Consider the following 288,358-nt stretch of genomic DNA (forward strand, 5'->3'; position numbering starts at 1 on the left):
TACACTGCTGTATACCTCTTTTGATTAATTGATGAATGAATGTACAGTGAGGGCAAGTGTGGACTGTTTTGATCAGATATCGGTCTGAATTGTACCATCATGCCTTCAACATGTGAAGACACGGTTTACTGTCACAAATACTGCGGGTTACGTGTTTTGGTGACTTGGTATTGATACTGTGATACAGTGAATACAGGAACTATACCATGATTTTGTTCACCGTGTTCTCACACTTCTGAAATCTGTTCCAAGCATAACATTTTGCAACTGAAAGGTCACACAACTTTAAGTTTTAAATGATTATTAAATAAACTGTCAATTTAAATTGAGTGTCTCTCCTCACCTTCCCACAAACATACCAGGCATGAAAACGGATTGATGTCCATGAATTGTACGTGTGTTGTTGTGCTTCAGTTGTCTACATTGTGAGGTTACTCGTGAAAATTACCGACTGTTTGTGTTATTGACACACCAATTCATTTCCACAATAGTAGGTTTCTTTCATAAGCAAATATAAAGACTGAGTAATGAGCGGAAGAAGCACTTATTGTGGATTAGAACATGAATGGAGATCAGTACAGGGCACCATTGTCCAATCAGCTTCTTTTTTGGTGGTTTCCACCCAGGACTTTTACCATGTCATTCGAGGTTCACAGTGCATCACCTGTGAATGCCTGGACATAACTTTGTTGTAAAGATTGATTAAAAATACATCACATACCCACACACATTCATTACTTCTAAAGTGAAGTGTGTGTGTAAAGAACTAATGACCGTGTGATTAAGAAGTACAATTAGGCAAAACGAATACTCACATGTGTGCCCAGAGTGTAAGCCTAGAATCCCAGTTGAATGTATGGCATAAAATGATGTATAATAATATAATAATATGCTACACAAACAAATGATGCATGAATAAATAACTACATGAATTAGAGTAGAAAATAACTTTAACATCTAGATTTTTACTTGATTGGAACTGTCAGGCTACGTACAGTATATTAAGGTCTCTAGAGCCACCTGCTGGTTTAAACAAGTGCTAGACCTACATTTTGTGACAAAATGCATTTGCAACATTGCAGCGGCCTATCTACTGCTAACACAGGAGGCTGCTGAGGAGAGAATGGCTCATAATAATGACCGGAAACTATGTGTTTGATTTCCGCTGCAGCCATTACCAGGAACACCCCTATATTGTAACAACAAACGATTACATTGACAAATCATGGATGCACCAACACTAAACAGTCAGCAGGAAATCAGTGTATTATTAAGCAATGTATGCATGCAGTGGCAATATTAGCATGTCAATCTTGGTGGGGCAAAAAAAAATGTTTTAGATGGATGCCAGCAAAGCCACTACATAACACAACACTAAACAACATATGAATTGCACTATAAGAGTGACAAACGGTGCCCACAAACTGTTAGGCCCTACATAAAGCTGTCCCAACAGCAGAGTCCCAACAGCAGTCTGAACACCTTACCACTGCTACACCTGGCTATCAGCAGAGCCTTGTCTGGCAGCCAAACAGTTCACTCAGCCTCATTTACTGCCTTTTAAAAAAAACATAGAGGATGTCAAATCAAATCTTATTTGTCACATACACATGGTTAGCAGATGTTAATGCGAGTGTAGCGAAATGCTTGTGCTTCTAGTTCCAACAATGCAGTAATAACCAACGAGTAATCTAACCTAACAATTTCACAACAACTACCTTATACACACACAAGTGTAAAGGGATGAAGAATATGTACAAAAAAATATATGAATGAGTGATGGTACAGAACAGCATAGGCAAGTTGCAGTAGATGGTATAGAGTACAGTATATACATATGAGATGAGTAATGTAGGGTATGTAAACATATAAAAGTGGCATTGTTTAAAGTGGCTAGTGATGTATTGTATTACATAAAGATGGCAAGATGCAGTAGATGGTATAGAGTACAGTATATACATATGAGATGAGTAATGTAGGGTATGTAAACATTATATTAAGTGGCATTGTTTAAAGTGGCTAGTGATACATTTTTACATCAATTTTTTCATTATTAAAGTGGCTGGATTTGAGTCAGTATGTTGGCAGCAGCCACTCAATGTTAGTGGTGGCTGTTTAACAGTCTGATGGCCTTGAGATAGAAGCTGTTTTTCAGTCTCTCGGTCCCTGCTTTGATGCACCTGTACTGACCTCGCCTTCTGGATGATAGCAAAGTGAACAGGCAGTGGCCCGGGTGGTTGTTGTCCTTGATGATTTTTATGGCCTTCCTGTGACATCGGGTGGTGTAGGTGTCCTGGAGGGCAGGTAGTTTGCCCCCGGTGATGCGTTGTGCAGACCTCACTACCCTCTGGAGAGCCTTACGGTTGTGGGCGGAGCAGTTGCCGTACCAGGCGGTGATACAGCCCGACAGGATGCCCTCGATTGTGCATCTGTAAAAGTTTGTGAGTGCTTTTAGTGACAAGCCAAATTTCTTCAGCCTCCTGAGGTTGAAGAGGCGCTGCTGCGCCTTCTTCACCATGCTGTCTGTGTGGGTGGACCAATTCAGTTGGTCCGTGATATGTACGCCGAGGAACTTAAAACTTACTACCCTCTCCACTACTGTCCTGTCGATGTGGATAGGGGGGTGCTCCCTCTGCTGTTTCCTGAAGTCCACGATCATCTCCTTTGTTTTGTTGATGTTGAGTGTGAGGTTATTTTCCTGACACCACACTCCGAGGGCCCTCACCTCCTCCCTGTAGGCTGTCTTGTCGTTGTTGGTAATCAAGCCTACCACTGCAGTGTCTTCTGCAAACTTGATGATTGAGTTGGAGGCGTGCATGGCCACGCAGTCGTGGGCAAACAGGGAGTACAGGAGAGGGCTCAGAACGCACCCTTGTGGGGCCCCAGTGTTGAGGATCAGCGGGGTGGAGATGTTGTTATCTACCCTCACCACCTGGGGGTGGCCCGTCAGGAAGTCCAGTACCCAGTAGCACAGGGCGGGGTCGAGACCCAGGGTCGGTAGAAAACGTAATCATTTAATATGTCCGTAAACACACCAGCCAGCTGGTCTGCGCATGCTCTGAGGACACGGCTGGGGATGCCGTCTGGGCCTGCAGCCTTGCGAGGGTTAACACGTTTAAATGTTTCACTCACGTTGGCTGCAGTGAAGGAGAGTCCACAGGTTTTGGTAGCGTGCCATGTCAGTGGCACTGTATTGTCCTCAAAGCGAGCAAAGAAGTTGTTTAGTCTGTCTGGGAGCAAGACATCCTGGTCCGCGACGGGGCTGGTTTCTTTTAGTAATCCGTGACTGACTGTAGACCCTGCCACATACCTCTTGTGTCTGAGCCGTTGAATTGCGACTCTACTTTGTCTCTATACTGACTCTTAGCTTGTTTGATTGTCTTGCGGAGGGAATAGCTACACTGTTTGTATTCAGTCATGTTTCCGGCCACCTTGGCCTGGTTAAAAGCAGTGGTTCGAGCTTTCAGTTTCGCGCGAATGCTGCCATCAATCCACGGTTTCTGGTTTGGGAATGTTTTTTTTTTTTTTCAATTTAAAGTTTTATTAAGTTTTCTTGTTTTTCAATCAACCAACAAAACACATTCCACATTTACAGATGTGACAGACTTAAAAAAAGATAGAAAATAATAATAATAATATATTAAAAATAAATAAATAAATAATAATAATAAATAATAGTTAAACAAAAATATATATATATGTACATACATACACATATACACACATATACATACACACACACACACACATATCCTACATACATGTACATACACATACACACAAAGAACAATTAAAAAATAAACATATATTATAACTTGCAGCAGCACTATCAAGGTTCTTATTAGCTATTTCCAGCCTTAGCTGAGACGACGAGCGAATAATTAGTTTTTAGATTTTACAGCACCTTACACAACATGTATCTGCTTACTTCCCTAATCACCCCATTCACTCTGTCCAATTTGTAATATAGTTGAGTAGTGGAGACCAAAGTCTATCAAACTTGGGCTGTCTCTTGTGGAGGTCATAAGTGAGCTTTTCAAGAGGGAGAAAGTCAACAATCTGGTCAATCCACATTTTAAATGTAGGAGGGGTATTAGAGGACCAGAATAGAAGAATACATTTCTTAGCAAAGTATGTAATAGTCATAAGCACATTTTGTCTGTCAGGATCAAGAACAAAGTCCTGCTGGACATTAAGAAGATAGATACACGGGGTCATATCAAACTGTACATCTAGTATTTTCTGTGCAGCAGTATGTATAGATTTCCAGATTTTGGCAACCTCTCTACAGCTCCAAAATACATGCATATACGTTCCACTTTCAGAGGTACATCTTTTACAGTTAGGAGAAATGTCTGTTTTCATTCTATGGAGTCTCAAAGGAGTGTAATACAATGTGTACAAACATTTGTAATTAGATTCTTTCATTTTTACATTAGTAGAGGAGCAGTATACCCTGTTGCAAACCTCTGCCCATATCTCATCACTGATAGTCAGACCAAGGTCCTTTTCCCAGATTATTTTCAAAGGAGTAAAGGAGGAGCCTCCTTTCTCAGAAAGGAGTCTATAGATATAAGATATTTAGCCTTTAATGGATTGTGTTGTGACAAGAAGGGTTTCAACTTCCTTCAACTGAGTTCTAAACCTCCTCTTGGAAGTAAATGAGGAAATTACATGTCTAATTTGAAGATATTTAAGAAAATGGGATCTTGGCACATTGAATTCACTGCAGAGCTCTTGAAAGGATTTCAGTGTAGTGGTTTTCTGATGAAATAGGTCTGAAAAGGTCCTGATTCCTAGAGTATGCCAAAGATTAAAGTTGGCACCCTCAGGGCTTTTGGCAAGTCTGGGTTGCCTACTATAGGCGAGTGAGACCATATTTGGGAGGAAATGCCCAGGTATTTCTTACAGTCCCTCCACGCTAGTAGGGTGCTGTAAATCACAACGGTTTTGGCTATGTTGCCCACTTCACTAAAGTTATTAATGAATATAATTCAGCTTAGGGGCAATGCACCACAGGATTGGGCTTCTATCTGAATCCACTTTGACTCTTGTCTGTTTGTGCTCCATGTTAGCATGTTGCGGATTTGGGCAGACCAGTAGTACAATTGAAGGGAGGGAAGAGCAAGACCACCCTTAGATTCAGGTTTCGATAGAGTGGAGAACTTGATCCTAGGTTTTTTATTGACCCATATACATTTGGTGATGCTTTGGTTAGTTGTTTTGAAAAAGGATTCTGGGAGATTTTTATATTTTTTACCTTTATTTAACTAGGCAAGTCAGTAAGAACAAATTCTTATTTTCAATGACGGCCTAGTAACAGTGGGTTAACTGCCTGTTCAGGGGCAGAACAACAGATTTGTACCTTGTCGGCTCGGGGATATGAACTTGGAACCTTTCGGTTACTAGTCCACTCTAACCACTAGGCTACCCTGCCACCAGATAGCATGGAAGCATCTGAAATAAATAGTTCAGTCTAGGGAGGATGTTCATACGGATGACATTAATTCTTCCTAGTAAGTTAATTGGGAGGGAGATCCAGGTTTGGAGATCATTCTTGATTCGATCCAGGAGTGGAAGATAATTTTCCTTGAAAAGGTTATTCAGATCTGGTGTTATGAAGATCCCAAGGTATTGAAACCCCTGTGTCTTCCAATGGAATGGACATAGTGTCTTCATAGAGCTGGTGAGTGTAGTATTGAGAGGGCAGACAGTGGATTTGTTAAAATTGATCTTATAACCTGAAAACTTGCCATACTGAGCAATTGTGTCTAAAATGGGAGGGATTTTTCAGGGTTGGATATGTAGAGCAAGACATCATCCGTGTAAAGCGAAATCTTGTGCTGCAGGCCGCCTGCAGAAACACCCATAATACCTGGATTGCTCCTTATCAACTCTGCCAGAGGCTCCGTCCCCAACAAGTAGAGCAGGGGGGACAGCGAGCACCCTTGTCTTGTGCCCCGTTCCAGAGGGAATCTGTCAGAGTTCAGTCCGTTAGTAGTCACCATGGCATTTGGATGAGAGTATAGTGATTTGATCCATTTAATAAAATTTGGGCCCATATTGAACTTTTCTAAGACTGGGAACAGAAAGCTCCACTCCATCCTGTCAAACGTCTTCTCAGCATCCAGTGAAGCCAGCAGGACAGGGGTCTTCTGTGCGTTTACTTGATCAATAATATCAAAAAGACGGTGAATGTTATCAGAAGAGAATCTGTCTCTAATAAATCCAGTTTGTTCCGCTTTTATTATTTTGGGAAGAAGAGTGTTTAGTCTTTTGGCGAGCAATTTGGTAATTATCTTGTAGTCGAAATCCAACAAGCTTATGGGCCGGGAGGATGAGCAGGATAGAGGGTCCTTGTCTTTTTTGAGCAACACTGTAATGCGAACTGTGTGCATGGAGTCTGAGAATCCTCCAGCATTGGCATGAAGATAGGGCTGAGCTGGGGCCAAAAAGCTTTGTAGAACTCTCTGGGGAATCCATCTGGGCCTGGGGACTTATTAGGGAGCATGGAGGTAATTGCCTCCAGAATCTCCTCAGGAGTAAAGGGGGAGTTGAGATCTTCTTGGTCGGTCTCTGATAGTTTAGGTAGCGAGATTCCCTCTAGGAAAGAGTGGAGTTCTGCCTCTGTGTGTTTTCTCTGAGGTATATAGTTTGCAGTAAAGATCATGAAAAGTTAAATTGATCTTTTTTTGCGTCATATGTGACCTCGTCCTCTGCTGTTCGGATAGCCATGATTGTATGCTCTGACTGCTCTTTTTTGAATTGGTAAGCAAGCATTCTACTAGGCCTTTGCTATACTCATGGTATATCTGTTTAGTAAAGAAACATTTTTCAGTCCAAATTCAGTTTGGCTTTGGCTGCTTTAAGTTGACTCCAGGAGGTGCTGTCTGGGGATTGTTTATGTACTTTTTCACAGCCTTCAAGCTCCCTCTCAAGATCTAGCCTGTGCGCTTCCATTGATTTTTTCTTAGAGGAAGCATTTGCTATTAGATGACCTCTTAGTGTGGCTTTAGCAGCGTCCCACATTGTGGCCGGAGAAACAGGAGAATCTTTGTTGTCTTGTGTGTAGTTGTCTATCCATGTAGTTACCAATGTATGGAACGCTTCGTTTGATAACATGGAGGTGTTGAATTTCCAGCTCTTTGACCTCGGGATGTTTTTGCAGAGGTCAAAGCCGAGGAGGAGGACAAAGACGTGATCTGAAAGTGCTATGGGTCCGATTGTACACGTGGCTGAATTTATGAAACTCTTTGGGATAAAAATGTAATCTATACGGGAGTAGGTGTTATGGACATTAGAGTAGTATGTATAGTCCATAGATGAGCTATTAGTTTCTCTTCAGATATCTATCAGTCCCATCTCTTTAGTAAGATAGTTGAACATCTTTGCAGATCTAGGATTTGTGGTGGGGACTTGAGATGATTTGTCTAGGGTTGGGTTAAGGGTACAATTAAAATCTCCGGCCCCGGCCTCCCGGGTGGCGCAGTGGTTAAGGGCGCTGTACTGCAGCGCCAGCTGTGCCATCAGAGTCCCTGGGTTCGCGCCCAGGCTCTGTCGTAACCGGCCGCGACCGGGAGGTCCGTGGGGCGACGCACAATTGGCCTATCGTCGTCCGGGTTAGGGAGGGCTTGGTCGGTAGGGATGTCCTTGTCTCATCGCGCACCAGCGACTCCTGTGGTGGGCCGCTAGCCAAGGTTGCCGGGTGCACGGTGTAGCCTCCGACACATTGGTGCGGCTGGCTTCCGGGTTGGATGCGCGCTGTATTAAAGAAGCAGTGCGGCTGGTTGGGTTGTGTATCGGAGGATGCATGACATTCAACCTTCGTCTCTCCCGAGCCCGTACGGGAGTTGTAGCGTTGAGACAAGATACTACAACAATTGGATACCATGAAATTGGGGAGAAAAAGGGGTAAAAAAAATAAAATAAATTTAAAAAAAAAAAAGCTATGCTTGCAGTTAGCCACTGATTCCTTGTAAACCACTCATTGTTGAATATGCAATTTCTAACTTGTTGTGTAATGTTTATGTTGAATGGCCGATGAGCACAGGAACGCGCTCACCGGCCAAGCACATGCACATGCAAGGTACGATCCAACTTCTGACACCAATGTAATGGGAGCAGGTCTCAAACCCGATATCGACTATGCCGCAAAAGCATGCTCGAACGGCAGAGTCGATTTCCGCGCTTATAAACCCAGGGTGTTACAGAAGAGCATTGTCATCCCCAGGACTTCTTGGTAACTTAGGCAACTTTCAAAGGTTGTCACAGATGGTGAAATAATGTAACGTTAGTTAGCTCACAAATATGAGCTGGACTAACGTTAATTAGTCTGCTCTAATGAGTGGTCATTAGCCAGATAATGAATGAAGAAGCTGTCAGGCTGCTGTAGTTTTGATGTTACTTTGAAATGTGAGGATTAATATGCTGTTATCCATGATTGTACATCTCTAACAGAGATGGTGTGGGTCATGTAAGGCTGTTCAAACCATCTTCAGAAAATTGAGGAGCGAATATGGAGATGACGTGTTGCACTTCAAAGTGGTAAAGGCTTTTTCAGCTACAGTCACTATCTGATTATGATAACGGTGCACTTTTGGTACCCCAATTGGTAACCCTCCATTATAACTAACCCTAGCCCAAAATAATTCCTGCCTGTGTGTGCTCGGTTCATGATCTTGACCCTCATACCAGACCAGTAGCCTGGTCCTAGATCTAAGTGCCAACTTGCCAGACAGCTGGGGTTTAATGTCACAACCTATGTCCTGTTCATTTGGGCATACAACTGAAAATATTTGAAAAAGATTTGCAACAGAAAATGAAAAAAGGTTGTTTCCAGGTTGTCCCTCCATGTTTGTTTTCTTCCTTTTGGTGTGTAATGAAAGAACACAACTTTTGTGTGGGCCTCTGGAGATCAATACCCTTTTCGAAAAGGAAACTGCAGTAAATTGTATTAAGTGTCCTGTTTAATTCACTTTCAGGGGGATGCTGACTGTTTGCTTGAGATAAGTTCATTTGAAGGGAAATGTCAACCGGTCTTCCTTTTCTACTTTGTAAGCATTGTGCTGTATAACATAATCATTTTATTCTCATGTCATGATCTTATATCACTGAGAGTCAAGTTACAGACAGTGTCATTTTTCATGCATCGGAACAGTTTGACAGGTGTTATGACATGTCACTTACCCACTTAAGCTGTGTTAGGACACATGTCATACATGTGTCATAACCATGAGAAGTGTCCAAAAATGTCCTGATGTTTGTTAGTGACATACTATTTTGACATTTTTGCACAGAGTAAACCTTTCATTTGGCTTTGTGGCCTGCTGTGCTGTTTCAGGGTGGTGCATTGGTGTCAATAGTAAGACGAGTCAATGGGCCTCTTCTACAAAAAACTGTGTTTGAACTGGTGGATCAAGAGAAGAAACAAGAACTTGGCTCAAAATGTAAGTGGTTCAGCAGTAAGGGATCTGCAGTCTGGTATACTGATTTGCATTTTGTTCCCAACACCAAACTTTCAAATAGTTTCCAATAACTTTTCTTAGTCGACTATCATCAAGCAAGAAAGAAGCTGCCATCCAGCCAGTCAAAATGACAACATAGAAATTGACGGTAGGATGCTAGGATGCTGCTACATCGGTCTCCTTACTCTACAGACATATTTTAGTTTTGAGCTTTTCATGATATGAAATGGTTTGGGTAAGTTTGAATGGATGGGAATTTGAGGAAGTATTTTCTGTGTGTAATTACTAACCTGTTCATTCTCTCTTTCGTATCATCTGAGATCCCTAAAGATTGGAAAGCTGCCGCGGTCATCCCCCTCTTCAAACGGGGAGTTACTCTAGACCCAAACTGTTATAGACCTATATCCATCCTGCCCTGCCTTTCTAAATTCTTCGAAAGCCAAGTTAACAAACAGATCACCAACCATTTCGAATCGCACCGTACCTTCTCCACTATGCAATCTGGTTTCTGTGCTGGTCATGGGTTCACCTCAGCCACGCTCAAGGTCCTAAACGATATCATAACCGCCATCGATAAAAGACTTCAGCAGCAGCAGTCTTCATCGACCTGGCCAAGGTTTTCGACTCTGTCAATCACTAACTACTTCACAGATAGAGTTCAGTGTGTCAAATTGGAGGGCCTGTTGTCCGGACCTCTGGCAGTCTCTATGGGGGTGCCACAGGGTTCAATTCTCAGGCCGACTCTTTTCTCTGTACATCAATGATGTCGCTCTTGCTGCTGACACCATTCTGTTTACTTCTGGCCCTTCTTTGGACACTGTGTTAACAAACCTCCAGACGAGCTTCAATGCCATACAACACTCCTTCCGTGGCCTCCAACTACTCTTAAATGATAGTAAAACTAAATGCAAGCATTTCAATTGATCGCTGCCCGCATCTGCCCGCTCGACTAGCATCACTACTGGACGGTTCTGACTTAGAAAATGTGGACAACTACAAATACCTTGTCACGTTCTGACCTTTATTTCCTTTGTTTTGTATTCATTTAGTATGGTCAGGGCGTGAGTTGGGTGGGCAGTCTATGTTTGTTTTTCTATGTTTTGGGGTATTTCTATGTTTCAGCCTAGTATGGTTCTCAATCAGAGGCAGGTGTCATTAGTTGTCTGGGTTTCACTGTGTGTTTGTGGGTGATTGTTCCTGTCTCTGTGTTTTGCACCAGATAGGGCTGTTTTGGGTTTTCTCATTTCATTGTTTTGTAGTTTATTCATGTATAGTTTTCCTTTATTAAACAAACATGAATCATCACCACGCTGCGTTTTGGTCCGCCTCTACTTCACCTAAAGAGAACCGTTACATACCTAGATGTCTGGTTAGACTGTAAACTCTCCTTCCAGACTCACATTAAGCATCTCCAATCCAAAATTAAATCTAGAATCGGCTTCCTATTTCGCAACAAAGCCTCCTTTACTCATGCTGCTAAACATACCCTCGTAAAACTGACTATCCTACCGATCCCGGCGATGTCATTTACAAAATAGCCTCCAACACTCTACTCAGCAAATTAGATGTAGTCTATCCCAGTGCCATCCGTTTTGTCACCAAAGCCCCATATACTACCCACCACTGCGACCTGTACGCACTCGTTGGCTGGTCCTCGCTACATATTCGTCGCCAAACCCACTGGCTCCAGGTCATCTACAAGTCTCTGCTAGGTAAAGCCCCGCCTTATCTCAGCTCACTGGTCACCATAGCAACACCCACTTGTAGCACACGCTCCAGCAGGTATATCTCACTGGTCACCCCCAAAGCCAACACCTTCTTTGGCCGCCTTTCCTTCCAGTTCTCTGCTGCCAATGACTGGAACGAACAGCAAAAATCACTGAAGCTGGAGACTCATATCTCCCTCACTAATTTTAAGCGTCAGCTGTCAGAGCAGCTCGCAGATCATTGCACCTGTACATAGCCCATCTGTAAACAGCCCATCCAACTACCTACCTCATGCCCATATTTTTTTGTTTTTGTGCTCTTTTGCACACCAGTATTTCTACTTGCACATCCTCATCTGCACATATATCACTCCAGTGGAAATTGATAAATTGTAATTACTTCTCCACTATTGGCCTATTTATTGCCTTACCTCCTTACTTCATTTGCACACACTGTATACAGGTTTTTCTATTGTGTTATTGACTGTATGTTTGTTTATCCCATGTGTAACTGTGTTGTTGTTTTTGTCGCACTGCTTTGCTTTATCTTGGCCAGGTCGCAATTGTAAATGAGAACTTGTTCTCAACTGGCCTACCTGGTTAAATAAAGATGAAATAAAAAAATAATCAAACACATAGCGAGCCTACTATAAATCAAATAACATTTTATTGGTCACAACACATATTTACCAATGCTATTACTGGTGAAGCAAAATGCTTGTGTTCCTAGCTCCGACAGTGCAGTAGTATCTAACAATACACCACAACACAAATCTAAACGTAAAAGAATGTAACGAATAAATATATAAATATTGGGATGAGCAATGTCAGATTATTGATTAAAATACAGTAGAATACAGTATATACATACAAATAAGATCAAAGTTGTGTTTTCAACAATGAACATTGGCATGTTTGTTTGCATGCAAGACAGATTTTGTGGCTGTTAATTTGGGGAATCAGTTTTCCCCTGTTCAATGCGTCATGAGCTTTATGCATCCTGCTCTACACCTCTAAGAAATAAACACCTGAGGGCGCCAAATACTTAATACTGTGGGATATTTTTCATCTCCGCCAACAGAAACACTTTAGAATCTCATCCTTATTATTTAAAAACAAAAACAAATGGATGAAGAATGGATGCATTTATCTAATCCATCCCATCATTGTGGATGTATAAATGTTTTGTCATTTTTGTTCCTCATATCATAACATTGTGAATGCCTGTCTGAAGACACCTACTGAAACTGCTGTACATGCCACAATCTTTTGTTCAACTTGCAGGTATTATATAGAATAGCCGTTCATATGTGAGATTAGCTGATATATACATTACAATTATGATATTTAACGTACAGTCCAATCACAGGTGGTTGTGGCACCTTACTTGGGGAGGGGCTCATTGTAATGTCTGGAATGGAGTAAATGAACTGGTATCAAACACATGACACACATGGTTCCCATGTGTTTGATACCATTCCATGGTTTCCATTCCAGACATTATTATGAGCCGTCCTCCCTTCATCAGCCTCCTGTGAGTCCACTATATTTAAAAAGTAATTGTAAATTAGGTGAGGTCTTATTTTTTTGTATTTTCAATTAACCAACACTTTTAGAACAATTAAATATATTGTTATTTTCAAGTTGTATTGAAATGTCAATGTGATTAAGGTTAACTTTTAGAAGATAGAGAAAAAACTAAAACCTGTCCTCTACAGTTTGAGCTTTTATTTTGAAGGCTGAAAACTGTAATGTCCATGTTATTATGCTGCCAGTAAAAACATGTGAATTTTTTTTGTAGCAGGTTGTTTTAGGATAATTTGCGCAGTAGTTTATGATCATTAATGTAGCAGGAACATTGCCTTTTCTCATTTGGTTATGTCCCTCATCCACCGGCTCTCCTTCCTCTCCTCAAACCCATTGGATGATAAAGCCAAAGGTCCCACCCCTCTGACCTTCTCCAATGGGTTTTGAGAAAGAGATGAGGACGCCAGCACTATGCAATTGAGCTCTTCCTCATGAGAAACATAAACTGTATGCAACCTAAAGCAATGTACTAGTTTCCAGTGTCATCAAGTCCTCTTTAGACGGAGAAGCTCGTTTACATTTTTTACAATACCAATTTGATCCACACGTGGAAACACGTTTCGGAAATGAACAATTTTGCCCTACTGTTTTGTTTTGGTTTCTCAACTTTGTCCTCGTGCACAGCGCTGAAGAGGAACGACGAGCCTATTATCGGTGAACTTCTGCATCACATGACTAAGAAACTAAAGCGTTACATCATGTATTTATTATAAATAGTTCCCTATATCATTAACACTGCCTAATAGATGATTATGTGAGATTAGAACGTTGCATAACTAGTTCGACCTCTTCAAAGTCCGGTCTGATATCAAAAACATCAACCATATGGCTACAATTAGTCCTCAGAATGATAGGTACTATTCTATAAATGTAACCCATTCGGAGTAGGCCTAACTTACCGTACAGGTTCTTCTTCCCAATCAAATTAATATTTTATTACATTAAATATTTTTGTAGCTTTACTGGAAATACGTTAACTTTATTAAACTCATTCTAACTCACTTCCAAAACTATCTGCGATTTCCTAAGGTGTTTTAGCGCAGGAGGTATACTCGCCTCGACCGCAGAATGCGTCTTATATAGCCGCATCGTATGTCAAGTTCCTGGAGTCTGCTGGAGCAAGAGTCGTCCCTGTGATGTAAGCTTCATGCAGATTGATAATGAACTATAGTTGATCACTTAACAGCTTTTCAAATATTGTTCTGAATATCTCATAACATTTGACTGAATAGACCTAATGTTAATTTCCCAACTACTTTATTATGAACCTCTGACACACTTTTCTGTGATTTCTACAGGATAAATAAGACACTGGAAGAGTACAAAACACTGTTCAACTCCATTAATGGGTAGGTGTCAACTATGCTATTTGCTGTACAAATGTTGTGGTGTTTTTGTAATCCTTATCCCACTTTTATTTCTTAAAAAAAAATATATATTTCCCCCCTGTAGAATACTCTACCCTGGTGGTGGTGTTAGCATCCTCACATCTGGGTATGCAAAGGCTGCTAGAATCTTTTATGAGCTTGCCATAGAGGTATGACATGCTCCTTTTGATACTTGTACATATTGTAGAGCTTCATTTTACCTTACCAAATATGTGGCGAGAAAAACCTGTTCTTAATCATTTTTTGTTGTTGTTGACTTTTTAGGCCAACTCAAGGGGTGACTATTTCCCTGTATGGGGCACGTGTCTTGGATTCGAGGAATTGACGTACCTGACCAGTGGAAAGATGCTTCTGTCCCACACCAATACCAGTGGTGTGGCATTGTCACTGGTGTTTACTAACAGTATGTTTTATATGTACTTGCGTGTATCACCATGATGCAGACATAAGAGAAAAGCATCACTCATCAGATTTGACCAGAATTAAATTTCCCAAATGATCACAAATGGAACCGGTTCACTTATCCAAATGCTGCAAGAATGCACACAGCCTCACCGAAACAATAATCTGCAACTTGAAGTAATGTGAAATTCTTTCACTTTCAGGATCAAGAGAGAGTAGGATGTTCAAGGGCTTCCCATCAGAGGTCCTGGATGCCCTGGCCTCTGAGCCAATCACTGAAAACTCCCATAAATGGAGTCTCACTTTGGCGGTATGTGCATTGTGTCTGTGTACAATCACCAAGTGATAGGCTTTTATGTATCCTCTGTAGCATTAATTGTGAACTATTCGTGCAACATTGCAATCCAGATGTATAACAGCAATGCAGACCTTAGGAAGTTCTACAAAGTCCTGACCACAAGCAGCGATGGGATAAACGAGTTTGTGTCAACTATGGAAGGTAAAGCACATTGTTATAACTTAGCAAACAGTAGTATATATACAGTAACGTATACTGGAACATGTACTTGCATAATATAATTTTCAATGATAGGTTCATTTTTTTCTCTGTAGCATATGGCTTCCCCATCTATGGAACCCAATGGCACCCTGAAAAGAATGCATTTGAATGGACAAAGACGTACATTCCACACTCTCCATTGGCTGTAAAGGTTACTTTCTTCATGGCCGATTTCTTTGTCAATGAAGGTAGTTATAGTAATGTGTTGCAAAATGTCACTGAATCTATCGTGTTTGTCTCAATATGTAGCTTGATGTTATTGTAACATGGAGAGTTCTTGAATGTGCCCCCCTTGACTGAACCATGAAGGGTGTGGTCAAGATCGAACTCCACCTGTTACAATATGTTTCAACCACTAATCTATGCCACTGCTTTTTCATTAACAGCTAGAAAAAACTTTCACAAATTTGAGGATGAGGAGGTGGAGAAGAGGGCACTGATATATAACTACAATCCTGTGTACACTGGAATCAAGTCAGCCTTTGAACAAATATATTACTTTTGAAATGAGTGTCTTTTTGATATTTTAAGTAGAAATTGTGGACAAATATTGAATTTTAAAAGCCTGTTATTAATAACTATTGATTTTTTAAATATTAATAAAGACTTGCTGAATTGCCAAAGATGCCCTCTGTGCATCCTCTGTGACTTCTAGGAAGATGTTAATCCACTTAACCCCAACATTTCTCCAAGTTCACCATCATTGTAAAGCCCTAGTTATTTTGTTGCTTGAGTCATTTCTGAAGATTATTTATTTAATGTTATTAGTAATTTATTTTAAGGTGAAGAAAGGAAAGAAAAAAACTCCCACATTTTCAGGTCAACTCTGTTACTTGAACTGAACTGAAATTTTTTTTCCCCCGAGACATTGCATATCTCATTGTCAAGTCAGTGTAAAAGCAGGTGAGCTGGTTCTACTCTTTTAACCCATGTTCTGGTGTTTGGTGGTGAAAAACTGAGCAGGTCGAGCACAACACTTCAAACCTGTTACCCATAGATGGTCAGGCTGGAAAGGTTATAACAATGTTTTTTTGTGAAGTTTGAATTCAATTGCCCCTCCCTGTTGTACACAACAAGCTTCCATTCCCCTTGTCACAAAGAAATGTATGGCTGATTTAAGATAAGGTAGTCAACCCTGTTACTTTATTTGGCACTATAGTTTTTTATTTAACCTCTTGAGATGGGGAAATATGTTTCATTAAGTTGAACATGCGCTCTTTATGACTGTTACGGATACAGGTATCCTGTGTCTGTGTGTATCCTGTGTGTGTTTCTTTTCTCTCCTTCTCCCCTCACAGGTGAAAATCATTACTCCCCAATCAGTCAACAATCAATCAGAAGACACACCTCCTGTTTCCTACCCTATCACAGTTCCTTCCCCATGGTTTAAAAACCCCATCATTTGTTTGTTCAAGAGCTCAATCTTTGTAATGACATGTTGGTAGATCTCTGCTCTTGATAGATTTCAGTAGCTCAATCTTTGTAATGACATGTTGGTAGATCTCTGCTCTTGATAGATTTCAGTAGCACAATCTCTTTGTAAATGCCATGTATGTAGATCTCGCTCTTTGTGTAATAATTAACCTCTTCTTTTGTTTGAGCACCTCCAAATCACTTTGTCATCTCCTGTGAGTATTGTTTTTGTTTATGGTGTTTGCTGGTGGGGAAAAAGGGGAAACCAAGACAAGTCGCCCATGGGCATACACTACCCGTAGGTAAACTTTGTTAAAACACACTAGTTAGAACTGGGCGGACCACCCACTGTATTTTTGGTTAGTTAGTTAGCTGTTGTTGAAATAGGCTAGCCTAGCTTAGGGGTGTTTTTGCATATTTGTTTCTTTCCTTGGGTCCAGCTCAGCCCCTTTTCCTGCTCCCCCCCCCATTACCGTGTGTTTATAATAAACCCTGAGTTTGACGGTATTATTTCGGTTGTCGTGGTTATTTCGTTCACTTTTACTTTGTCACTATAATAATTTACATGAGTTATGTTACGGGTCTCACTACCATCCCCCCTAGACTGTCGGGCCAAAAGAGATTCGCAACATAAGTGGGGGCTCATCCGGGATCTGTCTTTACTGACACCCATGCCGCTCATGTAGATTGTTGATAGTGGTATAGTTCAGTGTTGAACGTCATAGCTGAAGTAGCATTAGTGTTTGCTATTTTCGTTGGCTCTTGTGAAGTAGTGTAAGATGGCTAATTTTGATTTGAAGTCCTTTTTGGATAATCCTTCGTGGGAGGTTTTTGATAAATGTCGTAGAGTTGATTTAATGACCTTGGCTGACCATTACTCAATATCGATTCCGCAGAGTGTAGTTAAGGCGGAGGTTAAACAGCTAGTGTTAAATGTATTGTTGGAAGAGCAGGTGCTTGTGTTACCGCTGCCTGAGCATACTACCACTGTAGGGGATGTTACTGCTCCTGTAAGCCCATTGGTGTCTGATAATGAGGGCGAGGCTAAAACACCAGCCACATTGTCCCATTTTGATCCACTCTCCCCACTGTCAAACGGTGATGCCAGACGGGATGTCCGTTTAGCACAGTTACAACTAGAGGTGGAAGAGAGAGCCCAAATTAGGCGAGAGACTCTCCAGTTGGATGATGTGTAAAATTGAGGCAGAAAAAGAACAGCGGCATTTAGATTTGGAGATGGGTAAAATTGAGGCAGAAAAAGAACAGCGGCATTTAGATTTGGAGATGTGTAAAATTGAGGCAGAAAAAGAACGAAAACGAGAACAGAGGCAGATGACGTTTAAAATGCGCCAGATGGAACTGGAGGCAGAGACAGCGAGGCTAGCCTTCGTTCCTGCTGTCACTGTTAGTGAGTCGTCCTCACCAGCTGTGTCCTCAAACACGTTTGACATTAGTAGGCAGATAGCCTTAGTACCTTTGTTCAGAGAGTCGGAGGTTGACTCCTATTTTTGTGTATTTGAGCGTATAGCCGTAGCATTGAAGTGGCCTGAAGAGGTATGGTGCCTATTACTTCAGTGTAAATTAACTGGTAAAGCCCAAGAGGTTTTGTCAGCGCTACCTCTGGAGGACAGTTTGAATTATGAAGTGGTCAAAGCTACTGTTCTTCGTGCCTATGAGCTTGTGCCTGAGGCATACCGACAGAGATTTAGGTCTCATAGAAAGTCTTCTAGTAAGACTTATGTGGAATTTGCTAGAGACAAGGGAAATCTGTTTGATAAATGGCATGCTGCTAGTAAGGTAACTGATTTCAACTCTCTCCGGGAGTTAATCTTGTTGGAAGAGTTTAAAAATTGCTTACCCGAACGCATTGTAGTTTACCTAAACGAACAGAAAGTATCCTCCCTGGCAGAAGCGTCTGTGTTGGCAGACGAGTTTGTGTTGACGCACAAGAGTGTGTTTTCGGCTCAAACTGAGAGTAGAACCACTGAGTTTCCTACCTTTATCCCTAGTCGGCCCGCAGTAGTATATCAAGCACGCCAGAAGAATGAGCGTTCCTGTTTCTATTGTCATAAAGTGGGACATATGATTAATGATTGCTTCCTGCTTAAACGCAAACAAGGGATGCCTCTTCGTGCCAAGCCGCCAACAGGTGTTGGTCTAATTCGTACGGTTGTGAGGTCTGCAACAAAACAGGTGCCTCAGGGTAACTGCAGTTTGAAAGTCTCAGTCCCCGACCGCAGTTATGAACCATTCATTTTCGAGGGGTTTGTGTCCCTAACGAATGACGAAGCGTCTCAGCGTCCGGTTAAAATCCTTAGAGATACTGGTGCGGCGCAGTCGTTTATATTGTCTGATGTGTTGCCCTTATCTGACGATACATACTGTGGTTCCAGTGTGTTAGTGCAGGGTATTGAAATGGGTTTTGTCCCAGTGCCGTTGCACTTTGTGAAAGTACACTCTGAGTTAATCAGTGGAATATTCAGAGTGGGGGTACGTCCTAAGTTGCCAGTGAAAGGTGTGACCTTTATAATGGGTAACGATATTGCCGGAGGAAAGGTAGTACCCGTATTGGAAGTATTGGATAAAAGTGACCACTCTCTCTCGAATGAGTTGGCACAGAGTTATCCACATGTGTTCCCCGCTTGTGCTGTCACTCGTGCTCAGGCACTACAAGAGGGTGACGTGATAGATTTGTTGAACACTGTTCTGTTCAAAGAGGATGATCAAGAGGATGGATTGTGTGATACCTCTGAGAAGTTGATCACCTCTGACAAACAGCCCAGGAAAGAATTAAAGAACGTTGAACTTATTGCTGATGCAATACAGTTACCAGTCACTCGTGAGCAGCTGATTGCTAACCAAAAGGTTGACAACAAACTTGCTAAATGTTTTACTAGTGTTGTCTCATTGGAAGATGTGAAGAAGAAGAACGTGGCTTACTTCATTGATGGTAATCTCCTCATGCGTAAATGGAAATCCCATGTTGACGCGGGTGGAGATTGGAATGCTGTTTACCAAATAGTGATTCCTACAGCCTTTCGACAAAATGTGTTATCCCTTGCTCATGATCACCAGTGGCCTGGTCATTTAGGAATTACAAAGACGTATGATCGGATCCTTCGACATTTCTTTTGGCCGGGTTTAAAACAAGATGTGGCTCAGTTCTGTCGGACATGCCACACCTGTCAGATAACAGGAAAACCAAATCAGGTTATTCCTCCCGCTCCTCTTTGTCCCATACCTGTCATAGGTGAACCATTCGAGCATGTGGTGGTTGATTGTGTCGGACCGTTACCGAAGACAAAATCGGGTAACCAGTTTTTGTTAACGATAATGTGTATGGCTACAAGATACCCCGAGGCTATTCCTCTGAGAAGGATTACAGCTCCGATAGTGAGTAAAGCCTTAATAAAATTCTTCACGACATTCGGGTTACCTAAGGTGGTACAAAGCGATCAAGGTACCAATTTCCTATCCAAGCTCTTCAAGCAGGTGTTGAAATCCTTATCAATTACGCACCGTGTATCAAGCGCCTATCACCCAGAGTCTCAGGGTGCGCTTGAAAGATGGCATCAGACACTGAAGTCTATGCTACGTAAATATTGTTTGGAATCTGAGAAAGATTGGGATGAGGGAGTTCCTCTAGTTTTGTTTGCTGCTCGTGAAACTGTGCAGGAGTCCCTAGGTTTCAGCCCGGCTGAACTAGTGTTTGGTCACACAGTGAGAGGACCAATGAAAGTCCTTAAAGAACAGTTCTTGTCCCAAGAGTTGTGTACCAGAGATGAGAATGTGTTGGACTATGTTAGTCGCTTTCGTGAGCGCCTACACCAAGCTTGTGCTCTCGCAAAGGAAGCTCTGTCTTCCTCACAGAGGAATATGAAAAGACACTATGATAAAGAGGCTGTTTCTCGTCCACTACAGCCAGGTGACCAAGTACTGGTCTTATTACCTGTTCCAGGATCTTCACTGTCAGCTCGTTTCTCTGGTCCTTATTTAATTGAAAAGAAAATAAGTGAAACTGACTATGTGCTTCAAACTCCTGATAGAAAACGCCAATCTCGTGTGTGTCACATTAACATGTTGAAAGCATACCACACCCGACCCATCACACAGTTAGATAGTTCAAAAACTGAGGAAGGTACTGCTGTCTCCTCTGCTACTACTGCGATGATAGTGGACTGTCATATTGATGATGTTGATGGCTTGGAGTTGCGCAATACTCAGCAGCAGTGTGTTAGATTGCCCAACTCAGAAATGCTGCTGTCTATCCAGTCAGGTCTGGTTCATTTAACGGATGGACAGGCTAATGATATTGTGAGGCTACTACACAGTTTTCCATGTCTCTTTAATGACGTTCCTACTCGCACAAATGTGTTGGAACATGACATTAATGTTGGAAATGCTACACCTATCAAGCAACACCCATATCGTATCAACGCTTCCAAGAGGAAGATAATGAGGGATGAGGTGAGATATTTGTTGGAGAATGACCTGGCTAAGCCAAGTTCAAGCCCTTGGAGTTCTCCTTGCATTCTGGTTCCTAAACCTGATGGTACGTCCAGGTTATGTACGGATTATCGAAAGGTAAATTCTGTCACAATGCCAGATTCGTTCCCGTTACCCAGACTGGACGACTGTATCGACACTATTGGTGCTGCTAAGTATGTAACCAAGTTGGACCTCTTAAAAGGTTACTGGCAGGTTCCGTTAACTTCACGTGCTTCTGAGATTTCTGCCTTTGTGACCCCAGATAACTTCCTACAGTACTCAGTCATGGCTTTTGGGATGCGAAATGCACCAGCCACTTTCCAACGACTGGTTAACTCCGTATTAGCTGGCGTTCCTAATTGTAGTGCATACCTTGATGACCTAGTGATTTATTCGTCTGAGTGGTCAGATCATGTTGACTCGCTAAGGGTAGTATGTGAACGGTTGGCAGCTGCTTCTCTAACCCTGAACTTGGCAAAGTGCGAGTTTGGGAAGGCTACTGTTACCTATCTCGGTAAAGAGGTTGGCCATGGACAGGTGCGCCCTGTTGATGCCAAGGTCTTGGCTATAACTGCATTCCCTGCACCTACCACTAGACGAGAGCTACGCCGCTTTTTAGGGATGGTTGGCTACTACCGTAGCTTCTGTAAAAATTTCTCTGCGGTAGTTGCTCCATTGACTGATTTGCTCAGTCCGGCAAGACCATTTGTGTTGTCCCCTGATTGTAAGAGAGCTTTTGAATCAGCGAAAGCACTCTTATGTAGTACCCCTGTACTTGCTGCTCCGGATTTTGAACAACCGTTCAAGCTAGAGGTAGATGCTAGTGCCAGAGGTGCTGGTGCTGTTCTACTGCAGCAGGACAAGAGTGGAATAGATCATCCCGTTTGTTATTTTTCACGTAAATTTAATAAATGTCAAACCAACTATGCGACAATAGAACAAGAAGCTCTTGCTTTGTTGTTGGCTCTGCAATACTTCGAAGTATACATTGGTTCCAGTGCCCTACCAGTGATTGTGTATACTGACCATAACCCCTTAGTTTTTCTCCACCGAATGTACAACCAGAACCAGCGCCTTATGCGTTGGGCGCTGATTGTACAAAATTATAATTTGGAGATCCGCCACAAAAAGGGTTCAGATAATGTGTTGGCAGATGCTTTGTCTCGTGTGTAAAAATGATGTTTGTATGTTTTGACAAGGTTGACGTTGTTGTTGTAAGTATTAATTGTAATACTGTGGTCGAAATCCCTAGGGTTGCTCTTTTAAGGGTGGGAGTGTTACGGATACAGGTATCCTGTGTCTGTGTGTATCCTGTGTGTGTTTATTTTCTCTCCTTCTCCCCTCACAGGTGAAAATCATTACTCCCCAATCAGTCAACAATCAACCCATCAATCAGAAGACACACCTCCTGTTTCCTACCCTATCACAGTTCCTTCCCCATGGTTTAAAAACCCCATCATTTGTTTGTTCAAGAGCTCAATCTTTGTAATGACATGTTGGTAGATCTCTGCTCTTGATAGATTTCAGTAGCACAATCTCTTTGTAAATGCCATGTATGTAGATCTCGCTCTTTGTGTAATAATTAACCTCTTCTTTTGTTTGAGCACCTCCAAATCACTTTGTCATCTCCTGTGAGTATTGTTTTTGTTTATGGTGTTTGCTGGTGGGGAAAAAGGGGAAACCAAGACAAGTCGCCCATGGGCATACACTACCCGTAGGTAAACTTTGTTAAAACACACTAGTTAGAACTGGGCGGACCACCCACTGTATTTTTGGTTAGTTAGTTAGCTGTTGTTGAAATAGGCTAGCCTAGCTTAGGGGTGTTTTTGCATATTTGTTTCTTTCCTTGGGTCCAGCTCAGCCCCTTTTCCTGCTCCCCCCCCCATTACCGTGTGTTTATAATAAACCCTGAGTTTGACGGTATTATTTCGGTTGTCGTGGTTATTTCGTTCACTTTTACTTTGTCACTATAATAATTTACATGAGTTATGTTACGGGTCTCACTACCATCCCCCCTAGACTGTCGGGCCAAAAGAGATTCGTAACAATGACAATGTTAAAATAAGTTAAATAAAATAAATCAAACTACTCAAAACGAACCTAATTGGTGGAACGACCCATATTATTGTTCTTAATGGTACTGATATAAACCTACAATCCTGTTCACTGGAATCAAGTCTGCCTTTGAACAATATAACTTTTTTGTGAGTATGTAATTTAACATTTTTATTTCATTAATTGTAATGGTATTTTGCAACAACACTTCGATGTACATTTCTGTAAATTAAAAACTTAATGTTTGATTTGTATACTTTGGATAAAGGTTTTACAAAGAAAGTAGGCTAACTGAGAACAATAAAGTTGTTTGTATGACTATGGATGTCTATGTTTTAGGTTTGTTCAAAAACAATCTTATTATTATATTATCCAACAAAACAGTTGGTTGATTTGTGTAGCTTGAGGATGAAATGTTTTTCTATGAAACACAATTCAAAGCAGAGAGAACATTCACAATTGTGCAATAAGAACCAAAATAGATAAACTACTTTTTATTCTAATATTTACCCCCATGCCACAGTTGTCTCTTGTACTATTTTGGGTCACTTGACAAAAGTCCATCTTCACGTTCAATCGCCAGTGTCAGAAAGTTCACCAGAGCCACTGACGATAGCAAAGTCCACTTTAAACTCAACCCAAGGACAGAAACAGGAGAACAAAAATACATTTCAAATGTAACTTTCAAAATGCATTTATGCACAAATAACACTCAGATATTAAGAGACTAAAATGACATTTGAGTAACATTTACACATCAAGCTGACGAGACTGGGATCTCAATCACGATACTACTGTAAATGTAATGCCAGTATGGAACATTCAAGATGTCAAAAATACTATTTTGAAATGGAGCTATCGAAGATCGCATTGAGTTGCAAATAACTTGATAACATGCATTGACAAAGTAACAGGAATGAGCATTCACCTTAAAATGACATAAAAAATGCAGACTCGTGCCTCAAGAATTCAAATTTTTAGAATTCCTTTGTATTTCATAGTGTAAAGATTGTGATAATGATTCTAAGCTATTAATGACCTTATATACACAAATGTACTACTACTACTTTTGGCCATACAACACCACCAATTTTAAAGTGGCACCTCAAACCTACCCATGGGTTTGAATTGTAATACTGAGAGGGGTTGGAATGCCACAACATTTACTAAAACATAACCATTTTATGTAGTCGTTAGCCAGACAAACAATTTCATTACCATTTCAACATTGCAAAATAATGTAAGGATACATGCAACTACTACTGTTTACAACCATTTTGGAAATTGGTTATATTTGGAACTAGAGAAGACCATTTCTTACTTGACATAATTCCATACGTACTCTATGACAACATTACAAAGTGTTCAAAGTTCAGAGTGAAGGTTTAACCATCAGTAGTTGGTGCCATGGTCAACAGAACATTTCTTTACAATGATCCATGTTGTATTTTGTTTTCACAAAAGGAGTCCATAAAAAGGACCGCTTGCTCCCAAAGTAAGGCACAGTGACTAAAATATATTATGCTCTGAATTTCAAATGACTGGAGGAGAACGATTTGCAACAAAACCAAGACAAAGTGAATCAAGAACAAACCTGATTCGGTTTACATCCTTTTCATGACATGGAAAAATGAAGACTACACCATTTAAATACATACTTGAGGCTACAAGAAGATTCCAAGATAAACTTGAACATTGAAAAAACAAAGTATCGATGTCCAAAGAAGGGAATGTTTAATGTGCAACTTGACAAAGGGACAACAGACACAAGCACAGTCCGACATGAAAAGGTCTCTTCACGATTTTCAAAATAGGAGCATTCCCTTCTCCACAGACACCCACATCCCAGACACTGGGCTGGAGCCAGTTTGACCCGTCAGATACCATGTGGAGTCTGTATCTTCGACCACAAGTTTGTGCTATTAAGTCTCCCCTCCTCACTGACTGGTAAAGTTTGTGCTATAGAGTCTTCCCTCCTCACTGACTGGTAAAGCTTGTGTGTGGATTTTGATGTTCCTTCCCTCCCACCAGTTGTTTGGAATCCAAGGAGCTTGTCCTTTTAAACATAAAATGACCAGAGAATGCCTATTCCTGGCACAACCGCCTTTTCAACACGTTCCAGATATGACATCAGCTAGTGGTCCTTCATCGTAATGTATTCATTGTGTCGATGTCAAAAAAATGGCTGCCGATAGTCTCTTGTGGAGTCGTGCTGAATCAAAAGGTGAGGGAGAGGAGGAGAAAAACTGAGGATGAGGAGATAAGCAAGCGCCTGCCACGCGGCAGTCTCGGTTGATCTGCAACGCAGCAGTCTCAGGGTTGATCTGCAACGCGGCAGTCTCAGGGTTGATCTGCAACCCGGCAGTCTCAGGGTTGATCTGCAACCCGGCAGTCTCAGGGTAGATCTGCAACGCGGCAGTCTCAGGGTTGATCTGCAACGCGGCAGTTTCAGGGTTGATCTGCAACGCGGCAGTCTCAGGGTTGATCTGCAACGCGGCAGTCTCAGGGTTGATCTGCAACGCGGCAGTCTCAGGGTTGATCTGCAACGCGGCAGTCTCAGGGTTGATCTGCAACGTGGCAGTCTCAGGGTTGATCATGTGGAAAAGCAGGGGAAACATAGAAGGTGAAAATTGAAAAAAAAAGAACTAAAGAGGGTTGAAACCAAGAGAAGGTTGCATATTATGTGGATTGTGAAACCAAGTATGGGGGCTGGAATTGTGCTTAGGCGTAGACTGGAGCTCTGTTTTGGGGGGTTGGTTTTGTCTGGGCTAACCCTCTTCCTCAATCTCCTCCTCCTGTCTCTCCTCGAACACCTTATCCGGTAGCCGGAAACACTCCTCGAAGAAGTTGACCAGCGACTGGCTGAGGTGCTGCTGCGTGGCCTCGCTGTGGATGAAATGGCCCTCGTCTGGGTAAATCTGAGGGGGAACACAACACACTGGTCACCACACATCCATTCATATTGCTCTGAATGTACATGCAGCTTCATGTAGATGCTATAATAAACATGTTATTATTATCATCATCATCTAAGCCCCTTCAAAGTACACTATATATATACAAAGGTATGTAAACACCCCTTCAAATGAAATGGATTCGGCTATTTCAGTCACACCCGTTGCTGACAGGTGTATACTATCGCACACACAGCCATGCAATCTCCATAGACAAACAATGACAGTACAATGGCCTTACTGAAGAGCCCAGTGATGTTCAACGTGGCACTGTCATAGGATGCCACCTTTCCAACAAGTCAGTTCATCAAATTTCTGCCCTGCTAGTGGTGCCCCAGTAAACTGTAAGTGCTGTTATTGTGAAGTGGAAACATCTAAAGAGCAACAACGGCTCAGCCGCAAAGTGGTTGGCCACACAAGCTCACAGAACGGGACCGCCTAGTGCTTAAGCACGTAAAAATTGTCTGTCCTCGGTTGCAACATTCACTACTGAGTTTCAAACTACCTCTGGAAGCAATGTCAGCACAATAACTGTTAGTCGGGAGCTTCATAAAATGGGTTTCCATGGCTGTGCAGCCACACACAAGCCTAAGATCACTACGCGTAATGCCAAGCGTCGGTTGGAGTGGTGTAAACTTGCTGCCATACAACTATGGAGTAGTGGAAACGCTTTCTTTGGAGTGATGAATCCCACTTCATCATCTGGCAGTCGGACAGACACATCTGGGTTTAGCGGATGCCAGGAGGACGCTACCTTCCACAAAGCATAGTGCCAACTGTAAAGTTTGGTGGAGGAGGAATAATGGTCTGGGGCTGTTTTTCATGTTTCGGGCTAGGCCCCTTAGTTCCTGTGAGGTAAATCATAATGCTAAAGCATACAATGACTTTCTAGACAATTCTGTGCTTCCAACTTTGTGGCAACAGTTTGGGGAAGGCCTTTTTCTGTTTCAGCATGACAATGCCCCCATGCACAAAGCAAGGTCCATACACAAATGGTTTGTCAAGATCGGTGTGGAAGAACTTGACTGGCCTGCACAGAGCCCTGACCTCAACCCCACTGAACACCTTTGAGATGAATTTGAAGGCCGACTGTGAGCCTAATTGCCCAACATCAGTGCCCGACCTCAATGGATGAATGGAAGCAAGTCCCTGCAGCAATGTTCCAACATCTAGTGGAAAGCCTTCCCAGAAGAGTGGAGGCTATAATAGCAGCAAAGGGGGGGACCAACTCCATATTAATGCCCATAATTTTGGAATGAGACGTTTGACGAGCAGGTGTCCACATACTGAATTACTGATGAGGCCTACTCAGTCAACACACAGTAGAGAATATAAGGGTAAGGGGACCTATGACGCAGCGATGACCTAAACTCTGACTTCTAAATGCTCCATGTATTAATGGGATTAGTTGACCCTGTTAAAGCAAGCCTCGTAAAAGGGGAGTATAATCTCATTAAGTGAGATGGGGGGGGGGGGGGGGGGGGTCATTGTGAGGTGTAATCCCTCAGCTGGTGTGGGGTTACACAACTCCTTGGTTTAACAGTTATAGCCCAAAATATGCCCCCAGAGAAATAGAATGCCTAGAATGGCCAAATCACTGGGATGCATTTTGGATTTTAGCCATTCTACACATCCCATTTCTACGTGTCATTCTGGGAAGTACATCTCACCTGTAGAGTGTAGTTTGCTTTTTCATTGATCAGCTGGGAGATGAATTTAGCTGTGTGCTGGAAATGTACTTTTTCTGGTGAGAGAAAAGGAGACCAACACATACCATCTTATTGTTAAAAACATAAAAGCATTTTGTTAGGCTAGAAAGGTTTTCAAGGATCTCATACCATCTGCTGTTGGATGAACAATCAGAAACTTCTTGTCTAGGAACTGTGATGCCCTGTGTGCTAGATTTGCCATCTGTGGAGAAATTACATAGATATTATATTTATGATACACAGTATTACACTGATGTTATATTACAAGCCAATAGAAAAAACACAGCTCATACATGAAGTTCAAGTGAAGGCTGAATAAAGAAGGCATACCGCATATGCTCTTGGGTCAGGCTTGGGCATTCCCAGGTATCTCTCTGAAAAAGCTGATGCTGGAAGAGAGGTTGTCAAAAGGAATCAATTCATTAGATCCTATCAAGGGACGTAGTGGTTTCAAATAAGGTGGGGAAACGCTAGAGCTAATAACCCTCATTTAGCATGATATACAGTGGGGCAAAAACGTATTTAGTCAGCCACCAATTGTGCAGGTTCTCCCACTTAAAAAGATGGGAAAGGCCTGTAATTTTCATCATAGGTACACTTCAACTATGACAGACAAAATGAGAAAAAAAATCCAGAAAATCACATTGTAGGATTTTTAATGAATTTATTTGCAAATTATGGTGGAAAATAAGCATTGTAGTGTTGGCGTGGGAGGGGTGTCTGCTCCATCATGTTGATAAGAAGCATTTACACACACACACACACCTTACCGTATAGGTCAAAGTCTGTGATGGGTGAGAGGGCTACACCACATTTCACCGGGGAATCCTCTGCGCTGAGTAACAGGCTGGTCACATAGCCTCCATAAACCTGAGACAGACAGACAGACAGACGGAAAGCAGAAATCCTATATCAACACAAGGCTTCTCTAACTGCTGCCTACAGACAGATACCCATTTCAAGCTCAGTTTAAAGATTGAGTTTGGAGACCCAAGAGCAGTAGATCATTAGCCTGGTCACAGATCTGTTTGTGCTGTCTTGCCAACTCCTATGGTCATTGTCATGCTATTCAACACATTGAGCACAAACAGATCTGGGACCAGGCTATTTGGCAATGCCCCTGATAATGAGTAATATGAAATATCCCATGTCCATTACTGCAAGTTGCAGCTTCCTCTATAATGTATGTTTCATGTTATGGATGATTAGTTCCAAATAATTTTTGGCCTTCTGGACTCTCTAATACATCAGCAGCCATTAGGAGGACTTGGCCAGAGGCAACATAATTAAGCTTCTCTTCATGAACATCCTATCAGAGGTGTCAGAATCTATTAAAACTATATCTATTTGGTCCAAAGGTAAATGTTGAGCTCGCAGCACACATCTGATCTGTCTTTTTCCATTTTATTTTCAACACACAATTCCAGCAATGCAGTACATAAGAAAAACAAACAGAGTAGGCATAAACACTGTAGCTGTCATTGACAGCTTGCACTTCAGTTGAAGAGTGTAGCTGGCAATCTTAATATGACACTCAATATGTTGATATGAACGAGCAAGATTCAAGAGCCTCCCTAGTGATTTCTATACTTAAAACAAGGGTGGTTAGTTAGCACATCAGAGTTGGCAGATAGATACTGAAAAATACAAGGGGTTCAAGGGAACATTATCCACTTCAGATGTAACTACATGCAACCAATTAACCTCATAATTATCAGGAGAAAAAAAGTATCTTACTTTGCCGAAAGCTCCAATCCTGGTCTTGTCAACGTAGGGCTCTTTAGATATTATACTGAAATGCAAGAAATTCGATTTGGATTACTTCATCTCAGAATGAAGATTCCTGATCCTGAGTACCCCTGCCAAGTGTTTCTGCTCAGTTATTTTGCTAGCTGTCCATGTCATAGCTCGTTAGCACCCGGCTGTAATATAGAAAGGAGAAAATCCTGATTTGGCGAGGTACAGGCCGGCGGAACATAACAATAATTTAGCCACACACTTCATAGCCTCAGCTGCCTAAATGTTAGTTACCTAAGAGTGTGTGAATAAATAATTTTTCCTTTACACATGTCAAATCACTACACATTTCCAGACCTCTTCAGTTCATATGACAGTGTTAGGGTAGTCTGTCTTGTGACAGAGAAGTCCAAGGCCCCACACTTCCCATCATGGATTTAACAATGGTGGAAACACCCTCCAGCAATTATTACACCAATCCAATGCTTTTAAATCCATGACTGCAAGCGCACCACTTAGGAGAAGGGTGGAGAATCAGGCCGCAGTTGAAGGTACCTACCTGAGGGCCTCCAGCTGGTCCCTCTCCTCGAACACGCCCAGCTTCCTCTGGACGCGGTGCAGCAGGTTGGTCCCCTGGAAGCCGCTGCCCCGCCCGTCGAAGCGTACCACCATGGCCCCAAAGCTGCTCACCAACACCGTGGCCCAGTCCATTTGGAACAGCTCTGATACCATCTGACCACCAGGGGTGCTGTCACTGGTGACGAGGGAAGGCGGCATGTTTAGTCCTTATTAACCCATCATTCTCACTCACTCACTCCATAAAATAAATAACTACACATGCACACACACACCTCTCACGGTCCCTTTTAAACTGGAGGTGTGTCCTCATACAGCAGATATAGAGAAAATGACACATTGTCTTTATAGTAATGCCACTTCATCCAGAGGTGAGCCAGGGTGAAAAGAATAGAGACAGGGACTGAAGAATCTAGTCTAGTGTGTGTTTCACCAACCTGCAGGCAAGGGCATGGAGTGAGATGGTGTGATAGTGGAGGAAAGGAGAGGAGGGTTAATTAAAGGGGGAATGGAGACCTTTTCATTGGCAGCGTAATTACTGGTGGTGCGAAGGAGAGAGAGTTGCCACATCTCTGCCTTAGATGAATAGCCCTGATTAAAGCACTGAGTCGGAGGGTAATTATCTCTCCTGATGAGGCAACCTGTCCATGGCACAGAGGAGGTGAAGACCTCTGTGTCAACGGCTGATGAGAAACTGTGGAGATGGATAGCTAGCTTTTATAGTAGAGCAGGTGTGTGTGTGTGTATGTGTACTCACACGAGGAGGAGCAGAGGATAGTGAGATGAGTCCACAAAGCTGGCAGGTTTGAGGATCTGCATCGTTAGTGCTACACAACAACAAGAGAAAGTGATCAGTATGTGTCATGCCCTGATCTGTTTCACCTGTCCTTGTGCTTGTCTTCACCCCCCTCCAGGTGTCGCCCATCTTCCCCCATTATCCCTTGTGTACAGTGAGGGAAAAAAGTATTTGATCCCCTGCTGATTTTGTACGTTTGCCCACTGACAAAGAAATGATCAGTCTATAATTTTAATGGTCGGTTTATTTGAACAGTGAGAGACAGAATAACAACAACAAAATCCAGAAAAACGCATGTCCAAAATGTTATAAATTGATTTTAATGAGGGAAATAAGTATTTGACCCCTCTGCAAAACATGACTTAGTACTTGGTGGCAAAACCCTTGTTAGCAATCACAGAGGTCAGACGTTTCTTGTAGTTGGCCACCAGGTTTGCACACATCTCAGGTGGGAGGCTGACGTTTGGCAACTCGAACCTTCAGCTCCCTCCACAGATTTTCTATGGGATTAAGGTCTGGAGACTGGTTAGGCCACTCCAGGACCTTAATGTGCTTCTTCTTGAGCCACTCCTTTGTTGCCTTGGCCGTGTGTTTTGGGTCATTGTCATGCTGAAATACCCATCCACGACCCATTTTCAATGCCCTGGCTGAGGGAAGGAGGTTCTCACCCAAGATTTGATGGTACATGGCCCCGTCCATCGTCCCTTTGATGCGGTGAAGTTGTCCTGTCCCCTTAGCAGAAAAACACCCCCAAAGGATAATGTTTCCACCTCCATGTTTGACGGTGGGGATGGCGTTCTTTGGGTCATAGGCAGCATTCCTCCTCCTCCAAACACAGCGAGTTGAGTTGATGCCAAAGAGTTCCCTTTCGGTCTCATCTGACCACAACACTTTCACCCAGTTGTCCTCCGAATCATTCAGAAGTTCATTGGCAAACTGCAGACGGGCATGTATATGTGCTTTCTTGAGCAGGGGGACCTTGCGGGCGCTGCAGGATTTCAGTCCTTCACGGCGTAGTGTGTTACCAATTGTTTTCTTGGTGACTATGGTCCCAGCTGTCTTGAGATCATTGACAAGATCCTCCCGTGTAGTTCTGGGCTTATTCCTCACCGTTTTCATGATCATTGCAACTCCACGAGGTGAGATCTTGCATGGAGCCCCAGGCCGAGGGAAATTGACAGTTCTTTTGCGTTTCTTCCATTTCCGAATAATCGCACCAACTGTTGTCACCTTCTCACCAAGCTGCTTGGCGATGGTCTTGTAGCCCATTCCAGCCTTGTGTAGGTCTACAATCTTGTCCCTGACATCCTTGGAGAGCTCTTTGGTCTTGGCCATGGTGGAGAGTTTGGAATCTGATTGATTGATTGCTTCTGGCTCCCAGGTGTCTTTTATACAGGTAACAAACTGAGATTAGGAGCACTCCCTTTAATCTCAGCTCGTTACCTGTATAAAAGACACCTGGGAGCCAGAAATCTTTCTGATTGAGAGGGGGTCAAATACTTATTTCCCTTTAAAATGCAAATCAATTTATAACATTTTTGACATGCGTTTTTCTGTATTTTTTTGTTGTTATTCTGTCTCACTGTTCAAACAAACCTACCATTAAAATTATAGACTGATCATTTCATCATCATCAGTGGGCAAACGTACAAAATCAGCAGGGGATCAAATATTTTTTTCCCTCACTGTATTTATACCAGTTGTTTCTGTCTGTTGCCAGTTTGTCTTGTTTGTTCAAGCCTACCAGCGTTTTGTCTCAGCGCCTGGTTTTCCCTAGTCTCTCTTTTTCTCGTCCTCCTGGTTTTTTACCTTTACCTTTGCCTGTCCTGACCCTGTACCCGCCTGCCTGTCTCTGAGCCTGCCTGTCTCTGAGCCTGCCTTCCATCCTGTACCTTGACCTCTGCTCTGGATTATTGACCCCTGCCTGCCTTGATCTGTCATTTTCCTGCCCTGTGGTTACAATAAACATGGTTACTTCACACAGTCTGCACTTGGGTCTCATCTTGATTCCTGATAGTATGTGTAATGATATGATTATACTGCCACGACACAATTCTCATTTGTTCATCAGCTTCATTATCTGTTCATCTGAACAAAACAGACTTTAAAAGACAGCTCTGCTGTTGAAATCTCCCTTAGCGTTAGAGTGGAACATAACATACTGTAATCCTCCATGGTGATCTCCTTGTATTCCACGTGGGGCATCTGCATGGAGTCCAGCCTCATCCTCAGATTCTCATTGGTTTCCAGGTCAAACACCTCTGCAGTGACAAACATCATGGCTTTAGTCTATGGCTGAAGTTGCTATGGCTACCATGGTCTAAGGGCACGTACTGTAGATGTTCAAAGGGGGTTGTGGAAGAATGTTGGTCTGGAAGTTGTGATGAAGCCATGCTTACAACAAGAGACATTACAGAGGACAGAGGGAAATTACCAGAATGCAGAGACATCCCTCCCTCCCTGCACTGACACACCGTGATAAAGACAGAACAGCAATGTAGGCTGTAAATATCAATGAAGACTTCAGAATGGCTGGCTACAGAGAGACGAGCCTTAAAGAGGCTTATCTTGGCATGCTGAGACTGAGATTGGACTAGTAACAAAATGAGTGGGTGTTTTAGTCGGGGAGAGAGTTCTCTCCTGACTGTCTGACTGGTATTTCTCTTTGACCTTGTGTGTGTGTGTGTTCGCTGCAGAGTACACAGTTTACAGAAAATGCATCCAGGTTGTTATTCCCCCCACAACAGCATGTACATTTCAGAATAACTTTTAGGGCTCCAGTTAGAAAGCAGAGTTCCTGCCAAAAGTACCTTTAGTTTTCTCCCTTGGCCTCTAAACTGAAATATATGCAGTAAAATATGACTGCAGAGTAGGCTATCTAGTCCCCTTTGTACACATAGTTGTTGTGGCTATTCTTCCAAGTGTACATACTGTAACCAGCAGTAAACAAACACGGTATAGTCTTTCATTACAGTGGGAAGGTCATGTTGTTATGAGGACATCCATCCAGCTAGGTAATGTAATCAGTATGGCTGCCAACACACTGGGCAAAGGCTGTAAACAGTGACTCAGCAGAAAGCAGAGGTGGCCTTGCTGTGCTGTCAAAGTCTTGGTATGCTGTGCCTGTTTGATGAGGTCACATGGCTGTGGGTGGTCATATTGTGAATCAGGAATGGAGGGGAGGGCATTAATTCTGTGGTCTGTAAATGCTCGGTAAACAGAGATAGATACAGATGTTTACTTTCTACGGTGTTAATAAAGAACTGTATTTCAGGAATGATGTTTATTCATGAAGAGGAGTGGATGTCCTAGGTGTGTTTGTGAGTGTGCCCCCCCCATGGTGTCCCTCTAATGCTGAGTGTCCACTATGCAACTTTCAAAATCCTAACATCGCTGAGCCTCTCACATTAAACAACCATTTGTATTTTTGTCTTGCCAACGCAGTGGTGTGCACACTAAACGAAGTGGCAAAGACGGGGGTCACACACTACCAGATTCTTCAGTTGGTCGTGACGATTCTCCATACCGCCACATTCTCTTGCCAAAACAATGATGTGATTAGATTGTTAACATACCGTAGCTAGAACGAGCTGTGGCTCAAAGCTGCCTCATAAGTTTCCAGTCAGACATTCCCACTTGCCATATAGAGTTGAAATATCTAGCAACATTTTTAATTGAATAACATTGCTGTTGAACTTTAGAGCTGTAACGATTTGATACTTTGGAGCTTTGGTTAAAGACAAATACAAACCAGTAGTAGTCATTGCTCCTGCTCGAGAGTCTACACATTTTGAGTGATGTGAAACAACGTCATCTCACTGGCTTCTTCTCTGGCGAGCTCTCATTGGCTATTTCTGATCGTCGTTCACAAAACATGACGTTGCACATCTCACACTACAAGAGCATCGCAGATTCTGTGCCGATAAAATCAAACATGTTTGAAAATATCGGGACATCTCGGACAGCTAAAAGACGGGATCGGTAGCCCTCAGATTGCATCTCTGACCCGCTCACCTCTCCAATCTCAAAAAACTTGTCTGGGACAGCTAAATCAGGGCTAAAATTGTGTAGTGTACACCCCACTTAGCAAGTATCATCTGCTTCCTGACAGTTACATGGCAAGTCAGAAATAAGATCTCAGTATAATGGATCTAGTGTATGTGTTTGTGCGCGTGTGTGTGTATGCTGGATATTAACAATAGAGGAAAGAAAGAGGAAGATCATGCAGTGTGTGTGTGTGTGGTGGGTGTATGCGTTTGTGTGTGTGTGTATGTGTGGTGGGTGTATGTGTTTGTGCGTGTGTGTGTGTGTGTATGCTGGATATTAACAATAGAGGAAAGAAAGAGGAAGATCATGCAGTGTGTGTATGTGTGGTGGGTGTTTGATAGATAAACAGGGTGTGAATGATTTCATTTGATGACCAATTATTTATTTGAAAGAATCCAAACAGAATCCTAACTGGAAGACTCACTCTGTCTGTCCTGTGTGCTGTATACGGCTACAAACGGGACATCAGGGCCTGGAGAAAGACCAAAACAAAAACAAAGAGGACAAAAAAAGACATCAGCATCAGGCATTTCTCTTGCATTGAAACCAAGATACATGTCCATTAGTTTGTGGTGGCACTACTCTGTCTCATCTCTGTCTGGGTTTATGAGTACATTCTGTGGCTCCATCTTATGTACAAATGACTGCATGTTTCAAAATGTATCCCCACTGTCCACAGTTCTAGGAAAAGCGAGAGAACGGGAAAGGATGATTTAATTATCAATTTCTATCTAGACTTGCAAAAAGACTTGCAAAAAAATTCAGAATCGAATTATTTGAACTCAATATTAAGGTGCCATTTGACGATAGAAGACTGAGACACAATATAGTCCAGCCTCAAAGTTTCTTTTTTCTTTCAAAACCCCAAACCCATGGTTTACGTCATTGGAAAAGTTCAGACACAACATCAAAACATAATTGATTAAAGTCTGAAAGCCTGACATTATCTGCTTGCAGAGAACAGACTCAAACCTCTACAAATAATGTTTTACTTCACATGTTTTCTACAAGCACAAACTATGTAGTCCAGACCTGCTTGTTATTGTTAGCTTATCCAATTAATTGAACACAACCCAAATCATTTCTGCAGTGTTCAGGAGCTGGCTTCCAAACAAACAAGCCCTTGTAGAAACACTCCCTCTCTGTCTCCTAAACACAGTGGTGCACTAGGAAGGGACACATAATAAAATGATAGATGCACTTAGCAAATTGTGAACATTCTAGAAACAAACATTTGCGGCTCCGAGTCTGCAAAGTAGGCCAGGCAATCTCTCACAGAGCTGTAATTATATCACAATCCCGTCAAATAAATGAAAGCGGGCAAGAGGCAGTAGGGGAATGAGGGATTAAAAGTGAATGAGGTAGAGACAGGTTCAGAAAACACGGCTGTCCTGTGTGGTTCCAGGGAGTTCAGTGAGAGGATGACAATCTTTGGGATGCTGCTATTGGACCTGTAGCCACATGTTGAAATAATGCAGGAGTTCTGGTAGAGGCATTGTAGAGGTTTAAATACACTGCACAAATGATTGAGTTTGTGACCAAATATCATCCGTCACCAACACATGCATTGAATTCATTGTGTCTTTACTAGTGCGTCTCTCAGAAAGAAGTGAGAGGCCAAAGGTTCACTTGGGGAGAGACAGACAAACCAACCCATGGACAGACTGACCAACCGGTGTCTCCCACCTTTGCAGCTGAGGAGGAAGAGGCTCATGTTGTGGCTGAAGGAGCCTTTGACGTAGCCACAGCTTTCGTAGAAGTCACAGGAGAGACAGCGTCTGTTGAAGGGGCCCACCGTGTCCGCACTACAAACACAACAAGAGGACACTCAGCCAATCCCATTTTTTGGGGGGTCATTTAGCAGACGCTCTTATCCAGACCGACTTACAGGAGCAATTACGGTTAAGTGCCTTGCTCAAGGGCACATGTACAGATTTTTCACCTAGTCAGCTTGGGATTTGAACCAGTGAACCTTCGGTTACTGGCCCAATGCACTTAACCGCTGGGCTTACCTGCCCCGCATCCCCCCCTTCCCCAAAACACATGTAAATATTGGACTATAAATTGTGCTTTCCTGTATTATACTTATGCTAAAATGTTTATTATATTCTACTGAGCCATTTACTTTATGCTCGAATTCTTATCTTTTGATATTTCTTATTGTTGTTGCGTTGTCGAGAAGGAACATGCACATAAGCAATATGTTGGACCATGTGAATCCTGTACATACGACTAATACAATGTGAATCTTGAAGTCTTTCTCCTAGATTATTATTCAGACGTGGAGCAAAGCCCCTCAAAGCCTGCAGGCCAAAAGCCACCGAAATTGTAACCAAGTGAAACCAAAATAACCCATGTCTTTTGGGTGGTGGGCAACAGAGCTAGGCACAACAGAAGAGAACAGCATTACAGACAGTTACATTACAGAGCTATGTATGTGTTACCTGTAGAGGTGCCTTCGCTTCGGATCATCCTCAGTACTCAAGAAGTATCTGCAAGATACATAATAAACATTTAAAGTTGGATGTGCAGTACCAGTTAAAAGTTTGGACACACCTACTCATTCCAGGGTTTTTCTTTATTTTTTACTATTTTCTACATTGTAGAATAATAGTGATGACATCAAAACCATGAAATAACATGTGAGAAGAGACTTGCTAGGGCCAAGAAACACGAGCAAAAGACATTCGACCGGTGGAAATCTGTCCTTTGGGCTGAGTCCAAATGAGAGATTTTTGGTTCCAACCGCCGTGTCTTTGTGAGATGCAGAGTAGGTGAACGGATGATCTCCACATATGTGGACGCCAAGGGTGTGCAAAGCTGTCATCAAGGCAAAGGGTGGCTACTTTGAAGAATCTAAAATATTAAATATATTTTGATTTTTTAACAAATTTTTGGTTACTACACGATTCCATATGTGTTATTTCATAGTTTTGATGTCTGTCTTCACTATTTTTCTACAATGTAGAAAATAGTCAAAATAAAGAAAAACCCTTGAATGAGTAGTTGTGTCCAAACTCTTTACTGGTACTGTATGTTAAACTAATATATAATATAACAAATGCATGTGTGCACGCAACATTACATCACTGAAACATTGCATTAGTCACAAAGTGTAAGGAGTCTATGAAGTGAGATTGAAAGTAGGTTAGTGTAAAGATTCCAACAGTACAGTTCAACAGAAACATGTCGGCTTGGGTAGGTATAAGCAGCTAGAGTGCAGACAGTTCCAACAGTAGGATAGTCTTGCCGCTCGAAGGGATGTAACATAAATTAAATATGATGTCAGAGAGATGCAGAGGCTTTGCATTTTTTTTGTTACTAAAGTAGGCCAGGAACAAATCTGGCAGAAACAAGTTCACACCTCAAAGTAACTTTTGTAGGTGAGCTGTAGCTGAGCTAGCTTTGGTTACAGAGAGAGAGAAGAGAGAGGGGGGAATGGAGAGAGTTGGGGAGGGGGGAGAGGAGAGGGGTCGAGAGAGAGAGGAAGAGAAAGGGTGGGGAGAGAGAGAGAGACCTGACCACTGTGACTGACCCAAACTTAAGGAAAGCTTTGACTATGCACAGACTCAGTGAGCATAGCCTTGCTATTGAGAAAGACTGCCGTAGGCAGACCTGGCTCTCATGAGAAGACAGGCTATGTGCACACTGCCCACATAATGAGGTGGAAACTGAGCTGCACTTCCTAACCTCCTGCCAAATGTATGACCATATTAGAGACACATATTTACCCTCAGATTACACAGATCCACAATGAATTTGAAAAGAAACCCGATTTTGATAAACTCCCATATCTACTTGGTGAAATACCACAGTGTGCCATCACAGCAGCAAGGTTTGTGACCTGCTGCCACAAGAAAAGGGCAACCAGTGAAGAACAAACACCATTGTAAATACAACCCATATTTATGTGTATTTATTTATAACCTGTATTTATTTATAACCTATAACCTGTTAAAGAGGCTGCAAATTTTTGCAGCTTTTTGTTAAAAATCGCGCAACATTTCAACGTCCTGCTACTCATGCCAGGAATATAGTATATGTATATGATTAGTATGTGTGGATAGAAAACACTCTGAAGTTTATAAAACTGGTTAAATCATGTCTGTGACTATAACAGAACGCGTTTAGCAGGAAAAATCCCAAGGAAAACTGTCCACAAAAAAACCCCAAAAAATATCCATCCGCCAGTCTCTGTATTGTCTATGGCAAGGGAAAATAGATGGGGCCCTGTTTACAATGCCTACAGCTTCCACACGATGTCGCCAGTACTGTCAATTGATTTCAAATTAATCCTTGGTAAAGGAATAGGCACTTCCTATCGTCGAGCACACCACAGGAAGTTATGAAAGAGAGAATGTGGACCATGATTTCAAAACGTGCTGCTATTGAATACAGATCGCCCCGTGATCAATTTGATCGATTATTAACGTTTACTAATACCTAAAGTTGGATTTACAAAAGTAGTTTGAAGTGTTTTGTCAAAGTTTATAGGTAACTTTTTTAATTTAAAAAAATGACGGTGCATTTTGGAACGGTGCTTTTTCATGGATCAGACGGGCTTCATAAATGGACATTTTGGGTATACATGGACGGATTTAATCGAAAAAAAGACCCAATTGTGATGTTTATGGGACATATAGGAGTGCCAACAAAGAAGCTCGTCAAAGGTAATGAATGTTTTATATTTTATTTCTGCGTTTTGTTTAGCGCCGGCTACGCTAATTATTTTGTTTACGTCCCCTTTGTGTATTTCGGGGGTTGCATGCTATCAGATAATAGCTTCTCATGCTTTCGCCGAAAAGCATTTTAAAAATCTGACATGTTGGCTAGATTCACAACGAGTGTAGCTTTAATTGAGTACCCTGCATGTGTGTTTTAATGAAAGTTTGAGTTGTATCGAGTACTATTAGTTGTCACTCTGAAATTTCCGCTGATGTCCGCTGATGTTGATCCCTGTACAGGGACAGCAGCCGTTACAACATTGTATATATTCATAATATGACATTTGTAATGTCTTTATTCTTTTGTAACTTCTGTGAGTGTAATGTTTACTGTTTATTTTTATTGTTTCGTTCACTTTTGTATATTATCTACTTCACTTGTTTTGGCAATGTTAACATATGTTTCCCATGCCAATAAAGCCCCTTGAATTGAATTGAATTGAGAGAGAGAAAGATACGGAGTGGGGGGAGAGAGAGAGGGGAGGGGGAGAGAGAGAGGGGAGAGAAAGAAAGGGAGGGGAGAGAGAGGGGGAGGGGGGAGAGAGAAGGGGAGTGCGGAGGGGTAGAGAGAAGGGGAGTGCGGAGGGGGAGAGAGAGGGGGGAGGGGAGAGAGAAAGAGAGCAAGAGAGAGGGGTGAGGAAGCAAGAGGTGGGTGAGAGAGATAGGGAGAGAGAGAAGGGGAGAGAGAGAGGGGGAGGGAGAGAGCGAGAGGGGAGAGAGATGGGGGAAAGAGAGATTGGGGGAAGAGAGAGATAGGGGGAGAGCGAGTGTTAGGAATTTTATGAATAAATGACTAAACAATATCCCCATTTTAAATAGAACTGTAACTAAGTAAACTTATACTCTGTTTTATTATATCTGATTAACAATATGAATTCATAAGTGAGGGATTGTGGAGCCTGAAACAGGGGGTAATTAAATAAAATATATACCATTCTAGTCAGGTTGGAGAATATTGGAAGTGGGAGTTTTTCAGTAAACAGAAAAGGTCTTTAACCTATGGTTGAACCAACAAAACTTAGCTCTGGGGTATTTTAGATAAGGCAGTGAGTGCATTCCCAGGTTTTCTGTTAACTAGAACTGTCATCTAAGTGATGATCGATAATGGTGAGGGGTCAAGAGTTAATTCAGTTTTATTGTGTGTCCTGTGTGTGCGCTAGTGGGTCGGAATGAACTTTTAAACTTGCTCTGTCTTGGTCGGGAGGAGGACATTCATTCTAGAACCTGTGATGTCATATTTTGTATATAAACTGTTGTTCGTGGTTACATGGCAGCGCGCTCTGAGAATAAATACTATTATTTAATTTTGATAAGACTGGTCTCCGTCTATTTTATGCAAATAAGAATCTTACAAATTCTCATAAAATAGACTAAGTGAATTCAATTAATGAAAACAAATTGGAAATAATGAAATTATACCAACAGCGAGATAGTGGGGAGAGAGAGATAGGGGGAGAGAGAGATAGGGGGAGATAAAGGGGGAGGGGAGAGAGAGAGAGAGATGGGGGAGAGGAGAGATATAGGGGGAGAGAGAGGGTGGGGGGGGGTTGAGAGAGAGAAAGGTGGGAGGGGAGAGAGAGAGGTGGGAGGGGAGAGCGAGAGGGTGGGGGAGAGAGAGAAAGAGGGGAGAGGAAGCGAAGGGGGAGGAAGCGAGAAGAGGAGAGAAAGAGGGGGGAGAGAGATGGGGGAGAAAGAGAGGGAGAGCGAAAGAGAGAGAGGGGAGAGAGGGGTTTGTTGAATTGTTTGTTTTAGGTTTTGTGGGTGGGTGTTTGTTTCATAATTACAGCATAAATGTGTGTATATACTACATGTGAGTGCATGTGTGTGTGTGTGTGTGTGTGTGTGTGTGTGGCCCAGCTGGGTCAGGGAGCTCACATTAGCTGGCTGTCCTCGTTGTAGGCTAGGACCTGGGTGACATCCCAGTCTCCAGACGTGATTGACTGCAGCGTGTCTGTGCTGGTGTTGGGCTGGAGAGAGAGGGGGGAGGAGAGGGACGGGGAGTTAGAGGGAAGGGGAGAGAGAGAAGCAGAGGGAGTGGGAGAGAGAGGGAAGGGGAGCGGGAGAGAGACAGAGAGAAGGAGAGGGAGGGGGAAATGGAGAGGGAAGGGGAGAGGGAGAGAGAGGGAGGGAAAGGAAAGGGAGATACATATACTGCATGTTAAAAATCACTGGACTCAATGTCTCCTTATCATGTTAGGAGTGCACACTTAGTTAAACTGACTTCTGTGCTACTTGTGATGGAAGATATTACGGAAGTGGCTGTTGTCTATGCTATGCTATAGGCAGCAATTCTAGTGTATGGAAGCCCTCGTGCAGAACACAGAAGAGAGTGTGTAGAAGGGGAGTATACAGTACCTGTGTGATGGACATGGAGATGTGGAAGAACTTGCCCCTGCCTCCCTGTGGGATGGCTCTGGTGAAGAACAACTTCAGACCATCTTTGGAGAACAGCGGCTCCTCATTCTGCACACCAGTCATATAACACACATAGAACACACAAACTCAGCAGAAAAAAAACATCCCTTTTTCAGGACGCTGTCTTTCAAAGATAATTCGTAGAAATCCAAATAACTTCACAGATCTTCATTGTAAAGGGTTTAAACACTGTTTTGCATGCTTGTTCAATGAGCCGATAAGCAATTAATGAACATGCACCTGTGGAACGGTCATTAAGACACTAACAACTTACAGACGGTAGGCAATTAAGGTCACAGTTCGGAAAACTTAGGACACTAAAGAGGCCTTTCGAATGACTCTGAACAACACCAAAATAATGATGTCCAGAGTCCCTGCTCATCTGCGTGAATGTGCCTTAGGCATGCTGCAAGGAGGCATGAGGACTGCAGATGTGGCCAGGGCAATAAATTACAATGTCCATAATGTGAGACGCCTAAGACAGCGCTACAGGGAGACAGGACAAAGATCGTCCTCGCAGTGGCAGACCACGTGTAACAACACCTGCATAGGATTGGTACATCCGAACATCACACCTGCGGGACAGGTACAAGATGGCAACAACATCTGCCCGAGTTACACCAGGAACAATCCCTCCATCAGTGCTCTGACTTTCCGCAGTAGGCTGAGAGAGGCTGGACTGAGGGCTTGTAAGCCTGTTGTAAGGCAGGTCCTCATCAGACATCCCTGGCAAAAACGTTGCCTATGGGTACAAACCCAAATTCGCAAGACCAGACAGAACTGGCAAAAAGTGCTCTTCACTGATGAGTCGGGGTTTTGTCTCACCAGGGGTGATGGTTGGATCCGTGTTTATCGTCGAATGAATGAGCATTACACCGAGGCCTGTACTCTGGAGTGGGATCGATTTGGAGGTGGAGGGTCCGTCATGGTCTGGGGCGGTGTGTCACAGCATCATCGGACTGAGCTTGTTGTCATTGCAGGCAATCTCAACGCTGTGCGTTACAGGGAAGACATCCTCCTCCCTCATGTGGTGCCCTCCCTGCAGGCTCATCTTGACATGACCCTCCAGCATGACAATGCCACCAGCTTTACTGCTCGTTCTGTGCTTGATTTCCTGCAATACAGGAATGTCAGTGTTCTGCCATGTTCATCTAAGAGCCCGGATCTCAATCCCATTGTTCACGTCTGGGACCTGTTGGATCGGAGGGTGAGGGCTAGGGCCATTCCCCCCAGAAATGTCCGGGACCTTGCAGGTGCCTTGGTAGAAGAGTGGGATAACATCTCACAGCAAGAACTGACAAATCTGGTGCAGTCCATGAGGAGGAGATGCACTGCAGTACTTAATGCAGCTGGTGGCCACACCAGATACTGACTGTTACTTTTGATTTTGAACCCCCATTTGTTCAGGGACACATTATTACATTTCTGTTAGTCACATGTCTGTGGAACTTGTTCAGTTTATGTCTCAGTTGTTGAATCTTATATTCATACAAATATTTACACGTTAAGTTTGCTGAAAATAAACGCAGTTGGCAGTGAGAGGACATTTCTTCTTTTGATGAGATTATATATACACATGTATAAACATATTTCTAACAATCTAGAAATGATGGAGTGGCATTCCACTCTGTAGCACTGCGAAAAATATCTAGAAGATAAAAGGTAGAATCAGCCATATGACGTGGATGCAGAAAGTAGACAGCATAGTGGGTCAATTTTCTCAACAACTAAGACTGTTGAAGAGTGAGGCTCAACTTCTCCACTGTTTTGGTCCCGAGGCTACTGCGCTGTGAAGAGCATGAAGCGAACCCGTGGCCATGCAACGACACTGTGTGTGACTGTGTGAGAGTGTCTTGCATCTCGCTCATCTCAATATCTGCGGTGCTCCTTGTTGTGACGTCATTTCGCTCTACCTTTAAGAGCACTAAGACATTGTTTGTATTTGAATCTTGTTGGTTTCTTACCTGCCTGTGTAGCCAACTTTCGCTCTCGTCCTCGTGTTTCTAAACAGACAATTTGAAAGAAAAGTCAATGAAAAGCAGATGAAAAGTGAATGAAGTGGGCTGAAAAACAGACGCACAGACACACACCTTGGTGCAGACGCCAGTGGTGGCCTGACACAGAGTCAGCATGGATATGTTCTGGGCTCTGTTTAACCAGTTCACTGCCAGTTTGGTGGTAGTCGCCCATTTCACCATGGTGACATAGTACTCTCTGTCCAACACAAAACAAAACAAGAGTGTTATTGTGACTATGCATTTATTCATGCAAATACAATGTCTAGAATAAAGGACTAGGAATGTCTTACTGAGATATTGCATGTGTAACAGAGCTCATCCCTTTGAAAGCCATAAGGGTATATAACCATGTTATATATAGTAGTAGTAGCAGTATTAGTAGTGGGGAGGCAGGTAGCCTAGCGGTTAAGCGTGTTGGGCCAGTAAACCGAAAGGTCACTGGTTCAAATCCCCAAGCCGACTCGGTGATAAATCTGTTGATGTGCCCTTGAGCAAGGCACTTAACCCTAATTGCTCCTGTAAGTCACTTTGGATATGAGTGTCTGTTAAATGTCAAATGTATTAAACCTATATACTGTTAGCAGTTGAGTAGTATTGTATCTGAGGTTGGTGTTGTGTGTTGTGCTGTGTGGGGGGGGGGTGTACCCCATCCTCTGGTCCTCAGGCCTCCTCATCTCCATGGTGTGCAGGGGCCCATTCAGGTTGACCACATACAGAGAGATGACTGGGTTCTCCTCCCCAGCCTGCATGGAGGAAAAGAGGACAGAGAGACTATATGAGTTAAATTTCCATCAATAAAATAACTGTTCTTATTGGACATTTTATCTGCATCTACTTCAGGAAGAACAGTCTGTAGAATTAACTCCATGCTGGTATATTTTCCCATTTCCCAAGATAGTTTGTTTTACCTTTATGTGTGTTTAATGATAACGTACCTTTGAGCGGTGGTACAATTTACTGCAGTGTAGTGTTGCACAGTAGAATGCATGTTTTCAGTCAGTAATAGGTTAGTAATCATACTGCTATAACCTTAGTGTTGTGAAGGGTCACGGCAACCACAGGACCAATTGCTTCCAATTATCCTAGGCCACGCCCCTTCCCTCCACACCTGTTCCCACTCCCTAATCACCTCTCCTCACTCCTCTGTTTCCCACAAAAGCAGCATGCTCCTCTCTATATACTAGTAATGGTTCATGTTTGGTGATGGTACGGCGCACCCTTCCTTGCTTTGTGTGTAATATGAGACAGCCACCACATCCTAAAACATTTCCCAAACTCAGTCCTGGGCCCCCACACCCCCGGGTGCATGTTTTGTTTTTTGCCCCAGCACTACACGGCTGATTAAAATAACCAGCTCATCATCGAGCTTTGATTATTTGAATTCCATCCAACTCCTAACCCCCCCCCCCCCCCCCATGTGCCTCTGTTGTTCACTGTGTATAATAAATACCCCTAACCCTGGACTCCTCATCTCCATCTCCTTTTGCATTCTGACCGATGCACCACGGTGACAGCAACAGTCCTGACCCTAACTTACAGCCCATTCCTCCTAGCCCTAGTCTCTTTGTTCACTTAGAGTAGTGGGTTTCAGTCAGTACTAGGTTAGTAATTATACTGTTCTATTGTGAAGGAAGTTGTCAAGGAAGTGAGTTTGTGTTTATACAGGACGTACCGTCCCCCACCTACCGCCAACCAATCATGTCAATGCGGAGCTACGCAGCCATTGTTACAACATGTAAGAGGTGCATGGCAATGAGGTACGGAGCTCGATGTGGCCTCTGCATGCCTCCAGAGGCTCCGCAATTTTGTCACACACTCTACACGAAGGCTCCGACCACATTTTCGGATCAAGCATAAATTGGCTTTTAGGGTAGTGGTTTTCAGTCAGTACTAGGTTAGTAATCATACTGTTCTAACCTTAGGGTAGTGGTACTCCCTCCCAGTAGGGTAAGTAGTTCCTGTGAACATGGGGATCTCCATCTTGGGCACCATGGTGTCGTTGATGGTGGCATATGCCAGCCGGGCACCGTCCGGAGACCACCAGTGGGCAATATGGGTCTGGAAGATCTCCTCTGGAAAATAATCGGAGAGAAATGTCCTTTCGTTTTCAGTAATAATGAAAATGATGAAACCCTTACAGAAACCTACTCTGTGTTTCAATGGAATCACATTTCAACGCCCAGTGCAGACCTACATCAGATACGTTGGTTATATTAAATACTAACCCAAACATCAATTGCAATGCAGAGTCAGTTTGGCTCAACGCTGTCATAACATCCCTAAAATGAGGAGTACTGTATGTTCCGGCCATAAATCAAAACACTGCTTTTAATCTCACAAGCGAGGAACATCGACCAATCGAGAGCCATACCAGGAAAGGGAACAGGAAAAGTAATTTCCCAGTCAGGTGCAACAGTGTGTTGTATGCAGGGAAATTGGAGTGTGGTTGTTTGTGTGTAACCCCTTTTCTGCTGCTGAGGCACATAGAAAGAATGCTGTTGGAACTTGGCTTACTTAATCAAAAACCTGAGACCTCTGTGCGTCCCTACAGAGCACGTGTGTGTTTGAAATTGTGCAGGTTGATATGAATGACAGGACACACACTAATATACCAGAGGGGGCTCTATTGATATGTAGTTCCAGGTGAAGACACACACACACAGGCACGCCCACGTGCAGAAAAACACTGAATGTATGTATATATGTATGTAATCTTTTCTGCATCAATCCCCACCCAGATGATAAAGTGTGTGTGTGTGTGCGTGTGCATTAATTGCATTTAGCTTGAGGAGGAAATTAGTGGTCTGACACAGCGCTACATCTCCTGTGTGTATGTGTATCCTTGCATCCTTCAGTGTCTATCTATCCAAAACCTTCTTGATGTAATGTGATTTGTGGATTCAAATAAAGTATTTCAAATGTGTGTGTGTGAACCCACCTTTGTTTCCATGTCCTTTGAGAGCCGTTTCTATCTCCCTAGCTATGATTACCCAGGTGAGAAGTGTCACACTCCTCCATTCTCCCTGGTTCACAGACTCGCTGTTCTGACTCTAAATTATTCACTGCCTAACACAGATATGACTTATGCATGAGCCGCCCTGTTACTTAGGCAGGTGGGCAATAGAAGTTAATGAATGTAATGTGACAGAATCAGGTGGGCCAAACTAATGAGGAGGAGAAGGAAGGACATATCTTTCTTCACCGGGACACAATTCAACAACCATTAACTGATCAAAAATAATATGCTATGATAAGAGTAGTGCTTCCTATGTTGAGACATTTTGACAAAGACAAGGTGTGATAGGACTTGGTGAGATTCAGAGGAATGTCAATTGAGGCAAAGAACACGTGGTGCAAGATGAGTCCCGTCCAATAGGGGGGGGTGGTGATACGTATTAGAACTAAGCCCCACTGGTAGATGACAGTTGAAGCACGAGAGATTCAACTGAACTGCCTGCTTACAGAGAGCATAGATAGGATATCACGCACGCACGCACGCACGCACGCACACACACATACACACACACACACACACACACACACACACACACACACACAGTTGTTTACTGCTATATTTTTCAGAAAATAAGCGTACGTACCACCGTAAACAAATACAAACAAAATTGTCTCAGTGTGCAAAAAGTGCAATACCAGCTAAAACTCCAGAGGCCATACACACACAGCTCCTATCAAGAGTGCCAGACACTGGTCTGGTTCTATTCCTGGGCCACATCATAATTCAGGATGTTGTCTGCTTCAGTACCCATTCTATACCTGGGCCACATCATATTTCAGGATGTTGTCTGCTCCAGTACTGGTTCTATCCCTGGGTCACACCATATTTCAGGATGTTGTCTGCTCCAGTACTGGTTCTATACCTGGGCCACATCATATTTCAGGATGTTGTCTGCTCTAGTACTGGTTCTATACCTGGGCCACATCATATTTCAGGATGTTGTCTGCTCTAGTACTGGTTCTATACCTGGGCCACATCATATTTCAGGATGTTGTCTGCTCCAGTACTGGTTCTATACCTGGGTCACATCATATTTCAGGATGTTGTCTGCTCCAGTACTGGTTCTATACCTGGGCCACATCATATTTCAGGATGTTGTCTGCTCTAGTACTGGTTCTATACCTGGGCCACATCATATTTCAGGATGTTGTCTGCTCCAGGACTGGTTCTATACCTGGGCAACATCATATTTCAGGATGTTGTCTGCTCTAGTACTGGTTCTATACCTGGGCAACATCATATTTCAGGATGTTGTCTGCTCTAGTACTGGTTCTATACCTGGGTCACATCATATTTCAGGATGTTGTCTGCTCTAGTACTGGTTCTATACCTGGGCCACATCATATTTCAGGATGTTGTCTGCTCTAGTACTGGTTCTATCCCTGGGCCACATCATATTTCAGGATGTTGTCTGCTCCAGTACTGGTTCTATACCTGGGCCACATCATATTTCAGGATGTTGTCTGCTCCAGTACTGGTTCTATACCTGGGCCACATCATATTTCAGGATGTTGTCTGCTCCAGTACTGGTTCTATACCTGGGTCACACCATATTTCAGGATGTTGTCTGCTCCAGTACTGGTTCTATACCTGGGCCACATCATATTTCAGGATGTTGTTTGCTCTAGTACTGGTTCTATCCCTGAGCCACATCATATTTCAGGATGTTGTCTGCTCCAGTACTGGTTCTATACCTGGGCCACATCATATTTCAGGATGTTGTCTGCTCCAGTACTGGTTCTATACCTGGGCCACATCATATTTCAGGATGTTGTCTGCTCCAGTACTGGTTCTATACCTGGGCCACATCATATTTCAGGATGTTGTCTGCTCTAGTACTGGTTCTATACCTGGGCCACATCATATTTCAGGATGTTGTCTGCTCCAGTACTGGTTCTATCCCTGGGCCACATCATATTTCAGGATGTTGTCTGCTCCAGTACTGGTTCTATCCCTGGGCCACATCATATTTCAGGATGTTGTCTGCTCCAGTACTGGTTCTATACATGGGTCACACCATATTTCAGGATGTTGTCTGCTCCAGTACTGGTTCTATACCTGGGCCACATCATATTTCAGGATGTTGTCTGCTCCAGTACTGGTTCTATCCCTGGGCCACATCATATTTCAGGATGTTGTCTGCTCCAGTACTGGTTCTAAAGCTGGGCCACATCATATTTCAGGATGTTGTCTGCTCCAGTACTGGTTCTATACCTGGGCCACATCATATTTCAGGATGTTGTCTGCTCCAGTACTGGTTCTATCCCTGGGCCACATCATATTTCAGGATGTTGTCTGCTCCAGTACTGGTTCTATACCTGTGTCACACCATATTTCAGGATGTTGTCTGCTCTAGTACTGGTTCTATACCTGGGCCACATCATATTCCAGGATGTTGTCTGCTCCAGTACTGGTTCTATACCTGGGCCACATCATATTTCAGGATGTTGTCTGCTCTAGTACTGGTTCTATACCTGGGCAACATCATATTTCAGGATGTTGTCTGCTCCAGTACTGGTTCTATCCCTGGGCCACATCATAATTCAGGATGTTGTCTGCTTCAGTACCCATTCTATACCTGGGCCACATCATATTTCAGGATGTTGTCTGCTCCAGTACTGGTTCTATCCCTGGGCCACATCATATTTCAGGATGTTGTCTGCTCTAGTACTGGTTCTATCCCTGGGCCACATCATATTTCAGGATGTTGTCTGCTCCAGTACTGGTTCTATCCCTGGGCCACATCATATTTCAGGATGTTGTCTGCTCTAGTACTGGTTCTATACCTGGGAAACATCATATTTCAGGATGTTGTCTGCTCTAGTACTGGTTCTATACCTGGGCCACATCATATTTCAGGATGTTGTCTGCTCCAGTACTGGTTCTATCCCTGGGCCACATCATATTTCAGGATGTTGTCTGCTCTAGTACTGGTTCTATACCTGGGAAACATCATATTTCAGGATGTTGTCTGCTCTAGTACTGGTTCTATACCTGGGCCACATCATATTTCAGGATGTTGTCTGCTCCAGTACTGGTTCTATCCCTGGGCCACATCATATTTCAGGATGTTGTCTGCTCTAGTACTGGTTCTATACCTGGGCAACATCATATTTCAGGATGTTGTCTGCTCCAGTACTGGTTCTATACCTGGGCAACATCATATTTCAGGATGTTGTCTGCTCCAGTACTGGTTCTATCCCTGGGCCACATCATATTTCAGGATGTTGTCTGCTCCAGTACTGGTTCTATCCCTGGGCCACATCATATTTCAGGATGTTGTATGCTCCAGTACTGGGTCTATACCTGGGCCACATCATATATCAGGATGTTGTCTGCTCCAGTACTGCTTCTATACCTGGGTCACATCATATTTCAGGATGTTGTCTGCTCCAGTACTGGTTCTATACCTGGGCCACATCATATTTCAGGATGTTGTCTGCTCTAGTACTGGTTCTATACCTGGGCCACATCATATTTCAGGATGTTGTCTGCTCCAGTACTGGTTCTATACCTGGGCCACATCATATTTCAGGATGTTGTCTGCTCCAGTACTGGTTCTATACCTGGGCCACATCATATTTCAGGATGTTGTCTGCTCCAGTACTGGTTCTATACCTGGGCCACATCATATTTCAGGATGTTGTCTGCTCCAGTACTGGTTCTATACCTGGGCCACATCATATTTCAGGATGTTGTCTGCTCCAGTACTGGTTCTATCCCTGGGCCACATCATATTTCAGGATGTTGTCTGCTCCAGTACTGGTTCTATACCTGTGTCACACCATATTTCAGGATGTTGTCTGCTCTAGTACTGGTTCTATACCTGGGCCACATCATATTCCAGGATGTTGTCTGCTCCAGTACTGGTTCTATACCTGGGCCACATCATATTTCAGGATGTTGTCTAATCTAGTACTGGTTCTATACCTGGGCAACATCATATTTCAGGATGTTGTCTGCTCCAGTACTGGTTCTATCCCTGGGCCACATCATAATTCAGGATGTTGTCTGCTTCAGTACCCATTCTATACCTGGGCCACATCATATTTCAGGATGTTGTCTGCTCCAGTACTGGTTCTATCCCTGGGCCACATCATATTTCAGGATGTTGTCTGCTCTAGTACTGGTTCTATCCCTGGGCCACATCATATTTCAGGATGTTGTCTGCTCCAGTACTGGTTCTATCCCTGGGCCACATCATATTTCAGGATGTTGTCTGCTCTAGTACTGGTTCTATACCTGGGAAACATCATATTTCAGGATGTTGTCTGCTCTAGTACTGGTTCTATACCTGGGCCACATCATATTTCAGGATGTTGTCTGCTCCAGTACTGGTTCTATCCCTGGGCCACATCATATTTCAGGATGTTGTCTGCTCTAGTACTGGTTCTATACCTGGGCAACATCATATTTCAGGATGTTGTCTGCTCCAGTACTGGTTCTATACCTGGGCAACATCATATTTCAGGATGTTGTCTGCTCCAGTACTGGTTCTATCCCTGGGCCACATCATATTTCAGGATGTTGTCTGCTCCAGTACTGGTTCTATCCCTGGGCCACATCATATTTCAGGATGTTGTATGCTCCAGTACTGGGTCTATACCTGGGCCACATCATATATCAGGATGTTGTCTGCTCCAGTACTGCTTCTATACCTGGGTCACATCATATTTCAGGATGTTGTCTGCTCCAGTACTGGTTCTATACCTGGGCCACATCATATTTCAGGATGTTGTCTGCTCTAGTACTGGTTCTATACCTGGGCCACATCATATTTCAGGATGTTGTCTGCTCCAGTACTGGTTCTATACCTAGGCCACATCATATTTCAGGATGTTGTCTGCTCTAGTACTGGTTCTATACCTGGGCCACATCATATTTCAGGATGTTGTCTGCTCCAGGACTGGTTCTATACCTGGGCAACATCATATTTCAGGATGTTGTCTGCTCTAGTACTGGTTCTATACCTGGGCAACATCATATTTCAGGATGTTGTCTGCTCTAGTACTGGTTCTATACCTGGGTCACATCATATTTCAGGATGTTGTCTGCTCTAGTACTGGTTCTATACCTGGGCCACATCATATTTCAGGATGTTGTCTGCTCCAGTACTGGTTCTATACCTGGGTCACACCATATTCCAGGATGTTGTCTGCTCTAGTACTGGTTCTATCCCTGGGCCACATCATATTTCAGGATGTTGTCTGCTCCAGTACTGGTTCTATACCTGGGCCACATCATATTTCAGGATGTTGTCTGCTCCAGTACTGGTTCTATACCTGGGCCACATCATATTTCAGGATGTTGTCTGCTCCAGTACTGGTTCTATACCTGGGTCACACCATATTTCAGGATGTTGTCTGCTCCAGTACTGGTTCTATACCTGGGCCACATCATATTTCAGGATGTTGTCTGCTCTAGTACTGGTTCTATCCCTGAGCCACATCATATTTCAGGATGTTGTCTGCTCCAGTACTGGTTCTATACCTGGGCCACATCATATTTCAGGATGTTGTCTGCTCCAGTACTGGTTCTATACCTGGGCCACATCATATTTCAGGATGTTGTCTGCTCCAGTACTGGTTCTATACCTGGGCCACATCATATTTTAGGATGTTGTCTGCTCTAGTACTTGTTCTATACCTGGGCCACATCATATTTCAGGATGTTGTCTGCTCCAGTACTGGTTCTATCCCTGGGCCACATCATATTTCAGGATGTTGTCTGCTCCAGTACTGGTTCTATCCCTGGGCCACATCATATTTCAGGATGTTGTCTGCTCCAGTACTGGTTCTATACCTGGGCCACATCATATTTCAGGATGTTGTCTGCTCTAGTACTGGTTCTATACCTGGGTCACACCATATTTCAGGATGTTGTCTGCTCCAGTACTGGTTCTATACCTGGGCCACATCATATTTCAGGATGTTGTCTGCTCCAGTACTGGTTCTATCCCTGGGCCACATCATATTTCAGGATGTTGTCTGCTCCAGTACTGGTTCTATACCTGGGCCACATCATATTTCAGGATGTTGTCTGCTCCAGTACTGGTTCTATACCTGGGCCACATCATATTTCAGGATGTTGTCTGCTCCAGTACTGGTTCTATCCCTGGGCCACATCATATTTCAGGATGTTGTCTGCTCCAGTACTGGTTCTATACCTGTGTCACACCATATTTCAGGATGTTGTCTGCTCTAGTACTGGTTCTATACCTGGGCCACATCATATTCCAGGATGTTGTCTGCTCCAGTACTGGTTCTATACCTGGGCCACATCATATTTCAGGATGTTGTCTGCTCTAGTACTGGTTCTATACCTGGGCAACATCATATTTCAGGATGTTGTCTGCTCCAGTACTGGTTCTATCCCTGGGCCACATCATAATTCAGGATGTTGTCTGCTTCAGTACCCATTCTATACCTGGGCCACATCATATTTCAGGATGTTGTCTGCTCCAGTACTGGTTCTATCCCTGGGCCACATCATATTTCAGGATGTTGTCTGCTCTAGTACTGGTTCTATCCCTGGGCCACATCATATTTCAGGATGTTGTCTGCTCTAGTACTGGTTCTATACCTGGGCAACATCATATTTCAGGATGTTGTCTGCTCTAGTACTGGTTCTATACCTGGGCCACATCATATTTCAGGATGTTGTCTGCTCCAGTACTGGTTCTATCCCTGGGCCACATCATATTTCAGGATGTTGTCTGCTCTAGTACTGGTTCTATACCTGGGCAACATCATATTTCAGGATGTTGTCTGCTCCAGTACTGGTTCTATACCTGGGCAACATCATATTTCAGGATGTTGTCTGCTCCAGTACTGGTTCTATACCTGGGCAACATCATATTTCAGGATGTTGTCTGCTCCAGTACTGGTTCTATCCCTGGGCCACATCATATTTCAGGATGTTGTCTGCTCCAGTACTGGTTCTATCCCTGGGCCACATCATATTTCAGGATGTTGTATGCTCCAGTACTGGGTCTATACCTGGGCCACATCATATTTCAGGATGTTGTATGCTCCAGTACTGGGTCTATACCTGGGCCACATCATATATCAGGATGTTGTCTGCTCCAGTACTGGTTCTATCCCTGGGCCACATCATATTTCAGGATGTTGTCTGCTCTAGTACTGGTTCTATACCTGGGTCACACCATATTTCAGGATGTTGTCTGCTCCAGTACTGGTTCTATCCCTGGGCCACATCATATTCCAGGATGTTGTCTGCTCCACCACATCAGTTAATCTGACAGACAGGCCACTGATGACAAAGCGTTCTATAATCGCCTTGGGTGTCTGTCTGACTTCCCTTATGCAAGACTGTCAGTGTACCACACACACAATGATAATGTCATCTGGTTTTTAGACGGTTACTACAAAATTAGACTGCAAGCGTGACGTTTTTCCTCCAGGGAGAGATTTCCTCCCCATATCTGACACTGTGATTGACCATGCTGTCATCTGGTGCAGATCTAAACAGATGTTACACAACCTGGCAAGGTCTCTCTCCCCTTCACAGCTTATGTCACCACTAAACAAAAATACACACACACACATTGAATGTGTTATTGCTGAAAGACCGCAGTCTGTCAAAGAGATCTCCACTGAGAGACATGATACGTGTGGTAGGTCTACGTTGTGGGGCCTCCCATCCCATCAAAAGATTCATCTTCCTTAATAAATGATCAATGTAAATTGCCAGGCCCTCAGCGCTTCATAATTATGTGGCAGGGGTCAGACAGTGATTAAAGTTTCAATGGACTTAGACTAATATTGCTGTTGGAAGAGCTCCACTGCACAGCTTAAAATCTCAGTCAAACTAATCTGGGGTTACACACTTTAACAGTTAACAAAGAGTTAGTGTAAAACACTCCTGCCTCTCTTTCTCTATCCGTGTTATTAAAAGAGAGAAGTCTTGGAGCAGACAGCCAAACACACGGGGAGCAGAAGAAATTAATTCATTAGTAAAGTTGAACACAGCGAGGCAGTCTGTTCCTCGGGGGACGAGGCAGAGGCACTGAGGTGGAGTCAGAGCTTGGATCGGTCGAGTCAAAACAAACAGGGAGACATCTGTATCAGAATGGAGAACAGACGGCGAAGATTAATTCTGCTGAATTAATGCTAATTTACCTATGTCGAACAGCCGCAGTGAGAACTCAGGGAAATTGAAGCAAATTGGGCACTTTTCCTGTTTTAAACTACATTTTGGTATCACTCTAAATCAATTGTTTACTGCACCTATGACTAGCCTTAATACCAGTTCTGTTGTGTTTAAAATTTCAAGACAAGAATAATTTTGACTCAAGTGCCACATTCTCTGGGGACGACAATGCAATGGGACAGATGCGCCATTAGACTACCACCAAGAACACCAATAATATTCACATCAGCCAATAAAAGTGTTATCTCACCTTCATACAGCCAATCGCTGAGCCCATTGAAGATGACTCCCTCCTTGCCGGTGGAGACTAGGCGGATCGATCGGCTCTCCACCGTCGAACGGTAGTAGATGTTATTCTCAAAAATGAAAATCTAAGGGAAGGGGGAGATGTGAGAATAAAATATGAAAAAACTGAGGTGATCAATATGGAAGGAAAAAAGGACCTGTGTTCTGCATGACTAAACTTGACCTGTAGGTTGATGGAAGGATGCTTTAACCAGATGAGGAATTTGAGCTCAAAAGGTTCTATCGAAATGTTTGATCCTCTCCTATTCACTGCAATATTGAATCATGAACATTTTGCAGCAATATTGGCTTGTTTGACAAGCCACGATATAGCAGGCCTTGTTGAATAAACACACTGGCGTGTTTTGAAGTTCACAGTCACCTGCCAACATGGCAGTCATGTTTGCTACCTGCACAATCTAGTAAATAGCCTCAATTTACCCTTCTGCCTCCTCGCTATTGGATTATACTTTCATCATGTAATGGACATAATATTGTTTCCATATTACTGGTTGTCTAAGTATTGATTGATAACTCCGGCTCAGGAGAGAGAAAGAGAGAGCAAGGACAGAGAAAGAAGGAGATCAAGAGAGAGAAAGAATGTACTGCATAATGAATCCTTTACCTCACCACATTGAACAGCAATACTGTACATCAATATCAATAAGTCCTAATTGCAGATTGATCCTTTACTGGGCTACAGCATTGCCCTCCTCTCTGTCCACTGTTAGTAGTAGCATATTATAGTTCCTCTTCACACATTACAGATTCTCTACCCACAAAAAAAACTTTAAAAGTTCTATCTAAAAATACAATGCTCATGTTATTAAAGGCTCTTAACGGGTCGGTAGGGGGTCGGTAGTTCGTAGGGCTTATATTGAAATCAATAGAAGGTAACTAAGGATAGCTCAATAACTTTGGCCTTGAGCTTTTCGTTGGTTCACGTGTAATCTCTGTTACTGACATGGACTGAAACATGCTATGTAAACACAGTCTGAAAGATATTCTCTTTTAAATAAAGAAATACTTCAACAATAGTTGACCTCTTCTCAGGGATGATAGGGTATGTTCCCTCTCCTTGCAGCAGTTAAGGCAATGCAATAGCATCACAATGCCCCCACCAAAAATGATGGGGGGGGGGGTGCAATTTTCCTTATGTGGCTAGGTAGGCCAGGGGAACACAGGTGTGTTTGAATTCACCTCTGTGCAGATGGACTGAGGGCCCAGTTTTATAACAGGATCTAGCCCAGGGCAGGGAGTAACACGGTGAGCTTGGCCCACTTCTGAAGGAGGTAGAAACACTGCCCAAGTTACCTCCCATTAGGGCTGGGAGATATGGCCAAAATTTCATATCACGGTATTTGAAAAAAATTGGACGTTGTGACGGTATTTCATGTTTATGAATAATAAAAGTTCTAAATTTGCTATATGAGTAGTGCGTGACCTTAGGGTGGCAACACACATTCTAAGTGATTTCAATGGATCTTTCTCCATTATGATTGTTTTATGCTGTTCAATTCAACCAAAAATAATTTTCAACATTTTCATCAATTTCTGCACTCATTTGAGATCATTTCCACACTGCCACATAGGGCTGCACAATATGGGCAAAAAAACTAGGCCAAATTTTTAACCAAATGTTGCAATTGCTTTCAATTTAGAGAAAAACACTTGGGTGACCTGTTGGAATCATTGGAAATAGAATGATTGTTTTAATTCTAGTTAGTATATAATAGTGGGCACTTTGAAAATGAGGCCTAGTTTGACATGACAACAAATTAAAACGCCAGGGAGGAGTTGTGACAGGGTAGGAACCAAAGTGTTGACAAGTGTTTCCTAGGGGACCCAATAATCTTTAGCTACATTGAATGTTTTCTTTGATTTGAGCCTGAACTCAAATGCCTCGTGGTTGAGGAACAACAAAGGCGCTTCTTGAGTGACAGTTCTGTGTGAAAAGCAGCATGGAGAGAGAGAGAGAGCGGTGAGTGATGACTCAAGTAGCGAAGTAAACTATAAAAATGAACGTTACACATGCCGTATCCCATTTAACAAACCCGACATTCGTTATAGAAGGTAAAGTGAAATCCCAAACCGGTCTGTGCATCAAATATGGTATACCGCCCAGCCCTACCTCCCATATACACACACAGAGTCTGGGGAGATGTGTGGTCATATTGTGGGCTGGTTGACAACTCTGGAGATTAGCCTCACAAAGAGAGAAAAGTAGGGCGAAGGAGGGGGAGAAAGCGCGAGGGAGACAGGGAGGAGAGCATGCAAAGCTCAGCGTCTCAGTGGGGGATTGAACTCCAATTTAAAGGAAGAGGACCACTTACTGCTAAAGCTGGAGTTATATGTTCATCCACACAGACAGAGCTGCCTGTCCTCTGAATAATGTGTATTTAACCCAATTCTACTACTTTTCGACATGGGACAAGAAAGCTGTGTGTGTTTGTGTGTGTTAAAAAGAGAATCAAGGGGAGGGGCTTGAGAAATTAAAGTGAGGATCAAGATGGGAGGGGCTTGAGAAATTAAAGTGAAGATCAAGAGGGGAGGGGCTTGAGAAATTAAAGAGAGGATCAAGAGGGGAGGGGCTTGAGAAATTAAAGAGAGGATCAAGAGGGGAGGGGCTTGAGAAATTAAAGAGAGGATCAAGAGGGGAGGAGCTTGAGAAATTAAAGTAAGGATCAAATGGGGAGGGGCTTGAGAAATTAAAGAGAGGATCAAGAGGGGAGGGGCTTGAGAAATTAAAGAGAGGATCAATAGGGGAGGGGCTTGAGTATTGTGATAACAGATGGGCTGATGTTAGAGTGTGTGTGTGTGTGTGTGCGCGTGGACGCATAATATACACACATGAGAGAGAGAGGAGAGAGAGAGGAGCGTTCACATATTATATGAATGCACATCGGCAGACACCTTCCTCTCCCGCCCATGCATCCTATCGTTGACAACAAGCATCACAGCTCAGAGGGCAAGCATCTGTTGCTGGGAGGGGAGCTCCTTAAAATGAAAGCGACTGTTGGAATCAGGGCTGTTTGATGATTAATACTGGGAGAGAGTGTGTGATATCAATCCAGTGACTTCACTAATTAATCCGCTGAGGAGATTACAGGTAATTAATTGCATTGTGCTGGAGGATGTAATCACTCACAGTCTGTCTGCTCCGAGAACCACTAGACTGATGCTTATTAATGTTCTCTCGGTGGCTAGACTGCCTGGTAGCTTGTGATAGTTTAACAGACATACATGGCCATAGGAAAGGTCATTGATATTGTACTCTCAGTTTAGAAATACATTATAACTAGACATGGTTTGCCAAATGGGAGTGACATTGGGGTATGGAGTATGGGTGAGACAAGGAGGGTGCTGCGGGTAGTTGTAGTTCTTACCAGCTGCTGGCCCGTGGGTCCCCAGCCTGCGTACTGCAGTTGGGCGTTCCGCACCTCTGGAGGGTTCAGGTTCCATGTCTCCCTGCAGCACAGAGGAGAGACCACATTCAGACTACACACACCCACACTACATACTTTTTATTTAACCTTTATTTAACAACACACACCTTTAACTGCCCCCCATTAAATGACTGAGCACCTTCTTTAAACATAACATCTTACTTAGTGGCTCCTCAAACCACAGCATTATAAAAAAAACTCCAGTGCACCACACCAGCAGTCTGCTCTGCTCCTGCCCAGATATACCAGTGTAGTACAGCTTAGCCCAAGAGGTTTACGAGCACCTATAAATACTGGTGCTTTATATATCGCTGCCACTTTCTGTTCATTTAGAAAAGTGCTGTGTGCTGCAGGGCAGAAAATTAGAGGTGTCACAGGCCCTTTGTCTTAGTCTGGAGGTGAGGATGAATGAGGTCATCAAGTCCCCTGGCCTGCAGTTCTCCTCATCTTCACTGGGTGGCAGCGCAGAGACTTGACTGACTGGGCCGAAGAGAGTAGAGGAGAGTGGAGGGGAGAGGAGGGGAAGCATTGGTTGCTTCCAGCTACTTACGGAGTCTCCAGGCTGCAGATGATGTAGAAGGCAGTGAACGAGTGCTGGTACACCTAGAAGAAGAATGATTGAAGACTATCATGAGGTACTTGGCCATTGAACCATGTTTTAGTAGCTAACTGTCACCAGAATGTATATGCATTTGGTATTCTACAAAGTCATTCTGTATTTGCTCAAATGTAATATTCCTTGTCAATGAGTCACTAAGTCCAGGGCACAAATGCAGTGTTCATAATATAATATATGCCATTTAGCAGACCCTTTCATCCAAAGAGACTTACAGTCAGTCATACAAGCATACATTTTTCGTATGGTTGGCCCCAGTGGGAATCATGTCTGCACTGCATTCTACTAGCAGGCCCTGGACTGAGAGATGACATGTAGAATGCTTCTTAATGTAGCAGGAGTTAATTATGGATCCCCTTGTTACAGTAGTCTGTCTGAATACCCCCCTTAGAGTTGGGGGAGAGAAAGAGAGGGATTGACAAGCGAGAAAGAGAGAGATAGAGAAAGAGAGGGATTGACAAGCGAGAAAGAGAGAGATAGAGAGAGAGATAGAGAAAGAGAGGGATTGACAAGCGAGAAAGAGAGAGAGAGAGAGAGATAGAGAGAGATGGGGGGGGGGGCTTCTATGAAGGGCAAGCAGCAGCATGACATATGGAGAGAGTGCAATGACAGCCGGGGGACGGAGCTGTCATCTTCCAGGGCTATGGAGGGATGATTAAAATAACAAATGCACTGTCTAACACACACACACACACACACACACACACACACACACACACACACACACACACACACACACACACACACACACACACACTAACACACACACACACACACACACACACACTAACACACACACACACACACACACACACACACACACACACACACACACACACACACACACACACACACACACACACACACACACACACACACACACACACACACACACACACACACACACACAAATTAGTGCCTCCCTACTGTGCCATTACACTTTTGTAACATTACACCTTTGGTGACACTTCACTGTTCCTGATAGCACACTGTTCCTGATACCACACTGTTCCTGATATATATGGCAAGTTTAACCCAGGTCTACACCTTTTCCTCCCTACTGTAACAGTGTCTACTCTCTCTCTGTGTCTTTCTGAGCCAATGGGATTCTATTCCCTGACATGCTGATTATTTTTCAGACTCTGTGTCCTGGATCTCACATTGCAGTAATCTTCCAGCTGAGTTAACTACCTGAGCCATTACATAATGCAGTAACCGCTGTAGCAGAAAAACCTCCCATCCCTCTCTTTATCCTTTCCTCCCCTCCCTCTCTCACACTCTTGCTACCCCAAATCTCTCTACTCTCAGGCTTGCCCCATTCCCTCCATTTGTTTTCCCATTCCCTCTCTTTGTTTTCCCATTCCCTCCATCCCTTCCTCATCCCCCTTTCTCAGCTGTGTTATGGGGTTTGTTTGTGTTTTGGCCCCTCTCTGAAGAGTACAGTTCAACTCAGCTGTTCTCTCTCTATAGTGGCTGAGAGGTAGCGGGGTGCGACAGTCCTCTATCCGGAGGCCATGATTACTTTTCTCCCCCACCGCATCGCCACGTTTCCCCTCAGAGCCCGCTGAAGTATGTGCCTGTCACTCTGCTAATTCAAAAAACAAGCAAACAAATGAAGGAGCTCACTGGTGCCATGTTGTAGGCGAGTAGCACATGCTTCATGTCAGGAGACACTTCATACTTGCTGGCTTTGTACATTTCCTGTAAAGCAGAGAGAGAGAAAACACAAAAGATGAGACCTTTAACCATGCGTAGTGTTTTTTTATTAAGGCAATCCTTAAATGACTGCATTTGACGGATTGCTCGGCGCGGACTTGGTCGGCAGACGCATTAATCTTGTCGCTGCTCTTTCTGATTTCGGAGGGACGAACATACTGTGCGTCGTCACCTCGGCCGTTTTGACACTGATGTTGCATTTTTGTCAAAAACATTTGATGCGTAGCGAACCCAAATGATAACGATGTGCTAATGATGTATCGTTTCAGTAGGCTTCACAATAAGAGCTTTGGGTGCTTTGATATGCTGACGCAAAAGAAAAGTTTGAATTCAATTCATGCAAAAACCACCGTCTGTTCTTTGGCCTATTGGGATGCATCTACTGTGGAAATATGAGAAAGTTGGAGAGACTCACAAACTTTTTGTTGTGCACCAATACCGTCCTCTCGTATGTCTCCATGTTAAACCTGACAACATCCCCCTCACGTGTGCGATAGAGTAGCTCATTACCTGTACAACAGAGGGAGAGCAAAGAAACAGAGCAAGAAAGATTATTTCACAAATGCTAGTTCAAGATTTTCATAATGCCTGATAATAGTCCTATGTGCAATATCCTTGCGATCGTACGTAAGGTGGACACTTGCAAAAATAAAATATCAGAGACAAAGTGTTTGGACATTGATGTCAGGAGTGGGATTCTCTACATTGATGTTAGAAGTGGGATTCTCTACATTGATGTCAGAAGTGGGATTCTCTACATTGATGTCAGAAGTGGGATTCTCTACATTGATGTTAGAAGTGGGATTCTCTACATTGATGTTAGAAGTGGGATTCTCTACATTGATGTTAGAAGTGGGATTCTCTACATTGATGTCAGAAGTGGGATTCTCTACATTGATGTCAGAAGTAGGATTCTCTACATTGATGTCAGAAGTGGGATTCTCTACATTGATGTCAGAAGTGGGATTCTCTACATTGATGTCAGAAGTGGGATTGTCAGAAGTGGGATTCTCTACATTGATGTCAGAAGTGGGATTCTCTACATTGATGTCAGAAGTGGGATTCTCTACATTGATGTTAGAAGTGGGATTCTCTACATTGATGTCAGAAGTGGGATTCTCTACATTGATGTCAGAAGTGGGATTCTCTACATTGATGTCAGAAGTGGGATTGTCAGAAGTGGGATTCTCTACATTGATGTCAGAAGTGGGATTCTCTACATTGATGTCAGAAGTGGGATTCTCTACATTGATGTTAGAAGTGGGATTCTCTACATTGATGTCAGAAGTGGGATTCTCTACATTGATGTCAGAAGTGGGATTCTCTACATTGATGTTAGAAGTGGGATTCTCTACATTGATGTTAGAAGTGGGATTCTCTACATTGATGTTAGAAGTGGGATTCTCTACATTGATGTCAGAAGTGGGATTCTCTACATTGATGTCAGAAGTGGGATTCTCTACATTGATGTCAGAAGTGGGATTCTCTACATTGATGTCAGAAGTGGGATTCTCTACATTGATGTCAGAAGTGGGATTGTCAGAAGTGGGATTCTCTACATTGATGTCAGAAGTGGGATTCTCTACATTGATGTCAGAAGTGGGATTCTCTACATTGATGTTAGAAGTGGGATTCTCTACATTGATGTCAGAAGTGGGATTCTCTACATTGATGTCAGAAGTGGGATTCTCTACATTGATGTCAGAAGTGGGATTCTCTACATTGATGTCAGAAGTGGGATTCTCTACATTGATGTCAGAAGTGGGATTCTCTACATTGATGTCAGAAGTGGGATTCTCTACATTGATGTCAGAAGTGGGATTCTCTACATTGATGTCAGAAGTGGGATTCTCTACATTGATGTTAGAAGTGGGATTCTCTACATTGATGTCAGAAGTGGGATTCTCTACATTGATGTCAGAAGTGGGATTCTCTACATTGATGTCAGAAGTGGGATTCTCTACATTGATGTCAGAAGTGGGATTCTCTACATTGATGTCAGAAGTGGGATTCTCTACATTGATGTTAGAAGTGGGATTCTCTACATTGATGTCAGAAGTGGGATTCTCTACATTGATGTCAGAAGTGGGATTCTCTACATTGATGTCAGAAGTGGGATTCTCTACATTGATGTCAGAAGTGGGATTCTCTACATTGATGTCAGAAGTGGGATTCTCTACATTGATGTTAGAAGTGGGATTCTCTACATTGATGTTAGAAGTGGGATTCTCTACATTGATGTCAGAAGTGGGATTCTCTACATTTATGTTAGAAGTGGGATACTCTACATTGATGTCAGAAGTGGGATTCTCTACATTGATGTCAGAAGTGGGATTCTCTACATTGATGTCAGAAGTGGGATTCTCTACATTGATGTTAGAAGTGGGATTTCCAGTGGGAGCAGTGGCGATCCGTCATTCAGGGCATTTGGGCTTATTATTTTGGAATTAATAGGTGTCACATATCAGTTTGCAAACAATTTATGAATAATATACAGTATATAATTGTTTTCTTGAGTAAGGCAGCTCCAAAAGGCAGGTGTTTCAGCCTAACTCAGTGCTTTCTGTGGTGGTAGGGCAAGCCAGCAGAAAATACGGAGCTTTGTGCCGTGATTGGCTCAGTGTTCTGTCACTCATGGAGACTTTACGTCACTGCCAAGTGTAAGAGGAGACATTGGAAATTCTAGCCCTTTGGCTGTTGCCATAGAAGTGCCCATCCAAGAAGGCTCAAGGTCATTGGCCACAGATAAGATGACGTCAAATCACGTTATATGTACAGAGGCTTGGACTGCTCATGTCAACATTATTCTTTCACAATCTTAGCTAGCAGTCATCATCATGAATCAAGTCGACAGTCTACTGGCAAATCATTTTTAAGAAAAAATGAAGAGAAATTATAGATAAAACGTATCTGTGCTCATCGGCCATTGGACATAAACTTTTTACAACAAGTTGGAAATCGCAAATTCAACGAGTGGCTTGGAAGGAATCAGGGACAGTGGCTGTGTGTTCCCAAATCTGGGATTAAGGGGATCTTTTCAAGTTTAAAATGATAAACATCCAACATTGGCCATGCTGTCAATGAAGTATGATTTGTGTCACGCTCAAAACAACTGTTAACCTGGAAGACCGGCCAAGCCACCTTCGTGTTCAAGTGAGCCGAGCACACAAACATGTATTGTATGCGGCTTCATAAATGATGTAAATTGCCAGGGAGATATGTATACTGTAGCTAAGAAAGTAATACTATGTGTATGTTGTGTAGTAAGCTGTTAGTAGTCCATGTACAATCACACAGATAATTTGGTCTATTTAACCCTATTAATTTCACCTACTGTTCTGACTGTTCTACTGTAGCCTATAACCTGTTTTAGAGAAAGGTCATCATTGAATATTGTAAGAGCTTTCATTGTCTGCTTATATACCCCCATTATTTATCCTACGGTTCTAACTTGGTGTACAGGGAGAGCACGGTAAGAACGGCCCATGTTCTGAATTCTGTCACTGTACATTTCAAAAGTACTAAACAAATAGTTATATTGACTACGTCTGTCCTAGCTCCTAGATTCTATACCAAGATGCCTGCAGTCACAAAGGCCCACTCCAGAGAGAGTAGAACATTGCAATAGAGAGATAAAAGTTGTTCTTATCTTCACAATGACTTTGCCCTTTATCGGAAATGGACGATAAAAGCCCATTTTTGAATGTTGTTTCAGTCAAGAGCCATGAGAGCTGAGAATATGGCTCTGGTTGAGTGTTAATTGGGGACAGATTGTTATTGGGAGCATTCATTATCTGCTAGAATAACTAATTGTCCATAAGAGGTGACAAAATTACCACCATAATGACATTCATTCAAAAAGTTGGTGTGAAAGAGTGACAATTCTGGGTTTTTAGAATTCACTGGCCAAATGCTGAGCGCTATGCTATCGATAGCACTTCCCTTCACTGCAATATTCACAGCCTTGTATCAAGATGAAAGATTGAAAACTACCACATTACTGTGGATCATTTTGCAATAGTAATGAACAACAATCAGGACGTTACATGCTCAATTGCTTCTCTCTGCACTTTAATATATTCCTTTGACCTTGTTTAGCACACCTATAAATGATCCTCTTTGCATTTTGAATGTATTCGGTTGATGTTCATTGTTCCAGTTAAAAGTGACCTTCTGTGTCCAGCGATTGGCTGTGTACTCTACACCTGACCTGTCCCCTCCCCAGGTTTATAGACAGGAGTCTCATCTTGCTCACTCCTCCGCTGGAGTTGTCATCGCTCCTGTCTCTCACTCCGTCTTCTCTGTTTGGTCCTTCTTCTGTAATCACTCATTCCCTCTAGGACAGTTTGGGTCTGTCCTCATGTCCTATACAGTCTTTGCTCTTTCACCTCCTGTGTGGCAGTCTACCATTCAGACTCTGTCCTGAATATCTACCTCTTTTGCCTCACTCCATACCTACTTTTCTTTTTCTATCCTTTGCATCAGCACATTTCCATCATATCAATGTAAAGCACTTAAGAGAATCTAGGAAAGCATTCTATAAATCCAATCCAATCTTCTTGTATGCTATTACTTTTCCCTATTTTGCATCCATGTAAAGCTAAACCTAAGGTAAGCTATCCTCTTTCGAACTCTTCTCCTCCTATCTTTTTTCGAACTCTTCTCCTCCTATCCTCTTTCGAACTCTTCTCCTCCTATCTATCCTCTTTCCAACTCTTCTCCTCCTATCTATCCTCTTTCCAACTCTTCTCCTCCTATCCGCGTTCCATCTCTTCTCCTCCTGTCCTCTTTCCATCTCTTATCCTCCCTCCTATCCTCTTTCCAAATATTTTCCTCCTATCTTTCCATCTCTTCTCCTCCTATCCTCTTTCAATCTCTTCTCCCTCCTATCCTCTTTCCATCTCTTCTTCCCCCTGTCATCTTTCCATCTCTTCTCCTCCTATCCTCTTTCCATCTCTTCTCCTCCTATCCTCTTTCCATCTCTTCTCCTCCTGTCCTCTTTCCATCTCTTATCCTCCCTCCTATCCTTTTTCCAAATATTTTCCTCCTATCTTTCCATCTCTTCTCCTATCATCTTTCCATCTCTTCTCCTCCTGTCCTCTTTCCATCTCTTATCCTCCCTCCTATCCTCTTTCCAAATATTTTCCTCCTATCTTTCCATCTCTTCTCCTCCTATCATCTTTCCATCTCTTCTCCTCCTATCCTCTTTCCATCTCTTCTCCTCCTATCATCTTTCCATCTCTTCTCCTCCTATCCTCTTTCCATCTCTTCTCCTCCTATCATCTTTCCATCTCTTCTCCTCCTATCCTCTTTCCATCTCTTCTCCTCCTATCATCTTTCCATCTCTTCTACTCCCGGTTTTGATCTGTGCTCACCTAATTTCTCCCTAAACAAACACTTGGCTGCCCATATTTTTCAACAATCTGTCCGCCTGTCTTTTTCCCTCCCTCATAGTCCAATCTTTATTCTGTCTCAATGCTGCATTCTTTCAGTTGTCCACCCTTCCAGTCACCTGAGATCACTTCATCTTCTCCTTTCGACCATGCACTGCCTTTATGGCATTTACTGTCCACCCCAACAGTCCATCATTTCCATCTTCAACATCCACCACTCCCCCTCTCTCGCTATACAGACCCAAACATCCCCTGTCGTCTTTCTCAGGGCTTTCTCTCTTTCACTGACCCCTGCCATCTATCCCTCCCTCTTTCATACCACCAAGGGCATTTTTAGTCTTGCTTTCTGTCGCTCTACTGTACTCCATCTTGTCCTCCTCCTTCTCCCTCCTCACCTCTCCATCAGGGCTCCCTTCACTGGCTCTGCGTTAGCCTAGGGTGCTCGCTTCCCCTTCTGATCCTCACCTCTACTCCTGCACCATGTCTTATTCATTCAGCCTCCTGCTCTGGGCAACATCCCTCCCTCACTACAGATCACAGGAAGACAGGTGTGTGTGTTTGTGCGTGACTGTGTGCATGCATGCGTGTGAGAGAGATTGAATGTTTAGAGTGCAATAGATGTTCCCCTTTCCAACAACACTTCAAAGACCATTTACCTTATGAATATTCACACTTAACCTTTTATGCATAATATGATCTTGTACTACCACTCTTCCATAATCTCTTCTGAACCCTACAGACTGTATGCTTCATACCACTGTGTGCTTAATTGACGCTTCAGGCAAGTTGTTTTTCCCTTTCTAACTGTAGATGACAGCTTCATTAGAATGAGATAATAATATGCACATCCACAGTCAGCGCTACTGTGGCCACCAGGCTAGCTTTCAATGAACTGAAGAAAAGCTTCAGGCTACTTTCCAATCCAAGGATTATTATTGAAACGTATTTATTATGTGTTTGCAATGCTTTTCTCAGTAAGGGATAAAACACCAAGGACAAATCTAAAATATAACTATTTGCTTAAATTATACCTTCTCCTCAAGCTCATTCTTTTATTTTTGTTCTATACTCCAAGTTCAATTTCCTTAAAAACAAGCAAATTCATGCTTTGCACTTTCTGCAATCGCATAGTAAATCTGTCCAAAAAGTGTTTTGATGCCAAATGATTCAGAAATACTAAGTTCCCAGGCCTGTTGGATATTGTAGTCACCCCCTCAACCAGCCATGTTAAGGACTATTCTCTCCCTCTGCATCCATTTCTCACTCTCTCTCCTTGTCCCATTCCCTCCATTATTTTTCAGGGAGCTGCATCAGGCCATTCAGTCTGTTCAGGCTGTTCTGACAATGAGCGAGAGTGTTCCACTTCCTCTCAATCTTTCATCTGTAAGTCCTGAGTTCTGGTACTATGCCACGTTATAGTACCACTGAGTGCCAGCAATGAACATACCAAGAATACTCATACATTTATCCAAATATATACTGAACAAAAATATAAACACAACATGCAACAATTTCTAAGATTTTGCTGAGTTACAGTTTATACAAGGAAATCAGTCAATTGAAATCAATTCATTAGACCCTAATCTATGGATTTCACATGACTAGAAATACAGATGTACAGTGGGGCAAACAAGTATTTAGTCAGCCACCAATTGTGCAAGTTCTCCCACTTAAAAAGATGAGAGAGGCCTGTAATTTTCATCATAGGTACACTTCAACTATGACAGACAAAATTAGATTTCTTTTCTCCAGAAAATCACATTGTAGGATTTTTAATGAATTTATTTGCAAATTATGGTGGAAAATAAGTATTTGGTCACCTACAAACAAGCAAGGGCACGAAAGCCCAAAACACACATTACAGGTACTCACACGCACCAACGGACATTGTAATAATTGACAAGACCAGGGAAACCAAAGGGCACGTATATACAAATACTAATCAGTGGGAATAGGGGACAGGTGTGCATGCCGAAGTTGCGGCATTCCCTCTGTCTCGCTCAATGGTCGATTATTCTGTCACGTTGGTATAAATGATTCGGGAGACAGACGCAGGAATGCGTAATAGTTTTTTTATTAAGCCTAAATTACGGCGTGCCGTGTAAGGGCACGGGGACGAAGACCAAACAAACACGTAACAAAAACACAGGGTTGAAACCCAAACAAAAGAGCAAGGAGTACCTCGAATAAATAATACATGCATGCACAATGATTAACACACCCATAATCATCTGTGCAATCCACAAGAGCACGAAAGCCCAAAACACGCAGCACAGGTACTCACACGCACCAACGGACATTGTAACAATAATTGACAAGACCATGGAAACCAAAGGGCACATATATACAAATACTAATCAGTGGGAATAGGGGACATGTGTGCATGATTAATGTTCTGGAGGGGTCCGTGGCAGAATCCCTGAGCTGACGAGGTAAAAATCTGTCATTCTGCCCCTGAACAAGGCAGTTAACCCACTGTTCCTAGGCAGTCATTGTAAATAAGAATTTGTTCTTTACTGACTTGCCTTGTTAAAAAAAAAAAAAAAAAAAAAAAAAAAATATATATATATATATATATTATTATTAAATTCACGTGGTTTGCAGTTGTGAGGCCAGCTGAACGTCCTGCCAAATTCTCTAAAACAACGTTGGAGGCGGCTTATGGTAGAAAAATAAACATTCAATTCTCTGGCAACAGCTCTGGTAGACATTCCTGCAGTCAGAATGCCAATTGCACGCTTCCTCAAAACTTGAGACATCTGTGGAGTTGTGTTGTGTGACAAAACTGCACATTTTAGAGTGGCCTTTTATTGTCCCCAGCAGAAGGGGCACCTGTGTAATGATCATGCTGTTTAATTAGCTTCTCGATATGCCATGCACATGGAATATTTCTGGGATCTTTTATTTCAGCTCATGAAACTTGGGACCAACACTTTACATGTTGCGTTTATATTTTTTGTTCAGTGTATAACCCAATAATTGACTACAGAGAGATGTCTTTCTTCCATACAGCTTCTCAGCGGGCAAAACTGGTTGAAATGACACCATTACAACCAGCTTTACAACCTGAACATCATTAAATGACAGGTGAGTTGAGGTTACAATATAAAGCTAGGGGTGAAATATATTTTCCTTGCCTGTTCTGGGTCATTTGTCCTCCTGAAGGCTGAGCGGATGATGGTTAGACTGATAAAAAAACGATACAAGCCCAGACCTGGCGCCAGGATAAAGTGATTAAGGGGAAGTTGTCTGGGAGAAAGTTAAGCAGCAGGTCTCTGGTCTTATGCCTCATGTCATTCAAAAATATATTTTTTTATCCTTTATTTTATCAGGGAGTCATACTGAGACCAAGGTCTTTTTTACAGATGAAATACAGAAACATTACAGAAATACACACGTAAAAATATAAATACAAAATACAAGCAGAAAGAAAGAAAAACACGCTGATAAAAAACTAACACATTCATCAGCAATAAGGTCCTCAATCAGCTTTCTGAATTGCCCTTGAGGCACCAAAACATTTAAGAACATTTTGACGATAGTTCCACAAACACAGTGCAAAATAACTAAAACCTGATTTACCTAACTCTTTTATTTCAGCTCATGAAACATGGGACCAACATTTCACATGTTGCGTTTATATTTTTGTTCAGTATAAAAAAAATTCTCTCACCCATCTAACGATAACTAACAAACTTCCGTACATGACAGTGTTTCATACACGTGACCGTATTTTAGCGGCCACAAAAATGTATACTTCCAGGTCAAGTGTAATATGAATAGATTTGTAAAGCACAATTGTTCTGTTTTCCAGCTAAATCAATGACATGACCTTCATGCTACCTGTCTCTGCATGATTGAAGAATGCAATGGAGCTCCGCCTGGTCTTTTTAAAACTTGTGAGGGGGAAGCGAAGGCTACCGAGTAATAGTGAAAGGGGGAGATATGTCATGTTGGGAAACTGATTTTTTTCACCCGATTTGTCCAACTTATCACCTCTAAAATGTTTATAAAACACTATAAAGAGTTTATATAACGTGTCATTATATACCGAAAAAGGTAAAAAAAAAAATTGAAAAATACTACATTTGAAGGTTTGTGTCGAATTTGAATAGGATTTTTAGGTCGGGGCTAAAGTTAACTTCACAAGTAAACTGCGGCTGTTGCGACTTTTGAGAGTCATGATGGCTTGCAGTGATTACGCGAAAAAAGAATACATTCAGTTGTACAATTGATGAGATATCCCCCTTTCCCTGTCCCTTTCACTTGTTTTTAATCTGCAAGAGAGGCGCTACCCCTGGTGGAAAGACGCTGTATGGCACACAATGTGTTGCATAATGCATGACGTATACAATACGTTGTGACATGTCACAATGTATCGTATAGCGTCAGAGGGGTCAGTATTTTCAACTTTTCTATTGGTCCATTACCAAGTCAATCAACGCCCTAGATTTTGATGCCAACACAGTTGCTACAGTCCCATTAGTTTTCATCGCAGCCTCGTTTGAATGCCGCGGTACACAAAATCTGTATGGAACAGTGTTAGCTACCGTTACAAACGATATCACATAATGACAAAGTGAAAACATGGTTTTAGACATTTTTGCAAATTTATTTTAAAAGAAATACAGAAATATCTCATTTACATAAGTATTCACACCCCCGAGTCAATACTTTGTAGAAGCACCTTTGGCAGCGATTACAGCTGTGAGTCTTTCTGTGTAAGTCCCTAAGAGCTTTCCACACCTGGATTGTGCAACATTTGCCCATTATTATTTTCTATTCTGTCAAAATGGTTGTTGATCATTGCTAGACAACCATTTCAGGTCTTGCCATAGATTTTCAAGTACATTTAAGTCAAAACTGTAACTCGGCCAGTCAGGAAGATTCACTGTCTACTTGGTAAGCAACGCCAGTGTAGATTTGGCCTTGTGTTTTAAGTTATTGTCCTGCAGAAAGGTGAATTAATCTCCCAGTGTCTGGTAGAAAGCAGACCAAACTAGGTTTTCTTCTAGAATTCTGCCTGTGCTTAGCTCCATTCCGTTTATTTTTTATCCTGAAAAACTCCCCAGTCCTTAACTATTACAAGAATACCCATAACATGATGCAGTCATCACTATGATTGAAAATATGGAGAGTGGTACTCAGCCATGTGTTGCATTGGATTTGCACCAAACATACGTAACACTTCAGGACAAAAAAGTTAATTGCTTTGCCAGATTTTTGCCAATATTACTTTAGTGCCTTGTTGCAAACAGGATGCATGATTTGGAATATTTTTTATTCTGTGCAGGCTTCTTTTCACTCTGTTACATTAGTTTTGTGGAGTAACTACAACGTTGTTGATCCATCTTCAGTTTTCTCCTATTATCACAGCCATTAAACTCTGTAACTGTTTAAAAGTCCCCATTGGCATCATGGTGAAAACCCTGAGCGGTTTCCTTCCTCTTCGGCAACTGAGTTAGGAAGGACGTCTGTATCTTTGTAGTGACTAGGTGTATTGATACACCATCCAAAGTGTAATTAATAACTTCACCATGATCAAAGGGATATTCTGTAAAGTCCATGAATAAGAGCACCTTCTCCCAGCTGCCCACTGCTCTGAGGCTAGGAAACACTGTTACCACCGATAAATCCATGATAATCGAGAATTTCAAGAAGCATTTCTCTACGGCTGGCCATGCTTTCCTCCTGGCTACCCCAACCCTTGCCATCAGCTCCGCACCCCCTGCAGCTACTTGCCCAAGCCTCCCCAGCTTCTCCTTCACCCAAACCAGATAGCAGATGTTCTGAAAGAGCTGCAAAACCTGGACCCGTACAAATCAGCTGGGCTAGACAATCTGGACCCTCTCTTTCTAAAATTATCCGCCGCCATTGTTGCAACCCCTAATACTAGTCTGTTCAACCTCTCTTTTGTATCGTCCGAGATTCCTAAAGATTGGAAAGCTGCCGCGGTCATCCCCCTCTTCAAAGGGGGTGACACTCTAGACCCAAACTGTTACAGACCTATATCCTACCTGCCCTGCCTTTCCAAAGTCTTCGAAAGCCAAGATAACACACAGATCACTGACCATTTCGAATCCCACCATACCTTTGCTGTGCAATCCAGTTTTCGAGCTGGTCACGATTGAACCTCAGCCATGCTCAAGGTACTAAACAATATCATAACCGCCATCGATAAAAGACAGTACTGTGCAGCCGTCTTCATCGACCTGGCCAAGGTTTTCAACTCTGTCAATCACCGTATTCTTATTAGCAGACTCAACAGCCTTGGTTTCTTAAATGACTGCCTCGCCTGGTTCACCAACTACTTCTCAGATAGAGTTCAGTGTGTCAAATCGGAGGGCATGTTGTCCGGACCTCTGGCAGTCTCTATAGGGGTACCACAGGGTTCAATTCTCAGGCCGGCTCTTTTCTCTGTATATATCAATTATGTCGCTCTTGCTGCGAGTAATTCCTTGATCCACCTCTATGCAGATGACACAATTCTGTATACATCTGGCCCTTCTTTGGACACTGTGTTAACAAACCTCCAAACGAACTTCAATGCCATACAACACTCCTTCCATGGCTTCCAACTGCACTTAAACGCTAGTAAAACTAAATGCATGCTCTTCAACCGATCGCTGCCCGCACCCGCCCGCCCGACTAGCATCACTACTCTGTACGGTTCTGACTTAGAATATGTGGACAACTACAAATACCTAGGTGTCTGGCTAGACTGTAAACTCTCCTTCCAGACTCACATTACGCATCTCCAATCCAAAATTAAATCTAGAATCGGCTTCCTATTTCGCAACAAAGCCTCCTTCACTCTCGCTGCCAAAACTGACTATCCTACCGATCCTCGACTTTGGCGATGTCATTTACAAAACAGCCTCCTACACTCTACTCAGCAAACTGGATGCAGTCTATCACAGTGCCATCCGTTTCGTCACCAAAGCCCCATATACCACCCCCCACTGCGACCTGTATGCTCTTGTTGGCTGGCTCTTGCTACATATTCGTCGCCATGACCACTGACTCCAGGTCAACTATAAGTCTTTGCTAGGTAAAGCTCCGCCTTATCTCAGCTCACTGGTCACCATAACAACACCCACCCGTAGCAGGCGCTCCAGCAGGTATATCTCACTGGTCATCCCCAAAGCCAACACCTGCTTTGGCGTCCTTTCCTTCCAGTTCTCTGCGGCCAATGACTGGAACGAATTGCAAAAATCGCTGAAGTAGGAGACTTATATCTCCCTCACTAACTTTAAGCATCAGCTATCTGAGCAGCTCACCCATCGCTGCAGCTGTACACAGCCCATCTGTAAATAGCCCATCCAACTACCTACCTCATGCCCATATTGTTTTTATTTACTTTTTTTGCTCTTTTGCTCACCAGTATTTCTGCTTGCACATCATCATCTGCATATCTATCACTCAGCACACAGCACACAGAGTCCATGCAACTTATGGGACTTAAACATTTTATGTGAATTTTTACTCTTGAACATATTTAGGCTTGGCATAACCAAGGAGTTGAATACTTATTGACTCAAGACATTTCAACTTTTATTTTTTATTTGATTTTTTATAAATAAAAATTGTAACACAACAATGTGGAAAAAGCCAAGGGGTGTGAATACTTTCTGAAGGTACTGTATTTAGCCTATGCCAGTAAAGACAATTTAAAAAAGTTAATTAGTGTAGTTAGATTTGCCAGCTATCTAAACTTGTAGTAATCATGTCCAGATTACCGACCTGGCATGCAGCGCACGCGCCCAGGGGCCCACATTGATTTTGTTAGTCACTCTCATTCAGATATCATATTAGCATGGCTTAAGTCATGGCAAAATGTTTAGAATTGCAGGAAATTTGCTTTTAAAACTGCGAAACCGTCTCCCCACCCCATGGCAAAATTATCTGTAAAGCAAACCTATTTGTTTACCTTTTGTTAATAAAATAGTTGTTGTGCTACCAGGTCCCTCTGTATGTGTTAGATTATAGTTTTTAATCCCGGTGCTGAGTTATTGTGAGTATAGCAGCTATTTGTATAGCTAATGGGCTATTAACACCCCCCAAGACATTTTAAGAAAGTTGAAGCAATTTTACTGCATTTCTATACAATTTAAAAACTAGAAAATGCTATTTGGAGATCAGCAAAAACAAGCAAAATGTATCCCAGCCATTATCACCTTGGCTGCCGTAGGTTGATTCACTTCAGTCAATCCACAAACACATAGCTTATAAGCGTGGGGGCAAACTATAATTTAATACGTACAGAGGGATCTGTTAGCATAAAAAAATATTTGATTTGTTTTTCTGTAAAACAATGAAGGCAGACTGTAGTTCAAATAGAGCCTGGTCAACAGTGAGGGCAATAGTATACACAACAGTATCATCGTTATAAAAGTGCAGGTGACATTTTTCAACATTGTCAACATTGTTAATGTAAACAGTAAAAAGTACAGGACCCAGAATTGACCCCTGCAGGATGTATACCCTGAATTTAAATGGCTTAATTTTAGACATGAATTACAGCTCAGGTTTCTATTTAAGCTGCTCCTTATCCTCTCTGTTTGTACAAATATTATTGATTTTTTAGGATAGAGGTCGGATTGTGAATAATATTCACGCATGTCTTTGTACTGTATACGTGGAGGGAAGCTAACCATCTCTTTGTACTGTATATGTGGAGGGAAGCTTACCATCTCTTTGTACTGTATACGTGGAGGGAAGCTAACCATCTCTTTGTACTGTATACGTGGAGGAAATATTACCATCTCTTTGTACTGTATACGTGGAGGGAAGCTAACCATCTCTTTGTACTGTATACGTGGAGGGAAGCTTACCACGTCTTTGTACTGTATACGTGGAGGGAAGCTTACCATCTCTTTGTACTGTATACGTGGAGGGAATATTACCATGTCTTTGTACTGTATACGTGGAGGGAATATTAGCATCTCTTTGTACTGTATACGTGGAGGGAAGCTAACCATCTCTTTGTACTGTATACGTGGAGGGAAGCTAACCATCTCTTTGTACTGTATACGTGGAGGGAAGCTAACCATCTCTTTGTACTGTATACGTGGAGGGAAGCTAACCATCTCTTTGTACTGTATACGTGGAGGGAATATTACCATCTCTTTGTACTGTATACGTGGAGGGAAGCTAACCATCTCTTTGTACTGTATACGTGGAGGGAAGCTAACCATCTCTTTGTACTGTATACGTGGAGGGAAGCTAACCATCTCTTTGTACTGTATACGTGGAGGGAAGCTAACCATCTCTTTGTACTGTATACGTGGAGGGAAGCTAACCATCTCTTTGTACTGTATACATGGAGGGAAGCTAACCATCTCTTTGTACTGTATACGTGGAGGGAATATTACCATCTCTTTGTACTGTATACGTGGAGGGAAGCTAACCATCTCTTTGTACTGTATACGTGGAGGGAAGCTAACCATCTCTTTGTACTGTATACGTGGAGGGAAGCTAACCATCTCTTTGTACTGTATACGTGGAGGGAATATTACCATCTCTTTGTACTGTATACGCGGAGGGAATATTACCATCTCTTTGTACTGTATACGCGGAGGGAATATTACCATGTCTTTGTACTGTATACGTGGAGGGAATATTACCATCTCTTTGTACTGTATACGCGGAGGGAATATTACCATGTCTTTGTACTGTATACGTGGAGGGAAGCTTACCCTCTATTGAGTTTTCTAGTCATCTTGAGGACGTCTATTGAAGAAAACAAATACATATACTTCAAATTTTTCCCATGTCTTTTCCTTTATTTCAGGCTCTACACCTCAACCCATGACTTGAAGAAACCGTTTACCATTTGAATAGGACGACCTTATCTCTGAAAGGGGCCATAGTCAAGCCTCCCTAATACAACAATACAATTCCACAGCGGAGAGCCTTGCCATAATATCTATATAGCGTACTGCATGAACCTATTCCCCAAAGTAGGAGATGGGAGGGAATAGTGTGTGAGCTGCCGATGGCTCCTGTCCGGTGGGCTGGATAGGAGTTTTTACCTTGATTTATGGTTATCAGCAACACCGATCAAGGTCGCCTCTGAGACTCATTTTCTACCCCCAGCCCATTGCTTGAATCCTACGAGTCCACCGGCCGGCATCAAACCAGCCCCATAACTGCAAAATTAAACCTCCTTATCATGGCGTTCACGTTCTTAAACATTTTTATTTTCTGTCTCAGAGCCACAGCACGCCACTCAACGCAACAAGCAAGAGTACAATATACATAGGGCAGCCTCGAGTAAATTACAATAAACATGAAAAGACTAAAAACACACAGAATGTGGTTTTGGTTTAACAGGAATATGTATTGCTATACCTGCTGTGAGGAAACGACTAATACACAACATTGAATGAGGACATAGTGAACCTTCTTACTGAGGACATAGTGAAGCTTCTTATTGAGGACATAATGAAGCTTCTTATTGAGGACATAGTGAAGCTTCTTATTGAGGACATAGTGAAGCTTCTTACTGAGGACATAATGAAGCTTGTTATTGAGGACATAATGAAGCTTCTTATTGAGAACATAGGGAAGCTTCTTATTGAGGACATAGGGAAGCTTCTTATTGAGGACATAGGGAAGCTTCTTATTGAGGACATAATGAAGCTTCTTATTGAGGACATAATGAAGCTTGTTATTGAGGACATAGTGAAGCTTCTTATTGAGGACAGTGAGAGTGTTGTGGTTGGTTGAGTTAGCTATGCTCAAATAGTTTCCTATTCAATTACTAGCACTGGTCACTGAGGTTAAAGTGTGCTTCACTTAGTTTTTGTTTTGTTATTGCAGTTTTTCTTTTCAAGAGGGACACAACCACACAGACTACAGAGGAGAAGGCCTGGTCAGATACTGCTGTATTCACTTCGTGCCATTCTAATGAATTTAGAATTACCTGCTAGCCCAGTGTTTCCCAAACTCGGTCCTTGGGACTCCAAGGGGAGCACGTTTAGTTTTTTTGCCCAAGCACTGCACAGCTGATTCAAATAATCAACTAATCATCACGCTTTGATAATTCAAATCAGCTGTGTAGTGTTCGGGGCAAAACATGCCACACTTGGGGTCCCGAGGACCGAGTTTGGGAAATCCTGTGCTAGCCATAGCCGCGGGCAAGTAGGGGTGCTGAGGGTGCTGCAGCACTCCCTGAAAAATCGGAAATCCCCAAAATATTTATACCACTTATTTGTATTTTTTTCTTCACAAAAGTAGTGCGCTGGATCTTTACTAGTCCTCTATTAGTGGACTGATATAGTTGTCTGTAGCGCGGGCAAAACATTTTTTTTCCCCCTGGGCCCCACCTCCAAACATCTTCCCGCGGCTATGCTGCTAGACCAGGCCTAGGCAATTATTTTCCATGTAGGGCCACATTAGAATATATTTTTTGCATTTACAGGATTATACATCATGTGCATGACTGTGTTGACATATATATCTACTGTAAATCACATCCAGATATGCTACTTATTTTACTTTTTTAACATACACAGAAATAAACCACATCCATGTTCTCCTTTTGGTAGGTATTTTCATTATTAAACATGCAACGAACTACACAGAGGGAAAAGTACACTGTGCATTCAGCACCATGGACAAAACTCTTGTTAACGGGTATACACAAAAACAAACAACAAGAAAGAGGGAAAGCTCAACATTACATTTAAACTACTGAATCAGTGTGAGGAGTGAAGTGTCTGATGGGCATTGACTAAAGCAGTAAAGTCAGGTATAGTTTCTGACGTCGCTATGCGCAGGATTGCTGAGAGTCAGTAAGAGATGATCTGTGCCTTGACTTGTTATATTTCATCACTGAAAATGTCTGTTCACATACATAGGTTGACCAAAACAGTACAAACATCTGAGCATGACTCCTAATCGTTGGAAAGTTTTGTTCATCGAAAGATGCATAGAACCTCGTCAGTGACATTATTTTAAATAGTTCTCCAATCACTGCATCAGACTGAAGATCGATAAGCTCAAGTTGCAGGTCAGTGGGAGTATTATCCACATTGAAGGTGAAAGGAGAGGAAACCAACAGCATGTCATTTTCCAACACTTTGAAATCCTCAAAACGACCAGAACTCACTGTTCAAAGCACGCAGCAGCGATGTATACTTCTCCCACTGGTCATCTGATAGGGAACAGACTAGTAGTGTTGGAAGGTCATCTGATAGGGAACAGACTAGTAGTGTCAGAAGGTCATCTGATAGGGAACAGACTAGTAGTGTCGGAAGATCATCTGATAGAGAACAGACTAGTAGTGTCAGAAGGTCATCTGATAGGGAACAGACTAGTAGTGTCAGAAGGTCATCTGATAGGGAACAGACTAGTAGTGTCAGAAGGTCATCTGATAGGGAACAGACTAGTAGTGTCAGAAGGTCATCTGATAGGGAACAGGCTAGTAGTGTCGGAAGGTCATCTGATAGGGAACAGACTAGTAGTGTCGGAAGGTGGGTGAGATTGTTGGCTTCTACTTGGCGGGTCAGGAGGAGTAATATTCTCTTGAAGGTTTTGACAAGGCTGTACATCTGATGTGCAAAAAGGCCCTTCCCTTGTAGTTTGGAATTCAGTTCATTCATGAGGGCCATAATGTTCACGGTGATGGTAAAATCAGCCAACTATTCTTTACCTTGCAGTTGAGGGAAATCTACATATTTACCTTTCATTTGCAAAAACTCAGCAATCTCCAACTCCAGGTCCCACACCCTTTTAAGCACCTTCCCCAAACTCAGCCATGTCACATTTATGTGGTAGGGGAGATGTACATGACCCGACTCTGTCTCTTCCAACAGTGAGACAAACTGCCTGTGGTTTAAAGAGTTTGCTCTTATGAAGTTTACCACTTTAGTGACTGTATCCACAACATGCCTCATTTTTAGACCACATTTTCAGAGCCCCTCCTGATGAATAATACAATGCAGGAAAATCATTTTCTGATCTGGGTTCAGCTCAGCTACCTGATCTTGTATCCTTTTCAAACGGCCAACATTTTTTCCTGTCAAGTTTGGGCACCCATCAGTGGTCACACTGGATAACTTTTCAAAACTCAGTCCCAGCTTTGCCCCACACTTATTAACCTCCTCCAATAAATCTTTCCCTGTGGTTGTGCTCTTCATTGACAGCACTGAAGCAAGCTCTTCTGTAATTTCAAAGTCTGGGGTTATGCCTCGTAAGAATATCAACAACTGCACCATGTCACGTGCATCACTGCTCTCATCCAGGGCCAAGGAGAAATAGGTGAAATCCTTTACCTTGTCTTTCAACTGTTGGTCCATATTATCTGTGATGTCCTCAACATCTTGACAGGGAAACATTTTCAAACAACTCTTTCTTGTCGGGGCAAAGTTTTGATGCAGAGTCAATTAAACATTCTTTAATGAATTCTCCCTTAGCGAATGGCTTGCTATGTTTAGCAATTTTGTGGGACAGTACATAGCTAGCTCTCGCAATTCCGTTGTTTGCTGAACACTGCTTCCTGAAAAGTGCTTGCTGCTTTTGCAACTGAGAAAGCAACTCTATCGATGCACTTGCCCTCTGCTCAGAAGACAGATTCCTATATTTCTCTGCATGCTTCGGCTGGAAGTGTAGTGACAAGTTGTAGTCTTTGAAGACAGTGATGCTCCCGTTGCACACTAAGCACACAGCTTCCCTGATACCTCAATAAAGACATATTTTGACTCTCACTGGAACACCCTACATTCATTGTCTACTTTCCTTTTCTTTGACATCTTTGAAAAACACATTTTTGTGCAATTTCTAGCTAGCTACTATTTGTAACTGTGATACGTGTGCCAGCCTGTCAGTCACTGTCTGTCCTCGTGCAGTTGTTATTTATATGTGCCTTCAAAATAAATGTCCCACAAGCGGTGGGAGCTAAATCAATACACAAAGGCGAGTGTTCATTGAACTTTTAATTTAAATAACAAATACGTTTTTCAAAACTTTACTATCACAAATTCTTTATGTGATCTGAGCATGATTCCGCGGGCCATATTGAATCAGGTCACGGGTCACCATTAAAATCATAATCTGAATATAATGAAAGACTTGCACTGTATAAAATTAAGCTGTAAAATGAAGCTTTGACACTAGGGGGCACTACTTTGCTTGTGGTGCTGCTCTCAGGCAAATCACCACCCAGGTCAGTCATCAGCTCTGATCAAGGTTAAAAGATACTTATTTGGCCAATCATGTCTGTTTGCTTGATGGCGTTCAGCAAATCTCTTCTCCCTACATGTTTAGCATACATCAGCCAGGAGGACAGGAGTGTGTGTGTGTGTCGACCAGTGTGTGGAAGTCATGATAGCCGTACAAGGTTATACTGCTTCATTCAAACAGAGAGCAGCTGCTAGAAACCATGCAATAATATTGAACCAGGTTTACATTTATCATTGCTGGATGAAAATTATGTTGATGCTTTTGCTGCATGCGTTTGATTGTGATTTTATGCTGGAGATAGACATACACAGAATATCAATGGGCTACACTAATAGAAAAATGATGTAGCGGACTAAATCCAATGATGATGGGCGGTGGATTTGTTTAGAATGGTGATGGGGGTCTTTAAAGCTGAAATCCTTCATGGTGAAACAGCCACGTCTATTTGCAATATTACGACAACAAAGAAGTTACTGCAAACAACGAACAGTTTTATCCCCTCGGACATCATTGCACAAGCGATAGAGGAGCACAATATGTGCTGCAATTTATTTTAACAGGCTGCGCAACGCTCCTCAGCTCTGCAACAGAAATAATAACAACGGTGGTGAGGTGGCGGCCATGGCGCTATTTCTGCCTACTGTGGATGACATTTTTAAGGGCAAATACATGTATATACAGAAGTAACCTGGTGCAAGATCTCTTGTGCTGTTGCCAACTTCTATGGTCATTTTGGCATGACAATAACCATAGGAGCTGGCAAGAAAGCACAAATAGATCTGGGACCAGGCTAATGTAGGAGAGTTCCATGGAGGCAAACAGTGATGCAAGGTTCCTGTTATAGTTTGTGATGAAACAAGGTTCCTGATATAGATTGTGATGAAACAAGGTTCCTGTTATAGATTGTGATGAAACAAGGTTACTGTTATAGATTGTAATGAAACAAGGTTACTGTTATAGATTGTAATGAAACAAGGTTACTGTTATAGATTGTAATGAAACAAGGTTCCTGTTATAGATTGTAATGAAACAAGGTTCCTGTTATAGATTGTGATGAAACAAGGTTCCTGTTATAGATTGTGATGAAACAAGGTTACTGTTATAGATTGTAATGAAACAAGGTTACTGTTATAGATTGTGATGAAACAAGGTTCCTGTTATAGATTGTAATGAAACAAGGTTACTGTTATAGATTGTGATGAAACAAGGTTCCTGTTATAGATTGTAATGAAACAAGGTTACTGTTATAGATTGTAATGAAACAAGGTTCCTGTTATAGATTGTGATGAAACAAGGTTCCTGTTATAGATTGTGATGAAACAAGGTTACTGTTATCCATGGGTTGCATGTTTCGTCAAAATATTGTTTTGAACATTCGTTTTGGACTGATGCCAGACTGAGCATTCTACTCAATGCATCGTCAATGCATCGTCGATGAAGATTTCATCAAAAGTGCATTACAGTGGCTTGGAAATATAATTAGTAGGTAAAACTTGTGTCATTTTGATGTCACCAGATTATCTTTAGATGCAGTATAACGTTAGATAGCTAGCTAAGATTGAGGGGAGGCCACAGGATTTTTGCTTGCTAACGTTAGCATTGCTGGCTATTTTTGACTAACTTTGCTAGTAAATGACAACATTGGCATCTGTCTAAAGTAATTTTGACGACATAATAATGCTGGAAAAGTTGTCTCCTACTAAATATTTTACTACTTTGGCAATGTCATTGTATTTCCAGGCAATATAGTGTAATTTAGACTAACAGTAGTTAGCATCCGTCCAGAATGACTGGGCTTATCACCACTTTAGGGCACCACTATGGCGCCGCTGATAGAGGATGGATTGAGAACGTTCATAACAATGGCATGACGCAACCGAGTAACGGAGGTGCAACCTATTAATAAATTGTGATGAAACAAGGTTACTTTTATAGATTACTGGGATAAACTTGTGTTTAGTAAGGCTGCTAGATCAGAGGCAGTAGGGATGACCAGGGGTGTTCTCTTGATAAGTGCGTGAACGGACAATTTTCCTGTCCTGTTAAGCATTCAAAATGTAACTTTGGGTGTCAGGGAAAATGTATGGAGTAAAAAGTAGATTATTTTCATTAGAAATGTACTGAAGTTAAAGTGAAAGTTGTCAAAAATATAAATAGTAGAGTAAAGACAACCCAAAAAATGACTTAAGTGGTACTTGAAAGTAATTTTACTTAAGTACTTTACACCACTGGTTACTGTTAAAGATTGTGATAAAACAAGGCCGCAGGGGTATTCAATGAGTATCTTGTGCTGTCTGAATTCATAATGAACTCAGCTTATATTGCCATAAAATACCCTCAAAAGGATTTGGACTTATCAGCAACAAAATAAACTCATTGACTCATTATAAATTCTAGAGGTGAAATTACAAATGTCTCCCAGGAAATTGATTGATGGCTCAACAATGTCGAAAAATATATAATTCCAGGTTAAATTAGGTTTACAAAAAATGTAAATTCCAGACCTGTCATCGAAAGCCAATAATTGCAAGTTCTGAATGCTCGGCGTTCTGCACATCGCTAAATGAATATGACATGCTAACGAACATCAAATAATCAGTCGATAATGAACCTCTAGTCTCTTTCCATCTTTGGCAGCTGCATCTACAGGGTCCCTAAGAAGACTTTCTCTGCAGGCAGGTTGCTGTCTGTCAACCATAAACAGCTACAGTAGAAAAGCATATCTTTAAGATGACTCCCATTTCATGCTTGCCACGTAGGCTACAGTATGGAGGACGTATGGAGGCTATTATTAATCAGCTTATCAAAGTGACAGAACGCAGCATTCTATTGACACAGGAAAATACTATAGTATTAATTGCTTGGTGTTTCATGCAATGAGGAACATTTCCTGAGGAGAATGACTTTTAAAGAAGCAAAGATGTTAACATCCAAACAGTGCCTACTTTTTTTGCCGTTTACTGCAACTCATTCACTTTCATAGATTTGTTAACCATTTTATGTGTCCCAAAAAACACTGGGTGTAAGACAGTCACTAATGATCAGATGGTACTGAGTTGGTGAAAGCAGTATGTTTAGAGGCTTTTGATCTCAACCGCCAAAATGTGTCAGATCAGTGATTATATCAAGGACGGGGAAGGGAAGAATAAAGAAAGGAAGCGTTGTACAGTACTTGAACAGGCCTGGGCATACTCAGTGTACTCTCTCCCATCTGCACCCTCTTTAGGCGAGACTATTGGCTGATAGGAGAAGACAGCTTCATTAGGCATGAGTTATATCAAAGTTGCTTCATTAATCCTTTGGCTGTAAAGTGCCTCTAGGAGTCAGGCCCTGATCATTCTATTAAAACCAGCAGTTGGTTAATATAATGTGTCTGCAATGTGTCTTGCAGTCAAAGTTTTATTTTCTTTCACAGGCAACATTGCTATGTTGTTGTCTTAGGTCTCTCTTTGTGTAGAGTTGTCTATCTTGTTGTGATGTGTGTTTTGTCCTATATTTATATTGTATTTATTTTAATCCCAGCCCCCATCCCCACAGGAGGCCTTTTGCCCTTTGGTAGGCCATCATTGTAAATAAGAATGTGTTATTAACTGACTTGCCTCGTTAAATAAAGGTTAACTAAAATAAAAAATTACAAAAATAAAATTACAACTAGAAAACACACTTCACTTTCATGTGATCGACTGGAGACTTCACGCACTCTTTCACTGTTTTACACAAGAGGATAGAGTCCTGTCAACCCCTGTAATCCTTGACATTTTTTTGACTATACTGACTCCTACACACTGGCTGGCACGCACACACGCAGGCACACGTAGCTAGTTCTAATTGCTGTCATCTAAGGCTTGGCTGAGAAAGTGGTCTCAGAAAAACACTGGTTCCATTTAATGTAACCCTTTTAGGCAGTTGGTAGAGGACTGAGCACATGCATTGGGAATCTCTACCTCTGTTCAACACTGACTGAAAAAAATCTGCTTTTTAATCATTTGAGTTGGTCAGATCACCCATAGTATCACCCCTCTGTATTATATAACAGAGCTCCTTACTAACGATGATTCAACACTGTAACATACATTATTACAGCATGGTTGTTAACATTGAGAGATGAGCTGGTGTATTCGATTCACTGATCTGAGAGTGGTAAAACCACCCCTATCAAGATAGTGAGATGAGCCGTTTCACATGACATTGATTCAACACACACTCATTACACTGTGTTTGCTAACATTTAAAGATGAGCTGATTCACTGATGGGCAATGAGATCATTGGTGCAGAAGGTGTTGTTAGTAGAACAAAGGGCTCAATCAATGTTTTTCACACCGTTGCAATAATGATTCCAAATCGATGCTAGCAGTGTAGGAAGTAGAAGTGTTCTATTCAATTCAATGGAACTCCGTGTTGAAACTTTCCTGATGTTCAGTTAAACCTATACATCGACCAACTGAAAACAGTTCCTACTATATAGTCACAATTGCCTTAGTTATTTGACTGCCAACCCCAACAGATTATTCAATATGTGTCTCAAACTCAGGTTAATTAGCATAACTTTACCTTTTGGTGGGAAATGTATGACCCTGTTTGAATGTCCACAGTGAATACATGACGTATCACCCATATGGATGTCTCATGACCACCCCTCTACGACATCAATAGAGTACTCACTGTTGATCCACTTGGCCTCAGGGTCGTGAACCTTGAAGTTCTTCCTGAAGATGTCCCCCACGGTCAGTTTCCCCTTGAGGGCCAAGCTGTCATCCTCGCCTGCAAAGGAACAAGTGAAAACACATTTTAAATACATTTTAATCAATTTACAATTTTGAACACTATCAATTCCAACTAAATAATAGCAGAGGGTCATTTCACAATGAACGCATATTTACTTGAATTAATTACAGAAACACAACGCACAACTGAAGAAGCCATTTGGGGGAAAGTTAGCATATGGTTATTTGTGTCAGTGTCTCGATGGTAGTACTGGTACTGAGCTTAAGGCCAGAAACAACAGTTGTATCCTAACATGCTGCTTTTACGGTCAGGCCTCAAGCCAAGCAAGCTCATTATCTGCCTGAGACGACTGTGTGGAGGACATAAAGTTATACACACCAGAAGGGGTTACATCCCATCTTTCCTCTAGTGTTTATAACTATCTTTCCTGTAGTGTTTCTAACTATCTTTCCTCTAGTGTTTATAACTATCTTTCCTGTAGTGTTTATAACCATCTTTCCTCTAGTGTTTATAACCATCTTTCCACTAGTGTTTATAACCATCTTTCCTCTAGTGTTTATAACCATCTTTCCTCTAGTGTTTATAACCATCTTTCCTCTAGTGTTTATAACCATCTTTCCTCTAGTGTTTGAAACCATCTTTCCGCTAGTGTTGATAACTATCTTTCCTCTAGTGTTTATAACCATCTTTCCTCTAGTGTTTGAAACCATCTTTCCGCTAGTGTTGATAACTATCTTTCCTCTAGTGTTTATAACTATCTGTCCTCTAGTTTTTATAACTATCTTTCCTCTAGTGTTTATAACTATCTTTCCTCTAGTGTTTATAACTATCTGTCCTCTAGTTTTTATAACTATCTTTCCTCTAGTGTTTATAACTATCTTTCCTCTAGTGTTTATAACTATCTTTCCTCTAGTGTTTATAACCATCTTTCCTCTAGTGTTTATAACTATCTTTCCTCTAGTGTTTATAACCATCTTTCCGCTAGTGTTTATAACCATCTTTCCTCTAGTGTTTATAACCATCTTTCCTCTAGTGTTTGAAACCATCTTTCCGCTAGTGTTGATAACTATCTTTCCTCTAGTGGTTTTAAGGCCAGGCACCACAGGCAAAAATTGTGATTTTGCTTCCATTGGTCAATTTTCAAATGTTGGGATATTTTGCAACCATAACTTCCCTACTTTCATAAAATGTACAAATAAATAGGCAATAATGTATAGAAATACTGTAATGACCCTGGGTTTGTAAGCACAATATTTTATTTGTATAATTTTATCTCAACTCCGTCAACTACACCTAACATAAATGTTGTTCTTGATAGCATGTTTCATGTAGAACTTCAACCGCTATTTTTAAAACTCTCCATGTTAAATCATATATCATTCAAAAGCTTTTTTTCCGGAGCATATCGTTAGCTAGTCCATACATGGCTATATCCTTTGTAGAAGTAGTGCTTCATGCTGAAAGATTAGTCTTTTCGTGACATCCGATTGGTTACTGGAATTTAAAGGCCCTTTCCGGCAACCTGATTGGTTAAAATGCCTCACGTGCTGCGCAGCACTTCCCTGTTTGAAAATATCTCCTGCGAAGAATCAACGTAAAGAGAGAGTAAATGAGAAAATCTCGAAGAATATACCTACAGTATGTGCATAAAAATAGACGACCTCAGTTCGGCAATGCGAGAAAAGCAGTGAACGACAGAAACAATGTGCCTGATCCGCCGATCGAGGCAGTGGTAGTACAGGTAGAGCAGGAAAAGGAAGTAGCCCGCAGCAGCGCATTGAGACGCAAATTAGTTGAGATGAAGATGACAACTAGCAGCGATCAACCAGACAGCAGCCAGCCAACAGTGGCTTTTATTCCACGTCTCAAAAAAAACAACTTGTACATGATTTGAAGTGTCTAAACACTGGACTGAAAATCACCATAGACTTCATCAACCAGTGATTCTGTAATTCTGTCATGATAGAATGTGCAGACTGTGAAGGTGATCGGGATGCATTTAGGAGGAGTGTTTACATTTCATCCAGGCTGCAGGAGTGCTCCAGGGGAGATGTGGTATTTGATTTAAATGTGAGGATGGTTCTTCTAGCCCACAAACTTGGACTTGGTTATGCAGCTCTAAAGAAAATAAGCAAAGTCCTAGGGATTCCTTCCTTGCATCTCAGCTCATATCAGAGACATGAGAGGAGAATGACAGGTAAATAAGAAGGGAGTGGCCCATTATTGCCAGGTGACTTGTTGTGTATGAATATTCATTTCCTTGCTCCAGCAAATGTATTCAAAGTTAATAAAACAGAGTGATAGGAAAACATAACTATACAATAAGACTCACATAGGCCTACAGTCTCATTGGGCTGTAGCCAAATGTGATTAGTGAGAAATTAGCTTTACATAAAGTAAATACATGCTCGTATGCTAATATTTAGTCCTGCAGTTATGTCTGTAATGTCGACAGACATACAGTGCCTTGCGAAAGTATTCGGCCCCCTTGAACTTTGCAACCTTTTGCCACATTTCAGGCTTCAAACATAAAGATATAAAACTGTATTTTTTTGTGAAGAATCAACAACAAGTGGGACACAATCATGAAGTGGAACGACATTTATTGGATATTTCAAAAATTTTTAACAATTCAAAAACTGAAAAATTGGGCGTGCAAAATTATTCAGCCCCCTTAAGTTAATACTTTGTAGCGCCACCTTTTGCACAAACATAACGTCTTGCATTGTTGCCAAAAAGTTCAATTTTGGTTTCATCTGACCAGAGCACCTTCTTCCACATGTTTGGTGTGTCTCCCAGGTGACATGTGGCAAACTTTAAACAACACTTTTTATGGATATCTTTAAGAAATGGCTTTCTTCTTGCCACTCTTCCATAAAGGCCAGATTTGTGCAATATACGACTGATTGTTGTCCTATGGACAGAGTCTCCCACCTCAGCTGTAGATCTCTGCAGTTCATCCAGAGTGATCATGGGCCTCTTGGCTGCATGCATCTCTGATCAGTCTTCTCCTTGTATGAGCTGAAAGTTTAGAGCAGGGGTGTCAAAGTCAAATGGACGGAGGGCCAAATAAAAAAATCAGCTACAAGACGAGGGCCGGACTGTTCGAATGTTCATTGAAAAATTTTTAAATGACGCATATAGTCTAGTGAACCTAATTGAACCTACTGAAAACCTAACAAATATATTACAATATGATCAGATAAATAAAGCAATATTTTCTTATGGCTCTGTCAGTAATCTTTAATTTTCAACAGACACAAAAGACAAATTTCCTTTATATAAATATCCCCATAACATGAACATTAAATGAAAGAAACTGGTATTCAAGGCACCATCAGTAGACTATATTTTCTATTTTAGCAAAAGTGGGCTAAATTTACTTCAAAGAAAAAACAATAATAGCAATTTTCTATCATCCACTCAACTGAAATATTTTTAAAATATAATTGGATTGAAATACAAAAAAATAAAGTGCAAAAATCTATTAATCAAAAACAACACTTTGTTTAAGGAGAAGTAACATGCAGTGAAAACAAATATTACATTTTAACTTTTAAACTTGAACTGAGTAAAAACTCTAAATATGTGATTGCACAGTAATGTTCACTTGTTTGAGGTTGAGGGTGAGCTGGCTCTGAGCTGAAGAAATCCTCAGAATTGAGTGGAGGTGTTCAGCAGTAAGTCGACTTCTGTGTGATGTTTTGTTCAGGTTCATCAAAGAAAACAGTTGTTCACACAGGTATGTGCTGCCAAACATAGACAACGTTTGAGCAGCCTGGATGCGCAGCTGGGGCATTGTGCCGGGGAGGAAACGGGCGAACTCCGCAGCACCCACTGCCGCATATTTTGCCCTCAGTGCATCATTGCATTGGAGGTCAATCAACTCCATTTGGAGGTTTGGTGGTGAGCTTTCCACGTCAACAGCAAATGGGTTACCGAGCAGTTCCAACCTGCTTTTTTGTGCTTCAAAGTCAGCAAATCGGCGTCGAAAGTCAGCGGCAAGCATACCTATTTTATCAGCCAACTGTGTGCTCGGGAACGCACTGGTAGAGAGCTTCTCTTTCATGGTCTGGCAGCTGGGAAAGTGGCTCAAATTTTCTTTCCGCATCTGCGTCTCCCACAGAGTCAGTTTGGTTTTAAATGCCTTCACTGTACTGTACATATCAGAGATGACACGATCCCGACCCTGCAGCTGCAAGTTTATTGCATTCAGATGACTCGTAATGTCACACAGAAAAGCCATTTCACACAGAAACATTTCGTCTCGGAGTTGTGTTGTGTCTTTCCCTTTGCTGTCCAAGAACAGACAAATCTCCTCACGAAGCTCGAAACATCTTTGAAGCACCTTTCCCTGGCTTAGCCATCGCACCTCTGTGTGATAAGGCAAATCACCATGCTCCGTTTCTAACTCCGTCAGAAATGCCTTGAACTGGCGGTGATTCAAACCTTTGGCTCTGATAAAGTTAACTGTGCGCGTGATGATGCTCATTACATGCTCCATTTTCAAGGCTTTACCGCACAACGCTTCCTGGTGTATGATACAATGATAAGCTGTCAGCTCACCTGTCGCGTTTTCCTCTTGCATCTTTTCCCGTATCTTCGCCACCAGTCCGCTCCTGTGTCCACACATCGCAGGTGCTCCGTCGGTTGTCAAACCCACGAGTTTTTCCCAAGGCAGCTCCATCTCATTTACACATCTTGACACCTCTTCATACAAATCATGCCCCGTAGTTGTGCCATGCATAGGACGTAAAGCCAAAAACTCCTCTGTCACGCTTAGGTTGGAGTCCACTCCGCGGATGAAAATTGACAACTGGGCAATGTCAGAAATGTCGGTGCTCTCATCCACAGCCAAGGAATATGCAATAAAATCTTTTCCCTTTTTCACAAGCTGCTCTTTTAGATTGATGGACAACTGGTCTACTCTCTCGGCAATGGTGTTTCTGCTCAGACTCACATTTAAAAAGAGTTGCCTTTTTTCTGGGCAAACTTCGTCACAAACTTTAATCATGCAGTTTTTGATGAAATCCCCCTCCGTAAATGGCCGGGCTGATTTAGCGATCTCTTCTGCCAAAATAAAACTGGCCTTGACAGCAGCCTGGCCTTGTGATTTGGCTTTTTTGAACAGAGCCTGTCGAGATTTGAGGCCTCGTTTTAATTCCTCTGCCTTTTGTAGCCTTTGTTCCATGTCCATATTCTTGTTTTTGTCCGCGTGTTTCGTTTCATAATGTCGTCTCAGATTATACTCTTTCAGTACCGCCACACTTTCTCCACACAGAAGACACACAGGTTTTCCAGCTACCTTCGTGAACATATACTCCGACTCCCACCTTGTTTGAAACCCCCGGTTCTCAGTATCCACCTTCCGTTTTGCCATTTTTGATGGGTATCTGAAAGTTAATTTTACTGTGATGCTGACGACTGCTGTGCCAATAAATATTGAAATGAAGCAGCCTACTGCTCGGTGCGTCACCTTTGCATTGTGGGAAATGTAGTATTGGTGCGTGTAAAAGATCTGCGGGCTGCCAGCTTGCTGCGGGCCGGTTCTAATAATAAATCAAGATCATCCCAGGGGCCGTAAAAAACCTTCTTGCGGGCCGGATGTGGCCCGCGGGCCTTGACTCTGACATATGTGGTTTAGAGGGACGGCCAGGTCTTGGTAGATTTGCAGTGGTCTGATACTCCTTCCATTTCAATATTATCGCTTGCACAGTGCTCCTTGGGATGTTTAAAGCTTGGGAAATCTTTTTGTATCCAAATCCGGCTTTAAACTTCTTCACAACAGTATCTCGAACCTGCCTGGTGTGTTCCTTGTTCTTCATGATGCTCTCTGCGCTTTTAACGGACCTCTGAGACTATCACAGTGCAGGTGCATTTATACGGAGACTTGATTACACACAGGTGGATTGTATTTATCATCATTAGTCATTTAGGTCAACATTGGATCATTCAGAGATCCTCACTGAACTTCTGGAGAGAATTTTGCACGCCCAATTTTTCAGTTTTTGATTTGTTAAAAAAGTTTGAAATATCCAATAAATGTCGTTCCACTTCATGATTGTGTCCCACTTGGTGTTGATTCTTCACAAAAAAATACAGTTTTATATCTTTATGTTTGAAGCCTGAAATGTGGCAAAAGGTCGCAAAGTTCAAGGGGGGCGAATACTTTCGCAAGGCACTGTAAGTACTTTTCCCCCCACTTTAGTTGCAGAGATTCAGAGAGGGCTACAGTCAATGGAGAGCGCTGCAAAGATAATTAGAAGAGCAAACGCAGATATAGACCCAGACATAGCAGAGTTTCTGAAGGAGGATGAGGATGCCATCATAGACATTCATGTATCCTTTGATGGCACTTGGCTCAAGAAAGGATTCACTTCCAACTACGGGATAGGTGTGTGCATTGGTGCTAGTACCAGTGAGCCATAGAAAATGGTAAAGGTTCACCCCGTCACAAAAACCTTGGAGAACATACATTTTTCAATATTGAGGTTGCACAGAAAATGGTACCTGTATATCATAGGATGTCAAATGATAACGTCCTCAAAAGATTGTAGCACGGAGGAACCCAGAATGCAAATAAATGTCTGAACTCTGTAATATGGTCGTGATGCCCCAAAACTGTCTTCGTGGGCAAAATCCGCATTGACGGAGCAGCCTCTATGGCAGTAGCCACATTCAATGAGGGAGCCACTGCTATAACAAATGTGATGAACAAATTGTGGATTGATAGCACTTTGGTGACACTGGAGCAAACAGAGATTGGGAGAGTTGTGATAGCTGATGCTGCTTCAATGGAGTGTGCCAAGCGTGGGCACAGGTCCCATGACACAGTCAAGAAAGTAAAGCGTCACCAGCAACAGCTCAAAGAGGGCCTTACATTTGGGGCAGGCATAGCTGATTTCTGTTCTGCACATTTCAACAGCCATACAAAATTCTTGTCTGTGACAAATTGAGTAAAGTGATATGAGATGTTTATTTTTCAGTTTCGAAGTGATATATGAACAAGAGTTTAATTCCTGTGAAACAAATGGTCATATTTATGGAACGTACATTTTAATTGCATTAGCCTATCTTCATCGGCCATTTTCTCAAAATGACATGTGTTTATAACTATCTTTCCTTTAGTTTTTATAACTATCTTTCCGCTAGTGTTTATAATTATCTTTCCTCTAGTGTTAATACAGTGGGGCAAAAAAGTATTTAGTCAGCCACCAATTGTGCAAGTTCTCCCACTTAAAAAGATGAGAGAGGCCTGTAATTTTCATCATAGGTACACTTCAACTATGACATACAACATGAGAAAAAAAATCCAGAAAATCCAGAAAATCACATTGTAGGATTTTTAATGAATTTATTTGCAAATTATGGTGGAAAATAAGTATTTGGTCACCTACAAACAAGCAAGATTTCTGGCTCTCACAGACCTGTAACTTCTTCTTTAAGAGGCTCCTCTGTCCTCCACTCGTTACCTGTATTAACGGCACCTGTTTGAACTTGTTATCAGTATAAAAGACACCTGTCCACAACCTCAAACAGTCACACTCCAAACTCCACTATGGCCAAGACCAAAGAGCTGTCAAAGGACACCAGAAACAAAATTGTAGACCTGGGAAGACTGAATCTGCAATAGGTAAGCAGCTTGGTTTGAATAAATCAACTGTGGGAGCAATTATTAGGAAATGGAAGACATACAAGACCAATGACAGACTCCCTCGATCTGGGGCTCCACGCAAGATCTCACCCCGTGGGGTCAAAATGATCACAAGAACAGTGAGCAAAAATCCCAGAACCACACGGGGGGACCTAGTGAATGACCTGCAGAGAGCTGGGACCAAAGTAACAAAGCCTACCATCAGTAACACACTACGCTGTGTCGTGTTTGAGGACAAAGTGCTGAGTTGCATCCAAAGAACACCATACCTACTGTGAAGCATGGGGGTGGAAACATCATGCTTTGGGGCTGTTTTTCTGCAAAGGGACCAGGACGACTGATCCGTGTAAAGGAAAGAATGAATTGGGCCATGTATCGTGTGATTTTGAGTGAACACCTCCTTCCATCAGCAAGGGCATTGAAGAGGAAACGTGGCTGGGTCTTTCAGCATGACAATGATCCCAAACACACCGCCCGGGCAACGAAGGAGTGGCTTCGTAAGAAGCATTTCAAGGTCCTGGAGTGGCCTAGCCAGTCTCCAGATCTCAACCCCATAGAAAATCTTTGGACGGAGTTGAAAGTCTGTGTTGCCCAGCAACAGCCCCAAAACATCACTGCTCTAGAGGAGATCTGCATGGAGGAATGGGCCAAAATACCAGCAACAGTGTGTGAAAACCTTGTGAAGACTTACAGAAAACGTTTGACCTCTGTCATTGCCAACAAAGGGTATATAACAAAGTATTGAGATAAACTTTTTTTATTGACCAAATACTTATTTTCCACCACAATTTGCAAATAAATTCATTAAAATCCTACAATGTGATTTTCTGGATTTTTTTTCTCTAATTTTGTCTGTCATGGTTGAAGTGTACCTATGATGAAAATTACAGGCCTCTCTCATCTTTTTAAGTGGGAGAACTTGCACAATTGGGGGCAGACTAAATACTTTTTTGCCCCACTGTAACTATCTTTCTTCTAGTGTTTATAACTCTTTCCTCTAGTTTTTATAACTATCTTTCCTCTAGTGTTTTTAACTATCTTTCCTCTAGTGTTTTTAACTATCTTTCCTCTAGTGTTCATAACCATCTTTCCTCTAGTGTTTATAACCATCTTTCCTCTAGTGTTTTTAACTATCTTTCCTCTAGTGTTTTTAACTATCTTTCCTCTAGTGTTTTTAACTATCTTTCCTCTAGTGTTCATAACCATCTTTCCTCTAGTGGTTTTAAGGCCAGGCACCACAGGCAAAAATTGTGATTTTGCTTTCATTGGTCAATTTTCAAATGTTGGGATATTTTGTAACTCAGGCCCTGAAGCAAGGATATGCATATTCTTGGTACCATTTGAAAGGAAACACTTTGAAGTCTGTGGAAATGTGAATGGAATGTAGGAGTATATAACACAACAGATCTGGTAAAAGATAATACAGAGAAAATAACAACCGTTCTTTTGTATTATTTTTTGTACCATCATCTTTGAAATGCAAGAAAATTGCATTTGGGCTATCGCAGCGGGGCTGTATTATTGCAGACTGATCCAATGAACCATTGGACTGATTAGACTGATCCAATGAACCATTGTATTTCTGTTCAAAATGTTGTATCAAGACTCCCCAAATGTGCCTAATTTGTTTATTAATAACTTTTCATGTTCAAAACTGTGCACTCTCCTCAAACAATAGCATGGTATTATTTCACTGTAATAGCTACTGTAAATTGGACAGTGCAGTTAGATTAACACAAATGTAAGTTTTCTGCCAATATCAGATAGGTCTATGTCCTGGGAAACGTTCTTGTTACTTACAACCTCATGCTAATCGCATTAGCCTATGTTAGCTCAACCGTCCCGTGGAAGGAACACCAATCCCGAAGATTAACTATCTTTCCTCTACTATTAATAACTATCTTTCCACTAGTGTTTTTAACTATCTTTCCTCTAGTGTTCATAACTATCTTTCCTCTAGTGTTTATAACTATATTTCTTTACTGTTTATAACTCTTTCCTTCAGTGTTTATAACCATCTTTCCTCTAATGTTTTTAACCATCTTTCCTCTAGTGTTTTTAACCATCTTTCCTCTAGTGTTTATAACTATCTTTCCTCTAGTGTTTATAACTATCTTTCCTCTAGTGTTTATAACTATCTTTCCTCTAGTGCTTATAGCTACATTTTGACTGGTGTTTATAACTATCTTTCCTCTAGTGTTTATAACTATCTTTCCTCTAGTGTTTTTAACCATCTTTCCTCTAGTGTTTATAACTATCTTTCCTCTAGTGCTTATAGCTACATTTCAATTGGTGTTTATAACTATATGTCCTCTAGTGTGTATAACTCTTTCCTCTAGTATTCATAACCATCTTTCCTCTAGTATTCATAACCATCTTTCCTCTAGTGTTCATAACTATCTTTCCTCTAGTGTTCAGAACTATCTTCCCTCTAGTGTTCATAACTATCTTTCCTCTAGTGGTAATAACTCTATGTTGGAGGACAAGAAGCACCAATGGGTGCTGCATTCCTCTATATGGTATCTTTATATGACGTCATTGAGCCTTCCTTTGTACAACACATGCGGTGAAGATACACGCTCAAATAAGGGGAGCTGTGAATAAGGTTTATGGGGGAAAACTCAATTGGTGTTACTAGCGACACGTCCAGATCTATTCCATTCAGTGACAATGCTATTCAAAACACTGACAAATCAAGACGGAATACATGAGTATTTTCAACACAATGTGATCTGCAATTACATCTTCACAACTTCTCTGTACACTGTCCTGTCATGGTGATGTAATATACTTCTCAAGAAATTAATATTAAGACTAAAGCCCTCTAGGCTCTGGTTAAGATCAATAGATGATCTGATCAGTTCAATGGGCTGTTGTATTTACACTAGATGTCTGGGGTAGCCGGATTAATTTCCTCATAATTCAAATCATATGATCTGATCGCATGAGCTCTCCGTCTGCCGTGCAACTCTTTTTCAGATATTCATATCAGGGCTGAAAAAAAAAAGCTTCATGCAATAAACAATTTGTTTTAGTTTCCATAGCGAAGATATTCACTCACTTGGCGAGAATAAGGAGGTGGTCTGTAGATGAGGGAATTGTAGCTAAACCTTGGAGGGAATATTTACAGTAGTGACTCTTCTACTGCAGGACATGGACATCTGATGAAGACCAACGTAATGCATATGAAAGGTCATAGGACAAATTAAATGTTTAAAGGAATCATCAAATATTGCTTTTAGAATTCACAAAATCAAACAAGAGTTTTGAGGTTAGTTTATTGCTGAGTGAAGTGGCACTAAGTTTAGAAGCAACCTGAGACAAAGTAATATTTTCAGTACCAAACCCCATCACTTGACGCTCTCGCACAGGTTGCAATAATAGAAGCAATCTGTTCTGCCCTTCTATTATATAGAAGTACTACTTCAGAACAGATAACAATGTTAGGTCAGAAAACCTCAACCTTTCTTTATTGTGTCCAAAGGCAAAGTCAGAGAAAAGTGCATTTGAAGATAAAATAGTAAATCCATTAAAGCTGATCCCCTGGGTTTTTAAAGTAACGGCGTTCGGCGCTAAATGCTAACCTTGTTTGGCCAAGACAGTTAGAATTATTTTCTAGTCTTGAATCTGTGCTAGCCTGCCGAACTCCGGAGCCCTGCCGTGTGCGGAGCTGGGGGAGAGATGAGGCGAAGAGATGAAGAAGGAGATGAAACCAGCATGGGGTCTGGCTACCCGTTGGGGATGGCCTATTAAATATGATTAGTTTTTTTCCGTTACTGGTTCAATCATATCTTTCCTACACCATCCACCCCCTCCCTACCTGCAATGAGATAAATATTAATATGTTCTGCATCTTAAATTCACAAGCGTGCTGGAGCTTAATAGCTATTTAAGACGTGTGCAAGAGTGATGTGAATGTGGCGCCATGAAGGTGTGCATGGGAATGTAGGAGGGTGAGAGGTGGAAAAGGCACACCGAGAAGAAGGTTAGTTAGTGTTTTTCGCCATGAATCTTGTTCTGGAGGCAACTGTCACGGTTCTCGTCGTAATGAGGATCGGACCAAAACACAGCGTTGTAAGTGTTCATGATTCTTTATTAACCAAAACACTTGAACAAAATAACAAAGTGAAAAAAACGAAACAGTTCTGTAAGATGCATAAACTATACAGAAAACAACTACCCACAAAACACAGGTGGGAAAAAGGCTGCCTAAGTATGATTCCCAATCAGAGACAACGATAGACAGCTGTCCCTGATTGAGAACCATACCCGGCCAAAACATAGAAATAAAGAAACTAGAATGCCCACCCTAGTCACACCCTGGCCTAACCAAAATAGAGAATAAAAGACTATGGCCAGGGCGTGACAGCAACTCTGCAGTGTTCCTAAAATCAGATTTGAAACCTAATCCTAAACACACTGCTAACCCTAATGCATAAGCTTAAATTAAAAACCAAAAGTTCATTTTTGTTTTCCAGATTTTTTACAATATAGCCAATTTTGACTTTGCAGATGGCCCGTCTAGCGGAAATCGCTCAGTTCCACCTTCAGGACAAGACTCATCTCAATAAACATGTACACAGATAAATATGAATTGTCATCGTGGTCATTCAACACATGCATACTTTCACAAATGAAAAGATGATGTAGTTACACACACACACACACACACACACACACACACACACACACACACACACACACACACAGAGAGAGCTGGGTCTGAGGACAATTGTTCCTACAGAGTCTCTTATGTCACATCTTTCCCTGTTCCCTTGGTGATCATGTCCGTGCTCAGAAATGCGTCTTTCCTCCCTTGTTTCCTGGAGGTAAACACAGATCTATAAGTGACTGTATAGGTGAAAGCAAGGTTATCACCCTCTTACTGACACTTTTTTTTCTCATCGTAGCAACTCTCGTACAGACTCAGGAGAGGCGAAGGTCGAGAGCCGTGCGTCCTCCGAAACACAATCCAGCCGAGCCGCACTGCTTCTTGACACAATGCCCGCTTAACCCAGAAGCCAGCCGCACCAGTGTGTCAGAGGAAACATCGTACACATGGCGACCGTGTCAGCGTGCAATGCGCCCGGCCCGCCACAGGAGTCGCTAGAGTGTGATGGGACAAGAACATCCCTGCCGGCCAAACCCTCCCCTAACCTGGACGATGCTGGGCCAAATGTGTGCCGCCCCATGGGTCTCCCGGTTGCGGGCCGGCTGCGACAGAGCCTGGACTCGAACAAGGATCTCTAGTGGCACAGCTAGCACTGCGATGCAGTGCCTTAGACCACTGTGCTACTCGGGAGGCCCCTACTGAGACAAATTTAACCAATTAAAATCAGTGATTACTTCAAGGAAGGTAGAGAGGAAGAATGCATTTCTGAATTATTTTGAACAAGGCCAGTCCCTTCTTCACCAAGACAGCTCACGGGAGGTTCCGAGACAATCTACACATGAATCCTCTCAAAGGATCACCATGCAAGCAGTCATAACCAACGTGTTGTGGCCGCCTGTCACGCCCAATTTGAACACAAGACTCTGTGCCACACATGTTCCCTCTCCGGGTTTTCAGAAGCAAATTGCCTTATTACACACACCAACGCGCAGTCACAATATGGTCCCTGTAAACCAATCATACTGCATCTGTGGCGGAATGTACATGGATTGGATGTTTGTAAAAATGTTACTTAAATTTTATGTTGTGTGTGTACATTTGTGAGCGTGTGTGTGTGTGTGTGTGTGCATCTACTTAAGTCTGGAGGTCTGTTGAGATTTGAGTCCCTAATTTTTTTATTTATTTTTTAACCAGGCAAGTCAGTTAAGAACAAATTCTTATTTTCAATGACGGCCTGGGAACAGTGGGTTAACTGCCTGTTCAGGGGCAGAACGACAGATTTGTACCTTGTCAGCTCGGGGGTTTGAACTCGCAACCTTCCGGTTACTAGTCCAACGCTCTAACCACTAGGCTACCCTGCCGCCCTCTTGTGTTACAAGAGTTAAGGAAACATTCTCTAGAAGCCATATCAGCTTTCCTTTATCAGGAACTATAACCTGCAGCCATATTAATATAAAAAAATGATATGATAAAGTTATATTATTATATATTATGAGTGTCAATCACTGCGCGTGTAATCTCTTACAGATAATAGACCAAAAATGAACAGGAAATAATAACAAACAGAAGGCAACTGAAACCACATAAAACCCATGTATTTTCCTCCTCCAAACATCAAGAAATAACACTTTCTTGGAATTCTAGCCAGCCTGCCACTTGAGTTCTGTATGATTGCAGGGGTCAGTGTACAGTGACAGAAGTACCTATTCTAGGCCAGTAACTGCCTTTCGCAGGAAGAGCTGGAGGCAGAGACAAGGGGTATACAAGAGCAGCAGCTCCAATGACTGGATGGGTCTATTTTCTCCTCTGACGATCTCAATGAGCTGTCAGCATGTCAGTTAATCAGTCAGAATGTCAGCCAGTCAGTCAGCATGTCAGCCAGTCAGTAGTCAGTCAGCATGTCACTCCTCAGTCACATAAATACTACAACCCCTGAAAGACAGTGGAGAAACCTTGACCCACTTGTATTGACGTAGCGAGCATGTGCCATCCCTGTGGTACTGATCGATCTGTGACTTAGATACAAAAGAGAGCAGCTTGTCATTGTGAGTGAAGAGGGAAGTTAAGGTTGTGAAAACAAAGTGCTTGTCAGGAGCCAGTGTTTTTACCCTGATGTTTGGCGGGGAAACATGTATCAACAAACTTCTGTTCGTGAGTGGGAGAAGACCTGCCATCTCAATGCATAACCACATTCATCCTCCTTTACTGTAACTCTGGGGTACAGATGGATCAGTTGTCTTGTTTAAATGACTATTTACTGCAATGAGCAGTACAGAATAGTTTCAGAATAGCAAGGGGCTGGACTACAGGTTGTGCAGTATGTTCAGGGAATTGGACTCCCATCTCAGAAACGTAATCCTTAAAAATACACCACACTCAGTCAAAGCAATGTATTGGTCCTCAAGGCATCACTTTAAATAATTGGAGAAAGCCAGATTAAGAATAGTGCAGAATCACTCAGCCCCATCATCTGCTATTTGTTTTGGGTTGTTGTGCATACCTAATTAATCCACTAAGTTTCATAAAGCCTCTTTTTATTAACCAAGGGATTTTTTATAATACCATTTGATCAAATAGCCCTCCAAACTCCCAGGAATGGGCAGTCTATGAGAGCCCAGTGGGATTCCGTTTGTGAAAAGACTTGGACCATAAACGGGAGTTCTGCTTGGGCACACTGTAGGAGTTGGGAGGGAGGCGGGGGAGGATTTAGGGAGGGATACAAGCTGGAGATGCCACCTGTCCAGTCTCCACAGCCCCTTCGGACTCCCACTGTCCCCCTCTGTTCCAGAAGGCAGGCCAGTACTGGCAACCCAAATGGACAGAGGGTGTGAGGGAGTCTGAGACTAGAGACTAAAGGCAGAGGGGAGCAGTTTGTGCCAGAATATGGTTTAGCACTGCCAACTCCAGACACATTGCCCCAGACGGCGTTCGATCCCCGGATACTCCATGAAGCCTGTCACTTTCACCTCTACATTTCCCCTCACAGCAGTTTCAAAAATACATCTCTTAAAATATGAGAGGAGGAGAACAGTTCACAACTACAGTAGGTGCTGACAAGGTTCAAGACCCTTTGGCATCTGGTACTGTACAGTACTCTAGTACTGCAGCTTAAGTTGGTCTACTGTACTCAATCTACCACTGGGTAGTTCACTACAGATTCAGTTACCTGTAAACTACTATGGATTGAGAATTGTGCTAATGAAAGGTTGAATGTCTTCTATGCTTTATGCCTTTCACGGTAAGCTATATAACTCATGCTCATAACTCATTTATCTTTGATACAGTTGGTTTGGTGGGCCCATTCATCGGATGAAAAATATTGAGGTGGATATTGAAAAACTATAGTATAATTTAGGATGGTAAATCAAGGTTGGAAAAGTCCAGATAAAACTCTGATAGGAAATACAGCATGCCCACATGTTGACTGTAAAGACTCCACCAGTAGAAGTAATTAAAAGAACACAACAGCCCTACATGGTAATGAGTGTTAGTGATTAACAATGTGATTAGCCAGTTCCACATGGGATTTGACATCCAAATGAACATATTTTATCAAAGCTAAACTACCGATTCGAAACACTGAATATACACTATAGTGAAACGTGGGGGGAAGGCTACCTGTTTTGATTATGAAAATATAATAATAGACATAGGAAAAATTACAGTTATCCATTTTCTTCAAAAGATTAAGAAAGTTACTTAAGCATCTGGTTGAATGTCAAAAGTTATTTTTAATCGACTTCAAGCAAAACATTCAAAAGCAAAGTTGCAGTCATTTTCTTGACCTGATCCCATTCCAGGGGGAACTATTTGTAATAATTACCAGTCATGTCAATACTTAATCAAGGAAAACTGATTATTGTCTCAGAAACTTGGTTATACCTCCAATATATTGGCAGTTATACTGATCAATATGGCTTCTCCTGAATATAAAAGCACTTCAAGGGGCTCCATGAGCTAAAAAGAAGATGGCCTATTGATTTGCTTTTCATGTAAATCTTCCCAAGCAGGTCTTAAAGGTCATTCTGACTGTTAGAGAAGCTAAGAGTGGCTTCAGAAGAAAGACCAGGGAGTCCAGGTATATGGAAAATATATGTGCGCCTTCTGCGAATGTCACCGCTTATAGAAGCAAGTCTGCAGAGGCGTAGCGCAGTTTTGTGCGGTCCCCGCATAAAAATACATGTATATATATTTTTTAGGATATTTTTCTTTGTCATGGGGCAGAGAGAAAAATGTGCAGTTTTATAGCTAATCTCACGCTATTTTACGTATTTTTCCATGAGGCTGAGAGAAAATGCTTGCCTGGCTCCCCAAGTTCTTGCTCTGGCCAAACGCTACGCCACGCCCACGGACGTAAGCTTCTTCTCCGCAATGAGTCTGGTTCTGAGTACCTCCCCGACAATTTCTAGAATGCAGACACACTCTAACTTTTCTGATTGGTCCCAGAAACCGATGGTTTGTGTGCCAGAACAATAACACACGTGGCTAAAGCGGCATTTTGAATATGTGTCATTGGCTTTGATATTCTGATTGGTTAGAGATGATCCATTTGCTGATACCTTTGTTTTGTACAACACCCCTCATTTTGACATCACCACAAACAACTTCAATGTTGGCAGTCTCAGACAGAAGTATGTAGTGAACATAGTTTAACGTAAGAATTCAGTTTGAGTCGTAAGGCATAGAAAATGTTGCCGTTTTAGAGATCATTTCCTGCTAATCTTCATATTTTGCCATGAGGCTGAGAGAAAATGTAGCAGTTTTAAAGATAATTAAACTAAAAATCATGGCTTGTGACGTTTTCATATGCTATCTAGGGGGCAGAACTCCCCCCTCCCCAATAATAATAATTTAATAGATCTTGCATGGGCTGGGTATAAATATATGCTACTGTGTGTGACATTTTTATAAGTATACCTGTGAGAGACTGGGGCACTATATGTAACACTGTAAATTGTGTTTATGTAAGTGTTTGTGAGAAAGTGCACACACGCAGGACTCTCCAACTACATGCAGTGAATATGTTTTGTGGTTACGAGAGAGTACAAGGCAACTGCACTGCACCTACCAGAGCAATACTCTGAGACATGTAAGACATTGTGACCCAGGGTGCATGTTAGAAAAAATCTGTCGATGTGCAAGGCACTTAATCCTAATTTGCTCCAGGGGCGCCATACTATTATGGCTGACCCTGTACAACAACACGTGTATTGTTGTACACGTGTATTGTTGTGTTTTTTCCTTTTATGCCATATCGTACGGGAGTCAAGCCTGTCTCCCCTCCCCTCCATTCCACTCCCCACCTACCTGGTGTCAGCAGGATGACTGAGGTGACGATCAGGGAGCAGATGACCAGAATGACCAACAGGGCAATCGCAATTCCCTTCCAGTTCCTCTGAGGAGGGTTACTCCCCACCAGCTCCTGGTCAGACAAAACAGACAGAGAGAAACACACGGTCAGAAAGAGAAAGAGAGGAGATAGAAAATCAGGAAAGGAGAGTGAACAAGGTGAGTGAACAAGAGAAAGGTTGTGGAGAGGAAGAGAAGCAAAGGGAGAAAGAAATAAGAAGTGGGTAAGGGAGAGAGATAATGGAGTGATACTGTCTATTAGTATAAAGAGTAGGGGGGAAGAGGGAGTGAGAACATTTTACACAAATAACTAATAAAAGAGAAATGAAAGGAAGGAGGGAGGGAGGGAGGGAGGGGGAGAGAAAGGTGGATAACTCAAATGGATGGGTCAGTCAAGGACAAGTGTGGACTATGGAAACACCACACATTCTCAAGTAGAATCACCATGAGCAAAAGCCGGGAGGAGGAATGGAGGAGATGTGTGTGTGTGTGGGGGGTTATCAATGAGGCGAGGGGTCAGCGGCCATCACTGGCAAACGAATGTGACAGATAGAAAATGAGCTTTCGGAATATTGGTAACTTTGGTGGGTGAACGCTGTCAAGAGGCTTTTTGTTCTAAAAATTATTTGAAATTATGGCGCAACCTTGAGCCATGTTTTGGGAGAAAACAAATGAATTATATATTCAAGGTTTAATATTAAGTGCAAAATAAAATGTTAAAGTATCAATTTGACAAACGGTCCCTGCTGGGTATGGAGTGAGTGGAATGAGAAAAGGGTTTTCAGCCTTCCCCTTTTTGCACCAATAATAATCCTTATTATTGGTGATTTTTGAAAAAATGTACTATGCCAGTAGAATTATGATTGATAGTGGTAGCACTGAATAGATCTGTCCTCATAAATGTATTGAGGCTTATACCTGAACAACAGCAGCAACATCATCAACAACATGAAGCACTGGCTTACATCAATCCCAAACCTAAACAAAATCTTAAACAAAGATGAAAAGAAAGTTGGACATTTCTATAGTTCAAGCCCAATAAACAAAAACAACCAAGCTAGGAGAGTCTTTTAAAAGGTCATTGAAAGCCTAAAACATTAGCTGCATTAATAACTTTTTAATTAGTTTGCGGTAGGGGGGGTAAAAAGTCCTGAGCAGAGGACGTGCAGAGAGGATCTGTGGCTAAGGTCTTAATCAATAGTCCCCCCCCCAGGCTGGTCTACGAGGTAAGCCTTTTAGTGACCTCTTTCCCTCCTTAATTGAATGGAGTGGCAGACATCATTAGCCTGGAGAGAAGAGAAACAGCATTTTTACCACACCACCCATTACACACACTCATTAAAACCAGCAACCTGTTTTCCCACAATCCCCAGTGGCAGTCTGGCGAAACGGGGGTGCTTTCGCAGGGGTCACTACCGAAGGCTCGTCACGCCAGGCGGGAGGAGTTAGTGGACTGCGGTGTAAACAACACTGATTCCACAGAACCACCACAAACACACTACAAGTGCCATACTGTTTTAGTTCTATCCAGCCTGAGTAGACCGCTTTAGGATGTAGATACAGTAGGACGACAGCCTGACATACTGTATCCCTGCTATTGAGCAATCTCGTTTTATCAACTTTTGCTTAAAAGACATTATACTCCAAAATGAGTGAAAATTAAATGATGTTGACATTTGAAATATAATTTCAACTTTAAAAGCATTATAACCATAGCCCAACTGATGCAGCCTAGTTGAAGCATTGGGTTGCCCATCTACATTTACCTAATTGAAAAACCCAAATGCTACAAACATACAGTGCATTCGGAAGTATTCAGACCCCTTGAATTTTCCACATTTTGTTACGTTACAGCCGTATTCTAAAATTGATTAAGTAGGTTTTCCCCCTCATCAATAACCCATAATGACAAATCAAAAACAGTTTTTTTGTCACGTCCTGACAATAGAAAACCATAGAAAACCTGTTTTTTAAAGTAGGTCAGGGCATGACTAGGGGTTTTTGTTCTAGTTTATATTTTCTATGTGGGGTTCTAGGTTTGATTTTCTATGTTGGAAATTTGTATGATTCCCAGTTAGAGGCAGCTGGTTATCGTTGTGTCTAATTGGGGATTATACTTAAGTAGCATTTTTTCCACCTGTGGGTTATGGGATATTGTTTATGTATAGTGTGTTTGAGCACTACGTAGTCACGGGTCTTTGTAAGTTTTGTTATTTTATCACTGATAAATCCACTATAATTGAGAATTTCAATAAGCATTTTTCTACGGCTGGCCATGCTCTCCACCTGGCTAGCCCTACCCTGGTCAACAGCACTGTACCACCCACAGCAACTCGCCCAAGCCTTCCCCATTTCTCCTTCTCCCAAATCCAGTCAGCTGATGTTCTGAAAGAGCTGCAAAATCTGGAACCCTACAAATCAGCTAGACAATCTGGACCCTTTCTTTCTAAAATTATCTGCCGAAATTGTTACAACCCCTATTACAAGCCTTTTCAACCTCTCTTTCATGTCGTCTGAGATTCCCAAAGATTGGAAAGCAGCTGCGGTCATTCGCCTCTTCAAAGGGGGGGACACTCTTGACCCAAACTGCTACAGACCTATATCTATCCTACATTGCCTTTCTAAGGTCTTTGAAAGCCAAGTCAACAAACAGATTACCCACCATTTCGAATCCCACCGCAACTTCTGCGCTATGCAATCTGGTTTCATAGCTGGTCATGGGTGCACCTCAGCCACGCTCAAGGTCCTAAACGATATCTTAACCGCCATCGATAAGAAACAATACTATGCAGCTGTATTCATTGACCTGGCCAAGGCTTTCGAATCTGTCAATGACCACATCCTCATCGGCAGACTCGGTAGCCTTGGTTTCTCAAATGACTGCCTCGCCTGGTTCACCAAATACTTCTCAGAAAGAGTTCAGTGTGTAAAATCAGAGGGCCTGTTGTCCGGGCCTCTGGCAGTCTCTATGGGGGTGCCACAGGGTTAAATTCTTGGGCCGACTCTCTTCTCTGTATACATCAATGATGTCGCTCTTGCTGCTGGTGAGTCTCTGATCCACCTCTACGCAGACGACACCATTCTGTACACTACTGGCCCTTATTTGGACACTGTTAACAACCCTCCAGACGAGCTTCAATGCCATACAACTCTCCTTCCGTGGCCTCCAACTGCTCTTAAATACAAGTAAAACTAAATGCATGCTCTTCAACCGATCGCTGCCAGCACCTGCCTGCCCGTCCAGCATCACTACTCTGGACGGTTCTGACTTAGAATATGTGGACAACTACAAATACCTAGGTGTCTGGATAGACTGTAAACACTCCTTCCAGACTCACATCAAACATCTCCAATCCAAAGTTAAATCTAGAATTGGCTTCCTATTTCGCAACAAAGCATCCTTCACTCATGCTGCCAAACATACCCTCGTAAAACTGACTATCCTACCGATCCTCAACTTCGGCGATGTCATTTACAAAATAGCCTCCAATACCCTACTCAATAAATTGGATGCAGTGTATCACAGTGCCATCCGTTTTGTCACCACTACCCACCACTGCGACCTGTACGCTCTTGTTGGCTGGCCCTCGCTTCATACTCATCGCCAAACCCACTGGCTCCAGGTCATCTACAAGACCCTGCTAGGTAAAGTCCCCCCTTATCTCAGCTCGCTGGTCACCATAGTAGCACCCACCTGTAGCACGCGCTCCAGCAGGTATATCTCTCTGGTCACCCCCAAAACCAATTCCTCCTTTGGCCGCCTCTCCTTCCAGTTCTCTGCTGCCAATGACTGGAACGAACTACAAAAATCTCTAAAACTGGAAACACTTATCTCCCTCACTAGCATTAAGCACCAGCTGTCAGAGCAGCTCACAGATTACTGCACCTGTACATAGCCCATCTAACAACTACCTCTTCCCCTACTTTATTTAGTTATTTATTTTGCTCCTTTGCACCCCATTATAACTATTTCTACTTTGCACAATCTTCCACTGCAAATCTACCATTCCAGTGTTTTACTTGCTATATTGTATTTACTTCGCCACCATGGCCTTTTTTTCTGCCTTTACCTCCCTTATCTCACCTCATTTGCTCACATCGTATATAGACTTATTTTTCTAGTGTTCTACTTTGACTTCGTTTTACTCCATGTGTAACTCTGTGTTGTTGTATGTGTCGAACTGCTTTGCTTTATCTTGGCCATGTCGCAATTGTAAATGAGAACTTGTTCTCAACTTGCCTACCTGGTTAAATAAAGGTGAAATAAAAATAAAAATAACAATTGTTTTAAGTTTCACTTATTCATTAAAAGATGTGGAACTATACTCATGCTGCGCCTTGGTCCAACCATCATTATTACTAACATCGTGATATTTTTAGAACATTTAGCAAATGTATTAAATAAAAATATGAAATATGACATTTACATAAGTATTCAGATCCTTTACTCAGTGCTTTGTTGAAGCACCTTTGGCAGTGATTACAGCCTCGAGTGTTTACGGTGATTTGGAAAGGCACACACACTTGTCTATCTATATAAGGTCTTACAGTTGACAGTTCATGTCAGAGCAAAAACCAAGCCATGAAGTCAAAGGAATTGTTTGTAGAGCTCCGAGACAGGATTGTGTCGAGGCACAGATCTGGGGAAGGGAACCAAAAAATGTCTGCAGAGAAGAATGGGAGAAACTCACACCCAAGAAAACTTAAAGGCTCTAATCGCTGCCAAAGGTGCTTCAACAAAGTACTGGGGTCTGAATACTTACGTAAATGTGATGTTTCAGTTTTTTATTGTTCATACATTTGCAAAAAAGCGGTCTGACTATTTACGAATTCCGAAAGTATTCAAATCCCTTGACTTGTTCCACTTTACGTTACACGTTATGTTACAGCCTTAATCCATAATGGATGAAATTGTTTTTTTCAAAAAAATCCTCCTCAATCTACAAACAACACCTCATAATGACAAAGCAAAAACCTCAGAGGCAACACTGTAGAAGCTCCCTTTGGCACTGATTACAGCTGTAAATCTTTCTGGGTAAGTCTCTAAGAGCTTACCAACCCTTAAATTCATGCTGTAACACAACCAAATGTGGAAAAAGTCAAAGGGTATGAATGCTTTCTGAAGGCACTGTACATACTGTGCTGTTATATATGTCCATCTTCAAGTAAACTACAAGCCAACCATTAACTGTCTTCGCATCAATGCGTTCTGACCGACGCGTTCTGACCGACGCCGAGGCGAACACGCCCATACCAGAAACCTTAAAATAATAGCCCTCCACTACACTGCCCATTATATTTTCTACATATTTTATATCTGGTTTTAGTCGTTTAAATTTGCACTGCAAATATTTTACCATCCTGAATTGCTATTTTTGTATCACATTTTTTGGAGTGGCGGCAAGGATTTAAATATAGGGGAAACCCAGATTGCCCACTGCGTACAGTTAAAGGAGCACTGAGTATGATTTTGCCAATATGAGAGGACAAATATCACACTGTTTGAGAACCGATTAGGGAAAGTATTCTGAAAGTATTCAGACCCCTTGAATTTTTCCATATTTTGTTACGTTACAGCCTTATTCTAAAATGAATTAAAGAAAAAAAAATCCTCATCAATTTACACACAATACCTCATAATGATAAAGCGAAAACATGTTTTTAGAAATGTTAGCAAATGTATTGAAAATTATATACAGAAATATCTCATTTAAATATATAGGGGGAACCTTGATTGCCCACTGCGTACAGTTAAAGGACCACTGAGGATGATTGTGCCAATATGAGAGGATAAACATCACACTGATTTGGAGAACAGATTATGGATTTTACATTAGACCCAATATAATAGACCTGCACTCACCATAACACCTACACAGTAGCATTCAATTGTAACACATCAGGGTTGGCACACACACACAAAAGTATTCATAACACACATGAAGAAAGACACTAAAGTCACAGCAGACTCCACAGCTTCAGACATATTCCTCAAACAGAAGAAAACAACTACTTGATAAGATCTTCACTTCTCAGCTTCAGAAGGCAACAGAGAAGCAGAGAGATCAGAGACAGAGAGAATAGAGGGGGTGCATTCTGGTCTGGGTCATGTTTATCAATTGAGACTTTACCCTGGGCAGTACTGCCGGAGTGCCTGGGCCTTGCTTCACACCAGTAACGAGTGCAGGGCTTCTGCTGTGACAAAGCGTGAGCATTGTACTGTAAACAGCCCGTGTGTAGTCACAGCTGACTAAACAAACACATCAATATACAAAAACGCTTGCGGGGCTAGGATGATCCAACGCTGCAAGACAATTTGAAGTCTTTTAATTTGGCATAATTATGACTGCGGGATGGAGTCAGTCCCCTAGTACTATTTTTCCATGGATATGCTGTCCCGTGAAAGTCAGAATCAGATGTTTACTGTGTTTAGTAGTAAAACAAATTAAATACTTTGCCAATTGGTAGAACCTGATTGAACTTGCAAATACATTTTAAAGCGTATCGCTTTTGCATGCTTGAGTCAACATGTGACTGTCACTAGGTTTAATAGATTTTCAGTGACGAATGATAACACAGCCAAAACGGAGTGACATCTTTAACAGCTAGAAGATATTGGTCAGCCAGGTTATCTGAAAGAAGAAATATATTTCCATCTCTGATCAGTATAAAGTTGTTTTTTTCTCACACTAAGAACTGTACAGCATTTGTGCAATCTAATAAACACCAAATAAACAAGAGGAGGTAGAAATACAGACGTCCCAGCATCAGGTACTATGAGCAGCGGACTTCACTGACAGGTTGTAGTTTAATCAATATTCAACCGCCTTGAGAAAGATGTGTTACTCTAGAGAAGAATGCTAGCTACACTGGAACCTCTCCCTCCATATGAACCTGAAATCTCCAATGAAAGCTACTCTGATGCTTCCCAGCCTGTCGACAATATCAGTTCATCTCTGTGTACCTTCCAGCTATATTGAATGAAAGTAGGGGGAGTTTTCAATAATCACTGAATGAATTCTGGTCTGGATTGAGAGTCTGTAATGGTAACGATCACTGTGCATTAACTCATGCAGTGAGAAATGGGAGAACAGTGCTGTGCTGGGTATTGTGGAGCCCATCTCATGGGGAATGTTCTCCTGCATTCAAAGCTGCCAGTGTGCATAGCTTCATGAGCTTATTATTCTGAACAGTTGCGATGTCTGAAACTTTGTAGGAGTTGTGTATAGGAGGCTGCATCAATAACGCAAAACCATAAAGTCCTCTTTCCACAGCAGTATTGCCTCAAACTTTGTATTGCCAGTTTTGTAAATTGTATTAGTTTATCTTCTATTTTATTCATGACCATCATTGTACTAATACACTGTGGAATTCACCACAGGTTTGGACAAATATATATCTCCCCCACATATTGTGTAGGGACTACAGAACATGACTTTACACTCAATTTAGAAGAGGCCTATACATCAAATTCAGCCCCTGAGGCTCCAAATAATATAAAACGGGCTATATAACCCTAACCCTAACCTAACCTCAGCTAAACCAGAACTACTGTGACTGAAATTCAGTGGTAGAAAAAGTACCCAATTGTCATGCTTGAGTAAAAGTAAAGATACCTTAATAGAAAATGACTCAAGTAAAAGTGAAAGTTACCTACTACTTAAGAAAAAGTCTACAAGTATTTGGTTTTAAATATACCTAAGTATCAAAAGTAAAAATAAAGAAAACTTCTTTATATTAAGCAAACGAGACGACACACATTTCTAATTAAGAACAGCCAGGGGCACACTCCAACACGCAAACTTAATTTACAAATTAAGCATTTGTGTTTAGTGAGTCTGCCAGATCAGAGGCAGTAGGGATGACCACTGATGTTCTCTTGATAAGTGTGTAAATTGGACCATTTTTCTGTCCTGATAAGCATTCAAAATGTAACAAGTACTTGTGGATGTCAGGGAAAATGTATGGAGTAAGAAGTACATTATTTTCTTAAGGAATGAAGTGGAGTAAAAGTTGTCAAAAATATAAATAGTAAAGTACTGATACCCCAAAAAACAAGTTAAGTAGTACTTTGAAGTATTTTTACTTAAGTACTTTACACCACTGCTGAAATGCCTTTGCTAAGAAACAGGAAATATACAGTGTTTCCTTGACATAGTAACAGAGTGGATGCAATAAACAGAAAATACATCAATGCAATTTTCATGTCTTATTATCTTTAATTGTCACACACATTTGTGTTTATTCAACTGAGTGGGACCTGAACACACCAGTTTCTTTATACATTCAAACTGGAGTTTACACTTGCAGCCTAAGGCTTTGTGATCTCAAAGCATTAAAGAAAGCTTAACTTGCTCGGTCAATTTCCCTATCTAGGGGAGAGGAGGGGCTCAATTTATTCCTGATGCACTCTAATGTGTCTGAAAACGATGTTCAAAGGGTATCGGCCAGGCAGGTCACAAATGCTTGGCAATAACCTACAGAACAGCCTGGGAGGGCCAAGAAAATTATTTTGTGAAGATAAGCCTTCATCCATCTCAAAGAACATGCAATTTGGTGGCAATTTTCCATTTAGTTGGAAAATAAGATCCCACATTCATTTGATGGATTATACTGGACAAAATAGCAGTCGTTTCAAGCCTGCCTTTGTGTCACAGTCTAGAGAAGAATCTCATTCTCAGTCCATTTGCTCAATTCCTTTGTTCTCCTATTCATCTTTTAGCATGTGGACTTCATCAGAGAGTTCCCATGAATAGAAACCTTATCCTGAACCTTTTAGCTCTGAAAGGTTGGTTTTTATACTAGCTCTGCCACAGAACAGGCAGAGCTAGGATATACTGGAGTACAAAACAGACAGAAGAGAAAATGGAGTAACACATCTGACGCTCTATTTAGATAGTCAGCTTGTACATAAATCACCCGCATGAAAATTAACTGTTTCCTGTTTCTTATTGTCAACCATCATAGTATATTCATATCAAATGAAAATGTACGTTAAGAAAGGCGTGATCAGATGGAAGAAATTACGAAAAGTTGTTCTCTTGCTCAAATATAGGTTACACTTTCTCCTGAGAGACCATCTGAAGGGAACCTGTGAATTAAGTAACAATTTTGCCATCAAAATGGATGGCCAATCCAATTAAGGGAAACATTAAAGTCCAATGTACTGTGGTGATGACTAGTGATGATATAATGAGCCCTCACTGACACATACAGTACTGAGGACAGCAACACAGGTGCTCCCTCTGGCTAAGTCTGGGAACTCTCTCCTAGAGCTTCCTTCCTCCTCACAGTCGCGTGTTATAACACAGTTTACTTTACCACACAGGAGTATTTGTCCTTTGGGGTTAATATAGAAGCACAGATAGGCACACAACCAAAGAATGATTAACAAGATCCCCATAGCCTCATTTCCTCTCGGACTGAAGAATTGGTAGTCTTCCTCCTAATTAGCTCAAAGTCAAGTCCAGCTAGGGAGTGTAGTTCTCGAAAATATGTTATACATTCCAGCATAGATAAGGTAAACTGAACTAAATACTGTCCTTCAGCAGAGGTGAAGACATGGTAACATTAATAAGGACTTTTCAGATGAGACGTGAGTCTTACACAATGGATACATACTGCATGATAGGCCTATTTAGGACTGCAGTAGCAAAATACCCTGTAGTGTGTTAATGTATTCATTATGAACAAGCCTAAAAATAATATACTCTACTGTATCTATATATTGTATCATGGAGTGACGTATGTGATTAGGTCAATTGTTAGATGTGGACTACATCCCATGTAATTTCTGATTGGCCTCCACTTTTCATTCTATGACACAACACAGGCACGATGTGAATAGTCATTCAATACCAGCTTCTATTAACTCAGATTGTGGACTCAGAGTAGTGTTGGGCGATATCCAGATATTCATACCGTTTCTGTTCCATACTGGGGTATACGGTATTACTGGAAGTGCAAACAAGTGGCGCTATTTCAAAGCTATTTACACAAAAAACAATTTAGGCAACAGGGATCTTGATCCAGGAGGGGATTGAATGTCTCTGCTGTAACCAAGACGCTAGATCTTGACATCAAGCCACTTAGCTAGCAAGTTAGCAAACCAAATGCTGGAGCCCTGAGCTGGATATCATTTATTTGACACATCTTACATTTCTTATAGATATAGTTAACTTACCACACTGGAGTATTTGACACATCTTACATTTCTTATAGATATAGTTAACTTACCACACTGGAGTATTTGACATTTGGGGTGCACCCCCATCGGTATTTTGAAATATAAAGTTAATACCGTATACCAGGATATTGCCCAAGCCTAAAGTTCACAGTACAGTGAAACTATAGTCCCTCAGAACTATTGTTGGCTACATCAACGTTTTTACAGGTAGGCCTATAGACTATAATACGCTACCATTTCCAATATGGAAAGATTCTTATATCTAGAATATCTTTAACGCTATATCTGATTTCAAAAAGTGCTACCTGGAATGGCTTGCCATTAGAGATACTGGTCTCCTTCCAGGCTGATAAATGGTAGTCTTTGGCTTCGATTTCTCTGAATGTGATGATCCATAGATGTGGCTCATTAGGTGGGCCCCACCAGCATAAAGAATATCGAGCATAGACCAGCCATCTCCAACGGGGCCTCTGGAAACCTCACTTAGTGATCAATACACAGTGTCCCCTTTATTATCCACTGGTTACCTCATCTTTTCACCAATCTCACAAACTCATAGAACTTCTGAAACAGTTCAGCAGATTCCTCAGCCAGAAGGCAATTACACTTCCAGTGCCCAAGACTTTGTGAGCTCTCTAAACATGGCAGCTAACCTTCCCGATCATGCCTCTGTGATCTGCAATTATGATAATGATTAGCACAATTATCTGGGTGGCCGTCTGCACTGGATTAATGAAGACGTGATTAGAGGTGGGGGTGGGGTAACTGTAGAGAGGAGGTTGGAGGTGGTGAAAAGAGGAGACAAGTCAACACTATGTTCTTGGCAGAAGGTTACGTAAACAACTGATTAAAGGCTGTGAAGAAATCAATGCAAGAACTAGAAGAGGGAGCAACAAAAAGGAGTAGACCTGAATACAGACTGTATAGAAAGGCAGTGAAATTCATCTGTGGAGAATTTTCTAAAAGGAAGCTGGTGATATTTTCTGTACAGCACTTTGAGATATCAGCTGATGTACGAAGGGGTATATAAATACATTTGATTTGATTTGATCTCCTACAGCAGTGAGTGGTTAGCTTTCAAACTGAAGTTTACTTTCATTGAGGGGAGTTTTGACGTTGGAAGAAAAAAGATAACTTTTCATAGAAAATAAAGTTGGACTGGGATCCTGTCATCAGAACAGGCCATGGAGCCTGGGATATGGGTGGAATCGAGTTGCCTCCCTGAAATCCAACATTGAGGTCTGTGGTCTGGGCCTTTCTGCCTGTGGTGCAATGACTATGTGAATTTAATTTCGTCACGAAGAACACCAAATCATCCTAAGGCATGTATTTTAATGAAGAAGCTCATAATGAACGGTCATGAAGAATGCATGGAAATAGCTGTTATGTCGATCATTTCTGGCTGGTGGGCATGGAGAAGCTGTAGGAGGGGGTGGACTACAGAAACCCTATTGAGAGAGACCTATGAATAGATCTTCTTGGAATTTGGAATTACACAGTATGTCAAAGGAGAGAGAGAGAGAGAGAGAGAGAGAGAGAGAGAGAGAGAGAGAGAGAGAGAGCAAGTGCTGAAAGCTAAGACCTGTTGTACAATCAGAGGAACCCAAAAAGCTCAAACCAATAGAACCCTAGGGTGAGGTGGGGAATAGAGGGGTAAGCCTAAAGTGTCAGTATGTTTCAGAATGACTTGGTATTGTAACCAACTGGCTAAGCAAACCCAGGTCATCAGCTTTCGTTCATCAACAAATGGTTTTGCCAACTGCAGCAATCCCAAACTTCCATAACATCTACCATAGTCATGTTAAATTGTCCATCGGTTACATGAATTAAGGATTTCCTCAGCCTACCAGCATTTTCGAGGGTAAGTATACAGTCAGTGTGTCTTAATTGGAAACGGCATCATTGGGAAGCCAGCAGTAAGTTAAGTCAATGGCAGGGCCTGCAGCAGTGTGGAGTCAGCTACTATTACTGCTGCTGCTTAGCATTAGCTGTGAATCAGGCCTGATTCAATGTTGCGTGATATTACTGGTCGGAGTTGATTAAAGTGACAATAATAATATAACTATCGGCAGTCATACGTGCCAGCAAACAACGTTTGGGGCCAGATAAGAAGTGAGGAACATGAAGTTGACGAGAGAGAGAAAGTTGTATGTATTTACAGTGTTCAACAGGTATAATAGTGAAATGTAGTGGTAAGGGTTGGGCAGTGGCTGATATCATTTGGGTATCGGCAATGGTTTTTCAATTTGTCAGAGCAGTGATAAGTGTCAGTACCATTGACAGTGTAATACCAATAAAAAATAACAGTGCTTGTTGTGTTGACCTTATAGCCACACAGCAGTCCCTATCAACATTCAGGCTTTGCTGTACCTGAGCAAGAGGAAAGATGTAATCTGCTCTCCTCCTGCATCCTTGTGTTTCACGGTTCAGGCATAATCCTCAAAAACAGAGGGTTTGTTTTATTCCCATTTCAGTCTTCTCAGACCTAGTTAATTTTCCTAAATATTATTAGATTAACCTCAGGGCTGTCCAAATCCTCTCCCTTTTGTTTTGACTGATGTTATGTAAAAACAATATTTATCTGACTAGGGTTCACCTTTAAAATACTCATGTTATGCATAACAGATGGTGCACACCATATTTTTAAGGGGTATCAGGGTGCATCCTAGTCACGTGCCTCACAGTTAAAAACAATTCTGTAAAACCAAGTCTAGCGGACTACGGAGGACGACAAAGACATGAATAAAGAGTATGTGTCTACTATCTGCTCACGGGGGGAAGAAATCATCTTCAACCTCATGTTTTTTTAAATTTCTGCTTGGATTGTTTGATTTGGGAGTGATTCATTTCCAGTCCATTAGAGAGGATCAGAGGGTGAGACAGCCAACTGACCTCCTGCTGTAAAATCTATATGAAATGGCACAGCGTGCTCCAACGTCTGCCAAAGTTAGTTACAGGAGAACTGAGTTATACACCAGCCTATGGCTGGATGGTCATACATGTTGTCCCTCCTGAACAAGGAAGCTGAACAGTTGGCAAAGGAAGGAAATTACCATTCTGAAGCGTGTGGAGGGTAGGGTGATCACTTAACATTAATTCCACAGATTTCAACCAATGGCAACTCTGATGTTGGACACCAAAAGCTTTTAATGGCTTAAGTGCACGTAATGTTTAGCAGTACACAATAGTTTGAATGATGAGGATATTAATGGGAAAATCTTTTGTGAGGTTCATCTGCTTGATGCACATGAGGTAGATGTGTCTATGCTGATGAGTCACTTGTGTGAGAGAACTATTCCACGCTAATCTCATGTATAATGGATGAATGGACGCCTGTGTTTTTCTGTTGTTTGTTGGGAGTGGGATGCTATAAATATTTCTTGATAAAACCAGAACGCTACGTTCCGTCATGAAGGATGGATCATAAACCAGGCTACAGTTACATTTTGTTTCATCGCAGTCCATCAGTGTGTCCAGGATGGTAGGGATACAGACAAATTAAGAGCAGTCGCCATTTGGCGAGCCCAGCAATGTCCATGATCTGGGCTTTTCCCTCAAGCCTGTGAACTTGATTCAGAGAGGTTGGTTTAAATGCGGAAGACACATTTCAGTTGATTGCATTCAGTTGTACAACTGATTAGGTATCCCCCTTTCCCTCTATTCCCCCTCTCATCACAAGACAAACAAATTAGAAAAGAAAATTTGAAACAAATTGTAAAGATGCTACTTTATATACAATACCAGTCAAAAGTTTGGACACACCTATTCATTCAAGGGTTTTTCTTTATTTTTACTATTTTCTGCATTGAAGAATAATAGAAGACCAATAGTAACCAAAAGTGTTAAGTAGATGTAAACCTAATGTAAACCTAATTTCCCGCCACCTTTAGTGGAATTGATATGTGTGATCATCGCATGATCAGTCAACATATTGAATTCAACGATGGAATGGTTTATGTGGTGTGCCACAATCGGAAAACACAAACCTACTGCATGTATGGAATAAAAACACTTATAGCCATTGTCAAGTCCATATAACATCAACAGAGTCAAAAGTCCTCAATCTATATCCGAGAGGAAGATATCCAACCAATGTTTCATCCTCGGCTGATGTTGAGCCGCATTTCAACCCAGTCGAAAAGGTATCGACAGTTACCAATGTTGGAATCAAAAAGTTTGGGACAAAGTTATTAAAAAGTAATCTGCGGAGAGAGGGAGGGAGAAGAGAGAACCGGCCAAAATGCAAGACTTCAAGGGTAAAGCAACCCCCACTGTCCAGACTGAGGGATTGTTATTCACGCCTGGCCACAGCGTATGCGTGTGCGTACCTCCCAGGAACATGAAGAATTGAAAAGGCTCTTTACCGTTGTTGTTTTCTATAAGCCTTCATTCCCACACTGCACGCTAGTCATGTCATTTCGAGAAATAAATTGATGCCATGGAAACAATACGCACAGGCAGACACCCTCTGGGTAATGAAATGGGGACATGAGAAAGAAGGACACCCATACTCCTATTGACATTTACCCGTGCTAATATGGCTGTAGGTTTCTATAGCAAGGTCAATGTTGTAGGCTACTGCCAAATTTCATATGAAATCAAGATGGTTAATCATGGTGGACAAAATGTATCCAAAGCACATCAGAAGGTTCCTTTAAGGCTAAACATCTTATTGATATTGCAAAATGTTAGAAGGACACAAGAGAGCTCTCTAGAACTCAAGATGAAAGTCTCCTATAATAAATTATATGAACAAAGGGACTTTGGCCAAGATGCATGTGGTCTAACTTTGAAATTCCAAAAATATATATACACACATTTAGAAAGAGTTTTCTGCCAAGTAGTTTACAGGATGCCTGCTGGGAAAATGTACCATTCACAATTTCTTAGTCTGTTTGTTATGTTCTCATGGCAACCCTGGTGAAGCCAAAAGCTGTTTGACACAAGATTTCGATCTCGCCACCTGTTGTTGTTGATTTATTCATATTAATCATGTTCCACAGTCCCCTGAGAATATGAGAGCGAAGCCTGCCTTTTAGAGTAGCCACTGACAAACATCACATCTGGATGTCTATGCAAAGTCCACATAAAATATTACAAATGGTGAGAGAGGCTACATTGCTCTTAACACATCCATCTACATTTTGATGAAACTTTATTCAAATCAATGAAGTGAATACACAGACTTGCAGAAATACTAACATATATTTATAGATGGACAACCACTCACACACGTCCGTCTCAGAACCGCCCATCCTCCGTGACCCCTCTCTCCCCCCCACCCAAAACCACTCCCCTTTCACGGGATAAATAACTGCGAGAAACCGGTAAATTATAATGTATTATTTATATGAACAGCATGTCTAAATCTGGCTTTTCTACAGCCTCTGCATGATGAATCAACGCTCAGTGTGGGGACAGACAGCTCATCTCTGTATGGAGCGCAGTTCACAATGCATGAAAGACCTATCATCTCATCATGGTAACTTTTTTCCTTGTGACAGATAGACTATACTGCAGCAAATGTAGGCCTATGCTACAGTAATATAAAGACTGAATTGGCGTCTAATTAACCCATTTCCATCTGGCTTTCGGGGGTCACCTTGTTTTTAATTGTAAAGATTATATATATTTTTAAACAGCCCATCACTCGTATATCGTTGCTTTAAATCAGTGCACACGCCAGCACTCTCTCGCAGTCTCTCTCTCTGTCAACTCCATTCAAATTGCATCCAAAATCGATAATCCTGTTCTAGATTTACATATAGCCCTATATATAGATGTCCTGCCTACCTCTTTCATGTAATACATTCAATACAGTATTAGCCTTATATTTATCGAATGAATAATTGGTTATGCATAATGAGCATAATAAGCTTCTAACTTATAGCCTCTCTCTTGCGCAATAGACACACACCTGTGCTCTCTCCTTAAAAAATGCTCCCTAGCTCTTAGAATCCCATGCAGGAAAAGCTAGACTAGAATAGCTTGCTAGACATACTTTTTTTTTTTTTAGCATTTCTTATACCAATAGACTATTCAAAGAGGGAAGCTCTTGTTTGCTGAATACAGCAGCTAATAGAATATGGGTAGTTTGAAAGAAGAGCGATGGCGGTAGGGCATAGCAGTTATTTATTCAGACCTGAAGGAGAGAGGATCTGAATCTAATAATAAAAAATAAAAAAAATGTACAAATCTTTTTAACCCCCTTTTCGTGGTATCCAATTGTTAGTAGTTACTATCTTGTCTCATCGCTACAACTCCTGTACGGGCTCGGGAGAAACGAAGGTCAAAAGCCATGTGTCCTCTGAAACACAGCGCGAATCCAACCCAGAAGCCAGCCGCACCAATGTGTCGGAGGAAACACAGTGCACCTGGCGACCTGGTTAGTGTGCACTGCGCCCGGCACGCCACAGGAGTCGCTAGTGCGCGATGAGACAGGATATCCCTACCGGCCAAACCCTCCATAACTCCCTAACCCGGACGACGCTAGGCTAATTGTGTGTCGCCCCACGGACCTCCCGGTCGCGACAGAGCCTGGGTGCGAAACCAGGCCCTAGACCACTGCGCCACCCGGGAGGCCCTTCTGAATCTAATTCTAGTCCTATATTATTCAAGGATGTGATTAGAATGATGAAGATAAGGACAACAAAACTTATCTCATTTAACTGTTGAAAGAGAGAAGGGAATGAAGCAACAATAGCGAGAGAAAGAGGAGGTAGACTAATAACATTAGGTTAACTATTATGAAAGGTATATATCAGCCTACTAATTATATTAATTATATAAACAGCCCTATTATATTTCAAAATTAAAATCAAATTCGCTAGCCTATACTAGTAACTTTGTAGGCCGTATGTGCTGAACAAGAATTGCATGTTCTCTCCCTGCTATATCATAGTTTGAACGATGTGCGTAATTCCAGTCTAAATAATCCAGTATAATACAATACAGTAGAGTAATACAGTTCACACTTAGCCTAACAGAACTAGTTTCATGTATTTAACAAAGGCTATAGCTAGCTACATCTACGGGCTTTTTTTGTTTTTCTGCCGTGCGTAATGTGTAGCCTGTATCATTTACAGTATGTATTGGATAATGGCGCAATCATTTGGGCTTTTTTGGGCTTGGGCTCATTAAATGTCTCTAATGTAAGGCTCATTAAATGTATTTAATGTATGGCTCATCAAGGTCAGGTAGCATCAGGCTTTTTTAATATTTTTTTTATCAAAGCTTTAATCACATCCAGACATAGGGCTATTTATATGCTTTATGATGTTTTTGAATGATACATTTGGTTTTGGTGGAAAATACCGGGTTACCCGAGAGAAAAGTGATTTATTCATGGGATGAAACAATTGTAAAATACTGGAAAAATTATCAACCCTACTACACACACACGATTCATCATTAGTGTAGAGACAGTTGATGTGGAGGCGACCAATCGCAGCCGAAACATGCACGAAAAACTACAACTGAAATACATTTAAATAAATCTAAATGACTCATGCACTGTCCTGTCCCCTCAGCCATGATTCATAATGATGATGCTGTGGCTGCTTTCAACTCCACACTGTGGTGTTGACCAGCTTCATCACCTCTAAAAGGCTGGGGTGGCAGGTAGCCTAGTGGTTAGAGTGTTGGGCCAGTAACCAAAAGGTTGTTTAAACGAATCCTCGAGCTGGCAAGGTTGTTCCTAGGCTGTCATTGTAAATAAGAATTGGTTCTTAACTGACTTGCCTAGTTAAATAAAACAATTACACTTTACTTCAAAAATACAACACAAATAAGATCTAGGCCTAAATATATATTGCAAGGATTTGTTTTCAGAAATAGGTCTGGTAGAAAGAAGGCAGGGCTCGACAATAACACCTTTTGTATTTCCTCGACAAAAAGACAAAAAGTATTTGTAATGTTGTAATTGTAATGTTGCAGGGTGGTTGACCATCATCCAGGAGAGTCCAGGAGTGATACTGGGTGTGCAGGCTTTGTACAGTAGTTCTTTTTTACATTGTATAAAATCAGCTGCTCAACAGGACCTTGATAAGCTGACTCTGTAAGGATCTGTATTCATTTTCTTAGTCAACCTTGTGTTCTGTTTCGTTGTGTTCTTGAACGTAGCCCTGTTTCTTTGTGTTCTTGAACCTAGCCCTGTCTTTCATTTTTTTCCATTGATTTCACCTGGGTAAGTTACTCACCTGGTCTCATCAACTCCTTATTTAGTTCAGTTCATTCTGTTTGTGCCTTTGAGGTATTGTTCGTTTTGACTCTACTAAGCCTTTTCCGAGCTCATTTTTTGAGAAACAGATATAGCCTTTAGTCCTAGTTTTGATTTACCTGCCTGTTTGCCTATCTGTGTGTGACCACGATTCCTGCTTTCTGCAAAGGCGAAATAAACACCTGCTGCGCTCTGCATGGTAATCTACACCTTTTTCTCCCTGAGTATTCATTACAGACTCCGGTATGTTTGAGCAGGGTTGGGACAAACGCTTGCACACCCAATAGCTCTCCAAATGGATGGTTGACACACCACAGGTTTATACAGTAGCCTATCACTGCACTATTTTGTGGAAGGTTAAGTGCCTTGCTCAAGGCCACAACAGCAGGTGATCTACTGTAATACATGGGATCAGAGACCAGCAGCCTTCCATTGTCAATACCAGTGACAATAATGAAGTGGTTCCTTGCATCATACAACCATTTTCAGTCACCTTTTTAGCCCACGGTGTTAGACCATTTTTATTTTTGGACAAGTGACTTGAGCTTTCGGACAGCAAAACATTTTTTTGGACAAAGTTATGTCAAACCCTGGTAGGTCTCCATTGGTGTAGAACAGTTGGCTCATCATGGTGACTATTGGCCTCTGAAATGCAATCATGATGTAACATGTCTACTGTACATGTAAGCTCAACCCACAAAAGCCCTTATAAACAGTAGTCACTGTACTGAACAGGCTTGTTTTGTTCTGACTAGAAGGCCTGGGCTGAACTACTCAACTAATCTCAGCAAAAAAATAAATGACCTCTCCCTGTCAACTGTGTTAATTTTCAGCAAACGTAACATGTGTAAATATTTGTATGAATATAACAAAATTCAACAACTGAGACATAAACTGAACAGGTTCCACAGACATGTGACTAACAGAAACGGAATAATGTGTCCCTGAACAAAGAGGGGTCAATACCAAAAGTAACAGTCAGTAGCTGGTGTGGCCACCAGCTGCATTAAGTACTGCAGTGCATCTCCTCCTCATGGACTGCACCAAATTTGCCAGTCCTTGTTGTGAGATGTTACCCCACTCTTCCACCAAGGCACCTGTAAGTTCCCGGACATTTCTGTCCTCACCCTCCGATCCAACAGGTCCCAGACGTGCTCAATGGGATCGAGATCCGGGCTCTTCGCTGGCCATGGCAGAACACGGACATCCCTGTCTTGCAGGAAATCACACACAGAACGAGCAGTATGGCTGGTGGCATTGTCATGCAGGAGGGTCATGTCAGGATGAGCCTGCAGGAAGGATACCACATGAGGGAGGAGGATGTCTTCCCTGTAACGCACAGCGTTGAGATTGCCTGCAGTGACAACAAGCTCAGTCCGATGATGGTGTGACACACCACCCCAGACCATGACGGACCCTCCACCTCCAAATCAATCCCGCTCCAGAGTATAGGCCTCAGTGTAACGCTCATTCCTTCGACGATAAAATTGAATTTGACCATCACCCCCGGTGAGACAAAACCACGACTCGTCAGTGAAGAACACTTTTTGCCAGTCCTGTCTGGTCCAGCGACGGTCGGTTTGTGCCCATAGGTGACGTTGTTGCCAGTGATGTCTGGTGAGGACCTGTCTTACGACAGGCCTACAAGCCCTCAGTCCAGCCTCTCTCAGCCTATTGCGGACAGTCTGAGCACTGATGGAGGGATTGTACGTTCCTGGTGTAACTCTGGCAGTTGTTGTTGCCATCCTGTACCTGTCCCGCAGGTGTGATGTTCAGATGTACCGATCCTGTGCAGGTGTTGTTTCACGTGGTCTGCCACTGCGAGGATGATCAGCTGTCCATCATGTCTCCCTGTAGCTCTGTCTTAGGCGTCTCACAGTAAGGACATTGTAATTTATTGCCCTGGCCACATCTGCAGTCATCATGCCTCCTTGCAGCATGCCTAAGGCACGTTCACTCAGATGAGCAGGGACCCTGGACATCTTTCTTTTGGTGTTTTTCAGTCAGTAGAAAGGCCTCTTTAGTGTCCTAAGTTTTCATAACTGTGACCTTAATTGCCTACCCTCTGTAGTGTCTTAACGACCGTTCCACAGGTGCATGTTCATTAATTGTTTATGGTTCATTGAACAAGCATGGGAAACAGTGTTTAAACCCTTTACAATGAAGATCTGTGAAGTTATTTGGATTTTTTCGAATTATTTTTTAAAGACAAGGTCCTGAAGAAGGGACATTTTATTTTTTTGCTGAGTTTACTTAAAGCATTTGAAATGATTTCAAATAGTATATGAACCCATGTCTACTAGAGGGTGTAATTATACTCAACTGGGAACCTTTATCGTCTTGCCTTTAAAACTACTGCAGTGGTAATGAAAACACGACAGTCAAGTGAGCATCTCGGGTCCAAACAGTCACTCATCTGTGCAGTGATCCTGACTTCTTCCCCAGTGCAGAGCCCCAACAGAATACTGATAATTCATGCAAAGGATGACCAAATCGGGTTTGACTGACACAGCCGGTAGAGCACAGCTAACGAGCCCTGATGCAGAGGGCTAAGGCTCAGAGGCAGTGGAGTGGCCCAGACAGGTCAGACACTTCGAGACGTCTGCGAAGGGAAGTAGAGCGAGGAAAGTTCAATAGATTTCCAGTGCTCCGCTGATCCGAAGCCAGGGACCTCAGTGATGGTGTTTTGTAGGTGTATAACTGGTAATGATGTGAATACATCTGTTGAATATGCATGCATTTAAATACGTACCTTTACTGTGAGATGGATGGGGCTTTATAGCCTACATTAAATGCAAGCTGTTCTAGCTTTTAGCAGATACTCTATGAGAGTAGAGTCGAGTATTACTTTATTCACCTCAATTTTAGAAATTGTTTTATTTCATCATGCATCATCAATGACTTACAATGGCAGGACACGCAACAATGACCAACACATGATAAAAAAACACCACATATTAAGACATATCAAGGCACATGCACCACAGTATCCTTAAAATAATGGGTCTGATTCAGTGCTGTTTTTCTATCCTACTCTGGAGGAAAACAGTCAACAACATGTTCCAATAGGAAGACCTCAAAAAAGTTAATCAAGTACACTGTTATTTTCCCTTTTATTGGGGGTTCGAAAAGGAAAGAGACCTACACCTTCACCTCAAATCCAAAGTACATTCCACCTCTCCTCTTCCTCTCTATTTTCCTCCTAATCTTCCTCCTCCTGAATATAGCCCAGAGAAAGTGCTTTCCTAGTTGACAGGTACAGAAGGCCAAAAAATAAGCAAAGCAGTTTGCACTCTTGTCAAAAAGATACAATAGATAAAAGGATGATTCTGGGTCTCCCATGAGAGAGCGAGAAAATAAATGTATGCATTAGTGTTTCTGTGCATTAGACTGTGTGGGTGTGTGCAATAAATATGAACATTGAGAAAGCAAACTGGGCCAAGTCCTGAAAAACAAAAAGTGTCAATAAATGTGACAAGGAGACAAAAGCCCCAAAAAACAAAGGCAAAAGAAAAGTGATAGAAAGACTACACTGTCTAGAACTGTACCGTTACAACGGTGCACGTTTCTTTTCCAATGACATCTGTTGATATGGAGAACATATCTTTTCCAATTTATGTGCATTCTGTTGGCATATGTCAAGTGATATATGTTTTGGGAAGCTATTTAGGCTAAGAAATTAGGTACTGAGCCACTCTCTCTCTCCCTATCCTACTCGGTCTCTCTCCTCCTTTCATTCAAAGTGCTGCCAACTCGGTGGAGGCTCCCCCTCAGCGACACACGGATGAAGGGAGCACATCTCCTCAGAGAGCACAGCCCCTGTTTCCAGGGGAACAGGAGGTGAGAAATAGGTTGAGGATGGGTTGAGTGCAAAGGAGGGAGCTATCTCACTCTTAAATAGCTGACAAAAAGCCAAGACGGATTCTGCACAAGACTTTCAATTACAGGGTTTTTGTACAACACATGCCATGACGCATATGCACTCGTCAATGATTATACAGAAAATACTTAAGGGTTTATTTATGGAGCATGGATTTTGTTCAGTAGTTGATAAGAGTGTATTCCATAGAATAGACTCAGTCCACAGAACAGTTTGTGGTTGCTGCAAAGGCCTACTGTGAATTTGTTTTAAATACTAGTAGTCGGTGCTATGGGAGGATGGGTGGTGTGAGCTATATGGCTGACCATGTTAGACTTCATTAATTAAAAAAAAGGCAAGGAAAGCTCTCTCTCTCTCTCTCTGACAGCAGAACAAAGGTAAGGTCCAACACTCTCTCCCACTGACTAGAGACAGATAGGGAGCTTTGGAATTGAAATGATGATAAAGCAAACCATTTTCTATTTTCCCAGGAATCCATGTTTCCCCTCAGTTTTTGATTTGATATGATTAACATTTTCACTTTTGGTCAGACACTGAAGGTCAGCAATAGCACAAGAAAGGTAGATTCCTGTAATTTTATAAAGTGGATGTTATATGGCCCAAATTAATTTGAGAAAACATTAAAACTCCATGTCTTTTCAACAGTTTGTTCATCCAGATGTTAAAGATAATCTAACAAGATGGCGCCGATAGAAATGGTCGCTCTGTTTCTAGCTCCTTGCCAACTTTGCAGTATTCATTTTATTTTAGTATAATTTCTTACATTATTTGCTCAGGACGTTTCTTGAATTATTCACTACAGTCGAAAATAACTTTTGGATATTAGATAAACTGTCACTCACCAGTATTTCGACCAGAAATTAGAATTCCCTGAATTGGGTACTTTCCTTTGTTTGAACTCCAAGGCAATTCCATTCATTCTGGGTGCTGCTCCAAGACATTGTCGCCGGAAAAGGGGAATAACGAGTGGGTTCTTAGTCAAACTCAGGAGGAATGCATACCATCCACCCTTCCAGAGAGACATCAGGGACTGTAACATACTCTGATTACGGAATCACGGCTCTCTCCGCATATACTATCCCCGTCCATTCAGCTTGCGGGTTTCTCCATCCATCCCGTGAACAGGAAAAAAAACTATCCAGGGGTAAATAAGGTGGAGGTGTATGTTCCATGATAAACTACTCATGGTGTGACTGTGGTAACGTACAGAAACTCACGTCCTTTTGTTCAACCGATCTGGAATACTTCAAATGCCGACTGCATTTGTGAAGATATCGAAACTATGAAATAGCACATATGGAATCATGTAGTAACCAAAAAAGCGTTAAGACACGAAGGCCAGTCAATGCGGAACATTTTTAGAACATCTGTTTTTAGCCTGGATAATACTCGCCAGTCTACCAGTATCGAACTGTCTCTCCACAACAACGCCGGATTCCTGCCGTAATCCCTGGACCACTACTTCTGATCTTCACAGCTAGCTTGCACCCAGTACCGAAGCTACCCCTGAGGCCCACCTCCCGGCCTACTCAGCTGTTCACCCGAACCCCACTCATACACGGCTAGAGCCCAATACTCCACCGGATTCTTAATGTAAACTCTGGACCTTGGCTAACGCCACTGCCACGACGCTAGCACCAGTTAGCCATGAGCCAGGCACATCTCCCTGCTAGCAGGCACATCTCCCTGCCAACCCTGAGCAGACCACCCCCGGGCTACTAACTTTAAACGCTGTGTCGCTAGCGTAGTGGCGGCTTCCCTGTCCCATCTACTGCTGCCCCCTGGACACTGTGATCACTTGGCTACATAGCTGATGCCTGATGGACTGTCCATTAATCACGGTACTCCATTCTGTTTATTTATGTTTTATCTGTTGGCCCCAGCCACGAACTCAGGCTCTGTGTGTAGTTAATCCGACCCTCTCTGCCTAGTCATCGCCATTTTACCTGCTGTTGTTGTGTTAGCTGACTAGCTGTTGTTGTCTCACCTGTTGTTTTAGCTAGCTCTCCCAATCAAGACCTGCGATTACTTTATGCCTTGCTGTGTCTCTCTCAAATATCAATATGCCTTGTATACTGTTGTTCAGGTTAGTTATCATTGTTTTAGTTTACAATGAAGCCCCTAGTTCCACTCCTCACACCTCTGATATCTCCTTTGTCCCTCCTCCCACACATGCGGGTGACCTCACCCATTATAACCAGCATGTCCAGAGATACAACCTCTCTTATCACCCAGTGCCTGGGCTTACCTCCGCTGTACCCGCACCCCACCATACCCCTGTCTGCACATTATGCCCTGAATATATTCTACCACGCCCATAAATCTGCTCCTTTTATTCCTTGTGCCCAACCCTCTAGGCGACCAGTTTTGATAACTTTTAGCCGCACCCTCATCCTACTCCTCCTCTGTTCCTCGGGTGATGTGGGGGTAAACCCAGGCCCTGCATGTCCCCAGGCACCCTCATTTGTTGACTTCTGTGATCGAAAAAGCCTTGGTTTCATGCATGTCAACATCAGAAGCTTAGGAAGGCCACCAAAAATTCTGAGATTTCCATACCCAACTATAACACTTTCCGTCAAGATAGAACTGCCAAAGGGGGAGGAGTTGCAATCTACTGCAGAGATAGCCTGCAAAGTTCTGTCATGCTTTCCAGGTCTATGCCCAAACAGTTCGAACTTCTAATTTTAAAAATGAATCTCTCCAGAAATAAGTCTCTCACTGTTGCCACCTGCTACCGACCCCCCTCAGCTCCCAGCTGTGCCCTGGACACCATCTGTGAATTGATCGCCCCCCATCTAGCTTCAGAGTTTGTTCTGTTAGGTGACCTAAACTGGGATATGTTTAACACCACGGCAGTCCTACAATCTAAGCTAGATGCCCTCAATCTCACACAAATCATCAAGGAACCCACCAGGTACAACCCTAAATCCGTAAAAATGGGCACCCTAATAGACATTATCCTGACCAACTTGCCCTCCAAATACCTCTGCTGTCTTCAATCAGGATCTCAGCGATCGCTGCCTCATTGCTTGTATCCGCTATGGGTCCGCGGTCAAACGACCACCCCTCATCACTGTCAAATGCTCCCTAAAACACTTCTGCAAGCAGGCCTTTCTAATCGACCTGGCCCAGGTATCCTGGAAGGATATTGACCTCATCCCGTCAGTTGAGGATGCCTGGTCATTCTTTAAAAGTAACTTCCTCACCATCTTAGACAAGCATGCTCCGTTCAAAAAATGCAGAACTAAGAACAGATATAGCCCTTGGTTCACTCCTGACCTGACTGCCCTCGACCAGCACAAAAACATCCTGTGGCGGACTGCAATAGCATCGAATAGTCCCCACGATATGCAACTGTTCAGGGAAGTCAGGAACTAATACACGCAGTCAGTCAGGAAAGCAAAGGCCAGGTTTTCAAGCATACATTTCATCCTGTAGCTTTAACTCCAAAAAGTTCTGGGACACTGTGAAGTCCATGGGGAACAAGAGCACCTCCTGCCAGCTGCCCACTGCACTGAGGCTAGGTAACACAGTCACCACCAATAAATCCGTGATAATCGAAAACTTCAACAAGCATTTCTCAACGGCTGGCCATGCCTTGCTCCTGGCTACTCCAACCTCGGCCAACAGCTCCGCCCCCCCAGCAGCTACTCGCCCATGCCTCCCCAGATTCTCCTTTACCCAAATCCAGATAGCAGATGTTCTGAAAGAGCTGCAAAACCTGGACCCATACAAATCAGCTGGGTTTGACAATCTGGACCCTCTATTTCTGAAACTGTCCGCCGCCATTGTCGCAACCCCTATTACCAGCCTGTTCAACCTCTCCTTCGTATCATCTGAGATCCCCAAGGTTTGGAAATCTGCCGCGGTCATCCCCCTCTTCAAAGGGGGAGACACCCTGGACCCAAACTGTTACAGACTTATATCCATCCTGCCCTGCCTATCTAAGGTCTTCGAAAGCCAAGTCAACAAACAGATCACTGACCATCTCGAATCCCACCGTACCTTCTCCGCTGTGCAATCCGGTTTCCGAGCCGGTCACGGGTGCACCTCAGCCACACTCAAGGTACTAAACGATATCATAACCGCCATCGATAAAAGACAGTACTGTGCAGCTGTATTCATTGACCTGGCCAAGGCTTTCGACTCTGTCAATCACCACATTCTTATTGGCAGACTCGACAGCCTTGGTTTCTCAAATGATTTCCTCGCCTGGTTTACCAACTACTTCTCTGATAGAGTTCAGTGTGTCAAATCGGAGGGCCTGTTGTCCGGACCTCTGGCAGTCTCTATGGGGGTGCCACAGGGTTCAATTCTCGGACCGACTCTTTTCTCTGTATATATCAATGATGTTGCTCTTGCTGCGGGCGATTCCCTGATCCACCTCTACGCAGACGACACCATTCTGTATACTTCTGGCCCTTCCTTGGACACTGTGCAATCTAACCTCCAAACGAGCGTCAATGCCATACAACACTCCACTGCGACCTGTATGCTCTAGTCGGCTGGCCCTCGCTACATGTTCGCCGCCAGACCCACTGGCTCCAGGTCATCTACAAGTCTATGCTAGGTAAAGCTCTGCCTTATCTCAGCTCACTGGTCACGATGGCAACAACCACCCGGCCGCCTTTCCTTCCAGTTCTCTGCTGCCTGCGACTGGAATGAATTGCAAAAATCTCTGAAGTTGGAGACTTTTATCTCCCTCGCCAACTTTAAACATCTACTATCTGAGCAGCTAACTGATCGCTGCAGCTGTACATAGTCTATCGGTATATAGCCCACCCAATTTACCTACCTCATCCCCATACTGTTTTTATTTTATTTACTTTTCTGCTCTTTTTCACACCAGTATCTCTACCTGCACATGACCATCTGATCATGTATCACTTCAGTGTTAATCTGCTAAATTGTGAGTATTCACTCCTATGGCCTATTTATTGCCTACCTCCTCATGCCTTTTGCACACAATGTATATAGATAAAAAAAATGATACTGTTATTGCCTTGTTTATTGTTTACTTCATGTGTAACTCTGTGTTGTTGTCTGTTCACACTGCTATGCTTTATCTTGTCCAGGTCGCAGTTGCAAATCAGAACTTGTTCTCAACTAGCCTACCTGGTTAAATAAAGGTTAAATAATAAATAAATACATTTCAAGATTTTTGAAAGTTTCTTCAAGTGCAGTCACAAAAACCATCAAGCGCTATGATGAAACTGGCTCTCATGAGGACCGCCACAGGAAAGGAACACCCAGACTTACCTCTTCTGCAGAGGATACGTTCATTAGAGTTAACTGCACCTCAGAATGTAGCCCAAATTATTCTCAAGCAACAGACACATCTCAACATCAACTGTTCAAAAGAGACTGCGTGAATCAGGCCTTCATGGTCGAATTGCTGCAAAGAAACCACTACTAAATGACACCAACAAGAAAAAGAGACTTGCTTCGGCCAAGAAACACGAGCAATGGACATTAGACAGGTGTAAATCTCTCCTTTGGTCTGATGAGTCCAAATTTGAGATTTTTGGTTCCAATCGCGGTGTCTTTGTGAGACGCAGAGTAGGTGAACGGATTATCTCTGTATGTGTGGTTCCCAACGTGAAGCATGGAGGAGGAGGTGTGGGAGTGCTTGCTGGCGACACTGTCAGTGATTTATTTAGAATTCAAGGCACACTCAACCAGCATGGCTACCATAGCATTCTGCAGTAATATATCATCCCATCTGGTTGCACTTAGTGGGACTATCATTTTATTTCAACAGGACAATGACCCAAAACACACCTTCAGGCTGTGTAAGGGTTATTTGACCAAGAAGGAGAGTGATGGAGTGCTGCTTCAGATGACCTGACCTCCACAATCACCCGGCCTCAACCCAAATGAGATGGTTTTGGATAAGTTGGACCGCAGAGTGACGGAAAAGCAGCCAACAAGTGCTCAGCATATGTGGGAACTGCTTCAAGACTGTTGGAAAAGCATTCATCTTGAAGTTGGTTGAGAGAATGCCAAGAGTGTGCAAAGCTGTCATCAAGGAAAAGGTTGGCTAATTTGAAGAATCTCAAATATAAAATGTATTTTGATTTGTTTAACACTTTTTTTGGTTACTACATGATTATATATGTGCTATTTCAAAGTTTTGATGTCTTCACTATTATTTTACAATGTAAAAAATAGTAAAAAATAAAGAAAAACCCTTGAATGAGTACATGTGTCCAAACTATGATTTGACTGGTACTATATATATATATATATATATATATATATTCTGGACACTGATATTTCTTAATTTCTATTTTTGGGGGGATTAATGTGCATTGTTTGTATTGTTAGGTATTACTACACTGTTGGAGCTAGAAACATAAGCATTTCACTGCTTCTGCAATATGTGTATGTGATCAATACAATTGTATTTGATTTGATGCCATCTGATTTGAGTGCCACAAGCAATAAATACATACATGCAAATCAAATCAAATCAAATTTTATTTGTCACATACACATGGTTAGCAGATGTTAATGCGAGTGTAGCGAAATGCTTGTGCTTCTAGTTCCGACAATGCAGTAATAACCAACAAGTAATCTAGCTAACAATTCCAAACTACTACCTTATAGACACAAGTGTAAGGGGATAAAGAATATGTACATAAAGATATATGAATGAGTGATGGTACAGAGCGGCATAGGCAAGATACAGTAGATGGTATTGAGTGCAGTATATACATATGAGATGAGTATGTAAACAAAGTGGCATAGTTAAAGTGGCTAGTGATACATGTATTACATAAAGATGCAGTAGATGATATAGAGTACAGTATATACATATACATTTAAGATGAATAATTTAGGGTATGTAAACATTATATTAGGTAGCATTGTTTAAAGTGGCTAGTGATATATTTTACATCATTTCCCACCAATTCCCATTATTAAAGTGGCTGGAGTTGAGTCTGTGTTGGCAGCAGCCACTCAATGTCAGTGGTGGCTGTTTAACAGTCTGATGGCCTTGAGATAGAAGCTGTTTTTCAGTCTCTCTGTCCCGGCTTTGATGCACCTGTACTGACCTCGCCTTCTGGATGATAGCGGGGTGAACAGGCAGTGGCTCGGGTGGTTGTTGTCCTTGATGATCTTTATGGCCTTCCTGTGACATCGGGTGGTGTAGGTGTCCTGGAGGGCAGGTAGTTTGCCCCCGGTGATGCGTTGTGCAGACCTCACTACCCTCTGGAGAGCCTTACGGTTGTGGGCGGAGCAGTTGCCGTACCAGGCGGTGATACAGCCCGACAGGATGCTCTCGATTGTGCATCTGTAGAAGTTTGTGAGTGCTTTTGGTGACAAGCCACATTTCTTCAGTCTCCTGAGGTTGAAGATGCGCTGCTGCGCCTTCTTCACGATGCTGTCTGTGTGGGTGGACCAATTCAGTTTGTCTGTGATGTGTACGCCGAGGAACTTAAAACTTACTACCCTCTCCACTACTGTTCCATTGACGTGCCATATACCATATACCTACAAGGGGAGAGTTAGGCGCATGCTGACAGAATTGGAACATTGGCTTACTACAGTGTGTTGATACACAAGCTGATTGTCACGTTTGACTGAGTGTGTCTAGATGCTTGGACATTGACAGGCAGAGAAGTGAAAATTATACAGTAACAACTGCACTGTAAAATACAATGCTGTAAGATTGAGTAGCGTTTCTTAACGTAGCAGCGAGCGATGGAATAGAGAAATGGCGTGCCGTGTGACATTTTGATAATTAAGTCTCGCCTGTTCTGACAAACAGGAATATAAATAGCATACAAGCTCCATCACAAAACCTTTATGTGTCATACAAACGTTCATGTGTGTCAAATATGGTGAGCTTTCATGTGTGCCAGAGATGCAGAAAAAATGTGCACCAACCTTGAAGTGATGGAAATAAAAAGTATTGATTTGTCTGTTCTGCAAATGTTCAAACAAAAAAGTGAAACAAAAGCAGAGCCATATGAATGCTGGTATTGATTTTCAAACAGAAAAGAGTTCAATACAGTTATGTTATATTACATACATTAACCTTTGCTATGCTGACATACTATGTGTGTGTGTCGAAATATGCTTAGAGTGTATGCATGTGTGCGGGTCGGACCATCAAATTCAACGCCTGCGCTAGAAAATAATAGCTTTTGACACAAGCCAGGCAACAAGCAGTCCTATTCCCTATAAATCAATGTTGCCTTGGCAATGGGGACCTTCATGCGCAAATACATTAGGTCTAATTCAGGAACACGCCGTGATTCCACTCAGTGGGGATGTGACGCGTCTGTTGTGTGTGATATCACGGGGCCAGTTTGATAATAGGCCTTGTTTACTTGCTTTAAAAACACTCTGGCTGTAGGCTAGTCCACTAGACTTGAGTGCCTTCAGTGAGATGACAGTCATCACCAGGTTGTGCTTGGCTACATCATGCTAGACCTTCTATCAAAATGGGAAAGTGAGAGCGAGAGGGGAACAGACAGTGACAGGACTGTTATTATGCTAATGTGAAGTGTGCTGCACTGCCCATCTATCCAATTTCAACCTGCAAAACCATATTTGTACACATTACGTACACATACATATTGACAGAGCACACCAGAGAAAACAAACTTTCAAAATGCCACAATATTATTGAGTGTAAGGATTTGAGCTTGGCGCAACAGTCACAAATTATCAATTTAATTCCCTTCAAATACATAAAAATCTTCAAATCTTTTAAAGTTTAGTGAGTAGACAAAAGCACCCCCACACCAAAAAAATGTCATCATATCAAGGGAACTGTTTCAGGACTTAAAGGGGTTTATAAAAAAATGTAAGTGGAAAAAGAAAATACTCCAATGCATTTTTGTAACCTAATCTTGGAGGCACATTGAGAGAATGAGTTCAGCCTGAATTCCGATCGCACCCACGTATCATTCCTCTGCTTTGCGGCGGGGACCAAATATAGTCCCGGTGCTTCTGTCATAATTGGGGGGTTTATTGATTGCAGGGGCTGTCGTCACGCCTGAGCTGACCTTTTGTTTGAGAATAATTGCTCTATTAGAGGGTTTATTGAGGCACCTGCTGGGAATCTCAGACACCATTACCGTCCAATAAGATTCCAGCGGTGCTGTGATCTGTAGTCATATAATAGGGAGTATGAAAGGGAGTCACTATTGGAAACACTGAGCTGACCTAGGGCTATGGTGGTCATGACATTTTGTCAGCTGCTTATTGTCATGCAAAAGACTGCCGGTCTCACGGTAATTGACTGTTAATTAACATAAACACGTTTAATCAATCAAACAAAAAGTCTAATCAATCAATTGAATATACACCCTCACAATAAATCCATTATTTATTTTAGGCAGGTATAAAGAAACATTTTGATATGAAGAAAATGTATGTCAGAGAACAGAATATGAGTTGTATTATATTGTTATATTCTGTATGTTATCTGGCTATGCGCCCTGCCCTAGGCTGTAGGCTTGCTCATTTAGAAGACAAGATATGTTTATACGTCCCGTGCTATTATTTTATATTATGATTTTATAGTAAGAATAATATAATTGAATGAAATAGAAATGATATTTTCCCATTCCGGAGAGAGTGCACGCACATATGAAGTGGTTATGTTGAGTGTAAAAATTATCATTTGAAACTGGTCCTATACACTAGACTGAGTTATTTGGCAACTTTAGTTGTGAATGATACAAACCTTAGAATGTCTTAACGACTATAGACTGTAAATGACTTGAGAAAGTAGTAAAAAAAAAGCTTGCGCTCTGTTCCTTGCCTCAGGCTGCACATGCTGTACTCTTATCAAGTGATCATATTTTCACCCATCAGACTATTCTCAATTGAATCTTGTCTTTACTAATATGTCAAATTAGTTTAGATTTAAAATGGCCCATTATCAAATGGGCAGGAACAGGCGGAAAAAAGACTATAGGCTAGACCAAGTATGTACCAAAGACATCTTAAATCAGTTAAAAAAATAAATAAAATCTGCCTTGTGTAATATGCGGTAAGCTATGTATAGTATAACGGCACAATCATTATTTTAATTCAGGTTTTTTTGGGGGGCTTGGGCTCATTTATAGGCCTATGCGTATGCATAATGCATTTGCATAAGCTCTAATATGCCTATGGCTGTTTTGAATGAATCACTTTAGAAAGAGCTGTCCCTTTCACTGTGTTAGGGTGTGAAATAACATCCACAACAACCATGTTTTACACTGTTTCAACCTGCTGTTGAACTTCTTTCTTCAAATTGATCATCACAGTGAGGTCCGTTTTAAAAGTATGATACTGTTTTGATGACGTGTTTGTGATTTTCAATTGCATTTGCATTGACGTCAGAGTGGTTAGAGGGACAATAAAGCCCTGAGTAGCAGGCCATTAGGACCTGATGATCGTTGGTGAGTACTGGGTACTACCAACGCATATCCAGAGTGCAGAAGAGGAGATTACCATTACTTATCAGTCACGTGTAATTTTACTGAGGTCATGACTCGTGACTGCCAGTGTGGCGGTAAAACGGTCACCACAACAGCCCTAAGCTAGCCTAACATATTGTAGCAACCCTCGCCAAGTTAAGCTAATTACGGGTGGGTTAACCCTATTGGAGCAGTGGCTATGGACCGGGAGAACCAGGTTCAGATCCACAAGGGGCATTGCACTGTCGTTATCCGCTACAATACTCTTAGTTAAGCAGGCAAACATTGTTAACCGACAATGTTATTGGTTCAAAGTCCTTTACCATTGGTGTGCTTTTCACAGCACCGTAAGTGTTCACTCCAATAAATTGTTTTTCTTTGTGTGTTCTTAAAATGCACCTGATGGATTGCAATTAACCAGCACACAAAAGGGTACGTGAAAACACAACAGCATTTGAAAACACTGCTCAACATCGTCAGTTCAGTAAAGCTGCAGTTCCTGAGATGGAACACCCTGTCCCTTACTCAACCACTACATGTATACTGCACCAATACTGAAATAAACTAGAGTAAACGCAGCACAGCATTCTCATTGGAAAAAAATACTCTTTTAAACCTAAATTCATCCCAACTGTTATCTGTCTGGAGTGTGTGGGCCTGACAGCCATAGCTGAGAGAAGAAAACCTCATCTGGTGAGCCGGCCATCAAAGCAAAGGCAGCGTGAGGCTTTTAGCACTGTGGATCAGAACCTACAGTGTCAAGTGACTAGGAAATAAGCTATAAGCGTCTCAATAATTAACAGAGTTCAGAAATGCTTCTTCTACTTATTCAGGTTGGTCTATTCATTATTTATTCCCCCCGACCATCTCTCTCCATCCTCTCCCCATGAAACGCACATCCAGAATGAAGCCTCGACTGGTGCCAGAGGGACAAATGTGAAAAAAATGTATCAACTGTCCTAATGGAAATATTGCTGGGAGTGCTTCAGAAGGTAGTTTGAGAAAAGTGCATTTCTTTACAGCATTTTAAGTGCATTGGAATATTCTTAACAAAGCACAAACAAACAAAACACTTTAGAATGGATGAATTCAAAATGAAATCATGTCCCAAAAATTATTCTAGGTTATCAAATAAAGGGGACAATAATTATGCCTCCAAAAAAATGATCCATGGATGGAACATTATTCAGACTTTAACATAATTAATTAATGCATTCTCAATTCAGAATGTGACTCTAGGCCTTTTTACTTCACGTGAACCTCATAAATACGTATGCCACCCTTCTAGTAGACCTCTTCACTTGGCTATCAGAAGTGGCACAGTTCAGGAACGCAAAGTGACGATACAGTGCCTTGCGAAAGTATTTGGCCCCCTTGAACTTTGCGACCTTTTGCCACATTTCAGGCTTCAAACATAAAGATATAAAACTGTATTTTTTTGTGAAGAATCAACAACAAGTGGGACACAATCATGAAGTGGAACGACATTTATTGGATATTTCAAACTTTTTTAACAAATCAAAAACTGAAAAATTGGGCGTGCAAAATTATTCAGCCCCTTTACTTTCAGTGCAGCAAACTCTCTCCAGAAGTTCAGTGAGGATCTCTGAATGATCCAATGTTGACCTAAATGACTAATGATGATAAATACAATCCACCTGTGTGTAATCAAGTCTCCGTATAAATGCACCTGCACTGTGATAGTCTCAGAGGTCCGTTAAAAGCGCAGAGAGCATCATGAAGAACAAGGAACACACCAGGCAGGTCCGAGATACTGTTGTGAAGAAGTTTAAAGCCGGATTTGGATACAAAAAGATTTCCCAAGCTTTAAACATCCCAAGGAACACTGTGCAAGCGATAATATTGAAATGGAAGGAGTATCAGACCACTGCAAATCTACCAAGACCTGGCCGTCCCTCTAAACTTTCAGCTCATACAAGGAGAAGACTGATCAGAGATGCAGCCAAGAGGCCCATAATCACTCTGGATGAACTGCAGAGATCTACAGCTGAGGTGGGAGACTCTGTCCATAGGACAACAATCAGTCGTATATCGCACAAATCTGGCCTTTATGGAAGAGTGGCAAGAAGAAAGCCATTTCTTAAAGATATCCATAAAAAGTGTTGTTTAAAGTTTGCCACAAGCCACCTGGGAGACACACCAAACATGTGGAAGAAGGTGCTCCGGTCAGATGAAACCAAAATTGAACTTTTTGGCAACAATGCAAAACGTTATGTTTGGCGTAAAAGCAACACAGCTGAACACACCATCTCCACTGTCAAACATGGTGGTGGCAGCATCATGGTTTGGGCCTGCTTTTCTTCAGCAGGGACAGGGAAGATGGTTAAAATTGATGGGAAGATGGATGGAGCCAAATACAGGACCATTCTGGAAGAAAACCTGATGGAGTCTGCAAAAGACCTGAGACTGGGACGGAGATTTGTCTTCCAACAAGACAATGATCCAAAACATAAAGCAAAATCTACAATGGAATGGTTCAAAAATAAACATATCCAGGTGTTAGAATGGCCAAGTCAAAGTCCAGACCTGAATCCAATCGAGAATCTGTGGAAAGAACTGAAAACTGCTGTTCACAAATGCTCTCCATCCAACCTCACTGAGCTCGAGCTGTTTTGCAAGGAGGAATGGGAAACATTTTCAGTCTCTCGATGTGCAAAACTGATAGAGACATACCCCAAGCGACTTACAGCTGTAATCACAGCAAAAGGTGGCGCTCAAAGTATTAACTTAAGGGGGCTGAATAATTTTGCACGCCCAATTTTTCAGTTTTTGATTTGTTAAAAAAGTTTGAAATATCCAATAAATGTCGTTCCACTTCATGATTGTGTCCCACTTGTTGTTGATTCTTCACAAAAAATACAGTTTTATATCTTTATGTTTGAAGCCTGAAATGTGGCAAAAGGTCGCAAAGTTCAAGGGGGCCGAATACTTTCGCAAGGCACTGTAGAAGCCATTTCCACCTGTAATGATGTCGGATGAGGAAAACTGCTTGAAAAACTCAGAAACGCTACCCTTAACTCCCAAGATGGATCCTTTGAGAAGAAAAAAATGAACATTTCCAGTCGAGAACAAAATCGATAGAAACAGTGAATCTAAAGAGTGGGTAGAGTTGAATTTTAACAGACACAGAGTCAAGAAACCTTGGAGCTATCAAGAACAGGCTGTTCAAGGAGGTCATTTCCCTATGGACTGAACCTAAGGTGAATGTATGTATGTTGAGTGTAGGTGGCTTGAATTGCCTGTTAAAATGTTGTGTTGTTCTCTTAAGCTACTTTTATCATTAGTGTAGGAGGAGCAAAGCCGTTATCGAAGGGAAGCAGAGATGACGAGCTAATTAGTGAAATGATAATCTCTCAGACGGGAAATGAAGAAAGCCTTTCTGAGTTGGGCAGAAAAGGGGTTGTGGTATTTTAATATCATGTTGGAATCAGTCAGATTGCTGAATCACAATGTAGCTGGAGCAATGGCTTTGAAGGCTGGCAAGCGAGGGCAGCAGGGGAGACTGATAAGTTGGAGGGGGCACATTTGTCACTTGGGTCTAGACGTCACGCTCTGCCAGCGTGCCTGTGTCGAATGGTGTCATGCTCCAAACCCCCTCCGGCATCTGAGCGAAATGATATCATTAAAACTTGACATTAGGGAAGTTGTGACTCACACACTAAGCAAGACAGACACACACACACGCACACACACACACACACACACACACACACACACACACACACACACACACACACACACACACACACTGACACTTAAAACAACATGGCTAGCTTCCCAGTCAATCTACTGCATACTTAAAAGCCACAATGGGGTTTCTCTTGACACCTAGCACGTGTGAAGACAAGGACATTGCTCCTGCTCAATACACTTAATGTACTAATAGGGTTTAGTCAGTGCACTCTCCCAACACAAGAGGAGGTCTGGGCGCACAATGCCATGCTATGGACTTACTGCTCACGTTCTCCCATCTTCTATTGACAGAACCATATCAACTAGGTGCCAACACCCTATTGGCCACTGTGGATGTTGTTTTTCTCTTCCAAGTGTAGGCCTACTTCCACCTCATCCAAAGCCTCACATAATTCCACACCATGCTAAGGTAGTGGTCTCTCTATTTCTATTTGCCATTGAATGGGGGGAGCACAGTTGAAGATAAAACACCAACCCACCTTTGCGTCATGTTTTAGGGACTTGAGATTTATCTCTGCAAAAAGAGCTTTAGTTTGGAGGTAAACAGAACATAAAATGACTGATCACTTGCCAGGGATGCTTCAGCACAAAAGGTTTGTAAGTAAACCTACCAACCAAATCAGGATTAACTGCTCTTGATTAAATCCACGGGATGGACACATTTAATCCCCTTTATTGTTGTGTCTCAGAGGACCTCTAAACAAAATAATAAGGCCTCCCGGGTGGCACAGTGTTCTAAGGCACTGCATCACAGTGCTAGCTGTGCCACCAGAGATTCTGGGTTTGAGTCCAGGCTCTATCGCAGCCGGCCGCGACCGGGAGGTCCATGGGGCATGCACAATTGGCCCAGCAGGGATATCCTTGTCTCATGGTGCACTAGCGACTCCTGTGGCGGGCGCAGTGCACGCTGACCAGGTTGCCAGGTGTACGGTGTTTCCTCCGACACATTCGTGCGGCTGGCCCCCGGGTTGGATTGTGTCAAGAAGCAGTGCGGTTGGGTTGTGTTTCGGAGGATGCATTCGTTCTTCCCTGATGAAGTTGGGACAAAACCTGGACATATTAGAGGCAGTCTTTTTTATTTCTACGACTACTAATTCAGAGCTTACTTGAAACTGTCACAGCTCCTCTTTTTCAGAAATCCTATTTTACACTCGGTACTCACACCCACTATAACTCAGCTGTACACTGGCAGCAGCCTGAGGACCTATGAGAAAAGATTTTAGGTTCAAGAGTTCAATAAGATGCCACCAGGGAGATGAGAGAACAGCAAGAAGAAAGCCCAGAGTCGTGTTCAGTAGTCACAGTAGGCATGAAACAGAAGATGCTAGGGCTGGGACGATACCAATATCACGATACTCGTTAGGAAACAAAACATGAAGCAGATTTAACTTCTTTAGGAAAACAGTACTAATGTTGGAAACAAGCATAATTATGTTGTCATCCAGAGACACATTTATTTTCAAAGCTATAGCTATAGCATACAGGACCAAAGACTTCGTGTTTACATTTTTTCCATCTGAAAAATATTTTGATACTGCTATCATCACAACCCTAGCAGATAGTTCTCGGGAAACATAATGAAATGGGTTGGTACCATTTTTAATTGTCCAATAAGGAACGTTCAAATTTCTTTCCCATTAAAAACTTTTTGCTGCAGTGTGTCATAATGAACACCACCCAGCTGTACTCAGTCACTACAACAGCTAAAGCAAGAGGCCCAATTATACCACAGACACATATCAGAAGAAATGCATTGCAATGCTGCTGTTAGGCATAATTTCCCTACAAAAGACACCAGGACCACAAACACTACGATTTGTGCTATTTGCAGGACTACACATTGAGGTTTCATGTCACATCTCATGTGAAGATGGCAATACCTCTATTAATGTAATGTTCTATTTGAGTATTTTAGTGATTTCTCTCTACTACCCATGGCTGCACACTACCCAGGAATGTAGAAACAGAGCGATACAGCTCATAAGTCAGGGTAGTGAACTTCAAAATCTATATCTTAAAACAAACAAAGTGTAAAAAAAAAAAAAAAAGAAAAGTGAAAATGAAACTTGAGGTAGTAATTAGAATCCTGGTGTGGTGAGCCAGAGCTCAGTGTGTACTACATTTTCAAATCACATCAACAACTGCTAAATCAAAAGCCCCAATCAAGCTTTCTATAAGCTTTCTATACTAGAACAAAGCTGAACATTCATTTGTTGGAAATGAGGAGTGCATTAGCCGAACAGTTGATTTTCATTTGAGATGCCAGCTAACGAGGTAACACATAAAAAAAGAGGGAAGACTAAATTGAAAGCCTATGTTTTTTGTCCTCAGTGTGTGTGTGTGTGTGTGGGGGGGGGGGGGGGAGTGAACACAGGCAATGTAATCATGCAAGACAACATTCCAGGAATGATCACCAGCATACCCCATGAAAGCAAATAAAATGGCTGCCAATATTTTGACTAAGAAAAAAGCAAAGGGGTTTTCAATCTGCCTTGGTCAAATCCTGTCTGCCAAGACATTGGTTTTCATATTCAATAATAATGATGTTGGGTAATACTTTACATCAACACTCCCATCGCCGTAATCTCATTAAACAATCCAATCTGTCAAATTGGAGTGATAACGATATTCTTGGGCGACAAGAGTTCTAGCGGCCGTGTCAATAACACTAATAGTTAGACGGCGATAAATGTCAGCATGTACAGTGAGGTTAGGAGTGGACCTGGGTTTGAACGACGTGTTAGGTTAATTCTTCTGCTTCTAGGGCAGATGCAGCCAGTAGATAGTCAATACTTAATGACTGAGAAAAGGAAGTGTTTTCCTCCACAAGCTCTCACAGTCTCGCGTCAGAATTAGACGTTCACACGTTTCTTAAACATCAAATTTCGAAGTTGTTCCAAACGTCACATTTTGAAATGTTTAGTTACTTTTCTGTGTCATTCCAAGGTTAAGTTTAGGCATTAACTCCAAATTCTTAAAGTTAGGCATTAACTCCAAATTCTTAAAGTTAGGCATTATCTCCCAATGGTTAAGGTTTGGGATAGGCTTAAAACAAAAACAAATTTCTATCGCTTGATTTGAACATCCAAACTTTGGAATCAGAGGCAGATACTTATGGCCATCCACAACACCGTAACAAAACCAAAGCCTATTTGAAGATAACAGTAATCACTGCCCCTAATGACCGGTTTCCACGTCATCTCCCGATGCCTGCAGACATGGATGGTTGTTGAATACTGAATTGTATTACAGGTGACCTGCCTAGTTTTCCATTAGCGTCGGCTAATCAACCAGTTACAGAGTCATTTTCAGCTGGTTATTTTTTCCACCTCATATTAACTAGGCTACTTTTCATTTAAAAGTTTCAATTAGTTAGTCTCCCGTTAGAATGAACTATATTTATCTTCTAGCGATCTATTGATAGGATAGGCGTCTGTCAGTCAAAAAGCGAGCGATGACAGGGAAACGCAGCCTTCTGTCTGTCCTGCCTCCCCGTACAATTTGTGTGCGCTGTGGTTGTTCGCGAAATCCATGACTTAGCCCAATTATTGTTTTCTGGCACATTTTATTTATTTTCTTTTGTGTGTTTTACATAGCCAGCCATGCTGAGTCATGGCGCATAGTAGGTCATTTACTGGGCTTTGATTGTCAACTGAACAGCAAGTGTTGACTAGTTTGTAAGTGGTTATATGTCCATAATATCGCATATGGACAAGTAAACCAAAATATTTCCTAGGCTTCCTTTCCTAGGATGCCTGGGCTTGCCAAACAGTGACGCTAAAATGAGTGAATCTCATCTCGTCAGTTAGTGTAGCCTACCGAATCGCATCAGCAAGAGAGAAGTTCATTTGGCTCGCCAATTTGAATAGGCTACTGGTAGGCTACACTAATTGGTAGGCCTGAATTCGATGAATAATCATCACTGCAGGAACAATAGGTAGCGGAGAGCCTCATTCTGGTCCAAATATGATAATTAGCGCCTTGACGGAATCCTGGCATTAAAATGGAATTCAACAATAAGCAATAATGTACTGACCGTAGTAGGGAATCAACTAAATGTATTGAACATGTATTCATTGGGGCCAGTTTATCATAAGACATGAATAGAATGCATCAGTGATTTGTAACTTCTGAAGAAGCAACGAGAATGCTCCCATTCGTTTGTGATGCGGGCGTCTACCACCTTGTGTTCGTGATGAGGATAATGAAAACTGTCTTCTGGTCCACGGAAAGTTTTCCCAAAAAGCTTCTCAATTAAATGTTAACTCTTAGTAGCCTAGGCTTACATGGCAGAATGATATCATGATTATTTTCATCAAACCTGTGGGTATTTGTTTTGCAAACTCTACCATCATGTGTGCTACATAAAACAAACTCTAAACAGCCTCTTGCTAGGTGCACACTTTAATTAAAGGGTAACTACACCCAAAACTCAAAATTTCTCAGATTTTTCACAGATCTTAAGAGGTCTCCTGATGTGGTTAATTTAGTTGTTTTCAACAACATAAAAGTGTGTTTGAGAGCAAAACCCTGAAAAAAATGGAAAAATTGGTAGGTAGAAAAACAAAACATTTCATGTATTTTTCAAGATAATGTGTTCTATTTACTTCATTTTTCTGCTTTAATAAAATACATCATTTGAAGAACAAACATCATTGTGGCAATTAATATCTTGTAGTAAAACTGTGAATAAAACTTTAATCAAGATAAGACAGGTTAAAGGTTTACAATGTTCTCTTCCTTAGAAAATAGTCCTGATTATATAGGCCTAGATCTTGACAAAATCCAAAACAACTAACAATACAATGAATTCATACATTTTCAGTCATTTAAATTGTAAAGTCATGTCTTTTTCCAATCTGGGAGCTAAACTTGATGAAGTATTAAATAATTTAGCTGTGTTTCAGGTGGAATCAAGGCATTAGAATGTTCCAGATGCCACCAACATAGAGTTCCTTCTGCAAAACAATTTGAACAGGGATGCCTGGCTGGCAATTTTTTACATTTGGCTGTCCACTATGTACCTGTGGAAAACACTGAAAAGGGCATACAGTAATATACTATGCCTACTTTGTTCTGCAAACAAAAATCCAAAGCGAAATCAATGTCAAATGGTGGCACAAACAGAACAGGTAATGACTTCTGGCATCATATCAAGACGCTGATAGAAACAGTCCCTGACAACCTGTTCAATGAAGTTGGAACAGGAACAGCACAATTGTCTTATTCACATCTGCTGGTACAAGCAATGACATGCTTGTACCAGCAGATGTGACTAGTATTCACTCCTATCCCTGTTTGTCAGTGCCGGTGCGATGTGAAGGCGACAGCGGGAACCCTGGTGGTCGCTACTAACCTCGGAACGGTCAACATTCCAATTAGAGGTTCGTGAAACATGGCTACCCCTCCTCGCCCTCCCTGCTCTGCAGCTCCAGCCTTTAATTGCAGGAGGTCGATAAGCCCAGACAAAAGCATCCAGACTAAGGTAAAGTCTGTCAGGCATAGATAAACACACACACACATTTTTACCAAGCCGCATACATTCACAGACAGCCAGACACAGACATGAGACACAATTACACACTATTGTGGATGCGTGAACAGACCAGCACAGTTCAGCTAAGTAGGGATGGGCAAGGTTATCTGGATATCAGAACAGACATTAGTATTTGATTACTTGAGTGAGTGTTAATTTTTGTTTTAGGCCTATTTTAACAATGAAAAAGCTTTGTCTAAATTACATTTAATTATCCTTGTGACATGTTTACCTACAAGGATATACCATAACATTTAAAATAATTAATTTAATAAAACAAACTTGAAAAGTAGTTTTTATAACAGTGCGTTGAGATACTGCTGGCTATTGATGCTCATTTAGCACTCCAAGCTGCCCTGACATCAGTATGCTATTTTCCCCGCTTCAAATAGCAATTACAGGCGCTCACCTAATGGAGTTTCCACTATATCTGACAGATCAATGCAAAACATTCACCAGAAAAGCTTTTTGTAACAGAATCAGTTCTATCATGGCGAAAATCAGACTTCTCTTTCACTGTTGCTGTTACGCCTCGATCACACCTGCAGCGTCGTTGCGCAAAATGGTACGCAGCATCATCTGGATATGTGTGCAGCAAAAGTTGAACATTCACCTTCGACTACCAAAAACTAGCTTTACCATTTCTATCAAGCCGTCTAGGCATACAGTTTGACACATACGTTAGATAAATCCAATGTATGCACCACACAGAACGCACTGCAACTGCCTCTGCAACGCAATGCTGCAAGGCAAACGCAGCGTTACATTGGAAATGAATGTACTTCTGGGCTGTTGGTGTGATCAAGGCGTTAGCCAAAATACCGGAGAAAAGCAGCACATCTTCTGTTTACCTCTGACATGAGCATCGAGAGTCAATAGCAAAAACATAGATTTATTTTAGAATTTAGACAATCTGGATATCCGAAAAAATATCATGATATTATTTGAATAGTAAAATCATTTTAAATGCTCCCTAGTGAAATGTGTATAGAAGAGTGCCCAAACTAAAACTGCAACTTTTTACTTTCAATGCAGCTTGGATACTTCCCATTTTTTTTTAAACGCAGTCAAAAACAAAAACTAACTGACAGATTATAGTTATCGTTTTCTTTTCTCAATGTAATGTCTTTGATTAGTTAGACCTATTTGCAAAACAAAAACATACTTTTATCCTCAAACAAGGGATCTTACTTCACACACACCTGTCGTTAAGTTTCTCTTTGAAATACTTAAAGAAAAATTATGCAACAATTGCATGTTTCCCCAATGGAATTACCCAGCCCATGATGCTAAAGGCTTTGAAGGTTGATATGAAAACACTGAATTGTGTTTAATAGGCTAAATAAGCATCTCACCGCTGCTTCACGTAGCCCAGAGACACAATTAGAACATAACAAAGGAGGACTAAAAAAAACATTTTCTTCACACCTCACAAGAAATGCTGACCTTTTCTTCATTGAGGAGGTTTTGCACAAGATCAGTATTTCTCCAGAGATGCAGTACTGCTAGAAAACATAGACTTTCCAACACGAACAAACGAACATGAACACACACACAGTGCCTAAGACAACTATTAGTAGGATGTAAGACCACTTGCTGTGGCATTTTGTTTGTCTACAGGGACACAGAAACAGAAAGAAAGGAGAGGCAGGGCCAAAACATTTAATTTTAATATTTATGGCTATATTAAAGTCCCCCTTGAAGCTATTGAGCTTTACTAGCATCCCCAGACAGGAGTGTTTATATCATGACAGCAATCATGATGCATTGCTGTGGTGGCCGCATTTCAATCTACTGTCTAATCTCCCCTCTAGCCTCAAACATCACGGCTCAATTGTTCATAATTGCCCTTACGATGAACTATGGCACAAACAATGGTGGAGGAAATCAAGAAACCAATTCCCTCCTTAATCCATTATCCCTTTCCTTTTATTATCTGGGGGCTCTTGGAAAAAAGGAGGAATATATCTTTATTTATCCCCTTCTCTTGTTAAAATGTTCATTTTAGCCACGCTGCTTATCAATCCCATTAGCTTTTGCTGAATTGGTACAACCAGCGAGAAAGGAAATGCAGCAAAATAAGCTTAAGGATACACAATCACTCTAGAATGCACATAGTCATGGAAACGTTACACTGCACCAATATGTGATAAACCAAGGAAGGTGTGCCAATGAATACACATATTTAATGTGCTTGGATTAACTACACAGTGGCATACTGTTTGGTTTCAAGGCATTATCGGATTATTTATCTCCAAGTAGACATTATTGATCCTCAAATCTCGTACTGTCTGAAATGGAGACTAGTGTATCTCCTTACTAAAACTATGAATAGCTATTCTGCAGTCTGCTGTCATATGCTTTTATAGAGCCTCATCGTAAAGGTCTGAACCAAGAGGCACAAATCAAGTACCTGTCAAAAGCATGTTCAACTACTGTCCTGTGCTACTGCCTTCTACCCAATTAGGAGCAAAGAACTCAGGTTGGGATCTATTCTAGGCCCCTAGTCACGTCCACAGTGACATTTTACATTGGCATTCAACATGGAGGACATACAATCATCCAACAGAAATATTCAAAAAGGTAAGTGCCAATTAAAACGGTTGAATAACAAATCTACCTAAATGCTAAAACTATACATGTCAGACAGATCCTCTGTAAGCTGATCTCCAAGCATGCTTTTCCAATCTTGACTTGTACAAAACATAATGTATAAATCACTACATTTACTCAAAATACTGACCGAGTAAGCTGAATTGACATAGCATGGTTTGACTGTTGTAGCCTGAGCAAAGCAGGTGCCCTGAATCAGCAGAGGATGTCGCTACATTCCTTAAAGTTTTCATGCCCCTGTGTGTTTGTTTTAAGTAAAGTGGTCGCTTTAATTAACATCAACTTAAGCAGTCACCATTCCAATTCTTCATCAGCAAGGCACTTAAGCAGCACCCTCTACCCTGTGTACTGGTTCACTCCGTCACTGGGGAGGAACAATGCTCTGTAGAGCCCTGCATGGGCATGCATTTTAAGCCTGAGCCCTACCAGGGCCCGACAGCTTCTGCCAAATTTAAGGCCCGGTCTTTCCCTAAACTCAAAATCAGAAATAACTTCCTCCATTTGTAAATCCATTAGCTTCTCGGCTCTGTCTGTCACTCATTCGCTGCTGTCATTCGACATGAGAGAGCAGTTAGCGGTTAGCTACTTTTCATCACTCTAAACTAGAGCTCTGCGACCCGAGCCCGACGGACCCCGACGTTATACATCGTGTTAGGGCCGGGTAGGGCCTGTTTTTCCATCAATAACTAGGGTACGGGAAGGGCTCGGGTATCACTAAATTTACCACTAATATTTTGAAGCTGAGCCATTTGCGCGTGCTCTGACGTTGGGCTCGTGTTGGGCAGCAGAGCTCTAATGCTCTGTGACCAGAAGGTCTTCACTCCCTGGAAACGAGCCTAACACGGCAGCTTTTTCTCGTTTTATTCATCTGGAAAGGCTCACATGCCTAATACTATCTTAACATTCTAGAAACCAAATTCCTTTTCAGACAAAACCAAATCATCATCAAAATCAAATAACCATTTTCTACTCTGCCTTGCTCTCCCCTTCCCCATCATGTTTAGTATTAGCCTTTTGAGTGATGGATGGGTCTTCATACTCCGGTGTTTATCAAACAAACACACTAACCCCACCCCCAGCCACCCACAAACACAGTGACATGGTGCTAAGGGCCTCGCTCAGTGACAGATACTGGCCAATAACAGGGCTGCTGTTTGGGTGCCCCTGTCTGGTGCTGTGCCCTGGGCACAGGGGTATGACCCAACGAATAGTACAACCAACAGCATGACTACTGCAAGTTAAAGCATTACAACCATCTTTAACATTCATGTAATATGTACTGCATGCATCTGTGTCTTCTGCATTCACAAATTGTCTGCATGTGTATTCTGTGAATGAAGTGAACATGTTTGACAGGTGTGTGTCATTCTTTGAATTAACAGGACATGTTTGACAGGTGTGTGTCATTCTGTGAATGAAGTGGACATGTCTGACAGGTGTGTGCCATTCTGTGAATGAAGTGGCCAATGTTTGACATGTGTGTGTCATTCTGTGAATGAAGTGGCCATGTTTGACAGGTGTGTGTAATTCTGTGAATGAAGTGTACAGATGCGCGTTTTGAGTGCATCGTGCGTAACTGAGATGTTCCCCTGCATCCCTGGCATTGACTGATAGCAGATGCTACCTGAGCAAAGCTGTGGAAGACTCGGGAGAAGGTTGGCTGCTCTATGGGGCTATTTGTCCTTCTCACCTTTTCTGTCATTTAAAGGGGTGCTGTGCACAGACAGGAGGCTCCAGTGAGTCCAGTCCAGACAATGACAAATGCTGTCCAAAGAGCTGTCCATTTAATGGTGCTGAAACCTGTCACACAGGCTGAGCCTCTGATGGTGCAGAATTTAGTATTAGGTGGTGCCCTTTTAGTTGTGCTGAAATGTGCTATCAGGTGCTGAAATGTGTTAGCGGGTGCTGAACATTTTTCATTAGCCAATACTAGTATATCTGTACCGTAGAAACAGATTGGTGAGTTAACCGAACACTTCATAAAGTAACCTACAATAGCCAACAACTGCTGGGGGGTACATTTGCTTGAGATATAGAATTCACAAATAAAATGTCACATGAGCAATTTTGCACCACTTGAATGCTGGGTAGCCTACTGTAATCTATGTAATTAAGAAATGACACAAATAGATAAATATAACCATCATAAAATAATGTCCCCCGCCTACATATCCATAATCAAAACAATGAATGCTTTGTTGTTCTTTTCAGTAAAGTACCATGTTGAGCCATGTAAAAACGTTGTTTGGCAAACATAAATGATAGCCCGGCTATTGAAGCAGGCAAAAATTTTAAACAATGCCTTAGGCCTACAGATAATGATTTGTATTGTTTCTGTTGGTGAGGCTTCTCAGACGACTGGAAAGGACAACTGTGTGCAGTAGGCTACATCCTATTTTACCTGAAAATGTCCCACCTATTCTGTCATACACTATATGCACAAAAGTATGTGGACAACCCTTCAAATTAGTGGATTCGGCTAATTCAGCCACACGCATTGCTGGCAGGTGTATAAAATCGAGCACACAGCCATGCAATCTCCATAGACAAACATTGGCAGTAGAATGGCCTTACTGAAGAGCTCAGTGATTTTCAACGTGGCACCGTCATAGGATGTCACCTTTCAAAAAAGTCAGTTCATCAACTTTCTGCCCTGCTAAAGCTGCCCGGTAAACTGTAAGTGTTGTTATTGTGCAGTGGAAACGTCTAGGAGCAACAAAGGCTTTGCCATGAAGTGGTAAGGCACACAAGCTCCCAGAATAGGACCGCCGAGTGCTGATGCGCATGTGTAAAAATGGTCTGTCTTCGGTTGCAACACTCACTATGGAGTTCCAAACAGCCTCTGGAAGCAACTCCGGAAGCAATGTCAGCACAATAACTGTTAGTCGGGAGCTTCAGATCCTAAGACTAAGATCACCATGCGCAATGCCAAGCATGAGCTGGAGTGGTGTAATGCTCGCCGCCATTGGACTCTGGAGCAGTGGAAACGCATTCTCTGGAGTGGTGAATCATGCTTCGGCAGTCTGACAGACGAATCTGGGTTTGGCAGATGCCAGGAGAATGTTACCTCCCCCAATGCAAGGTGCCAACTGTAAAGTTTGGTGGAGGAGGAATAATGGTCTGGGGCTGTTTTTCATGGTTCGGACTAGGCCCCTTAGTTCCAGTGAAGGGAAATCTTTACGCTACAGCATACAATGGCATTCTAGATGATTCTGTGCTTCCAACTTTGTGGCAGTTTAAGGAAGAACTTGACTGGCCTGCACAGAGCCCTGACCTCAACCCCATCAACACCTTTGGGATGAATTGGAACATCGACTGCGAGCCAGATCTAATCACCTAACATCAGTGCCCGACCTCACTAATGCTTGTGGTTGAATGGAAGCAAGTCCCCACAGCAATATTCTAGTAGAAAGCCTTCCCAGAAGAGTGGAGGCTGTTATAGCAGCAAAGGGGGGACCAACTCCATATTAATGCCCATGGTTTTGGAATGAGATGTTCGACGAGCAGGTGTCCACATACTTTTGGTAATGTAGTGAATCTAAATGCTCAGGTCGCGTGCACTGGCCAAGTCAAGGGGCTATCAACGTGCTGCGGACAGGGGGGGGGGGGGACGCTCCATGACTGACTGAGCACTGCAAAGTGCAGGAAATAATTTTAATCACCCATTAACAGCTACTTAATACATGTCCGTGATGGTGATAATCGATTTGAAGGAGGCTAAATGGAGTAGACTAAGGTGGGGGTAGTGACGCTGAAAGCAATCACCTTGAATTACAGAGAAGAGTGACGGACTGGTGTGAGAGCCGGTTGTCTTGCAGCACTGTTGTAGCATAGGCTACAACAATCCTAAATATTTTAAATGAAGGGGAGGGGTACACAAAATGATGTGAGAAAATGCTACTTGTGGCGTTACAGTAAATAATTTCAGGCTTCACACATTTTAAAAATCTCATTAATATAGACTACAATTTCAGTATAGGGAATCGCCTAGGCTAATAACATCGTTTGAATGAAAGAAAGCGCATCATTACCTGCTCTTGTTGTTGAGATGTTTTCTGTGCCTCCTTCACCGTAGTCATGTTCCCCTACAGTCAGATCAAACAGCTGCTACACTACAACACAATCACAGGTGCCTTTTAGAGGTGACCGGAACCAGCAAAGTACCACGAAGGGAAAAATACATTCAATTTCAGTCGTGAGGATTGAAGTTGAGAGAGAGAGCTTGAGGTAAGCAATAAGAAGTCTGGGAAAAAATCCCAGCAAAAAAGCAAGTCTTAATCTGAGAGAACACAGATGATGCTTAGTTGTAGCTGGGAGAAAGTGGGAGGGAGAGAGGTAGAGATAAGGGCTGAGGCAAAGACAGCTACTGCAATTTTCACCGACCGCACCACTTTGATAAATGCCTGGCAACCACCAACGGGCGACTGTGATGGGGGAGGCGAAGAGCTATGCTTGTCCCCCACCTCTTCACACCTATCATATTTTCACACACACCACCACTACGACACACACACACACACACACACACACACACACACACACACACACACACACACACACACACACACACACACACACACACACATAATTGATCATCAATGTAGATGTAATTTAGGCACTACAATCATACCAGTTATCTTCCCATTTAGCTCCAATACTAATGAGAGTAAAATAAAAATGGACAAAGCTATCAATGAAAATATGTATATCATGTATTGGAATGGAACAGCTCACATTGACAGCCTATGTAGTGGGGCTTTAATGACAGTGTTGGGTTGGCTGCCCAGTCTCTAGAGCTCAAACCATTTCAGCACCACGGCGCTGTCCGCCTATGCATGCAGAATTGCACTCAAATGGGAGAGGTTATACAGACACGCTTGGTGTCCAAATTGATGACGTATGTCTCGCAGCTGAGAGTCGAGTGTGGCGACAAATGGATTCGGTTCAGTCAGTCGTCCTGACAAGTATTTCCCAGCCAGTCTATACTGGCTAGCTGGCTACAACAGCAGCACAGCGCTAGTTAAAATAAAGTGATGTTTATTTCGATGGGCAAGGGAGAAATACCTTTTAGTATTGGCCACCATCTGGATTTGGTCAACATCTCTCATTTGTTCCATCCCACTTGATTTTATTTTGAGTAGGATAGCAGAATACACGAGAAATAACTTGTAATATTGGAAGTAACCATCTGGATGTCACCATGATACAATCCACTGCTCAATGGGGAGAGTTTGCGCTGCAACACAACAACACAGAGCACAGTGTCCTTCGCTCCTGCTTGCCGCAGTAAGGAGAGGGAAGATGCTACACTGAACAAAAATATGCAACATGTAAAGTGTTGATCCCATGTTTTCATGAGCTGAAATAAAAGATCCCAGAAATGTTCCATACTCACAAAAAGCTTATTGCTCTCACATTTTGTGCACAAATATATCCCTGTTTGTGAGCATTTCTCCTTTCTCCAGGCGTTTCATATCAAGAAGCTGATTAAACAGCATGATCATTTCACAGGTACACCTTGTGCTGGGGACTATAAAAGGCCACTCTAAAAATGTGCAGTTTTGTCACACAACACAATGCCACAGATGTCTCAAGTTGAGGGAGCTTGCAATTGGCATGCTGACTGCAGGAATGTCAACCATAGCTGTTGCCAGATAATTTAATGTTCATCGCTCTACCATAAGCAGCATCCAACGTCATTTCAGAGAATTTGGCAGTATGTCCAACTGGCCTCACAACCGCAGACCACGTGTATGGCGTCATGTGCGCAAGTGGTTTGCTCATCGTTGTGAACAGAGTGTCCCATTGTGGCATTGGGGTTATGTTATGGTCAGGCATAAGCTACAGACAACAAATTGCATTTTATTGATGGCAATTTGAATGCACAGAGATACTGTGACGAGATCCTGAGGCCCATTGTCGTAGGCTAACAGTTATGAGGGGGAAAGTGACCAAATTATTAGGGTGAGGATAGGACTGTTGCGGTGCCATATTACCACCACACCGGGGGTCACAAGTCATGAAGGCAGTCAAATTCCACGTGCTCATTTAGTCACGGTAATTAGGCCTCTCTGTTGCTGCTGATGGTCATTAGTAGAATACAAAAATTGGTACTCAGCACTCTATTGTCTCTCTAAATCACTCTGACATCAATGCAAATGTAAATTAAAATCTAATCAAACACTTCATGAGAGCCCATGAGCTCATGTTACGCAACATTTCTATAGGCTATTGTCATGTATGTCCATGAGAAACCAAATAGGTCAGATCAGGTTTGCAATGAATAACTTCAATCAGACCCCCTCTCACCATAGAAGGGGGGGACTAGTGGGAGTTAACAACTCACGCTCTGTTGAAAATCAAGGGAGAAGATCCAGACTTGCGCTCTCAAGATTCACCAAATGATTTTTTATTTATTTTACTTTTGTTTAGCTAGGCAAGTCAGTTAAAAACAAATTATTATTTACAGTGGTGGCCTATGAACAGTGTGTAAACTCCCTTGTTAAGGGGTAGAACAGCAGATTTTTACTTTGTCAGCTCAGGATTTGATCTAGCAACCTCTCGGTTACTGGCCCAACGCTCCAACCACTAGGCCAACTGACGGAATGTTCTTTGTTCCAATAGACTTTTCCAGCTGAAATTCTAACAACGAATACTGGAACGATATTTCTAACATAGAACGTGGGGAATGGTCAGAGGCGATCTATAGAACACTAATGTAATTTTGTTAGTTATTTTGTGATGTCATTAAAAATGTTATAAAGGAAATACTGTAACTTGGAAAGTATACCAACTACATATACGAAGTGTCCATACTCTGCGTTGTGCATGTAATATGAAAACTTATGAAAGTGTTTTTGTTAAGAGAGGGATGTGATTTGAGAAGTTTGAGTTTTTTTTTATAACTTTGCACAGTGAGTAATCACCACCCTGAGTGAGGTCAGAGAGCATGTCCGCCTGTCGGAACTTCCCCTTTTGAGCAAACTGTATGAATTCTGTGTTAAGAAAAAACACATTAGACCAGAAAGACGTGAAGCTGCAGCTGCACGTTTAAAGTGGTTTGATTCTAAACACGAGGTAGAGACGATAAACTCACATCCTGGACAATCACTGGTACGGCTGATTAGCTGTCCTATGTAAAGTATCTTCGAAAGTGAATTTAAGTAGGACCATCCTTTTACTCTGCTCAAACCATCGATATGACTGGCTAGCCTATCTTCAAATAAGCTTCTTCAAGAGAGAATGGAAGGAAAGAGAGATCGCCAGCGAACCCAGGCATTTCACGTAAATACATTCATGATTTCTTACTCAAAGCTTGCGGCGGTTCGTGTGCATATGGTTACTGTGACACGACTCCAGCTACCATAGTCATAGACTGTTCTCTCTGCTACCGTACGGCAAGTGGTACCAGAGCACCATGTCTAGGTCCAAAAGGCTTCTTAACAGCTTTTACCCCCAAGCCATAAGACTCCTGAACAACTAATCAAATGGCTACCAAAACTATTTACATTGTTCGTCGTCGTCCCCCTCCACCCCCTCTTTTACGCTGCTGCTACTGTCTGGATATTATCTATGCACAGTCACTTTAACTCTACCTACATGTAATCTACATGTACATATTACCACAATTACCTCGACTAACCTGTGCCCCCGCACATCGACTCTGTACCGGTACCCCCTGTAAATAGAGTCACTACTGTTATTTCACTGCTGCTCTTTAACTATGTTATTTTTAACTTATCCATTTACCTAACACTTATTTACTTAACACTTATATTTCTTAAAACTCCATTGTTGGATAAGTGCTTGTAAGTAAGCATTTCACTGCTGTATTCGGCGCATGTGACAAATATATTTTGATTTTATTTTTGATATGGTTACTGTAACAGTCTGTAATATTTATTTCTCACACAGAATAGGTCAACTTTTATACTATGGGGGATAGTAGATTGACATAGGCTAGTGCTTTTGCTGTTCATTAGACAAACTCATCTTGCTGGCTGACGAAAGTACATTTTTATTTATTTATTTTTTATTTCACCTTTATCTAACCAGGTAGGCCAGTTGTGAACAAGTTCTCCTTTACAACTGCGACCTGGCCAAGATAAACCAAAGCAGTGTGACAAAACAACAACACAGAGTGTGACATAAACAAACGCACAATAAATAACACAATAGAACAATCTATATACAGTGTGTGCAAATGTAGAAGAGTTGTGAGGTAAGGCAAAAAATAAGCCATGGAAGCGAAAAAAAAAAGACAATTTAGCAATAACACTGGAATGACAGATGTGCAAGTAGATAATAGAGATACTGGGATGTGATAATGATGTGCAAGTAGATAGAGATACTGGGGTGCAAAAGAGCAAGAGGAAAATAAACAATACGGGGGTGAGGTAGTTGGGTGGGCTATTTACAGATTGGCTGTGTACAGGTACTGTGATTGGTAAGCTGCTTTGAAAGCTGTAGCTTAACCTCTCTTGGGTAGGGGGCAGTATATTCACGTCCGGATGAAAAGTGTGCCCCAAGTAAACTGCCTGTTACTCAGGCCCAGAAAAGCATATAATAGATGTGGATAGAAAACATTATAATGTTTCTAAAACGGTTAAAATCATGTCTGTGACAGAACTGAACTGATATGGCAGGTGAAATCCCGAGGACAAACCATCCCAAAAAAATTATAATTCAGCCTACCACTATTTTCAATGGCTGTCACTTTTATTATAAGGCCAAGTCCTCCCAGATTGCAGTTCCTAGGGCTTCCACTAGATGTCAACAGTCTTTAGAAAGAGTTACAGGCTGGTTTTTGAAAAAATGAGCCAGAAATTGTAGTTTATCTAGGTGGCTCCCATTTTGGCTGTAGTGTTTCCAAGCACATGTATTTTTCTCCGGTAGAGACAATAATGATTCTCCGTCTTAAATTTGATAGTTTATTTACGTATTAGGGTACCTAAGGTTTGATTATAAACTTTGTTTGACTTGTTTGGAAAAGTTTATTAGTAACGTTTGGGATTCATTTTGTATGCATTTTGATGGAGGGAAACTGGGTGAAATATTGACTGAAGCGCGCCAGCTAAACTGAGTTTTTATGGATATAAAGAAGGACATTATCGAACAAAAGGTCCATTTGTGATGTAACTGGGAACATTGGAGTGCCAACAGAAGAAGATCATCAAAGGTAAAGCATTTTTTATATCGCTGTTTCTGACTTTCGTGTCGCACCTGCCTGGTTGAAATGTGTTTTTCATGGTCAATTGGAGGTGTGCCTGTCTATGTATTTCAAGGCCTACCTTCAAACGCAGTCCCTCTTTGCTTGACATCATGGGAAAATCAAAAGATATCAGCCAAGACCTCAGAAAATAAATTGTAGACCTACACAAGTCTGGTTCATCCTTGGGAGCAATTTCCAAATGCCTGAAGGTACCACGTTCATCTGTACAAACAATAGTAGGCAAGTATAAACACCATGGGACCACGCAGCCGTCATACCACTCAGGAAGGAGACACGTTCTGTCTCCTAGAGATGAACATACTTTGGTGTAAAAAGTGCAAATAAATCCCAGAACAACAGCAATGGACCTTGTGAAGATGCTGGAGGAAACAGGTACAAAAGTATCTACATCCACAGTAAAACGAGTCCTATATCGACATAACCTGAAGGGCCGCTCAGGAAGGAAGAGGCCACTGCTCCAAAACCGCCATAAAAAAAGCCAGACTACGGTTTGCAACTGCACATGGGGACAAAGATCGTACTTTTTGGAGAAATGTCCTCTGGTCTGATGAAACAAAAATAGAACAAGCTATTGTGGGAAGCTTGTGGAAGGCTATCTGAAATATTTTACCAAAGATAAACAATTTAAAGGCAATGCTACCAAATACTAATTGAGTGTATGTAAACTTCTGACCCACTGGGAATGTGATGAAAGAAATAAAAGCTGAAATAAATCATTCTCTCTACTATTATTCTGACATTTCACATTCTTAAAATAAAGTGGGGATCCTAACTGACCAAAGAGAGGAAATTCTTACTTGGATTAAATGTCAGGAATTGTGAAAAACTGAGTTTAAATGTATTTGGCTAAGGTGTATGTAAACTGTAGGTATTTGTAGTTGTCCACATATTCTAAGTCAGAACTGACCAGAGTAGTGATGCTAGTCGGGCGGGAGGTAGAGCACGCCCGACTAGCACGCACTTAGTTTCATTTGCATTTAAAAGCAGTTGGAGGCCTCCGAAGGAGTGTTGCATTGCATTGAAGCTCAGAACATCAGCTGTCTGTATTTGGGTATAGGAGAAGCGGGGGGGGGGTTGCAGAGATGTTGCCGGGGTAGGGGTAGCCAGATGCAAAGCATGGCCAGCCGTAGAAAAGTGCTATTTGAAATGATTGATTATAGTAATTTTATCGGTGGTGACAATGTTTCCTACCCTCAGTGCAGTGGACAGCCTGGAGGAGGTGCTCTTATTCTCCATGAACTTTATAATTTCACAAAACTTTTTGGAATTAGTGCCTCAGGATGTAAACTTCTGTTTGAAAAAGCTAAACTTAGCTTTCCTAACTGACTGAGTGTATTGGTTCCTGGAATTTTATCAAGAGCAGTCAAGTTTGGGTGAACCAAGCGCTACATCTGGCGTTAGTGTCAAACGTCAGTTTGCAATTTCGTAAAAACTGATGCACGGGCAATTTCTAGCCCCAACACCAGGTTCTGTAATTTACCTGTCTAACATCAGCACCCTTCTGCTCAGATGGGATGGGTGGAAATATTTGAGGAGTGTCCTTAAAAACATGATCTAATGTGCTTATTTCAGGAAGGGCTGGCAGGGATATTTAAGACCAACTAAAAGCTGGTTTAAGAGGTAACACGGATGGTTATGTCATGAATGTTGACGGCAGAAAACGCAGCCTATCCAGCCATGACACACACTGCCCATATGAGCATGGAACAAGATGTGCTTTTGGTGCCTGTATACTTCGTATTTATACAAAACAAATCTAAAAGCAATATGCAACAGTTTCAACAATTTTACTGAGGTACACTTCATAGAAGGAAATCAGTAAATTTAAATAAGTTCATTAGGCCCTAATTTATGGCTTTCACATGACTGGGTAGGGTTGTACCTGGTAGGTTCCTTTATAATTTGTGTGAGATTGAGGGCATCTAGTTTAGATTGTAGGTGGACAGTTCTCCCAATATCTTCAACATGTACCTCAAAATTGAATAAGTACGCATGCAGTTGCGTCCCCGATGTGTCTGTCTTCACTTGTAGCCTGTGAGAAAGACCCGATCACATGATGGAGAGCCATGTGAGTGAGAGGTGCTTTAGAGCACGCAGCACTCAGAGAGAAGGGCACAACGCAGCACTGCAGGTCAAGGGCACAACGGCCACAGGCCGTAAAGTGCATTGATGTTTTTAGGGTACATTAAGGCCACACAAAAGGGATGCAGCCATGAAATTCAAAGCATTATCAAGTGCTTGTCAAATTGTGAATGAGAGACTGATAAAGTATGTACAGAGCCTGCACAAAAAAACAAAGCAGAGCTCATGCCTTTCAAGAAACTTAAAAAAATAATCATCATTAGTCGCATCATGCAGCCTTACAATGTATTAAAAATCAAAACATATAGCCCAACATTTACAACAACTAAAGTTACATTAACTCTAAATTAAGCATATAGGAATACCTGTTTCTTTGTTAACCGCTCAACACAGAATAACCGCATGTGCGCACTCCCGCAAATCGATTGGAGAAAATATCCTTTCTATTTTATTCAGCTTTGTTTAATTGTATTCTTCATAAGATAAAATAATTTAAAAAATTCTAAGCAAATCTTGTCTGCTAAATTAACTAGTGTAGCCCACAGCCATTTGGCATAGCCAGGAACTAACATAAAGACAACTCAGAGTATGTTATTCTGTTCTTCTGTACCAAAGGTCTGCATCAGTGGTGGAAGCCAGGACATGTTAAATGTGTTTATGTTAATTAACGTCAATTACCGTGAGACAGACAACTATTTGCTTGACAATCACCGACTGACAAAATTTTGTGACCGCCACAGCCCTAGGTGAGGCACATGGGCTACTAACAGCTTACTACACAACATACACTTAGTATTACTTTCTTAGCTACAGTATACACAACATTTTTGGACTCACTTTGCTGTGCTGTACTCACTTGAACAGGAAGGTGGCACAGCAGTCCTTCTTGTGGGCAAATTTAGCCATCAAACTTTGGCATTCTCTGTGAGTTCAAGACAACTGGGGGGGAAAAAACAAGGTCGAATCATGACTTCAGTGATCTTCAGGTCAGAGCTCTAGAAACTTGAAATGCTGAGTTGGATGACCGTTCAAAACTTATTTTCCCAGTCAGAGCTGGTTTTTTCAGAGTTCCCAGTTGTCTTGAACTCGCTGAAGTCTGAGATTTCCCAGTTGTTTTGAATGCGGCAGAAGTCATGCTGGATTAGCATAGCCAATGTATTCAAACTTTTCTGGCCCATGTCCAATGGCCGATAAGAACCGATACGTTTTATCTATAATTTTTCTTAATTTGAAAGGATTTGCCAGTAGTTTGTCGACTTAATTCATGAAGATGACTGCTTGTCTAGCTTGCTAGCTAAGATTTTGAAAGGATGATGTTGACATGATCAGTCCAATCAAAGCTACATTAGATATAACGTGATCTGACAATTTTATCTGTTGCCAATAACCTTGAGCCTTCTTGGATGGGCACTTCTAATGTAAATCTATGGCAGCACCCTGGGGGCTTGAATTTTTGAGCTCTCCCCGTAGATTTTGCACTGATATAGTGTCCCCATGAGTGACAGAACACTGAGCCAATCACGGCGCAACTACAGAACATGATGAACCCCTACGCTCCGTAATTTCCGCTGGCTGACCCACCACCATGGAAAGCACTGAGCTATGCTGAAACACCTGCACTGTGAAGCTGCCTTACTCAAGAAAGCAAGAGGCCATGTTTTTATGCAGCTTTATTAACTCAATTATTTATTTTTTACATTGTTTGCAAACAGATATGGGACACGTATTAATGCCAAAATAACATGCTAAACAGGTGGGGCACAAAACAGGTGGGGTTCTGCTCCACCTGCCCTGAATGACAGGTCACCACTGCACATAATTGTATGCAATACGTTTTTAATATCTATTTGTCTTTGTATTTATTATGGATCCCCATTAGTTCCTGCCAAGGCTGTTCAACTCTTCTAAATACAGGGTTTTCTAGCTTTAAGAGTGAGATCTGCACCATTAGACAGAAAGTGTAAAGCTGTAGAAGATTCATTGCCATAGGTGATTTCAGCATCCCAGATGGCTTGAAAGGGTAGATATGCTAAACAATTCTTGAAATTGAGGCATCCAGGTTGCTCGGTTAGAAAATAGATAGTTGAACCATGTATACTGTAAGTATCTTTTAATATACTGTATCTCTTTAGGGCTAATGTATGCAGCGGAGAGCTTCAGCGGAACAGAACATGAGAAAACAAGTTTAAATTGGTGCTAGGGGAAGCAGAGTGTATCCAACCAAAATGTTCTTCCTTGAATTTAAAGTCTCTCAGTAACAGCATTAAAATAAAATAAAAAATCCTGACAGAAGTGTCTAAGATATTGAGCACAAGGCAACTAAGATGCAATTATCATGACTAGAAATGTCAGTTGTTATCAGCGGTCATGATTTTACATAACCTCTGTTATGTTGTGTCATAATTACGGCATGTAAATACTTTTTATAGACACACTTCATGATATTACTGTAGCCTACAAAAAAAATTACACTTCAGACATTTGAAGACAAATTCAAATGAGCTACACTAAGGGCTCTATTTTAACAAACTTAACGCAATGGTCAATCTAATCACTGGGCGGTAGAATACTGTTGGGTCAGGGGGTGTCAAATATTTTTGCTATTTTCACAAGTACAATTATCGGTGCAGTTGCTGGCGTTGGCGTGAAAGAGCTGGGTTTTGATGAATAAACAAGTTGTGAGTGTGTCAAGGCTTGGTCCTTCACTGGCCAATCGGAACGTGCTCCATGGCTAAATACTGTATTTGGTTGCTTCAAGTTGTGTATTTACAGTGTTTTATGTATTGCCTTGGAAACAACTTCAATTTTAGTCTGTTATAGTATGTTAAACAGCTTACAGAAACAAAATAACAAAATGTATACCTATCCCATCTTTGCTAAATATGTTCACTTGAACCTGTTGTTCCACTGTTGTAAGTAATTGCATAGCTTCAATGTTGAAATATATAAATAGCATTCACACTGATAAAGGGGCTAGGCCTACTATAAATTGCAGTATGGCTGAACATGGACATGCCAAATGTTGTCAATAAGCAATATTAAATTCACCAAAAAGAGAGCAAAGAATTATAATCAAATTCTAAACAAAACAACAACCTAATTGCTTCCAGTGGGCATATAATATTAAAACACAGACTATGCAGGGTTTTACGCACATCTTTCCCAGTAGCTGGACAAAGATCCAATATAAAAAGAAAGAGAGAATGTCCACTCACCATCATACTGCTCCCAAATATAATGTTCTATATACATATTGGAACCACATTACAGATCACATTCACATTTCTCCATATTGCCTGTGCGCCACAGACGTTCTCGACACAAAACCAGGACAGTGAATCATTCTAATAAGTTTGGTTTTGTTAAAATTAAATGAAAAACAAGCAATCTGTTTGTTTTATTCAACAACAATAAATACATGTAAATCATTTTAATGATATCATAAAATCACCAGGATAAAAAAAACATTGAGGCATTGCTGTTGAACCAGCCTTCGTTATAGTAGGCCTAAAGTTAGCCTACATGGTGCTTGGGTTTTAAAAATATGAAAACGAAAACAAACAATTGTTACAGGAAAATCAATTTGAAATATGAGGTTCACCGGTATTCACCGAGGTTCTCATCTCTTGTTTCAGGATAGGCATGAACTAGGGATGCACATTTCTGTACGTTTTGCTGCCAACTAACTGACCCTCATTAACTATCAACCAATCAAGTTTATTATTGAACAAGTAACTCCTGTAATAAAGCAGCTAATAAAACGTCATATTCAAACATTTGTCAAAATGCAATATTCGGAAAATGCCGTTCTAAAACAGACAACCTAATGCGAGCAGTTGTGACAGAGATGAAAATCTCCGTTAGAAATTTAGAAAGAGTGGGAATCTAATAGCAACTACTACGGTGGTTGCTAATATGACTTGGATTGTGCCTTTGGCTTCTGGATAATGAAAGAAAGTTGATATGAAAACCAAAAGAACAGGAGAGAAATGCCTTTTAATGGCACGAGGAAGTCTTTATAAATGGATGGATTTTCGCAAGGCTACTTTGAAGAAAGGAAAGACGTTTCATTATTTGAAGTAAAGTAAAACGTTCAGGTTTCAAACAATTATACTGCCTCAAGCTCGCATTGCAAAGTGTTGGGTGATGCGCTGATAGTCAATGGTAGGCAGGCCTATGCCCCCGAATGTTGAATGTAAAGGGCGCTTTAATTACGAGTTGAGATTAATAAATCGTGGCCACAAGTTTGGAAACACGATTGCATTTAGAATTGTTATTTGTTGGTCAATGGCTGGGCTTACAAAAGCAGGTTTCACTCCAGTAGCCTACAGATGAGCTACTCTGGTGCTGTCTGACAGGTGGTAGGCTATTCCCCTCCTCAAACTCTGCAATTTAATTCCACCAAATGATGCAAATTAACCAATAGACTGATAAGCATGACTGGTCAAATGTATTTTCAGCAACTAACCGATTAATGGTTAACCGATAACATCCCTAGCGTGGACACATGTAGCCTACATCATGGAGGTGGTTTTACACACGTCCAAAACGGGACCTGCATGGCTAAAATAATGTGGGCCTTCCTACAATGCATAGATAAAAAGGGAATGTCAGCTCACTGTTTTGTCCCTCACAAACTTGATCTTTTAATAAAGCTTTGGTGAATAAGATTGATTTCCAAGCGGTCTCACGGGCCAAACATTTTATCAACAGTCTTGACTAGGCTACTTGATCACATTGGGCATGACAAAAGGAAAACAGCCTTCATTGAGAGGAGGGGAGGCTATGCTTGTTTTTTAATCAAATGAACAAAAATCTTAACGCAACATGTAAAGTGTTGGTCCCATGTTTCATGAGCTGAAATAAAAGATTCCAGAAATGTTGAAGAGTATTTCTGTCTGTAATAAAGCCCTTTTTTGGGGGAAAAACTCATTCTGATTGGCTGGGCCTGGCTCCCCAGTGGTGGGCCTAGCTCCCAAGTGGGTGGGCCTATGCCCTCTCAGGCCCACCTATGGCTGCGCCCCTGTTCAGTCATGTGAAATCCATAAATTAGGGCCTAATGAATTCACTTCAATTTACTGATTTCCTTCTATGAAATGTAACTCAGTAAAATTGTTGAAACTGTTGCATATTGCTTTTAGATGTTTTTGTTGTTGTATAAATACGAAGTATACAGGCACCAAAAGCACATCTTGTTCCATGCTCATATGGGCAGTGTGTATCACGGCTGGATAGGCTGCGTTTTCTGCCGTCAACATTCATGACATAACCATCCGTGTTACCTCTTAAACCAGCTTTTAGTTGGTCTTAAATATCCCTGCCAGACCTCCCTGAAATAAGGACGTTGGATCAGGATGTTTTTAAGGACACTCCTCAAATATTTCCACCCATCCCATCTGAGCAGAAGGGTGCTGATGTTAGACAGGTAAATTACAGAACCTAACGTTGGGGCTAGAAAATGCCAGTGCGTCAGTTTTTACGAAATTGCAAACTAACATGCATATGACACGAACACCAGTGTAAGAAAATAACTATCCTTTTTTCAAAAGGTACCTTGAAACAAACCTATGACTACTTTCAAATCAACACAAGTATTATTGACATAAAGTTGATTTACTATCTTACACTTCAGGGGCTCTCAAACAAAGCATCAATGTTCACACAAATTAAACCCAATGTCATTTATTACAGCCCTGGGTTAATGAAACATTTCTGGGAAGAGACATTGCATTCAATATCCAAATACTGTATATCAATGAGTTACTTATACACATTGTGTATTGTAACATTGTAAATGTTAATTATACCCGTTTCCTTCCATTCTCCTCTAGTTCTTAGCAGATATTTTAGTATGTGCAGGCTGCTTTGTTAATGAAGTGTGGGCACTTTGTTTTGGTGAGGTAAATTACTCTGGAATCCCAAATGGGTGTCTGCAGTGTCAGACCCACATGACAAGCACACTGCTGCACAGTGGGAGGAACGCAATGTCCTTCAAACAGAGGGCCTACTTTTAGACTCTTCGCCTGCCTGCTTAAACAATTGCAAAGCAATTGAATCCCTTTCCAAGTGAACACAAAGTATCCTCAAACACTGAATAGCATAGACTTGTACACAATACACAAAACAAACTCTCACACAATTACAATCATACTCCCACAGACATAGACAAGTTAATATTAGTACAAGCACTACTAAGGCACTTCAGTGTGTCGTAGTGATCAAGCACTACTACACAACCTACTGTATTTATCACTGACAGCATGATGTATCAAGCCAAAAGGGATTGACAAATCAATGAACTCTAAAAAAAAATATGCCCAATCTGAACCAGATGCCCCTATTGGCTGATGACTGATACTGTGCTGTTCAGCCTCTGTGTTTGCAACGTAACAAAATTCCCATCATCCTGCAGTGGGGGAACCTGTATACAAACCTCAACCCAAGTGATGTTGACAAATGGACGAGGAGAGGATGATGAATGCCTGTGGCTTTGCCTCCGTTTAAACACAATTCCTTGGAAGTTACAGATTAATTGAGTGACGATGCCAACCTGCCGGAACAAATGGAGGCCCTAATCATTTCCCCCCCAGTGCCAAGATGGCTGCCAACCAAATGAACTGGAAAAAGTGCTCAAGACTGATGAGATGTCGCCTACTAATCAATACCAATGCAACCTCAAAATACTGTGTCGATTGATCGTTTTGGCACTGGTAATAGCCTTGTAATCACTGGAAGTCATCACAACAAGGATTACAACGATGTATGGTGAATTGATAATTTAGTGACTTTCTGTCAGTGTTGATAACATACATCATGGAAAGTGTATTCTGGTTATACAAAGGAGACTGATAAGTCTGTCCATGAATCCAGCAAGCTCATATTCCACAAGCTCATATTCATAATGATAGCCAGTGCTTCTTAAGTACATACAATACCTGCAGTGTTTGTTGTTACTTTAGAGTATACAAAAAGCACAGTGGAGGCAAAAAACAGCAGCCTAACAGTCAATTACACTACAGGGCCCAGAGGGAGAGTCCACTTTGATCTATAATCGTTATCTCTGTTAAGGGGATGGTGAACATGGGAATAAATGCCTAATGGCCATTGGTTCAAATCATTCAAAAATAAAGGCAGACAAAGAGTGCATTTCCTGTAGTGTTTTTCTTGGTTTTACTTGTGTATAGCAGCGAGAGCAAAAGATGGTGATATACCAGACTTCAAAATCTGTGACGCAAACTGTACTATATGTTCCTGGCTGACTCGAGTACGATTTTTTATTGAGATTTACGGGAAGATCTAAAGCTTTAAATCCCACCGCTAGGGAAAAGACATCTCTTTCTCTATGAATGTACATCTGTTGTTGTCTTGATTGGGACTCAGTCTTACAGAGCCATTTTGGATGCTTCACTAAAAGCTAAGAATAGCAACAGGGCTGTACATTATAAGGAAATGTGTGTGTGTGTGTGTGTGTGTGTGTGTGTGTGTGTGTGTGTGTGTGTGTGTGTGTGTGTGTGTGTGTGTGATAAAACTGTACAACTTCCCAGCACACCAATCTGTAGGGGGAAATGGATTCTAAAATGGCTTTCTGAACCATATCAACTACACTCTTTCAAAATGTGCCTTGTTGTCGCATATGGCCATAGCCATGTCTCAGCGTTACATTAGCTCTTCTAGCAAACTCTTCGATATAGAAAACCACCAGCGTATAGCATAGAACCCCTGGGACCAAGAGCAATGTTCTGTTACTATTGAAACAGAGAGTACTGTTTTGAACCTTAGCACAGCAAAAGAAAAAAAAAAACTACTCATGGTTATGATTGAACCAAAGGAATGTATATACTCATGTCACAATTCACAACAAACCATTACTACACTGAAGACATATTCTGTCATGCATAAAATCTATCTGTGTTCATGCTTTGGCGTGTACTGCTGCTTGGATTGTATTATGCTACCCATGAATTACAAAACGGGTACTACAAAACAAAGTATGTGAAATAAATGTGTGCTTGTCACAGGGTGTCTAAAAAATCCTAAAGCCTTCCAACAGATTCTTAGCATATGAATACTACTAGTGCTCTCCACATTCATCCATAGGAATACTACTACTGCTTTTCACACACATACAAATACTACTAGTGATCTCCATATACACTATATGAATACTACTAGTGATCTCCATATACACTATATGAATACTACTAGTGATCTCCATATACATTATATGAATACTACTAGTGCTCTCCACATTCATCCATATAAATACTACTAGTGCTCTTCACACACAAACTCAGCAACAAAAAACAAAGTCCTCTCACTGTCAACTGCGTTGATTTTCAGCAAACTTAACATGTGTATATATTTCTATGAACATAACAAGATTCAACAACTGAGACATAAACGGAACAAATTCCACAGACATGTGACTAACAGAAATTGAATAATGTGTCCCTGAACAAAGGGGGCTTCAAAATCAAAAATAACAGTCAGTATCTGGCCCTAGACTTCTGTGAAGTTATTTGGATTTTTTCAAATTATCTTTGAAAGACATGGTCCTGAAAGACAGGGGCGTTTATTTTTTTGCTGAGTTTACATATGAATACTACTAGTGCTCTCCACATTCAACCATATGGATACTACAAGTGCTCTCCACATACACTATATATCCATAAGTATGTGGTCACCCCTTCAAATTAGTGGATTCGGCTACTTCAGCCACACCCTTTGCTGACAGGTGTATAAAATCGAGCACACCGCCATGCAATCTCCAAAGACAGACATTGGCAGTAGAATGGCCTTACTGAAGAGCTCAGTGACTTTCAACATCACACCGTCATAAGATGCAACCTTTCCAACAAGTCAGTTCGTCAAATGTCTGCCCTGCTAGAGCTACCCCGGTCAACTGTAAGTGCTGTTATTGTGAAGTGGAAACGTCTAAGAGCAATAATGGCTCAGCTGCGAAGTGGTAGGCCACAGAAGCTAACAGAACGGGACCGCCGGGTGCTGAAGCACATAGCGCGTAAAAATCGCCTGTCCTTGGTTGCAACACTCACTACCACGTTCTAAATTGCCTCTGGAAGCAAAGTCGGCACAATAACTGTTCGTTGGGAGCTTCATAAAAGTGGTTTCCATGGCTGAGCAGCCGCACACAAGCCTAAGATCACCATGCGCAATGCCAAGCGTTGGCTGGAGTGGTGTAAAGCTCGCCGCCAATGAACTCGGGAGCAGTGGAAACGTGTTTTCTGGAGTGATGAATCACGCTTCACCATCTGGCAGTCCGACAGATATTTCTGGGTTTGGCGGATGCCAGGAGAACGCTGCCTGCCCGAATGCATAGTGCCAACTGTAACGTTTGGTGGAGGAGGAATAATGGTCTGGGGCTGTTTCTCATGGTTCGGTCTAGGCACCTTAGTCCCAGTGAAGAGAAATCGTAACACTACAGCATACAATGACATTGTAGATGATTCTGTGCTTCCTTCCTGTTTCAGCATGACAACGCCCTCTTGCACAATCGAGGTCCATACAGTGTGGAAGAACTTTACTGGCCTGTAGAGCCTTGAGCTCAACCTCATCAAGCACCTTTGGGATGAATTGGAATGCCGACTGCAAGCCAGGCCTAACTGCCCAACATCAGTGCCCAACCTCACTAATGCTTGTGTGGCTGAATGGAAGCAAATCCCTGCAGCAATGTTCCAACATCTAGTGGAAAGCCTTCCCAGAAGAATGAAAGCTGTTATCGTAGCAAAGGGGGAACAACTGATTTTGGAATCAGCTGTTCGACGAGCACCCTGAAGAAGGCACAGTGATGCCGAAACGTTGTTGATTTACCCAATAAATTACTGGGAGTTTAAATATGGAGTTTGCGACTCTATTTTTATAGTTTATAGTAAGTCAGCAACTCCACACAAAGTAATTATTCTGGGTGTGCCCCAGCTCATGCTTTTTATGACAAGCAGGTGTCCACATAATTTTGGTCAAGTAGTGTACATCCATATGAATACTACTAGTGCGCTTCACATGCATCCATATAAATACTACTAGTGCTCTCCACATACATACATAATACTAACATATTTTATTCACACAAATCCTGTTTTAGTAGAGCGCTGCCAGGTTCCCCTGTTCTTACTTGCCTGACCCAAAATGGTCTGTATCAGGATATGTATTGGGAAAAGTAATGAAATGTCTGACCCTCTGACTGTGTGTCTCTGTGAGTGTGTGTGTGTGTGTGTGTGTGTGTGTGTGTGTGTGTGTGTGTGTGTGTGTATGTGTGTGTGTGTGTGTGTCTCTGTGCGTGTGTATGTGTACAAAACCTCTCCACAGTGGTCCCCACATTAACAGGGCTCTTCTGACCCTTCATCTTGACTCAGGGAGGATGCATCGGCACGCTGCTCTCCCCTGGGGAGAATACTGTAGAATACGCTGAGCTTGTGGATACGTATCAGTCCTCTGACCACTCAGACGTGAAATCACAAACAGAAGAGGACTCAGAAGCCATGGTCTGCATTACAAGCATCAGATTGGCTGGGGGACACGTCTATGGTGGCCGGTGACTGATGGTTGTTTGTTTTCTCAGCCTCATTAGCATACTCTGCCCTATTGGTTGAGGATGGGGTTGATGCTAATCAGTCTGGTAATGGCCTCTACCTTCTAACCTGCAGGTTTAGGAGAACATATACAAAGGAATTGTTGTCATGACAACTAAGTGCAGCTGCACCAACATGGTTTGTGGAGTTGATCTGTTAGGCATTGTTTGTTTTCTTCTGTGGAAGCACAAGTGCTTGCCAACCAATTTTTCCTGAAGTCATTACTATAATGCCCAAAGCAGATACTTTATTTGTGATTTTGAGAAAAGGTTGTCCTTAAATGAGAGAACATATTAGGCTGTAGTGGGAATAAATCAGTATTGATCATTAGCCAATAGATCAAAAGTTGATAGTCTGTTGTCAGCTGTCATTGAAACATCATAGGTTTAAGACAACTATGAAATATGCATTAGAAACACAAAAGGGTCTTCCTCAGTACAACTATTATGGCCCATGTTGACTCCAATGTATGTAAATTGTAAAGTATTTTGTCTGTAATGTCTTTTTTCAGACCCCTTTAAGACTAGCTGACGCCATTGGCGTCGGCCAATGGGGATCCTAATATATCAAATCTAACACTGCTCACAGTTGTGTGACATTATATGGATGTCCTTTGGGGAGTGGACCGTTCTTGATTCACACAGGAAAATGTTAAGTGTGAAAAACCCAGCAGTGTTGCAGTTCTTAACACAAACCGGTGTGCCTGGCACCTATTACCATACCCTGTTCAAAGGCACTTCAATATGTTGTCTTGTTCATCCACCCTCTGGAATGGCACACATACACAATCCATGTCTCAACTGTCTCCTTTAACCGGTCTACTCACCTTCATATTAACTGATTGAAGTGGATTTAACAAGTGATATCAATAAGGGATCATAGACTGACCAGGTGAAACCTATGTCATGGAAAGAGCAGGTGTTTGTAATGTTTTGTACACTCAGTGTAGATACTTGTCACTCTGGCCAATAGCACGTCGCAGCATCCAGTAAAAATGTTCAGCACCTGTTAACCACCACTAAGGGCATCACATTTCAGGACCATCAGATGCTCAGCCTGTGTAATAGATTTCAGCACCATTAAATGGACAGCTCCACCACAACATTTCAGCCCCACCAATACGACAGCTCCTAGGACCTAAGGGAGAGGCACAATGACTCAAGACCAGAAATGTCCTCTCCAGAATGCAGGGTATGAGATCTGGGCAATTCCACAATAACAGAATGATGACTTTATAATGTACAGTGCCATCGGAGGACAAGAAAAACAGAGACTAGGGAAAACCAGGAGCTGAGACAAAACGCTGGTAGGCTTGAACAAACAAGACGAACTGGCAACAGACAGACAGAGAACACAGGTATAAATACACAGGGTATAATGGGGAAGATGGGCGACACCTGGAGGGGGGTGGAGACAAGCACAAGGACAGGTGAAACAGATCAGGGTGTGACAACTGTAGTCCTTGTGAATAGAGTTGTATGGTTTGTTTGTCTCAACATCACTCTGTTATACTGGAATGGCCCAGATGTAAATTAATTATATACAGTACCAGTCAAACGTTTGGACACACCCACTCTTTCAAGGGTTTTTCTTTATTTTTGCTATTTACTTTGTAGAATAATAGAGAAGACATCAAAACGATTAAATAACACACATGGAATCATGTAGTAACCAGAAAAGTGTTAAACAAATCTAAATATATATTTTTATATATTTGAGATTCTTCAAAGTAGCCACCAACTTTTCCTTGATGACAGCATTGCACACTCTTGGCATTCTATCAACCAGCTTCATGAGGAAGTCACCTGAAATGCATTTCAATTAACAGGTGTGCCTTGATAAAAGTACATTTGTGGAATTTCTTTCCTTCTTAATGCATTTGAGCCAATCAGTTGTGTTGTGACAAGGTAGGGGTGGTATACAGAAGATAGCCCTATTTGGTAAAAGAACAGCTCAAATGAGCAAAGAAAAAAACAACATTCCATCATTACTTTAAGACATGATAGTCAGTCAACGTGGAACATTAATAACTTCTGAAGTTCTTCTTCAAGTGCATTCGCAAAAACCATCAAGCGATATGATGAAACTGGCTCTCATGATGAGAACCGCCACAGGAAAGGAAGACCCAAAGTTCAGTAGAGTTAACTGCACCTCAGATTGCAGCCCAAATAAACGCTTCGCAGAGTTCAAGTAACAGACGCATCTCAACATCAACTGGTCAGAGGAGACTGCATGAATCGGGCCTTCATGACTGAATTGCTGCAAAGTTACCACTAGTAAAGGAGACCAATAAGAAGAAAAATTGCTTGGGCCAAGAAACACAAGCAATGGACATTAGACTAGATCTGTCCTTTGGGCTATTGAGTCCAAATTTGAGATTTTTGGTTCCAATGGCCGTGTCTTTGTGAGACGCTGAATAGGTGAACGGATGATCTCTGCATGTGTGGTTCCCACCGTGAAGCATGAGGTGGAGGTGTGATGGTGAGGGGGAGCTTTGCTGGTGACACTGTCAGTGATCTATTTAGAATTCAAGGCACATTTAACCAGCATGGCTACCACAGAATCCTGCAGCGATACGCCAACCTATCTGGTTTGCGCTTAGTGGGGCTAACATTTGTTTTTCAACGGGACAATGACCCAAAACACACCTTCAGGCTGTGTAAGGGCTATTTGACCAAGAAAGAGAGTGATGGAGTGCTGCTTCAGATGACCTGGCCTCCACAATCACCCGACCTCAACCCAAATGAGATGGTTTGGGATAAGATGGACCGCAGAGTGAAGGAAAAGCAGCCACCAAATGCTCAGCATGTGTGGGAACTCCTTCAAGACGGTTGGAAAATAATTCCAGGTGAAACAGGTTGAGAGAATGCCACTGTGCGAAGCTGTCATCAAGGCAAAGGATGGCTACTTTGAAGAATCTAAAATGTAAAATATATTTAGATTTGTTTTACACTTTTTTGGATTATACATGATTCCATGTGTTATTTCATAGTTTTGATGTCTTCACTATTATTCTACAATGTAGAAAATAGTAAAAAGAAAGAAAAACACTTGAATGAGTAGTTGTGTCCAAAAACTTGTATATACAGTATCAGTCAAAAGTTATGTATTTTATGCATTCTTCCATCGTGACTCAAGCCAGCTTATCCTCTGTAAATGTAAAGCCATATTATGTGGTTACAATCACTCCCTTTCCAATAAATTACCCTGTCTACTGGTACGTCTTTGCAGCTAAATATTAATCATCAGAATCCTTCAATGAGTCATTCATAGTAAAATGGAGAGATATATTGCAAATCGCAAAATGCCATTATACAGGGAAAGATGGATTTACCTGTGGACATTGGAGGGTTGACGGTAAAATCAGAATGTATGGTGGATTAGCAGCTTTGGGTGAAAATTCAGCACTTGAGGAAAGAGGAAATTAGGCATGTATAATTATTTAACTACAGGTACCGTAGATGTGAGTGAAATAGCTGTAAGTAGCAGTATTTTTGTCCATTAGTTTAATCCAATTAAGGTAAGGATGGTAGGGGGAAAGAAATAATATAATACATATAAATAAAACGACAGATTAGAAATGATGCAAACAATTAAATTGACAGAACCTGAAATATATCTGCAATATTAAAGCTGATCTACCCCCCCCCCCCCCCCCCCAAAAAAAAAATGTTGCAGTCAGATGTTTACATACACCTTGGCCAAATACATTAAAACTCAGTTTTTCACAATTCCTGACATTTAATCCTAGTAAAAATTCCCTGTCTTAGGTCAGTTAGGATCACCACTTTATTTTAAGAATGTGAAATGTCAGAAAAATAGTAGAGAGAATGATTTATTTCAGCTTTTATTTTTTTCATCACATTCCCAGTGGCTCAGAAGTTTACATACACTCAATTAGTATTTGGTAGCATTGCCTTTAAATTGTTTAATTTGGGTCAAACATTTCAGGTATCCTTCCACAAGCTTCCCACAGTAAGTTGGGTGAATTTTGTCCTATTCCTCCTGACAGAGCTGGTGTAACTGAGTCAGGTTTGTAGGCCTCCTTGCTCACACATGCTTTTTCAGATCTGCCCACACATTTTCTATAGGATTGAGGTCAGAGCTTTGCGATGGCCACTTCAATACCTTGACTTTGTTGTCCTTAAGCCATTTTGCCACAATTTTGGAAGTATGCTTGGGGTCATTGTCCATTTGGAAGACTCATTTGCGACCAAGCATTAACTTCCTGACTGATGTTTTGAGATGTTGCTTCAATATATCCACATAATTTCCCTACCTCATGATGCCATCTATTTTGTGAAGTGCCCCCACAACATGATGCTGCCACCCCTGTGCTTCACGGTTGGGATGGTGTTCTTCGGCTTGCAAGCTTCACCATTTCTCCTCTAAACATAACGGTGGTCATTATGGCCAAACAGTTCTATTTTTATTTCATCAGACCAGAGGACATTTCTCCAAAAAGTACGATCTTTGTCCCCATGTGCAGTTGTAAACTGTAGTCTGGCTTTTTTATGGCGGTTTTGGAGCAGTGGCTTCTTCCTTGCTGAACGGCCCTTCAGGTTATGTCGATATAGGACACGTTGTACTGTGGATATAAATACTTTTGTACCTGTTTCCTCCAGCATCTTCACAAGGTCCTTTGCTGTTCTGTGATTGATTTATACTTTTTACACCAAAGTATGTTCATCTCTAGGAGACAGAATCTCCTTCCTGAGTGGTATGATGGCTGCGTGGTCCCATGGTGTTTATACTTGCGTACTATTGTTTGTACAGATGAACAATGTAAATTCAGGCATTTGGAAATTGCTCCCAACGATGAGCCAGACTTGTGGAGGTCTACAATTTTTCCGAGGTCTTGGCTAATTTATTTTGATTTTCCCATGATGTCAAGCAAAGAGGCTCTGAGTTTGAAGGTAGGCCTTGAAATACATCCACAGTTACATGTCCAATTGACTCAAATGATGTCAATTAGTCAATCAGAAGCTTCTAAAGCCATGACATAATTTTCTGGAATTTTCCAAGCTGTTTAAAGGCACAGTCAACTTAGTGTATGTAAACTTCTGACCCACTGGATAATCTGTCTGTAAACAATTGTTGGGAAAATTACGTGTGTCATGCACAAAGTAAATGTCCTAACCGACTTGCCAAAACTATAGTTTGTTAACAAGAAATTTGTGGAGTGGTAAACTTCCGACTTCAACTGTGTGTGTGTGTGTGTGTGTGTATATATATATACACCTAGGGGTTACTCACTTTTGTTGCCAGCGGTTTAGACATTCATGGCTGTGTGTTGAGTTATTTTGAGGGGAAAGCAAATTTACACTGTTATACAAGCTGTACACTCACTACTTTACATTGTAGCAAAGTGTAATGTCTTCAGTGTTGTCACATCAAATATTTACAAAAACGTGAGGGGTGTACTCACTTTTGTGATATACTGTGTATATATATATTATTTTTGTTAATGAGTCATTTGTGCTAAGAGGAGCAATTAGGGTTAAGCGCCTTGCTCAAGGGCACATCGACATATGTTTCACCTGGTCGGCTCGGGGATTCGAACCAGCGACTTTTCCAGTTACTGGCCGAACGCTCTTAACCGCTAGGCTACCTGCCACCTCAGTATACTAATACAGAATAATTGCTGCTATTCAAAAAGGACAAGGCTAGTAATGACAGCACTCCCCTTCTATTAAATATGCTATATTATTTTGAGCCAATGGGTCACAGGCTTCTTTCTGCTTTCTAGCAAATGAAGGGAAACCCAGGAACACACAATTACCTTACTAATTTGCATCTTCCAGTCTAATAGAAATGTACATCAACAATGCGTTTCGACGGAATAGCAATAGCCAAACTCAGCAATCCCGTTCTTAGTAAACCATGAACAGTGCTATAATTTTGGATGAAGATGAGCTTTCCCTAAAGATGTATGTTAAGTGCTACCTTTAATCCTTTATGTCACATTTAGGTCATGCAAGGTTCTTCCGTACGACCCATTTCCTTAGTGGTTAGGACCTTCAGATGTGTGTTTGCGTGCGTGTGTGTGCAACAAATACCCTCTGTGTTATGGCCCCAGAATACCTTCTTGATGCTCAGACAAAAAAAAGAATGGATTGGATTTTCATAATCTCCCATTCATGACCAGTCACCTATATCCACCATGACTTTAAGGTTGGGCTGCATGTGTGGCTCTCTCTGCTAGGATAAATCACATGTGGGGACACAATATTTCCTAGAGAGGGCTAATTTTTTCCATAACTCTGGGCCTCTTTTCAGCCTGAATGTGTGTTTAATCCCTCATAAAAAAGCTATGTAGTGAATTTGTCATTGTTGTAAACAGCTCTGGGCTTTATACACAGCCAGTGGTGTCATGACAGAACTGTTGGTTTGTGGTCTCCTGCTCAGAGACTTAAGGGGGAAACATAGCAGGTTGAAAATAAGCCAAGCTTCCTATGATAGGTGAGTTACTGCAGAGGAGAGGGTGCCAGTCAGAATCAGATAAGAGCAGGCCCAGGGAATAAACATGTAAGCTACTGCGAGGGGGCAGAGCATCCACACTCACTCCACAGAAAGAAGCGGTGAGAATGTTCAAGATGAGGGACAGAGAGGAGGAAGCACACTATAGAGGCCACCATAGAATGGCAGTAATCTCTTTCATTACAGTGCTGTGTGGGATGAAAAGGAGGAGAGGAATGGGTCACAGTGAGGAGAAGGGACAGAGCACAAAGTTGAATGGAAGGGGGATGATTCATCACTGGGTTTAAAGTGTATCCTGAACCCACTGCTGAAAAACTGCTATAGGGTCACAAAGACCTTACCTTCACCATAAGAAACATATAATTGGGACTGTTCAAGAATATGCAACGATACAGAACGCTCAGATAGAAAGGTATCGAGTAGAACAGGTATGATTTTTTTGTCATGTAGAATATTGGTGCCGGCTTCATTCTATTTGTGTCTGCAATGTTCAGAATGTTTCACCACTGTGCTGTATTTAATGTATTGAAGGTGTCAACAAAAATGTTGGTTAACATCACAATTGTTCTCCAACACCTCACCACAAGCCCCATTGTTGAATCACACATCTACTGATTTAAGCAAGTGCTCAAACCTCAGAAAGAACTTCCAAGGAGTGTACCCCGGACCTGGGCAGTAATTATGCGTTTCAGAATTCCAGATAAGCAGCGGCTTGCTCCAGTAGAGTATTCTTTTGTATGAAGACGATTATGAATATTAAAGCTGAGATTGCCGGCAGGGGAATACCTCTGAAGCACAGGAGGTTGGTGGATCCTTAATTGGGGAGGACGGGCTCGTGGTAACGACTGGAGAGAAATCATTGGAATGGTATTAAATACATCAAACACATGGTTTCCAGGCATTTTATGCGATTCCATTTGTGTCGTTCTACCCATAGCAGCCTCAATAAAATACCTCATTATAAACTCCTCATCTCATAAGACGGAAGATAAGCAAATGGCAGGAGAGGGTTTGGATACTGAAAGAAAAAAATCTGCCTTTTTAAAAGAAATCTAACTTCCTGAAGACTGTGCATATCAGTATTCCAAAGCCTTTTTAAATGAGCCCAGATTAGCTCTTATGGAGCTGACAAAATGGGCAATGACGAAGGGAAGGTGTGCCAGAGCACATTCTGAATGCATTAGTTTTGAAAGAGCTTCTATCTGTCGAATCGGGTAGACACAGTGCTATAATCTGCAGATCCGCCCGACAAATTGACTGTAGAAGCAATAACTGCAGTGAATAATGTAGACAGATGGAAAAAAAAATATATATATTCCGTAAAGTGCACTCAACTCTCATCACCAGAGAACTGCAGTGCCGATGAAAGTAGGGAGTCAGGTTTCCTAGGTAATTTTGGCCAAGATGGAGAAATGTGTGTGTGTGTGTGTGTGTGTGTGTATATGTGTGTGTGTGTGTGTGTGTGTGTGTGTACATAAAGGGACAGCGAACTTGGCGAGGTGTGTTCAGGTAAATTGCTCTGTAATTGTAATTGCTTTACTACAGCTGCTTGCATTAAGCGGTAGGAAACGGCCTGCCTTGTTCCTGGCAGGAGAGAACATAAGGAAGGTGTTAATGAAAGAGGGGGCTGATTGCCTTGAGCAGCCTCTTTCTCTTCATCTAACTGGCTCTTCTAGCTCCTTCGCTCAGGCAACCATCCAGATGCTCAATTGCTTTGGCTTGGAGGACTTGACCTTCCCATGTTTCCCGGGGAGGGATGCCGACTGCGGAGTGTGATTCGATTGGTAGGGTATACACCTGCCTCACTAATTTATCCAAAACAATTTGCCAGTAAATACGACTGGTGACAAATATTTACTCTGGCAGGCGTTACATGAAGGAGTGAAGGTTAAATCTATTAGATTGGTGAAATTTGTAGTGGCAGCTCCACCCCTTTCTCCTCCTCCTCATCCCACCTCTCTCCTGTGTGAGTGTCTGTAGGAGCTCTCCTTATTGAGTTACAGGTAATGAATGCCACTTTGGCCCTCTAATACAACTGCTGGGTCGCATTAAGAGCATATGCCCTCCAATGAAGTAAAGTCATATTTTTGACTTAAGACAAAAAAAGCTGAACTAACAAAAAAGGAGTCATCCATTTTAGCAGAAGCTGAGACACTGGAAATTATATTTGATATGGTGTTGATGAAAATACTAAATGGGAAAAATATATATTTTAGTCATTTAGTAGACAATATCATGCAAAGTGACTTACAGGAGCAATTAGGGTTAAGTGCCTTGCTCAAGGGGACATTTACAGATTTTTCACCAAGTCAGCTCAGGGATTCGAACCAGCTAACTTTCAGTTACTGGCCCAATGCTCTTAACCTCTAGGCTACCTGGATATGATAAACAAGGCCTGTGTTCTGATAAATGGGCGTAATAAACTTAATAAGGAATCATAAGACTACAAAATAAACCCTAATAAGGCACCTTAAAAAGCACCACAGTGTTTTACAAGCACTTTTGTCCTATTTCAAAACTTAACACTGTTTGCACATTCTAGTTTCCATAGCGTAAGTTTGTAGGGCATTGTATTTTCTTCACCTCATCTCATTTTGCCTGGACCATTGACAGAATGATACAGTAGTCTACAGTTAACACAGTGCCGATTGACAAACCTTTCTGAAGAAATAGAATCCATAAATGGAAATAGAGCATTTGAAAGCATACAAACAGAAGATTGTCTGCTGTCATTCTCTGCTGTCATCTGACAATCTGGAAACGCCAAGGTACAATGTGTGTCAGTGAGCAAGTTGTGTTGTTTGGAGAAGCTTGTGACAGCATTGCGCATGAGACTGTCCAAATCAGAACATGGCATGGTTCAATGAGCAAGGTCGAAGAGGACCTAAGGGACAACGAGATTCCCTGTTAATTACAAACATGTTCTGTATGCTTATCTCCATATCATCATGAATTCCAAACACGCTGATAAGTTTCATGTTCCATCAAAATTAAAGCGCATTAACACACTGTATCCTTTACTCAATTTCTGATATCTGGGTGAATACATCCCAGTTAAACGCACACCTCATGTCTAATTCATCTCACACACACATACACACACCGGAGACTTAAAAAGAGATAAGCTCAACATGTGACGTGATGACTCACAAGCTTAGACGAGCGGCTTGGCTAGGTTGACAAAGGCAAACACCACATCCATATTTAGCTACATTACAAATACAAAAGTACTATGATTTCATTTTCTAAGATGGGCTCCTTCCAAATTTGACACATTCTCCATTTTCTAAAGCCACGCTGAGAATAATTTTCCTGATTGTTCCGACAACGACAACTTATCACTCATATAATTAGGAAACAGCCATTAGGCAGCTTTAATACCGCAATCAAGAAAACAATCCTGCTTCAATTAAAGCATATGTTTGAGGAGGGGAAACTATGACAGCTTGTAATGGTTGGTGAGTTCAGACAAACGGCTGAGAATGGGAAGCAGTCCATTTATATTTCCGTCTCACTTTCTCTCTCGCCAGGATTTAGTGGAAGCAACAGTAGATCGAGTGATAACTCTAATTGGTAGATGTGTTTCATATGGTGGAAGTGTAGCCGACAAGTGCTCAACACCGCAAGAATAGGTAGCTAGCTAATGAGGTAGTTATTACATGTGCAAAAGGAAATAATTCAGGAGCTGTATTCACAAACGGGTAAAATATATAGAGTGCCTTCAGAAAGTATTCACACTGATTGACGTTTTACACCTTTTGTTGTGTTACAGCCTGAATTTAAAATTGATTAAATAGAGAGATTTTGGTCACTGGCCTACACAAAATACCACATAATGTCAAAGTGCAATTATGTTTTTCGAAATGTTAACAAATTAATTACAAATGAAAAGCTGAAATGTCTTGAGTCAATAAGTGTTGTTATGTCAAGCGTAAATACGTTCAGGAGTAAGAGTCACATAATAAGTTGCATGGACTCACTCTGTGTACAGTAATAGTGTTTAAAATAATTTTTGAATCACTACTTCATAGCTGTACCCCATACATACAGATAATTGTAAGGTCCCTCAGTCGAGCAATGAATTTCAAGCACAGATTCAACCACAAAGACCAGGGCGGTTTTACCTCAGCAAAGGGCAGCTATTGGTAGATGAGTAAAAATATATAATATCCCTTTGAGCATGGTGAAGTTGTTCATTTAACTTTGGATGGTGTATCAATACACCCAGTCACTACAAAGATACAGGCGTATCTTTTAAAACACAAGGCCAAATCTACACTGGAGTTGCTTAACAGTGAGCAACTCCAGTGTATGTTCCAGAGTGGCCAAGTCACAGTTTGATTTAAATCTACTTGAAAATGTATTGCAAGATCTGAAAATGGTTGTCTAGCAATGATCAAGAACCAATTTCACAGAGCTTGAAGAATTTTGAAAATAATAAATGGGCAAATGTTGCACAATCCAGGTGTGTAAAGTTCTTATGAACCTTACCCAGAAAGACTCACAGCTGTAATCACTGCCATAGGTGTTTCTACCAAGTATTGACTTAGGGGCGTGAATACTAGAGATATTTCTGTATTTAATTTTCAATACATTTGCTAAAATTTCAAAAACCTGTTTTCATTTTGTCATTATGGGGTATTGTGTGTAGATCGGTGAGAGAATTGTTTTTATTTATTCCATTTTGAATTTAGGCTGTAACAACAAAATGTGGAGTAAGTCAAGGGGTATGAATACTTTCTGAAGGCAATGTAATAGATAAAGAGATTCATAGAGTAAACAATAGGAAGTACATTGAGACAATCAGATGCCAATTATTATAGATTTCTAATTTCCCCATATGGAGAAGATACCAAATCAGCAAAAATAGCCTCCAATTATTTCCCTTCTTAGAAGCAGCTGTCAGAGAATTTAAATGGACAAAATCAGATATAAACACCACACACACACTGTACACGTTCTAAGAAAAACTATCTGAAAAAGCAACACAGTTTCATGTAGGCCGAGTTACTTTCCAATTAAGTACATAGTGTGAAATCAGTTCAGGGCATTGCCAATCCATCCTTATCGCTGCAACCCAGCCAAACAAACCAACACCACTAACATTAGGGATATTTTCTACTTAAAAGGCAGAAACCTAGTCAGTTTCTCAACTGAATGCATTCAACATAAATGTGTCTGCCACATTTAATACAACCCCTCTGAATCAGAGAGGTGCAAGGGGCTGCCTTAAATCAACATCATAGGCACCCAGCAAGCTGGTGTTGTTGGGGGTTAACTGCTCTTCTCAAGGACAGAAAGGCAGATTTTTGTCCACATTGCCAGCTCGGTGATTCAAACCAGCAACCTTTCGGTTAATGCCCCAACGCTCTAAACCACTAGGCTACCTGCCTCTACTTACCAGCCAATCGTGTGAACGTGCAACAACGTAACCTGTTATCACCAAAGAAGAGCAGGCGCTGGTGGGCGTCCCTTCTCATCGGCTTGATCTGGTCCGTCTGTGACTGAGTCTTATCACCTCAGGATGGTTTCATCAACCGGCCGGCACAGCTGTCTGCTCTCAGTAACTCTGCTGTTATAGATACAGCTGCCGTCAGCCAGGGCCAAACACCTTTAACACAGGCATTAGTGAGTGGCCAAAGGCTAATTCTAGCTCTGGACATGGCTATGGTAAACCATTAGCTGTGAGATCAACAAACAAAAAAACTGGCTAAGCTAAGTTATACTCAAAGTGGAAAGGGGTGTTGACATAAGCATTGTGAACTTAAGGAAGTTTTTTTAAGAGTCTAGGGTGCTTGGGTTGGAGAGTGTACAGCATCCCCACCCGTCATAAAGTAATGTTCACATCCAGCCAGCACGGTGCCAGTGTAAACTACTCCACTAGTGCAATATGGCCAAAATATCATATCACAATATTTTTCTCCTTTGACAGTATTTTATTTTTAAAAGTTCTAAATATGCTTAATGAGTAGTGCGTGACCCTAGGGTGCCAACACATACATTCTAAGTGGTTTTAATTGAGCTTTTCCCATTCAGATTGCTTTCTATTGCTCAATCAAACTTCAACATTGTTTTTATATACCTCTATTTTGTGAAAAAGTAACTTTTTCCCCTTTTCACAATAATTATTCTGCTCTATGATGACCATGTATTTTCAATAGATTCAATGGCAGTTCTTACTATCCCCACAAGGGGCATTGTGCCGTACATGTGCGCACCTTCAGCAGGTACTATTCAGCGCTGCCTCACTGGCACGAATCATTGCGTGGAAGTACATGTGCGCACCCGAAGTTCTTGCTAGAAAAATAAGCAGTTCTCAGTCTGTTATGGGCAGTAAGAACAGATGATTGGCATAATTTTTTTAGTTTGATCACTCATATTACATTTAACAAACAAAACACTAAAATAGCGTTATGTAAGGTAAAGTAAAAATCCAAACCGGTCAGTGAATCAATATCGGTATATAGCTAGTCCTAGTGAGTCAGTGTACAAAACCACACGTGTTCCCCTCCCTTTGAATTGCCTGTCTAATTTCTATATACAAGGGTCAGAGAAAATAGTTTGTTCTTAATTGGCTTACAGGAAAGGGCCTTCCCAAAACTGTTGCCACAAAGTTGGAAGCACAGAATCGTCTAGAATGTCATATGCTGTAGCGTTAACACTTCCCTTCACTGGAACTAAGGGGCCTAACCCAAACCATGAAAAACAGCCCCAGACCATTATTCCTCCTCCACCAAACTTTACAGTTGCCAGATGCTGAAGGGTGATTCATCACTCCAGTGAACGCGCTTCCACTGATCCAGAGTGCAATGATGGCAAGCTTTACACCACTCTAGCCGATGCTTGGCATTGCGCATGATCTTAGGCTTGTGTGCGGCTGCTTGGCCAAGGAAAACCATTTCATGAAGCTCCAGACGAACAGTTATTGTGCCAGTGTTGCTACCAGAGGCAGTTTGGAACTCGGTAGTGAGTGTTGCAACCGAGGAAAGAAGATTTCAGCACCCGGCGGTCCTATTCTGTGAGCTTATGTGGCCTACCACTTCGCGGCTGAGCCATTGTTGCTCCTAGACATTCCACTTCACAATAACATCACATACAGTTGACCAGGGCAGCTCTAGCAGGGCAGAAATTTGACGAACTGACTTGTTTGAAAGGTGGCATCCTATGACAGTGCCACGTTGAAAGTCACTGAGTCTTCATTCTACTGTCAATGTTTGTCTATGGAGATTGCATGGCGGTGTGCTTGATTTTATACACCCGTCAGCAAAAGGTGTGGCTGAAATAGCCGAATCCAGTAATTTAAGTGGGTGTCCACATACACTATATATACAAAAAGTATGTCATAGATATGCCATACATACTGTACTGTATTGTGTTATACATACACAATCTGTCTTACACATTTGTAAGCAGCAAGATTCCACTTGTTGCTTGCTTGCAATGAGTTTTCAATAGATTTTCATATGCTTTTTGCCATCATGGCCGTTACCCTGGGGATCAACAATAAATACCTTGGCCTAGTCTTGTATTCTATCATGGATCTTCTCATTGGTACTCAAGGGTTTTGTTCACAGCTGCATGGTTACTGAAGGCCAAAGGAATTTGATGGGTTCATTCTTTATTGAAGAATGGTGGCTCTTTTCTATCTTGAGAAATATTGGACCCATTGGAGAATGAATTTGAATTAACTACACTTTTGGGATGTTCCGGTTTGGGTTTGGCGGATGCCAAGAGAACGCTACCTGCCCCAATGCATAGTGCTAACTGTAACGTTCGGTGGAGGAGGAATAATGTTCTGGGGCTGTTTTTCATGGTTTGGGCTCCTTAGTTCCAGTGAAGGGAAATCTTAACACTACAGCATACAATTACATTCTAGACGGTTCTGTGCGTCCAACTTTGTGGCAACAGTTAGGGGAAGGCCTTTTCCTGATTCAGCATGACAATGCCCCCATGCACAAAGCGAGGTTCATACACAAATGGTTTGTTGAGATCAGTGTGGAAGAACTTTACTGTCCTGCAGAGCCTAGACCTCAACCCTATCGAACACCTTTGGGATGAATTGGAACGCCGACTGCGAGCCAGGCCTAATCGCCCAACATCAGTGCCTGACCTCACTAATGCTCTTGTGGCTGAATGGAAGCAAGTCCCCGCAGTCCCCGTCCCAAAATCTAATGGGAAGCCTTCCCAGAAGAGTGGAGGCTGTTATAGCAGCAAAAGGGGGACAAACTCCATACTAATGCCAATGATTTTGGAAAGAGATGTTCGACGACCAGTTGTCCACATACTTTTGGTAATGTAGTGTATTATGGCATTAACCCTAACAATAGTGGCATATACATTTTCCACTATTCTCTGCATACGCACCTCAATCATAACATAATACCTTTATCCGTTTCAAATTGCTCATTCCTCAGGGAGACGGAGGGAGTTTAGATGAGTGAGAATTCGGAGTGAGAAGGAAATATTCGGAGTGAGAAGGAAATAGACGGAAGGAAAGGCAGAATGAGACCCGGGAAAGAGGTGCCAATACTTGTCTTGTGAGTTGATAAAGAAATGACAGGCAAGGTGGAGTATGCTGAATTATCTTCAAATGACAGAGAGCAGCCAGGCATGAAACACATTGCCAGAGCTACAGGAATGCTACGAGGAGAGAAACAAGCAAGTTGGAGACATGAAACATCAGTGGTAGACCAAAAAAACGAGAGATTCTGCAAAACGCTGCATAACCTATCAATGTTCCTGCCTTTTGTTGTTGATGAATGCAGTTTCTCTCTAAGCTGGTAGGCCCTATTCATTTTATTGGTGACATTGATGAGACACACAATTAGATCATGATGGTTAAGAGTACTCCATCTAACCCAACGGAAGCCCTTTTGTAAAGGAGCTTAAAATTATTTGAATTTACAAACATCTCTGATTATGTCCAGTGGTGGAAAAAGTACCCAGTTGTCATACTTGAGTAAAAGTAAAGACACCTAAATAGAAAATTGAAAGTGAAAATCACCCAGTAAAATACTAAAGGTGCAATATGCAGAAATCACTCCACCATTTCCTGGTTGCAATAATTCAAATAGTTTTCCTAATTTCAGTTTATGTGGCAAAACAAGTATAGTGTAGAGAATCATTATACCATCTAAACTGTTGTAAAAACATTTTTTTTTACATAACCAAAAATATTGTATTTCCAGCTGTTTGATGCTGGTGGACAAAACCAAAAGTAAAATGAAACTTAGAAACCAGATCTACCACTTCTTAGACTTCCATTCAATAAGAATGACAGATCTATAACTCACATTTCTATGCAAATCTGGTCAGGACTCCCAACATATTGCAGCTTTAAGTATCAAAAGTAAATGATATTGCTAAAATGTATTTATGTATCAAGTAAAAATATAATTAATTTCAAATTCCTTATATTAAGCAAACCATTTTCTTTTTTTTCTTTGTATTTATGGATAGCCAGAGGCACACTCCAACACTCAGTCATAATTTACAAATTAAGAATTTGTATTTAGTGTGTCCGCCGGTGGCAGAAGAGATGACCAGGGATTTTTATCTTGATAAGTTTCTGAACTGGACCATTTTCCTGTCCTGCTAAGCATTCCAAATGTAACGAGTACTTTTGGATGTCAGGGAGTATTTTCTTTAGCAATGTAGTGAAGTAAAAGTAAATGTTGTCAACAATATAAATAGTAAAGTGAAGTAAAAAACAACTTAAGTACTTTAAAGTATTTTTACTTAAGTTCTTTTCACAACTGATCAGGGGGATAGTGGAAGCAGCTAGAGTAACTACTGTACTATGTCTTAGACCTGGGTGTGGGTCCACAGTTTCTCAAATTGACCAGAAACAGTTTGCCATGGTAGCATGGATTGGAACACATTGGGGGCAAGTGTTTAAATTGTGCAGTATTTAACAATCAAAATAAGAGCCTGGTAGCAGCAGTTGTGATGTGTGTGTAGCAAGATCGTACAGTGGGTGTATGTGTGTGTGTGTGTGTGTGCACGCGTGTGTGTGCTAAGGTGCAGAGAATCAGAGCAGGTGGTCAGTAGAGTTCAAGTCTTCAGCAGTTGTACTGTGATGAAACCACCATGTGTCCCTGAGCTACTGTTTGTTCTCCTGATGAATGGTGGTCAGGGTAAACAGAGGAGAGCGGAGGTCCGGGCCAGGCCCGCCTCTGCGCCGACAGCACCACGCCCTGACAATATGATGGATGTCGCTTCCACTGGGAATGACACTGCGGCTGCCTGGCTGGGGTGGCCATGGTGACACATCTGATATTCACAAGACCTGGGCAGTAAGGTATAAGAGATGAGTTAACTGTCTCAGGGCTGTTCTGTATGAGAGGTGAGTTACTGCCTCAAGGCTGTTCTGTATGAGAGGTTAGTTACTGCCTCAAGGTTGTTCTGTATGAGAGGTTAGTTACTGCCTCAAGGCTGTTCTGTATGAGAGGTTAGTTACTGCCTCAAGGCTGCTCTGTATGAGAGGTGAGTAACTGTTTCAATGTTGTTCTGTATGAGAGGTGAGTTAACTGTCTCAAGGCTGTTCTGTATGGGTGGTGGTGTTATTCAAAAGAATATAGGGGCACTCCTCCAGTCCAGTTCTGGTTGTTCCTCTGAGGTAGTACTGCATTATAAGCCATGGCACGGATTGGCCTGAGTGCACTGCAGGTTTTCCAGGCCTAAGTGATAACCAGCAGTGTACTTGAGTTATGCAAGTTTTGCATTTTATTTTCAATTAAGGCAAAACTATGTCAAGCAAAGTTACAGTACTCAAGCAAGAGTTATAGAAGAAAACTGACAACCCTGAAATGACATTACTTCCAACTCTGTGCAAATCCTTCCTGATGTGACAAGAAGCATTACAGCATTTAGAAGAAAAGATAAGATCCTTGTCTGAACCGTGCGTTTCACATGAGAAACTCAAAGCAGCCTCACCTCACAAATACCCTGAGTAAAGGAACTAGGCAGGAGGAAATGACACTGACCACTTTCCTTTTCCTTTTGGATTTAAGGAGGACACTGGCGGGGGGGCAAGGGAGGAATGGATGGCAGAGAACATAGAAGAACACCAGCGCTGCTGCAGATTGAAACAGGCACAAGGAGAACAGCCAAAAGGTCTCTGTAGTGAATTACTGAGGTGGGAGGACAAGACGAAACATCCGTTAAGAAAGGGGGGAGAGCGAGTAGGTGACGGGTACTGCTGAAGAGTCAGAGTCAGTTTGTTGCTTTACCTTCCGCCTCTGCCTTTGTCTCCAAGAGTATAGAACTCAATTCACCAAAATGCCTAGCCTTGTTTTCATTCAAGCCAGTTAACATTGACATAATTGATTAAATGTGTTAATTTTCCACACATGTTTACTGTGCTGAGCATTAACCAAGCCAATTTCCATGATTAGCACAAAACAAACAACGCTATTAGCTGTTGATTAGATTTGAAAGAATCAGACAGAAATGTTGTTCCTACCATACTCAGAGAATTACAGCTCTGATAATCTGGACATTGTGGCATTCAATGAGCAAGTAAATCAGGCTTTATTGTATTGGGGAGTCCTCAACCTCGGTAACTATTAGAAAACATCTACTTGAACAGACCAAGCCGAGACAACGTCACACTTCCCAGATAGATCAACTCCATTTTCAGAAAGGATCGCCCTTTTAGAAGGCAGCAGTGGGTGCTGCACAGATCAATACATTGCAGAATTCTGCTTGCTATCCCAACAAAAGGATTTGCATTTATCGACACACGTGTGTAAAAAGAGCTTGTCAGACATAAACCGGCCTTCTCGGAAAGAGCCGTGGTTGACGCACTGCTGCATGGAGTCAAGAGGGCCGTGGTGCATATAAAATAAACGGACGTTCAAAGGCGAATGGATAGAAACGGAAAAAGAGTTGACTGGACAACGATGATAATTGATAGGGATGGGATTGAAAAAGGAGGTCCCTGAGGTAGTCGAACAAGGGAAGATTGATACAGGTAGGGAAAAACTAAAACGAGAAAGATACTTAGGATTCATTCTTCATTCCCAAGCTCAGTCGACCGGCACAAATCACAGTCAGACATCTGTATTCAGCGGTCGGTGTAGCGCACAGCGACTTCTCCGAAATCCCGCCTTGAACTTTTAAGTCTCCATATTTCAGGGAATGCGATATTGACTGGCCCCAGCAGGTTGTAGTAGCTTTGGGTCGACTACCCAAGATGCCACTGAAAGCTCATTAGGTTGCAACACCCCTGGGAATATAGCCTACACCTTTGAAGAAGTGGACAAACTTTGTGTCTCACTACTCTCACTACCAAGAAAGGCAGTGGTCCCTGCAGACAGTAAACCTTTTCGAGCCCCAGCCTGCTAATGTTTTACAACCTCATTAGGGCTGACTTACTGTATAGGCAAGGCCATAAAGGCACAGCTTTATCAAACAAATGGTACAGTCTTCTCTGGGCAAAAGGGAATTCCTTTCAAGATAACCTTATGGAGTTACAAAAAAAAAGAAGCATGGAACAATGATCTCAACACTATCAGAGAGAATAGTGGTCCTTCTATAGCATCTGCATTGACTACTATTTAACTCCAATATATTTCAAAATATGTTCAAACAAATTGGGCTACACAAGGTGAGATATTGGGCCAAATAGACCATCTTATGCACACACAGTGCCAACAGACAAAGGAACACAGCCACTCACAGCATATCACACTCACCCTCCAGAACCTAATGGCCATCTCCACCCGGGACGGCTTCCTGACGTGCAACCCCCGCGGGATACGTCCGTGGTCGAACAGCATCCTGGAGTACGCCAGAGTTAGTCTGGCTAAACAACAGCAGGCTGCAGGGCCAGTCCTTTATGGAGGCTCAGCCAACACACTCCAGACATTATCAAGCCCAGTTTCCATCAAAACAAAAACAACCCCGTCTGTCTCCCAGTCCACCTCTAAGGCCCACACCTTAACCACCCCTAATGGAAGAGGAGGACGAGGGAGATGAGCGGGCTGGTTTCACTGTCTCGCCTGAGACCGAGCGGGGCGTTGTGTTTAGCTGTAAGGGTGGAAAAAGGGAAGAGAGGCAGGTCTTTCTCAAAACCACAAAACCCCACTGTTATCATCTAAACGCCCACTCCGCCCCACCCCCTTCAAATTTCAATGCAGCGCATTGTATCTATACAGTGGAAAACGGGATTAGCGCACTAATGCTATTGCTAACCCTAATGAGCGCTATCTGATGGATCCTGAAGCTGTTGAGAGAGCTCCCAGGTAATTCCACACCTCCACTGGAGACCTGCAGCTCTGTAGTGATTGTGAACGATCACTGCTAAACTGTTTATCCAGCCATTAGCGTCACAGCTCTACAGGTTATAATGAAGGGATGGTAAGTGTCTGGCTGCTGTTTGATCATGAAGGCTTTGCTGGTACTCACCCAGAAATATGTGAAAGACTTAAACGCTTTCACATATTTCCGCCTAGTACCCTGCCCTGAACTTTAGCCACTGTCACTAGCGGGCTAACACCCGTTAATCTACAATGCACTTTAGAGGCTGCTGACACTGGTCACCTTCACGTTTACATACTGTTTTACACACTTCATATGTATATACAGTTTTCTAGTCAAGGCCATCCGATTTCCCTATTGCTGTACATATACTATTCTTCAGATATACTACATATTCTATCCATATTCTGTCTATACTGCACGCGTACACACACACACACACACACACACACACACACACACACACACACACACACACACACACACACACACACACACACACACACACACACACACACACACACACACACACACACACAGTATTAGTCAAAAGTCTGGACACAACTACTCATTCAAGGATTTCTTTATTTGTACTATTTTCTACATAATAGTGAAGACATCAAAACTATGAAATAACATATGGAAAAGTATTAAACAAATCAAAATATATTTTAGATTCTTAAAAGTAGCCACCCTTTGCCTTGATGACAGCTTTACACACGCTTGGCATTCTCTCAACCATCTTCACCTGGAATGCTTTTCCAACAGTCTTGAAGGAGTTCCCACACATGCTGAACACTTGTTAGCTGCTTTTCCTTCACTCTGTGGTTCAACTAATCCCAAACCATCTCAATTGGGTTGAGGTTGGGTGATTGTGGAGGCCTTGTCATCTGATGCAGCACTCCATCACTCTCCTACTTGGTCAAATAGCCCTTACACAGCCTGGATGTGTGTTGGCTCATTGCCCTGTTGAAAAACAAATGATAGTCCCACTAAGCGCAAACCAGATGGAATGGCGTATCACTGCAGAATTCTGTGGTAGCCATGCTGGTTAAATGTGCCTTACATTCTAAATAAATCACTGACAGTGTTACCAGCAAAGCACCCCACACCACCACACCTCCTCTTCCATGCTTCACGGTGGGAACCACACATGAGGAGATCATCCGTTCACTACTTTGCATCTCACATTGACACGGCGGTTGGAACAAAAAATCTCAAATTTGGGCTCATCAGACCAAAGGACAGTTTTCCACCGGTCTAATATCCATTGCTCGTGTTTCTTGGCCCAAGCAAGTCTCTTCTTCTTATTGGCATCCTTTAGTAGTGGTTTCTTTGCAGCAATTCAACCATGAAGGCCTGATTCACACGGTCTCCTCTGAACAGCTGATGTTGAGATGTGTCGGTTACTTGAACTCCGTGTAGCATTTATTTGGGCTGCAATCTGAGGTTGGTAACTCGAATGAACTTATCCTCTGCAGCAGAGGTAACTCTGGATCTTCCTTTCCTCATGAGAGCCAGTTTCATCATAGCGTTTGGTTTTTGCAATTGCACTTGAAGAAACGTACAAAGTTCTTGACATTTTCCTCATTGACTGACCATGTCTAAGAGTAATGATGGACTGTCAATTCTCTTAGCTTATGTGAGCTGTTCTTGCCATAATATTGTATTTTACTAAATAGGGTTATCTTCTGTATACCACCCCTACCTTGTCACAACACAAATGATTAGCTCAAACGCATTAAGGAAAGAAATAACACAAATTAACTTTTAACAAGGCACTTGCCCATTTGATAATGTAACATAAATCAGAACTAATTTTACATATTAGTAAAGGCAAGATTCAATTGGGAATAGTCTGATTGGTGAAAATATGATCACTTAATGAGAGAACAGCATGTGCAGCCTGAGGCAACAGAGTGCAAGCTTTTGTTTTGCGACTTTCTCAAATCATCAATAGCCTATAGTCACATCATGCAGCCCATAGAATGTCTTAGAAATCAAAACATATAAGGTTTGTATCATTCACAACTAAAGTTGCCAAATAACTCAAAATCTAACATATACAGTCGGATTATGACGGAAGTTTACATACACTTGTTTGGAGTAATTAAATCTCGTTTTTAAACCACTCCACAAATGTATTGTAAACAAACTACAGTTTTGGCAAGTCGGATAGGACATCTACCTTGTGCATGACACATAATTTTTCCAAAAATTGTTTACAGACAGATTATTTCACTTATAATTCACTGTATCACAATTTCATTGGGTCAGAAGTTTACATACACTAAGTTGTCTGTGCCTTTAAACAGCTTGGAAAATTCCAGGAATTGTCATGTCTTTAAAAGCTTCTGATTGGCTAATTGACATCATTTCTGTCAATTGGAGGTGTACCTGTGGATGTATTTCAAAGCCTACCTTCAAACTCAGTGCCTCTTTGCTTGACATCATGGGAAGATCAAAATAAATGAGCCAAGACTTCAGAAAAAAAATTGCAGAACTCCACAAGTCTGGTTCATCCTTGGGAGCAATTTCCAAATGCCTGAAGGTACCACGTTCATCTGTACAAACAATAGTATGAAGTTATAAACACCATGGGACCAAGTAACCGTCATACCGCTCAGGAAGGAGACTCGTTCTGTGTCCTAGAAATGAAAGTACTTTGTTGTGAAAAGTGCAAATCAATCCCAGAACAACAGCAAAGGACCTTGTGAAGATGCTGGAGGAAACAGGTACAAAAGTATCTATATCCACAGTAAAACGAGTCCTACATCACCTGAAAGGCCGCTCAGCAAGGAAGAAGCCACTGCTCCAAAACCGCCATAAAAAAGCCAGACTACGGTTTGCAACTGCACATGTTGACAAAGATCGTACTTTTGGCAATATGTCCTCTGGTCTGATGAAACAAAAATAGAACTGTTTGGCCCTAACGACCATCATTATGTTTAGAGGAAAAGGGGGAGGCTTGCAAGCCAAGGAACACCCTCCCAGCCGTGAAGCACGGGGGTGACAGCATCATGTTGTGGGGGTGCTTTGCTGCAGGAGGGACTGGTGCACTTCACAAAATAGATGGCATCATGAGGTAGGGAAATTATGTGGATATATTGAAGCAACATCTCAAGACATCAGTCAGGAAGTTAAAGCTTGGTCTTAAATGGGTCTTCCAAATGGTCAATGACCCCAAGCATACTTCCAGTATGGCAAAATGGTTGTGGCAAAATGGCTTCAGGACAACAAAGTCAAGGTATTGGGAGTGGCCATCACAAAGCACTGACCTCAATCCCATAGAAAATTAGTGGGCAGAACTGAAGAAGTGTGTGTGAGCAAGGAGGCCTACAAACCTGACTCAGTTACACCAGCTCTGTCAGGATGAATGGCACAAAATTCACCCAAATTATTGTGGGAAGCTTGTGGAAGGCTACCTGAAACGTTTGACCCAAGTTAAACAATTTAAAGGCAATGCTACCAAATACTAATTGAGTGTATGTAAACTTCTGACCCACTGGGAATGTGATGAAAAAAATAAAAGCTGAACTAAATCATTCTCTACTATTATTCTGACATTTCCCATTCTTAAAATAAAGTGGTGATCCTAACTGACCTAAGTCAGGGAATTTCTACTAGGAATAAATGTCAAAAATTGTGAAAAACTGAGTTTAAGTGTATTTGGCTAAGGTGTATGTAAACTTCTGACTCTTACACTCAACATAGCCACTTCATACGCAAGCACTCTTTTTCCGGAATGGGAAAAATATCCATTATATTTTATTCCGCCAAGTTCAATTATATTCTTCTTACTATAAAATCATATAATATAAAATAATGGCACTGGACTTAAAAACATATCTTGTCTGCTAAATTAACTAGTCTACAGCCTATGGCAGGACACATAGCCAGATAAAATACAGTAGGCCAACTCATATTCTGTTCTTCTGAAATACATTTTCTTCATATCATAATGTTTCTTTATACCTGCCTAAAATAAATATTTTGACGGTGTATATTCAATTGATTGATAAGACTTTTTTAAATGTAGATGTTCAAAAGGCTTTTATGCTGCTGTATAAGTGGAGCGTATCATGTTTATGTTAATTAAACAGACAATTCCCATTAGACCGGACAACTTTTGAATGACAATAACCGGCTGACAAAATGTCATGACCGCCACAGCCCTAGTTGAGCTCATTATAAACCTCCCTCTTGCCACCAATACAAGGGATGATATTTTGGGTACATGGCTGTCTGTTCAATTAGTTTCACTGCCTGTACTGTATAATCCTCCATAAAGTTAAGCTAAATTAAGGAATTTAGAGACAATCCCTGACAGTTTGTGGAAATCAATCAAACTCATATCCTTGACCATTCAAGCTCTAGAGAAATTACTTTTGACAACTTATGTTTCTTCTTAAGCAAATTAAAAAATATATTCTTCCACTGCACATGATCAACTCCCAGAGTGATTGTTATAACTTGATGTTTCTTTTAGACGTGGTGTGGGAAGTCTTCCTGTATGAAAACCTCCAGAACATGACTTGAAAATGTAACTTTCACTCCATTTTATTTAACCTCGTCAACCAACATCAAAATGAATTCAATGCAAGCTCTTTCCGGAGCGATTATTTAAAACATACTCTACATTTCTGACAAGCCACAAAAAAGCTATTTTCTCAGTTTAAAATTAAATAAAAAAATGTACATTCCCTTTCAGTTCATGTCTAAATGTAATTCTTCAAACAGGGAGAAGCACATTTCCGGAAGGCGCAGCCGTGGCCTGAAACGGTCCCATAACGGTTACATGAAAGATCAACTAATAAAGAGCAATGGCTCTTGATAGATTCCCTGGAAGACAACTCACAGGTCCTTCAATAGAAACAGAGGGAGGGAGGAAAAGAGAGAGAGGGAGAGAGGATGAGCGAGAGAGAACTTCAGGACAAAATGGTATGGTATGGTGGTATCCTCAATGAAATTATAAAATATACAGACAACAAATTCCAATTGGCAATACTTAAACTCTTTAATGTCATCCTTTGCTCTGGCATCTTCCCCAATATTTGGAACCAAGGACTGATCACCCCAATCCAAAAAGTGGAGACAAATTTGACCCCAATAACTACCGTCGGACATGCGTCAACAGCAACCTTGGGAAAATCTTCTGCATTATCATTAACAGCAGACTTGTATATTTCCTCAGTGAAAACAACGGACTGAGCAAATGTAATTTGGCTTTTTTTTAACCAAATTACCGTACGACAGCCCACATATTCACCCTGCACACCATAATTTACAAACAAACAAACCAAAACAAAGGCAAAGTCTTCTCATGCTTTGTTGATTTCAAAAAAGCTTTCGATTCAATTTGGAACGAGGGCCTGCTATACAAATGGATGGAAAGTGGTGTTGGGGGAAAAACATACGACATTATAAAATCCATGTCCACAAACAAGTGTGCGTTAAAATTGGCAAAAAAAACCACATTTCTTTCCCCAGGGCCTTGGGGTGAGACAGGGATACAGCTTAAGCCCCACCCTCTTCAACATATATATCAACGAATTGACGAGGGCACTAGAGCAGTCTGCAGCACCCGGCCTCACCCTTCTAGAATCTGAATACAAATATCTACTGTTTGCTCATGACCTGGTGCTTCTGTCCACCAACCAAGGAGGGCCTACAGCAGCACCTAGATCTTCTGCACAGATTCTGCCAGACCTGGGGCCTGATGTTCCAAAAAAGGTCCAGTCGCGAAGACCACAAATACAAATTCCACCTAGACACCGTTGCCCTAGAGCAAACTAAAAAATATATACATACCTCAGCGCCACTGGTAACTTCCACAAAGCTGTGAACGAGCTGATTGACAAGGCAAGAAGGGCCTTCTATGCCATCAAAATTCAAGATAAGAAATGGGATCTGGCTAAAAATACTTGAATCAGTTACAGAACCTATTGCCCTTTATGGTTGTGAGGTCTGGGGTCCGCTCACCAACCAAGAATTCACAAAATGGGACAAACACCAAATTGAGACTCTTCATGCAGAATTCTGCCAAATTATCTTCAGTGTACAACGTAAAACACCAAATAATGCATGCAGAGCAGAAGTAGGCCAATACCCGCTAATTATCAAAATCCAGAAAAAAGCGGTAACATTCAACAACCACCTAAAAGGAAGCAATTCCCAAACCTTCCATAACAAACAAAGCCATCACCTACAGAGAGATGAACATGGAGAACAGTCCCCTAAGCAAGCTGGTCCTGGGGCTCTTTTCACAAACTCAAACAGACCCCACATAGCCCCAGGACGGTAACACAATTAGACCCAACCAAATCATGAGGAAACAAAAATATATTTACTGGACACATTTGGCCCTAAACAGAGAGTACACAGTGGCAGAATACCTGACCACTGTGACTGACCCAAACTTAAGGAAAGCCTTAACTACAGACTCAGTGAGCATAACCTTGCTATTGAGAAAGGCAGCCGTAGGCAGACCTGGCTCTCAAGAGAAGACAGGCTATGTGCACACTGCCCACAAAATGAAGTGGAAACAGAGCTGCACTTCCTAATCTGCCAAATGTATGACAATATTAGAGACACATATTTCCCTCAGATTACACAGATCCACAAAGAATTTGAAAACAAACCCAATTTTGATAAACTTCCATATCTACTGGATGAAATACCACAGTGTGCCATCACAGCAGCAAGATGTGTGACCTGTTGCCACAAGAAAAGGGCAACCATTGAAGAACAAACCCATATTTATTTATTTTCCCTGGTATACTTTCACTATTTGCACATTGTTACAATACGTAATGACATTTGAAATGTCTTCATTATTTTGGAACTTCTGTTGTTTATGGTAAAAAAAAAAAGGTGAAATAAACAATCAATTAATCTACTTCACTTGCTTTGACAATGTTAACATGTTTCCCATGCCAAAAAAGCCCTCGAATTGAGAGGGAGGGAGGGAGGGAGGGAGGGCGAAACCAAGACGGAGAGCGAGAGTCCAACTCCGAAACAACATGGGGAAAACATCAGTCGTTAGAGAAGGAGTGAACAGAGATAAAAAAAAAAAATATTAAAATATATGTGCTATATAACATTGATCTATGACCAAGGCAGTTTGAAAAACAGCATAGTTTTATTTGTGTGCATGTGAGTGTGTGTGTGTATGTTTGTGTGCGGAAGTTAAACACAATTTAAAACCCACAATGTGGTTTTACACAGATTAGCATTTTAACAGTATATTGTGGCATGGACGCAATATTAAGACAACCCACCCAGACCATTCTTGAAAACACACAGCTTCACCTGGTAGACAATATTTAAACAGTATGGTGTGGTAGCGAACGTAGCTCAGTTGAACAGAAATGAAAAGCCATGTAGCCTGCTCTTCTATGACCTGCGCCAGCCTCTGTGCGCAGAGAGGGACACAAGGGTTGCAGTGTAATGTTCTGCTTCAGCGAGCCAACACCATTTTCCAAGATGAGGTCGATAAGGCGAGTGAGGAAATAGAAAGGAAATAAGACCGCAGGGAAGGAGGGGAAGACTTGTTCCCCTCAACAGCTTTCAACAGGTCACAGGAGGAGAGGGATCCAACTTTGTGCAGCATAGGCTGAATTTCAAGTTTGCATCGGAGCAGGGACCAATCTACAGAAGATGGATGTCATTTCATAACTGCAGTTACACACACCATCAATGTTTGACAGTGAAAACTGTGGCGTATATGGAACCTACGGTATCTTTGAGAAGAAACTGAAAGTAGTGATTTTTAAGGTTATAGGTAATAGTCTTATTACAAAATAAGATGGTCTGACCCAAAAGTCAACACTTAGCTCCAGGGACATTCTCATTTGTCCTGCTGCATTTTGAAAGCTATCCTAAATGCCCAAACGCTGAAATAATTTAAATCTCACTAATATTTCTAAAAGCCTTCAATGGAACAAATTAAGGGAAGGGGAGAAGACTAATCGGATATTTTGGTGTGTAATTGAGAGTTGTCTCGACTAGACACAGAGGGAGAGGAAAGTGACTGAGTTTTGGAATTAAAAGGGTTGGGAGATGGATTTGAACTGTCAACAAGAATAAGCAAGTAAATATCATTGCCACTGTTTACAATAACATTCATATCAAAAGTGTTATTACGATGAATGGAAAGACTATTTCTGATACCCATAAGCCTCTCTAGCCAGTAGATCTCCCATATAATACAACACAGCAAGACAGTGATTTTAAACAAATTAGCTTTGAGAGAGACTGAGTGAGAAGGGAAAGTTCAGCTGACCACTAGGAAATATCAAAGTCTTCATCAAAAGGCAGCCCCCAAAAAATGTTATTAAAATGAATTCTGAAGGGGAAGCTTGAGAGAAGCTTGAGCCAGCTGTATGGGCCCAATTAAAGCTTAAAATCACCTTCTACAGGTGGTTCTGACAAGCTGATTCTGTCTCTTAGAAACAACAAAAGGTGCAGGGCTCTTTCAGTTGAGCGCTGGTGTGTCTGTGTGTTGTAGGTGTAATGGAGGATGGAAGGGGAGTTATGCACAAATTCCTTGCCAAATCAATGACAGATGAATACGAACCCCAAGCTTCCCTACCAAGAGAATGAGAACCCTCTCCTTACTCCTACCCAACCTCTGACTGGACTCTATGATACTGTACATCAAGTCTGCTTCTATTTTGATAATAGAAACGAACAGCAGAGACCCTCGGGAAATCTCTGATCATGGAGAGGTTGCTAAAAGCATCTTAACACAACAGATGATGCAGTACCTGCTAAGATGAGTCAACCCAAAAAGCAAAGTTTGAAATAGAGGGCGTCGGACACAGGAAAGAGATTGGACTTTGTTGACTGTTGGTATTGTCTGAGAGCTCACTAAAATAAAAATAACAATGCATAAATGATGATGAGGTGGTCCTGTATCAATCTTTGGTTGGGAAATAATGGAAGTGCTTTTAAAGCAGCACCATATGAGAACCTATAGCGTTTCACGGTTGAAAAATATATACTGTAGCTTTATAAGAGGAAACAAACTGGAGCAAATGTTCCGTTGTTCTGTTCAGTCGTCTCCTGTGAGAGAATTCTGCCCTCTATAGTTAGTTTTGTGCAATGCTGAGAGACAGTAAGGTTCCTTTGAAATAAATGCATTGAATATAAAGGCAGGTATTCCTTCCGAAGTACTTTCTCAGCCAATTGATCATCCATAATACAGTATCCATCTCATTTCTCCGTTTCAACATGATGCATGCTTTTGTTGTCTAGTGGCTCTGGTTAAGAGTATATACTCTGCTCAATAACAAATGTTTGCTCTTGGGGTTGTCTGTGGCTGTGTTCATTGAGAGCAGGGACATGTTCAGTAGTGCACACTGTATTAAAACGTTGTGCAACAAAATTAAAAGGAGCATTTCTTATTGGACAAGTACAGATAGTCTCTCTCTGTTTCAACTAGATCCAATTGTTGATCTGGCCTGCCTGCCTCCCACAGTGTACTGACATCATGACGATCTGGCCGGCATGCCTCCTAACACCCACAGTGTACTGCCATCATGTTGATCTGGCCTGCCTGCCTCCCACAGTGTACCTACATGTTGATCTGGCCTGCCTGCCTCCCACAGTGTACTGCGATCATGTTGATCTGGCCTGCCTGCCTCCCTCCCTCCCACAGTGTACTGACATCATGTTGATCTGGCCTGCCTGCCTCCCTCCCACAGTGTACTGACATCATGTTGATCTGGCCGGCCTGCCTGCCTCCCACAGTGTACTGATATCATGATGATCTGGCCTGCCTGCCTCCCACAGTGTACTGACATCATGTTGATCTGGCCTGCCTGCCTCCTGCCTCCCACAGTGTACTGACATCATGAGTGATGGCTAAGGCCGAGGGCTGGATTACCATCTGGACTTGGGTCTGCTCCATCCTCTCCCCCCGGGGAGAGTCTGCTCTGTGTCCTGCCCCTGACCCACCCCACCCCACCCCTCTGATCCTACTGCAAGATAAAACTAACCCCAGGGAAAGGAGTTTGCTCTCTGTGTCTTGCCCCTGACCCACCCCACCCCTGCCGGATGGCACTGATAAGGCTGGCTGCTTCATGCTCACCCTTGAGCCTCTCAAATCTCTGGTTCTCTCCCTCTCTCATGCTCTCTTTTTGTGTCTGCCTCTTCCCTTATATTAATCTGTGTAAATATCTTACATTTGCGATGACATTATTGACTCTGTATATCATTCAGTCATTCTTTCTTTCTCTAGATGGAGTCTTCACTCTGTGTACTGTATCTCACCATCTATCTCTCTTTCTCCATTAGACTCTTCACAAACACACCATCTAAGTATGCCTCCTTCTGGGCCATTCAGTCATGTCTGTCTGGTCAGTCATCCCCAACGACTGCATTACGGAACAAATATCTGTGTTGTAGTTCTCCGACTTGCGCCTTAGAAATGTGGTTCTCTCTGGGACAGGAGCAGGACAGCTTCTAGTGGTGCCATGGCTGCATTGCAGCTAAGTTCTCTATATCGCATTCACTGTGCCACATACTGAGAGGAGAGCACTGAATTGGCTACCCACCGGGATAAATGAGCAGTTTTACTATCAGCAGACTAGTACAGTTTTAATGAATAGCTTAAAATATGTTTCATTGTCACATACACCAGATAGGTACAGTGGAATGTTTAAAGGGTCAGCCATAGTAGTACGATGCCCCTGGAGCAAATTAGGGTTAAGTGCCTTGCTCTAGGGCTATGGAATATGGCCAAAATATCATATCACAATATTTTTCACATTTTTGTTGGTATTTTATGTTTTTTAATAATACAAGTTCTAAATTTGCTTTGTGAGTAGGTCATGGCATTTCAATCGGTCCTTCTCCATTCTGATTGTTTTATACTGTTCAATCCAACTTAAAATTGTAGTAAGATTAAGATTAAATCTCTGAATTTCCTGCACTTATCATTCCCACACTGTGCCACATAGGGCTGCATGATATCTAGGCCTAGTTCACTCTAGAACCGCCATAGGCCAACAGCCACTGACGTTTGATTTTGGAAATGTAAAAAATCTGCCCCCCAAAAAAGCTATGTCCTGCTCCTTATCTGACTTTTCCTAAATGTTTGTATTTTACACTGCTCATTTGTTAGCATTTTGACATCACAATCAGAAACGTATTTACCTGTTTTTTTCACACCTATTCCTAACTTAACCTGCCAAGACAATGTGCTGTAGGAGGTTGGCACCCAGCCAGGTGCTAATGCATCTCTCTCTCTTCACTGAATGACAAATGGATAAATGGGCGATAATTGTGCACCTTACTTCACAAATTGAATGTAAATTAGGCCTAACTGAATGATAACTGAATGATAAGGAGGATGAAGAGGTTGATTTAATTTAGAAAGACAATAGTGTAATTAATGATGAGTTTGTGTTATGCCTATTTATCAGAGGCAAATCATTTGACCGTGCGCCTTGGGGGTTGACAACCTTCTCTTTTACATTTTATTTTGTGAAAAGAAGATCAATCAATCAATCAATCATTGTATTTATAAAGCCCTTTTTTACATCAGCAGATGTCACAAAGTGCTATACAGAAACCCAGCCTAAGACCCCAAACAGCAAGCAATGCAGAATAGAATGGGACTGTTTTATTTACTTCTCTATTACCAATCAAATGTATTGTAAGGGAAATGAAAACATACTACGTGTTGCAATAAACCTTTAGAACAATGCAAAACATATCCTTGACTCTATCCAGCAAAGCAACTGCCTGCCCACCAAATGAATGACAAATGGATGGATACTTGTGCAAGCTACTTCACAATCAAATTTAAATTAGGCCTAACTGAATGATGAGGGTGAAGAGGTTGATTTAATTTAGAACAACAATAGTGTAATGATGAGTTTCTGTTATGCCTATTGATCAGCGTTGGCGCTCATGTTAATCATTTGACCGCACACCTCGCGGGTTGATACCGTTCTCTTTTATGTTTTACTTTGTAAAAATAACCTTTACAGAACTATTTTATTTACTGTAACTCAATTTATTACTAATAAAACGTATTGTAAGGGAAATGAAAACATGCTGTGTGTTGAATAATGCAAAACATATCCTTGACTCTATCCAACTTGATGAGCGGGAAACAAACAATGCCAGACAGCCTGCACAACTGGCCCATCAAAACTACACGTAAACTAGGGCTGGGCGATATGACGATATATATTGTGTGACGATAGACGTGTTTCTATTGTTTCATATTACGATCTATCGTTTATTTCGTTGTGTTGCAAATCACACTCTTTATGGCAATATTTTTTGTCAATTGGACAACGCTTTGCGCTCGTGGAAGGAAATTTGCAACACAAAAAAACATGGAGGAGAGTGAACGTGACACAAGAGCACGGAGACACGGAGCTCATACCTAAAAGAGGGGCTACTTCGGTCAAATGGATGTGGTTTGGGAATGAAAAGCCTGACATAGGACCAGAAAACTGTCCTCTGCAAAATATGTCGCAGACCGGTCCCGACAACAGGCTCAAACACCACTAACCTCTTTTACCACCTACGCAAGGATTATGTGAAACAGTACGGAGAGAGTCTATGGATGAGACCCAAAAAAGCACAGTCGACTGCTCAAAACAAATCTCAGACTCAGGCGTTGCAAGGCTTTTACCAGCAGTACACCATCTTTTTTTTTATTTCACCTCGATTTAACCAGGTAGCCTGGTTGAGAACAAGTTCTCATTTACAACTGCGACCTGGCCAAGATAAAGCAAAGCAGTGCGACAAAAACAACAACACAGAGTGACACATGGGATAAAAAAACATACAGTCAATAACACAATAGAAAAATATATATACAGTGTGTGCAAATGTAGTAAGATTAGGGAGGCCATAGTAAATAGGCCATAGTGGGGAAATAATTACAATTTAGCATTAACATTGGAGTGATAGGCCCTCAGTCCAGCCTCTCTCAGGCTATTGCGGACAGTCTGAGCACTGATGGAGGGATTGTGCGTTCCTGGTGTAACTCGGGCTGTTGTTGTTGCCATCCTGTACCTGTCCCGCAGGTGTGATGTTCGGATGTACCGATCCTGTGCAGGTGTTGTTACACGTGGTCTGCCACTGCAAGGACGATCAGCTGTCCTTCTTGTCTCCCTGTAGTGCCGTCTTAGGAGTCTCACAGTACGGACATTGCTATTTATTGCCCTGGCCACATCTGCTGTCCTCATGCCTACTTGCAGCATGCCTAAGGCACGTTTATGCAGATGAGCAGGGAACCTGGGCATCTTTCATTTGGTGTTTTTCAGAGATAGTAGAAAGGCATCTTTAGTGTTCTAACTTTTCATAACTGTGACCTTAATTGCCTACCATCTGTAAGCTGTTAGTGTCTTAACAACTGTTCCACAGGTGCATGTTCATTAATTGTTTATGGTTCATTGAACAAGCATGGGAAACAGTATTTAAAACCTTTACAATGAAGATCTGTGAAGTTATTTGGATTTTTTATATTTATCTTCCCAGTCTTAGGTCAGTTAGGATTACCACTTTATTTTAAGAATGTGAAATGTCAGAATAATAGTAGAGAGAATGATTTCAGCTTTTATTTATTTCATCACATTCCCAATGGATCAGGAGTTCACATACTCTCAACTAGTATTTGGTAGCACTGCCTTTAAATTGTTTAACTTGGGTCAAACGTTTTGGGTAGCCTTCCACAAGTTTCCCACAATAAGTTGGGTGAATTTTGACCCATTCCTCCTGACAGAGCTGGTGTAACTGAGTCAGGTTTGTAGGCCTCCTTGCTCGCACACGCTTTTTCAGTTCTGCCCACAAATTGTCTTTAGAATTGAGGTCAGGGCTTTGTGATGGCCACTCCAATACCTTGACTTTGTTGTCCTTAAGACATTTTGACACGGCTTTGGAAGTATGCTTGGGGTCATTGTCCATTTGGAAGACCCATTTGCGACCAAGCTTTAACTTCCTGACTGATGTCTTAAGATGTTGTTTCAATATATCCACATAATTTTCCTACCTCATGATGCCATCTATTTTGTGAAGTGCACCAGTCCCTTCTGCAGCAAAGCACCCCCACATTATGATGCTGCCACCCGGTTGGCATGGTGTTCTTCGGCTTGCAAGCATCCCCCTTTTTCCTCCAAACATAACGATGGTCATTATGGCCAAACAGTTATATTTTTGTTTCATCAGACCAGAGGACATTTCTCCAAAAAGTATGATCTTTGTCCCCATGTGCAGTTGCAAACCGTAGCCTGGCTTTTTTATGGCGGTTTTGGAGCAGTGGTGTTTTCCATGCTGAGCGGCTTTTGAGGTTATGTCGATATACAGTGGGGCAAAAAAGTATTTATGTCAGCCACCAATTGTGCAGGTTCTCCCACTTAAAAGATGAGAGAGAACTGTAATTTTCATCATAGGTACACTTCAACTATGACAGACAAAATTAGAAAAAAAATCCAGAAAATCACATTGTAGGATTTTTAATGCATTTATTTGCAAATTATGGTGGAAAATAAGTATTTGGTCAATAACAAAAGTTTATCTCAATACTTTGTTATATACCCTTTGTTGGCAATGACAGAGGTCAAACGTTTTCTGTAAGTCTTCAAAAGGTTTTCACACACTGTTGCTGGTATTCTGGCCCATTCCTCCATGCAGATCTCCTCTAGAGCAGTGATGTTTTGGGGCTGTTGCTGGGCAACACGGACTTTCAACTCCCTCCAAAGATTTTCTATGGGGTTGAGATCTGGAGTCTGGCTAGGCCACTCCAGGACCTTGAAATGCTTCTTACGAAGCCACTCCTTCGTTGCCCGGGCGGTGTGTTTGGGATCATTGTCATGCTGAAAGACCCAGCCACGTTTCCTCTTCAATGCCCTTGCTGATGGAAGGAGGTTTTTACTCAAAATCTCACAATACATGGCCCCATTCATTCTTTCCTTTACACGAATCAGTGGTCCTGGTCCCTTTGCAGAAAAACAGCCCCAAAGCATGATGTTTCCACCCCCATGCTTCACAGTAGGTATGGTGTTCTTTGGATGCAACTCAGCATTCTTTGTCCTCAAAACACGACGAGTTGAGTTTTTACCAAAAAGTTATATTTTGGTTTCATCTGACCATATGACATTCTCCCAATCTTCTTCTGGATCATCCAAATGCTCTCTAGCAAACTTCAGACGGACCTGGACATGTACTGGCTTAAGCAGGGGGACACGTCTGGCACTGCAGGATTTGAGTCCCTGGCGGCGTAGTGTGTTACTGATGGTAGGCTTTGTTACTTTGGTCCCAGCTCTCTGCAGGTCATTCACTAGGTCCCCCCGTGTGGTTCTGGGATTTTTGCTCACCGTTCTTGTGATCATTTTGACCCCAGGGGGTGAGATCTTGCGTGGAGCCCTAGATCGAGGGAGATTATCAGTGGTCTTGTATGTCTTCCATTTCCTAATAATTGCTCCCACAGTTGATTTCTTCAAACCAAGCTGCTTAACTATTGCAGATTCAGTCTTCCCAACCTGGTGCAGGTCTACAATTTTGTTTCTGGTGTCCTTTGACAGCTCTTTGGTCTTGCCCATAGTGGAGTTTGGAGTGTGACTGTTTGAGGTTGTGGACAGGTGTCTTTTATACTGATAACAAGTTCAAACAGGTGCCATTAATACAGGTAACGAGTGGAGGACAGAGGAGCCTCTTAAAGAAGAAGTTACAGGTCCTTGAGAGCCAGAAATCTTGCTTGTTTTTAGGTGACCAAATACTTATTTTCCACCATAATTTGCAAATAAATTCATTAAAAATCCTACAATGTGATTTTCTGGATTTTTTTCTCTCATTTTGTCTGTCATAGTTGAAGGGTACATATGATGAAAATTACAGGCCTCTCTCATCTTTTTAAGTAGGAGAACTTGCACAATTGGTGGCTGACTAAATACTTTTTTGCCCCTCTGTAGGACTTGTTTTACTGTGGATATAGATACTTTTGTACCTGTTTCCTCCAGCATCTTCACAAGGTCCTTTGCTGTTGTTCTGGGATTGATTTGCACTTCTCGCACCAAAGTACGTTCATCTCTAGGAGACAGAACACGTCTCCTTCCTGAGCAGTGTGATGGCTGCGTGGTCCCATGGTGTTTGTACTTGCGTACTATTGTTTGTACAGATGAACGTGGTACCTTCAGGCAATTGAGGCAATTGGAAATTGTTCCCGAGGATGAACCAGACTTGTGGAGGTCTACAATTAGTTTTCTGAGGTCTTGGCTCATTTCTTTTGATTTTCCAATGATGTCAAGCAAAGAGGCACTGAGTTTGAAGATAGGCCTTGAAATACATCCACAGGTACAACTCCATTTGACTCAAATGATGTCAATTAGCTTATCAGAAGCTTCTAAAGCCATGACATCCTTTTCTGGAATTTCCCAAGCTGTTTAAAGGCACAGTCAACTTAGTGTATGTAAACTTCTGACCCAATGAAATTGTGATACAGTGAATTATAAGTTAAATAATCTGTCTGTAAACAATTGTTGGAAAAATGTCTTGTGTCATGCACAAAGTAGATGTCCTAACCGACTTGCCAAAACTATAGTTTGTTAACAAAAACGAGTTTTAATGACTCCAACCTAAGTGTATGTAAACTTCCAACTTCAACTGTGTGTTGAATATATATAATTACTATAACTCTATTACTAATCGAATCTACTAAAAATAACGTTTTTCAATTGGATTACACAGTAATGATTTTATTGTAAGAGAAACAAAAATAGGCTGTAACCCTACGTTTTTTTTAGGACTTTGCATAATTATTATTTTTTTAAACATACCCTTGACTATATCTGAACAAATAACTATTGTTGTTGATTTTTAAAATTGATATATCATGTAGTAACCACATTTTTTTTTAAACAAAATAAAATATATTTTATATTTGAGATTCTTCAAAGTAGCCAACCTTTGCCTTGATGACAACACTTTTTTGGTTACACATACTACATATGTGTTATTTCATAGTTTTGATGTATTCTACAATGATATTATTCTACAATGTAGAAAATAGTAAAAATGAAGACAAATCCTGAGTAGGTGTGTCCAAACTTTTGACTGGTACTGTACCTCGCAAAGCAACTGCCCTCTATCCCTCTCGATCATGCATTCTTCTGTCTCTTCTCTCCCACTCCATGTCTGCCCCACACAGACCGGACAAGTAGGCACGCAATGGATTATGATCATTGTACTTAATTACCACATTATCTGCACTAATGTAACATAGACGCTGGGAGTTGAGAAGCAGGGGGTAAGTTTAATATAACAAGAAACATGGACCGATACAATGTAGGAGTAGCGTATAGACATGAACAACAGAAAACAATACTGCCTGGGGAATGAACCTAAGGGAGTGCCAGATAAAGGGGAGTAACGGAGTCCAAGTGTGCCTAATGATGAAGAGCAGGTGCGCGCAATGATGAATGCCAGGTGCACGTAATGACGCAAACTACAACTCCCTACTACATCGCACAGTTCAGGCCTGATCCAATTTATCTCTAGAGAAACTGCGCATTGAGCTCAGCGAAAGAAAAATAACTAAATGGAATTCAAATAATTGAACCGACGTAGGGCAAGTTGTTTAAAAAGTAAAAAATAATCGACATTTCGGTTAATCGCTCAGCACTACTAGCAATTAGCATTAGTGGCTAACAAGATTTATTTTAGGCACAACTTGCTATGAAAAGATAAACTACCAGACAGTAGATACACAAACTAGTAGTTTAATTACTGAACACTTGTGAAAAGCAGTATGTCACCAATATGTTGTTGCATCTATCTGACCATGCAAACTGCTGAGTGAACCGCAAGAAAGTTCTCGTGACTCCATGTTGGAGAAACTGCTCCCTCCTTGAGTGACAGGGAGCAGGGCTTGATGTGCGAAAGAGCATGCAGCAGGAGAAGAGGGAGAAAGATGACTCAAGTAGCAAACCGAATTAACTATAAAAACGGACATTACACATGCTGGAGTTGCATATCATATTTAACAAGCCAAACATTGAAGTACTGTTAAAGTAAAAACACAAACCAGTATGTGCGTAAATACCGGTTTATAGTAAAATACGGTACCGCCCTACCTTGCTCAAGGCACATTGACAGATTTTTCACCTTGTCAGCTCATGTATTTGAACCAGCAACCTTTAGGTTACTGACTCAGCGCTCTAATCGCTAGGCTACCTGTCACCCTTGTTCCATGCTGTAAAGGTTGACTCTTCTCGCTCGCTTTTTCTTCCCCAATCTCAGGAAGTACAAATTAGTTTTACGTAGAGATTAAGATATTAGGGCCTCCCGAGAGGCGCAGTGGTCTAAGGCACTGAATCGCAGTGCTAGCTGTGCCACTAGAAATCCTGGTTGGAGTCCAGGCTCTGTCGCAGCCGGCCGTGACCAAGACACCTATGGGATGGTGCACAATTGGCTCAGTGTCGTCCGGGTTAGGGGGAGGGTTTGGCCGGCAGGGGCTCTCGACCTTCGCCTCTCCCGAGTCCGTACGGGAGTTGCAGCGATGGAACAGGACTGTAACTACCAATTGGATACCATGAAATTGGTTATTAAGGTTATTAATGGCTTTGGATTTGTTATCTTCAGCCAGAGGAAGGACAACAAGACATTTTGCAACACAAAACTGGAGAACTTCAGACATCAATACAGAAATGCATGACGTCATCTCTACATTGACAGCGGACCTTTGATTTCTGTGTATATAGGCTATTGCCTGTTAAATGACTGAACACTTGTGGATATGGGAAATGTAGATATTGGAATGTTCAACAAAGAAAGTCAATAGACGGATAATTTCATAAACTTTAGGCCAGGCATACGTATGACATGTTGGCTGCTGCAGTTAACGTAAACCGTTTAATCCTTTCTCCAGTTAGGATAAGGCTTTTTCTTCATGTCTGTCTTGAAACCTACTGCAACCAATCAATCAAGCACAGGGACAGTCTCATGCCAAGGATGCCTATAGCCCCACAGCCAATCTGTGTCCTTGGCTCAAGCCAGATGCTCGGGAAAAGGCAGAGCCAACAGACATGTCCTCTCCACCTCTGAAACCATGGCAACCAAGAGACAGGTCCATGGTGACCCGATGGCAGTGGAGAGAGCAGCGGCCTATTGGGAACCGAACACATAGACGTAGAGTTACCAGTTAGCTCTCTAGCTGGTATGGATCTACATTCTAGAATTCTATTTCTGTGTCTGACCACACTGCTGTTCAGTACAGAACCAGTCCTCCTCTAATGGTCTTCTATCTTATATTGGATTTGCAATCATTGCTATGGATTATATACCGAGCTCTAATTGTTTTGTCTTCATTAGAAAAAGCTGCATGATTGTATGAAAAAATATCCAGCTGGGTGAACGTTGCATGAGCATTGGATGAATGACACACTTTTTTTACCCACACTGAGCGCATAAACAACAAATGAGCCCATTTCTGCCCTAACTATACATTGTGAATACATTAAGAACATTAACATGAACTCCCCTCCATGTTTTTGTTGGTCATGTGATCTCCTTCTGCCGCCTTGATTGGTCCGAAACATTGCTAAGTGAGAAGTGTCCTGTTATGGAGCTTTAACCTGATTTGGTTAATGGAACGTGTGCTTGTGATAAATAAAGCATACGTCTGCTTCACACCTCGGTCACCGCATGCATAATCCATTATAGGGGAGATTGGTGTGCACTTGCATGTCATATGGAATCAACAAGAAAGGGGTCTACTGATGTATAACATTATAAACTGGGTGGTTTGAGCCCTGAACGCTGATTGGCTGACAACCGTGGTATATCAGACCGTATACCATTGGTATGACAAAACATTTATTTTTACTGCTCAAATTACGTAGGTAACCAGTTTATAATAGCAATAAGGCACCTCTGGGGTTTGTGGTATATGGCCAATACACCACGGCTAAGGCCTGTATCCAGGCACTATGCCCTTAGCCGTGGTATATTGGCCATATACAGTGCCTTGCGAAAGTATTCGGCCCCCTTGAACTTTGCGACCTTTTGCCACATTTCAGGCTTCAAACATAAAGATATAAAACTGTATTTTTTTGTGAAGAATCAACAACAAGTGGGACACAATCATGAAGTGGAACGACATTTATTGGATATTTCAAACTTTTTTAACAAATCAAAAACTGAAAAATTGGGCGTGCAAAATTATTCAGCCCCCTTAAGTTAATACTTTGTAGCGCCACCTTTTGCAGCGATTACAGCTGTAAGTCGCTTTGGGTATGTCTCTATCAGTTTTGCACATCGAGAGACTGAATTTTTTTCCCATTCCTCCTTGCAAAACAGCTCGAGCTCAGTGAGGTTGGATGGAGAGCATTTGTGAACAGCAGTTTTCAGTTCTTTCCACAGATTCTCGATTGGATTCAGGTCTGGACTTTGACTTGGCCATTCTAACACCTGGATATGTTTATTTTTGAACCATTCCATGGTTCCATGGTAGATGGACAATAAAGTATTCAAGTCTTCAAGCTTAAGTCATCATTTGGACATGGGATCAATTCCATTCAAACTCAGTCAAGTCAAGAGTTGAAGTGGAATTGATTGAGGGCACTCATTCACTCTGACCACTGAGATCATAGATGGAGAATGGGAAAAGGAAATGGGTTCTATTTTACTGTGTTGTGATTTTGCATAATGCTTTTCCACCTGAGTAAGGCACATGTCAACTCTGAGCATTACAGAGAGGAATAAGCTCTAAATCTGCTGCCACAGTAACAATATAATAGAAAAAACAGATCAGAATATATATTTACTGCTTACCATTTTATTGACATTTTGCATATTCATTTATGTTTTAATAAAACCCTAAAATAATTGAATTTTGTCTTGGTTGAGGTTTTAAGAGGGCACGCAAAGGGCTTGAGCCTTGATAATCTAAAACATCTGTGTGTGTGTGTGTGTGTGTGTGTGTGTGCGCGCGTGCTATTTTTACTCATCTTTCTCTCTCTCAGGGAAGTGTGAGAAAAGACTAGCACATACAGTGAGGGAAAAAAGTATTTGATCCCCTGTTGATTTTGTACATTTGCTCACTGACAAAGAAATGATCAGTCTATAATTTTAAATAGTAGGTTTATTTGAACAGTGAGAGACAGAATAACAACAAAAAAATCCAGAAAAACACATGTCAAAAATGTTATAAATTGATGTGCATTTTAATGAGGGAAATAAGTATTTGACCCCTATGCAAAACATGACTTGTTGGCAATCACAGAGGTTGAATGCGCCCAATAACAAAAGTTTATCTCAATACTTTGTTATATACCCTTTGTTGGTAATGACAGAGGTCAAACGTTTTCTGTAAGTCTTCACAAGGTTTTCACACACTGTTGCTGGTATTCTGGCCCATTCCTCCATGCAGATCTCCTCTAGAGCAGTGATGTTTTGGGGCTGTTGCTGGGCAACACGGACTTTCAACTCCCTCCAAAGATTTTCTATGGGGTTGAGATCTGGAGTCTGGCTAGGCCACTCCAGGACCTTGAAATGCTTCTTACGAAGCCACTCCTTCGTTGCCCGGGCGGTGTGTTTGGGATCATCTTCATGCTGAAAGACCCAGCCACGGTTCATCTTCAATGCCCTTGCTGATGGAAGGAGGTTTTCACTCAAAATCTCACAATACATGGCCCCATTCATTCTTTCCTTTACACGGATCAGTCGTCCTGGTCCCTTTGCAGAAAAACAGCCCCAAAGCATGATGTTTCCACCCCCATGCTTCACAGTAGGTATGGTGTTCTTTGGATGCAACTCAGCATTCTTTGTCCTCAAAACACGACGAGTTGAGTTTTTACCAAAAAGTTATATTTTGGTTTCATCTGACCATATGACATTCTCCCAATCTTCTTCTGGATCATCCAAATGGTCTCTAGCAAACTTCAGACGGGCCTGGACACGTCTGGCACTGCAGTATTTGAGTCCCTGGCGGCGTAGTGTGTTACTGCTGTTAGGCTTTGTTACTTTGGTCCCAGCTCTCTGCAGGTCATTCACTAGGTCCCCCCGTGTGGTTCTGGGATTTTTGCTCACCGTTCTTGTGATCATTTTGACCCCAGGGGGTGAGATCTTGCGTGGAGCCCTAGATCGAGGGAGATTATCAGTGGTCTTGTATGTCTTCCATTTCCTAATAATTGCTCCCACAGTTGGTCTTGGCCATAGTGGAGTTTGAGGTTGTGGACAGGTGTCTTTTATACTGATAACAAGTTCAAACAGGTGCCATTAATACAGGTAACGAGTGGAGGACAGAGGAGCCTCTTAAAGAAGAAGTTACAGGTCTGTGAGAGCCAGAAATCTTGCTTGTTTTTAGGTGACCAAATACTTATTTTCCACCATAATTTGCAAATTAATTCATTAAAAATCCGACAATGTGATTTTCTGGATTTTTTTTCTAATTTTGTCTGTCATAGTTGAAGTGTACCTATGATGAAAATTACAGGCCTCTCTCATCTTTTAAAGTGGGAGAACTTGCACAATTGGTGGCTGACTAAATACTTTTTTGCCCCACTGTATATGTGCTTTCTTGAGCAGGGGGACCTTGTGGGCGCTGCAGGATTTCAGTCCTTCACGACGTAGTGTGTTACCAATTGTTTTCTTGGTGACTATGGTCCCAGCTGCCTTGAGATAATTGACAAGATCCTCCCGTGTAGTTCTGGGCTGATTCCTCACCGTTCTCATGATCATTGCAACTCCACGAGATGAGATCTTGCATGGAGCCCCAGGCCGAGGGAGATTGACAGTTCTTTTGTGTTTCTTCCATTTGCGAATAATCGCACCAACTGTTGTCACCTTCTCACCAAGCTGCTTGGCGATGGTCTTGTAGCCCATTCCAGGCTTGTGTAGGTCTACAATCTTGTCCCTGACATCCTCGCTCTTTGGTCTTAGGTGTCATGACGTTGGCCTGGGAGTAGGTTTATGACAGTCATAAATACCTCTTTCCCCCTTTTTCCTCTCTCAACCCTACTGATGTTACATTTGCAAAACTCTTGGATAACATAGAGATTCTGGGAACATCAGAAGGTGGGGGAAAATGAACTATATTCGGGTAATCCGACCAATGGAACATACATGGTACTTAATGAATATGATGTCAGTTCGGTTGTCATCTGAGACATTCTCATCAATGATAAGATGACATAAACTCTACAGTGGAAAGTCTACACATCAGAGTTATCGGACTCACATGGAATTGTTGTTCAATTTAAGTGTTTGAATATTAAATTATTCGTGATGGGATGAAATGTGATTTTAGCTTCTAAAATGTGAGATTTGGGTTTTCAGTGTTTTTTTTGCTCAATCAGTGAAGGGACATGGGATATAAAACTTTTCAAACACACCCTCCTCTCCCTTCCTATATAAGCCCTTGATGACAATGTAACCTCCTGTGTTTAATTATTTATTAACTAAATACCTAACTAATCACACAGAATTACACATACACATAATTAAATCAAAACTTGATTACAAATTACGTCATAAAGGAAAACGTCCCTAGCGGGCGGAACAGATATGACAGCTTGTTACACAAGGACGTGAGGACGTGAGGACAACGGTCCGATGTCAGAATGGTTCAGATAATAACTACAGAACGAAGCCAACATCAGCGTGAGCTTTGGTTGCGAATGGTATGAAATTTGAACTCTTATTCACGACAGAAGTGATACCTCCTAGCCGTTGAGTTAGCAACAGTCGCTGCAAACGAGGGTTAGGAAGGAACAGACAGAGTATCCCGTCTACCACACAACGACGTTACTACAACGTATTCAATTTACCAGCAGAGACATTCTTCAAAGGACGAAGGACTCGGTTGGGCAACACGGCCTTCCATCTACCACCAACCTACCGAAGCGCAGCTCAGAGTAAATATTTATTGCATTTTCCTTTTTCAAATTGGCGGTAATTTAGAATGCATAAAATACTGTAATTACGATAGCACAGCTTCGCTCTTTGTTCCTCAGTCTTCCCGCTCTTTCACTTTCACTCAGCCCCTTTTCTTTTGTGTAACAAGCTGTCATATCTGTTCCGCCCGCTAGGGACGTTTTTCTTTGACGTAATTTGTAATCAAGTTGATTTAATTATGTGTATGTGTAATTCTGTGTGATTAGTTAGGTATTTAGTAAATAAATAATTAAACCCAATTTTGTATTGCTGATTGAACTTGTTAGCCAGGGTTCGTGCAGATAACTAACAATTTACAACTTTCAGATGAGACTGAATTAAGATGACGATTAATATTGACTGCTATTGATGTAAAATATTACTAGGTCTTTAAGAGTTTATTCGGAAGATAACAGCTCTATAAATATTATTTTGTGGTGCCCGACTCTCTAGTTAATTACATTTACATGATTAGCTCAATCAGGTAATATTAATTACGGATAAATTATTTTATAGAAAAGCATGTCATATCACTTAATCCGGCATAGCCAAAGACACGACATAGGCATGGTGGAGAGCTTGGAATCTGATTGATTGATTGCTTCTGTGGACAGGTGTCTTTTATACAGGTAACAAACTGAGATTAGGAGCACTCCCTTTAAGAGTGTGCTCCTAATCTCAGTGTAAGGGATTTCCTCCTCTTCTTCCGAAGAGGAGAGGCGAAAAGGATCGGAGGACCAATATGGTCAGTGGTAAGTGTCCATGGTTCTTTTAATACGAAAATGTACACATGAACAACTGAATACAAAAACAATAAACGTGGAATGAACGAAACCCAAAACAGTACAGTGTGGTGAAAAACACAGACACGGAAACAAACACCCACACCCACACAGTGAAACCCAGGCTACCTAAGTATGATTCTCAATCAGAGACAACTAATGACACCTGCCTCTGATTGAGAACCATACTAGGCCGAAACATAGAAATACCCAAATCATAGAAAAACAAACAGACTGCCCACCCCAACTCACACCCTGACCATACTAAAAAATGACAAAACAAAGGAAATAAATGTCAGAACGTGACACTCAGCTCGTTACTTGTATAAAAGACACCTGGGAGCCAGAAATCTTTCTGATTGAGAGGGGGTCAAATACTTATTTCCCTCATTAAAATGCAAATAAATTTCAAACATTTTTGACATGCTTTTTTCTGGATTTTTGTTGTTGTTATTCTGTCTCTCACTGTTCAAATAAACCTACCATTAACATTATAGACTGATCATTTATTTTTCAGTGGGCAAACGTACAAAATCAGCAGGGGGTCAAATACGTTTTTCCCTCTCACTGTATGTAGACGTTCCAATACAATTTTTTCAAGGACCTCATCTGATAAGTAGGGCCATTTCCCTTGACCAGTTGATGCCCATACTAAAGAAAGCACACACAGTAGGAAAACCCCCAGGGACTCTAAAGGATGAGGCCAGAATTAGGGAGAGACATTTGATTTGATTCCAATGAGCCTTTTCACCACGCAGAGAATTAGCAGCATCAGAGAGGATTATAGTGTGAAAGCAGCACTATGTATCGACAAAATAGGATATTCTCACCAGAGGATAGACTGGAGCCCAATGACGACATAATTAAATGTTTTAAAGGGATGAGGGGACACACAAAAAGTATGAGAAGACAGAGTAGGATGAGATAAATACAGTTGCAAAACTTCTTGCTGAGGTGTTCCCTACTGAACAGGACCCAAGAAAAGATTGAAAAGTGTCAGGGCAAAGGCAGGGCAATGCCTCAATCTCCCTCAACCGTGGAGGTTCCATAGGAGGGTCAGTCGGTATGCTTCTCATCACACATGGATTTGTCCTTTTCACTTGGACAGCTTGATCTGAATGGCACTGCAGCCATCGTTTCATTACAGTCACATGACTGGACTGACTCCTGTCAGGGCAGATGCCTTTAAACTAAAGGTCATACACAAGCACAGATCTAGGATCAGCTTTCCTGCCTACACCATTAGAAGGTAAAAGTGCAAATCTGACCATTTCACTTTCAGAGATCTCACTTTTCAACCTGCCCTTTCAGAAAACAATGTCAAAACGGTTCTGCTGTGGCCATCTTGATCTAGTGATGTCATCTTCTTAAAGTGAAATCCATAGAATCTAGGGCTGGGAATTGCCAGGGACCTCACGATACGATGTATCACCATACTTAGGTGCAGTTATGATATGTATTGCAATTCTCATGATTCTATATGTATTGCAATTAGATACTGTGATTTTATTGCTCACCATATATCTGCTGCAGAGACAAGAGAGAGCCATGAAAAGCAACTTTGGGTCCTGTATTACTGTTGTAATTATTAGAACAAGTTTTGATCAGTCATGGAAATACAAGTGCTGAAAACCAATTGGCTCAGTATTTAAAAATAAGCTGGAGAACAAGCTATACATGAAAAAATACATGTTTTGGTGAAGGTGCTGCCAACCAGAGCACAAATAATATTGCAATACTGTCAAAAATAATACTGTGATATATCTTCTAAAATTCTATCCCAAAATGTAAGTATCGATTTTTCCACCCTTCACTAATAGAAAGTGCATTATTGGAGGGAGAGGCTTAAACCAACATCAGAACCCCCTCCACACACACACACACACACATGTACAGTCTTACCACTTCTATTCAATGCCTATCATTCATCAATGTGTGTACTGAATTCTAATCACACTAGAACTACCTGAGTCAACAAACACAAAGAAACCACCATTGGCCAATGAGTCAATCTCATGAAATACTGTATGCATGCAAACCTCAACCCGTGTTTTACACAGCACGCCACTCATTAGTACAATCAACTTGAATGGCCAACCACTCACAAACCTGACAGGGGAATGTTTAACGACTAGCTGTAAAAAGTGGTAATCTCAATAAAACGACAAGCCATAGTGGTTCACAGTTTTGTCAAGGTAAACCGATGGTGTAAATAAATCATTTAGAAAAACACACTTCCACTGAAAACATGAGATATGGTTGCAGGACATGGTGTGAAAAAGTATTCACAGATGCACAACAGCATGATTCAAGTTAGCGTGATAAAACTAGAACTTGTGGAACAACAGAGTCAAAAACAATGGCAAGAAACATCACAAATAGCAACAGCAAAATGTTGACATATTTTGTTGGGATTGCAGTTTGGTAAATAAAGAAGTAAATAAATAAATAAAGCAGTGCAGTGTTCATCTTATAAACCTGATAGGATAGATCTTATAAACCTGATAGGATAGATCATAGCTAACGTGGCTGCTTAGAGGTTAAGATACATAGGGCTATAATTCATCTACACATATATATATATATATATATATATATATATATATATATATATATATATATATATATAATATATACATATTATACACACAAAACTATGTGGACACCCCTTCAAATTAGTGGATTTGGCTATTTCAGCCACAGCCGTTATTGACAGGTGTATAAAAGCGAGCACATAGCCATGCAATCTCCATAGACAAACATTGACAGTAGAATGGCCTAACTGAAGAGCTCAGTGACATTCAACGTGGCACCGTCATTGGATGCCACCTTTCCAACAAGTCAGTTCGTCAAATGTCTGCCCTGCTAGAGCTGCCCCGGTCAGCTGTATGTGCTGTTATTGTGAAGTGGAAATGTCTAGGAGCAACAATGGCTCAGCCACGAAGTGGTAGGCCACACAAGCTCACAGAATGGGACTGCCGAGTGCTGAAGCCCATAGCGCTGTCCTCGGTTGCAACACTCACTACCGAGTTCCAAACTGCCTCTGGAAGCAACATCAGCACAAGAATTGTTTGTCGGGAGCTTCATTAAATGGATTTCCATGGTCGAGAAGCCGCACACAAGCCTAAGATCACCATACACAATGCCAAGCATCGGCTGGAGTGGTGTAAAGCTCGTCGTCATTGGACTCTGGAGCAGTGGAAACGTTCTCTGGTGTGATGGATCACGATTCACCATCTGGCAGTCCGACAGACAAATCTGGTTTGGCGCATGCCAGGAGAACGGTACCTGCCCAAGTGCCAACTGTAAAGTTTGGTGGAGGAGGAATAATGGTCTGAGGCTGTTTTTTCATGGTTCGGGCTAGGCCCTTTGGTTCCAATGATGGGATATCTTAACGCTACAGCATACAATTACATTCTAGACGATTCTGTGCTTCCAACTTTGTGGCAACAGTTTGGAGAAGGCCCTTTCCTGTTTCAGCATGACAATGCTCCTGTGCACAAAGCGAGGTTTATACTGAAAAGGTTTGTCGAGATCGGTGTGGAAGAACTTGACTGGCCTGCACAGAGCCCTGACCTCAACCACATTGAACACCTTTGGGATGAATTGGAACGCGCCGACTACGAGCCAGGCCTAATCGCCCAACATCAGCGCCCGACCTCACTAAATGTTCTTGTGGCTGAATGGAAGCAAGTCCCCACAGCAATGTTCCAACATCTAGTGGAAAGCCTTCCCAGAAGAGTGGAGGCTGTTATTGTAGTAAAGGGGGGACCAACTCCATTTTAATGCCCATGTTTTTTGAATGAGATGTTCTACGAGCAGGTGTCCACATACTTTTGCTTATGTACTGTATATTTCCTCGGCTATGTGACCAAAATTTCCGCACCCTGGGTAGTGGATGAGGGTAGAACGAATAACGTTTTCAGCACCTTGAACTGGGGCACAATGTGGAGCCAGATGGGGTTATTGAGCACCACCGGCAGTGAAACGGAGCGGGTCTTGGCGATAAGATGCTTTATAGGCCTTACATAACTTTTTTTCACAAACTTTGAAAAGTTCATCAATTGTGGAAATGTAAAACAATTTTAACGACCTAAAGCGACCCGATGACAGACTTCGAATGGTTGTCATTGATATCACAAAGTCTGGTGGTTTACATCAATAAGACTGTGAAATTGAATAAGCATAGCACAGGCCTACTACTCATTTATCTAGGTATATCATGCAGTAGTTAAAACATGACTGTTCCTGTGTATTTCCATCACATCTCAACATCACATTATTTTCAAGAGAAAAAATCAGACAGGACGCTGCGCAAAACTTCACGCGGTAAAATGCTGAAACTGTGCTGTCATGTTCGCAAATTTAAAAAAAACTGTCCGAATCTAATTACACCAGCCCCGATATAATTTTGTGCGCGCCATCTGTCAGCTAAATAACGTAGGCAATTTTGGACCGATACTCGCCCACAAACAGCTGAAGAATGTTCCTTAGCGGCAGTTCAATAATGAACAGATATTCAACTCGGACAGTAACTACCATCTGACCACATTACATGACAGTAACGGAGAAACTGCACGGAAACGCTCTCATCCATTAACTGTACACAATTACGCAGAGCCTGTTTCATACTGACACGTTTCCTTTGACGTGAAATATCGTCGGTCATTTGATGAACTGAATATATAGCCTATATACAAGACATATAATAAAGTAATGTAAAACCACTCTTCTCTTCTGAATAAAAATGCCATGATGACAGTGAGTTATGCACGCGGGGATAATAATTTAATATCTGCTGCATGCATAACCCTCTGCCGTCATGACATTTTGATTGGATGCGCACAAGGGAGCCTGGCTAAAGAAGGAGGGATGCAGAGGGGCGAAATGTGTTTCTTACATCCTCTTCTTCGTCCTCACATGCGCTCCTCTGTTGTTGGCATTGGAAACGAGGCCGTACGTCTTGACAGGGGCGCGGGATCTTCACGGTATTCTCGTCTTCAACTGTTTGCCCGCCGAGTAGGTGGCTAGCTTCAGGTGGGTTGGGGAAAGATCTATTGGTGTTGATCTTGCCCGTGAACCTCTGATACATCGAAGCCATGATTCCATGTGGGGGAAAAGACCCTACAGCATGCCAATAGGGAAACTGTGAAGGGATGTCGTCTAATTGACGCGGTGTTAGTTTAAACTTATATATAGGCACGGGTATCCTTTTTAGTCTCGGAATCAGTGCCCCGAACAAGCAGACAAAATTATTGTCAAATTATATATTCGATTATATATTGTCCCATTTCAGGTTTGTAGGATAGTCAATCATACAGATAGGTCCAAAAATAACGAGCCAAAATTAGTTGAGGTCTTACTCTGAATTCACAGCACGTAGTTTCATCCCTCAAACCGTTTGGGGAATAGGGATCCTTTCGATTGCAATCGATGCATCCGCAATGTGGTTTCTGCAACCTCCAAACTTGGACCGAAATAGATGATCGGTTGCGAAAAATATATATGAATCATTTACAGCATACAAAGCGATGGTTATCCGAAGCTGAAAGAGAGAGTAGCTTCAATGCTTCCCTCTTTCTCTCTTTCGCTCTGCTGCATAAGAAGTGACCGCAGATAGCAAACTGTTCAAAGACTTCTCAATACCACATCACTCATTAGGCTACCTCTTAAATGAACGATGCCCTCGTGTTCTGTCCCACTTATCCAAGCGACAACATCTGAAAAAACAAACACCAGAGCTATGTCAGCCCAAAACGAATTATCACCACTTTGCAGATTGCATGGGTACAAGGAATCTGTTTTCCGAGTTTATTATGTTTTCCTCGCGGTCTCCACCGGTGCTGAGGGTGCCATAGTACAAGAGTACCCCCCTGTGGCGAAACGGAAGGTGAGATAAAGGTTATGAAAGTCGGAAAAATTTATAAAACGGCTATATTGTCACTCGATTCGGTTAATAAAGTTATATTACTGGGTAAACTTAGTATTCTAAAACGATAGAAAATCAGTTATAGGGACAGTAAAAATACACACAACTTCGGGCATGCACAATTGATAGCCATGTGCCACAAAGGCATTTACACCACATCATATCAAAGAAATCAAAGAAATCTTTGGCTGAGTTACAACAACTTCACTTGGATATTAATAGTCAGCATGTATTGCCTACAGTATTAGGACCGGGGTACTATTTAGATGCCATTCTAAGAAATACACACAGCAAGCAGCTGCAACAGAGCATGCAGCATAATTCTATAGCCTAAGTGCCATGAAGCTTAAACTGCTATTCTGCCTAATGCTGCGACTGCAAAAGCTATTTCCTGAGCAGAGTTTTTAAGCTGATTTAGACTTGTATTGCCTCAAAGAGTAATTGGATACACAGAACATATCTCTCTCGCCCATCAGCACTGTACAAGGATATTATTTTCCCGCGGGAACCTGGGAGAGACCAGAATAATCTTAAACTCATCCTGGCTGTCTCTATGGCATACGGAACACTTCAGGCAGGAGTTCATAGAATAAGGGTATCTGCTCTGTGCTGGGGGTTTTGCATATGCAAAGGGCTCTGTAAATGATACATGCTGCTACAACATACCTGCCGGGGACTATGATGCATATGCAACAAGTGTTCAGATTCACCCAAAAATTGAAGTCATTAACATATATTTGATAGGTTATTAGACAACACAGGTGGTACACTGTACATGGCACACACACACACACCTTTCCTGTGGGAGGGTGAGATGGGGAAAGGAGTGCTAGGCTTGGTGATGTGAATAGGCTACACGGTAAATGTGATTACATTTTGAGCAGCAGTACTCTGCGGTGCAGTAGCTAAGGGTGGATATATTCTAGCACCTCCTCACATTCAACTAAAGCACAGGCTCTGTGGGGTTAGGATTCAGCCATAGAGCTTAAAAAGAGGGCGTTGCTGCATCCAAGGCATGGTAGTTATCAAGGGAGAAGGGATTGGCCTATCTGCTGTGCTCTAGAGAGCCAACTCAAATCTCAATAGTAGACAGAGAATGGGCAGAGTCCTTCCAGTCATAGAACCATAGGGATATTTCTACAGTAATACTCACTTACCATCACTCAGGAATTATGTCATAACAAGCTTAAGGTATTATCAATTATTAATGACTTATTTAAATGAAAACAGAATGTAAAAGCAACAGTAGGCCCAGCCCTTTCTTCTTTAGGTTACTGTTGGGTGCAACATGTCTACAGCTATCCATTGATGGCCTTTTTGTATGTTCATGTTTAGAGTCAGGAGTACTATAACAGCAGTAGTTAAAAGCAAGGTCAGGTAGTGATGTCACTGTCTGTGACGCAGAATCAGAAACATGCATCGGACAAGGATGCTGCCACTGCCGTGGTACAGAACAGCCACATCATGGAGTGTATTTGCCTCAGACAACAGCTTAACCTACTCTATGCACACCGGCCCATTGCCTGGGCAAACAGGACACATCCACACCTCTTCATTATAGTCTGGTGGACAGGAAACAACAAGCAGTTTGTTTCCCAAAAACAGACCAACACTGGCACCTAGTGGATGGATAATGGTGTTTTATTTACATTTACATTTACATTTCTTACTTTTCATTCCCGGTTGTAAAATATTCCCCCATATCCACCCACATACACTGATCAAAATTATAAATGCAACATGTAAAGTGTTGGTCCCATGTTTCATGAGCTGAAATAAAAGATTCCAGAAATGTTCTCTCAAATTTTGTGCACAAATTTGATTATATCCCTGTTAGTGAGCACTTATCCTTAGCCAAAATAACTCAAATGTGCAGTTTTGTGACATAACACAATGCTACAGATGTCTCAAGTGTTGAGGGAGCATGCAATAGGCATGCTGACTGCACAATTGTCCACCAGAGCTGTTGACAGATAATTTAATGTTCATTACTCTACCATAAGCCACCTCCAATGTTGTTTTAGAGAATTTGGCAGTATGTCCAATCGGCCTTGCAACCGCAGACCACGTGTATGGCGTCGTTTGGGCGAGCAATTTGCTGATGTCAACGCTGTGAATAGAGTGCTCCATGGTGGCGGTGGGGTTATGGTATGAGCAGACATAAGCTATGGACAACGAACACAATTGCATTTTATCTATGGCAATGTGAATGCACAGACATACTGTGACGAGATCCTGAGGTCTATTGTCATGCCATTCATCCCCCGCCATCACCTCAGTATCTGTACTTGCACACTCATCTTCTGCACATCTATCACTCGTGTTTAATTGCTATATTGTAATTATTTCGCCACTATGGCCTATTATGGCCTATTTATTGCCTTACCTCCTTAGTCCTACCTCATTTGCACACATTGTATATAGACTTTTTCTATTCTATTATTGACTGTATGTTTGTTTACTCCATGTGTAACTCTGTGCTGTTGTTTGTGTTGCACTGCTTTGCTTTATTTTGTCCAGGTCACAGTTGTAAATGAGAACTTGTTCTCAACTGGCCTACCTGGTTAAATAAAGGTGAAATAAAAAAATTCAAAAAAATACAATGTTTCAGCATGATAATGCACAGCCATATGTCACAAAGAACTGTACACAATTCCTGGAAGCCGAATGTCTCAGTTCTTCTATGGCCTGCATACTCGCCAGACATGTCACCAAATGAGCACGTTTGGGATGCTCTGGATCGACGTATGACAGCGTGTTCCAGTTTCCACCAATATCCATCAATTCAGCAAGACCATTGAAGAGTGGGACAACATTCCACAGGCCACATTCAACAGTCTGATCAACTCTATATGGAGGAGATGTGAGGCAAATGGTGGTCACACCAGATACTGACAGGTTTTCTGATCCACGCCCTTACCTTTTTAAAGGTATCTGTGACCAACAGTTGCATATCTGTATTCCCAGTCATGTATTAGGGCCTAAATAATTCATTTAAATTGACTGATTTCCTTATATGAACTGTAACTCTGTAAAATCTTTTAAATTGTTGCATGTTACATTTATATTTTTGTTCAGTATATTTTCCTCAATGTATCATCTATCAGTGACAGTGTACTACATGCAAATCTGATACATACACACATACAGAAAAACAGAGATTACGGGAAACTTCATCATGCCCGGTATTGCAAGGTATTGTGCAAGGTATTGTCCCTCTCCGTTCTATAGGATGGATTTTTTTCTGATTCCGCTCTGCATTATGTGAGCTACACACATCAAGCCTACTGTCTCCCAAAGGAATGCAGCTGTTCCAGACAGTAGCAGATTGGGGATCCATGTCTCCCAAACTGGGGATATGGAGGGATAAGGGCCCTGGCTCCTAGGGAGGTGAGGATATTGGGGGCCCTCATTCATGGTGTTCCCAAACCATCACTGTGTTCTAGTCAGCAATGGCAGCTCGTTGACAGTTACTGGATGACTGACACACACACACACACACACACACAACTCAGGGTGGCCAATCACCCTGTTACCATGAATGACAGCACAAAGAAATGGTTAGATGAGAGATGGGTTCAATTCAATGTCATATTATATAAGACTACCAAATAAAGAAATACAATTAATTCAGTAATACACTGAACACTCAACAACGTTGACTACTGTCCTTACTGTGAGAGAGGAACTTCTTTCAATCCAAGTTGAAATTCATTGCGCAAGTTCTCTGTCCTTGCTAATAAGACATTTGGATAGGTCTACTGATTCCATTAACTGTGCAATTAACATTTGGCTTTTTCCCATGTTTATCAGCCAAACACAATAACTGTGTATCCAAACAATTACTAAAACACCTACTCTACTCTAATACTGCCTGATTCAGAAAATAAGACTCTATTATAGATGCACTGTTATAATTAGTAATTTCTCCCAATGGATGCTCTCTGCTGTCCGCAGTGAAACTCTTCTATTGGGTTTAATGAGTCAAAGATTGATGGTACAGAATATTATCACACTGCTGAGGGTGAGTTTCAGAAGGCTCATTCATTGTCTCCATTTGATTGTACCTGTAGGTACAGTGAGTATTGGTGTCTTCCCAGTAGGAGTTTTTCTCCTCATCATTCAACACACAATACCCCATAATGACAATGCAAAACAGGTATTTAGAATTTTTTGCTAATTTATTACTTTATTTACAGAAGTACTCAGACCCTTTGCTATGAGACTCGGAATTGACCTCAGGTGCATCCTGTTTCCATTGATCATCCTTGAGATGTTTCTACAAATTGATTGGAGTCCACCTGTGGTAAATTCGATTGATTTGACATGATTTGGAAAGGCACACACCTGTCTATATAAGGTCCCACAGTTGTCAGAGGAAAAACTAATCCATGAGGTCGAAGGAATTGTCCATAGTGTCAAGGTACAGATCTGGGAAAGGGTACCAAAAGAATTCTGCAGCATTGAAGATCCCCAAGAACACAGTGGCCTCCATCATTCTTAAGTGGGAAAAGTTTGGAAAAACCAAGACTCTTCTTAGAGCTGGCCGTCCGGCTAAACTGAGCAACAGGAGGAGAAGGGCCTTGGTCATGGAGGTGACCAAGAACCCTATGGTCACTCGGACAGAGTTCCTCTATGGAGATGGGAAAACCTTCCAAAAGATGAGAGAAAGATGAACGGCGCAAAGTACAGAGAGATCCATGATGAAAACCTGCTACAGAGCCCTCAGGACCTCAGACTGGGCCGAAGCTTCACCTTCCAACAGGACAACGACCCTAAGCACACAGCCAAGACAACGCATGAGTGGCTTCAGGGACAAGTGTCTGAATGTCCTTGAGTGGCCCAGCCAGAGCCCGGACTAGAACCCAATCGAACATCTCCGGAGAGACTTGAAAATAGCTGTGCAGCAACGCTCCCCATCCAACTTGACAGAGCTTGAGAGGATCTACAGAGAAGAATGGGAGAAACTCCCCAAATACAGGTGTGCCAAGCTTGTAGTGTCATACCGAAGAAGACGTAAGGCTGTAATCACTGCCAAAGGTGCTTCAACAAAGTACTGAGTAAAGGGTCGGAATACTTATGTATATGTGATATCAGTTTTTTTGTTGTTAATAAATAAATGTCTAAAAAACTGTTTTTACTTTGTATTTATGGGGTATTGTGTGTATATTGATGAGGGGGGAAAAATATTTCTTCCATTTTAGAATAAGGCTCTAACATAAAAAGTGAAGGGGACTGAATACTTTCCGAATGCACAGTACATAGTGAGTTTTAGTGTCCTTACGGTAACAGTAAAAACAGTGAGTAATAGTGTCTTTACAGTAGCAGTATATATAGTGAATATTAGCATCTTTACGGTAGCAGTATATATTGTGAGTATTAGCGTCTTTACGGTAGCAGTTTATACAGTGAGTATTAGTGTCTTTACGGTCTTTATAGTAGCAGTTTATTTAGTGAGTATTAGTGTCTTTACGGTAGCAGTTAATACAGTGAGTATTAGTGTCTTTACGGTAGCAGTTTCTACAGTGAGTATTAGTGTCTTTACGGTAGCAGTTTATACAGTGAGTAATGATGGTAGCGAAAAAGTTAATTATAAGTCATAAAAGTGAAATTTCCTCAAAGGAAGTTCAAGGAAAGTTGGAACTTGAGGAGGAAAAGTATCAAAAGGGTTTGACCTTGTCAGCTGGAGAGAAAAAAAAAACTATTGAAAGGGATGGTTTCTCAGCAGGGGAGAGAGAAGGAGCGACTGAGGGAGAGAAAAAGCCCATGAATTTATCCTCTCGTCACATTTTTCTCCACGCCCCATCTCTCACTCAGTGTGCTGTCACACACCTCAACCTTTATTACTTGGCTTCAGATGTCGAGGATCAATACTGCCATTACCCAGGATATTTGGGTCTGCTGTACACCCTGCGTTACAGTGGAAAAACTGAATTAGCCGCCGCAATCCTGTTAGGGCCTGTTCCATGTCACCCCGTGAAGCTCCTGTGATGTTTCATGAACCTGACATGCTGTTGGAAATGAAATGTACCTGACAGAGCTGGCCACATTTATCTTCTCAGCAAGGGACAAATAAGTATAACGACTGTTTTGTGTGTGTGTGTGTGTGTGTGTGTGTGTGTGTGTGTGTGTGTGTGTGTGTGTGTGTGTGTGTGTGTGTGTGTGTGTGTGTGTGTGTGTGTGTGTGTGTGTGTGTGTGTGTGTGTGTGTGTGTGTGTGTGTGTGTGTGTGTGTGTGTGTTTTCAGAGAGTGTGTTTGGTCACCAGCAGAGGCTTGTTTGAATGACATATGAAAATTGGAATTGCTGGAGCTTGACGGTGTTGGTCTAAAAGCCAAACAGTGATATTAATAGGTCCTGTCATTGCTTTTTACCACAACCCCCACACATCTAGACCAATCAAAGGACAACACCTTTTGATTGACACCTCCATATGCCCAATACCAGTATTCAATAAAAACAGTACATCCATCATGAACTAAATCTTATAAATGACTAATGGGGGGAAAGTTTCAATGAACAATGTTTGCCCACTGTGCGGTTTAATGATGGGTTAAAATCAACTACGGAATTCTCCAGTTTACTGACAAGAAGCATGGCAAATTGAGTCCAATCCTTTTTAAAATGGCAAAGATAAATAACCTGGGAAATTTAGACGACAGAAAGGGAAGGGGGTAGAAAGGGAGGGATTGTGTGTGGGGGGGGAACATTGGAGAGCAAGATGTAGGTAATTTAACAGCACAAGGATGGGAGAAAAATACATTTCCATTATCTCCCACTATCCTATAAACAAACTAAAATGTTTCCAAAGAATAGCCACTTAAATAACTGTTCAGATACGGTTTAAATTGTTCAAAGATGCTTTGTTCAGTTTTCCTTAGTGAGCATATTAGGTTTGTCTACGACTAAAATAAATCTTGCTCGACCGAGAGTCGTCCTGTTCTTTCAACCAATCGATTGGTCTAATTGTTGAAAGTATTTTTCCATATATAGACAGATACACACTATGTGTTTGAATAAAACCAACTACATATGCGATGAGCTCGTCTGATGTTTTAAGCAGACTGTGTGATTAAGTAATTAAGACACACAAAATGACTCAAGACCCCAATGGTCACACTGTTAAAAAAAATGACAGAGTGTGACTGGCCAACGTTGTCTCGTTCTCCTCCCTACTGCAGCTCAAAGGCAGCACAGCAAGTGTTTATTGTGCTGTTCGTGCTGAAGCTGCTACATCATTTCAGCCATTTTCTTTCTTACTTGTTTCTGACTGAAAAGTTATCGAAATATCTCATTTGTTTAGGAAAAACATTCCCTATTCGCTCAACCCTTGCTCTCTTTACGTGAAACATGTAAGCATCGCATGCATGTGACCAATATAGCTATAGCCTATCATAATCACATCAATAAATTGGTTATAACAAACTCAGAACAGAGTAACACGTGACAGAAAAATGGATGCGGAGGACGTGAAAAAGAAACTCAAAATGGGCGAATGTTTACTGGTTGCTCAGGAGGGAAAGGGTAAGTCAGATCTGTGGAAGACATTTAACTTAGTTGTGGAAACTACTGGAGATCATGAAAAAATGGTATTGGAGCAATTGTTGAGTGAGTATTGTATGTGCCAAACAGTTGCTGTTAGATTACAATATAAAAAACATTTCTGACCATTTGGGACAGTATAAACAACACTAAATAAATAAGTGTACCAGAGAGTCTGTTCTAACGAGAAAAACATATATAAAGCCTTTATTACAGCAGACTAAAAACCGTTGCATGCATTCGTGAATTGTGGTTTATTTATTGTTTAGGCTAATTATTAAAAGCTCCCTTTGTTATTTAATTTTAAAACTAAAATGCTTGATTGCATTTCATAGCATGAATGTCTCATATGCTGTTTGATGGCATGAACAAATTAATGACTGATTGATACAGTAGCCTATGTATTGAAATATAGGCCTAACTAGGTTACAGTTATTAAGACTAAACAGGATGCGCTCTTAGGCCTACAGCTCGATGGTGGTAACACAAGGCTACTATACAAAGCCTACTAATGGTAACGACAGTACTTATTATAATGACGATCATAATAATTGTAAAAATAACAATAAGCAGGAGATCAAGAAAAGGAGGGTATAGGAGCAAGAGTTGCATATGTATGACAAACAGGTGCTGTTATATTACAGTATAATTTGTCTGCCTGTTTGAAACAATGTAAACAACACCAAATAATAAAGACTTTATTACAGCATAGCAAAGATTAAAAACAGCCACATCTGTGAAATTGCTTAATCCAACATTTTTCCGTTGCATGAGTCTTGGTGCTCATGGAATCAGACAATTAAACAAATACTCAAACAGGCAATAGAAGCATGATCTGTCTTATTTCTGTAGATATATATGATTTATGAAGCCTGGCACATTTAACAGTTAGGCTATTGAGTATAGACCTAATTAAGTTGAGGTATGCGCTCTCCTCAATTTTCTTATACAGTTGAAGTCGGAAGTTTACATACACTTAGGTTGGAGTCAATAAAACTCGTTTTTCAACCACTCCACAAATTTCTTGTTAACAAACTAAGTTGGTTAGGACATCTACTTTGTGCATGACAAGTAATTTTTCCAACAATTGTTTACATACAGATTATTTAACTTATAATTCACTGTATCACAATTCCAGTGGGTCAGAAGTTTACATACACTAAGTTGACTGTGCCTTTAAACAGCTTGGAAAATTCCAGAAAATGATGTCATGTCTTTAGAAACTTCTGATAGGCTAATTGACATCATTTGAGTCAATTTAACAATTGGAGGTGTACCTGTAGATGTATTTCAAGGCCTACTTTCAAACTCAGTGCCTCTTTGCTTGACATGATGGGGAAATCAAAAGAAATCAGCCAAGACCTCAGAAAACAAATTGTAGACTTCCAGAAGTCTGGTTCATCCTTGGGAGCAATTTCCAAATGCCTGAAGGTACCACGTTCATTTATACAAGCAATAGGACGCAAGCATAAACACCATGGGACCACACAGCCGTCATACCGCTCAGGAAGGAGACGCGTTCTGTCTCCTAGAGATTAACTTATTTTGGTGTGAAAAGTGCAAATCAATCCCAGAACAACAGCAAGGGACCTTGTGAAGATGCTGGATGAAACCGGTACAAAAGTATCTACATCCACAGTAAAATGAGTCCTATATCAACATAACCTGAAAGGCTGCTCAGCAAGGAAGAAGCCACTGCTCCAAAACCACCATAAAAAATGGCAGATTACTGTTTGCAACTGCACATGGGGACAAAGATCGTACTTTTTGGCCATAATGACCATCGTTATGTTTGGAGGAAAAAGGGGGAGACTTGCAAGCCGAAGAACACCATTCAAAACGTGAAGCACGGGGGTGACAGCATCATGTTATGGAGGTGCTTTGCTGCAGGAGGGACTGGTGCACTTCACAAAATCGATGGCATCATGAGGTAGGAAAAATTGCGTGGATATATTGAAGCAACATCTCAAGACAACAGTCTGGAAGTTAAAGCTTGGTCGCAAATGGGTCTTCCAAATGGACAATGACCACAAGCATACTTCCAGTACTTCCAAAATGACTTCAGGACAACAAAGTCAAGGTATTGGAGTGGCCATCACAAAGCACTGACCTCAATCCCATAGAAAATTTGTGGTCAGAACTGAAAACGCGTGTGTGAGCAAGGAGGCCTACAAACCTGACTCAGTTACACCAGCTCTGTTAGGATAAATGGGACAAAATTCACCCAGATTATTGTGGGAAGCTTGTGGAAGGCTACCCGAAACGTTTGAACCAAGTTAAACAATTGAAAGGCAATGCTACCAAATACTAATTGAGTGTATGTAAACTTCTGACCCACTGGGTCATCTATGTGATGAAAGAAATAAAAGCTGAAATAAATCACTCCCTCTACTATTATTCTGACATTTCACATTCTTAAAATAAAGTGCTAATCCTAACAGACCTAAAACAGGGAATTTTTACTAGGATTAAATGTCAGGAATTATGAAAAACTGAGTTTAAATGTATTTGGCTAAGATGTATGTAAACTTCCGACTTCAACTGTATATAGTTTTGAAGGTGGTGGAGTATGAATGAGAAAAGAGTTAATGGGTTTCAGAGAATGTGGTCATTGAAAGCATTTTGTGTGAAAGCAATGAAAAATAATTCACAGCTTGGTCCACATACACTTCTGTTTCGCTGACCGTGTGAAGAGTTTTGACAATGTGACTTCAACTGTACAATTAGGCTTAGCCCTATTCTCACGGGACTAGATTTACTAGAGAATGTTGGTTATGAATATATTACCCTATAATGTCCGTTATTCCAGAGGACGATTCAGATGGGATTTGTTTTTTCCAAACTGCCCCCTGTAATTCTTTCTTTTTTCCAATAAATTGACAGTTATGACAGAAGCCTGGATGTGTTTTTTCTAGGCGTGACGATATTTTAACAAGTCCAGCAGACAACAGGGCTACACTGATAACTCAAGCTAGTTTCTAAACCAAACCAAACCATCTTTGGTATCAATTTGAATTGAGGAAGTGTGATCATAATCATTAGGATATTTTAGCGATTCGCAGTAAACGTGTAAATGCCCACCAGCCGATGTAAGCAAAACAGTGCACTTGCACTTGCGATGCGTTTTAAGGCTATGGATGCAAAAGTGAACATATCATTTCCAAACCTTTAGGTCAGTTGTATGCTGCTTTGTGATCTATTAACAGCAAGGGTTACATTAAATAGGCACAATATTTTGTACTGATGCATTTGGCGATATTCAATTCATACGCACAAAACATTAACAAAAGCATTCACTGTGAAAGTTGATACATGTAGACTCTCCATGCTGTATATAGGCTATGTGCTGCACATCGTTCAATTTATCGAATCAGTTATTGTTTTTTCTTGCTCAAACCGTGAGCAACACCTGTCAACCGCCGACATTTCTCTCAAATCACAGGGATGTCGATTCACACGGGACTAGTATTATCATGGGATCTTGGAGTTTGCCAAAAAACAGTAGGTTATTCTGGCTGGAATTGTTACTCTCCTGCCATGTACAAATTACTGACATGGCAAATTCGTGCGGGACTAAAATTACAGATATGGTGTTTTGTGCTTGTGCACATAATTACATTATCCGACTCACCCCCAGTAAACTAATCAGGTCCGAATAGGGTTGAAAGCAAGGGCTGTTTCCTCGTCTCTGCTGTTGCTGGCTCCGCCACATTGTTTTCAATCCCAATATGATGGTTATCTTTGCTATTATGCATATAGCAACATAGGGAATGGTGCCAATTCTACAGGGCACTGAAGATCAATTTTCAGAACCGCAGACAGTGACCATATCCAACGCGGGAGAAAGCGCATTTGCCATAAACTATTAGATTTATTAGTGTCGCAACATTCTTTTTTCATAATATAACCATATACAATTTCAGTATCACGTCTTAGAGTGATTGACTGTGCCATCTCTGTGGCTTCCGCAATGGATTAGTCCACTGAGACAAGCGCGAATCAGGCAGGTGTCTTGTATATCATGAAAAATAACAATTCCGACTGCTCGACTAAAGAGATTGGGTTGGTTTGCTAGCGATTAGCAGGTTAGCATTCAGCATGTCACCTGTCAGTCATTGGGGGACAAAGGCTGTTGGGAGCCTGCAGGACAGGTAGACTAGCAGAGCAGGATGGCTGCATGGCTGCACCTCCCTGGTTTATTACTTGACTGATTTATTTATTTTCGCTGCAAGCGTTGCTGACTGCGGCACAACGCACACGCCAAACCATGTTTTATTTGTACCTCCAGATGTCCTGAAATTATGAGTTGAGAGGTGGAGAGTGGGAGGAGAGGGAGACAGTATAAAAGTAGACGATAGAGTGGAAGAAAGAAAGGAAAGAAAGAAAAGAGTTCTGTGTGTTTGTTCAGTGTCACTATTTATTTTAATTTTTAAAGAATAGAACAATATTTGTAGACACACATTTACAGTATTGAAATATTTTCCCCAGTAACTTACAAGGAACCCCCTGTCTAAATCTATCAAATTCAGTTCACACGTACACTAGAAGTCTCCTCGGGTGCAAAAAGTTGCAACCTGAACAGAACAGACCCAAGGACAATGATTTAAAAAAGGGACCCGGACCTGAGAACAATCAGACCCGAACCCGAAAGGACCCGACGACAACTAGACCAGACTGGACACAATTGACAAAGAAACAAATGTTTATCAGCCAAGTACAGTTGAAGCCGGAAGTTTACATACACTTAGGTTAGAGTCATTAAAACTTGTTTTTCAACCACTCCACAAATTTCTTGTTAATTAAAACTTCTTATGGCTGGGGGGCAGTATTGAGTAGCTTGGATGAATAAGGTGCCCAAAGTAAACGGCCTGCTCCTCAGTCTCAGTTGCTAATATATGCATATTATTAGTATTGGATAGTATTTGATAGAAAACACTCTGAAGTTTATAAAACTGTTTGACTGATGTCTGTGAGTATAACAGAACTCATATGACAGGCAAAAACCTGAGGAGAAATCAAAACAGGAAGTGAGAAATCTGTGGCAGGGTATGTACTCAACACAGGTCCCATCGAAATCCGCTTGAGATATTAATGATGTTGCACTTCCTAGGGCTTCCACTAGATGTCAACCGTCTATAGAAATTTGAATGAGGCTTCTACTGTGTTGTGGGACTGAATGACAGCAGAATTAATCAATTGTCTGGCAGTCAGCCATTTTTTGGTCATGCGCACTGCACATGATAGCGACATGCGTTCCATGGCTCCTGAAAACACAAAGGAATACTCCGGTTGGAACTTTATTGAAGACTAATGTTAAAAACATCATAATGATTAATTCTGTACTTAGTTTGAAATGTTACTTCGGCCTGTAATATAACTTTTTGAAGTTTTTGTCCGACGCAACACTGACCAGAACGAGCGTTTGGATAAGTATACCAAACGCGCTAACTAAAAGTAGCCAATTGGACATAAATAACGGACATTATCAAACAAATCAAGCATTTATTGTGGACCTGGAATTCCTTGGAGTGCATTCTGATGAAGATCAAATTTATGGTTTATGTTGACTACAACATGGTGGCTATTTTGACTTGATTGTTCTGAGCGCCGTCTCAGATTATTGCATGGTTTGCTTTTTCAGTAAAGTTTTTTTGAAATCTGACACAGCGGTTGCATTAAGGAGAGGTATATCTATAATTCCATGTGTATAACTTGTATTATCATCTACATTTATGATAAGTATTTCTGTTGAATTGATGTGGCTATGCAAAATCACTGGCTGTTTTTGGAACTAGTGAATGTAACACGCCAATGTAAACTCAGATTTTTTTAGATAAATATGAACTTTATCAAAAAAAACATACATGTATTGTGTAATATGAAGTCATATTAGTGTCATATGATGAAGATCATCAAAGGTTAGTGATTCATTTTATCTCTATTTGTGGTTTTTGTGACTCCTCTCTTTGGCTGGAAAAATGTGTTTTATTGTGACTAGGTGCTGACCTAACATAATCGTTTGTGGTGCTTTTGTAGTAAATCCTATTTGAAATTGGACACTGTGGTGGGATTAACAACAAGAATACCTTTAAAACGGTATAAGATACATGTATGTTTGAGGAATTGTAATTATGAGATTTCTGTTGTTTTGAATTTGGTGCCCTGCACTTTCAGTGGCTGTTGTCATATCATCCCGGTAACGGGATTGCAGTCCAAAGAGGTTTAACAAACTATAGTTTTGGCAAGTCGGTTAGGAAATCTACTTTGTGCATGACACAAGTAATTTTCCAACAATTGTTTACAAACAGATTATTTCACTTATAATTCACTGTATCACAATTCCAATGGGTCAGAAGTTTACATTCACTAAGTTGACTGCCTTTAAACAGCTTGGAAAATTCCAGAAAATGATGTCATGGCGTTAGAAGCTTCTGATAGGCTAATTGACATCATTTTAGTCAATTGGAGGTGTACCTGTGGATGTATTTCAAGGCCTACCTTTCAACTCAGTGCCCCTTTGCTTGACATCATGGGAAAATCAAAAGAAATGAGCCAAGACCTCAGAAAATATATTGTAGACCTCCACAAGTCTGGTTCATCCTTGGGAGCAATTTCCAAAGGCCTGAAGGTACCACGTTCATCTATACAAACAATAGTACGCAAGTATAAACACCATGGGTGTCACGCCCTGAACTTAGAGAGATGTTTAATATCTCTATTTGGTTAGGTCAGGGTGTGATTTGGCATTCTATGTTTCTTTGTTTTGGCCGAGTATGGTTCCCAATCAGAGGCAGCTGTCTATTGTTGTCTCTGATTTGGAATCATACTTAGGCACTTTTTCCCACCTGTGTTTGTGGGTAGTTATTTTCTGTTTAGTCTCTTACCTGACAGAACTGTTCTCTTTCGTTTTGTTACTTTGTTCGAGTGTTTTTGATAATAAAATAAATCATGAACACTTTTCACGCTGTGCTTTGGTCCACTCCTTCCGATGACAGGCGTTACAATGGGACCACGCAGCCGACATACCGCTCAGGAAGGAGACGCGTTCTCTCTTCTAGAGATGAACGTACTTCGGTGCGAAAAGTGCAAATCAATCCCAGAACAACAGCAAGGGACCTTGTGAAGATGCTGGAGGAAACAGGTGCAAAAGTATCTATATCCACAGTAAAACGAGTCCTATATCAACATAACCTGAAAGTCTGCTCAGCAAGGAAGAAGCCACTGCTCCAAAACTGCCATAAAAAGTCAGACTATGATTTGCAACTGCACATGGGGACAAAAATCATACTTTTTGGAGAAATGTCCTCTGGTCTGATGAAACAAAAATAGAACTGTTTGGCCATAATGACCATTGTTATGTTTGGAGGAAAAAGGGGGAGGCTTGCAAGAACACCATTCCAACTGTGAAGCACGGGGGTGGCAGCATCATGTTGTGGGGGTGCTTTGCTGCAGAAGGGACTGGTGCACTTCACAAAATAGATGGCATCATGAGGTAGGAAAATTGTGTGGATATATTGAAGCAATATCTCAAGACATCAGTCAGGAAGTTAAAGCTTGGTTGCAAATGGGTCTTCCAAATGGACAATGACCACAAGCATACTTCCACAGTTGTGGCAAAATGGCTTAAGGACAACAAAGTCAAGGTATTGAAGTGGCCATCACAAGCCCTGACCTCAATCTTATGGAACATTTGTGGGCAGAACTGAAAAAGCGTGTGTGAGCAAGGAGGCCTACAAACCTGACTCAGTTACACCAGCTCTGTCAGGGGGAATGTGCCAAAATTCACCCAACTTATTGTGGGAAGCTTGTGGAAGGCTACCCGAAATGATTGACCCAAGTTAAACAATTTAAAGGCAATGCTACCAAATACTAATTGAGTGTATGTAAACTTCAGACCCACTGGGAATGTGATGAAAGAAATAAAAGCTGAAATAAATCATTCTCTCTACTATTATTCTGACATTTCACATTCTTAAAATAAAATTATGATCCTAACTGACTTAGGACAGGGAATTTTTACTAGGATTAAATGTCAGGAATTGTGAAAAACTGAGTTTAAATGTATTTGGCTAAGGTGTATGTAAACTTCTGACTTCAGCTGTAGCTCTTCTGTGACATATGTTGGCTAGGGCAATTAAAGTCAATAAATTAACCTTATTAGCATAAAATAAATATGCTATAGGCTATGCAGAGTCATGTCCACTCAGGTCTATCAGTTGTAGTTACATAGACCCAAGACCCTCTGACAATCAAAAAGAACCCGACCCGAGGGAAAGGTTTAATTTTTGGACCAGGACCCGCTTGTGTCCCGGGTCGGGTCTCAGGTATTCGGGTGGACCCGTAAAGACCTCTAACACGCTCACACAGACACAAACCTCAGCGTACTAGAAGCACGTCTAGCCGCAGCTTAAAGATCCATACTTGTTTAAAGCTTTGTAATTACACCCCAAAACTTAATCCATTATCTGACAGCTTTTTAATTTGTTATGGTAGCGAGTCACGTCCAATTCTTGACTCAAAGACGATGTAATTGGCCTTAAAACTTTAGCCAACGCGTTTCTTTCGAAAAATCAATGCATTTAATTTCTTCTGCCTTGCTTTTTCATACGGTATTCAGGCCAGGAGAAGGAAAAGGTTGTGCTAGTGACAACAAAAGCAACAGGCTGAAAGTCACTATTGATTTGTTTGTGAAGAATTATGACTATAAAAGCCACGAGAAATCTGTCCGGGAGACAAAAGTCCTCTGAGAAAATCCCCTTGTTCAAATTCTATCAGTTGATACGTCTTACATTTTACACCATCTGTCATTTTAGAATGAGAGAAAACAATCAATAATGACCTTTTGTGATTTCCACTCCACAGTAATTTTCTTCACAATCCAGAGCTCCTCTCTGTACAGACCATTTCTGGATGGAATACAGGACTAAACTTAACAGAGGGAACCCTATAGCAGTGTTTCTCAAACTTCACCTAGCGGACCATGAGACGTTTCACAATGTTCTTGCAGCCCTGAACTAACACCCACCCACCTGACTAGTACACCTGACTAGCACACCTTTTTTTCAGGGGGGGGATTACATTGTTACTAGGATCCCCATTAGCCGACGCCAACGGCTAATGATCCATTTTAGAATAAGGCTGTAACATAACAAAATGTGGAAAAAGTGAAGGGGTTTGAATACTTTCCCGAATGCACTGTAAGGGGGGACCATAGATAAATTCCTGAGTTGATTTAAAACCTGTATTTAACCCTTTATCATGGTTGGTGTCTTGACGGATTTGTCCAAAATCTTGTGACATAAAACAGCGTAAGTTGTTGTTATATCATATATTAAGCATTAATCAGTTAAATTAGACATTGAACTTGAACCTTGTAAGAATTTTGGATAGAGAACTCAGAAATGCAGTGTAACTACGTAACATTTAGTGTCTCCTTATCTTACGGGATGAAAACTGTTTTCATGGGCACACAAATGAAAAACAATTATAAATGTGATTGCAAAATTGAATGCTTCTAACTGAAAGAGTCATTCACTTTGATACTAATAACCTAAATTGATACTGTAATCAATGTGGTTCTTCAATAATGATGCATAATACTTGTTTGATACCATTTGGTGTCTAGCTGATTAGTTACGCTGTGATATTTTCACACATCATCATCTGATCCAGGAAGGAATTTTACGAATGACAGTCAAGTGGCGAACAGCTTTTGTGATAACATGCACTATGGAATGTCCAGAAGGAACGCATGGAATGTCCAGAATATTTTGGTGTCTCATTCGTTACGCCGGTGAAAACAGTTGTACCTAACTATTCCTATGAATTATTCTGGATATAATGACAAAAAATTGCATAGCCTAGTGGGCTTATTCATAATATCATCTGGTAATGAAATAACATGACACATTTTAAACAGTACAAGGGGCTTGAAGTAGCATACGTGAACTTGAATTTGGAGCTCAGAAGTACTGGAATAGGCCTACTGCACCTTGAAAACCAGACATTTCCTCAATTTGGTGCTTGAAAAGTCCCTGTAATTATAGTAGCCCATTTCTAAGTTCTCCTGCTCCATTATAATGATCCATGATTTACATTTGTATCAGTGTTTGTGAGAGATGTGGCCACTTTTGTTTGTTTCCCGCCGCTTCAATTGAAGGGTGTTGCGCTCCTCTGTTGCGGTAAAACCATGTGTGGTCAATTAGAGGACGACATCTAATTTTGGCTTAAACTTGGCTTTCCATACAAATCCTTCCATTAAAAAAGGAACCTGGTTTTTGGTCAGATTGATGCTACTGCTAATCATGGCTTCATTATGTGCCTGCGTTGGCCACATACTGTACAGTGCCGTCAGAAAGTATTCATACCCCTGATCAATACACGTTAGTTTCCCCTTTTGGCAGCGATTACAATTGTCTCTTTTCCACCTGGATGGTACAATATTATCCCATTATTATTTTCAAAATTCTTCAAGCTCTGTCAAATTGGTCATTGACCATTGTTGGACAACCATTTTCAAGTCTTGCGATAGATTTGGGGGGGGGAATGATTCTGTATTTGAAATTCACTGCTCAACTGAGGTACAGAGATGAGGTAGGTATTCTATATTATGCCTTATATGTTTATTTTATTTAACCTTTATTTAACTAGGCAGGCAAGTCAGTTAAGAACAAATTCTTACTTACAATGATGGCCTACCCCAGCCAACTCGGGGTATGTACAATTATATAAATGATTAGTCCTTGAAAATTACAATTAAGTGCTTGAATTTGACTTGTCAATGTGTGTATGAACCCTGCTTCAAGGATGTATAGTCCTAGGTCTATGTTGTTGTATAGGTGGAGTCATGGGCCAATTTGCATATATTCACTTCTATTCCTTTAAGTACACGTGAAACTGCATGAAAATCCTTTTTACTTTTGTTTCAAAACATTTTGAAATGTTGATCCCAATGTCACACATTGGCCCCATTATTTATAGAAAGACCCACATACAAAATCAAGTATTTCACACACATTCTCTAGATGCTGACTGTTAGCTTTAGATGAGGCAGGTGAACCTGCAATCACAGCACTCGACATGAGATCCTCTCTAAACATTACAAGGATATGCCTCTGAATATATACAGCACACATGCGGTTGGTGGCACCTTAATTGGGGAGACTGGCTAGTGGTAATGGCTGGAGCGGAATTAGCGTAACGGTATCAAATAAATCAAACGCATGGTTTCCATGTATTTGATGCCATACCATTCGCTCCATTCCAGACATTATTATGAGCTGTCCTCCCCTCAGCAGCTTCCACTGATTCAGCAACACCTCCCCCATAGACATTCCTGTCTCTTCTGTAGATGGTATACTGAACAAAAATATAAATACTAAACAAAAATATAAATGCAACAATTTAACAATTTCAAAGATTTCACTCAGTTACAGTTCATATAAGGAAATCGGTAAATTGAAATAAATGCATTAGGCCCTAATCTATAGATTTCACATGACTGGGCAAGGGCACAGCCATAGGTGGGCCTGGGGGGGGCATAGGCCCACCCACTGGGGAGCCAGGTCCAGCCAATCAGAATGAGTTTTTCCCCCGAAGGGCTTTATTACAGACATAAATATGCCTCAGCACCCCCTCAGACGAACCTGTAGGTGAAGAATCCGGATTTGGAGGTCCTGGGCTGGCGTGGTTACACGTGGTCTGCGGCTGTGAGGCCGGTTAGATGTCCTACCAAATTCTCTAAAACGAAGTTGGAGGTTGCTTATGGTAGAGAAACTAACTTTCAGTTCTCTGGCAACAGCTCTAGTGGAGATTCCCGCAGTCAGCATACCAATTGCACACTCCCTCAAAACTTGAGACATCTGTGGTATTGTGTTGTGTGACAACTTAGTCCCCAACACAAGGTGCACCTGTGTAATGATCATGCTGTTTAATCATCTTCTTGATTTGCCACACTTGTCAGGTGGATTATCTTGGCAAAGAAGAAATGCTCAGTAACAGGGAAGTAAACCAATTTGTGGTCCAAATTGTTTTTGTGTATTGCTAGTGCTGTATCAAAGAAATTATCTAAGTGAGTCTCAGAAATTGCTAATATATGAACGTTATCGGATGTTAGCAAGTTATTGATTTCATTTTAGCCATTTCCTGGGTAGCTTATCGGAGATAGACATAATTATGGAAAAGAACAAACAAAGCAAGAAAAAACCTTCTTCAGCAGTCCATCAATCAGTGTGTGTGTCTGTGTGTGTGTGTGTGTGTGCTGTCATCCCTTCCAGGCTTTTGGGAAGAGTTTGGGAGGGTGGACAATGAGTCTGTCATAGTGGATGTAAGCAATGTCCCCTCTGGCAGCTTTCATGACTGGGATAAGTTCTTTCCTCTTCTGGCACACAGCTTCAGGATAGTCCTTGTTGAGGAAGATGTATGTTCTTGTCAAGTTCTTGGCTTATTCCAAAACAGCTACCTTGTCCTTGAACATCAGGAATTTGGGCCTGGCACCTGGGCCGGAGGTGGATTTTCCAGTCCTGTGGGCGCGCTACATCTCAATCTTCCTGTGGTCCATCTTCAAATTCCCCATTGATCATTTCCCTCACTTTGTCCTCAGACTCTGTACAGGTATCATGTGGAGATTCTGCTATCCTTGATTGTCCCTCAAGATAAATCAGATTTCTCTGTCATTGTTATCATGGATTCACATACAGAATTGATGTCCTATGTCAATACATATATGTTTCATCTTGCTGTTCTCCTGTTTAAACTCATTGAGCTGATCCTGGGAGAACTATAAACTGTTCTTCAGATCCTGGACCTCTCTGGTCAGATCATCCATTCTTTTATTAGTTGACTACATCAGTATTTGGATACAACACTTGAAGCTATTTTCTTGTTGTTGTAACAACGCATGTAGAACTCTTTTTGTTCATTTCAAAAGTGAATTCACCTGTGATAGAGAGACACCACTGTCCTCAACGGTACTCATACTGGCTTTGGTCTTTGTCATGGTAGCAATGTAGGCTACGCTGTTGTTACTCCAAGCAGTTCCAGATTGGGCAGGTCACAGGGCAGATGGAAACAGCAACAAACAGCAGGGATCCAAACAGCCACACTGGGGACAATCAGTCGTCCTAGCCGGCCTGTGTACAAGCTGCTAAGGAAACCTGGCTAGCTTGATAGCTAGCTAACGTTATTTAAACGAGGGAACAATGAGCTACTTCTCTGGAGCGAAATTGATCTGCTATTGTCCCTTGAAAATACAGTGAACATCCAACACCTTAATTTGATGTTATATGTTGAAAATTGTTTGAAAATAAATCTGTTAATTCATAGTTATTTTGCAAAAGAAATCCACAAGAAAGATACGCGTTTCAATGCATGGCACCGGAACACCTAGCACACCTGACGAGCACACATGATTGAGAAACAGCTTCTATCTCAAGGCCATCAGACTGCTAAACAGCAATCACTAACTCAGAAGCTGCTGCCTACATTGAGACCCAATCACTGGACACTTTAATAAATGGACCACTAGTCACTTTAAACAATGCCACTTTAAATAATGTCACTTTAATAATGTTTACATATCTTACATTACTCATATCACACGTATATACAGTATTTTATACCATCTACTGCACCTTGCCTATGCCGCTCAGCCATCGCTCATCCGTATACTTATATGTACATATTCTCATTCACCCCTTTAGATTTGTGTGTATTAGCTAGTTGTTGGGGAATTGTTAGATTACTTGTTAGATATTACTGCACTGTCGGAACTAGAAGCACAAGCATTTCGCTATACTTGCATTAACATCTGCTAACAATGTGTATGTGACCAATAAAATTGTATTTTATTTTGATTTGATTGGACTAGTAAAGGGCTTGACGATGATTAGTTGACAAGTTGAACCAGCTAGTTCTCAAATAGATCATGTAAAGGCTGAAGGTAACTGAGGAGAGGTTTGGGAAATGCTGCCCTACGACACTGGCTGTCAATAGCCACATCTAGTCCTGCATCTGTCCACCCTAGCAGAAACCATCTCACTTCCAAACGACTACATAAAAAACACAATTCCTCATCCCATAATACATCTCCACGTTCCACTCCCAAATAAACCATCAACGAACGTCTCTAAACCCGGGACTTATCTCCCCACCTCGGAGTTAATGCATGATCATTGTTCAAAGAGAAAGATATCCGTCTGAGCTGGGGCACTATATTTCATGGGGGAGAAGGCTTGGAGTACTGTAGCGTGAGAGAGACCGAGTGGAATTAGACACATTAGCTGGGAAATGAAACGTCTTAACAAAAAAGGAGTGATGTTACTCGCTCTGGAAGGTAAGAGGGGGGAATGTGAAACTTTGTATTAAAGCTGGCACATCAATAACATACAGGCCTCGCCATATTACATCAGGCTGCCATCGGGCTCTAAGTCATCTGGGGTGTATTGATTACGCAAACCACTTACGAACCAAACGAAAGTAAACAGAGAAAAACAAGAGTTTCTATTGGACAAATTCTGGTAGGCCCATCCCTGTTTAGTTTTCTTCAGTCTAAGAAACGTTTTGCAGCAGAGTTGGCGGAATGAATACACCCCTGATCTCAGTAGTACCAAAGCCGTGAACCCAGGTTTAAGAACAAAGGGATGCCAGGCAGTGGATCCTGGTTGATCACATTAGTGACATATTAACACTACAGAACCTACTACGTGGATGGAAGCAACATCATGGTTGTCTGCCCATGAAATTAAAGGGTTTTTAGGCACATCCAAATTAATAACAGGAGCTGGACAAGAAGATCCAATACATAGAAAACACATTTATAGATTTGTTGAAACTTTTTTTTTTATATTAAAAAATTTAATCTCATGGACTGTCGGTCTTTACATACATAGCTCTATCTATGAATTGGAGAGTGGTTACATATCCCAACAATGTTACTTGTTCTGCTTTAAACCAAGATGGTGGGGCTCCCATTGAGTTGAAACACAGGATTGTGGCTCAAAACTACATGTCAGTCTACAAACCAATCTACTGAATCACTTTCACAAGAAAAGGATTGAAAGTCCAACCAACTAGAGAGAACTCCATAAGCCTCACCACCATACGGAGAGTAAAAATGCTAATACACAGCAGTCCTGACTCATTACGTCGAGACAAAGAGGGGCCCAAATAAGCAGATAAATACATAAATAGGACTGTGGATGATTTAACAAGGCAGCTCAAGCCCCTGATTGAACTCCGACCTCCATGAGCCTTGAGAAAGGGAGGAGAGTTATGAAGGCTACCACTAAGGGGGACACCTGCCCATGACCGTGCCGAATGCAAAAAGCTCCTGCGTCACACTCTGGTGCCTAGCTATGCCAAATGCATCAAGGTGTGACTCTTGCTCATAATTAAAAGCTGAATATCATTTAACTCGAAAAGCATAATAAAATATTTTTTAATAGTGAGCAAGTGATACGCTCCATTTTCTTGGATGTTCTTGTGCTTTTTTGGCTGCACCTCGACTTATTGAAGAGCTGTCCACTCCTCTCCAGGCTATGCCAATGGAAAATATATCACCCCATTTGAACTCCATCGCCTTTGGGGGAACCGGGAACGGCAATGCATGCATGCACATAGAGTGAATACGGCAACAACTACCGCTTATGATTGTCATTAAGAAAGGTGTGATGGTGCAAATCATTTTCATGTAGTAATCATAAGAGAACAATAAATATTTTCAATATGCAATAACTTACAACTCTACAATTAAAGAGCACAGAACAATTAAAGAAAGCTCAATGTTACAATATATAGGTTAGGGTGAGAGCCCTTACCTTTTCTGATTTGGAGAAGGTGGCATTCTGTTGCATCTGCGTAACTATTAGCATGGCTGATTCGAACACAAGGTTCTTCAAAAAGCACTCCTCTGCCTCTCCCTCAGTGTGATTGAAGTCTTCGATGTGGAGTGGGAAGATTAGCGTAGCCCGCTCTCAAACACAGACACATACACTCAGGAACCCCCCGTTGGCTGGCACACTCCAAGCTGTACTTTCTCTCTCCAGTGAAACAATCACACCACGACAAGGCTCCTGTCTTCTGGGTTACGCAATCTGTTTCTGAGGAGGGGCAGCTTTGGAATGTGTGTGTTTTAGCCTCTCGCTACTAGTAGTCTTTCCTACTCCCCCCTTTTTCTCTCGCTCTCCCCCACTCTAGCTCTTTCTCCATCCCTCTTTCACTCTCTCCTCCAGTATCTCGAACTTGTTATCGACTCTCGATTCCCTCGCTTGGTCTATCCGTCTCTGTCTATCCAAGTCCTTTCCTCCAACTCTTGACTCCCATCCTTGTTTTCCTCCCTCTTCCCCCCTCTCTACTTAAAGCTCTTTCCCATAGGATACTGACTCTTTTTTGGTGGGTTCAGCACCTGAGCTAAATTGGAGCTTTGCGCCTAAGCTGCGGGCTAGGTATAGAAGAGGCATCTGTCAGAATGCACAGCCAAGGGTGTACTATAGCAACTTTAGTGAGCCAAAAGTGTTTTTTTATATTTTCTTTTAAAGTGTGGGTGTGTGTTGACGCTCGCATGTATGTGTGCACAGTGACTTGGTGAATGAGAGGGATTCACTAATAATGTGAGACAGAGGGAGAGTCTGTGTATTTGACTGAACAGGAGGGTACTGATTTGTGTGAGTGTGTGTTTCCATGAGTGTCCATTTACATGTATGTTGCCACCTGCCAAACCATGGATCAATTCAATCAGTCCCAGTGGTGTGCTGTGATAAAACTCCAGTGATATTTATGCGCGCAGCCTCACGCCTCGTAAATGACACTGCCTCCTCCGAGGATAGGTCCCTGGCGCAATACGAGATGTTTTATTTATGTAGCATTTAAGGCTGCGGCGTGGCGAGCCAAAGTGCCAAAATAAAAAATAAAAAAACAATTTACACCAGCGCAACCTGGCTGCCTTAGCGCGGGTGCTTCCACTAAATAAGGGGCATGAGGTTTGGAGGAGTGGGGATGAGAGATGGGCTAAAAGGTGGACTAAAAGGTGGAAAATATTGAGTTTCTTCCCAAAGATGAGGGAAGCACATGTGTCTGTAACAAGTAATCTCAGCAGTGGCAAGTAACATCTGAAGAACAAAAAACTGGAGAGAAAAAATAACAGAACACCAAATATATTCTGAAAAGGTTTGAAGTAGGGTTGTGAAGCTTTTTTAACATTTAAAACAGAAATTTTTGTATCGGTTTCCCATGAAGTAAAATACATACAATTCCAAGTTAATTCTCAATGCAGCTGTACTGCTACCAGCAACGGTTTGGGTCTCACGGTGCGTCCCTTTCAGATGGTGAAGCACCTGTACTACCATTATTGTACTTCAATTCCAACTCGCAAAGTTTGCATTTCCTTCTCATTTAACTTCTCAAAGTATTGCCATACGGGACTTTGCTAGTGTCGCTTGCCTTTCTCTGCCATTTTTCTAACTGCTAACGATGATGATGTAGTGGTGGAGAGTCGACTCCAAAATAATTAATTCCTCGACTCATTGCATGTCGACTCCCATTTTCTTTTTTCTTTTTTTTCTTTTACCCCCTTTTTATCCCCAATTTCGTGGTATCCAATTGGTAGTAGTTACTGTCTTGTCTCATCGCTGCAACTCCCGTACGGACTCGGCAGAGGCGAAGGTTGAGAGCCATGTGTCCTCCGAAACACAACCCAACCAAGCCGCACTGCTTCTTGACACAATGCACATCCAACCTGGAAGCCAGGCGCACCAATGTGTTGGAGGAAACACCGTACACCTAGTGACCTGGTCAGCGTGCACTGCGCCCGGCCAGCCACAGGAGTCGCTAGTGCGCAATGAGACAAGGATATCCCTGCCGGCCAAACCCTCCCTAACCCGGACGACGCTGGGCCAACTGTGTGCCGCCCCATGGGAATCCCGGACGGAGCCTGGGCTCGAACCCAGAATCTCTGGTGGCACAGCTAGCACTGCGATGCAGTGCCTTAGACCACTGCGCCTCCCGGGAGGCCCCTGACTCCTATTTCTGAGTGTCAAGATTCGCTTCTGCTACGAATCGACTCCTAGGATTCAGTATTTTTGGAACGAGGAGACTGATTAGTTGTCTTGAACACAAACACTTGTATCTTTCATAGTGAGCTTGCGAGGGACGGGGAGAGAGAGGTGGGGCACAGTATAGACAGGTTCGGCCACCAGGCAGACAGAGTCAGAACTGTGCACTAGCAACTTCAGTAAAGCAGAACCATCATCAATGAATAGGCTAGGATATTGAGATGAGCAAGAGGCAACACTTTGCTCTCACAGTCAGTCAGTCACACAGTATCTGGGTTTGCTTCACGCTGATTACAGCGTGGTAGCCAGGGCAACAAAACAGAGAAATTGAGCCTCACGGTTCAACAGTCTCAGTTGTTGCGGAAATTGACCCACTATGCTGTTTACTTTCTGCATCTATGTCATTTAAAAATAAAAATAAAGTCAGTTAGTTTTCTTAAATTAAGGATCACAATTTAGTTTAAACGTTTTAGTTCCATTTGGAAGTGGCTCATCAACAATGTATTGAACCACAGCATTATCGGACAGCAAGTCTCAGTAAGCCCATAAAGTAAATCAATTATAGATATTTAGGTATTAGGCCCGAGGCCTTGGATCTTTGAAAGAGATTTGGAGAAAATCCTGCAGCAGAATCTCAGCAGGTCCATCTGGCAGACTGACACAGGTGCAAGCACAGCATTTTTCTGTGGGAGGTCTGAGTTGGGAAGTTGACACAGCCAATAGCTAGGGCAGGAAAAGGCAATTGCCTGGAAAAATTAAAAGTAAATATTTAAGAATAGCTCAGGTCACTGTGAATGACAAATATTCAGTATTCATAATCTTAGTTAAAAATCTATTGAGAACAACTGAATTGAACATTTTATTCTATTTATTTTGTTGAGTTAGTATTAATGTATACAGCACATATCATCAGCTACTGTGTGTCTGAAAACACATCCCCCTTATAGTTCTCCACCTTGACTAGCCGATTAAAAGTGTTGTGCAAATGTTGAATGTTCTCACTTCAACGTTCACTCCGTTCCAACTGATTATTTGTTACTTTTATTTTCTACTTATCTATTTTTTACTTAACATTTATTTTACAAAATAATTTAACTTCATAAAGCATTGTTGGTTTTCACTGTAAGGTCTACTACACCTGTTGTATTCGGCGCATGTGACAAATAAAATATAATTTGTTTTGATCGGTCGATTACCATAAATCCAGTGAATCTCTTAATTACAGAGCAACAAATTTTGAAAATTACTGAGTGCTCTGACAAAGTTTAAGATAGCGTCCAGAACTTTCTAGAGCATTTAAATGTTACATTCCAAGGACTGAGCACCCCTTCAGCAGTGCAGTCAATAGTATGTATCCCTTAAGAAAAAAGGATGGATTTGAACACAAACAGAACAGTGAGGGTTAGTGAAAGAGCAGGAGTGTGTTTTGAAAGCAGAGGCTGCTGAGTGTTTCAGATGTTAACTATGGGATTGTTAACAATCCCTCACTTCATAGGTCTCCCTGTTCACTTTTTTTCATTATTGAACACAGACTCACCAATTCCCATAGTTTATGAGACTGGGGTGAGGAGACAAAATGAGAAAAAACCCTAAGGCCTAAAGAGGCACTGAAGGCAATTCCAAGATATTGTCAATTTAATCAATTAATTCATTAGGCCCTAATCTATGGATTTCACATGACTGGGAATACAGATATGCATCTGTTGGTCACAGATACATAAAAATAAAATAAAAATGGGCCTCACAACAGGCCTCAGGATCTTGTTACGATATTTTTGTGCATTCAAATTGCCATCATTAAAATGTAATTGTGTTCGTTGTCCACAGTTTACGCCTGCCCATACCCACCCCACCACCAACATGGGGCACTCTGTTCACAACATGGACATCAGCAAACCCGCTCGCCCACGCAACGCCATACACGTGCAGTTGTGAGACCGGTTGGACGTACTGTCAAATTCTCTAAAACAACAATGGTAGAGAAATGACTATTAAAACCTATTAGGGATAGGTGTTCCGCTAGTGAAATTGCAGAGCGCCAAATTCAAACAACAGAAGTCTCATAATAAAAATTCCTAAAACATACAAGTGTTATACATCGGCTTAAAGATAAACTTCTTCAAATCAAATCAAATCAAATTTTATTTGTCACATACACATGGTTAGCAGATGTTAATGCGAGTGTAGCGAAATGCTTGTGCTTCTAGTTCCGACAATGCAGTAATAACAAGTAATCTAACTAACAATTCCAAAACTACTGTCTTGTACACAGTGTAAGGGGATAAAGAATATGTACATAAGGATATATGAATGAGTGATGGTACAGAGCAGCATAGGCAAGATACAGTAGATGGTATCGAGTACAGTATGTACAAATGAGATGAGTATGTAAACAAAGTGGCATAGTTTAAAGTGGCTAGTGATACATGTATTACATAAGGATACAGTCGATGATATAGAGTACAGTATATACGTATGCATACGAGATGAATAATGTAGGGTAAGTAACATTATATAAGGTAGCATTGTTTAAAGTGGCTAGTGATATATTTACATCATTTCCCATCAATTCCCATTATTAAAGTGGCTGGAGTTGAGTCAGTGTCAGTGTGTTGGCAGCAGCCACTCAGTGTTAGTGGTGGCTGTTTAACAGTCTGATGGCCTTGAGATAGAAGCTGTTTTTCAGTCTCTCGGTCCCAGCTTTGATGCACCTGTACTGACCTCGCCTTCTGGATGATAGCGGGGTGAACAGGCAGTGGCTCGGGTGGTTGATGTCCTTGATGATCTTTATGGCCTTCCTGTGACATCGGGTGGTGTAGGTGTCCTGGAGGGCAGGTAGTTTGCCCCCGGTGATGCGTTGTGCAGACCTCACTACCCTCTGGAGAGCCTTACGGTTGAGGGCGGTGCAGTTGCCATACCAGGCGGTGATACAGCCCGCCAGGATGCTCTCGATTGTGCATCTGTAGAAGTTTGTGAGTGCTTTTGGTGACAAGCCGAATTTCTTCAGCCTCCTGAGGTTGAAGAGGCGCTGCTGCGCCTTCTTCACGATGCTGTCTGTGTGAGTGGACCAATTCAGTTTTTCTGTGATGTGTATGCCGAGGAACTTAAAACTTGCTACCCTCTCCACTACTGTTCCATCGATGTGGATAGGGGGGTGTTCCCTCTGCTGTTTCCTGAAGTCCACAATCATCTCCTTAGTTTTGTTGACGTTGAGTGTGAGGTTATTTTCCTGACACCACACTCCGAGGGCCCTCACCTCCTCCCTGTAGGCCGTCTCGTTGTTGTTGGTAATCAAGCCTACCACTGTTGTGTCGTCCGCAAACTTGATGATTGAGTTGGAGGCGTGCGTGGCCACGCAGTCGTGGGTGAACAGGGAGTACAGGAGAGGGCTCAGAACGCACCCTTGTGGGGCCCCAGTGTTGAGGATCAGCGGGGAGGAGATGTTGTTGCCTACCCTCACCACCTGGGGGCGGCCCGTCAGGAAGTCCAGTACCCAGTTGCACAGGGCGGGGTCGAGACCCAGGGTCTCGAGCTTGATGACGAGCTTGGAGGGTACTATGGTGTTGAATGCCGAGCTGTAGTCGATGAACAGCATTCTCACATAGGTATTCCTCTTGTCCAGATGGGTTAGGGCAGTGTGCAGTGTGGTTGAGATTGCATCGTCTGTGGACCTATTTGGGCGGTAAGCAAATTGGAGTGGGTCTAGGGTGTCAGGTAGGGTGGAGGTGATATGGTCCTTGACTAGTCTCTCAAAGCACTTCATGATGACGGATGTGAGTGCTACGGGGCGGTAGTCGTTTAGCTCAGTTACCTTAGCTTTCTTGGGAACAGGAACAATGGTGGCCCTCTTGAAGCATGTGGGAACAGCAGACTGGTATAGGGATTGATTGAATATGTCCGTAAACACACCGGCCAGCTGGTCTGCGCATGCTCTGAGGGCGCGGCTGGGGATGCCGTCTGGGCCTGCAGCCTTGCGAGGGTTAACACGTTTAAATGTCTTACTCACCTCGGCTGCAGTGAAGGAGAGACCGCATGTTTTCGTTGCAGGCCGTGTCAGTGGCACGGTATTGTCCTCAAAGCGGGCAAAAAAGTTATTTAGTCTGCCTGGGAGCAAGACATCCTGGTCCGTGACTGGGCTGGATTTCTTCCTGTAGTCCGTGATTGACTGTAGACCCTGCCACATGCCTCTTGTGTCTGAGCCGTTGAATTGAGATTCTACTTTGTCTCTGTACTGGCGCTTAGCTTGTTTGATAGCCTTGCGGAGGGAATAGCTGCACTGTTTGTATTCGGTCATGTTACCAGACACCTTGCCCTGATTAAAAGCAGTGGTTCGCGCTTTCAGTTTCACACGAATGCTGCCATCAATCCACGGTTTCTGGTTAGGGAATGTTTTAATCGTTGCTATGGGAACGACATCGTCAACGCACGTTCTAATGAACTCGCACACCGAATCAGCGTATTCGTCAATGTTGTTATCTGACGCAATACGAAACATCTCCCAGTCCACGTGATGGAAGCAGTCTTGGAGTGTGGAGTCAGCTTGGTCGGACCAGCGTTGGACAGACCTCAGCGTGGGAGCCTCTTGTTTTAGTTTCTGTCTGTAGGCAGGGATCAACAAAATTGAGTCGTGGTCAGCTTTTCCGAAAGGGGGGCGGGGCAGGGCCTTATATGCGTTGCGGAAGTTAGAGTAACAATGATCCAAGGTCTTTCCACCACTGGTTGCGCAATCGATATGGTGATAAAATTTAGGGAGTCTTGTTTTCAGATTAGCCTTGTTAAAATCCCCAACTACAATGAATGCAGCCTCCGGATAAATCGTTTCCAGTTTGCAGAGAGTTAAATAAAGTTCGTTCAGAGCCATCGATGTGTCTGCTTGGGGGGGGGGGGGGATATATACGGCTGTGATTATAATCGAAGAGAATTCTCTTGATAGATAATGCGGTCTACATTTGATTGTGAGGAATTCTAAATCAGTTGAACAGAAGGATTTGAGTTCCTGTATGTTTCTTTCATCACACCATGTCACGTTGGCCATGAGGCATACGCCCCCGCCCCTCTTCTTACCAGAAAGATGTTTGTTTCTGTCAGCGTGATGCGTGGAGAAACCCGTTGGCTGCACCGCTTCGGATAGAGTCTCTCCAGTGAGCCATGTTTCAGTGAAGCAAAGGACGTTACAGTCTCTGATGTCCCTCTGGAATGCTACCCTTGCTCGGATTTCATCAACCTTGTTGTCAAGAGACTGGACATTGGCAAGAAGAATGCTAGGGAGTGGTGTACGGTGTGCCCGTCTCCGGAGTCTGACCAGAAGACCGCCTCGTTTCCCTCTCTTTCGGAGTCGTTTTTTTGGGTCGCTGCATAGGATCCACTCCGTTGTCCTGTTTGTAAGGCAGAACACAGGATCCGCGTCGCGAAAAACATATTCTTGGTCGTACTGATGGTGAGTTGACGCTGATCTTATATTCAGTAGTTCTTCTCGACTGTATGTAATGAAACCTAAGATGACCTGGGGTACTAATGTAAGAAATAACACGTAAAAAAACAAAAAACTGCATAGTTTCCTAGGAAATCTAACCACAATGTCAGATTTCAATAAGACTTTACGGCGAAAGCATACCATGTGATTATCTGAGGACAGCGCCCAGCACATAAAACATTACAAACAGCAACCAGCCAAGTAGAGGAGTAACAAAAGTCAGAAATAGCGATAAAATTAATAACTTACCTTTGATGATCTTCATATGGTTGCACTCATAAGACTCCCAGTTACCCAATAAATGTTTGTTTTGTACGATAAAGTCCCTCTTTATTTCCAAAAACCTCTGTTTTGTTAGCACATTTTGTTCAGTAATCCACTGTCTCAAACAACATCCGGTGAAATTGCAGAGCATGAAACTCAACCAAACAGAAATTCTCATAATAAACATACATAAAAGATACAAGTGTTAAACATCAGCTTAAAGATAAACTTCTTGTTAATCCAACCGCTGTGTCAGATTTCAAAAAGGCTTTACAGCGAAAGCATACCATGCGATTATCTGAAGACAGTGCCCAGCTAACAAAACATTACATACAGTTACCAGTCAAGTAGAGAAGTCACCAAAGTCAGAAATAGCGATAAAATTAATCACTTACCTTTGATGATCTTCATATGGTTGCACTCACAAGACTCCATGTTACGTTTTAGTTCAATAAAGTCCCTCTTTATGTCCATTAACCTCCGTTTTGTTGGTGTGTTTTGTTCAGTAATCCATTGGCACAAAGCGCGGTCACAGCAGGCAGATAAAAGTTTGTAGAAACATGTCAAATGATGTTTATAATCAATCCGCAGGTTGTTTTTGTCATAAATAATCGTTAATATTTCAACCGGACAATATCTCCGTCAATAGAAAAGGAAAAACAAGAATGTGCGCTCCCAGTCATGTGCAGCAAACATTGCTGGAATTGTCCACTGTCCACTCATTGAAAGTGGTGTTTCTCCGTCATTTTTCAGAGTAAAAGCCTGAAACAATCCCTAAAGACTGGCCACATGTAGTGGAAGCCATAGGGATTGTGAACTGGGTCATACGTCTTTGTATGGTGGATATGCTTTCAATGGAAAAACAGCCATTTCAAAATAATAGCATTTCCTGGATGGATTTTCCTCAGGTTTTCGCTTGCCATATCAGTTCTGTTATACTCATAGACATTATTTTAACAGTTTTGGAAACTTTATTTTCTATCCATACTACCATGCATATCTTAGCTTCTGGGCCTGAGTAACAGGCAGTTTACATAGGGCACCTTATTAATCCAAACTACTCAATACTGCCCCCGTTCCCAGAAAGGTTAAATTATCTGGCAACAGCTCTGGTGAACATTCCTGAAGTCAACATGCCAATTGCACGCTCCCTCAAAACTTGAGACATCTGTGGCATTGTGTTGTGTAACAAAACTGCACATTTTAGAGTGGCCTTTTATTGTCCACAGCACAATGTGCACCTGTGTAATGATCATGCTGTTTAATTAGATTCTTGATATGCCACACCTGTCAGGTAGCTGGATTATCTTGGCAAAGGAGAAATTCTATCTATTAGGGATGTAAACAAATTTGTGCACAAACCTTGAGAGAAATAAGCTTTTTGTGCGTATGAAACATGGGACCAACACTTTACATGTTTATATTTTTGTTCAGAGTAGAAACCATGAGTTTATATCTACTAAACTGAACATTTCACAAGACCAAGTACAAATAATTACATTTTCGTGAGTACATAGAATGGGAAAATCATGGTTCAAAGAAAAGGAAGAAAGCTCAAAAGGCACAAACTATGGAATGTACGACCAGTTGAACAAAGAAATCCAAAAAATACAGACAAATGAGTTGACAACAAAACTGTAACAATTCCCCGGTGAAGGAAATAATTTTGTTAGGGGATTTCAATACTGATGCCTGCAAAAAGGATAGCCCAACCCACAGTGTATTTATGGACTTATGTAGATCCCTTGCTCTGACCCAAATGATAAAATATCCCACCAGGGTATGTGAAACAGCGCAGAGTACAATTGACTTAATATTGGTGTCTGATAAATCCAAAATATCACAGAGTGGAGTAATAGTCTACTGAATCAGTGATCATTTTATTACATTTTGCACAAGGAGGGTTTTTAAAGATATATTTAAATGTCACAAAAGTGTTCGAATCAGAGGACTCAAAAAATACTGTATTGAAATGTTTAGGGAGCAAGTGGGTAAAATTGACCAGTCACCTGTGCTGAATAGTGTAGGGGTAGACAGTGCCTGGGAAGCCTTTAAATGTAGATTCCTTGATGTGGTGAATGTGATGGCTCCCATTAGACGGGTCAGAGTAATGCAGAGATCTAGCCCTTGGTTTAATCATGAGATTCTAGAATCTATCTAAGCAAGGAATAAGGCCTTTAAGAAATATAAGAACTCTCAAGAGCAGCCTGATTTTGTCCTATATAAACAGAAATGAAGCAAAGAACAGGAAGGATGAAGCTAAGAGGGGTTACTTTGCTGATAGTATCATTGAGAACAAAAATGACCCTAAAAAGCTTTGGAAATAATTTAAGGAACTAGTCTGTAGTTGTACTACCAAAAACAAACTAAACACTATTGGGCTGAACATCAGGGGGGAGATGGTAAGTAAAAAAGCAGAGGTTGCCAATGAATTCAACAATCTTTTTTACTTCTGTTGCCAGCAAGCTGGTTAGCAAGCTGCCCGCCAGTTCTTGTTTGTATAGAAGCGACCAAGTCAAGAAGTATTATGCCAAATTAGGGATTCAGCCAAACTCTTTATTTTGCAAAGGTAGCAACAGCCAAACTAGCCAGTATGCTAGCAGAGCATAAATGCTCCAACGCCACAGGCCTGGATAATATTCCTGAAAAGTTTCTTAGAGATTCTGCTGAGCAAATTGCCCCTTGTCTTACGCATATCGTTAATCTTTCTCTTGAACAAGGCATCTTTCCCAGGGACATGATACACGCTAAAGTTATACCTCTGTATAAGAAGGGGATAAAGTCTGACCCTGGGAATTATAGGCCTGTATCTATCCTCAGTATAACATCAAAGACCCTGGAGAGAGTTGTACATAGGCAAATTACAAATGTTTTGTAGACATGTGGTTTTTGGTTTTCAGTCAGGTTTTAGAAAAAGATACTCCACTGATTCATGTCTACTTTACTTGAGTGACTTCATCAGGAAAGCGATAGATGAGGGAAATCTCGGTGGAATGGTACTGTTTGACCTAGAGAAGGCCTTTGATGCAGTTAACCACTGGCTCCTAATCTACAAACTGGAGGCACTGGGGTTAAGCGATATCCCTCTAGGCTCGGTAAAGTCCTATTTGTCAGGTAGGGAGCAAGTATTAGAGGTGTCTCACTGTCTCAGGAAAAACCCATGAATTGTGGCGTTCCGCAGGGGAGCGTGCTTGGGTCTCCACTGTTTTTACTGTATATAAACGATATGAAATATGCTTGTTCTTGCCGTCTTTTCCTTTATGCAGATGACTCTACATGACTTCTGGTGTCTCACAAAAGTAAAACTATGTTGGAGAGCATATTTAGCACGGAGCTTACTAACATTAACAAATGGCTTGGAGATAATAATGCTCTCTCTGCATTTAGGTAAGTCTGAGGCAATTATTTTTGTGTGCACACCTAAATTGTGTAGGTCCTCTGAAATTAGTGGAGTTAGGGGGTGATGTGCTAGCTACTAAAACCTCTGTTAGCTACCTGGGATGCATCCTTGATGGAAGCTTGGGAGGTGTGAGCATGGCCACGAAAGTGCTAGGGAATGTTAATGCCAGGACTACGTTTTTGGCTAGAAAGTCCAAGCTGCTTGATAAGGGCTCCATGAGAGTACTAGCCACTGACCACATTCAATGCTATCTTGACTACACTAGTACTTCCTGCTTGGGGGTGTCACGGCTCCTCCTCTGTATTGCAGGGGCGGTTCTTCCTGCAGGCAGAGGGGGGTCGTTAGTGATTGGAGTCACCTGGGATCAGAGTATTTAAACGGTCACTAATCACTTCTCTCTCTTTCTCTCTCTGCTCCTCCAGGTATGATCCTGTTTGGTTTGTTCTTTTGTAGTTTTGCATAGTTTTCACTCAGTCATTCACACACACAGATTCACGCATCCATGCACTTTACATACACCTTACATTATGATACTTCAACACCTCATTCCTTTTTCTTAGTTTAAAGTTAATAGTTTTGTTTACAATAAATAAAAAAAATTAATTGGCCTATACCTGTTGTTCGTGTCCCCTCATTTTTGCCACAGGCTATGAGCCGGCCTGTGACAAGTGGGGGCTCATCTGTCAGTTAAAGTTAATTGTACATTTTGTTATAGTTGGTTAAGGTTTTGTCTAGATTGTCTTTGTCTTATTATTAATATGTTTGTTTATTTGTAATTTGGCTTATTTGATTATTGTTTTGTAGTTAACTTGGGTTAGTTTAGTTCAGATTGCCAAATAATTTTGTTTGAGGGGATGTTTTGGTTGGGCCAATATTGGAGAGAGCATTGAGAGCCATGTGTTCTTATGGTTCGGTTAGCTTGGTAGCTAAATTTGGTTAGCAATTCACTCTGGGTTTTTCTGGGTTTTGTTCAGGTGGGAGTCCTCTCATGTTCAGGCTTATCAGCGAGTGTCAATAGGAGGCTCGTGGTATTTTTGTTTTAGGTGGCAGTGAACGTGGTTATGGGGGGGGGGGCGCCAGTTTCTGGTTGTCATTTTCCACTGCACTGGTTTTGTGTGCATAAAACCCCACCACATGTGACTGCACGAAGACCAGGGCCAGTTAATTAGTTGTTTTTGGAGGATAGTGGGGTGTGGCTCCTGTCCTTGAACCCAGACTGACAGCAGGTGAGTTGTTTTTTTTTTGTTGAGCATTTGTAATAGTTGTATTGGTTGAGGAAAATGTCGTCCATTTTGAGTAGTTTTGTTCAAGCTCCTTCAGAGGTAGCCTTAGAGTTGTGTACTAAGGAGCAGTTAATTGAAATTGCTGAACATTATCAGATTGAGATTGTTGATAAAAAAAATTAAGAGACTGTTAAAACTAGATTAAAGCAGTGTCTTAGAGAAATGTGTGTTTTTTGGGGTCAGTCTGCTAGTAGTGAGGGTGCAGGTTTTCAGTCTAGCCCTTCATTAACTTTTGAGCAGCAAAGGGAGCTGTTGAAAATGCAGTTCGAGAGAGAGCTATTGAGAAATGCTAATAGACCAGAAGGACTACCACAGTTTGATGTTTCACAGAATCTTTGTTTGTTGCCTAAATTTGATGAGTCAGATCCAGACACATACTTTGCTTTATTTGGGCGTATTGTGGAAGCTAGAGCTTGTTCAGATTTTGACATGACTATGTTGTTGCAATGTGTACTTACAGGTAAAGCACGTGAGACTTTTACAGCACTGAGTGTAGCTGACAGTAAAGTTTTTGCTAAAGTTAAATCAGCAGTTCTGAAGGTCTACGAGCTTGTGCCAGAGGCATATCGTCAACGTTTTCGTTACAGGAAAAAGTTAGATTCACAAACCTATTCTGAGTTTGTTCGTGATTTGACTTCTGCATTTAATCGTTGGTGTACAGCTTCTGAAGTTAGTAATTTTGAGGGTCTGTCTAATTTGATTGTGTTTGAACAGTTCGAAAATTCTGTGTCTGACCAGGTTGCTACATACATGAATGAACGTAAAGTTAAGTCTCCAAGTGATGCAGCAATCCTTGCAGATGAGTACAGGCTAACACATAAAAGCCATTTTGAGTCAAACAGTGACATGTACCATAAAAATTACTTTACTCCTAGGAATAGTAGGTCACCTTTTTCTGGGGCTTCTTTCCAAAGACCTCAGCAGAAGTTTGGGTCTGGAGGACTTAAAGCACCGGTTAATGCTAATACCTGTCGCTACTGTTTAGTTGAAGGACATTGGAAGAAAGATTGTCCTCTGCTTAAATCAAAAAAGTCAGGTCAAGTTAAACCTGCTGTGATGGCAAGTCCTGTTGCAGCCTCTGACCACCAGGGTGAGCTTTTTCAGCCATTCGTTGAGTTTGATTCTCAGTCTTCCCACTGATTTTTCAGCCTTTATTTCAGATGGTGTAGTGTCTCTGGTAGATTGAAACATTTTGGTTGCCATCAAGATCTCAAGAGACACTGGAGCTTTAGATTATTTTATTCTGGAATCTGTTTTGCCGTTCTCTAAAGAGTCTGATACTGGCAGTTATGTAATGGTATGTGGTATAGGTTTAGTTCCATTCTCTTGTCCTTTACATGAAGTTACCCTAAAATGTGGTCTGGTAGAGGGTGATGTAGATGTTGGGGTTAGACCCCAGTTGCCAGTAGAGGGAGTCCACATGATTTTGGGGAATGACTTGGCAGGTAGTAAGGCGTGGGCAGATGGTAAACTAAACATCTGTAAGAAGCAACCTTCAGTGTCACCTGCAAGGGAATCGCCAGATCAAAACTGTATGTCTCCTGAGGTATTTCCAGTTTGTGCGGTTACCCACGCGGCCTCTCGTAAGGAGATTGAGAGTAAGCCAGAAAGTCTTGAGTTGCCAGTCAAACTCCAGAGCAAAAGACAATACTAACTTGGCTGATCTGTTTGATAAAGTTGTTCCTGATTCAGTGGTGAGGAATAGTGCTCAGTGTTATTTTCTTCTTGATGGGCTGTTGGTCAGGAAATGGGTTCCACACTATGATCAGGGTCTAGGAGAACCAGTCTTTCAAATAGTTGTACCTACTACTTTGCGAAATAAAGTGTTGCAAACTTCACATGGTGATGTGGCAGGTCATATGGGTGTTCGTAAAACTTATGATCGCATACTTCGTTATTTTTTTCTGGCCACGTTTAAAGCGGGATGTATCTCAGTTTATTAAAACTTGTGATACGTGTCAGCGCACAAGCAAGCCAAACCAGGTTGTAAAGCCAGCACCTTTGTATCCAATACCAGCCATAGGGCAACCTTTTGAGCATCTTATTATCGATTGTGTTGGGCCTTTACCAAGGTCCAAGTCAGGTCATAGCTACTTATTAACTGTTATGTGTCAAGCAACCAGATATCTGGCAGCTTTTTCCTTGCGTACCATAACTTCAAAATCAGTAGTTAAAGCGTTAACTCAATTTATTTAAACATTTGGGATTCCAAAAATCATCCAGTCAGATCTGGGGTCTAACATTACATCCCATGTATTTGCTCAGGTTCTCAAACAGCTTAAAGTTAAACACAAGTCTACTGCGTTCCATGCCCAGAGCCATGGAGCTTTGGAACGTTTTCATCAAACTTTAAAATCCTTGCTTCGTGCATACTGTACAGAACTGTCTGCAGATTGGGAGGAGGGGTTACCTTGGCTGTTACTAGCTGCTCGTGAAGTAGTGCAGGAAAGCACAGGGTTTAGCCCAAATGACTTAGTGTTTGGTCATAAGGTGCGTGGGCCTTTAGCAGTGATGCAGGATGGTTGTTTGCCTGAGGAACCACCTCAGAACCTTATTGACTATGTAAATGGTTTTAGGTTGAAGTTGTATAGGGCTGGTGAACTGGCGAAAGAAAAACAAAAATCTTCTCAACGGAAAATGAAACTGAAATATGACGGACAGGCTGAGCTGCGTGAGTTTAGTTCCGGTGATCGTGTACTTGCTCTTCTGCCTCTTGTAAGTTCACCTTTTCAGGCAAAATATTGTGGTCCTTTCAATGTGTTGCGTAAAGTGTCAGATTTGAACTATCTTATTGAAACCCCTAGTCATAGGAAGTCCTCTAAATTATGCCATGTGAACCTGTTAAAATGTTATGTTTAGGTCTCATTTGGGCTTTACAGCACTTCGAGGTCTGTTGGTTCTGGTTTGACCCCTTTAACTGTGTTCACTGACCACAACCCACTTATTTTTCTGAGGTCCCTGCAAAATCCCAACCAGCGCCTGATGCGTTGGGCTTTGTTCTTGCAACCATTCAACCTTGATATTAGACACATTAGGGGTAAGGATAATATCATTGCTGATGCTCTGTCCCGTGCTCCTTTAACCTAGTTTGTATCTTCTCTCTGCTGACCCCTACGGGCTGTCTGCGCCTTTTTCCTCTTAAATTGCTCCCCAGGTACCAGGGCTGCCGAGTTTGAGGGGTGGACAGTCAGTTGGGGGACACGGGGCTACTACTAGGAGCCGGGACTGGTATCCTTTTTTTTGTTTTTGGGGAAATTTGAATTGTTTTAAATATGTTTGAGGAAGTATGGTTGAGGGTGGGACCCTCATTTTAAGGAGGGGGGTGTCACGGCGCCTCCTCTGCATTGCAGGGGAGGTTCCTCCTGCAGGCAGAGGGTCGTTAGTGATTGGAGTCACCTGGGCTCTCGCTCTCTCATGAACCTGTTTTGTTTGTTCTTTTGTAGTTTTCACTCAGTCATTCACACACACAGATTCACACATCCATGCACTTTACATACACCTTGCATTATGATACTTCCACACCTCATTCCTTTTTGTTAGTAAATAGTTTTGTTTACAATAAAGATTAATTTTTAATTCTCATTTACAACTGTGATCTGACCAAGATAAAACAAAGACAGCAGTGCGACAGAAACAAGAGTTACACATGGAATAAAAGAGGGGAGTGTCAATAACGCAATAGAAAAAAATTGTCTATATACAGTGTGTGCAATGGCATGAGGAGGTATGGCAATAAATAGGCCATAGTAGCAAAGTAATTACAATTTAGCAGATTAACACTGGAGTGATAGACTGTACTGTACTGTAAGCAGCCTATTTGCAGCCAAGGCAGAAAGATAAACATGGTCAGAGACCCACTGAAGTAGCACCGCACCCTCGAGTCTGAGCCTGCCTGGCAGGGTTGGGCCAACAAAGAAATCTCTCAAAGCTGCTAATGAGAACCTTGATGACCTCGTACCTTGCTGGTGGGAATTCCGGTGGAGTAACCCCACCCAGGAAGTGGCAGTGCTGGCAGCACTAACTGCAGTAATCCATGGGGAGGGGGTCACACTTGGACAATCAGAGAGGGGTCAAATTATTGTGGCCCTGGTGGCATAAAATAATCTAGTGGTCCTACTGCACTGAAGTGCTTGGTAAAATGGTCAAAACGGGGGACCAGCGTGTGTGTTTCGGGGGAAAGGGGTGTATCTGAGCTCCATCAGACTAGACGTTGGTTAATCAAATATTGCCATTATGCTCAATTTGGCATGCCAACCCCAACTTGGGATGGGGGAGGTTTTAGCGGGTAGTGGAGAACAATTGGAGGTTTACACAGTAACAGTGAAAATATTGGACACTCAATCATTATGGTACCTTTTAATGTTAAGTTTACAAACATATCCAGTGCATTCGGAAAGTATTCAGACCCCTTCCCTTTTTCCACATTATGTTACATTGTTACATCCCCTCTACCACACGGAACCCCACTAATCCTACCGACGGAAACGCACGAGGTGGCTAATAACAGACCTCCATCCTATGCTAGCTTGCTACCGATGGCCCGGCTAGCTGTCTAAATCGCCGTGACCCCAATCAACCTCACTACTCACTGGACCCTTTTGATCACTCGACTAAGCATGCCTCTCCTTAATGTCTGTTCCTCTGGCAATATAGAGGTGAATCCAGGCCCTGCAGTGCCTAGCTCCACTCCTATTCCCCAGGCGCTCTTTTTTGATGACTTCTGTAACCGTAATAGCCTTGGTTTTATGCATGTTAACATTAGAAGCCTCCTCCCTAAGTTTGTTCTATTCACTGCTTTAGCACACTCTGCCAACCCGGATGTTCTAGCTGTGTCTGAATCCTGGCTTCTAAATACACCTCTGCTGTCTTCAACCAAGATCTCAGCGATCACTGCCTCATTGCCTGCATCCGTAATGGGTCAGCGGTCAATCGACCTCCACTCATCACTGTCAAACGCTCCCTGAAACACTTCAGCGAGCAGGCCTTTCTGATCGACCTGGCCGGGGTATCCTGAAAGGATATTGATCTCATCCCGTCAGTAGAGGATGCCTGGTTATTTAAAAAAAAGGCCTTCCTAACCATCTTAAATAAACACGCCCCATTCAAGAAATGTAGAACCAGGAACAGATATAGCCCTTGGTTCACCCCAGACCTGACTGCCCTTAACCAACCCAAAAACATCCTACAGCGTTCTGCATTAGCATCGAACAGCCCCTGTGATATGCAGCTGATCAGGGAAGCCTGAAACCATTATACACAGGCAGTTAGAAAAGCCAAGGCTAGCTTTTTCAAGCGGAAATTTGCTTCCTGCAACACTAACTCAAAAAAGTTCTGGGACACTGTAAAGTCCATGGAGAATAAGAACACCTCCTCCCAGCTGCCAAGTGCACTGAAGATAGGAAACACTACCACTGATAAATCCACTATAATTGAGAATTTCAATAAGCATTTTTCAAAGGCTGGCCATGCTTTCCACCTGGCTACTCCTACCCTGGTCAACAGCACTGCACCCCCCACAGCAACTCGCCCAAGCCTTCCCCATTTCTCCTTCTCCCAAATCCAGTCAGCTGATGTTCTGAAAGAGCTGCAAAATCTGGACCCCTACAAATCAGCCAGGCTAGACAATCTGGACCCTTTCTTTCTAAAATTATCTGCCGAAATTGTTGCAACCCCTATTACTAGCCTGTTCAACCTCTCTTTCGTGTCGTCTGAGATTCCCAAAGATTGGAAAGCAGCTGCGGTCATCCCCCTCTTCAAAGGGGGAGACACTCTTGACCCAAACTGCTACAGAATTATATCTATCCTACCTTGCCTTTCTAAGGTCTTCGAAAGCCAAGTCAACAAACAGATTACCGACCATTTCGAATCTCACCATACCTTCTCTGCTATGCAATCTGGTTTCAGAGCTGGTCATGGGTGCACCTCAGCCACGCTCAAGGTCCTAAACGATATCTTAACCGCCATCGATAAGAAACATTACTGTACAGCCGTATTCATTGATCTGGCCAAGGCTTTCGACTCTGTCAATCACCACATCCTCATCGGCAGACTCGACAGCCTTGGTTTCTCAAATGATTGCCTCGCTTGGTTAACCAACTACTTCTCTGATAGAGTTCAGTGTGTCAAATCGGAGGGTCTGCTGTCCGGTCCTCTGGCAGTCTCTATGGGGGTGCCACAGGGTTCAATTCTTGGACCGACTCTCTTCTCTGTATACATCAATGATGTCCCTCTTGCTGCTGGTGAGTCGCTGATCCACCTCTACGCAGACGACACCATTCTGTATACTTCTGGCCCTTCTTTGGACACTGTGTTAACAACCCTCCAGGCAAGCTTCAATGCCATACAACTCTCCTTCCGTGGCCTCCAATTGCTCTTAAATACAAGTAAAACTAAATGCATGCTCTTCAACCGATCGCTGCCTGCACCTGCCCGCCTGTCCAACATCACTACTCTGGACGGCTCTGACTTAGAATACGTGGACAACTACAAATACCTAGGTGTCTGGTTAGACTGTAAACTCTCCTTCCAGACCCACATCAAACATCTCCAATCCAAAGTTAAATCTAGAATTGGCTTCCTATTTCGCAACAAAGCATCCTTCACTCATGCTGCCAAACATACCCTTGTAAAACTGACCATCCTACCAATCCTCGACTTCGGCGATGTCATTTACAAAATAGCCTCCAATACCCTACTCAACAAATTGGATGCAGTCTATCACAGTGCAATCTGTTTTGTCACCAAAGCCCCATATACTACCCACCATTGCGACCTGTACACTCTCGTTGGCTGGCCCTCGCTTCATACTCATCGCCAAACCCACTGGCTCCATGTCATCTACAAGACCCTGCAAGGTAAAGTCCCCCCTTATCTCAGCTCGCTGGTCACCATAGCATCACCCACCTGTAGCACGCGCTCCAGCAGGTATATCTTTCTGGTCACCCCCAAAACCAATTCCTCGTTTGGCCGCCTCTCCTTCCAGTTCTCTGCTACCAATGACTGGAACGAACTACAAAAATCTCTGGAACTGGAAACACTTATTTCCCTCACTAGCATTAAGCACCAGCTGTCAGAGCAGCTCACAGATTACTGCACCTATAATTTAGCCCAAACAACTACCTCTTTCCCTACTGTATTTATTTGATTTATTTATTTTGCTCCTTTGCACCCCATGCTTTTTATTTATACATTCTTCCACTGCAAATCTACCATTCCAGTGTTTTACTTGCTATATTGTATTTACTTTGCCACCATGGCCTTTTTTTTGCCTTTACCTCCCTTATCTCACCTCATTTGCTCACATCGTATATAGACTTGTTTATACTGTATGTTTGTTTTACTCCATGTGTAACTCTGTGTTGTTGTGTGTGTCGAACTGCTTTGCTTTATTTATTTTATTTTACCTTTATTTAACTAGGCAAGTCAGTTAAGAACAAATTCTTATTTTCAATGACAGCCTAGGAACAGTGGGTTAACTGCCTGTTCAGGGGCAGAACGACAGATTTGTACCTTGTCAGCTCGGGGGTTTGAACTTGCAACCTTCCCGTTACTAGTCCAACACTCTGCCGCCCCAGGTCGCAATTGTAAATGAGAACTTGTTCTCAACTTGCCTACCTGGTTAAATAAAGGTGAAATAAAATTTTAAAAAATAATAATAATAAGCATTAGCCTTATTCTAAAATGTATTACATTATTTTTTTCCAATCTACACACAATATCCCATAATGACAAAGCGAAAACAGGTTATTAGAATTCTTTGCAATTTAAAAATCTATAAATAAGAAATACCTTTTTTACATAGGTATTCAGACCCTTTGGTATAATACTCGAAATTGAGCTCAGGTGCAGCTCAGGTGCATCCTGTTTCCATTGATCGTCATTGAGATGTTTCTACAACTTGTAGTCCACCTGTGTTCAATTCAATTGATTGGACATGATTTGGAAAGGTACACACCTGTCAATATAAGGTCCCACATTTGACAGTGCATGTCAGAGCAAAAACCATGAGGTCGAAGGAATTCTCCCTAGAGCTCCGAGACAGGATTGTGTCGAGGCACAGATCTGGGGAAGGGTACCAACACATTTCTGCAGCATTGAAGTTTCCCAAGAACATAGTGGCCTCCATCGTTCTTAAATGGAAGAAGTTTGGAACCACCAAGACTCTTCCTAGAGAACCCGATGGTCACACTGACAGAGCTCCAGAGTTCCTCTGTGAAGATGGGAGAACGTTCCAGAAGGACAACCATCTCTGCAGCACTCCACCAATCAGGTCTGTACGGTAGAGTGGCCAGATGGAAGCCACTCCTCAATAAAAGGCACATGACAGCCCGCTTGGAGTTTGCCAAAAGGCACCTAAAGGACTCTCAGACCACGAGAAACAAGATTCTCTGGTCTGTTGAAACCAAGATTATTGAACTCTTTGACCTGAATGCCATCATGCTGTGGGGATGTTTTTCAACAACAGGGACTGGGAGACTAGCCAGGATCGAGGGAAAGATTAACGGAACAAAGTACAGAGAGATCATTGATGAAAACCTGCTCCAGAGCACTCAGGACGTCAGACTGGGCAAAGGGTCACATTCCAACAGGACAGCCAAGACAACACAGGAATGGCTTCTGGACAAGTTTCTGCATGTCCTTGAGTGGCCTAGCCAGAGCCCGGATTTGAACCTAATCGAACATCTCTGGAGAGACCTGATAATAGCTGTGAAGTGACGCTCCCCATCCAACCTGACAGTGCTTGAGAGGATCTGCAGAGAGGTAATGGAAGAAACTCCCCAAATACAGGTGTGCCAAGCTTGTAGCGTCATACCCAAGAAGACTCAAGGCTCTAATCACTGTCAAAGGTGCTTCAACATAGTACTGAGTAAATGTGATATTTAATCAAAAATCCTGTTTTTGCTTTGTCATTATGGGGTATTGTGTGTAGATTGATATGGGAAAAATACAATTTAATACATTTTAGAATAAGGCTGTAACCTACCAAAATGTGGAAAAAGTCAAGGGGTCTGAATACTTTCCAAAGGCACTGTATGGCAAAAATATACACTGCTCAAAAAAACAAAGGGAACACTTAAACAACATAATGTAACTCCAAGTCAATCACACTTCTGTGAAATCAAACTGTCCACTTAGGAAGCAACACTGATTGACAATAAATTTCACATGCTGTTGTGCAAATGGAATAGACAACAGGTTGAAATTATAGGCAATTAGCAAGACACCCCCAATAAAGGAGTGGTTTTGCAGGGGGTGACCACAGACCACTTCTCAGTTCCTATGCTTCCTGGCTGATGTTTTGGTCACTTTTGAATGCTGGCGGTGCTTTCACTCTAGTGGTAACATGAGACAGAGTCTACAACCCACACAAGTGGCTCAGGTAGTGCAGCTCATCCAGGATGGCACATCAATGCGAGATGTGGCAAGAAGGTTTGCTGTGTCTGTCAGCGTAGTGTCCAGAGCATGGAGGCGCTACCAGGAGACAGGCCTGTACATCAGGAGACGTGGAGGAGGCCGTAGGAGGGAAACAACCCAGCAGCAGGACCGCTACCTCCGCCTTTGTGCAAGGAGGAGCAGGAGGAGCACTGCCAGAGCCCTGCAAAATGACCTCCAGCAGGCCACAAATGTGCATGTGTCTACTCAAACGGTCAGAAACAACTCCATGAGGGTGGTATGAGGGCCCGACGTCCACACGTGGTGGTTGGGCTTACAGCCCAACACCATGCAGGACGTTTGGCATTTGCCAGAGAACACCAAGATTGGCAAATTCGCCACTGGCACCCTGTGCTCTTCACAGATGAAAGTAGGTTCACACTGAGCACGTGACAGACGTGACAGAGTCTGGAGACACCGCGGAGAACGTTCTGCTGCCTGCAACATCCTCCAGCATGACCGGTTTGGCGGTGGGTGGCATTTCTTTGGGGGGCCGCACAGCCCTCCATGTGCACGCCAGAGGTAGCCTGACTGCCATTAGGTACCGAGATGAGATCCTCAGACCCCTTGTGAGACCATATGCTGGTGCGGTTGGCCCTTGGTTCCTCCTAATGCAAGACAATGCTAGACCTCATGTGGCTGGAGTGTGTCAGCAGTTCCTGCAAGAGGAAGACATTGATGCTATGGACCGCCCGTTCCCCAGACCTGAATCCAATTGAGCACATCTGGGACATCATGTCTCGCTCCATCCATCAACGCCACGTTGCACCACAGACTGTCCAGGAGTTGGCGGATGCTTTAGTCCAGGTCTGGGAGGAGATCCCTCAAGAGACCATCCGTCACCTCATCAGGAGCATGCCCAGGCGTTGTAGGGAGGTCATACAGGCACGTGGAGGCCACACACACTACTGAGCCTCATTTTGACTTGTTTTAAGGACATTACATCAAAGTTGGATCAGCCTGTAGTATGGTTTTCCACTTTAATTTTGAGTGTGACTCCAAATCCAGACCTCCATGGGTTTATAAATTTGATTTCCTTTGATAATTTTTGTGTGATTTTGTTGTCAGCACATTCAACTATGTAAAGAAAAAAGTATATAATAAGAATATTTAATTCATTCAGATCTAGGATGTGTTAGTTTAGTGTTCCATTTATTTTTTTGAGCAGTGAATACTGGGGGATTGGAAATGATGCAGATAATTACATTGATAGAAGCCACAATCTATCTGCAATATTAACACTGATCTACCCCCTAAAAAAAAATGGTATAATAAAATATCAAGTGTGTGTGTGTGATTCAAAAAGGTGGAATGGAACAATATATCCATACTTGAACGGTGGTCTTTTATTAAAAAAAAAACATTTGTCGAAATACAGGAAGTGAAACATTAAGCCATCGCTATGAAAAATTGACAAAATACAAATCCATTTTACAATAGCTTTCCATTTTTTTGGATTAGCAAGCAATTCAACATTTCTCTAATTTAATTGGGCCTCCGAATTGAATTTGTATTACAGCCTTAGTTAATAACTTGACATTCAACATGTGACTATTTAGATAAGTGATGTGCCTTCTATGAACACCCACATGGTTTTCATGCCAAATTGCTCAATTCCTCATAAAACTTGTCTGAAAGAGTCGCTGCTGTTATATTTTATTGAAATTGGTATTAATAGGACCATCAGAATACTATGCCCTGCCCGTACAGAAAGTACACTCACAGGGGGAAAATAAGAGAGAGGGGTAGATAGGGGAGACGAGGAAGACTAAAACTGCATTCACGTCTCGTGAATAAGAAATTAGTTTTGACTTGGATCCAAGTTTCTCCTCTCTGGTATCTCATCTCAATTACCAAAGAGGCTGGAGAACATGATGAGTGACTACATTTGAAACAAGCTGTCGATGTGTGATGCCCTAGGAAGGAAAACCTGTTATCTATGAGAAGACACAGTGACTCCTCACAGAAAGTCCCTCATTATATATACATTAGTCTCTGTCTATAGGACACTTTCATACTGTTGTGAATCAATAGCACATTTTCATGAAGGAAGAATCCTTGATCACAAGTGAAACCAAATAGGATTGTCTTGCATATCCTTTATGCATATTTTAAACAAAACATGAAAACATTTCACAGAACTATGAATTCACAGGCAGTTATATAACTGTACATAATGGCATGACAATGATAGTGCATGCACCTTTTAAAAACCGACTCTCTGCAGAGTACCAATCATTCAGCTAAGAGGCCATACTAACCAAAACACTAAGCATGACCACGACACCTCTGTCCAATTTCCCCAGCTTGTCAAGAGCCAAAGTGAAATGAGAAAAAAATCCTTCTCTGAAAGCACATACTTAATTTCATGTCATGTTGAGAAGCAAGGAGGGAGGAACGGAGGGGGAGGGAGGAAGGAGGGCAAGGGAGGGAGGGAGGTGAGGGGGTAAATGGTTTCAAGAACGTTACAGCACTCATTAAGTTGGCTGAATTCTTCTCTGTGCCTTCTGTAAAGCTGTTTAAACAGAAGAGGGCAGGATGGAGGTCAGGGGCGTTCCACAGCCTCACTATTGATATGAATGGCAAGACTAATTCACCCAGGAATGATTGATGGAACTGCCAACCAATCAGGAGATATGGGGAGAGGAGCGGCCTGGGCTAATATGGTGACAGATGGGGGGAGCATGTGCTGCGTGTTGAATAATGTAAAGACCTGTCATACCGACACAAAAGGTAAATGACGGAAGGACAACACTTCTCCAGGCTTCTACAGAGGCATCTCCTGATTAAGGTACTCAGGTCACCATTGCGTACTCTGGGTTTTTATTTCAACCTATTGCTCAACGAATCATCCCCACATGGGTAGTTTATTGAAAGGAGCAATTTGACCTGAAAACCATGTGTGTGTTCACAGAAGGCCCATCACTTATCTAAATAGCATAGAGTCGCATGCTGAATGTCAAGTTATTAACTAGGATTTCCCAAGACCATGATTGAGGTCATCGAATTCAATTTGGCATTGTATATAAATAATTCTCCATCATGGATACAGTGCCTTTAGAAAGTATTCATACACTTTGACTTATTCCACATTTGGTTGTGCTACAGCCTGAATCAAAATGTATTAAATAGATTTTGTTTCTCACCCATCCTACATACTATACCCCATAATGACAAAGTGAAAACATTTATTTTTAAATGTTCGCAAATGTATTGAAAATTAAATACAGAAATATCTAATTTACATAACTATTCACACCCCTGAGTCAATACATGTTAGAATCACCTTTGGCAGCTGTGAGTCTTTCTGTGTAAGTCTCTAAGAGCTTTGTAAACCTGCATTACACAATACTTCAAATTCTGTCAAATTGGTTGTTGATCATTGCTAGACAACCATTTATGTCTTGCCATACATTTTCAAGCAGACTTAATTCAAAACTGTAACACGGACACTCGGGAACATTCACTATCTTCTTGGTAAGCAACTCCAGTATAGATGTGTCCTCGTGTTTTAGGTTATTGTCCTGCTAAAAGGTGAATTCATCTCCCAGTGTCTGGTGGAAAGCAGACTGAACCAGGTTTCCACTAAGATATTGCCTGTGCTTACCCCATTCCTTTTTTATCCTGAAAAAAACTCAGCAGTCAGTCCTTAATAATTACAAGCATACCCAGAACAAGATGCAGCCACTACTGTGCTTGAAAATATGGAGCATGGTACTCAGTTGTGTTGTATTGGATACATTGATACACCAGCCAGTGTAAGTAATAACTTCACCATGCTCAAAGGGATATTCAATATCTGCTTTTTTTCTTTTTACCCATCTAGCAATAGGTTCTCTTCTTTGCGAGGCATTGGAAATCTTCCGTGGTCATTGTGGTTGAATCTGTGTTTGAAATTCACTGCTCGACTGAGGGAACTTAAAGTTAATTGTATGTGTGGGGCACAGAAAGTAGGTAGTCATAAAATAAAAACATATTAAACACTATGATTGCACCCAGAGTGAGTCCATGCAACTAACACTATATATACACAAGAGTATGTGGACACAGTATGTGGATTCGTCTATTTTAGCCACACTCGTTGCTGACAGATGTGTAAAATCGAGCAGATAGCAATGCAATCTCCATAGACAAACATTGGCAGTAGAATGGCCTTACTTAAGAGCTGAGTGACTTTCAACGTGGCACCGTCATAGGATGCCACCTTTCCAACAAGTCAGTTCATCAAATGTCTGCCCTGCTAGAGCTGCCCCAGTCAACTGTAACTGCTGTTATTGTGAAGTGGAAACATATAGGAGCAACAACGGCTCAACCGCGAAGTGATAGGCCACACAAGCTCACAGAAAAGGACCGTCGAGTGCTGAAGCGCGTGGTGCGTAAAACTTGTCTGTCCTTGGTTGCAACACTCACGACATTAAATGGTTTTCCATGGCCGCACACAACCCTAAGATCACCATCCGTAATGGCAAGTGTCGGCTGGAGTGGTGTAAAGCTCGTCACCATTGGACTCTGGAGCAGTGGAAACGTGTTCTCTGGAGTCACGCTTCACCATCTGGCAGTCCGACTGGCGAATCTGGGTTTGGCACATGCCAAGAGAACCCTACCTGCCTGAATGCATAGTGCCAACTGTCAAGTTTGGTGGAGGAGGAATAATGGTCTGGGACTGTTTTTTTTATGGTTCAGGATAGGCCCTTTAGTTCCAGTGAACGGAAATCTTAATGCTACAGCATACAATGACATTCTAGACGATTTTGTGTTTCCAACTTTGTGGCAACAGTTTTGGGAAGGCCCTTTCCTGTTTCAGCATGATAATGCCCCTGTGCACAAAGCAAGGTCCATACAGAAATGGTTTGTTGAGATCAGTGTGGAAGAACTTGAATGGCCTGCACAGAGCCTTGACCTCAACCCCATCGAACACCTTTGGGATGAATTGGAACGCCGACTGCGAGCCAGGCCTAATCGCCCAACATCACTAATGCTTGTGGCTTAATGGAAGCAAGTCCCCGCAGCAATGTTCTAACATCTAGTGGCAAGCCTTCCAGCCTTCCTAGAAGAGTGGAGGCTGTTATAGCAGGAAAGTGGAGACCAACTCCATGTTAATGCCCATGATTTTGGAATGAGATGTTCGACGAGCAGGTGTCCACATACTTTTGTTCATGTAGTGTATTATGTGACTTGTTTAAGCACATTTTTCCTCCTAAACGTATTTATGCTTGCCATAACAAAACGGGTTGAATTATTATTAATTCAAAACATTTCAGCTTTTCCTTTTTAATCCATTTGTTTTTAAAAAAATTGGAAAACAATGGCATTATGGGATACAATGGCAAATTCAGGATGTGACTCAACAAAATGTGGAAAAAGTCAAGGGCTGTGAATACTTTCTGAAGGTACTGTACATGTACATCTGTGAAGGCTATATTTTGCACAGCAGCACATGACTATTACATTTACACATATGCTAGTGATGCTAGTGATAGACAATATTTGGTGACAAAATACAACATCCAAATACAACATCCAGCTGCAGTTAAATGGAGCACATATCACTTCACCAGAAAGATGATTATTTATTGGAAAAGCCGACAAATTACTTTCTTGGAAAAACAATTGAAGGTAGAGTTACACATTATGACTCATGTCTCATCATTATGGGTCATGACCTTCATGCCAAAAAGGTTAGTGCTATCCAGAATCCTTGGGTTAACCATACCCCTTACCTAACCCTTACCTTAACCGTTGTTCATTTCAACTTCAATGGGGCGAAGTCAGAGTTGGGAAGTCCCAAGGATCCCGTTTAGACTTTTGCGTACCGCAAAGCCTGACAGTGTCTGCCTTTCAATAATGGTTTTCCACTGGTCGATTGTGAACCAGCCGGAGCCAATCACAGCCAACTACAACAACCAACCATAGGATCTGCAGAGAAGAAATGGGAGAAACTCCCCAAATACAGGTGTGCCAAGCTTGTAGCGTCATACCCAAGAAGACCCAAGGCTGTAATGGCTGTCAAAGAAGCTTCAACAAAGTACTGAGTAAAGAGTCTGAATACTTATGCAAATGTGATATTTCAGTTTTCTAATTTTATTACATTTGCAAAAAAATCTAAAATCCTGTTTTTGCTTTGTCAGTTGATAGAACTTGTGTGTTGGCTTTTCAGGCTGTGTTACTACAGAAGGAGGGTTACGGGCAATTGCAATGTTGTTCTATCAAATGATGAGCAGACTTCTGCCGGTGACAATTATCTCTCCAGCGCACAAATCCATCTGTCTTATCAGGAATGTGTGCATACAGTATTGTAATTAAAGGATGACAAAACCTCAGGCAGAATGACCCCCAAAAAAACAACAGTTGTACTGACTTCAATTCAATTCAAAAAGCATTGTGCCAAAACTTGGGTTGAACGAGTCCAAAATCCCAGGGATGTAGGGCGATGTGGGGAATACCAGATTGTAGCTGTGAACGTTGCAGGAGGTCTCGACGACAGTCACAACCCTAACAAATAGAGACATACACGTTGGAAAAGGATGGGTGAAAAACTAGGGGGAAGAAGGAGGAAGGCTGTTAGTGCTACTCAACCATCCCCTTGTCTCCTGGCAGACAGGGCCACCAAATGTTTCCCTGTCCTCATGATTGCATCCTCCAGGCCTTCCTATCCCCCCTGGTTTACTGAGCCACAATGGGGGAATAGCTAGTGGTCCCTTACCTCCCTCCTCTTCTCTTTGTCTGTACTCACACAACCTAAGTACCGTGGGGATATTGAGACAGACATCTTGGTCCTTGGTGAAAATGCCATTTCTGTCAGGTGCATACTCAGGGTAGAAGTGAACGGAGTTAACAATAGCTACAGTTTATAGCAGACACACTAACCAGCCCATAACACTACTAAGGCCTTACCTAACAACAGCTCTGCTCTTGATCCTGGCCAGCTACACGGAACTTTGCAAAGCCATAAAGAGTTTTACACTAATTTGTTCCTGTGTCTAATCCCCTAACAAACCATTTCCCTTGAGCTTTTCTAGTTCTTCTCTGTATATTTCATTTAAACAGAACAATTAGGGTAATGTGTTTAATTTGCAGACATTTTCAAATCAAATCTAATTTTATTTGTCACATGCGCCGAATACAACCTTACCGTGAAATGCTTGTGACCCTGGTGATGTCATTGATATTTTTCATTATTCACACAGTGTCATGTAACAGTGAAACGTCTCTTTTCAATGCTGTGTTTGGATACCTTATATTTTGATAATAACAGCCATTTGGTTTCACGTTCTTTCACCAAGTAATTTCACAGCAGAACCACAACTCCCTCTAATATGTACGTATTACACAAAGTAGAGCAATACTCCTGGGTGTAAACACAACTATATTTCACATAATGAATACACAGAACGAACAGAAAGGCATACAGCACTGGTGATAAGGGACAGCCAAAGCCAAAACTACAAATTCCTTAGCTACCAGTCATCAGGAGAAAAATACTAGCATCTAAAGGCAGCCACATTCATTTGTATTCGTTTGTGCGAGGGAGAGCCATGTAAAATGTCAATGACAAATCTGTCTAGATGCCATTATCTTCGGCTGAATTTCACAAGAGAGCCATAGCAAGGCTGGGAGTGGTGGCTAAGAGCCACAGTAATTTATGCTAGGAGCTACACCACAGAAATGCTGATACGTTTCCCGTGGGATGGAGCACGCCTTCTGTACTACAAATCCTTTCAGCAAACACATTTTGGGCAATTTAGCATTGAATTTAGAATACAGGGGCTGAACCAAGTCGTTCTCCACCGTGTGTTGGTAAATTTACTGGCTGCATGGTAACAGGACCATTGACATTTGCGCATGAATTGAAATGCAAGTTCATGTTCAATATCAATATTTTTGTGACTAGCAGTTTTGTTGCAAAGGTAGATTATCAATGATTAGAGCAAAAATGTAACCTGGAATATGGCCAGCCACTGCTGAAGTAAACAAGAGAACACTCAACTGGTTTCTATTCTGTCAACTTGTTTCTTTTTAATCATTTTCTGTTTTTGTTGAAGCTGCAATTCACCTTCTGATCAAAAGCATGCTGTTGCATGCATTACATACATTTTCTCAGCTGGGTTGGGGCCAAGAATTTAAAAAAATTAAATCTTCCAAGTGAATTTGCCAACCAAAACCATGTCATTGATAACGGCATACACAACATCATCTAAACGCAGGCATGGATCAAGGGATCATGGGTCCCAGGCCCTTTGCTCGCTCAGGTCCCTTGCAGTTTAGGACTCAAGTGAAACGAGTTACTTTCAGATAACATGGTATGTCCACGTAAACCAAGAGATGGTTCTTTCAAATCGTCCATTCATGCTCTTAACACAGTGTTGTACGAGGCGCTGCAGTGCGAATGGGATGGGCAGATTAAATATAATTATATTCAGATAATCTGGGTATAAAGAGTTAAGCATGGATGAGGTTTGGACCCTGGGGAGAGGTAGAGGGTGAGGTTTATCACCGGGGAGGGGTAGAGAGGGAGAGGGTGAGGTTTAGCACCGGGGAGGAGTAGAGAGGGAGAGGATGAGGTTTAGCACCGGTGAGGGGTAGAGAGGGTGAGGTTTAGCACCAGGGAGCGGTAGAGAGGGAGAGGGTGAGGTTTAGCACCGGGGAGGGGTAGCGAGGGAGAGGGTGAGGTTTAGCACTGGGGGGTGACATTCAGCCACAGAGCGATTGTCACAGAGTTCTCCTGAGTGAAACACATTTATTCTACTTCTCCAATGTATGAAAAGCATTTAATATGGTAGATGATCCTGAAATAATGTACTCTGGCATCTGTTAATGGCTGACAACGTAGGACAAGTATTTTTTGCTCATAGGACAACTTAGGTTAAAATACTTTCTAGTGATTATCTGACATTGAAAGCATCTTTGTTCATTCATCTTATGTCTATAGACACGCATGTGCACAAGCACACGCAATTTAAATTCAAGAGGCAGGCTTTGATGACCAGTACATTAGCTTTGCATTAGAACTGACCATTAGGGATCAACCTCACAACCAATTTGCCATTGAAAATAGTAATGTAATGCAATGGCCTAATGAAATCCAATGAGCCACATCAAACTGTATTAGCCCTAATGGTAATGTAGCTTTTCTGCCCCGGGCTGAAAGATGACTGGGTTCCCTGAGTCCCTTGCCACAAAACAGATCATCTTTAAAGGGCTGAAAACTAGACTGGACTCATTTGGAAAGCTCTTTGACAAAGTCCAGTGTGACACCCAACACACAGTAATGACTTTTGGAAGAGCTGAATTAGAATTTGAGTAACTCATAGGCAACTGAGAAGAACTATAAAAAATATATATTTCTCAGGAAAAAAACTAATGGACTCTATATGCAAGGGTGAGTGAATCTTGACAGAGGGAGAATGCAAAGCAATTAGTTTTTGTGAACTTCAAGTGCCCATTCGCTGCCAACATCTCAAGGCAAACATAAGTCTAACTCCTTTAAAAAGCAATACATAGCCTAAGTGCTATCCTTTCTTCTCTTATCAAACATGTTATGTTGTCTGACATCCAACAGTTGGAGGGGGAAACTTTGTTCCTCAGGAACACTATCTAACCATTATGGAAATGTCACTGCAGGGCCTCCGGAGTGGAGCAGTGGTCTAAATCACAGTGCATCGCAGTGCTAGCTGTGCCACTAGAGATTTTGGGTTTGAGTCCAGACTATGTCGCAGCCGGCCGTGACAGGGAGACCCATGGGTCAGCACACAATTGGCCCAGCGTCGTCCGGGTTAGTGGAGGTTTTGGCCGGCAGGGATGTCCTTGTCCCATCGCGCACTAGTGACTCCTGTGGTGGGCCAGGTGCAGTGCACGCTGACACGGTCGCCAGGTGTACGGGTGTTTCCTCTGACACAGTGTTGCGGCTGACTTCCGGGTTAAGTGGGCATTGTGTCAAGAAGCAATGCGGCTTGGTTGGGTTTCAGGGGACGCACGGCTCTCTACCTTCGCCTCTCCCGAGTCCGTATGGGAGTTGCAGCGATGAGACAAGACTAACTACCAATTGGATACCACGAAATGGAGGTAAAGGTTTTACACATGGTGACAATGGTAACAAAACAAAGTGATTTCAACAGATATTGCATACAGATAGTGATGTTTGGACAAGGAGAGTAACGCTTTCTTTAGGATCTAAAATATAAAAACGCAATTAGTGACAGATTATAACAGATGCCTTAAAACATTTAAGTAGACCTTCGTCAAACCATTATACATGTGACAGGGCCATATATTGAGCTTTAGGTCTGTTCACTATCTTGACTTCTTCTAATGGATGACACACACACAATCGTTCAAAAGTTTGGGGTCACTTTGAAATGTCCTTGTTCTTGAAAGAAAAACATTTTTTTTGTTGTCTGGCCCTCCAGGTAGAGTTGCAAAGAAAAAGCCATATCTCAGACTGGCCAATAAAAATAAAAGATTAAGATGGGCAAAATAACACAGACAGAGAAACTCTACTTAGAAGGCCAGCATCCCGGAATCGCCTCTTTACTGTTGACATTGAGAAGGGTGTTTTGCGGGTACTATTTAATGAAGCGGAGTAGTACACAGCGTTGTACTCGAACCCACAAATGCTCCAGATACTCAACTAGTCTAAAGAAGGCCAGTTGTATTGCTTCTTTAATCAGAACAACAATTTTCAGCTGGGCTAACATAATTGCAAAAGGGTTTTCTAACTATAAATGACAAATTGTTGTCAGTTGAGGACTTGTGAGGCTTCTGTTTCTCAAACCATACACTCTAATGTACTTGTCCTCTTGCTCAGTTGTGCACCGGGACCTGACACTCCTTTCTATTCTGGTTAGAGCCAGTTTGCGCTGTTCTGTGAATTAGCTAACACAATGTACCATTGGAACACAGGAGTGATGGTTAGTGATAATGGGTCTTTTTAACCTCTCTGGGATCGTTCGGGACGCTAGCGTCCCACCTCGCCAACAGCCACTGAAATTGCAGGGCGCCAAATTCAAAACAACAGAAATCGCATAATTAAAATTCCTCAACCATACAAGTATTTTAGACCATTTTAAAGATACACTTCTCGTTAATCCAACCACAGTGTCTGATTTCAAAAAGGCTTTTCGGAGAAAGCAGAACATATCATTATGTTAGGTCAGCAACTAGTCACAGAAAGCATTCAGCCATTTTCCAACCAAAGAGAGGTGTCACAAAAAGCAGAAATATAGATCAAATGAATCACTAACCTTTGACGATCTTCATCAGATGACACTCCCAGGACTCAATGTTACACAATACATGTATGTTTTGTTCGATCAAGTTCATATTTATATCCAAATACCTCAGTTTACATTGGCGCCATGTTCAGAAATGCCTCCAAAACATCCGGAGAAATTGCAGAGAGCCACATCAAATATCATAAATACTCATCATAAACTTTGATGAAAGATACATTTTTTACGTAGAATTAAAGATAAACTTGTTCTTAATGCAGATTTAAACTAAGCGTTCACGGCAAAAGCACAATAGTCAATCATCTGGGAACAGCGTTCAGCCACAAAAGCAAGCCATACAGTTACCCGCCAAATTGTCAACAAAAGTCAGAAATAGCATTATAAATCTTCACTTACCTTTGCTGATCTTTGTCGAAATGCACTCCCAGGACTCCCACAAGAAATGTTTGTTTTGTTCGATATCGTCCATATTTATGTCCAAATATCTCCGTTTTGTTTGCGCGTTTAGTTCACTATTCCAAAGGCACAATGCGTGAGCGCAAAATCCAGATGAAAAGTCAAAAGAGTTCCATTAGTTTGTAGAAACATGTCAAACAATGTTTACAATCAATCCTTAGGGTATTTTAATAATAAATCTTCAATAATATTCCAACCGGACAATAGCGTATTCATTACAGAAGAAAAAGAAGGAACGGCATGCCCGCGCATGAAATCAACTGATTGGCCTCAGCCGAGTCCACTTGTTGAAACAGCTCTTATTCGACACCCTTCCACAATAGAAGCCTCAAACAACTTTCTAAAGACTGTTGACATCTGCTGGAAGCCTTGGGAAGTGCAATTTGGCCCCATAGACACGGCATATTGGATAGGCAATTACTTAAATGAAACTACAAACCTCCGATTTCCCACTTCCTAGTTGGATTTGTCTCAGGTTTTCGCCTGCCATATGAGTTATGTTATACTCACAGACATCATTCAAACAGTTTTAGAAACTTCAGAGTGTTTTCTATCCAATACTACTAATGATATGCATATATTAGCATCTGGGACAGAGTAGCAGGCAGTTTACTCTGGGCACCTTATTCATCCAAGCTACTCAATACTGCCCCCCTGTCACCAAGAAGTTAAGCCTATGTAGATATTCCATAAAAAATCTGCTGTTTCCAACTACAATAGTCATTTACAACATTAACAATGTCTAAACTGTATTTCTGATCAATTTGATGTTATTTTAATGGACAAAAAAATGTGCTTTTCTTTCAAAAACAAGGACATGTCAAAGTGGCCCCAAACTTTTGAACGGTAGTGGATGCATGCATGCATGCATACATAGTGCTCCCTCTTCAGCCTCTAGGTCACCAGGCTTCTCGTTATGGCGCCTACCCGTCACCATCGTTACGCGCACCTGCGTGTCATCAGACTCACCTGGACTCCATCACTTCCCTGAGTTCCTTCCCCATGCGTTATTGTTTCTGTGTCATGTCTGTGCGTTGTTCGTTTTTTCTTGTTTAGTATTATGTTACGTTTATTTATTAAAACTCTCACTCCCTGAACTTGCTTCCCGACTCTCAGCGCACATCGTTACAAAAAGTTTTAGAACACCTAATCATTCAAGGGTTTTTCTTAATTTTGTATATTTTCTACATTGTAGAATAATAGTGAAGAACTATAAAAACTATGAAATAACATATGAAATCATGTAGTAACCAAAAAAAGTGTTAAACAAATCTAAATATTTTATATTTGAGATTCTTCAAAATAGCCACCCTTTGCCTTGACAGCTTTGCACTCTTGGCATTCTCTCAACCAGCTTCATGAGGCTTCACCTGGAATGCATTTCAATTAACAGGTGTGCGCTCTTAAGTTAATTTGTGGAATTTCTTTTCTAGCCCTATGAGTAGGTGTTCTAAAACATGTGACCGGTATTGGGGTTGGGTTAAATTTCGGTTGGACCTTGTGTGCGATTGACCAATAAAGTGATCCTAATGTCGGCCATTTTGTTGCAAACGGTACAATTCATTGAGCAGATGGGGGTGGATTTGAATCTCTGCCTGTCCAGCTGACACCGGGGCTTGGTGGCCTGATGTTTGATTAAGTGGCACGTTGACCTTTAGGAAGCTCCAGGTGGCAACTTAGATACAACTTCACCTGAGTGCGCTGACAGCATATGAGCCGAGCCCCTTCCCATTTTGGTCCAAGTCTATCAATCAACACTCGGAAGCTTCTCTCGTGCTCGGATGAGGATTCGAGGAAAATTAAATGTCCAAGTTTTTCAGATGCATCTGCACCTGAAGGGTGATGTGATTTGATTGAGACACAGCAATGTTGTCTGGGGATACATATGTGAGTGGTAGCCTGAGGGAGTATGTGTTCTCTTCTTACATCATAGGGCTGTGGCAACTGACCACCAGTATACCACCATGTTGGCATTACACATCATTCGTAATTTAAAATCTTTTGATACATGCTGCTTAGAAATTGTAATAATATAGTTTGTTGCCATGGTGACTTGTTGCTTCAGACAAAAGAGGCCTACTTCATAAGGATGATATAATTTTTATTGAATACCTTGATTACTGAAGCTGTCGCAAAGTGCAACTTGCTTCCAGCCAGTGAGAAAAAAAGGTTTACCAGTTTTCAAAGAAAGCAGCATGATTTTTCAATTGATGGTAAGTGTGGGACTTGACTATAATTCGCCAATTAGCTTCTAAAAAGGGCAATATGAGTGTGGAGTGTGACTCATCTGGAGAGATTGTGAAACATTTCTCCCTGTGAGGGACTGACTACACACATTCATCACTGCCAGTATTACCAAAAGCTCATGTCTATCACATCCTGACTGTGACTTCCACACTATATCCAAAAGGCTCCCCTGAACACAGCATTGATACCTTAAAGAGGCAAACAGCAGTAGAAATAATACAAAAATGTGTCCCGCCCCTGTTTCGGTAAAAAGGGATGGGGCTGGAGAAATGCAACCACTCAAATTCATAGACAGAGCTATGGATGCAAAGACTGGTCATACATTATATAACAATTATAGTTTTAATTATGTTTTCAGACTATATAGTGTTTGTTAAAATGTACTTTGTTGACAAACATTGGAGTAAAACAAGCTTATATTTGGGGTTCTGGTGGGGTAAAACAGTTGGCCTAAGCTCATGAGGCATTTATAAATGATATGTTCATTAATCCATGAGTATACAAAAAAAATACTTCACTACTACTGAGTTACAACTGTATGTTTCTCAATTATGTCGGATTATATATTTTTTTAACCCAATCCAGAGAAGCAGCTTTATATAAACACTATAAACCAATTTAACTTCAGTAGCATCATTCCTATATTGTGCAGCACCTTTCTAGAACCTACGCCTATTATCTGTTCTGTTCTGTAGGGGGCCTAATTAATAGGGCTGTGTGTCTGAGCCTGAGTATGGGTATCTGCCAGGGAGCATCTGCCCAAACGGTGGGATGTGGAGATGGTAGGCTGGGATGCCACAGTCATCCATTAAGTCAGCCTCACTGGGCTCTGTGTCCACCTGCACTGCATGTGAGGCAGAAAAACTACCTTGGTTGTTGAGAAGGGGAGCTGCACATAGATAACACACTTTACGCTGCAGCATAGTAAAAACAGATGGGACCGTGTTACGCTACAGTATTGTTGTGTGAAATAAGGTGGTGCCTAGGTAGGCAGTGCATGTATACATTAATAAGATTAGACGTGAACGCTAATGTGATCATGTCACATGTCACTCATCACTGTGTATAGAAAGAGAGAACAATGGCGTGTTCTTTTGAAATCAACTTCAAATGGAAGTCAGCGAAGCACCTTAAAGGGAAATTTAACATATGAAAATGCCACGCTTTTTCTGTTTTGTAGTAAAGAAGATAAGAGGAAGATAAATGTTTCCAATGACATCAGTGTGCATCGTGTGATTTTAACCAATTATGAGGAAGCATTGCCTGCTAATTGGTTGATGATGTCATTGGAAACACTAATCTTTCTCTATATTTTTTACTACATAACACAGGAACGTGCCATTTTCACATACAGTGCCTTCAGAAAGTATTCACACCCCTTGACTTACTCCACATTTAGTTGTCACAGCCTGAATGCTAAATGGATGAAATTCAATTAAAAAATCTCACCCTTCTACACACAACACTCCATAATGACAAAGTGAAAACATGTTTAGAAATGTTTGCAAATGTATTGATAATTAAATACAGAGATATCTAATTTACATAAGTATTCACACCCCTGAGTCAATACATGTTAGAATCACCTTTGGCAGTGATTACAGCTGTGAGTCTTTCTGGGTCTCTAAGTCTCTAAGAGTTTTGCACACCTGGACTGTACAATATTTGCACATTCTTTTAAAAATTCTTCAAGCTCGAACAAGTTGGTTGTTGATCATTGCTAGACAGCCATTTTCAAGTCTTGCCATAGATTTTCAAGACGATTTAAGTCAAAACTGTAACGAGGCCACTCAGGAACAATCAATGTCATCTTAGTAAGCAACTCCAGTCGGTATTTGTCCTTATGTTTTAGGTTATTGTCCTGCTGAAAGGTGAATTTGTCTCCCAGTGTCTGTTGGATGGCAGACTGAACCAGGTTTTCCTTTATGATCTTGCCTGTGCTTAGCACTATTCCATTTATTTTTTATCCTAAACAACTCCCTAATCCTTGCTGATGACAAGCAACAAGATGCAGCCCCCACCATGCTTGACATCTGTATCTTTGTAGTGACTGGTTGTATTGATACATCATCCAAAGTGTAGTTAATAACTTCACCATGCTCAAAGCAAGTCTACCAAAAGGTGTCCTTCCTTGCGAGGCATTGGAAAATATGTTTGAAACTGTGTTTGAAATTCCCTGCTCGACTGAGGGACCTTACAGATAATTGTATGTGTGGGGTACAGAGATGACATAGTCATTAAAAAATCATGTTAAACACTATTATTGCACACAGAATGAGTCCATGCAACTTATGAGACTTGTTAAGCACATTTTTACTCCTGAACTTATTTAGGCTTGCCATAACAAAAGGGTTGAATACTTATTGACTCAAGACATTATCTTTTCATTTTTAATTCATTTGTAAAAATGTGTAAAAATATAATTCCACTTTGACATTATGGGGTACTGTGTGTAGACCAGTGACACAAAATCTAAATGTAATCAATTATAAATGCAAGCTGTAGCACAACAAAATGTGGAAAAAGCCAGGGGTGTAAGCACTGTATGTTGATGTTGGGGTGGTGCTGGAGATGATGAAAATGATGTTGAAAAATTGTGACATTTTCCTTTAAATAGAAGTTACATCTAATCCTCCACTGCTAAGTATGTGTCATGCTGATGACTGAAATAAAACTACACTAGCAGTTTGATGAGAGAATCACGTGTGTACAGAGGTCACCAAGAGCTGAGACGAGAAAGCGAAAATTATCGACACAAACCATACCAATAACTTATCGCAGGCATTTTGCTGATATCATTCATTATGATACAGTGATGGAAAAAACTATTTGATCCTCTGCTGATTTGGTACGTTTGCCCACTGACAAAGAATTGATCAGTCTTATTTTAATGGTAGTTTTATTTGAACAGTGAGAGACAGAATAACAACAAAGAAATCCAGAAAAACGCATGTCAAAAATTTTATAAATTGATTTGCATTTTAATGAGGGAAATAAGTATTTGACCCCTCTGCAAAACATGACTTAGTACCTTGTTGGCAATCACAGAGGTCAGACGTTTCTTGTAGTTGGCCACCAGGTTTGCACACATCTCAGGAGGGATTTTGTCCCACTCCTCTTTGCAGATCTTCTCCAAGTCATTAAGGTTTCGAGGCTGACGTTTGGCAACTCGAGCCTTCAGCTCCCTCCACAGATTTTCTATAGGATTAAGGTCTGGGGACTGGCTAGGCCACTCCAGGACCTTAATGTGCTTCTTCTTGAGCCACTCCTTTGTTGCCTTGGCCGTGTGTTTTGGGTCATTGTCATGCTAGAATACTCATGCACGACCCATTTTCAATTCCCTGGCTGAGGGAAGGAGGTTCTCACCCAAGATTTGACGGTACATGGCCCTGTCCATCGTCCCTTTGATGTGGTGAAGTTGTCCTGTCCCCTTAGCAGAAAAACACCCCTAAAGCATAATGTTTCCACCTCCATGTTTGACGGTGGGGATGGTGTTCTTGGGGTCATAGGCAGCATTCCTCCTCCAAACACAGCGAGTTGAGTTGATGCCAAAGAGCTCAATTTGTCTCATCTGACCACAACACTTTCACCCAGTTGTCCTCTGATTCCTTCAAATGTTAATTGGCAAACTTCAGACGGGCATGTATATGTGCTTTCTTGAGCAGGGGGAACTAGCGGGCGCTGCAGGATTTCAGTCCTTCACGGCGTAGTGTGTTACCAATTGTTTTCTTGGTGACTATGGTCCCAGCTGCCTTGAGATCATTGACAAGATCCTCCCGAGTAGTTCTGGGCTGATTCCTCACCGTTCTTATGATCATTGCAACTCCACGAGGTGAGATCTTGCATGGAGCCCCAGGCCGAGGGAGATTGACAGTTCTTTTGTGTTTCTTCCATTTGCGAATAATCGCACCAACTGTTGTCACCTTCTCACCAAGCTGCTTGGCGATGGTCTTGTAGCCCATTCCAGCCTTGTGTAGGTCTACAATCTTGTCCCTGACATCCTTGGAGAGCTATTTGGTCTTAGCCATGGTGGAGAGCTTGGAATCTGATTGATTGATTGCTTCTGTGGACAGGTATCTTTTATACAGGTAACAAACTGAGATTAGGATCACTCCCTTTAAGAGTGTGCTCCTAATATCAGCTCATTACCTGTATAAAAGACACCTGGGAGCCAGAAATCTTTCTGATTGAGAGGGGGTCAAATACTTATTTCCCTCATTAAAATGCAAATCAATGTATAACATTTTTGACATGCGTTTTTCTGGATTTTTTTGTTGTTATTCTGTCTCTCACTGTTCAAATAAAACTACCATTAAAATAAGACTGATCATTTATTTGTCAGTGGGCAAACGTACAAAATCAGCAGGGGATCAAATACTTTTCCCCTCACTGTAAGTAGCCTATACGAGAGAAATGTGAAGTTTGAAATATAATAAATAGACTAATATGGGTTATTGTTAATGTGACAATTGATGGTTACAACCATTAAACTAGTCGTAGTAGTTTAAAGGATAATACATACAAAAACCGTAGTGCACATTAATATAACAAATTAATCGTTCTATTTATCATTATCGCATTAATTCAGGCAATTTATCGCAATATGGGTTTTTGTCCATATCAACCTACTCACACTAAGTTCAAGCCAGTCTTTCCTGGTTTCCTTTGGATGTACTCACAATATAAAATAAAAAAATTCTCTCACCTTTATTTAACCAGGTAGGCCAGTTGAGAACAAGTTCTCATTTACAACTGCTACCTGGACAAGATAAGGCAAAGCAGTACGACAAAAACAACAGATTTACACATGGGATAAACAAACGTACAGTCAATAAAACAATAGAAAAATATGTGTACAGTGTGTGCAAATGAAGTAAGGAGGTATGGCATTAAATAGGCCAATAGTGGTGAAGTAATTACAAATGATCGATTTCCACTGGAGTGATATATGTGCAGATGAGGATGTACAAGTAGAAATACTGGGGTACAAAAGAGCAGAAACACAAAAACAAATATGGGAACGCGGTAGGTAGTTGGTTTGATGGGCTATTTACAGATGTGCTATGTACAGCTGCAGTGATCGGTAAGCTGCTCTGACAGCTGATGCTTAAAGTTAGTGAGGGAGATATAAGTCTGCAACTTCGGCGATTTTTGCAATTCGTTCCAGTCAATGGCAGCAGAGAACTGGTTGGAAAGGCCCTCCGATTTGAAGTAGTAGTGACCAGTAGTTAGTGACCAGGCGAGGCAGTCATTAGAGAAACCAAGGTTGTTGAGTCTGCCTATAAGAAAACGGTGATTGGCAGTCGAAAGTCGAGTCGAAAGCCTTGGCCAGGTCGATGAAGACGGCTGCACAGTACTGTCTTTATGACCTCCCTTCTCTCACAGGTGAGTCCCTGCTACCTCTGTAGAGCAACACTACCCATGAGAATCTATGGAATCTATGGAATCTACTACAACAGTATGCCAGTGATGTGCCCGTGTAGGGCGGCCCAGCTCCCGAAGTGACTCTTTACACTGTATGCAAGGATTTCCTTTGTGTCGTCTTAGGAATGGTGCATTATCTCACCAACCTTCATTCGCTCTCACTTCTGTGACACAGAGGTTCTGTTGTCTTTACACTCTGTTGGTCTGATATCTGATTGGAGGTTAACTTCACATTAACACTATTGGTCAACACATCAGATTTTGAATCCAAAAAACTTGGATGTTATAAAAGGATCTTAGATTCATTGTTTCTTTTCTTTCTTTGTTCCTGACCTGCGCTGGTGAGATACACTCTCTCTCTTTATCTCTCCACCCCAGGGACTTTTGAACATGGCCTTTCAGGCTGACTTCTCTCTCTCACCCTCCCTCTCTGATCATGCCTAGAATAATGCTGTGTAATGCTTGTTAATGCTTTGTAACTTAAGTTTGTCTTGTATGTCATTTCAGTCATTTTACAATATTAATTGAATACACTTGTTTTAAGACCTTTCTTGATGGCTTATTACTGTAACTCAACTATAGTCTCTTGGATATTGCTGTATTATCTTTATGGAGTCAGAATAACATTTTAATAGGCTAATTACATAGTCTTATGGGTCGCATGTGAGGTATATATACAGTAATATGCATATCAAATTACCCTACTACACACACAAGTTGGACAGGTATGTGTATAAAATAATTAATGACAAGATTGGGTCGAGCAGATGGGTGTGGGTATTTATTTAAGTGGATGCAAAATAATACTCCTATCAAGAATCCCTTTCATTTGACTGAATCAATGTAAAAATCAGTGAGCGACTGCAATTCCCATAATTGTACTGGGTAGACAGCTAAAAGTGCTCTGTGAAAACTTCTCTGAAATGTGCATGTCAGCGTACTGATGTGTAGCCTAGATCTTAAGATTTTACACAGCATGTATGCACTGAAGACCTTTAATCCATTGTTTATGGGTAATTTACGTCATTCTCCATGGAAATTGCCTCACATAACCTTCTATTTTACATATTAATCTGAGCATGCAATAACACATCCTGCTCTTTGTAGCTAGTATATCAGAAAGGTATCATTGAAGAGGTTTCTAAGTGGGAACATCTATAAGGCTTGACTCTGGTTAACACGCCGCATCCCTAATGAGGCAGACAAAAGAGAACAAAAGATGTACAGCAGCTGAGACTCACCTTCAAACCTATCTCCTTATAATGTGCATACAATTGGCCATGCATTAAAACATCTCAGCCGCCGCCGGAGAGGAACTCTGCAGCAATTGAAAATGGGGGACACATTCAGTGAGGAGGGATATGACAGACACACTCACAGCACTGCATTAAGGACCTTTCTGACCCTCACAGCAGTTAACGGTGACACACACACACACACACACACACCTCTTCCAGTTCTACAGTATCCAAAACTGAGACATAAAACACACCTTGATTTTCATGTGCCCAAGAAGACAAAGGTCACTGAACTTAATGACTATCGCCCCGTAGCACTCACCTCTGTCATCATGAAGTGCTTTGAGAGACTAGTCAAGGATCATATCACCTCTACCTTACCTGCCACACTAGACCCACTTCAATTGGCTTACCGCCCCAATAGATCCACAGACAAAGCAAACGCCATCACTCTGTGCATTGCCCTATCCCATCTGGACAAAGGGAATACCTATGTAAGAATGCTGTTCAATGACTTTAGCTCAGCATTTAACATCATAGTACCCTCCAAGCTCATCATTAAGCTAGAGGCCCTGGGTCTGATCCCACCCTGTACAACTGGGTCCTGGACTTCCTGACAGGACGCCCCCAGGTGGTGAAGGTAGGAAACATCACCTCCACTCCGCTGATCCTCAACACTGGGGCCCCACAAGGGTGTGTGCTCAGCCCCCTCCTGTACTCCCTGTTCACCCATGACTATGTGGCCAAGCACGCCTCCAACTCAATCATCAAGTTTGCAGACGACACAACAATAGTAGGCTTGATTACCAATGATGACAAGACAGCCTACAGGGAGGAAGTGAGGGCTCTGGGAGTGTGGTGCCTGGAAAACAACCTCTCGCTAAACGTCAAGAAAACAAAAGAGATGATCGTGGACTTCAGGAAAGAGCAGAGGGTGCACCCCCCTATCTATATTGAAAGGGACCGCAGTGGATGCTGGCCTTCTAGGCAGAGTTGCAAAGAAAAAGCCATATCTCAGACTGGCCAATAAAAATAAAAGATTAAGATGGGCAAAAGAACACAGCATCCCGGAGTCACCTCTTTACTTTTGACGTTCAGATGGGTGTTTTGCGGGTACTATTTAACCTCTCTTGGGTAGGAGGCAGTATTTTGACATCCGGATGAAAAGCGTGCCCAAAGTAAACTGCCTGTTACTCAGGCCCAGAAGCTAGGATATGCATATAAATTAGTAGATTTGGATAGAAACACTCTAAAGTTTGAAAACTGTTAAAATTATGTCTGTGAGTATAACAGAACTGATATGGCAGGCGAAACCCGGAGGACCATCCCAAAAAATGAAAAACTTCAGCATACCACTATTTTCAATGGCTATCACTTTTATTATAAGTCCTCCCAGATTGCAGTTCCTAGGGCTTCCACTAGATGTCAACAGTCTTTAGAAAGAGTTTCAGGTTGGTTTTTGGAAAAATTTGCCTGAAATTGTAGTTTTTCTAGGTCGCTCCCATTTTGGCTGTAGTGTTTCCAAGTGCGTGAATGAGAGCGCGTTCTTTGGTATTTTTCTCCGGTAAAGACAATAACGATACTCCGTCTTAAATGTTATCGTTTTTTCATGTATTAGGGTACCTAAGGTTTGATTATAAACGCTGTTTGACTTGTTTGGAAAAGTTTATTATTAGTAACGTTTGGGATTCATTTTGTATGCATTTTGATGGAGGGAAACCGGGCGGATTATTGACTGAAGCGCGCCAGCTAAACTGAGTTTTTATGGATATAAAAAAGGACATTATCGAACAAAAGGACCATTTGTGATGTAACTGGGACCTTTTGGAGTGCCAACAGAAGAAGATCAAAGGTAGGGCATTTTTGAACACATCCAATAGAATGAGTAATCTATGGATCATATCTCCCTACAGCACAACAAATGGCTAGTTTACAGACAAATAGGCTAGTCAGAGCCCACCAGCATGGCCCTCTGTTTCAGCAGCTAATTCATGGTCATTCCATCATTAGTCCTACTTTTGGAAAATAATTAGCCCTAAAAGGTTGTATGATGAGCCAGGTCCCAGGTCTGTTTGTGACATCTAACCAACTCCTACCGTATGCTCAACAACCATGCTATACAGCATGAACTGATCTGGGACCAGGTTGATGATGACCCATCCTCAAAAAGAGTCCAGAGAGAATAAAAAAAGAGAGGCTGTCTTAGTGATTGCACGGCCAGTAATCCCAACTTGATTCGTTTTACAACCCCAAAAGATACAGTCAGGGCCAAAATGATTGGCATCTTTGATAAGTT

At 41.7% G+C, this 288,358-nt stretch overlaps 3 protein-coding genes across 4 annotated transcripts; 1 reads left to right on the forward strand and 2 right to left on the reverse strand.

Moving 5' to 3' along the window:
- Positions 1-13,158: 13,158 nt before the first annotated feature.
- On the forward strand, positions 13,159-15,729 carry LOC139366724 (gamma-glutamyl hydrolase-like). The gene is made up of 9 exons (XM_071104414.1): positions 13,159-13,411; positions 13,787-13,895; positions 14,056-14,106; positions 14,210-14,294; positions 14,410-14,548; positions 14,751-14,857; positions 14,956-15,046; positions 15,160-15,294; positions 15,493-15,729. The coding sequence occupies exons 1-9, from the start codon at positions 13,324-13,326 to the stop codon at positions 15,609-15,611; spliced, it is 924 nt and encodes a 307-aa protein (XP_070960515.1). The 5' UTR covers positions 13,159-13,323; the 3' UTR covers positions 15,612-15,729.
- Positions 15,730-25,798: 10,069 nt separating this feature from the next.
- LOC139367004 (A-type potassium channel modulatory protein DPP6-like) lies at positions 25,799-219,429 on the reverse strand. Of its 2 annotated transcripts, none has more exons than XM_071104849.1 (26): positions 219,002-219,429; positions 103,169-103,283; positions 85,533-85,631; positions 61,705-61,799; positions 61,200-61,274; positions 59,508-59,560; positions 58,898-58,979; positions 55,477-55,597; positions 45,956-46,110; positions 44,684-44,781; positions 44,111-44,234; positions 43,985-44,023; positions 41,961-42,068; positions 41,481-41,572; positions 37,326-37,373; positions 36,568-36,686; positions 35,306-35,353; positions 32,997-33,095; positions 30,796-30,865; positions 30,022-30,216; positions 29,463-29,517; positions 28,496-28,595; positions 28,056-28,114; positions 27,855-27,927; positions 27,687-27,760; positions 25,799-25,980 (listed from the first exon to the last, which is right to left on the reverse strand). In XM_071104849.1, exons 1-26 carry the CDS (start codon positions 219,200-219,202, stop codon positions 25,831-25,833), a joined length of 2,547 nt encoding a protein of 848 aa, XP_070960950.1. In that variant the 5' UTR covers positions 219,203-219,429; the 3' UTR covers positions 25,799-25,830. The 2 variants fall into 2 exon arrangements, with proteins under 2 accessions (XP_070960950.1, XP_070960951.1); XM_071104850.1 differs by lacking the exon at positions 219,002-219,429 and adding an exon at positions 151,813-152,149.
- On the reverse strand, positions 89,218-90,995 carry LOC139367005 (general transcription factor II-I repeat domain-containing protein 2-like; the record flags this gene model as incomplete). Its single annotated transcript, XM_071104852.1, has 1 exon — positions 89,218-90,995. A coding segment is annotated over exon 1 (1,758 nt), but the record flags the coding sequence as incomplete, so codon positions are not given.
- Positions 219,430-288,358: the final 68,929 nt, after the last annotated feature.

This window comes from Oncorhynchus clarkii, chromosome 15, assembly GCF_045791955.1.
Source record: "Oncorhynchus clarkii lewisi isolate Uvic-CL-2024 chromosome 15, UVic_Ocla_1.0, whole genome shotgun sequence".
NCBI lineage: Eukaryota > Metazoa > Chordata > Actinopteri > Salmoniformes > Salmonidae > Oncorhynchus > Oncorhynchus clarkii.

Bases quoted from the DNA above. Each gene is read 5' to 3' on its own strand.
- LOC139366724 (XM_071104414.1), top strand. From the start codon at position 13,324: ATGAACAATTTTGCCCTACTGTTTTGTTTTGGTTTCTCAACTTTGTCC. The intron at 13,896-14,055 runs GTAAGCTTCATG...TGATTTCTACAG, and splicing joins GCAAGAGTCGTCCCTGTGAT to GATAAATAAGACACTGGAAG. The intron at 14,858-14,955 runs GTATGTGCATTG...ATTGCAATCCAG, and splicing joins AATGGAGTCTCACTTTGGCG to ATGTATAACAGCAATGCAGA.
- LOC139367004 (XM_071104849.1), bottom strand. From the start codon at position 219,202: ATGGCTTCGATGTATCAGAGGTTCACGGGCAAGATCAACACCAATAGA. The intron at 28,115-28,495 runs GTAAGGTGTGTG...CCTCTCTTCCAG, and splicing joins CACAGACTTTGACCTATACG to CATCAGCTTTTTCAGAGAGA. The intron at 27,761-27,854 runs GTATGAGATCCT...TTCTCTCACCAG, and splicing joins TGTTCATCCAACAGCAGATG to AAAAAGTACATTTCCAGCAC.